At 41.9% G+C, this 288,358-nt stretch overlaps 1 protein-coding gene across 1 annotated transcript; it reads right to left on the bottom strand.

Annotated features, from left to right (window-relative positions):
* Positions 1-88,369: 88,369 nt before the first annotated feature.
* LRRC73 (leucine rich repeat containing 73) lies at positions 88,370-207,249 on the bottom strand. The gene is made up of 7 exons (XM_053709386.1): positions 207,005-207,249; positions 195,872-196,148; positions 192,204-192,364; positions 181,601-181,723; positions 127,794-127,894; positions 127,451-127,637; positions 88,370-89,400 (listed from the first exon to the last, which is right to left on the bottom strand). The coding sequence occupies exons 2-7, from the start codon at positions 196,141-196,143 to the stop codon at positions 89,330-89,332; spliced, it is 915 nt and encodes a 304-aa protein (XP_053565361.1). The 5' UTR covers positions 196,144-196,148; positions 207,005-207,249; the 3' UTR covers positions 88,370-89,329.
* Positions 207,250-288,358: the final 81,109 nt, after the last annotated feature.

The following is a 288,358-nucleotide window of genomic DNA, read 5'->3' as shown; positions in this document are numbered from 1 at the left end:
CCCAGCCGGGCACCGATGGACCAAAAGAGGACATCCGGAGCGGCAGAAGTCTTCATCCTATCCGGGCAGAAGAGGACATCCGGACCGGCAGACATCTTCATCCAAGCGGCATCTTTTATCTTCATCCATCCGAAGCGGAGCGGAGCCATCTTCTTCCAGCTGACGCGGATCCATCCTTCTTCACCGACGCCTACTCGCCGAATGAAGGTTCCTTTAAATGACATCATCCAAGATGGTGTCCCTCGAATTCCGATTGGCTGATAGGATTCTATCAGCCAATCGGAATTAAGGTAGGAAAAATCCTGATTGGCTGATTGAATCAGCCAATCAGATTGAGCTTGCATTCTATTGGCTGATCGGAACAGCCAATAGAATGCGAGCTCAATCTGATTGTATAATTGGATCAGCCAATCGGATTGCCGGTCCGGATGTCCTCTTCTGCCCGGATAGGATGAAGACTTCTGCCGCTCCGGATGTCCTCTTTTGGTCCATCGGTGCCCGGCTGGGTGAACACGACTCAAGGTAGGGAGATCTTCAGGGGGGTAGTGTTAGGTTTATTTAAGGGGGGTTTGGGTTAGAGTACGGGTATGTGGGTGGTGGGTTGTAATGTTGGGGGGTGGTATTGTGGGTTTTTTTACAGGCAAAAGAGCTGATTACTTGGGGGCATGCCCCGCAAAAAGCCCTTTTAAGGGCTGGTAAAAGAGCTGGTTACTTTTTAATTTAGAATAGGGTAGGGACCTTTATTATTTTGGGGGGCTTTTTTATTTTATTAGGGGGCTTAGAGTAGGTGTAATTAGCCTAATATTCTTGTAATCTTTTTTTATTTTTTGTAATTTAGTTTATTTAATTGTAGGTAATTGTAGGTAATTTATTTAATTATTGTTACATAAAGTCTGAGAAGCCCTGAGAGGGGTCTCTGGACTCAAAAGAATGCACTTGAGTAGCACTTCTGTTACCCTTTAAATAGAAAACATCCTCCTTAGAAAACAAACATAGGGTAGGAATTTGTTGCTTGTTGGATTAAAACTTAACTTTTATTGTTGATAATAATCTCTATAAAATAAAGTATAGGTATGTGTGCAAGGTGAGATTAAAATTACAAGAAGACTAGAATTTGCATCACTTGCAATTAATTTTGGAACATAGGTATATGTACACAATAATTTGAGGAAGATTTTAATATTGTGGATGCACTCCCAATTCGGGGAGGAAAGTTTTTGTTTATCTTATGGTAATAGTTATTGCTATATTGTCGTGTGTTTAATGACTTATAGTGGTGGTCAAGTGTTCTATCACACTGTTCAACCTTATGAGAAGTCAGTACATTCAGGTCCAGGTATATACTGGTGCACTATTTTGTCTTTAATAGTGGGTAGGTTGGTATGCCCAAATTTGCCCTATCTATATTTTGCACCAGTGGTTGAATGTACTTATGATTGGGTCAGTTGGTATTTGCACTTACGTTTAATCTAATATATCGTATATTAGAGGTGTTCTTGTACTTGAACACTTATTAAATTACAGATAATCTTAGAGTCTGACACGTTGATGTATCACCTATTTGGGTTTAGAGTAGTTATCCGGATTTATTACAGTGGGTTCACATCAATCGCATGAAGTTTAGGTCTTATCTTGGGTACTACTTGGTTATAACACTTATATCATAAGTATGTTTACATTTTATTGCAATACAAGTAGTTATTATTAGGTAAGTTAGTGTGCCCACTTATTTATTGGAACACTAAGATTAAATATTACTTCAATCAGTGATGTTTTTTAAAATTATACACCATAGTATGTTAAAGTTCTGGTTTCAAGATAATTTGTAATGGAGAGTGGCGCTAGTTAAAGCTAAAAAGTGTTAAAAACTAGGAGACCAAATGAATTAATTATCTACTGAATAAGCTTTAATTGTATATATTTTAACTAATTTACATAGAAAAATAAATATAAATATGAATATGTATATACCACTGTTATAATTGGATAGACTGAAGTAAATCAAATCCTGAAATAACTGTTACTTGAATATTGGATAGAAATATAAATTGAGGATTGATAGATGTACTGATTGATACCACCTACATAGCGGGTCAGATACACCTCAAAAAGTGCTATTCAAATTCACTGCAAAAACATATTAGCAAGATTGCCACTCTGCTAAACAGACCTGATTTTTCACATCTGTTTGGGAACTTTGCTATTATATCAATTGAACTTTGGTATTCTATGAACTGATTGAAACAATTTTTTCAACAATATAACAAGTTTGCTGTTTCAGTATAGAGACCACACTCTTTTGTAACATTTGTGGACTTTGATATTATACCAAAATAGCTACAATATAATTATAATTTATATTGTAGCTATATTAGGGTTTATTTTACAGGTGTCAGGGTTCCTTTCATGCTCTGTACCTTTAACTGGTATCATCCTTAATTACCATTAGTGCTATAAAGGCACCTCCCCCTCCTAGACTCATTGCTTGGTTATTTTGTTTGGTAGATACTGAAAGTTCTACCTCCTCACCCAAGTCTGGCTTTCTAGCCACTTTACCTGCTGTGATTCCAAAGTTTCCGTTACCCTTTTAACAGCAGCCAGAACCAGTTACACTGTGGGCTCTTCCTACCTCCACTTAGCCTGCCTCAGCTTACCTGCCACTACCGCTGACATACTAAGTGGCCTCAAGTTAAGCAGACTGAGCTGCGATGCAGCTCCGCATCCTCACAGCCCTCCGGCTTCAGAGCGGGTGACGTCATCAGCTGCAGCCGCAGCTACAGCTCTCCCTACTCACCGCGTGCAGAGGATAAGGGGCTCCGGTGACTGAACAAACTTGCCTGGTCTGATCCCTTCACTCTGACACCTCTGGAGTTCTACCTTCCATGCTAGTGGAAACAGGTCGTATATTATTACATTGTATAACAACAGACTGCCATTATACAGAGAATTACATACCGCAACAACAACTGTTTATTGATCCTGCCTAATATCAGTATCTTAGTCAATTGTATTCACTATCTCAATCTGTTACATATTTTGTTACACTGTTACGCCCTAAATATTCACTGAACTCCTGAGAGATTTGAGTACAGACTATTAAGGGCTATATTAATACACAGAGCTTACACACCTTTGGGCCTCCGGTGTTATCCTCTGTGTAACATATATATATTTATAAATTGTCATATTTGTGAATCCTAGAAAACAGAGGTTTAAATACTTAAAGATAATCTTCAGTGTGACATAATAACCAAGCCTTAAAATGACCTCTGAGGACTTGACGGTTAAAATCACTAATATGTCACAGTGCATTGATAACCTTACACAGACTGTAAGAGAGTTGCAGAGTGATAATGAAACAGTTAAAACCTGCATCAGAGACCTTTACAATACTAAGACTAATCCTCCAGTACAGGCACCTGAACCACAGGTCAGTTTACCAGACAAGTTTTCAGGCAACAGATCCCTGTACAGGGAGTTCAAAAACTCATGTCTCCTGCTGTTTGAGTTAAAACCAAACACATACAGGACAGACAGACTCAAGGTGCTTACTATCATATCCTTCCTAAGGGCAGAGCCTCGTGCTTGGGCTGATACTTATTATGAGATCCAAGATCCCATCTTGAACTCACTAGATGATTTCTTGAAGCAGATGTCATCTTTATATGATGATCCCTTCAAACAAAGCTCTGCAGAAGCTTCCATAAGAGCTTTAAAACAGAACAGGCAACCTGTAGAAGATTACATTGCCCAGTTCAAAATACATGCAAAAGATTCCCAATGGAATGAACCATCCTTGAAAAACCACTTCCGGATAGGATTATCTGATGACATCAAGGATGAGTTATCTAGGATTGGTATCCCTGCTTCCCTCAAAGATCTCTACACTTTATCTATCACCATCGATAGAAGGATCAGGGAACGCTGACATGAGAAGACAGGACATGTTACTACTCCAAGGAAAATCACTACACAAATCACACATAGAGAACATGATGTGGAGACTCCGATGGAGATTGGAGTAATTAAGGGACCTCTTTCCCAACAAGAAAAGAACAGACGCCGCCTCCTGAATCTCTGTATGTACTGCGCCGCCAGAGACCATGAAGTTAAGGGATGCCCCCTTTTGATTAAGCAAAAGTCGGGTAGGTCAAAAAACACTTTACGTTACCATAACCTGAAGGACAAAAATAGTACTTATTTTTTTTTATCTCTCTCCTTACAGTGGCAACATCACAGGGTCAGAACTGAAGCTCTAATTGACACAGGAGCAAGTGGTAATTTCATTGACCTTGAGTTCGTAAGGGCCAATAAAATACCTATTGAAGCAAAATCTTCTCCTGTCTTGTTTAATGTTGTTGATGGTTCCCCTCTCTCCTCAGGTCCAGTAAATCAACAAACCGTGCCGTTGGATATGTGTACCAGTACAGGTCATAGTGAAACTATATGTTTTAACGTTATCACATCTCCAATGTTCCCCCTCATATTAGGTATTCCTTGGTTAAAAACACACAAACCTACTTTGAATTGGACTGACTTTTCCATTTCACTATCATCTACTTATTGTATGCAATCTTGCTACACTATACATCAAATATCAGTAGTATCTGAACCTACACTGCCTAACTGTTATTCTGCATACTCTGATGTATTCAGTAAAAATGAAGCCCAATCCCTACCACCTCATAGAGTATATGATTGCCCCATTGAGCTTCTACCAGGGTCTACTATACCCTATGGTCATATTTATCCTTTATCCAAACCTGAATTGGATCATCTAAAAAATTACTTACAGGAAAGTCTTGAGAAAGGCTTTATCAGGCCTTCCACATCACCAGCAGGTGCTGGTATTTTCTTTGTGAGAAATAAGGATGATTCACTCAGGCCGATCATAGATTATAGAGAACTCAATAAACGTACAATAAAAAACAGATACCCACTTCCATTAATACCAGAACTTATTGAGAGGTTGCGAGGAGCTAAGGTCTTCACAAAATTGGACCTAAGAGGGGCCTACAACCTCGTCAGAATCCGTGCCGGCGACGAGTGGCTGACAGCATTTAGAACCCGCTACGGGTTGTTCGAGTATGTTGTTATGCCATTCGGACTCTGTAATGCGCCGGCTACATTTCAGAATTTCATTAACGATATTTTCCGTGACATCTTAGATGTTTACATTGTCGTATACCTAGATGACATTCTTATATATTCACAAAACTTACAGGATCATATTAAACATGTCACAACAGTTCTCGACAGATTACGTACACATAGTCTCTATGCTAAGTTGGAGAAGTGTTTATTCCATGTTGATCAAGTGTCCTTTTTGGGTTATCACATTAGCTCCACAGGTATTAGAATGGAAGAAACTAAAGTAAATTGTATCAGACAATGGCCTGTCCCCAAGTGTAAAAAAGATATACAACGTTTCCTTGGGTTCGCAAACTTTTATCGTAAATTTATCCATAAATTTGCAGCACTGACTAAACCATTATCTGATCTCACAAAACTACACCATAAGTTTCATTGGTCATTACTCACTCAAAAGGTTTTTGATAACCTAAAAGATCGATTCACTACCGCTCCAATACTTCAGTTCCCTGACATCAACTTACAGTTTATTCTGGAAGTTGATGCATCAGATTTTGCCCTGGGAGCCGTTCTTTCACAGAGGAAGTCTTTTAAAGAACCCATTCACCCAGTAGCTTTTTTTTCAAGGCTGATGACACCTGCAGAACTGAACTATCCTGTTGGCGAGAAAGAACTCTTGGCAATAAAGAGTTCTTTTGACCATTGGCGTCACCTTTTGGAGGGTTCAACCCATCCTATTGTTATCCTCACAGATCACAAAAATCTGCAATACCTTCATACGAATAGGACTCTTTCATCAAGATAACTCAGATGGAGTCTTTATTTTTCACGATTTCATTATGTTATCACATATAGGCCTGGATCAAAGAACGCCAAGGCTGACGCACTCTCAAGAATGTATCAAAAACCTAATTCAGACAACCCACCTTCGACTGTGATACCAAAAGAAAATATCATAGCCTCCCTCATTTTAAAACCACTTGATATCCAATGCTCACAAGAAAGTGATGCTACCAAACCAACTCACCTACTACAAAGGGACAAAGATGGATTATACTACCATAACCAACTACTATATGTTCCACCTAATTTAAGAAACACTGTTCTTAATTCTGTTCACGATTCTCCACTAGCAGGACATCTGGGGGTTCACAAAACTTTGTCTCTCCTAAGACGATCTTACTGGTGGCCCTCACTCGTAACTTCTGTCAAAAGTTACATCTCACACTGTGATACTTGTTCTAGTTCTAAACCTTCTCATATGAGACCTATAGGTTTGTTACAACCCAATCCTATACCAACAAAACCATGGACTGACATTTCACTTGATTTCATTGTAGATTTACCTAACTCATCCTCATACACATGTATAATGGTTGTTGTAGATGTATTCTCTAAAATGGCTCACTTCATTCCAACCACCTCTGTACCTACAGCGTCACTAACATCACAACTTTTCATCAAAGAAATTGTTCGACTACATGGGATCCCAACCAGTATACTCACTGACAGAGGTTCTCAGTTTACCTCAAAATTTTGGAAACAATTATGTATAGCTTTACAAATTAAACAAAAACTAACCACTTCTTATCATCCCCAATGTAACGGACAAACTGAAAGGACCAATCAGTGGTTGGAACAGTACCTTCGCTGTTACTGTTCCCACCAACAGGATTCGTGGTACTCGTTCCTCCCGTTGGCTGAATTTGCATATAATAACACTCCTAATGCTTCTACCAAATACAGCCCTTTCTTCATTAACAATGGCATCCATCCGAGAAACCATATGCTCCCTAGAGTTGAATCTACCTGTCCTCAAGTAAATGACACTATAAACGATATCTCACAGGCATTCACTGTCATACAAGATAACATCAGGCATGCACAAGCATCCTATAAAAAACACTATGATCTACGTCATAGACAACAACCTGAGTACCGTATAGGTCAACTAGTTTGGTTGTCCACAAAAAATTTAAAGCTACATCTTCCTTCAAGAAAATTAACTAGACTTTTCATTGGTCCTTTCCCGATTGTGGCTCTCCCAAATCCTGTTACTGTCACCTTGAAGCTGCCTTCCACCTACTGGATCCATCCGACCTTCCATGTGTCTCTCATTAAACCTAGTGACTCCTCTGCATCCACTCCCGTGGTCGAACTTCCTAGCCACTCCTTGGCTGATGACCTCGAATATGAGGTTCACAGCATCCTGGACTCTAGGCGCAGAGGCGGCCGTTTGGAATACCTGATCCATTGGAAGGGTTTTGATACTTCAGAGGATTCTTGGGAACCCGCTACAAATGTTACAGCCCCTCATTTGGTTTCTCTCTTCCATCGTCGTAACCCTGAGAGGCCCGTTCCTTGAAACCTCGTTGTGGTTTCTTTGGGGGGGGACTCTGTCAGGGTTCCTTTCATGCTCTGTACCTTTAACTGGTATCATCCTTAATTACCATTAGTGCTATAAAGGCACCTCCCCCTCCTAGACTCATTGCTTGGTTATTTTATTTGGTAGATACTGAAAGTTCTACCTCCTCACCCAAGTCTGGCTTTCTAGCCACTTTACCTGCTGTGATTCCAAAGTTTCCGTTACCCTTTTAACAGCAGCCAGAACCAGTTACACTGTGGGCTCTTCCTACCTCCATTTAGCCTGCCTCAGCTTACCTGCCACTACCGCTGACATACTAAGTGGCCTCAAGTTAAGCAGACTGAGCTGCGCTGCAGCTCCGCATCCTCACAGCCCTCCGGCTTCAGAGCAGGTGACGTCATCAGCTGCAGCCGCAGCTACAGCTCTCCCTACTCACCGCGTGCAGAGGATAAGGGGCTCCGGTGACTGAACAAACTTGCCTGGTCTGATCCCTCCACTCTGACACCTCTGGAGTTCTACCTTCCACGCTAGTGGAAACAGGTCGTATATTATTACATTGTATAACAACAGACTGCCATTATACAGAGAATTACATACCGCAACAACAACTGTTTATTGATCCTGCCTAATATCAGTATCTTAGTCAATTGTATTCACTATCTCAATCTGTTACATATTTTGTTACACTGTTACGCCCTAAATATTCACTGAACTCCTGAGAGATTTGAGTACAGACTATTAAGGGCTATATTAATACACAGAGCTTACACACCTTTGGGCCTCCGGTGTTATCCTCTGTGTAACATATATATATTTATAAATTGTCATATTTGTGAATCCTAGAAAACAGAGGTTTAAATACTTAAAGATAATCTTCAGTGTGACAACAGGTAAGTATTTAGCTTTAAATAGGAATAATTTATTTAATAAGAGTTAATTAATTTAGTTAGATAAAAATTATATTTAACTTAAGGGGGTGTTAGTGTTAGGGTTAGACTTAGCTTTAGGGGTTAATCCATTTATTAGAGTAGCTAATCGGCAGATTATATCACAGAGAGCTTTATTACTTTTTATGTTGAAGCACTTAAAATTTGAAATTGAAATCTGTAAAAAGCTGAGTAAAAAATATCACCTGAACATCACTGTAAAGAGGAAGATATTTGACCACAAAATTTCCTCAGTAGCCCATTGTAAAGGGACTTTAAGCATCTAGTCAGGGTTCATACCCCAGTACTTGCAACAGAGCCTACATCTGACAACTACAGCACAGTACATCTAAACCCTCTAACCTAACACCCCCCTAGGTTAACCCAAAATAGACTAACCCTAGCTTCAAAAAACTAAAAATACTACTATTACTATATAAAAAGTTACATTACTTAAACCAAAAAAACAACATTACAAAGAAAAAAAACAACAAACCCTAACCTTACAAAAAATAACATTTGAATTACCAAAAGCAGAAAGAATTAGGGGTTAATAAGTGTAGGTAAGGTAGCGGCGACGTTGGGGGGGGGGCAGGTTAGGGGTTAATAAATATAATATAGGTGTCGGCGATGTTAGGGGCAGCAGATTAGGGGTTAATAAATATAATATAGGGGTCAGATTAGGGGTTTGTCAAGCATACCAGCGAAACGTACGTCGGAACTGAACTGTTCTATATTGAGTTTTATTGCGTCTCTACACTAGCCAGGACACCTGGGGGCTTAGTGCTATTGTCTTGCTACTAAAAAGGTTTTGGTTTCGGCGGTCACACTCCTGCTGATCCATTTACCTCTTTGCAAGTTTGGCGATTTGAAGCATTTGTTACAGCATATCTGCTTTTGTACCCTTACATTGTGGTGTTATCAAGGCTTATGTGACGCTTTTATATATTTTAAAATAAATTTGTATCCAAGTTTTGCCTAGTGTACTGTTTTCCCATCAGTATAAAGTGGGAGTGCGCATATCCTTGAGCTTAGTGGAAAGCTCCAACAAATGTGAGTAGTCATTTGTTACAAAACAACTACTTCCTCAAAGTGCCGTTACAGATTCACACTATGTTGCAATTTTCTGTTTCCTTTTTTATGGGATCTCACTGAGGAACGCTAACAAGCTGAAAAACTCATCCGGAAGACACAGACATATCCTTGATTCAGAACTTTATTTTATTTTTGTTATCACATTTATTTCACATTTTTTTCTTTGTGATATTCGGTATATTTATTGTAAATGTACTCTTGTACTGTTATTTAGTTACTATTGTACTCTTATTTAGTAATTATTGTACTGTTATTTAGTTACTATTGTACTATTTTTTAGTTACTATTGTACTCTTATTTAGTTACTCTTGTACTCTTGTATTGTTATTTAGTTACTAATGTACTCTTGTACTGTTATTTAATTAATATTGTACTCTTGTAATGTTATTTAATTACTAATTGTACTCTTGTACTGTTATTTAATTACTAATTGTACTCTTGTACTGTTATTTAGTTACTATTGTACTCTTGTACTGTTATCTATTTACTAATTGTACTCTTGTACTGTTATTTAGTTACTACTGTACTCTTGTACTGTTATTTAATTACTAATTGTACTCTTGTACTGTTATTTAATTACTATTGTACTCTTGTACTGTTATCTATTTACTAATTGTACTCTTGTACTGTTATTTAGTTACTACTGTACTCTTGTACTGTTACCTATTTACTGTCAGCCGTATTAAGTCAGTTCAGGATTTAACCCAAGTGCTAGCGTGGATATTAAAACACACGCTGGCACACTGAGAAATATCCAGGACGTGACCCACTCAGGAAACAAAATAAGCAGGATATAAGAACTTTCCAAAAGAATAGTAATTCAATATATCTTCTTGAGGACAGAATTGATTTACAGGAGATAGCGTTCCTTTCTCAGGGAAATTGACACAAACCAAAATAATGTCCCTTTAAGCAGGTTATCAGAGAACAAATAATAATGTTTCTTTCTTGAGGATTTGTAACAAACAAATAATGTTCCTTTAAGCAGGTTGTTAGAAAACAAAAGTTAAAGTTCCTTGATGCAGGATTGTAAGCAAACAAATGATTATGTCCTTATTAGCAGGATTAAAGCAAGCAAAGATAACGTCCCTTTAAGCAGGTGTCCGCAAACAAATGTTAATGTCCCTTTAAGCAGGATTCTCAGCAAACAAATGATTATGTCCTTATTAGCAGGATTAAAGCAAGCAAAGATAAAGTCCCTTTAAGCAGGTGTTCACAAACAAATGTTAATGTCCCTTTAAGCAGGATTCTCAGCAAACAAATGATTATGTCCTTATTAGCAGGATTAGCAAGCAAACAGATTAAGTCCCTTTAAGCAGGTGTTCACAAACAAATGTTAATGTCCCTTTAAGCAGGATTCTCAGCAAACAAAAGATTATGTCCTTATTAGCAGGATTAGCAAGCAAACAGATTAAGTCCCTTTAAGCAGGATTCTCAGCAAACAAAAGTTAGCTAAAGATTAGTAGGCAAAACAAGGTCATGTGGGATAGGTTCAGACTCTAAAAGTATACCTCACATAGGTAGGGTCCGGCAGAAGCGAACAAACGGGCCCCGAGTAAATCTCCCGCCGAGATTTAAAGGTAGAGAGAGGCCGTACGTCACAGGGGCTGTCAGAGAATGCGTCACGTTGCCTAGCAACGTGACGTAGGAACCAGAAGAGATCCGGGAGCCGCGGCGACACGGCGATGAACGGTGAATACATGACATCACCCCCCCCTCAAGGACCCCTCCGGGGGACAGGACCAGGCCTAGTAGGGTGGAACTTGTGAAAGGCCTTAATTAAGGCAGGGGCACGCACCTGCCGGGCAGGTTCCCAGGATCGTTCCGTAACAGGATAACCTTTCCAATGAATGAGATAATACAGTTTCTTACCACGAAGTTTGGAATCCAGGATGTGACTGACCTCAAATTCAGGTTGGCCATGAATCAAAAGAGGTGGAGGTTTGAGCAAAGGTTTAGAATACCTATTAGATAATACAGGTTTCAAAAGAGATACGTGAAATACCGGATGGGCTTTGAGGGTCTTGGGCAGAGCAATTCGGTAAGCAGTAGGACATACTTGACCCAGTATTCGGAAAGGACCCACATATCGTGGTCCCAATTTGATGGAAGGCTGTTTGAGGCGAAGATGACGTGAAGAAACCCAAACCTTATCGCCAGGCCGATATTTGGGAGCCCTCCGTCGCCGAAGATCAGAATAGAACTTATAACGTTCAGAAGCCTTGGAAAGAAGAAGGCGTATCTTCTTCCAATGACGAGTTAACCTCCTGGCGGATAGATCAGAAGCAGGATTGTCAGTGGAAGAGGTGTGTAGAGGAAACGTTCTGGGTTGAAATCCATAGGCTGCATGAAAAGGAGAGGTCCGAAGAGAGGAGTTGTAACGTGTGTTATGAGCCAATTCTGCTAGTGGAAGGTAACCAGTCCAATTAGAATGATGATGATCCACATAATGCCTCAAATAAGTTTCAAGGCACTGGTTAACCCTTTCGGTTTGGCCATTAGACTCCGGATGATGTGAAGTAGACAAAGAGATAGTTGTTCCAAAGTGTTTGCAGAGTGATCTCCAAAACCGAGAAACAAATTGTACTCCTCTATCCGAAACAATGTTCAGAGGGAAGCCATGTAATCTCACAATGTGTAAGAGAAAAAGTTCGGAAAGTCTTTTGGCAGATGGTAAACCAGGTAAAGGAATGAAGTGAGCTGTCTTAGTGAACCTGTCAACAACCACCCAGATAGTGTTGTTTCCAGCTGAAAGAGGAAGATCGGTAATAAAATCCATGGATAAATGGGTCCAAGGCTGATGAGGAATGGGTAACGGTTGAAGCAAACCGGAGGGAAGTTGACGAGGAGTCTTATTGCTGGCACACTGTGTACATACTGAGACATAATCTGTAACATCTTGAGACAGAGTAGGCCACCAGACATGCTGCTTGAGCCTTCGAGCGGTGTTACTGATGCCAGGATGTCCAGAGAGAGGACTGTCGTGAGCCCAATATAGAATCTTGGAACGAAGACGTTTAGGAACAAAGAGTAGGCCATCAGGAGGTTTGCAAGACAAAGGAAGATCCTTTTGAGCAGATTGTAAATCATGTAACCACGAGGTTGATAACTGGGCTAAGACTTTATGAGGTTGAAGTATGGTACCAGATTCAGGAGTTGAAGTATCTTGAAATTGTCTGGAAAGGGCGTCAGCCTTGATGTTCTTAGAACCGGGAATATAAGACAGATTGTAATGAAAACGTGAGAAGAACAAAGACCAACGTGCTTGTCTGGAGTTCAGTCGTTTGGCCGTTTGAAGATAGAGAAGGTTTTTATGATCTGTGAGTATAGTAAACGGCAAAGAAGTGCCTTCCAACCAATGCCTCCATTCATCCAGTGCCATTTTAATAGCAAGTAACTCCTTATTACCTACATCATAATTTAATTCAGAAGGAGAAAATTTCTTGGAGAAGAATCCCACAGGGTGGATCTTTCCTGTGTCAGGTATACGTTGGGAAAGAACAGCCCCAGCAGCAACTGAAGAAGCATCCACTTCAAGAATAAATTGAAAATCCGGATTTGGGTGACGCAGGATAGGTGCAGAAGAGAAAGCTTTTTTGAGAGAATCAAAAGCTTCAACAGCTTCAGGAGGCCAATCTTTACAGTTTTGTCCTTTCCTGGTGAGAGAGGAAAGAGGTGACGTTATAGTAGCAAAACCTTTGATGAATTTCCTGTAATAACTGGCAAATCCCAGGAAACGTTGCAGAGCTTTAAGAGAATCAGGTTTAGGCCACTCCAAAATGGCAGAAAGTTTAGTTGGATCCATTTCAAATCCTGATTCAGAGATTACATATCCCAAAAAAGGAATGGACCTTTGATGAAAAGAACATTTCTCCAGTTTGGCAAATAGATGGTTATCTCTTAAACGTTGAAGTACTTTCCTGACGTGATGTATATGATCTTGGTAGTTTTGAGAAAAAATTAATATATCGTCAAGGTAAATGATAACAAAAATATTCAAGAAATCCCGAAAAATCTCATTCACGAAGTGTTGAAAAACAGCAGGGGCATTACACAGCCCAAACGGCATGACAAGATACTCATAATGCCCAAATCGAGTGTTAAAGGCTGTCTTCCACTCATCACCCTTGCGCATACGGATAAGATTGTATGCTCCACGGAGATCGAGCTTGGTAAAAATGGTGGAACCTTGAAGATATGTGAATAATTCAGGTATTAGGGGTAAAGGATAACTGTTCTTGATGGTAATTTGATTTAACCCTCTGTAATCGATACAAGGTCGCAGTCCGCCATCCTTCTTTCCCACAAAGAAGAACCCAGCCCCTACAGGAGAAGAGGAGGGTCGAATGAATCCTCTGGCCAAATTATCTTTGATATATTCTTCCAAGGCTAAATTTTCAGGCCTAGAAAGTGGATAAGTTTTGCCTCGAGGATAAGGAGCTCCAGGAAGAAGGTCAATAGGGCAATCAAATGAACGATGAGGAGGAAGGCGTTCTGCTTCTTTTTTAGAAAAGACATCGACAAAATCTTGATACTGCGTAGGTAGAGGACCAGAAGACTTTATGAGGTTGAAGTATGGTACCAGATTCAGGAGTTGAAGTATCTTGAAATTGTCTGGAAAGGGCGTCAGCCTTGATGTTCTTAGAACCGGGAATATAAGACAGATTGTAATGAAAACGTGAGAAGAACAAAGACCAACGTGCTTGTCTGGAGTTCAGTCGTTTGGCCGTTTGAAGATAGAGAAGGTTTTTATGATCTGTGAGTATAGTAAACGGCAAAGAAGTGCCTTCCAACCAATGCCTCCATTCATCCAGTGCCATTTTAATAGCAAGTAACTCCTTATTACCTACATCATAATTTAATTCAGAAGGAGAAAATTTCTTGGAGAAGAATCCCACAGGGTGGATCTTTCCTGTGTCAGGTATACGTTGGGAAAGAACAGCCCCAGCAGCAACTGAAGAAGCATCCACTTCAAGAATAAATTGAAAATCCGGATTTGGGTGACGCAGGATAGGTGCAGAAGAGAAAGCTTTTTTGAGAGAATCAAAAGCTTCAACAGCTTCAGGAGGCCAATCTTTACAGTTTTGTCCTTTCCTGGTGAGAGAGGAAAGAGGTGACGTTATAGTAGCAAAACCTTTGATGAATTTCCTGTAATAACTGGCAAATCCCAGGAAACGTTGCAGAGCTTTAAGAGAATCAGGTTTAGGCCACTCCAAAATGGCAGAAAGTTTAGTTGGATCCATTTCAAATCCTGATTCAGAGATTACATATCCCAAAAAAGGAATGGACCTTTGATGAAAAGAACATTTCTCCAGTTTGGCAAATAGATGGTTATCTCTTAAACGTTGAAGTACTTTCCTGACGTGATGTATATGATCTTGGTAGTTTTGAGAAAAAATTAATATATCGTCAAGGTAAATGATAACAAAAATATTCAAGAAATCCCGAAAAATCTCATTCACGAAGTGTTGAAAAACAGCAGGGGCATTACACAGCCCAAACGGCATGACAAGATACTCATAATGCCCAAATCGAGTGTTAAAGGCTGTCTTCCACTCATCACCCTTGCGCATACGGATAAGATTGTATGCTCCACGGAGATCGAGCTTGGTAAAAATGGTGGAACCTTGAAGATATGTGAATAATTCAGGTATTAGGGGTAAAGGATAACTGTTCTTGATGGTAATTTGATTTAACCCTCTGTAATCGATACAAGGTCGCAGTCCGCCATCCTTCTTTCCCACAAAGAAGAACCCAGCCCCTACAGGAGAAGAGGAGGGTCGAATGAATCCTCTGGCCAAATTATCTTTGATATATTCTTCCAAGGCTAAATTTTCAGGCCTAGAAAGTGGATAAGTTTTGCCTCGAGGATAAGGAGCTCCAGGAAGAAGGTCAATAGGGCAATCAAATGAACGATGAGGAGGAAGGCGTTCTGCTTCTTTTTTAGAAAAGACATCGACAAAATCTTGATACTGCGTAGGTAGAGGACCAGAAGAGTCGGTAGTAAGAGCAATAGTGAGTGGTATCTTAGTAAGTGGTTGAAGACAGTTAGTATGGCAAGATAATCCCCAGGAAGTGAGTTCACCATGGGTCCAAGAAAAGGTAGGATTATGCAACTGAAGCCAAGGAAGACCCAGGATTATGGGAAATTGAGGAGTAGTAATCACATCAAAACATATCCTCTCACAATGAAGTACTCCGACAGAAAAAAGTATGGGTATAGTAGTAAACTGGATGAGTCCGGAACCCAAAGGATCTCCACTAACAGTAGAGACGGAAACTGAAAACTTCTTTCTTATTAAGGGAATAGTATGAGTAGATACAAAAGTGGAGTCAATGAACACTCCTCCAGCACCAGAATCAATAAGAGCTTGGGTATGAATCTTGTTATCGCCCAACTGAAGGGTTACAGGAACAAAGAGTTTATTATAGAGGGAATGAACTTGTTTTTGGCTTAACTTAGTTCCCTGGACAGAAGTTAAGCCCTGGCTTTTACTGGCCTGGTAGGACAATCCCTTAATAAATGCCCTTTAAGGCCACAGTATAGACACAGGCCAAGAGAACGTCTTCTCAAACGCTCAGTTTCGGTTAATTTTATGGTTCCCACTTCCATAGGTTCAGCTTGATCAGGGGAAGGAGAGGCAGTTGTTACAGGGTTACAAAAACGAGGCGCCAGACGAAAAGGAGTTCGAGTTGAGGACCTCTGATTTCTTTCTCTTTCTTGTTGGCGTTCACGATATCTAGAATCAAGACTGATGCAAAGATTTATTAAGGCTTCTAGGGAGTCTGGAAGTTCCCGATACACCAATTCATCTTTGAGACGCTCTGAAAGTCCTTTGCGAAAAGCTGCTCTAAGAGCTCCCTGATTCCAAGTAGTTTCAGATGCAAGAGTTCGGAACTCAATGGCATATTGAGACACTGGTTGAGCACCCTGACGTAGGTCTAATAGAGAAGCTTCAGCAGCGGAAGTCCTTCCAGGTTTGTCAAACACATTGGAAAAAACAGAAAGAAAAGCATCCACATCCTGAAGTATAAGATCATTTTTTTCTAACAGAGGTGATACCCAGGCCAAAGCTCTTCCTTTCATTAAGGAAATAAGGAATGTAATCCGAGATGAGGGAGTAGCAAAAAGGGTAGGACTGTTACGAAAGTGAAGTCGACATTGATTCAGAAATCCCCTACAGTCTTCAGGATTCCCATCATATTTATCTGGAAGAGGAATCCTAGGACTCAAATGTCCTTGTGATTGGTCGATGGGAATAGGAGGGGGAGATGCCTCAATATTAGGATTGGGAGGGATAGGAGCAACCAAGCTCTGTAATAATGTAGTGATTTGATCCAGCTTAGTATCCAAGGATTGCAAGTGGGTAGCATGAGATCCCAATAATTGTCCCTGGTGAGTCACGGCCATGGATAATTCAGTGGGGTCCATTTATGGCCCGTTTGTAATGTCAGCCGTATTAAGTCAGTTCAGGATTTAACCCAAGTGCTAGCGTGGATATTAAAACACACGCTGGCACACTGAGAAATATCCAGGACGTGACCCACTCAGGAAACAAAATAAGCAGGATATAAGAACTTTCCAAAAGAATAGTAATTCAATATATCTTCTTGAGGACAGAATTGATTTACAGGAGATAGCGTTCCTTTCTCAGGGAAATTGACACAAACCTAAATAATGTCCCTTTAAGCAGGTTATCAGAGAACAAATAATAATGTTTCTTTCTTGAGGATTTGTAACAAACAAATAATGTTCCTTTAAGCAGGTTGTTAGAAAACAAAAGTTAAAGTTCCTTGATGCAGGATTGTAAGCAAACAAATGATTATGTCCTTATTAGCAGGATTAAAGCAAGCAAAGATAACGTCCCTTTAAGCAGGTGTCCGCAAACAAATGTTAATGTCCCTTTAAGCAGGATTCTCAGCAAACAAATGATTATGTCCTTATTAGCAGGATTAAAGCAAGCAAAGATAAAGTCCCTTTAAGCAGGTGTTCACAAACAAATGTTAATGTCCCTTTAAGCAGGATTCTCAGCAAACAAATGATTATGTCCTTATTAGCAGGATTAGCAAGCAAACAGATTAAGTCCCTTTAAGCAGGTGTTCACAAACAAATGTTAATGTCCCTTTAAGCAGGATTCTCAGCAAACAAAAGATTATGTCCTTATTAGCAGGATTAGCAAGCAAACAGATTAAGTCCCTTTAAGCAGGATTCTCAGCAAACAAAAGTTAGCTAAAGATTAGTAGGCAAAACAAGGTCATGTGGGATAGGTTCAGACTCTAAAAGTATACCTCACATAGGTAGGGTCCGGCAGAAGCGAACAAACGGGCCCCGAGTAAATCTCCCGCCGAGATTTAAAGGTAGAGAGAGGCCGTACGTCACAGGGGCTGTCAGAGAATGCGTCACGTTGCCTAGCAACGTGACGTAGGAACCAGAAGAGATCCGGGAGCCGCGGCGACACGGCGATGAACGGTGAAAACATGACATTTACTAATTGTACTCTTGTACTGTTATTTAGTTACTGATTGTACTCTTGTACTGTTATTTAGTTACTATTGTACTCTTGTACTGTTATTTAGTTACTATTGTACTCCTGTACTGTTATTTAGTTACTATTGTACTCTTGTACTGTTATTTAGTTGCTATTGTACTCTTGTACTGTTATTTAGTTACAAATTGCACTCTTGTACTGTTATTTAGTTACTATTGTACTCTTGTACTGTTATTTAGTTACTATTGTACTCCTGTACTGTTATTTAGTTACTATTGTACTCTTGTACTGTTATTTAGTTACTATTGTACTCTTGTACTGTTATTTAGTTACTATTGTACTCTTGTACTGTTATTTAGTTACTATTGTACTCCTGTACTGTTATTTAGTTACTATTGTACTCTTGTACTGTTATTTAGTTGCTATTGTACTCTTGTACTGTTATTTAGTTGCCATTGTACTCTTGTACTGTTATTTAGTTACAAATTGTACTCTTGTACTGTTATTTAGTTACTATTGTACTCTTGTACTGTTATTTAGTTACTAATTGTACTCTTGTACTGTTATTTAGTTGCTATTGTACTCTTGTACTGTTATTTAGTTACTATTGGACTCTTGTACTGTTATTTAGTTACTATTGTACTCTTGTACTGTTATTTAGTTACTAATTGTACTCTTGTACTGTTATTTAGTTACTATTGTACTCTTGTACTGTTATTTAGTTACAAATTGTACTCTTGTACTATTATTTAGTTACTATTGTACTCTTGTACTGTAATTTAGTTACTTATTGTACTCTTGTACTGTTATTTAGTTACTATTGTACTCTTGTACTGTTATTTAGTTACTAATTGTACTCTTGTACTGTTATTTAGTTACTAATTGTACTCTTGTACTATTATTTAGTTACTATTGTACTCTTGTACTGTAATTTAGTTACTTATTGTACTCTTGTACTGTTATTTAGTTACTATTGTACTCTTGTACTGTTATTTAGTTACTAATTGTACTCTTGTACTATTATTTAGTTACTAATTGTACTCTTGTACTGTTATTTAGTTACTAATTGTACTCTTGTACTGTTATTTAGTTACTAATTGTACTCTTGTACTATTATTTAGTTACTATTGTACTCTTGTACTGTAATTTAGTTACTTATTGTACTCTTGTACTGTTATTTAGTTACTATTGTACTCTTGTACTGTTATTTAGTTACTATTGTACTCTTGTACTGTTATTTAGTTACAAATTGTACTCTTGTACTATTATTTAGTTACTATTGTACTCTTGTACTGTAATTTAGTTACTTATTGTACTCTTGTACTGTTATTTAGTTACTATTGTACTCTTGTACTGTTATTTAGTTACTAATTGTACTCTTGTACTGTTATTTAGTTACTATTGTACTCTTGTACTGTTATTTAGTTACAAATTGTACTCTTGTACTATTATTTAGTTACTATTGTACTCTTGTACTGTAATTTAGTTACTTATTGTACTCTTGTACTGTTATTTAGTTACTACTGTATTCTTGTACTGTTATTTAGTTGCTATTGTACTCTTGTACTGTTATTTAGTTACTATTGTACTCTTGTACTGTTATTTATTTACTACTGTACTCTTATTTAGTTATTATTGTACTCTTGTACTGTTATTTAGTTACTATTGTACTATTATTTAGTAATTATTGTATTGTTATTTAGTTACTATTGTACTATTTTTTAGTTACTATTGTACTGTTATTTAGTTACTCTTGTACTCTTGTACTGTTATTTAGTTGCTAATGTACTCTTGTACTGTTATTTAATTAATATTGTACTCTTGTAATGTTATTTAATTACTAATTGTACTCTTGTACTGTTATTTAATTACTAATTGTACTCTTGTACTGTTATTTAGTTAATACTGTACTCTTGTGCTGTTATTTATTTACTAATTGTACTCTTGTACTGTTATTTAGTTACTACTGTACTCTTGTACTGTTATTTAGTTACTGATTGTACTCTTGTACTGTTATTTAGTTACTATTGTACTCCTGTACTGTTATTTAGTTACTATTGTACTCTTGTAATGTTATTTAGTTACTATTGTACTCCTGTACTGTTATTTAGTTACTATTGTACTCCTGTACTGTTATTTAGTTACTATTGTACTCCTGTACTGTTATTTAGTTACTATTGTACTCTTGTAATGTTATTTAGTTACTATTGTACTCCTGTACTGTTATTTAGTTACTATTGTACTCTTGTACTGGTATTTAGTTACTATTCTACTCTTGTAATGTTATTTAGTTGCTTTTGTACTCTTGTACTGTTATTTAGTTGCTATTGTACTCTTGTACTGTTATTTAGTTACAAATTGTACTCTTGTACTGTTATTTAGTTACTATTGTACTCTTATTTAGTTATTATTGTACTCTTGTACTGTTATTTAGTTGCTATTGTACTCTTATTTAGTAATTATTGTACTGTTATTTAGTTACTATTGTACTCTTGTACTGTTATTTAGTTACTAATTGTACTCTTGTACTGTTATTTAGTTGCTATTGTACTCTTTGACTGTTATTTAGTTACTAATTGTACTCTTGTACTGTTATTTAGTTGCTATTGTACTCTTGTACTGTTATTTAGTTGCTATTGTACTCTTGTACAGTTATTTAGTTACTATTGTACTCTTGTACTGTTATTTAGTTACTATTGTACTCTTGTACTGTTATTTAGTTACTAATTGTACTCTTGTACTGTTATTTAGTTACTAATTGTACACTTGTACTGTTATTTAGTTATTATTGTACTCTTGTACTGTTATTTGGTTATTATTGTACTCTTGTACTGTTATTTAGTTACTATTTTACTCTTGTACTGTTATTTAGTTACTAATTGTACTCTTGTACTGTTATTTAGTTAATAATGTACTCTTGTACTGTTATTTAATTACTATTGTACTCTTGTAATGTTATTTAATTACTAATTGTACTCTTGTACTGTTATTTAATTACTAATTGTACTCTTGTACTGTTATTTAGTTACTACTGTATTCTTGTACTGTTATCTATTTACTAATTGTACTCTTGTACTGTTATTTAGTTACTACTGTACTCTTGTACTGTTATTTAGTTATTGATTGTACTCTTGTACTGTTATTTAGTTACTATTGTACTCTTGTACTGTTATTTAGTTACTATTGTACTCCTGTACTGTTATGTAGTTACTATTGTACTCTTGTACTGTTATTTAGTTGCTATTGTACTCTTGTACTGTTATTTAGTTACAAATTGTACTCTTTTACTGTTATTTAGTTACTATTGTACTCTTGTACTGTTATTTAGTTACTATTGTACTCCTGTACTGTTATTTAATTACTATTGTACTCTTGTACTGTTATTTAGTTACTATTGTACTCTTGTACTGTTATTTAGTTACTATTGTACTCTTGTACTGTTATTTAGTTACTATTGTACTCCTGTACTGATATTTAGTTACTATTGTACTCTTGTACTGTTATTTAGTTGCTATTGTACTCTTGTACTGTTATTTAGTTGCTATTGTACTCTTGTACTGTTATTTAGTTACAAATTGTACTCTTGTACTGTTAATTAGTTACTATTGTACTCTTGTACTGTTATTTAGTTACTAATTGTACTCTTGTACTGTTATTTAGTTGCTATTGTACTATTGTACTGTTATTTAGTTACTATTGTACTCTTGTACTGTTATTTAGTTACAAATTGTACTCTTGTACTGTTATTTGGTTACTGCTGTACTCTTGTACTGTTATTTAGTTACTATTGTACTCTTGTAATGTTATTTAGTTATTATTGTACTCTTGTAATGTTATTTAGTTGCTATTGTACTCTTGTACTTTTATTTAGTTACAAATAATACTCTTGTACTGTTATTTAGTTACTATTGTACTCTTGTACTGTTATTTAGTTACTAATTGTACTCTTGTACTGTTATTTAGTTGCTATTGTACTATTGTACTGTTATTTAGTTACTAATTGTACTCTTGTACTGTTATTTAGTTATTATTGTACTCTTGTACTGTTATTTAGTTACTGCTGTACTCTTGTACTGTTATTTAGTTACTAATTGTACTCTTGTACTGTAATTTAGTTATTATTGTACTCTTGTACTGTTATTTAGTTACTACTGTATTCTTGTACTGTTATTTAGTTACTATTGGACTCTTGTACTGTTATTTAGTTACTATTGTACTGTTAATTAGTTACTAATTGTACTGTTGTAATAGTATTTAGTTACTATTGTACTTTTGTACTGTTATTTAGTTACTATTATACTCTTGTAATGTTATTTATTTACTAATTGTACTCTTGTAATGTTATTTAATTACTAATTGTACTCTTGTGCTGTTATTTATTTACTAATTGTACTCTTGTACTGTTAGTTACTACTGTACTCTTGTACTGTTATTTAGTTACTGATTGTACTCTTGTACTGTTATTTAGTTACTATTGTACTCCTGTACTGTTATTTAGTTACTATTGTACTCTTGTACTGTTATTTAGTTGCTATTGTACTCTTGTACTGTTATTTAGTTGCTATTGTACTCTTGTACTGTTATTTAGTTACAAATTGTACTCTTGTACTGTTATTTAGTTACTATTGTACTCTTGTACTGTTATTTAGTTACTAATTGTACTCTTGTACTGTTATTTAGTTGCTATTGTACTCTTGTACTGTTATTTACTTACAAATTGTACTCTTGTACTGTTATTTAGTTACTATTGTACTCTTGTACTGTTATTTAGTTACTAATTGTACTATTGTACTGTTATTTAGTTATTATTGTACTCTTGTACTGTTATTTAGTTACTAATTGTACTATTGTACTGTTATTTAGTTACTATTTTACTCTTGTACTGTTATTTAGCTACTAATTGTACTCTTGTACTGTTATTTAGTTAATAATGTACTCTTGTACTGTTATTTAATTACTTTTGTACTCTTGTAATGTTATTTAATTACTAATTGTACTCTTGTACTGTTATTTAGTTACTGATTGTACTCTTGTACTGTTATTTAGTTACTATTGTACTATTGTACTGTTATTTAGTTACTGCTGTACTCTTGTACTGTTATTTAGTTACTGATTGTACTCTTGTACTGTTATTTAGTTACTGATTTTACTCTTTTACTGTGATTTAGTTACTGATTGTACTCTTGTACTGTTATTTAGTTGCTATTGTACTCTCGTACTGTTATTTAGTTGCTAATTGTTCTCTTGTACTGTTATTTAGTTACAAATTGTACTCTTGTACTGTTATTTAGTTACTACTGTACTCTTGTACTGTTATTTAGTTACTACTGTACTCTTGTACTGTTATTTAGTTACTACTGTACTCTTGTACTGTTGTTTAGTTACTGATTGTACTCTTGTACTGTTATTTAGTTGCTATTGTACTCTTGTACTGTTATTTAGTTACAAATTGTACTCTTGTACTGTTATTTAGTTACTACTGTACTCTTGTACTGTTATTTAGTTACTACTGTACTCTTGTACTGTTGTTTAGTTACTGGTTGTACTCTTGTACTGTTATTTAGTTGCTATTGTACTCTTGTACTGTTATTTTGTTGCTATTGTACTCTTGTACTGTTATTTAGTTACTGTTGTACTCTTGTACTGTTATTTAGTTACAAATTGTACTCTTGTACTGTTATTTAGTTACTACTGTACTCTTGTACTGCTATTTAGTTACAAATTGTACTCTTGTACTGTTATTTAGTTACTACTGTACTCTTGTACTGTTATTTAGTTGCTATTGTACTCTTGTACTGTTATTTAGTTACTATTGTACTCCTGTACTGTTATTCAGTTACTATTGTACTATTGTACTCTTGTACTGTTATTTAGTTACTATTGTACTCTTGTACTGTTATTTAGTTACTAATTTTACTCTTGTACTGTTATTTAGTTACTACTGTACTCTTGTACTGTTATTTAGTTACTATTGTACACTTGTACTGTTATTTAGTTACTGCTGTACACTTGTACTGTTATTTAGTTACTATTGTACTCTTGTACTGATATTTAATTACTATTGTACTCTTGTAATGTTATTTAATTACTAATTGTACTCTTGTACTGTTATTTAGTTACTGCCGTAATCTTGTACTTTTATTTAGTTACTATTGTACACTTGTACTGTTATTTAGTTACTATTGTACTCCTGTACTGTTATTCAGTTACTACTGTACTATTGTACTCTTGTACTGTTATTTAGTTACTTTTGTACCCTTGTACTGATTATTTAGTTACTGCTGTACTCTTGTACTGTTATTTAGTTACTACTGTACTCTTGTACTGTTATTTAGTTGCTATTGTACTCTTGTACTGTTATTTAGTTACTATTGTACTCCTGTACTGTTATTCAGTTACTATTGTACTATTGTACTCTTGTACTGTTATTTAGTTACTTTTGTACCCTTGTACTGATTATTTAGTTACTGCTGTACTCTTGTACTGTTATTTAGTTACTATTGTACTCTTGTACTGTTATTTAGTTACTACTGTACTCTTCTACTGTTATTTAGTTATTATTGTACTCTTGTACTGTTATTTAATTACTAATTGTACTCTTGTACTGTTATTTATTTACTACTGTACTCTTGTATTGTTATTTAGTTACTATTGTACTCTTTTACTGTTACTTAGCTATTATTGTACTCTTGTACTGTTATTTAGTTACTATTTTACTCTTGTACTGTTGTTTAGTTACTAATTGTACTCTTGTACTGTTATTTATTTACTACTGTACTCTTGTACTGTTATTTAGTTACTATTGGACTCTTGTACTGTTATTTAGTTACTATTGTACTGTTAATTAGTTACTAATTGTACTGTTGTAATATTATTTAGTTACTATTGTACTCTTGTACTGTTATTTATTTACTAATTGTATTCTTGTAATGTTATTTAGTTACTAATTGTACTCTTGTACTGTTATTTAGTTACTGCTGTACTCTTGTACTGTTATTTAGTTACTATTATACTCTTGTACTGTTATTTAGTTACGAATTGTACTCTTGTACTGTTATTTAGTTACTACTGTACTGTTATTTAGTTATTATTGTACTGTTATTTAGTTATTATTGTACTGTTATTTAGTTACTTTTGTACTGTTATTTAGTTACTAATTGTACTCTTGTACTGTTATTTAGTTACTATTGTACTCTTGTACTGTTATTTAGTTATTATTGTACTCTTGTACTGTTATTTAGTCACTAATTGTACTCTTGTACTGTTATTTAGTTACTATTGTACTCTTGTACTGTTATTTAGTTATTATTGTACTCTTGTACTGTTATTTAGTCACTAATTGTACTCTTGTACTGTTATTTAGTTACTAATTGTACTCTTGTACTGTTATTTAGTTACTATTGTACTCTTGTACTGTTATTTAGTTATTATTGTACTCTTGTACTGTTATTTAGTTACTAATTGTACTCTTGTACTGTTATTTAGTTACTATTGTACTCTTGTACTGTTATTTAGTCACTATTGTACTCTTGTACTGTTATTTATTTACTAATTGTACTCTTGTACTGGTATTTAGTTATTAATTTACTCTTGTACTGTTATTTAGTTACTAATTGTACTCTTGTACTGTTATTTAGTTACTAATTGTACTGTTATTTAGTTACTAATTGTACTGTTATTTATTTACTATTGTACTATTATTTAGTTACTATTGCACTATTAGTTACTATTGTACTGTTATTTAGTTACTAATTGTACTGTTATTTAGTTACTATTGTACTATTATTTAGTTACTAATTGTATGGCGATTTAGTTACTAATTGTACTCTTATTTAGTTACTATTGTACTGTTATTTAGTTACTATAGTACTCTTATTTAGTTACTAATTGTACTGTTATTTAGTTACTAATTCTACTATTATTTAGTTACTATTGTACTATTATTTAGTTACTAATTATACTGTTATTAAGTTACCAATTGTACTGCTATTTAGTTACTAATTGTACTCCTATTTAGTTACTATTGTACTGTTATTTAGTTACTATTGTACTGTTATTTAGTTACTAATTGTACTGTTATTTAGTTACTAATTGTACTCTTATTTAGTTACTAATTGCACTGCTATTTAGTTACTAATTGTACTGTTATTTAGTTACTAATTGTACTGTTATTTAGTTACTATTGTACTGTTATTTAGTTACTAATTGTACTCTTATTTAGTTACTATTGTACTGTTATTTAGTTACTATTTGTACTCTTATTTAGTTACTAATTGTACTCTTATTTAGTTACTAATTGTACTGTTATTTAGTTACTATTGTAATCCTATTTATTTACTATTGTACTGTTATTTAGTTACTATTGTACTGTTATTTAGTTACTAATTGTACTGTTATTTAGTTACTAATTGTACTGTCATTTAGTTACTAATTGTACTCCTATTTAGTTACTAATTGCACTGCTATTTAGTTACTAATTGTACTGTTATTTAGTTACTAATTGTACTCTTATTTAGTTACTATTGTACTATTATTTAGTTACTATTGTGCTATTATTTAGTTACTAATTGTATTGTGATTTAGTTACTAATTGTATGGTGATTTAGTTACTATTGTACTAATATTTAGTTACTATTGTACTAATATTTATTTACTTTTGCACTTTTATTTAGTTAATAATTGTACTCTTATTTAGTTACTATTGTACTCCTGTACTGATATTTAGTTACTATTGTACTCTTGTACTGTTATTTAGTTGCTATTGTACTCTTGTACTGTTATTTAGTTACAAATTGTACTCTTGTACTGTTAATTAGTTACTATTGTACTCTTGTACTGTTATTTAGTTACTAATTGTACTCTTGTACTGTTATTTAGTTGCTATTGTACTATTGTACTGTTATTTAGTTACTATTGTACTCTTGTACTGTTATTTAGTTACAAATTGTACTCTTGTACTGTTATTTGGTTACTGCTGTACTCTTGTACTGTTATTTAGTTACTATTGTACTCTTGTAATGTTATTTAGTTATTATTGTACTCTTGTAATGTTATTTAGTTGCTATTGTACTCTTGTACTTTTATTTAGTTACAAATAATACTCTTGTACTGTTATTTAGTTACTATTGTACTCTTGTACTGTTATTTAGTTACTAATTGTACTCTTGTACTGTTATTTAGTTGCTATTGTACTATTGTACTGTTATTTAGTTACTAATTGTACTCTTGTACTGTTATTTAGTTATTATTGTACTCTTGTACTGTTATTTAGTTACTGCTGTACTCTTGTACTGTTATTTAGTTACTAATTGTACTCTTGTACTGTTATTTAGTTACTGCTGTACTCTTGTACTGTTATTTAGTTACTAATTGTACTCTTGTACTGTTATTTAGTTACTGCTGTACTCTTGTACTGTTATTTAGTTACTAATTGTACTCTTGTACTGTTATTTAGTTACTGCTGTACTCTTGTACTGTTATTTAGTTACTAATTGTACTCTTGTACTGTTATTTAGTTACTACTGTATTCTTGTACTGTTATTTAGTTACTAATTGTACTCTTGTACTGTTATTTAGTTATTATTGTACTCTTGTACTGTTATTTAGTTACTACTGTATTCTTGTACTGTTATTTAGTTACTATTGGACTCTTGTACTGTTATTTAGTTACTATTGTACTGTTAATTAGTTACTAATTGTACTGTTGTAATAGTATTTAGTTACTATTGTACTTTTGTACTGTTATTTAGTTACTATTATACTCTTGTAATGTTATTTATTTACTAATTGTACTCTTGTACTGTTATTTAGTTACTATTATACTCTTGTAATGTTATTTATTTACTAATTGTACTCTTGTACTGTTATTTAGTTACTATTATACTCTTGTAATGTTATTTATTTACTAATTGTACTCTTGTACTGTTATTTAGTTACTATTTTACTTTTGTACTGTTATTTAGTTACTATTATACTCTTGTAATGTTATTTATTTACTAATTGTACTCTTGTAATGTTATTTAGTTACTAATTGTACTGTTATTTAGTTACTAATTGTACTCTTATTTAGTTACTATTGTACTATTATTTAGTTACTATTGTGCTATTATTTAGTTACTAATTGTATTGTGATTTAGTTACTAATTGTATGGTGATTTAGTTACTATTGTACTAATATTTAGTTACTATTGTACTAATATTTATTTACTATTGCACTTTTATTTAGTTAATAATTGTACTCTTATTTAGTTACTATTGTACTCCTGTACTGATATTTAGTTACTATTGTACTCTTGTACTGTTATTTAGTTGCTATTGTACTCTTGTACTGTTATTTAGTTACAAATTGTACTCTTGTACTGTTAATTAGTTACTATTGTACTCTTGTACTGTTATTTGGTTATTATTGTACTCTTGTACTGTTATTTAGTTACTAATTGTACTCTTGTACTGTTATTTAGTTGCTATTGTACTATTGTACTGTTATTTAGTTACTATTGTACTCTTGTACTGTTATTTAGTTACAAATTGTACTCTTGTACTGTTATTTGGTTACTGCTGTACTCTTGTACTGTTATTTAGTTACTATTGTACTCTTGTAATGTTATTTAGTTATTATTGTACTCTTGTAATGTTATTTAGTTGCTATTGTACTCTTGTACTTTTATTTAGTTACAAATAATACTCTTGTACTGTTATTTAGTTACTATTGTACTCTTGTACTGTTATTTAGTTACTAATTGTACTCTTGTACTGTTATTTAGTTGCTATTGTACTATTGTACTGTTATTTAGTTACTAATTGTACTCTTGTACTGTTATTTAGTTATTATTGTACTCTTGTACTGTTATTTAGTTACTGCTGTACTCTTGTACTGTTATTTAGTTACTACTGTACTCTTGTACTGTAATTTAGTTACTAATTGTACTCTTGTACTGTAATTTAGTTATTATTGTACTCTTGTACTGTTATTTAGTTACTACTGTATTCTTGTACTGTTATTTAGTTACTATTGGACTCTTGTACTGTTATTTAGTTACTATTGTACTGTTAATTAGTTACTAATTGTACTGTTGTAATAGTATTTAGTTACTATTTTACTTTTGTACTGTTATTTAGTTACTATTATACTCTTGTAATGTTATTTATTTACTAAATGTACTCTTGTAATGTTATTTAATTACTAATTGTACTCTTGTGCTGTTATTTATTTACTAATTGTACTCTTGTACTGTTAGTTACTACTGTACTCTTGTACTGTTAATTAGTTACTGATTGTACTCTTGTACTGTTATTTAGTTACTATTGTACTCCTGTACTGTTATTTAGTTACTATTGTACTCTTGTACTGTTATTTAGTTGCTATTGTACTCTTGTACTGTTATTTAGTTGCTATTGTACTCTTGTACTGTTATTTAGTTACAAATTGTACTCTTGTACTGTTATTTAGTTACTATTGTACTCTTGTACTGTTATTTAGTTACTAATTGTACTCTTGTACTGTTATTTAGTTGCTATTGTACTCTTGTACTGTTATTTACTTACAAATTGTACTCTTGTACTGTTATTTAGTTACTATTGTACTCTTGTACTGTTATTTAGTTACTAATTGTACTATTGTACTGTTATTTAGTTATTATTGTACTCTTGTACTGTTATTTAGTTACTAATTGTACTATTGTACTGTTATTTAGTTACTATTTTACTCTTGTACTGTTATTTAGCTACTAATTGTACTCTTGTACTGTTATTTAGTTAATAATGTACTCTTGTACTGTTATTTAATTACTTTTGTACTCTTGTAATGTTATTTAATTACTAATTGTACTCTTGTACTGTTATTTAGTTACTGATTGTACTCTTGTACTGTTATTTAGTTACTATTGTACTATTGTACTGTTATTTAGTTACTGCTGTACTCTTGTACTGTTATTTAGTTACTGATTGTACTCTTGTACTGTTATTTAGTTACTGATTTTACTCTTTTACTGTGATTTAGTTACTGATTGTACTCTTGTACTGTTATTTAGTTGCTATTGTACTCTTGTACTGTTATTTAGTTGCTAATTGTACTCTTGTACTGTTATTTAGTTGCTAATTGTACTCTTGTACTGTTATTTAGTTACTGATTGTACTCTTGTACTGTTATTTAGTTGCTATTGTACTCTTGTACTGTTATTTAGTTACTACTGTACTCTTGTACTGTTATTTAGTTACTACTGTACTCTTGTACTGTTGTTTAGTTACTGATTGTACTCTTGTACTGTTATTTAGTTGCTATTGTACTCTTGTACTGTTATTTAGTTGCTATTGTACTCTTGTACTGTTATTTAGTTACAAATTGTACTCTTGTACTGTTATTTAGTTACTACTGTACTCTTGTACTGTTATTTAGTTACTACTGCACTCTTGTACTGTTGTTTAGTTACTGGTTGTACTCTTGTACTGTTATTTAGTTGCTATTGTACTCTTGTACTGTTATTTAGTTGCTATTGTACTCTTGTACTGTTATTTAGTTACTGTTGTACTCTTGTACTGTTATTTAGTTACAAATTGTACTCTTGTACTGTTATTTAGTTACTACTGTACTCTTGTACTGCTATTTAGTTACAAATTGTACTCTTGTACTGTTATTTAGTTACTACTGTACTCTTGTACTGTTATTTAGTTGCTATTGTACTCTTGTACTGTTATTTAGTTGCTATTGTACTCTTGTACTGTTATTTAGTTACTATTGTACTCTTGTAATGTTATTTAGTTACTATTGTACTCTTGTACTGTTATTTAGTTGCTATTGTACTCTTGTACTGTTATTTAGTTGCTATTGTACTCTTGTACTGTTATTTAGTTACTATTGTACTCCTGTACTGTTATTCAGTTACTATTGTACTCTTGTAATGTTATTTAGTTACTATTGTACTCTTGTAATGTTATTTAGTTACTATTGTACTCTTGTAATGTTATTTAGTTACTATTGTACTCTTGTACTGTTATTTAGTTACAAATTGTACTCTTGTACTGTTATTTAGTTGCTATTGTACTCTTGTACTGTTATTTAGTTGCTATTGTACTCTTGTACTGTTATTTAGTTACTATTGTACTCCTGTACTGTTATTCAGTTACTATTGTACTATTGTACTCTTGTACTGTTATTTAGTTACTATTGTACTCTTGTACTGTTATTTAGTTACTAATTTTACTCTTGTACTGTTATTTAGTTACTACTGTACTCTTGTACTGTTATTTAGTTACTATTGTACACTTGTACTGTTATTTAGTTACTGCTGTACACTTGTACTGTTATTTAGTTACTATTGTACTCTTGTACTGATATTTAATTACTATTGTACTCTTGTAATGTTATTTAATTACTAATTGTACTCTTGTACTGTTATTTAGTTACTGCCGTAATCTTGTACTTTTATTTAGTTACTATTGTACACTTGTACTATTATTTAGTTACTATTGTACTCCTGTACTGTTATTCAGTTACTACTGTACTATTGTACTCTTGTACTGTTATTTAGTTACTTTTGTACCCTTGTACTGATTATTTAGTTACTGCTGTACTCTTGTACTGTTATTTAGTTACTACTGTACTCTTGTACTGTTATTTAGTTGCTATTGTACTCTTGTACTGTTATTTAGTTACTATTGTACTCCTGTACTGTTATTCAGTTACTATTGTACTATTGTACTCTTGTACTGTTATTTAGTTACTTTTGTACCCTTGTACTGATTATTTAGTTACTGCTGTACTCTTGTACTGTTATTTAGTTACTATTGTACTCTTGTACTGTTATTTAGTTACTACTGTACTCTTCTACTGTTATTTAGTTATTATTGTACTCTTGTACTGTTATTTAATTACTAATTGTACTCTTGTACTGTTATTTATTTACTACTGTACTCTTGTATTGTTATTTAGTTACTATTGTACTCTTTTACTGTTATTTAGCTATTATTGTACTCTTGTACTGTTATTTAGTTACTATTTTACTCTTGTACTGTTGTTTAGTTACTAATTGTACTCTTGTACTGTTATTTATTTACTACTGTACTCTTGTACTGTTATTTAGTTACTATTGGACTCTTGTACTGTTATTTAGTTACTATTGTACTGTTAATTAGTTACTAATTGTACTGTTGTAATATTATTTAGTTACTATTGTACTCTTGTACTGTTATTTATTTACTAATTGTATTCTTGTAATGTTATTTAGTTACTAATTGTACTCTTGTACTGTTATTTAGTTACTGCTGTACTCTTGTACTGTTATTTAGTTACGAATTGTACTCTTGTACTGTTATTTAGTTACTATTGTACTGTTATTTAGTTATTATTGTACTGTTATTTAGTTATTATTGTACTGTTATTTAGTTACTTTTGTACTGTTATTTAGTTACTAATTGTACTCTTGTACTGTTATTTAGTTACTATTGTACTCTTGTACTGTTATTTAGTTATTATTGTACTCTTGTACTGTTATTTAGTCACTAATTGTACTCTTGTACTGTTATTTAGTTACTATTGTACTCTTGTACTGTTATTTAGTTATTATTGTACTCTTGTACTGTTATTTAGTCACTAATTGTACTCTTGTACTGTTATTTAGTTACTAATTGTACTCTTGTACTGTTATTTAGTTACTATTGTACTCTTGTACTGTTATTTAGTTATTATTGTACTCTTGTACTGTTATTTAGTTACTAATTGTACTCTTGTACTGTTATTTAGTTACTATTGTACTCTTGTACTGTTATTTAGTCACTATTGTACTCTTGTACTGTTATTTATTTACTAATTGTACTCTTGTACTGGTATTTAGTTATTAATTTACTCTTGTACTGTTATTTAGTTACTAATTGTACTCTTGTACTGTTATTTAGTTACTAATTGTACTGTTATTTAGTTACTAATTGTACTGTTATTTATTTACTATTGTACTATTATTTAGTTACTATTGCACTATTAGTTACTATTGTACTGTTATTTAGTTACTAATTGTACTGTTATTTAGTTACTATTGTACTATTATTTAGTTACTAATTGTATGGCGATTTAGTTACTAATTGTACTCTTATTTAGTTACTATTGTACTGTTATTTAGTTACTATAGTACTCTTATTTAGTTACTAATTGTACTGTTATTTAGTTACTAATTCTACTATTATTTAGTTACTATTGTACTATTATTTAGTTACTAATTATACTGTTATTAAGTTACCAATTGTACTGCTATTTAGTTACTAATTGTACTCCTATTTAGTTACTATTGTACTGTTATTTAGTTACTATTGTACTGTTATTTAGTTACTAATTGTACTGTTATTTAGTTACTAATTGTACTCTTATTTAGTTACTAATTGCACTGCTATTTAGTTACTAATTGTACTGTTATTTAGTTACTAATTGTACTGTTATTTAGTTACTATTGTACTGTTATTTAGTTACTAATTGTACTCTTATTTAGTTACTATTGTACTGTTATTTAGTTACTATTTGTACTCTTATTTAGTTACTAATTGTACTCTTATTTAGTTACTAATTGTACTGTTATTTAGTTACTATTGTAATCCTATTTATTTACTATTGTACTGTTATTTAGTTACTATTGTACTGTTATTTAGTTACTAATTGTACTGTTATTTAGTTACTAATTGTACTGTCATTTAGTTACTAATTGTACTCCTATTTAGTTACTAATTGCACTGCTATTTAGTTACTAATTGTACTGTTATTTAGTTACTAATTGTACTCTTATTTAGTTACTATTGTACTATTATTTAGTTACTATTGTGCTATTATTTAGTTACTAATTGTATTGTGATTTAGTTACTAATTGTATGGTGATTTAGTTACTATTGTACTAATATTTAGTTACTATTGTACTAATATTTATTTACTATTGCACTTTTATTTAGTTAATAATTGTACTCTTATTTAGTTACTATTGTACTCTTATTTAGTTACAAATTGTATGGTGATTTAGTTACTATTGTACTGTTATTTAGTTACTATTGTACTGATATTTAGTTAATAATTGTACTGTTATTTAGTTACTATTGTACTGTTATTTAGTTACTAATTGTACTATTATTTAGTTACTATTGTACTATTAGTTACTATTGTACTGTTATTTAGTTACTAATTGTACTGTTATTTAGTTACTATTGTACTGTTATTTAGTTACTAATTGTACTGTTATTTAGTTATTATTGTACTGTTAGTTACTAATTGTACTGTTATTTAGTCACTATTGTACTGTTATTTAGTTACTATTGTACTATTAGTTACTATTGTACTCTTATTTAGTTACTAATTGCACTGCTATTTAGTTACTAATTGTACTGTTATTTAGTTACTAATTGTACTCTTATTTAGTTACTATTGTACTGTTATTTAGATAGTAATTGTACTCTTATTTAGTTACTAATTGTACTGTTATTTAGTTACTAATTGTACTGTTATTTAGTTACTATTGTACTCCTATTTAGTTACTATTGTACTGTTATTTAGTTACTAATTGTACTTTTATTTATTTACTAATTGTACTGTCATTTAGTTTCTAATTGTACTCCTATTTAGTTACTAATTGTACTGTTATTTAGTTACTAATTATACTCGTATTTAGTTACTTTTGTACTATTACTTATTTACTCTTGTGCTATTATTTAGTTACTAATTGTATGGGGATTTAGTTACTAATTGTATGGTGATTTAGTTACTATTGTACTAATATTTATTTACTATTGCACTGTTATTTAGTTAATAATTGTACTCTTATTTAGTTCCTATTGTACTCTTATTTAGTTACAAATTGTACAGTGATTTAGTTACTATTGTACTGTTATTTAGTTACTATTGTACTGTTATTTAGTCACTAATTGCACTCTTATTTAGTTACTATTGTACTGATATTTATTTAATAATTGTACTGTTATTTAGTTACTATTGTACTGTTATTTAGTTACTAATTGTACTCTTATTTAGTTACTATTGTACTCTTATTTAGTTACTAATTGTACTGTTATTTAGGTACTAATTGTACTGTTATTTAGTTACTATTGTACTATTATTTAGTTACTATTGTACTATTAGTTACTATTGTACTGTTATTAAGTTACTATTGTACTGTTATTTAGTTACTAATTGTACTGTTATTTAGTTACTATTGTACTATTATTAAGTTACTATTGTACTATTAGTTACTATTGTACTGTTATTTAGTTACTATTGTACTCTTATTTAGTTACTAATTGTACTGTTATTTATTTACTAATTGTACTTTTATTTAGTTACTAATTGTACTCCTATTTAGTTACTAATTGCACTTCTATTTAGTTATTAATTGTACTGTTATTTAGTTACTAATTATACTCTTATTTAGTTACTATTGTATTATTATTTAGTTACTATTGTGCTATTATTTAGTTACTAATTGTATGCGGATTTAGTTACTAATTGTATGGTGATTTAGTTACTATTGTACTAATATTTATTTACTATTGCACTGTTATTTAGTTAATAATTGTACTCTTATTTAGTTCCTATTGTACTCTTATTTAGTTACAAATTGTACGGTGATTTAGTTACTATTGTACTGTTATTTAGTTACTATTGTACTGTTATTTAGTCACTAGTTGTACTCTTATTTAGTTACTATTGTACTGATATTTATTTAATAATTGTACTGTTATTTAGTTACTATTGTACTGTTATTTAGTTACTAATTGTACTCTTATTTAGTTACTATTGTACTCTTATTTAGTTACTAATTGTACTGTTATTTAGTTACTAATTGTACTGTTATTTAGTTACTATTGTACTATTATTTAGTTACTATTGTACTATTATTTAGTTACTATTGTACTATTAGTTACTATTGTACTGTTATTTAGTTACTATTGTACTGTTAGTTACTAATTGTACTGTTATTTAGTTACTATTGTACTCTTATTTAGTTACTAATTGTACTGTTATTTAGTTACTATTGTACTGTTATTTAGTTACTAATTGTACTATTATTTAGTTATTATTGTACTGTTAGTTACTAATTGTACTGTTATTTAGTTACTATTGTACTATTATTTAATTACTGTTATTTAGTTACTATTGTACTGTTATTTAGTTACTAATTCTACTCTTATTTAGTTACTAATTGTACTGTTATTTAGTTACTAATTGTACTGTTATTTAGTTATTAATTTTACTCTTATTTAGTTACTAATTGTACTGTTATTTAGTTACTTATTGTACTGTTATTTATTTACTATTGTACTCCTATTTAGTTACTATTGTACTGTTATTTAGTTACTATTGTACTGTTATTAGTTACTAATTGTACTGTTATTTAGTTACTATTGTACTGTTATTTAGTTACTAATTGTACTCTTATTTAGTTACTAATTGCACTGCTATTTAGTTACTAATTGTACTGTTAATTAGTTACTGATTGTACTCTTGTACTGATATTTAGTTACAAATTGTAGTCTTGTACTGTTATTTAGTTACTATTGTACTCTTATACTGTTATTAAGTCACTATTGTACTCTTGTACTGTTATTTATTTAGTAATTGTACTCTTGTACTGGTATTTAGTTACCAATTGCACTCTTGTACTGTTATTTAGTTACTAATTGTACTGTTATTTAGTTACTAATTGTACTGTTATTTAGTTACTATAGTACTTTTATTTAGTTACTATTGTACTGTTATTTAGTTACTAGTTGTACTCTTATTAAGTTACTATTGTACTCCTATTTAGTTACTATTGTACTGTTATTTAGTTACTATTGTACTGTTATTTAGTTATTTAGTTATTATTGTACTCTTGTACTTTTATTTAATTACTATTGTACTGTTATTTAGTTAGGTAGTTATTTAGTTATTATTGTACTCTTATTTAGTTACTAATTGTACTGTTATTTAGTTACTATTGTACTGTTATTTAGTTACTAATTGTACTATTATTTAGTTATTATTGTACTGTTAGTTACTCACTATTGTACTGTTATTTAGTTACTATTGTACTATATTTGGTTACTATTGTACTATTAGTTACTATTGTACTGTTATTTAGTTACTATTGTACTGTTATTTAGTTACTAATTGTACTGTTATTTAGTTACTATTGTACTATTATTTAATTACTGTGATTTAGTTACTATTGTACTCTTATTTAGTTACTAATTGTATGGCGATTTAGTTACTAATTGTACTCTTATTTAGTTACTATTGTACTGTTATTTAGTTACTAATTCTACTTTTATTTAGTTACTAATTGTACTGTTATTTAGTTACTAATTGTACTGTTATTTAGTTATTAATTTTACTCTTATTTAGTTACTAATTACACTGTTATTTAGTTACTAATTGTACTGTTATTTATTTACTATTGTACTCCTATTTAGTTACTATTGTACTGTTATTTAGTTACTATTGTACTGTTATTAGTTACTAATTGTACTGTTATTTAGTTACTATTGTACTGTTATTTAGTTACTAATTGTACTCTTATTTAGTTACTAATTGCACTGCTATTTAGTTACTAATTGTACTGTTAATTAGTTACTGATTGTACTCTTGTACTGTTATTTAGTTACAAATTGTACTCTTGTACTGTTATTTATTTAGTAATTGTACTCTTGTACTGGTATTTAGTTACCAATTGCACTCTTGTACTGTTATTTAGTTACTCTTGTACTGTTATTTAGTTACTAATTGTACTGTTATTTAGTTACTAATTGTACTGTTATTTAGTTACTAATTGTACTGTTATTTAGTTACTATTGTACTATTATTTAGTTACTATTGCACTATTAGTTACTATTGCACTGTTATTTAGTTACTAATTGTACCGTTATTTAGTTACTATTGTACTATTATTTAGTTACTAATTGTATGGTGATTTAGTTACTAATTGTACTCTTATTTAGTTACTATTGTACTGTTATTTAGTTACTATAGTACTCTTATTTAGTTACTAATTGTACTGTTATTTAGTTACTAATTCTACTATTATTTAGTTACTATTGTACTATTATTTAGTTACTAATTATACTGTTATTTAGTTACTAATTGTACTGTTATTTAGTTACTAATTGTACTGTTATTTAGTTACTAATTGTACTATTATTTAGTTACTAATTGTATGGTGATTTAGTTACTATTGTACTGTTATTTAGTTACTATTGTACTCTTATTTAGTTACTAATTGTACTGTTATTTAGTTACTAATTCTACTATTATTTAGTTACTATTGTACTATTATTTAGTTACTTATTGTACAGTTATTTAGTTACTAATTGTACTGTTATTTAGTTACTAGTGTACTGTTATTTAGTTATTAATTTTATTCTTATTTAGTTACTAATTACACTGTTATTTAGGTACTAATTGTACTGTTATTTAGTTACTAATTGTACTGTTATTTATTTACTATTGTACTCCTATTTAGTTACTATTGTACTTTTATTTAGTTACTATTATACTGTTATTTAGTTACTAATTGTACTGTTATTTAGTTACTATTGTACTGTTATTTAGTTACTAATTGTACTCTTATTTAGTTAGTAATTGCACTGATATTTAGTTACTAATTGTACTGTTATTTAGTTACTGATTGTACTCTTATTTTGTTACTATTGTACTATTATTTAGTTACTATTGTGCTATTATTTAGTTAATAATTGTACTAATATTTAGTTACTATTGTACTAATATTTAGTTACTATTTTACTGTTATTTAGTTAATAATTGTACTCTTATTTAGTTGCTATTGTACTATTATTTAGTTACTAATTGTAAGGTGATTTAGTTCCTATTGTACTTTTATTTAGTTACTGTGACAGACCCTTCTGTCAGGACTGAAGGAGTTAATTGTGTTTAGCTAAGAATCTAATTTCTAAAGACAGGTTTTCTGGCCTCAGCTATTGTGTGCTATAATTACATTTAAGTAATAAACAGGCCATTGTTTAATCACCCTCAGAGAGCAGACGCTAGGTGATAAGACAAGCCAAATGTGTTTAAGTTGTTATCTGCCTAAGTAAAGTATTTAAGTAATGTAATTCTACTGTTTCATAAAAGGGCGTCTTCCCCTTTTTATCTAAATGTACAAGAGTCTTTCAACCCCCCCATCTGGGGTAAAACCTGTATAAATACTAGGCATCTAGCCTTTAATAAATGTCATTCTGTTTTAAACCTGAAACTGGCTGGGTTGTGAATTGCTGATTCCCTATGCAGGACATTGTTCATCTGGTATTAACCCTTGGTACACTGTTGGTACCGTAACAATTGGTGGCAAGCGACGGAATGAACCTTATCGCCCAGAAGAGCAACTACACAAGCCAGTAACCTCAGGAAGAGGGGGATTATTACAATACTGACTAAGATGGAAAAGAGAAAAGTAAATTTTGCAGCTTTTAAAAACTTCCTGGAAACAGAAGGAGAGATTGATGGGTACCTTGCGGATTTTGAGAGGCAATGTGCACTACACAAGGTACCCGTAGAGGACTGGGTCACGATATTATCTGGAAAATTATCCGGCCGGGCCAGTGAGGCTGTTCGGGCCATTCCAGATGAGGAAGTCAGGGATTATAATACTGTAAAAGAGGCTCTGCTCTCCAGGTATGCGGTTACACCGGAGGCATACCGGAGGCGGTTCAGAGAAACTGTTAAATTAGCTGGAGATTCCTACCTTGAGTGGGCATGTAAGGTGCACCGCACAGCAGCTCACTGGATAGTGGGGTGCCAAGCCATATCTGGGGAAGAGGTGCTGCAGCTATTCCTGTTGGAACATTGCTTCGACAAGTTACCCGCAGGAGTTCGAGAGTGGGTTCGGGACCATAAACCCTCCACCCTGCAGGAAGCGGCTCGCTTGGCAGATGAGTATACGGATGCCCGCAAACTGGACACTGCTACCACTAAGCCCCCTGCTAGAGTGGAGTACAGACCCCCAGTCACCCCAGCAGCTGCCAGTTACCAAACCCCGGCGCACCGCTATACCACACGGCCTCCGGCCACGAACTACCCTCAGAGAGCCCGGTTCAATTCGCGGTGCTACTCACAACCTATTCGGTGCTTTAGATGTAAGCAACTAGGGCACAAAAGACCAGAGTGTCCCCTAAACGCAGCGAACCAAGCGCAGTCCTGGAGAAGACACGCCGGCGGAATCCCACGTAATCCTCAGCCTGCGGCTCGCTACGTAGAGGCGCAAGAATGCTGGAGCATCCTACATGAGGCAAACCTTGTGCAAGCTGCCCACCGGAATAACCGGCAACTGGTTAAAGTGAATGGGAAGAAGGTCAGTGGTCTACGGGATACTGGTGCTACCATGACCTTGCTTCAAAAGAACTTGGTGTCTGAGAAACAGTACACTGGAGACACTGTGGCTGTGAGGGTAGCAGGGGGCGATGTGTTCAGCCTACCTGTTGCCAGGGTACATTTGGATTGGGGAGTGGGCGCTAGACCTGTGAATGTGGGGGTCAAGAAGGACTTACCTGCTGATGTTCTTCTTGGAAATGACTTGGCCCCCCTTGTTTCTGCCTACGCTCCTATGGGTCCCGCTGATGTTAACTCTGTGACTACCCGTGCCCAGATCCGTGCAGCACAGACTGACCCCCCTGCTGCTAAGCCCCAGGACGCTGAGCTCAGTAAATCTCTATCCGCTATTGATACGTGGAAGTCCCGTTACAATGCGCTGATGAAGGAGAAGAGGAGCGCAGAGGAAAAAGCACGTTTAGAACGTGAATCTCTGCTAGACAAGCTGCACCGACAGACTGCAGAAAACACCAGCTTGAGAGTGGGACATGAAACCTTAAAGACAAACTTAGCGACACTTGAGGAGAAGCTGACGCTGGCTCATAGTGAGGTGCAGCAACTCAAGGGCACCCTATGTCAGTATGAAGGGATTGTGGATACCTATAAAGAGCAGGTACAGAAAACTCGTAAAGAAGCTGATGGGATTTTGAAGGACTGTTTAGCCCTAGTCTGGGCACTGAGTAAGTTGAACCCTTCTTTGTATGGACAGGAATTCTCTCTCATAACGGGAATACAGATGGATTGTCCTGGCAAACTGACATGCCTACCACCTCCTAGTCCGGTCATCCCCAGGTTGACCCGCCAAAGGGTCAAGCCGGGTCTGCCGGAGTGTTCCACAAGGGGGGAGATATGTGACAGACCCTTCTGTCAGGACTGAAGGAGTTAATTGTGTTTAGCTAAGAATCTAATTTCTAAAGACAGGTTTTCTGGCCTCAGCTATTGTGTGCTATAATTACATTTAAGTAATAAACAGGCCATTGTTTAATCACCCTCAGAGAGCAGACGCTAGGTGATAAGACAAGCCAAATGTGTTTAAGTTGTTATCTGCCTAAGTAAAGTATTTAAGTAATGTAATTCTACTGTTTCATAAAAGGGCGTCTTCCCCTTTTTATCTAAATGTACAAGAGTCTTTCAACCCCCCCATCTGGGGTAAAACCTGTATAAATACTAGGCATCTAGCCTTTAATAAATGTCATTCTGTTTTAAACCTGAAACTGTCTGGGTTGTGAATTGCTGATTCCCTATGCAGGACATTGTTCATCTGGTATTAACCCTTGGTACACTGTTGGTACCGTAACAGTTACTAATTGTACGGTGATTTAGTTACTAATTGTACTCTTACTTAGTTACTATTTTACTGGTATTTAGTTACTATTGTACTGTTATTTAGTTACTAATTGTACTCTTATTTAGTTACTATTGTACTGTTATTTAGTTAATAATTGTACTGTTATTTAGTTACTAATTGTACTCTTGTACTCTTAGTTACTAACGTTACTAATTGCATGGTGATTTAGTTACTAATTGTATGGTTATTTAGTTACTATTGTACTAATATTTTGTTACTATTGTACTAATATTTAGTTACTATTGCACTGTTATTTAGTTAATAATTGTACTCTTATTTAGTTACAAATTGTATGGTGATTTAGTTACTAATTGTACTCTTATTTAGTTACTATTGTACTGTTATTTAGTTACTATTGTACTGTTATTTAGTCACTAATTGTACTCTTATTTAGTTACTATTGTACTGTTATTTAGTTAATAATTGTACTGTTATTTAGTTACTATTGTACTGTTATTTAGTTACTATTGTACTGTTATTTAGTTACTATTGTACTCTTATTTAGTTACTAATTGTACTGTTATTTAGTTACTAATTATACTGTTATTTAGTTACTATTGTACTGTTATTTAGTTACTAATTGTACTGTTATTTAGTTATTATTGTACTGTTAGTTACTAATTGTACTGTTATTTAGTTACTATTGTACTGTTATTTAGTTACTATTGTACTATTATTTAGTTACTATTGTACTATTAGTTACTATTGTACTGTTATTTAGTTACTATTGTACTGTTATTTAGTTACTAATTGTACGGTTATTTAGTTACTATTGTACTATTATTTAATTACTAATTGTATGGTGATTTAGTTACTATTGTACTCTTAGTTAGTTACTAATTGTACTGTTATTTAGTTACTAATTCTAGTATTATTTAGTTACTATTGTACTCTTATTTAGTTACTAATTGTACTGTTATTTAGTTACTATTGTACTGTTATTTAGTTACTATTGTACTCTTATTTAGTTACTAATTGTACTGTTATTTAGTTACTAATTCTACTATTATTTAGTTACTATTGTACTGTTATTTAGTTACTATTGTACTGTTATTTAGTTATTATTGTACTGTTAGTTACTAATTGTACTGTTATTTAGTTACTATTGTACTGTTATTTAGTTACTATTGTACTATTATTTAGTTACTATTGTTCTATTAGTTACTATTGTACTGTTATTTAGTTACTATTGTACCGTTATTTAGTTACTAATTGTACAGTTATTTAGTTACTATTGTACTATTATTTAATTACTAATTGTATGGTGATTTAGTTACTATTGTACTCTTATTTAGTTACTATTGTACTGTTATTTAGTTACTATAGTACTCTTATTTAGTTACTAATTGTACTGTTATTTAGTTACTAATTCTACTATTATTTAGTTACTATTGTACTATTATTTAGTTACTAATTGTACTGTTATTTAGTTACTAGTGTACTGTTATTTAGTTACTATTGTACTGTTATTTAAACTAATTGTACCGTTATTTAGTTACTATTGTACTGTTATTTAGTTACTAATTGTACTCTTATTTAGTTAGTAATTGGACTGCTATTTAGTTACTAATTGTACTGTTATTTAGTTACTGATTGTACTCTTATTTAGTTACTATTGTACTATTATTTAGTTACTATTGTGCTATTATTTAGTTACTAATTGTACTAATATTTAGTTACTATTGTACTAATATTTAGTTACTATTGTACTGTTATTTATTTAATAATTGTACTCTTATTTAGTTACTATTGGACTATTATTTAGTTACTAATTGTATGGTGATTTAGTTCCTATTGTACTCTTATTTATTTACTAATTGTACAGTGATTTAGTTACTAATTGTACTCTTATTTAGTTACTATTGTACTGTTATTTAGTTAATAATTGTACTGTTATTTAGTTAATAATTGTACTGTTATTTAGTTAATAATTGTACTGTTATTTAGTTACTAATTGTACTCTTATTTAGTTACTATTGTACTGTTATTTAGTTAATAATTGTACTATTATTTAGTTACTAATTGTACTCTTATTTAGTTACTATTGTACTGTTATTTAGTTAATAATTGTACTGTTATTTAGTTACTAATTGTACTCTTATTTAGTTACTATTGTACTGTTATTTAGTTAATAATTGTACTGTTATTTAGTTACTAATTGTACTCTTATTTAGTTACTATTGTACTGTTATTTAGTTAATAATTGTACTGTTATTTAGTTACTATTGTACTGTTATTTAGTTAATAATTGTACTGTTATTTAGTTAATAATTGTACTGTTATTTAGTTACTAATTGTACTGTTATTTAGTTACTAATTGTACTCTTATTTAGTTACTATTGTACTGTTATTTAGTTAATAATTGTACTATTATTTAGTTACTAATTGTACTCTTATTTAGTTACTATTGTACTGTTATTTAGTTAATAATTGTACTGTTATTTAGTTACTAATTGTACTCTTGTACTCTTAGTTACTAACGTTGATGCATGTGACAGATTAATATCATTACTGCCGTATATGAGAAATAGAATTGACGGAATTGCAGAAAGTTGTTGAATTATTAATCTAGAATGAAGATGAGTTGTATGATAATCCTCACCAACAGCCCAAATCTCAAGGGCTTTGTGGTCTGGTGAAAGTACCTAAAAAGTCTTGTTGGTGCTGTAAGTGGGATTCTGGGTGTGAGGGACATACATATTACAATATACTGCCCTAAAAACAAACACATTTTGATTTCTAGCCATGCTAGTAAGTTTTTGATAATAGGGCCTCAAGTATCCTTTACAGGAGACAGATTTTTGTAAAATTGCAAAACATAATTTATGCTTACCTGATAAATGTATTTATTTCCAGATATAGTGAGTCCACGGCATCATCAATTACTGGTGGGAATATCACTCCTGGCCAGCAGGAGGTGGCAAAGAGCACCACAGCAAAGCTAAATATGTCACTTCCCTTACCCATAACCCCCAGTCATTCAGCTGAAGGAAAATGAAAAAACAAAATTTATGCTTACCTGATAAATTTCTTTCTCTTGTGGTGAATCCAGTCCACGGGTTCATCCATTACTTGTGGGATATTCTCCTTCCCAACAGGAAGTTGCAAGAGGACACCCACAGCAGAGCTGTCTATATAGCTCCTCCCCTAACCCCCACCTCCAGTCATTCGACCGAAGACAAGTAAGAAAAAGGAGAAACTATAGGGTGCAGTGGTGACTGTAGTTTTAAAAATAAAAAACACCTGCCTTAAAATGACAGGGCGGGCCATGGACTGGATACACCACAAGAGAAAGAAATTTATCAGGTAAGCATAAATTTTGTTTTCTCTTGTAAGGTGTATCCAGTCCACGGGTTCATCCATTACTTGTGGGATACCAATACCAAAGCTTTAGGACACGGATGAAGGGAGGGACAAAGCAGGCACTTAAACGGAAGGCACCACTGCATGTAAGACCTTTCTCCCAAAAATAGCTTCCGAGGAAGCAAAAGTATCAAATTTGTAGAATTTAGAAAAAGTATGAAGTGAAGACCAAGTCGCCGACTTACAAATCTGTTCAACAGAGGCCTCATGTTTAAAAGCCCATGTGGAAGCTACCGCTCTAGTGGAATGAGCTGTAATTCTTTCAAGAGGCTGCTGGCCAGCAGTCTCATAAGCTAAACGGATTATGCTTCTCAGCCAAAAAGAAAGAGAAGTTGCCGAAGCCTTTTGGCCTCTCCTCTTTCCAGAATAGACAACAAACAATGCAGATGTTTGACGAAAACCTTAGTAGCTTGCTAATAAAACTTTAAAGCACGAACCACGTCAAGATTGTGTAATAGACGTTCCTTCTTTGAAGAAGGATTAGGACACAGTGACAGAACAACAATCTCCTGATTGATATTCTTATTAGATACCACCTTAGGAAGAAACCCAGGCTTGGTACGCAAAACTACCTTATCTGCATGGAAGATCAGATAAGGGGAATCAAACTGCAAGGCAGATAACTCTGAAACTCTTCGAGCCGAAGAGATCGCTACTAGGAACAGAACTTTCCAAGATAAAAGCTTGATATCTATGGAATGCAAAGGTTCAAATGGAACCCCTTGAAGAACTTTAAGAACTAAATTTAAACTCCATGGCGGAGCAACAGGTTTAAACACAGGCTTGATTCTAACTAAAGCCTGACAAAACGCCTGAACGTCTGGAACATCAGCCAGACACTTATGCAAAAGAATAGACAGAGCAGAAATCTGTCCCTTTAAGGAACTAGCCGATAATCCCTTTTCCAATCCTTCTTGGAGAAAGGATAATATCCTAGGAATCCTGACCTTACTCCACGAGTAACCCTTGGATTCACACCAATGAAGATATTTACACCATATCTTATGACAGATTTTCCTGGTGACAGGCTTTCAAGCCTGAATCAAGGTATCAATGACTCGGAGAAACCACGTTTTGATAAAATCAAGCGTTCAATCTCCAAGCAGTCAGACGCAGAGAAACTAGATTTGGATGTTTGAATGGACCTTGGAGTAGAAGGTCCTGCCTCAGCGGCAGAGTCCATGGTGGAAAGGATGACATGTCCACCAGATCTGCATACCAAGTCCTGCGTGGCCACGCAGGTGCTATCAAAATCACCGAAGCTCTCTCCTGCTTGATCTTGGCAATCAGACGAGGGAGGAGAGGAAATGGTGGAAACACATAAGCCAGGCTGAAGGACCAGGGCACTGCTAGAGCATCTATCAGCGTTGCCTGGGGATCCCTTGACCTGGACCCGTAACGAGGAAGCTTGGCGTTCTGACGAGATGCCATCAGATCCAGTTCTGGTTTGCCCCATAGTTGAATCAGCTGGGCAAATACCTCCGGATGGAGCTCCCACTCCCCTGGATGAAAAGACTGCCGACTTAGAAAATCCGCCTCCCAGTTCTCTACTCCTGGGATATGGATAGCTGAAAGATGGCAAGAGTGAACCTCTGCCCAAAGAATTATCTTGGAAACCTCCATCATTGCCAGGGGACTCCTTGTTCCCCCCTGATGGTTTATATAGGCTACAGTCGTGATATTGTCCGACTGAAATCGGATGAATCTGACCGCAGCCAATTGAGGCCAAGCCTGAAGAGCATTGAATATTGCTCATAGCTCCAGAATGTTTATCGGAAGGAGGGCCTCCTCCTGAGTCCACGAACCCTGAGCCTTCAGGGAATTCCAGACTGCGCCCCAGCCCAGAAGGCTGGTATCTGTCGTCACTATAGTCCACTCTGGCCTGTGGAAACTCATTCCCCTGGACAGATGGACCCGAGATAACCACCAGAGAAGAGAATCCCTGGTCTCTTGATCCAGATTTAACAGAGGAGACAAATCTGTGTAGTCCCCATCCCACTGATTGAGCATGCAAAGTTGCAGTGGTCTGAGATGTAGGCAGGCAAACGGAACTATGTCCATTGCCGCTACCATCAGGCCGATCATTTCCATACACTGAGCCACTGACGGCCGAGAAGTGGAATAAAGAGCACAGCAAGAAGTTAGAAGCTTTGATATCCTGAGCTCTGTCAGAAAAATTTTCATTTCTACTGAATCTATCAGAGTTCCTAGGAAAGAAACTCTTGTGAGAGGGGAGAGTGAACTCTTTTCTCTGTTCACCTTCCACCCGTGAGACCTCAGAAAGGCCAGAACAATGTCCGTATGGGACTTGGCGATTTGAAAAGTCGATGCCTGGATCAGGATGTTGTCTAGGTAAGGAGCCACCGCTATGCCCCGCGGCCTTAGAACCGCCAGTAGAGACCCTAGAACCTTCGTAAAGATTCTTGGCGCCGTGGCTAACCCAAAGGGAAGAGCCACAAACTGGTAATGCCTGTCTAGGAAGGCGAACCTGAGGAACTGATGATGATCTCTGTGAATTGGAATGTGGAGATAAGCATCCTTTAAGTCCACGGTAGTCATATATTGACCCTCCTGGGTCATAGGGAGGATGGTTCGGATTGTCTCCATCTTGAAAGATGGGACCCTGAGAAATTTGTTTAGGATCTTGAGATCCAAGATTGGTCTGAACGATCCCTCTTTTTTGGGAACTATAAACAGGTTTGAATAGAAACCCTGCCCCTGTTCCTCCCTTGGAACTGGGTGGATCACTCCCGTAACCAGAAGGTCTTGAACACAACGTAAGAATGCCTCTCTCTTTATCTGGTTTGCAGATAGTTGTGAGAGGTGAAATCTCCCCTTTGGAGATGAACCCTTGAATTCTAGAAGATACCCCTGGGAAACAATCTCTAGTGCCCAGGGATCCTGGACATCTCTTGCCCAAGCCTGAGCGAAGAGAGAAAGTCTGCCCCCTACTAGATCCGGTCCCGGATCGGGGGCTACTCCTTCATGCTGTCTTAGAGGCAGCAGCAGGTTTTTTGGCCTGCTTCCCCTTGTTCCAAGCCTGGTTAGGTCTCCAGACTGGTTTGGACTGGGCAAAATTTCCCTCTTGTTTTGCATTAGAGGAAGCTGAAGCTGCGCCACTCTTGAAGTTTCGAAAGGAACGAAAATTATTCTGTTTGGTCCTTAACTTATTGGACCTATCCTGAGGAAGGGTGTGACCTTTTCCTCCAGTAATATCAGAAATGATCTCCTTCCGACCAGGCCCGAAGAGGGTCTGTCCCTTGAAGGGGATGTTAAGAAGCTTAGACTTTGAAGTAACGTCTGCTGACCAGGACTTAAGCCATAGCGCCCTACGCGCCAGAATGGCAAAACCTGAATTCTTAGCCATTAGCTTGGCTAAATGAAAAACGGCGTCAGAGATAAAGGAATTAGCTAACTTAAGAGCTTTAATCCTGTCTAAAATATCATCTAACGGGGTCTCCACCTGTAGAGCCTCCTCAAGAGACTTGAACCAGAAAGCCGCTGCAGCAGTAACTGGGGCAATGCATGCAAGAGGCTGGAGAATAAAACCTTGATGTATAAAAATTTTCTTAAGGAGACACTCCAATTTTTTATCCATAGGATCTAGGAAAGCACAACTGTCCTCGACAGGGATAGTTGTACGCTTAGCTAGGGTAGAGACTGCTCCCTCCACCTTAGGGACCGTCTGCCACGAGTCGCGTATGGCGGCATCTATGGGAAACATCTTTTTAAAAGGAGGAGGGGGAGAGAACGGCACACCTGGTCTATCCCATTCCTTAGTAATAATTTCCGAAAATCTCTTAGGGACTGGAAAAACATCAGTGTAAACAGGCAATGCAAAGTATTTGTCCATCTTACACAATTTCTCTGGAACTGCACTGGGTCCACAGTCATCCAGAGTCGCTAAAACCTCCCTAAGCAATAAGCGGAGGTGTTAAAGCTTAAATTTAAACGCTGTCATTTCAGAATCAGACTGAAGCAACGCCTTCCCTGAATCTGAAATGTCACCCACAGATAGAAGCTCTCCTGCCTCGGCTTCTGAGTATTGTGAGGGTTTATCGGACACAGGTATTAAAGCGTTAGAAAGCTCTGTATTTGTTTTAGCCCCAGAGCTGTCTCGCTTTCATTGTAACTCTGGCAGTTTGGACAATACCTCTGAGAGGGTAGCATTCATAACTGCCGCCATGTCCTGTAAGGTAAAAGAATTAGGCGCGCTAGATGTACTTGGCGTCACTTGAGCAGAAGTTATAGGTTCTGACACATGGGGAGAGCTAGATGGCATAATCTCCCTTTTTCAGTCAGAGAATCCCCTGGAGATAATTCTTTAAGCGCCATAATATGGTCTTTATAGTTTATAGAAATTTCAGTACATTTGGTACACATTCTAAGAGGGGGTTCCAAAATGGCTTCCAAACATAGTGAACAAGGAGTTTCCACTATGTCAGACATGTTTAACAGACTAGTAATGAGACAAGCAAGCTTGGAAAACACTTTAATAAAGGTGAAACAGCAATTAAACAAAAACGTTACTGTGCCTTTAAGAGAAAAAAACTAGCACTTAAACTGCAAAACAGTGAAAAAATATAGTAAAGTCTTCGAAATTTTTACAGTATGTGTAAGGGACTAAAGCAACATTGCACCCACTTGCAAATGGATGATTAACCCCTTAGCCCCCAAACCGGATTTAAAAAACGTCAACCACCGGTAAAAAACAGTTGAGCACCTTGCCACAGCTCTGCTGAGGCTCCTACCTGCCCTCAAACACGATTTAGTGAAGAAATATACCCTTTATGATTGTCGTCAGATGCCAGAGGACTCCTCTAGGGAAGCTGGATGTCTCAGTCTGCAGGAAACTACGCATCTAGAGCGCAAAAATAGGCCCCTCCCACCATGTACAGGATGTCAGAGGGGCCTTAAGAAAGTACTCCTAGGAGTATCTGACTAGCCATGTGGAAACTAGGCCCCAAATAAAGACTCATCTCCCTCAGAGAAAAAACGTTCTATTTATGAAAACATGCAAACGTTTTGTCACTAAGTAATATGAGTATTAACATGAGTATTACCCTATTTTGTAAGCATGATCCCAGTCGTTGTTAAATCACTGCATCTAGCTTACCTCAAATATACAAGTCTCTGTCAGCATTTTCTAGAACTTATTCATCTCTCTAGAAATAAAAATACTGAACATACCTCAAAGCAGGTAATCTGCAGACCGTTCCCCCAACTGAAGTTTTCCCATACTCTTCAGTTATGTGTGAGAACAGCAATGGACCTTAGTTACAAACCGCTAAGATCATCAACCTCCAGGCTGAATTCTTCTTCTAATTTCTGCCTGAGAGTAAAACAGTACAACGCCGGTACCGTTTAAAAATAACAAACTCTTGATTGAAGGTAAAACTACACTAAGTCACCACATATCTCTTGAGACTTCCTATCTTGTCGAGAGTTGCAAGAGAATGACTGGAGGTGGGGGTTAGGGGAGGAGGTATATAGACAGCTCTGCTGTGGGTGTCCTCTTTCAACTTCCTGTTGGGAAGGAGAATATCCCACAAGTAATGGATGAACCCGTGGACTGGATACACCTTACAAGAGAAAAGAAGATAATACAGTAGTGTAGAGGTGCCTGAGGTGTTAGAAAAAAAAAACTGTCTTAAAATAAGGGCGGGGCCGTGGACTATATCCGGAAAAAAATACATTTATCAGTTAAGCATAAATTATGTTTTCTTTCCTAAGATATAGTGAGTCCACGGCATCATTAATTACTAGTGGGAACCAATACCCAAGCTAGAGGACACAGATGATTAGGGAGGGACAAGACAGGTAACCTAAACAGAAGGCACCATCGCTTGAAGAACCTTTCTCCCAAAAGAAGCCTCAGCTGAGATAAAAGAATCAAATTTGGAAAAAGTATGTAGAGAGGACCAAGTTGCAGCCTTGCAAATTTGTTCCACAGAAGCTTAATTTTTGAAAGCCCAAGAAGAAGAGACAGCCCTAAGGGAATGAGCTGTGATTCTCTCAGGAGGTTGCTATCCAGCAGTCTCATAAGCCAAATTAATTAAACTCTTCAGCCAAAGTGAAAGAGAAGTACCCATAGCTATCTGACCCTTGCGTTTCCCAGAAAAACAAACAATGCACAAGACTGGCAAAAATCCTAAATCGCCTGCAAGTTGAATTTCAAAGCATTAACAACATCCAAGTTGTATAACAAACGTTCCTTATGAGAAGGAGGATTAGGACATAGAGAAGAAACAACGATTTCCTAATTAATATTCCTATCCAAAATAACTTCAGGAAGATAACCTAACTTAGTTCAAAGAACCACCTTTATCAGCATGAAAGATAAGATAAGGGGAATCACAATGCAGTGCTGAGAGTTATGAAACTCTTCAAGCAGAAAAAAAAGCAAAAATAAACAAAACCTTCCAAGATAACCTCTTAATATCTAAGGAATGCATAGGCTCAGACAGAACCTGCTGTAAAACCTTAAGAACAAGGTTAAGACTCCATGGAGGAGTAATAGGTTTAACACAGGCCTGATTCTGACCAAGGCCTGACAAAAAGATTGCATGTCTGGCACATCCGCCAGACGCTTATGCAACAAAATAGAAAATGCAGAAATCTGAACCTTTAGAGTACATGCTGCCAAACCCTTCTCCAGACCCTCCTGGAGAAAAGACAGAATCCTAGGAATCCTGACTCTAATCCAAGAGAAACCTCTGGATTCACACCAATATAGATATTTATGCCATATCTTATGGTAAAACCATCTAGTCTCAATGACTGACTCGGGAAAACCCAAGCTTAGACAAAATTAAGCATTCAATCTCCAAGCAGTCAGCTTCAGAGAAACAAGATATGGATGAAAGAAGGAACCCTGAAGTAGAAGGTCCTTCCTCAGAGGCAGTGTCCAAGGTGGAAGAGATAACATATCCACTAGGTCTGCATATCAGATCCTGCGAGGCCACGGCGGTGGAGAATCACTGATGCCCTCTCCTGCTTGATACGAGCAATGACTCACGGAAGGAGAACGAACGGAGGAAACAGGTATGCCAGACTGAAAACCCAGGGGACCGCTAGAGCATATATCAGAGCGGCCTGTGGATCCCTCGACCTTGAACCGTACCTCGGGAGCTTGGCATTCTGCCGAGACGCCGTTAAAACTAGCTCTGGTAACCCCCACTTGAGGGTTAAGCCTGAAAAAACCTCCGGAAGGAGTTCCCACTCCCCCGGATGAAAAGTCTGTCTGCTCAGAAAACCCGCTTCCCAATTGTCCACTCCTGGAATGTGGATCGCGGATAGACAACAGATGTGGGTCTCCGCCCACTGAATAATTCGAGCCACCTCTTTCATCTCCAAGGAACTCTGAGTTCCTCCCTGGTGGTTGATGTAAGCCACTGACGTTATGTTGTCCGACTGGAACCTGATAAACCGGGCTAAAGACAACTGAGGCCAAGCCAGAAGAGCACTGAAGAATGCTCTCAGTTCTAGAATATTTATGGGAAGAGCTGACTCTTCCCGAGTTCAGAGACCCTGACAGAGATGCCACCACGGAAGAGATTCTCTTGTCGCCTGATCCAGATTTATTTATTGGGACTGATCTGCATAATTCATGATCCATTGCCCTAGCATGCACAATTGCAGAGCTCTGAGAGGGAACCGAGCAAATGGAATGATGTTTATGGAAGCTACCATCAGACCAGTTTCCTCCATACATTGAGCCACTGACGGCCAAAGCGAGGACTGAAGGGCAAGACAAGAATCTAAAAACTTGGACTTTCGGACCTCTGTCAGAAAAATCCTCATCGATAGGGAATCTATTATGGTCCCTAAAAACACAACCTTTGTAGCTGGAAGAAGGGAACTCTTTCCCAGATTAACTTTCCATCTGTGGGAACAAAGAAAAGACAACAAGATCTCTGTTTGTTTGCTGAAAAGATGGTGCCTGAACCAGAATGTCATTCAAGTAGGGTGCTACTACAATGCCCCAAGACCGATTACTTCCAATAGAGCCCCCAGAACATCTGAGAAAATTCTGGGTGCTGTGGCAAGGCCAAACAGCAGAGCTACAAACTAAAAATGATTGTCCAAAAAGTTGAATCTCAGAAATTTGTGATGATCCCTGTGAATGGGAACATGAAGGTAGGCATCCTTTAGGACTATAGTCATCATGAACTGACCCTCTTGGACCAAGGGAAGAAAGAAACAGATTGGAATAGAACCCCAGACCCTGTTCTTTAATCGGAACTGGAACTATCACTCCCAGGTCGGAAAGATCCTGAACACATTTTAAGAATGCCTCTTCTTTAATCTGGTCTACAGATAATCTTGAGAGGAGGGACCTACCCCTGGGAGGAAAGGTCCTGAAACCTAGCTTGTAACCCTGGGATACAATGTCCACCACCCATGGACCTGGGACATCCCGTATCCAAACTTGAGCGAAATGAGTAAGTCTGCCCCCACTGGATCCGATCCCGAATCGGGGGCAAACCCTTCATGCTGACTTGGAATCAGCTGTGGGTTTCTTTGATCGCTTCCCCTTGTTCCAAGACTGATTGGGTTTCCAAGAAGGCTTGGACTGTTCCTGCTTGGAAGAGGGAGGGGAAGGCTTACCTCTGAAGTTACGAAAGGAACAAAAATTACTCTAACGTTCTTTCTGTCTATTCTTCTTATCTTGTGGCAGAAACGATCCTTTTCCACCTGATATAACTGAAAGTCCAAAGGATATGGCAGCAATAAGTGATTTTCAAATGGTCTTTATTAGAGCACAACAAGCAAAGCAGCGACGTTTCGGGAGCTTCCTCCCTTTGTCAAGCATAAAAAATTGTGGTAACAAGAATCTTAATATACCCACCCCCACCAGGGGGCAGCAGAGAACAATTTCCTCATTTACAAGGTTTAATTTAACCCATTCACACCTTTCAGGTTAATACAAAAAATTACCACATAAATATACTACAAAGATACAAATTAAAAAATATTAAAATGTTTTTGTATACATTCAATATATTTGATCCAAATTGATACAATATTAACTATATACACAGCAAGGATAAATTCTTTAGGCACAAAACTAATCATTGTTGGAGATAAGGATAATAGTTTATAAGAAAAGAACACTAGCATAGAAAATTTCAAACCCAATTATATTGTTATAGGAACACAGACAAGTCCCAGTCTTTATTGAGACCCACAGGTTGGAGGGTATTCAATTCAAATATCCAGAATCTCTCCCTTTGATGAAGCATTAGCTCCCTATTACCTCCTCTCCTAGGGTTGGGAACAAAATCAATTACTGAATTAAAATGACAGGCTATGGGGGACTTTTCATTCTTTGTCCTAATAGAGCTCTTATGTTCGACTATTCTATCCCTAATGGATCTAGTGGTCTCTCCCACATAGCTCCGCCCACAAGGACACTTAATAAAATAGATTACAAATTTTGAGTGACAGGTATAGAAGTTCTTAATCTGGTATTTTTTGCCTGAACTGGGATGGTAAAAAACAGATCCTTTAATCATGTTACCACAACATGAACATCCCAGAGATGGAAAGCAACCCCTGTTCCTGTCAGTCAAATATCTTTGACCATCCTTGATCTTAGAAGAACCAATATCAGCCCTAATCAATTTCTGTTGCAAATTATAGCCTCTCTTAAAGGCTGGCATTGGATTCTCTGCAAACTCAGAAATATTAGGATAACATTTGGACAACAAAGGCCAATGTTTCCTAATAATGTCATTAATCCTGTAGCTGTGACAATTGAATTCTGACACAAAAACCATTCTCTTAGACTCACCCCCTTTCACCTCCTTTCTTTTTTGCGTTTTTTTTTGGGTCAGTAGACAATAGTGTAGCTCTAGGGATAAGAGAGACCGATTGTGCCTCTTTTTCCAACATAATTTTGGGATAGCCACGCTCTAAAAAACGATTCTTCATTTCCCTTAGTCTCAAGTCAAATAATTGTTGGTCAGTCATAATTCTGCGTACCCTTAACAATTGGCTCCTAGGTAAAGCCTTTAATAAAGATAAAGGATGAGCACTGTCAAAATGTAAAATACTATTGTGATCAGTGGGTTTTCGGAATAGATCTATTGTCAAAGAACCTCCTGTATTGATAACCCTAGTGTCCAAAAATACAATTTCCTCTTCACTAAAAGATAACTTAAATTTTAAGTGCACCGTGAAATTGTTCAAATCATTAACAAAAGCCCTCAGGGTTCCAGCGTCGCCCAACCAAATTCCAAAGACATCATCGATATAGCACCACCAACAGGCGCCATATCGAATGAAGTCTCTATTGGAATATACAAATTTTTCTTCAAAAGCATCCATTAACAAGTTAGCATAATTGGGGGCGACGCTGGAACCCATGGCTGTCCCCTGAATCTGTAAAAAATAATCATCTTCAAAAAGAAAATAATTATTGTACAAAACAAATTCCAACAACTTTAGAAAAAATTCAATCTGGATATCAGAGAAATCACCATAGGCACATAAAATCGACTCAACAGCCCCCACACCACTCACATATGTGATAGAGGTGTAAAGGCTTTCAACATCCAAGCTGTATATAATAAATTTACTGTTTTCCAAATTCAAAGCTTCTAATTTCAGTAAGAAATCACTTGTGTCTCTTAAAAAGGAGCTAGTTTTCTCTACATAGGGTCTCAAGATTTTATCTAAATATATAGAAATATTGGATGTAATAGCTCCAATAGAAGACACAATTGGATGTCCAGGAGGTGCTTTAAGATTTTTATGTACCTTTGGTAACGTATAAAGTAAAGGTGTACGTGGATGTGGTACATCAAAAAATTTAAGCAGGTCCTTGCCAATAATTCCATTTTTTCTGGGCAATTGTCAAAGTGTTCCTAAGTTCATTTTGTATTAAAAAAACAGGGTTACTAGAAAGTTTTCTATACACATGTTCATCACTTAATTGACCTTTAATTTCTCCAATATAAAATTCTTTGTCAATGATTACCGTGGCCCCACCTTTATCTGCTTTCTTCAAAATGACATTATCCTTAGATGATAAAGATGATAAAGATTTTAAGGCTAGCTGGTCTTGTTTAGAAAAATTATTCAAAAGGTGTTTGTATTTCAATTTAGACTCATTGTTATAAACAATCTCAGCAGTAGGTATATATTTACCTTTATTCCTAACACCTTTAGAATTTTTTTCTTTTATGACTTTATCTTTTAATCCATCTATATCCTGCATAACCAATTTCACAAAAGTTTCAACTCCATGATGGTTTTGGGCTGGTAAAAAGGTACTTTTATTTCTCAATCCCACCTTTTTCAGATTCAATCTATTATCCCCATTTTTATTTGGTATGCATTCATTATCAAAGGCTAGCATCTTTAACCTAACATTCCTAAAAAATCTGAATAAATCTTTAGATAGTTGGAAAAAGTTACAATTATTTTTAGGACAATATGATAAGCCTTTATTGAGTAAAGCTAACTCACTATGGCCTAGATTTAGAGTTCGGCGGTAAAAGGGCTGTTAACGCTCCGCGGGTTTTTTTCTGGCCGCACCATAAATTTAACTCTGGTATCGAGAGTTCAAACAAATGCTGCGTTAGGCTCCAAAAAAGGAGCGTAGAGCATTTTTACCGCAAATGCAACTCTCGATACCAGAGTTGCTTACGGACGCGGCCGGCATCAAAAACGTGCTCGTGCACGATTCTCCCATAGGAAACAATGGGGCTGTTTGAGCTGAAAAAAAACCTAACACCTGCAAAAAAGCAGCGTTCAGCTCCTAACGCAGCCCCATTGTTTCCTATGGGGAAACACCTCCTAAGTCTGCACCTAACACCCTAACATGTACCCCGAGTCTAAACACCCCTAACCTTACACTTATTAACCCCTAATCTGCCGCCCCCGCTATCGCTGACCCCTGCATTACACTTTTAACCCCTAATCTGCCGCTCCGTAAACCGCCGCCACCTACGTTATCCCTATGTACCCCTAATCTGCTGCCCTAACATCGCCGACCCCTATGTTATATTTATTAACCCCTAATCTGCCCCCCACAACGTCGCCGACACCTACCTACACTTATTAACCCCTAATCTGCCGAGCGGACCTGAGCGCTACTATAATAAAGTTATTAACCCCTAATCCGCCTCACTAACCCTATCATAAATAGTATTAACCCCTAATCTGCCCTCCCTAACATCGCCGACACCTACCTTCAATTATTAACCCCTAATCTGCCGACCGGAGCTCACCGCTATTCTAATAAATGTATTAACCCCTAAAGCTAAGTCTAACCCTAACACTAACACCCCCCTAAGTTAAATATAATTTTTATCTAACGAAATAAATTAACTCTTATTAAATAAATAATTCCTATTTAAAGCTAAATACTTACCTGTAAAATAAATCCTAATATAGCTACAATATAAATTATAATTATATTATACCTATTTTAGGATTAATATTTATTTTACAGGCAACTTTGTAATTATTTTAACCAGGTACAATAGCTATTAAATAGTTAAGAACTATTTAATAGTTACCTAGTTAAAATAATTACAAATTTACCTGTAAAATAAATCCTAACCTAAGATATAATTAAACCTAACACTACCCTATCAATAAAATAATTAAATAAACTACCTACAATTACCTACAATTAACCTAACACTACACTATCAATAAATTAATTAAACACAATTGCTACAAATAAATACAATTAAATAAACTATCTAAAGTACAAAAAATAAAAAAGAACTAAGTTACAGAAAATAATAAAATATTTACAAACATAAGAAAAATATTACAACAATTTTAAACTAATTACACCTACTCTAAGCCCCCTAATAAAATAACAAAGCCCCCCAAAATAAAAAATTCCCTACCCTATTCTAAAATACAAATATTACAAGCTCTTTTACCTTACCAGCCCTGAACAGGGCCCTTTGCGGGGCATGCCCCAAGAATTTCAGCTCTTTTGCCTGTAAAAAAAAACATACAATACCCCCCCCCCCAACATTACAACCCACCACCCACATACCCCTAATCTAACCCAAACCCCCCTTAAATAAACCTAACACTACCCCCCTGATGATCTTCCTACCTTGTCTTCACCATGCCAGGTTCACCGATCCGTCCTGGCTCCAAGATCTTCATCCAACCCAAGCGGGGGCTAGACATCCACTGAAGAAGTCCAGAAGAGGGTCCAAAGTCTTCCTCCTATCCGGCAAGAAGAGGACATCCGGACCGGCAAACATCTTCTCCAAGCGGCATCTTCTATCTTCTTCCATCCGATGACGACCGGCTCCATCTTGAAGACCTCCAGCGCGGATCCATCCTCTTCTTCCGACGACTAGACGACGAATGACGGTTCCTTTAAGGGACGTCATCCAAGATGGCGTCCCTCGAATTCCGATTGGCTGATAGGATTCTATCAGCCAATCGGAATTAAGGTAGGAATTTTCTGATTGGCTGATGGAATCAGCCAATCAGAATATAGTTCAATCCGATTGGCTGATCCAATCAGCCAATCAGATTGAGCTCGCATTCTATTGGCTGTTCCGATCAGCCAATAGAATGCGAGCTCAATCTGATTGGCTGATTGGATCAGCCAATCGGATTGAACTATATTCTGATTGGCTGATTCCATCAGCCAATCAGAAAATTCCTACCTTAATTCCGATTGGCTGATAGAATCCTATCAGCCAATCGGAATTCGAGGGACGCCATCTTGGATGACGTCCCTTAAAGGAACCGTCATTCGTCGTCTAGTCGTCGGAAGAAGAGGATGGATCCGCGCTGGAGGTCTTCAAGATGGAGCCGGTCGTCATCGGATGGAAGAAGATAGAAGATGCCGCTTGGAGAAGATGTTTGCCGGTCCGGATGTCCTCTTCTTGCCGGATAGGAGGAAGACTTTGGACCCTCTTCTGGACTTCTTCAGTGGATGTCTAGCCCCCGCTTGGGTTGGATGAAGATCTTGGAGCCAGGACGGATCGGTGAACCTGGCATGGTGAAGACAAGGTAGGAAGATCATCAGGGGGGTAGTGTTAGGTTTATTTAAGGGGGGTTTGGGTTAGATTAGGGGTATGTGGGTGGTGGGTTGTAATGTTGGGGGGGGGGTATAGTATGTTTTTTTTTACAGGCAAAAGAGCTGAAATTCTTGGGGCATGCCCCGCAAAGGGCCCTGTTCAGGGCTGGTAAGGTAAAAGAGCTTGTAATATTTGTATTTTAGAATAGGGTAGGGAATTTTTTATTTTGGGGGGCTTTGTTATTTTATTAGGGGGCTTAGAGTAGGTGTAATTAGTTTAAAATTGTTGTAATATTTTTCTTATGTTTGTAAATATTTTATTATTTTCTGTAACTTAGTTCTTTTTTATTTTTTGTACTTTAGATAGTTTATTTAATTGTATTTATTTGTAGCAATTGTGTTTAATTAATTTATTGATAGTGTAGTGTTAGGTTAATTGTAGGTAATTGTAGGTAGTTTATTTAATTATTTTATTGATAGGGTAGTGTTAGGTTTAATTATATCTTAGGTTAGGATTTATTTTACAGGTAAATTTGTAATTATTTTAACTAGGTAACTATTAAATAGTTCTTAACTATTTAATAGCTATTGTACCTGGTTAAAATAATTACAAAGTTGCCTGTAAAATAAATATTAATCCTAAAATAGCTATAATATAATTATAATTTATATTGTAGCTATATTAGGATGTATTTTACAGGTAAGTATTTAGCTTTAAATAGGAATTATTTATTTAATAAGAGTTAATTTATTTCGTTAGATAAAAATTATATTTAACTTAGGGGGGTGTTAGTGTTAGGGTTAGACTTAGCTTTAGGGGTTAATACATTTATTAGAATAGCGGTGAGCTCCGGTCGGCAGATTAGGGGTTAATAATTGAAGGTAGGTGTCGGCGATGTTAGGGAGGGCAGATTAGGGGTTAATACTATTTATGATAGGGTTAGTGAGGCGGATTAGGGGTTAATAACTTTATTATAGTAGCGCTCAGGTCCGCTCGGCAGATTAGGGGTTAATAAGTGTAGGTAGGTGTCGGCGATGTTGTGGGGGGCAGATTAGGGGTTAATAAATATAACATAGGGGTCGGCGATGTTAGGGGTAGCAGATTAGGGGTACATAGGGATAACGTAGGTGGCGGCGATTTGCGGTCGGAAGATTAGGGGTTAATTATTTTAAGTAGCTTGCGGCGACGTTGTGGGGGGCAAGTTAGGGGTTAATAGATATAATACAGGGGTCGGCGGTGTTAGGGGCAGCAGATTAGGGGTACATAAGTATAACGTAGGTGGCGGTCGGCAGATTAGGGGTTAAAAATTTTAATCGAGTGGCGGCGATGTGGGGGGACCTCGGTTTAGGGGTACATAGGTAGTTTATGGGTGTTAGTGTACTTTAGGGTACAGTAGTTAAGAGCTTTATAAACCGGCGTTAGCCAGAAAGCTCTTAACTCCTGCTATTTTCAGGCGGCTGGAATCTTGTCGTTAGAGCTCTAACGCTCACTGCAGAAACGACTCTAAATACCAGCGTTAGAAAGATCCCATTGAAAAGATAGGCTACGCAAATGGCGTAGGGGGATCTGCGGTATGGAAAAGTCGCGGCTGAAAAGTGAGCGTTAGACCCTTTAATCACTGACTCCAAATACCAGCGGGCGCCCAAAACCAGCGTTAGGAGCCTCTAACGCTGGTTTTGACGGCTACCGCCGAACTCTAAATCTAGGCCTAAATTTGGTAGGGTCTGGTGGTACCCCTATGTGGCGTGCAAGTGGTTCAGGTGCTGATTGATACCTTTTGAGTTTGATTTACCACCTGATATAACTGAAATTACTTCAGCCAGGCCCGGTTCAAACAAGGTCTTACCCTTGTAAGGGGTCGCCAAAAGCTTGGATTTAGATGAAAAATCCGCAGACCAGAATTTCAACCATAAAGCTCTGCGAGCTAGTACAGCAAAACCAGATATTTTTGCTCCCAACTCAATGACTTGTAAGGAGGCATCCATGAAAAAGGAATTGGCTAACTTAAGAGCCTTACTCCTCTCCTGGATCTCCTCTAATAGGGTGACTGCCTGAGTAGAATCAGACAACGCATCAAACCAGTAGGCAACCGTACTGGTGACAGTGGCAATACATACTGCGGGTTGCCTTAGGAGACCCTGATGAATATATACATCTTTTTTAGCTTCTTGTCCATTGGATCCTTAAAAGAACAGCTATCCTCGGAATAGTGGTTCTCTTGGCCAAAGTGGAGATCACTCCCTCCACCTTAGGAACCGTCTGCCACAACTCCTTAATGGAGTCAGCTATTGGAAACATTTAGAGATTTCACCCTCAGATTCTACCGAAGTGCCTTCCACCTTAGACCTCTGAGAAGGAACAGCCTTGATAGCCATAACCGGATCAGAAACCTTAACTGAATCTTTAAATTTCCTCTTGCGTTTATCCTGAAACATTGGAAAAGCAGACAATGCATCAGAAACCGCAGAGGATACCTAGGCGGCAATGTCTTGCAAAGAAACTTCTACAGGAGCGTGAGAGGAACCGCAGAGCACTGCATGTGGTGACGATAGTATTTGGGACGCTTGAGGAGAACGCTGTGGTAATTCTGATACAGGAGAAACCTGAACAGCATCAGCCTTAGAGGATGGTGGCTCAGAAACAAAAAAATGTATCCTTATAAAATAAAGTTCTTTCAAAACATGAAAAACAAAAAGGTAGAGGGGGTTCTACTTGGATAGAAAAACAAAGTTTGCATGTAACAGCTAGCAAGGCCTCTAGTTCCAAAATACAACTAACAATAAGCTAATATATATATATATATATATTTATTTATTTTTTACTTGCGATTGATACTGTCTCTTTAAGGCTTAAATCAATTTATTTTAAAATAAGGTTTATTTATTTAATTATCATGCAAAAAATATATACCCCCTTTATAGGCACACTCTACACCTCACCAAAACTGCTGAGGTGCCTACCTGCCCCAGAAGACCGGATTCTTAGCCGTTGTAATATACAGGAAACCTGGGTGGCAATGTGTCCTTACAGATCCGGACTACTCCGGAGCTCTAAAACCAAAGTCAGAGCTATCCAATACCGGAGCTGGTAACAGTACTTGTCACCACTCCGGAAGCTCCTAAACAGGATGCACTAGAAATTGTGCGCTTGGCGGCCATAATGCAAATAAAGAAAACGGCAAACAAGTTGCCTGTTACAACAACCGCATGGTCGGTAAGAGTGTCCTGGACAGGTAACAATTATCAGGATCCAGGAAAAACAGACTGAGCCACCAATGAGCCAGGCAATTAAACCTGAAATGCCCAGATCCCCTAATCACCCTCATTGCCTGCTAATCTGCCATAATAGATCCTTAAGAGGATCAAAATAAAAACTAAACATCCCTTATTCTGCAGCAAGAAGCTGCTTAAAGTGCCAGTGTCCTTTGTAGCTCAAAGAAAAAAATGGCACTTACCTGTAAGTAAGGCTGTCCGGCAGAAAACATAATTTATGCTTACCTGATAAATTTATTTCTCTTGTAGTGTGTTCAATCCGCGGGTCATCCATTACTTTTGGGATATATTCTCCTTCCCAACAGGAAGTTGCAAGAGGATCACCCAAGCAGAGCTGCTATATAGCTCCTCCCCTCCCCTGTCATATCCAGTCATTCGACCGAAACAAGACGAGAAAGGAGAAACTATAGGGTGCAGTGGTGACTGGAGTTATAATTTAAAATTTAGAACCTGCCTCAAAAAAGACAGGGTCGGGCCGTGGACTGAACACACTACAAGATAAATAAATTTATCAGGTAAGCATAAATTATGTTTTCTCTTGTTAAGTGTGTTCAGTCCACGGGTCATCCATTACTTATGGGATACCAATACCAAAGCTAAAGTACACGGATGATGGGAGGGACAAGGCAGGAACATTAAACAGAAGGAACCACTGCCTGAAGAACCTTTCTCCCAAAAACAGCCTCCGAAGAAGCAAAAGTGTCAAATTTGTAAAATTTGGAAAAAGTATGAAGTGAAGACCAAGTTGCAGCCTTGCAAATCTGTTCAACAGAGGCCTCATTCTTAAAGGCCCAGGTGGAAGCCACAGCTCTAGTGGAATGAGCTGTAATTCTTTCAGGAGGCTGCTGTCCAGCAGTCTCATAGGCTAAACGTATTATGCTACGAAGCCAAAAAGAGAGAGAGGTAGCCAAAGTCTTTTGACCTCTCCTCTGTCCAGAGTAAACGACAAACAGAGAAGAAGTTTGCCGAAAATCTTTAGTTGCCTGTAAGTAAAACTTCAGGGCACAGACCACGTCTAGATTATGCAAAAGACGTTCCTTCTTTGAAGAAGGATTAGGACATAATGATGGAACAACAATCTCTTGATTGATATTCCTGTTAGAAACAACCTTAGGTAAAAACCCAGGTTTAGTATGCAGGACTACCTTGTCTGAATGAAAGATCAGATAAGGAGAATCACAATGTAAGGCAGATAACTCAGAAACTCTTCGAGCCGAGGAAATAGCCATCAAAAACAGAACTTTCCAAGATAAAAGCTTAATATCAATGGAATGAAGGGGTTCAAACGGAACACCCTGAAGAACTTGAAGAACCAAGTTTAAGCTCCATGGAGGAGCAACAGTCTTAAACACAGGCTTAATCCTAGTCAAAGCCTGACAAAAAGCCTGGACGTCTGGATTCTCTGCCAGACGCTTGTGTAAAAGAATAGACAGAGCAGAAATCTGTCCCTTTAGCGAACTAGCGGATAAACCCTTTTCTAAACCCTCTTGTAGAAAAGACAATATCCTAGGAATCCTAACCTTACTCCATGAGTAACTCCTGGATTCACACCAATATAAATATTTACGCCATATCTTATGGTAAATTTTTCTGGTCACAGGTTTCCGAGCCTGTATTAATGTATCAATAACCGACTCAGAGAAACCACGCTTCGATAGAATCAAGCGTTCAATCTCCATGCAGTCAGCCTCAGAGAAATTAGGTTTGGATGGTTGAAAGGACCCTGAATTAGAAGGTCCTGCCTCAGAGGCAGAGACCATGGTGGACAGGACGACATGTCCACTAGGTCTGCATTCCAGGTCCTGCGTGGCCACGCAGGCGCTATCAGAATCACCGATGCTCTCTCCTGTTTGATCTTGGCAATCAGTCGAGGCAGTAACGGAAACGGTGGAAACACATAAGCCATGTTGAAAACCCAAGGGGCTGCTAGTGCATCTATCAGCACCGCTCCCGGGTACCTGGACCTGGATCCGTAGCACGGAAGCTTGGCGTTCTGGCGAGATGCCATGAGATCCAGTTCCGGTTCGCCCCAACGAAGAATCAGTTGAGCAAATATCTCCGGATGAAGTTCCCACTCTCCCGGATGAAAGGTCTGGGGACTTAGAAAGTCCGCCTCCCAGTTCTCCACGCCTGGGATGTAGATCACTGACAGGTGGCAAGAGTGAGACTCTGCCCAGCGAATTATCTTTGAGACCTCTAACATCGCTAGGGAACTCCTGGTTCCTCCTTGATGACTGATGTAAGCTACAGTCGTGATGTTGTCCGACTGAAACCTGATGAACCTCAGTGTTGCTAACTGAGGCCAAGCTAGAAGAGCATTGAATATTGCTCTTAATTCCAGAATGTTTATAGGAAGGAGTTTCTCCTCCTGAGTCCACGATCCCTGAGCCTTTAGGGAGTTCCAGACTGCGCCCCAGCCTAGTAGGCTGGCATCTGTTGTTACAATCGTCCAATCTGGTCTGCGAAAGGTCATTCCTTTGGACAGATGAACCCGAGACAACCACCAGAGAAGAGAATCTCTGGTCTCCTGGTCCAGATTCAGTAAAGGGGACAGATCTGAGTAATGCCCATTCCACTGACTTAGCATGCATAATTGCAGCGGTCTGAGATGCAGGCGGGCAAATGGCACTATGTCCATTGCCGCAACCATTAAGCCGATTACTTCCATGCACTGAGCTACTGATGGGCTTGGAATGGAATGAAGGACACGGCAAGCATTTAGAATTTTTGATAACCTGGACTCCGTCAGGTAAATCTTCATCTCTACAGAATCTATAAGAGTCCCTAGGAAGGGAACCCTTGTGAGTGGAAACAGAGAACTCTTTCCCATGTTCACTTTCCACCCATGCGACCTCAGAAATGCTAAAACTATCTCTGTATGAGACTTTGCATTTTGAAAACTTGACGCTTGTATCAGAATGTCGTCTAGGTACGGAGCCACCGCTATGCCTCGCGGTCTTAGTACCACCAGAAGCGAGCCCAGAACCTTTGTAAAAATTCTCTGAGCCGTAGCTAACCCGAAGGGAAGAGCTACAAACTGGTAATGCCTGTCTAGAAAGGCAAACCTTAGGTACCGATAATGATCTTTGTGAATCGGTATGTGAAGGTAGGCATCCTTTAAGTCCACTGTGGTCATATACTGACCCTCTTGGATCATGGGTAGGATGGTTCGAATGGTTTCCATCTTGAACGATGGAACCCTTAGGAATTTGTTTAAGATCTTTAGGTCTAAGATTGGCCTGAAGGTTCCCTCTTTTTTGGGAACCACAAACAGATTTGAGTAAAAACCTTGCCCTTGTTCCGTTCGCGGAACTGGGTGGATCACTCCCATCACTAAGAGGTCTTGTACACATTGTAGAAATGCCTCTTTCTTTACTAGGTTTGTTGATAACCTTGACAGATGAAACCTCCCTTGTGGAGTAGAAGTTTTGAAGTCCAGAAGGTATCCCTGAGATATGATCTCCAACGTCCAGGGATCCTGGACATCTCTTGCCCAAGCCTGGGCGAAGAGAGAAAGTCTGCCCCCCACTAGATCCGTCTCCGGAAAGGGGGCCCTGTCTTCATGCTGTCTTAGGGGCGGAAGTAGGCTTTCTGGCCTGCTTGCCCTTGTTCCATGACTGGTTGCCTTTCCAACCCTGTCTGTAACGAGCAGTAGTTCCTTCCTGTTTTGGAGTGGAGGAAGTTGATGCTGCTCCTGTCTTAAAATTACGAAAGGCACGAAAATTAGACTGTTTGGCCTTTGATTTGGCCCTGTCCTGAGGAAGGGTGTGGCCCTTACCTCCAGTAATGTCAGCAATAATTTCCTTCAAGCCGGGCCCGAATAAGGTCTGCCCTTTGAAAGGAATGTTAAGTAGTTTAGACTTAGAAGTTACATCTGCTGACCAGGATTTAAGCCATAGCGCTCTGCGCGCCTGGATGGCGAATCCGGAATTCTTAGCCGTAAGTTTGGTTAAATGCACTACGGCATCCGAAACAAACGCATTAGCTAGCTTAAGCGTTCTAAGCCTGCTCAAAGTCTCATCCAATGGTGCTGTGCGAATCGCCTCTTCCAGAGACTCAAACCAGAATGCCGCTGCAGCAGTGACAGGCGCAATGCATGCAAGGGGCTGTAATATAAAACCTTGTTGAACAAACATTTTCTTAAGGTAACCCTCTAATTTTTTATCCATTGGATCTGAGAAAGCACAACTATCCTCCACCGGGATAGTGGTACGCTTGGCTCCCTCCACCTTAGGGACCGTCTGCCATAAGTCTCGTGTGGCGGCGTTTATAGGGTACATTTTTCTAAATATCGGAGGAGGGGAAAAGGGCACACCAGGTCTATCCCACTCCTTGCTAATAATCTCTGTAAGCCTTTTCGGTATAGGAAAAACGTCAGTACACACCGGTACCGCATAGTATTTATCCAGCCTACATAATTTCTCTGGGATTGCCACCGTGTCACACCTCCCCTAGCAACACGCGGAGGTTCTCAAGCTTAAATTTAAAATTTGAAATTTCTGAATCCGGTCTCCCCGAATCAGAACCGTCACCCACAGAATGAAGCTCTCCGTCCTCATGTTCTGCAAATTGTGACGCAGTATCAGACATGGCTCTCGTGTCATCGGCGCACTCTGTCCTTAACCCAGAGCTATCGCGCTTGCCTCTTAACTCGGGCAGATTAGATAATACTTCTTTCATAACATTAGCCATATCATGTAAAGTGATTTGTAAGGGCCTTGATGTACTTAGCGCCACAATCTCACGCACCTCCTGAGCGGGAGGCGAAGGTACTGACACGTGAGGAGAGTTAGGCGGCATAACTTCCCCCTCATTGTCTGGTGATAATTTCTTTACCGGTAAAGACTGACTTTTATTTAAAGTAACATCAATACAATTGGTACACATATTTCTATTGGGCTCCACATCGGCTTTTGAACATAATGAACAAACAGATTCCTCTGTATCAGACATGTTTAAACAGACTAGCAATGAAGCTAGCAAGCTTGGAAATTACTTTCAATAAGTTTACAAGCAATATAAAAAATGCTGCAGCGCTTTTAAAAACACAGTTGAATAACAATGAATTAATTCAGTTATAGCAAACAATGTTTAACAGTAAATGTATTAAATTAGCAGAGGATTGCACCCATTAGCAAAAGGATGATTAACCCCTCAATACCCAAAACGGATAATCAATTTAAGATTTAACGCTTTTATCACAGTCAAACACACTGTCACAGGTCTGCTGTGACTGATTACCTCGCTCAAAAATGAATTTTGAAGACCCCTGAGCTCTCTAGAGACGTCCTGGATCAAGGAGGAAGAAGCAGGAAGACTGTGCTAGAATTTTAACTGCGCAACAAGGCGCTTAAAAAAGGCCCCTCCCACTCATATTACAACAGTGGGAGACCTGATATAACGGTTTCTATGCAGAAATATACGTTAGCCATATGGAAAAAAATCATGCCCAAAAAGATTTATCACCAAAGTACCTCACAAAACGAATAACATGCCAGTAAACGTTTTAAAAACAAACTTTTTCAATGTCATGCAAAGTTATCACTAAGCCTGCTACCAGTCGCTTCTACTGCAGTTAAGGCTTATACATTATTTCAGTATTAACAGTATTTTCTCAGTCAAATTCTAGTCCCTAGAAAATAACTCAACTGCGCATACATTTATCAGCCTGATACCAGTCGCTACTACTGCATTTAAGGCTGTACTTACATCATATGGGTAACAGCAGTGTTTTCTTAGTCAATTCCATTCCCAGAAAATATTGTACTGCACATACCTCATTTGCGGGGGACCCCGCATGCTATTCCCATTTTCTGAAGTTACCCCACTCCTCAGAATGTGCGAGAACAGCCAGTGGATCTTAGTTACGTCTGCTAAGATCATAGAAAACGCAGGCAGATTCTTCTTCTAAATACTGCCTAAGATAAAAAAACAGCACACTCCGGTGCCATTTAAAATAACAAACTTTTGATTGAAGAATAATTAAGTAAAAAACTCGAACTCCTCTCGCGACCTCCTTCTTTGTTGAGGGTTGCAAGAGAATGACTGGATATGACATGTGAGGGGAGGAGCTATATAGCAGCTCTGCTTGGGTGATCGTCTTGCAACTTCCTGTTGGGAAGGAGAATATATCCCATAAGTAATGGATGACCCGTGGACTGAACACACTTAACAAGAGAAAAGACAGCTCATCCGGTGTGAGAAGATGCCATTCCTCACATGGACCTGTGAAGAAAGAAAGATTAGAGTAAACTTACTCAGGCTTTCTGAATAGGGCAGAAATCTGTTGAGAGACACAGTAAGGATTTTACCCCACAAGTTCCCAACTGCTTAAAAGCCACCAGTGCCCTACTGAAGAGACTGACGTGGGGTACGGCTAAACCCAAGGAAACATCAGAGCAAAACTACTCTGCTTTAAAATAATAAAATCTTGATTGAAGTAAACTTCTTTTCAGACACCAAAAAGACTTCACCTCCTCCTTGCACCGCAGGCAAAGAGAATGACTAGGGGTTATGGGTAAAGTAAGTGACATATACAGCAGCTTTGCTGTGGTGCTCTTTGCCTCCTCTTGCTGACCAGGAGTGATTTTCCCACTAGTAATTGATGATGCAATGGACTCAGTATATCTTAGGAAAGAAAACTGAATTCTACCACTGCTTGTACTAGATGGAGTGATACTGTCCAATGGTACCAATACACTCATGGCATTGCTGATGACTTAACCCTTAGAGTGATAAGCACTTTCCCACCTGGGTGCTAAGGTGATTTAAGGGTTTTTTGAAATTTTTATTTTTTAACTTTTGTATTTTTGTTTCAGATCCCCAAGACTTACACCATTGGAAAGATTAGGTGATTACCTTTCCAATGGTGGTTCTTGGGGGATCTGTAGCTGCTTAGATGCCTGATATACAGGCGTCTAAGCAGCATGCCCCCTTTACCTATACTTTGTATTGTACATTTTTAATAAAGTTGCGCTGTGACGTCATCACGTCATTGCGCGTGACGTCAGCGCGAAACGTGAAGCCCCGGCAATGCCTGTCACCATGCAGGCCCGATCGCCGGGGTAGGAGCCCCCAGATCTCCCTCAGGGTGGGAGACTGCTAGTGACGGCTCTGAGCCGTCGTTAGCACCAGAGTGGGAAACTCTGCGACGGCTCAGAGCCATCGTTAGCACTCAAGGGGTTAAAGGGACATAAAACAGTATGAACTAACATAAGTTTTTAATATATAATGCAGCCTAAGCTTACCTGGAAATGGTTTCTGTTTTAACCCCCATTAACCACTTTAATTCAGGCATAGTTTTGCTTGCAGCAAGCTCCCCCCTGGGCAATTCCCATATATTCAAGGTGCTATCCAGGCCATAGATTAAGCAGAATGCACTTGAGCACGGTAGGGGGCAGAGTCACATGACACCTGACTAAAGCACCGCACAGTATAATGCTGAAGCTTTCACAAAGCATGTGACATTATCCCCATGTAAACAAGCAAGCCTCTTGGAAACAAACAATAGCAGTACCTGCTCTCCCTCCTTAACCCCTCTTACTTGCATAAGTAATTGTCCTCACATGCACACTTTGTTACATGATACCAGAAGGTTTGAAGTAGGATACTGATAAGGGGTGGAGCAGGCTACACTTGGCAACACTAAAGTGTAAGTAATTTTGCAGATTTTTGGAAATTTTCTTAAAATACTTTTTTTTTTACACTTTTTTTTTCACACTTATTTATAATATGTACATAACTCGATTTTTTTATGGCACTTTAAGTATGAGCTGGTATCACTAGGGACCATTTTTTCCTTAGACAACCTAGCTGATTATCAACACACATTTTCTCTTGTTAAGTGTATCCAGTCCACGGATCATCCATTACTTGTGGGATATTCTCCTTCCCAACAGGAAGTTGCAAGAGGATCACCCACAGCAGAGCTGCTATATAGCTCCTCCCCTAACTGCCATACCCAGTCATTCTCTTGCAACACTCAACAAAGATGGACGTAGTAAGAGGAGAGTGGTGTATTATAGTTAGTTTCTTAACTTCAATCAAAAGTTTGTTATTTTTAAATGGTACCGGAGTGTACTGTTTTATCAAAGGCAGCATTAGAAGAAGAATCTGCCTGTGATTTCTATGATCTTAGCAGAAGTAACTAAGATCCATTGCCGTTCTCACATATTCTGAGGAGTGAGGTAACTTCAGAGAGGGAATGGCGTGCAGGTTTTCCTGCAATAAGGTATGTGCAGTAAACATATTTCTAGGGATGGAACTTTCTAGAAAAATGCTGCTGATACCGGATTAATGTAAGTTAAGCCTAAATGCAGTGATTTAATAGCGACTGGTATCAGGCTTATTAACAGAGATACATACTCTTACAAAAGTGTAATATAAAACGTTTGCTGGCATGTTTAATCGTTTTTATATATGCTTTGGTGATAAAACTTATTGGGGCCTAGTTTTTTTCCACATGGCTGGCTTTATTTTTGCCTAGAAACAGAGGCTTTCCACTGTTATAGTATAAAAGTTACAGTTGGTGCAGTTAAAATTACAAACTGTGACATTCAGCTTCCCTCAGCAGTCCCCTGCATGCTATAGGACATCTCTGAAGGGCTCAAAAGGCTTCAAAAGTAGGAGCTGTGGCAGTTGTTATGACTGTTTAAAAAACATATTTTTCGTTTTGTTAATCTGTTTTTTGTATTAAGGGGTTAATCATCCATTTGCAAGTGGGTGCAATGCTCTGCTAACTTGTTACATACACTGTAAAAACTTCGTTAGTGTAACTGCCTTTTTTCACTGTTATTTCAAATTTTGCCAAAATTTGTTTCTCTTAAAGGCACAGTAACGTTTTTTATATTGCTTGTTAACTTTGTTTAAAGTGTTTTCCAAGCTTGCTAGTCTCATTGCTAGTCTGTACAAACATGTCTGACACAGAGGAAACTACTTGTTCATTATGTTTAAAAGCCATGGTGGAGCCCCATAGGAGAATGTGTACTAAATGTATTGATTTCACCTTAAACAGTAAAGATCAGTCTTTATCTATAAAAGAATTGTCACCAGAGGGGTCTGTCGAGGGGGAAGTTATGCCGACTAACTCTCCCCACGTGTCGGACCCTTCGCCACCCGCTCGAAGGACGCACGCTAATATGGCGCCAAGTACATCAGGGATGCCCATAGCGATTACTTTGCAGGACATGGCTGCAATCATTAATAATACCCTGTCAAAGGTATGAGCCAGATTGCCTGAATTGAGAGGCAAGCGCGATAGCTCTGGGGTTAGACGAGATACAGAGCGCGTAGATGCTGTAAGAGCCATGTCTGATACTGCGTCACAATATGCAGAACCTGAGGACGGAGAGCTTCAGTCTGTGGGGGACGTCTCTGAATCGGGGAGACCTGATTCAGAGATTTCTAATTTTAAATTTAAGCTTGAGAACCTCCATGTGTTACTTGGGGAGGTATTAGCTGCTCTGAATGACTGTGACACAATTGCAGTGCCAGAGAAATTGTGTAGGCTGGATAAATACTATGCAGTGCCGGTGAGTACTGATGTTTTTCCAATACCTAAAAGGCTTACAGAAATTATTAGTAAGGAGTGGGATAGACCAGGTGTGCCCTTTTCCCCACCTCCTATATTTAGAAAAATGTTTCCAATAGATGCCACTACACGGGACTTATGGCAGACAGTCCCTAAGGTGGAGGGAGCAGTTTCTACTTTAGCAAAGCGTACCACTATCCCGGTTGAGGACAGTTGTGCTTTTTCAGATCCAATGGATAAAAAATTAGAGGGTTACCTTAAGAAAATGTTTATTCAACAAGGTTTTTTATTTTACAGCCCCTTGCATGCATTGCGCCTGTCACTGCTGCGGCAGCGTTCTGGTTTGAGGCCCTGGAAGAGGACATCCATACAGCTCCATTGACTGAAATTATTGACAAGCTTAGAACACTTAAGCTAGCTAACTCATTTGTTTCTGATGCCATTGTTCATTTGACTAAACTAACGGCTAAGAATTCCGGATTCGCCATCCAGGCGCGTAGGGCGCTATGGCTTAAATCCTGGTCAGCTGATGTGACTTCAAAGTCTAAATTACTTAACATTCCTTTCAAGGGGCAGACCTTATGCGGGCCTGGTTTGAAAGAAATTATTGCTGACATTACTGGAGGTAAGGGTCATACCCTTCCTCAGGACAGGGCCAAATCAAGGGCCAAACAGTCTAATTTTCGTGCCTTTCGAAATTTCAAGGCAGGTGCAGGATCAGCTCCCTCTACTTCAAAACAAGAGGGAACTTTTCCTCAATCTAAGCAGGCCTGGAAACCTACCCAGTCCTGGAACAAGGGCAAGCAGGCCGAAAGCCTGCTGCTGCCTCCAAGACAGCATGAAGGAGCGGCCCCCTATCCGACAACGGATCTAGTAGGGGGCAGACTCTCTCTCTTCGCCCAGGCGTGGGCAAGAGATGTTCAGGATCCCTGGGCATTGGAGTTCATATCTCAGGGATATCTTCTGGACTTCAAAGCTTCTCCCCCACAAGGGAGATTTCACCTTTCAAGATTATCTGCAAACCAGATAAAGAAAGAGGCATTCCTAAGCTGCGTGCAAGACCTCCTTGTAATGGGAGTGATCCATCCAGTTCCGCGGACGGAACAAGGACAGGGGTTTTATTCAAATTCGTTTGTGGTTCCCAAAAAAGAGGGAACCTTCAGACCAATTTTGGATCTAAAGATCCTAAACAAATTCCTCAGAGTTCCATCATTCAAGATGGAAACTATTCGAACCATTTTACCCATGATCCAAGAGGGTCAGTACATGACCACAGTGGACTTAAAGGATGCCTACCTTCACATTCCGATCCACAAGAATCATCATCGGTTCCTGAGGTTTGCCTTTCTAGACAGGCATTACCAGTTTGTAGCTCTTACATTCGGGTTGGCTACAGCCCCAAGAATTTTTACAAAGGTTCTGGGCTCACTTCTGGCAGTTCTAAGACCGCGAGGCATAGCGGTGGCTCCTTACCTAGACGACATCCTGATACAGGCGTCAAGCTTTCAAATTGCCAAGTCTCATACAGAGATAGTTCTGGCATTTCTGAGGTCGCATGGGTGGAAAGTGAATGAAGAAAAGAGTTCTCTATCTCCTCTCACAAGGGTTTCCTTCCTAGGGACTCTGATAGATTCTATAGAAATGAAAATTGACCTGACAGAGTCCAGGTTATCTAAACTTCTAAATGCTTGCCGTGTTCTTCACTCCATTCCGCGCCCCACGGTGGCTCAGTGCATGGAAGTAATCGGCTTAATGGTAGCGGCGATGGACATAGTGCCATTTGCGCGCCTGCATCTCAGACCGCTGCAATTATGCATGCTCAGTCAGTGGAATGGGGATTACACAGATTTGTCCCCTCTACTAAATCTGGATCAGGAAACCAGAGATTCTCTTCTCTGGTGTTATCTCGGGTCCATCTGTCCAAAGGTATGACCTTTCGCAGGCCAGATTGGACCATTGTAACAACAGACGCCAGCCTTCTAGGTTGGGGTGCAGTCTGGAACTCCCTGAAGGATCAGGGTTCATGGACTCAGGAGGAGAAACTCCTCCCAATAAATATTCTGTAGTTAAGAGCAATATTCAATGCTCTTCTAGCTTGGCCTCAGTTAGCAACACTGAGGTTCATCAGATTTCAGTCGGACAACATCACAACTGTGGCTTACATCATCCATCAAGGGGGGACCAGGAGTTCCCTAGCGATGTCAGAAGTCTCCAAGATAATTCGCTGGGCAGAGACTCACTCTTGCCACCTATCAGCGATCCATATCCCAGGGGTAGAGAACTGGGAGGCGGATTTTCTAAGTCGTCAGACTTTTCATCCGGGGGAGTGGGAACTCCATCCGGAGGTGTTTGCTCAATTGGTACTCCGTTGGGGCAAACCAGAACTGGATCTCATGGCGTCTCGCCAGAACGCCAAGCTTCCTTGTTACGGATCCAGGTCCAGGGACCCAGAAGCGGCACTGATAGATGCTCTAGCAGCGCCTTGGTTCTTCAACCTGGCCTATGTGTTCCCACCGTTTCCTCTGCTCCCTCGTCTGATTGCCAAAATCAAACAGGAGAGAGCATCGGTGATATTGATAGCGCCTGCGTGGCCACGCAGGACCTGGTATGCAGACCTAGTGGACATGTCATCCTTTCCACCATGGACTCTGCCTCTGAGACAAGACCTTCTAATACAAGGTCCTTTCAATCATCCGAATCTACTTTCTCTGAGACTGACTGCATGGAGATTGAACGCTTGATCCTATCAAAGCGTGGCTTCTCCGAGTCAGTAATTGATACCTTAATACAGGCACGAAAGCCTGTCACCAGCAAAATTTACCACAAGATTTGGCGTAAATATCTTCATTGGTGTGAATCCAAGAATTACTCATGGAGTAGGGTTAGAATTCCTAGGATATTGTCCTTCCTCTAAGAGGGTTTAGACAAAGGACTATCAGCTAGTTCTTTAAAGGGACAGATCTCTGCTCTGTCTATTCTTTTACACAAGCGTCTGGCAGAAGTTCCAGACGTTCAGGCATTTTGTCAGGCTTTAGTTAGAATTAAGCCTGTGTTTAAACCTGTTGCTCCCCCATGGAGCTTAAACTTGGTTCTTAAAGTTCTTCAAGGGGTTCCGTTTGAACCCCTTCATTCTATTGATATCAAACTTCTATCATGGAAAGTTCTTTTTCTGATGGCTATTTCCTCGGCTCGAAAAGTCTCGGAGTTATCTGCCTTATATTGTGATTCTCCTTATCTGATCTTTCATTCAGATAAAGTAGTTCTGCGTACAAAACCTGGGTTTTTACCTAAGGTGGTTTCAAGAGATTGTTGTTCCATCATTATGCCCTAATCCTTCTTCAAAGAAGGAACGTCTTTTGCATAATCTAGACGTAGTCCGTGCATTGAAGTTTTACTTGCAGGCTACTAAAGATTTTCGCCAAACATCTCACCTGTTTGTTATTTACTCTGGACAGAGGAGAGGTCAAAAGGCCTCGGCAACCTCTCTTTCTTTTTGGCTTCGGAGTATAATCCGTTTAGCATATGAGACTGCTGGACAGCAGCCCCCTGAAAGAATTTCAGCTCATTCTACTAGAGCTGTGGCTTCCACCTGGGCCTTTAAAAATGAGGCCTCTGTTGAACAGATTTGCAAGGCTGCGACTTGGTCTTCGCTTCATACCTTTTCAAAATTTTACAAATTTGATACTTTTGCTTCTTCGGAGGCTGTTTTTGGGAGAAAGGTTCTACAGGCAGTGGTTCCTTCCGTTTAAGTTCCTGCCTTGTCCCTCCCATCATCTGTGTACTTAAGCTTTGGTATTGGTATCCCACAAGTAATGGATGATCCGTGGACTGGATACACTTAACAAGAGAAAAACAGAATTTATGCTTTCCATGATAAATTACTTTCTCCAACGGTGTGTCCGGTCCACGGCGTCATCCTTACTTGTTGCAATATTTCTTCCCCAACAGGAAATGGCAAAGAGTCCCAGCAAAGCTGGCCATATAGTCCCTCCTAGGCTCCGCCCACCCCAGTCATTCGACCGACGGACAGGAGGAAAAATATAGGAGAAACCATATGGTACCGTGGTGACTGTAGTTAGAGAAAATAATTCATCAGACCTGATTAAAAAACCAGGGCGGGCCGTGGACCGGACACACCGTTGGAGAAAGTAATTTATCAGGTAAGCATAAATTCTGTTTTCTCCAACATTGGTGTGTCCGGTCCACGGCGTCATCCTTACTTGTGGGAACCAATACCAAAGCTTTTGGACACGGATGAAGGGAGGGAGCAAATCAGGTTACCTAAACGGAAGGCACCACGGCTTGCAAAACCTTTCTCCCAAAAATAGCCTCCGAAGAAGCAAAAGTATCAAATTTGTAAAATTTGGCAAAAGTGTGCAGTGAAGACCAAGTCGCTGCCTTACATATCTGATCAACAGAAGCCTCGTTCTTGAAGGCCCATGTGGAAGCCACAGCCCTAGTGGAGTGAGCTGTGATTCTTTCAGGAGGCTGCCGTCCGGCAGTCTCATAAGCCAATCGGATGATGCTTTTAAGCCAAAAGGAAAGAGAGGTAGAAGTTGCTTTTTGACCTCTCCTTTTACCAGAATAGACGACAAACAGAGAAGATGTTTGTCTGAACTCTTTTGTAGCTGCTAAGTAGAATTTTAGAGCACGGACTACATCTAAATTGTGTAGCAAACGTTCCTTCTTTGAAACTGGATTCGGACACAAAGAAGGTACAACTATCTCCTGGTTAATATTCTTGTTGGAAACAACCTTTGGAAGAAAACCAGGCTTAGTACGCAAAACAACCTTATCTGAATGGAACACCAGAAAGGGCGAAGTACACTGCAGAGCAGATAACTCTGAAACTCTTCTAGCAGAAGAAATAGCAACCAAAAACAAGACTTTCCAAGATAATAACTTAATATTTATGGAATGTAGAGGTTCAAACGGAACCCCTTGAAGAACTGAAAGAACTAGATTTAGACTCCAGGGAGGAGTCAAAGGTCTGTAAACAGGCTTGATCCTAACCAGAGCCTGAACAAATGCTTGAACATCTGGCACAGCTGCCAGTCGTTTGTGTAGTAAGACAGATAAAGCAGAAATCTGTCCTTTTAGAGAACTCGCAGATAATCCTTTATCCAAACCTTCCTGCAGAAAGGAAAGAATCTTAGGAATTTTTATCTTATTCCATGGGAATCCCTTGGATTCACACCAACAGATATATCTTTTCCATATTTTATGGTAAATTTTTCTAGTCACTGGTTTTCTGGCTTGAACCAGAGTATCTATCACAGAATCTGAAAACCCACGCTTTGATAGAATCAAGCGTTCAATCTCCAAACCGTCAGCTGGAGGGAGACCAGATTTGGATGTTCGAATGGACCCTGAACAAGAAGGTCCTGTCTCAAAGGTAGCTTCCATGGTGGAACCGATGACATATTCACCAGGTCTGCATACCAAGTCCTGCGTGGCCACGCAGGAGCTATCAAGATCACCGAGGCCCTCTCCTGTTTGATCCTGGCTACCAGCCTGGGAATGAGAGGAAACGGTGGAAACACATAAGCTAGGTTGAAGGTCCAAGGTGCTACTAGTGCATCCACTAGAGTCACCTTGGGATCCCTGGATCTGGACCCGTAGCAAGGAACCTTGAAGTTCTGACGAGACGCCATCAGATCCATGTCTGGAATGCCCCATAATTGAGTCAATTGGGCAAAGATCTCCGGGTGGAGTTCCCACTCCCCCGGATGGAATGTCTGACGACTCAGATAATCCGCTTCCCAGTTTTCCACACCTGGGATGTGGATCGCAGATAGATGGCAGGAGTGATCCTCCGCCCATTGTATTATTTTGGTCACTCCTTTCATCGCTAGGGAACTCCTTGTTCCCCCCTGATGATTGATATACGCAACAGTCGTCATGTTGTCTGATTGGAATCTTATGAATCTGGCCTTTGCAAGCTGAGGCCAAGCCCTGAGAGCATTGAATATCGCTCTCAGTTCTAGAATGTTCATCGGGAGAAGAGACTCTTCCCGAGACCATAGTCCCTGAGCTTTCAGGGGTTCCCAGACCGCGCCCCAGCCCACTAGGCTGGCGTCGGTCGTGACAATGACCCACTCTGGTCTGCGGAAGCTCATTCCCTGGGATAGATGGTCCAGGGTCAGCCACCAACGAAGTGAATCTCTGGTCTTCTGATCTACTTGAATCACTGGAGACAAGTCTGTATAGTCCCCATTCCACTGTTTGAGCATGCACAGTTGTAATTGTCTTAGATGAATTTGCGCAAAAGGAACTATATCCATTGCTGCAACCATCAACCCTACTACTTCCATGCACTGAGCTATGGAAGGACGTGGAACAGAGTGAAGAACTTGACAAGCGCTTAGAAGTTTTGACTTTCTGACATCTGTCAGAAAAATCCTCATTTCTAAGGAATCTATTATTGTTCCCAAGAAGGGAACTCTCGTTGACGGAGACAGAGAACTTTTTTCTATGTTCACCTTCCATCCGTGAGATCTGAGAAAGGCCAGAACGATGTCTGTATGAGCCTTTGCTTTTGAAAGGGACGACGCTTGTATTAGAATGTCGTCCAAGTACGGTACTACTGCAATGCCCCTCGGTCTTAAAACCGCTAGAAGGGACCCGAGTACCTTTGTGAAAATCCTTGGAGCAGTGGCTAACCCGAATGGGAGGGCCACAAACTGGTAATGTTTGTCCAGAAAGGCGAACCTTAGGAACTGATGATGTTCTATGTGGATAGGAATATGTAGGTACGCATCCTATAGATCCACGGTAGTCATAAATTGACCTTCCTGGATAGTGGGTAGAATCGTTCGAATGGTTTCCATTTTGAACGATGGTACCCTGAGAAATTTGTTTAGGATCTTTAAATCCAGAATTGGTCTGAAGGTTCCCTCTTTTTTGGGAACTACGAACAGATTTGAGTAAAATCCCATTCCTTGTTCCGTCCTTGGAACAGGGTGTATTACTCCCATCTTTAACAGGTCTTCTACACAATGTAAGAATGCCTGTCTCCTTATTTGGTTTGAAGATAAGTGAGACATGTGGAACCTTCATCCTTGGGGGTAGTTCCCTGAATTCCAGAAGATAACCCTGAGAAACTATTTCTAGTGCCCAGGGATCCTGAACATCTCTTGCCCAAGCCTGAGCAAAGAGAGAGAGTCTGCCCCCTACTAGATCCGGTCCCGGATCGGGGGCTACTCCTTCATGCTGTTTTGTTAGCAGCAGCAGGCTTTTTGGCCTGCTTACCCTTGTTCCAGCCTTGCATAGGTTTCCAGGCTGGTTTGGGCTGTGAGGCATTACCCTCTTGCTTAGAGGATGCAGAATTAGAGGCCGGTCCGTTCCTGAAATTGCGAAAGGAACGAAAATTAGACTTATTCTTGGCCTTGAAAGGCCTATCTTATGGAAGGGCGTGGCCCTTTCCCCCAGTGATGTCTGAGACAATCTCTTTCAATTCTGGCCCAAAGAGAGTTTTACCTTTGAAAGGGATGTTAAGCAATTTTGTCTTGGATGATACATCCGCTGACCAAGACTTTAGCCAAAGCGCTCTGCGCGCCACAATTGCAAACCCTGAATTTTTCGCCGCTAATCTGGCTAATTGCAAAGCGGCATCCAAAATAAAGGAGTTAGCCAACTTAAGTGCGTGAACTCTGTCCATAACCTCCTCATATGGAGTCTCTCTACTGAGCGACTTTTCTAGTTCCTCGAACCAGAACCACGCTGCTGTAGTGACAGGAACAATGCACGAAATGGGTTGTAGAAGGTAACCTTGCTGTACAAAAATCTTTTTAAGCAAACCTTCCAATTTTTTATCCATAGGATCTTTGAAAGCACAACTATCCTCGCTAGGAATAGTAGTTCGCTTGTTTAGAGTAGAAACTGCCCCCTCGACCTTAGGGACTGTCTGCCATAAGTCCTTTCTGGGGTCGACCATAGGAAATAATTTCTTAAATATAGGGGGGGGGGAACAAAAGGTATGCCGGGCTTCTCCCACTCCTTATTCACTATGTCCGCCACCCGCTTGGGTATAGGAAAAGCGTCGGGGTGCACCGGAACCTCTAGAAACTTGTCCATCTTGCATAATTTCTCTGGAATGACCAAGTTGTCACAATCATCCAGAGTAGATAACACCTCCTTAAGCAGTGCGCGGAGATGTTCTAATTTAAATTTAAATGTCACAACATCAGGTTCAGCTTGTTGAGAAATTTTTCCTGAATCTGAAATTTCCCCATCTGACAAAACCTCCCTCATGGCCACTTCAGATTGGTGTGAGGGTATGACAGAACAATTATCATCAGCGCCCTCCTGCTCTTCAGTGTTTAAAACAGAGCAATCGCGCTTTCTCTGATATGCAGGCATTTTGGATAAAATATTTGCTATGGAGATATCCATTACAGCCGTCAATTGTTGCATGGTAATAAGCATTGGCGCGCTAGATGTACTAGGGGCCTCCTGCGTGGGCAAAACTGGTGTAGACACAGTAGGAGATGATGTAGTATCATGTCTACTCCCCTCATCTGAGGAATCATCTTGGGCAATTTCATTATCTGTGGCAGTACTGTCCTTACTTTGTTTGGACGCTATGGCACAATTATCACACAATTTTGAATGGGGAGACACATTGGCTTTCATACATATAGAACATAGCTTTTCCGAAGGCACAGACATGTTAAACAGGCTTAAACTTGTCAATAAAGCACAAAAACCGTTTTAAAACAAAACCGTTACTGTCACTTTAAATTTAAAACAGAGTACACTTTATTACTGAATATGTGAAAAAGTATGAAGGAATTGTTAAAAAATTACCAAAATTTCACCACAGTGTCTTAAAGCATTAAAAGTATTGCATACCAATTTTCAAAGCTTTAACCCTTAAAATAACGGAACCGGAGCCGTTTACAAAATTAAACCCTATACAGTCCCAGCTACAGTCTTTGCTGTGACCTAACCAAGCCCAGAGGGGAATACGATACCAAATGACGCCTTCTAGAAACTTTTCCAACTATTTTCAGGTCCTCACACATGCATCTGCATGTCTTGCTCTCAAAAACAACTGCGCAGAAATGGCGCGAAAATGAGGCTCAGCCTACAACTGGGAAGGCCCTTCCTGACTGGAAAAGGTGTCTAACATAGTGCCTGACGTTAAACAACGTTCCCCAAGTTTATAAGTGTGAATTATCAGCATTAACATGTATAAAATGTCCAAATAAAGCAATCGATTTAGCCCATAAAAGTGTCTACCAGTTTTATAGCCCATATTAAGCCCTTTATTCTGTTTGAAACTAAGAAAATGGCTTACCGGTCCCCATGAGGGGAAATGACAGCCTTCCAGCATTACACAGTCTTGTTAGAAATATGGCTAGTCATACCTTAAGCAGAAAAGTCTGCTAACTGTTTCCCTCAACTGAAGTTACTTCATCTCAACAGTCCTATGTGGAAACAGCAATCGATTTTAGTTACGGTCTGCTAAAATCATCTTCCTCTCACAAACAGAAATCTTCATCCTTTTCTGTTTCAGAGTAAATAGTACATACCAGCACTATTTTAAAATAACAAACTCTTGATAGTAGAATAAAAAAAAAAAAAAAACTACATTTAAACACCACATACTCTTAACCATCTCCGTGGAGATGTTGCCTGTGCAACGGCAAAGAGAATGACTGGGGTGGGCGGAGCCTAGGAGGGACTATATGGCCAGCTTTGCTGGGACTCTTTGCCATTTCCTGTTGGGGAAGAGATATTCCCACAAGTAAGGATGACGCCGTGGACCGGACACACCAATGTTGGAGAAAACATAATTTATGCTTACCTGATAAATTTATTTCTCTTGTAGTGTATCCAGTCCACGGATCATCCATTACTTATGGGATATATTCTCCTTCTCAACAGGAAGTTGCAAGAGTCCACCCACAGCAAAGCTGTTATATAGCTCCTCCCCTAACTGCCATTACCAGTCATTCGACCGAAAACATGCAGAGAAAGGAAAACCATAGGGTGCAGTGGTGACTGTAGTTTAATGGAAAAATTACCTGCCTTAAAGTGACAGGGCGGGCCGTGGACTGGATACACTACAAGAGAAATAAATTTATCAGGTAAGCATAAATTATGTTTTCTCTTGTTAAGTGTATCCAGTCCACGGATCATCCATTACTTATGGGATACCAATACCAAAGCTAAAGTACACGGATGATGGGAGGGACAAGGCAGGTACTTAAACGGAAGTTACCACTGCCTGTAAAAAACCCTTTCTCCCAAAAATAGCCTCCGAAGAAGCAAGGTATCAAATTTGTTAAATTTGAAAAAGTATGAAACGCAGACCAAGACTCCGTCTTGTAATCTGTTCAACAGAAGCCACATTTAAAAAAGGCCCAAGTGAAAACCACAGCTCTAGTAGAATGAGCTGTAATCCCTTCAGGAGGCTGCTGTCCAGCAGTCTCATAAGCTAAATGAATTATGCTTTTTAACCAAAAAGACAGAGAGGTTGCTGAAGTCCTTTGACCTCTCCTCTGTCCAGAATAGACAACAAACAAGGTGAATGTTTGATGAAAATCTGTAGTAGCTTGTAAGTAAAACTTTAAAACACGAACCACGTCCAAATTGTGTAATAGACGTTCCTTCTTTGAAGAAGGATTAGGATACAAGAATGGAACAACAATCTCTTGAGTGATATTCTTGTTAGATACCACCTTAGGTAAAAACCCAGGTTGGTACACAGGACTACCTTATCCGTACGGAGAACCAGATAAGGAGAATCACATTGCAACGCAGATAACTCGGAGACTCTATGAGCCGAGGAAATAGCTACCAAAAAGGAACTTTCCAAGATAGAAGTTTGATATCTATGGAATGAAAAGGTTCAAATGGAACTCCTTGAAAAACCTTAAGAACCAGCTTTAAGCTCCATGGCGGAGCAACATTTTTAACCACAGGCTTGGTTCTAACCAAAGCCTGACCAAATGCCTGAACGTCTAGAATACCTGCCAGACGCTTGTGCAAAAGAATAGACAGAGTAGAAATCTGTCCTTTTAAAGAACTAGCTGACAACCCTTTTCTCAAAATCATCTTGGAGAAAAGATAATATCCTGGGAATCCAGACTTTACTCCATGAGTAACCCTTGGATTCATAACAATAAGATATTTACACCATATCTTATGTTAAATTTTCCTAGAGACAGGCTTTTATGCCTGTATTAAGGTATCAATTACTGACTCGGAGAAGCCATGCTTTGATAACATCAAGCGTTCTGTCTCCAGGCAGTCCATCTCAGATTAGTTATATTTAGATGGTTGAAAAGACCCTGAGGTAGAGGGTCCTGTCTCAGAAGCAGAGACCGTGGTGGAAAGGATGACATGTCCACCAGATCTGCATACCAGGTCCTGCGTGGCCACGCAGGCGCTGTCAAAAGCACCAAAGCACTCTCCTGCTTGATCTTGTGCAAACCCCTCCGGAGGGAATTCCCACTCCCCCGGATGAAAAGTCTGACGACTTAGAAAATCTGCCTCCCAGTTCTCAACACCTGGGATAGGGATAGCTTTTAGACAAGAGTGAGTCTCTGTCCAGTGAATTATTTTAAGACTTCTAACATTGCTAGGGAACTTCTGTTCCCCCTTGATGGTTGATGTAAGCCACAGTCGTGATATTGTCCGACTGAAATATGATGTACCTCAGAGTTGCTAACTGAGGCCAAGTCTGAAGAGCATGGAATATCGCTCCCAGTTCCAGAATATTCATTAGAAGGAGGGTCTCCTCCTGAGTCCACTATCCCTGAGCCTTCAGGGAGTTCCAGACTGTATCCCAACCTAAAAGGCTGGCATCTGTTGTAACAATTGTCCCATCTGACCTGCGGAAGGTCATACCCTTGGACAGATGGAACCGAGATAGTCACCAGAGAAGAGAATCTCTGGTTTCTTGGTCCGGATTTAACAGGAGAACAAATCTGTGTAATCCCTGTTCCTCTGGCTGAGCATGCATAGTTGCAGTGGTCTGAAATGTAGGCGTGCAAACGGTACTATGTCCCTTGCCGCTACCATTAAGCCGATTACATTCATGTACTGAGCCACCAAAGGGCGCGGATGGAATGAAGAACACGGCAGAAATTTAGAAACTTTGACAACCTGGACTCCGTCAGGTAAATTTTAATTTCTACAAAATCTATCAGAATCCCTAGGAGGGAAACCCTTGATATTGGGGATAGAGAACTCTTTCCTTGTTCACTTTCCACCCATGCGATCTCAGAAATGCCAGTACTACGTCTGTATGAGACTTGGCAACTTGGATGTTTGACGCCTGTATCAGGATGTCGTCTAAATAAGGGGCCACTTCTATGCCCCGCGGCCTAAGGACCGCCAAAGTGACCCCAGAACCTCCATAAAGATTCTAGGGGCTGTAGTTAACCCAAAGGAAAGAGCTACAAACTGGTAATGCCTGTCTAGAAAGGCAAACCTGAAAAACCGATGGTGATCTTTATGCATCGTAATGTGAGGATAAGCATCCTTCAAATCCATTGTAGTCCTCTATTGACTCTCCTGGATCATAGTTAAGATGGTACGAATAGTTTCCATCTTAAATGATAGAATTCTAAAGAATTTGTTTAAGATCTTTTAGATCCAAAATAGGTCTGAAGGTTTCCTTTCCTTGGGAACCACAAACCGATTTGAGGAAAACTGTGTCCCTGTTCCTCTATTGGAACTGAATGGGTCACGTACACAATGCAAGAATGTCTCTTTCTTTATCTGGTTTGCAGATAAATGTGAAAGGCAAAAACTCCCCTTTTTTGGGGGGGAAAGCTTTGAAATCCAGAAGATATCTCTGGGGTATAATTTCCAATGCCCAGGGATCCTGGGCATCTCTTGCCCACGCCTGGGCGAAGAATGAAGTCTGCCCCCTATAGGATCCGTTACCAGATAGGGGTCCGTTCCTCATGCTGTTTTAGAGGCAGCAGCAGGCTCCTTGACCTGCTTATCTTTGTTCCAGGTCCGGTTGTCTCCAGACCGCCTTGGACTGAGCAAAAGTTCCCTCTTATTTTGCCTTAGAGGAAGTTGATGCCACACCTGCCTTGAATTTTCGAAAGGCACGAAAATTAGGCCTTTTTTGTCCCTTGATTTGGACCTGTCCTGAGGAAGGGCATGATCTTTTCCTCCAGTGATATAAGTAATAATCTCCTTCAAACTAGGCCTGAATAGGGTCTGCCCCTTGAAGGGAAGTTAAGTAGCTTATTTATTAAAGTCACGACAGCTGACCATGATATAAGCCATAGCGCTCTGCGCGCCAGTATAGTAAAAAACAGAATTCTTAGCCGTTAGTCTAGTCAAAGGAACAAAGGCATCAGAAAACAAAGGAATTGGCTAGCTTAAGTGCTCTAAGCTTGTCAAATATATTCATCCAATGGAGCCTGTAAAGCCTCATCAAGAGACTCAAACCAGAACGCCGCAGCAGCAGTGACAGGAGCAATGCGTGCAAGGGGCTGCAGGATAAAACCTTGTTGAATAAACATTTTTTATCCATTGGATCTAAAAAAGCACAACAGTCCTCGCCAGAGGTAGTGGTACGCTTAGCTAGAGTAGAAACTCTTCTCTCCACCTTAGGAACTGTCTGCCATAAGTCCCGTGTGGTGGCAACTATTAGAAAACATTCTTCTAAAAAATAGGAGGGGAAGAGAACGGCACACCTGGTCTATCCCATTCCTTATGAAAAATTTTATTAAACCTCTTTAGGTATTGGAAAAACATAAGTACACACCGGCACTGCATATTATTTATCCAGTCTACACAATTTCTCTGGCACTGCGATTGTACACATTCATTCAGAGCAGCTAAAGCCTCCCTGAGCAACAAGTGGAGGTTCTCAAGCATAAATTTTAAATGTAGAAATATCAGAATCAGGTTAAATCATCTTCCCTGAGTCACAAATATCACCCACAGACTAAGCATATTGTGAGGTAGTATCAGACATGGTTCTTAAAGCGTCTGTATGCTCTGTATCTACCCCCAGAGCTGTTTTGCTTTCCTTTAATTTCAGGTAGTCTGACTAATACTGCTGCCAGTGTATTATACACAACCTTTGCCATGTCTTGTAAAATAAACGCTATGGGCGCCATTGATATACTTGGCGCCATTTGAGCGTGAGTCCCTGGAGCGGGAGTCAAAGGGTCTGACACGTGGGGAGAGTTAGTCGGCATAACTTCCCCCTCGACAGAATCCTCTGGTAAAATAAACGCTATGGGTGCCCTTGATGTACTTGGCGCCATTTGAGCGTGAGTCCCTAAAGCGGGAGTCAAAGGGTCTGACACGTGGGGAGAGTTAGTCGGCATAACTTCCCCCTCGACAGAATCCTCTGGTGATAATGTTTTTAAATACAAAAAATGATCTTTATTGTTTAACATGAAATCAGTACATCTGGTACACATTCTAAAATGGGGTTCCACCATGGCTTTAAACATAATAAACACAGAGCCTCCTCTATGTTAGACATGTTAGAACTAATAAAGAGACTAGTAAGCTTGGAAAACACTTTAAATCAAGTTAACAAGCAAATATAACAAACGTTACTGTGCCTTTAAGAGAAACAAATTTTGTCAAAATTTGAAAAACAGTGAAATAAGGCAGTAAATCAAATGAAATTTTTACAGTACATGTAATAAGGTAACAGAGCATTGCACCCACTTGCAAATAGATGATTAACCCCTTAATGCAAAAAACAGATAAAAAAAAAAAAAAAAAAAAAAAAAAACGACATTTTTTTTAAACAGACACAACAAAACTGCCACAGCTGAGCTGTGGATTACCTTCCCTATAACTGTTTCTATGCAAAATTTAAGCCAGCCATGTGGAAAAATTAGGCCCCAATAAGTTTTATCACCAAACATATGTTAAAAAACGATTAAACATGCCAGCAAACGTTTTAAAACACATTCTTATAAGAGTATGTATGTCTATTAATAAGCCTGATCCAGTCGCTATCACTGCATTTAAGGCTTTACTTACATTACTTCGGTATCAGCAGTATTTTCTTAGTCAATTCCATTCCTTAGAAAAATATATTACTGCACATACCTTAGCATATATCTCTATCAATCAGCCTGGTACCAGTCGCTTTCACTGCATTTAAAGGCTGTACTTACATTACTTCGGTATCAGCAGTATTTTCTTAGTCAATTCCATTCCTTAGAAAAATATTTTACTGCACATACCTTATTTGCAGGAAAACCTGCACGCCATTCCCCCTCTGAAGTACCTTACTCCTCAGAATGTGTGAGAACAGCAACTGGATCTTAGTTACGTCTGCTAAGATCATAGAAAAAACGCAGGCAGATTCTTCTTCCAAATACTGCCTGAGATAAACAGCACACTCCGGTGCCATTTAAAAATAACAAACTTTTGATTGAAGAAATAAACTAAGTATAAAAAACCACAGACTCTCACGACCTCCTATCTATGTTGAGACTTGCAAGAGAATGACTGGTAATGGCAGTTAGGGGAGGAGCTATATAGCAGCTTTGCTGTGGGTGGACTCTTGCAACTTCCTGTTGGGAAGGAGAATATATCCCATAAGTAATGGATGATCCGTGGACTGGATACACTTAACAAGAGAAACATAATTTATGCTTACCTGACAAATTTATTTCTCTTGTAGTGTATCCAGTCCACGGCCCGCCCTGTCCTTTTAAGGCAGGTCTAAATTTTAATTAAACTTCAGTCACCACTGCACCCTATGATTTCTCCTTTCTCGGCTTGTTTCGGTCGAATGACTGGATATGGCAGTTAGGGGAGGAGCTATATAGCAGCTCTGCTGTGGGTGATCCTCTTGCAACTTCCTGTTGGGAAGGAGAATATCCCACAAGTAATGGATGATCCGTGGACTGGAGACACTACAAGAGAAATAAATTTATCAGGTAAGCATAAATTATGTTTTTTATAGGAGAGGTATTATGGGAACTGCCTACTTTTCTTTCAGTATGTGCATTTGCTCTCATAAACACTCACAGACTGATTACTAAACCTGTTCCAGTCCCTTAAAGGGACAGTCAACCATAGAATTGTTATTGTTTTAAAAGATAGATAATCCCTTTATTACTGATTCCCCAGTTTTGCATAACCAACACAGTTATATTAATGTACTTTTTACCTTTGTGATTAACTTGTATCTAGGAACCTTCTTCCAGCCCCCTGATCACATGACTGTGACTGTTTATTATCTATTGTCTAAAATGTAGCATTGTATTGTGCTAGATCTTAAATAACTTTCTGTGCCTGAACACAGTGTTATCTATATGGTCCACATGTACTTTCTGTCTCTTTGTGTTGAAAAGAGATTTAAAAAGCATGTGATAAGAGGCATCCATCAAAGGCTTAGAAATTAGCATATGAGCCTACCTAGGTTTAGTTTAAACTAAGAATACCAAGAGAAAAAAGCAAATTTGATGATAAAAGTAAATTGGAAAGTCAATTAAAATTAAAAGTCCTATCTGAATAATGAAAGTTTCATTTATACTTGACTGTCCCTTTAAGTGATAAACAGATGTTGTGTTAGTCAGTAACCCACAAGAGTCAAAACTGTTTAAGAAAAACTTTATTGAGCTGATTGTGCTCTTTACAGTGACTTCAAGATCTCCAGTGTAAAGTGACTGGGAGATTAGCATGCGTGCACGGCATTAATGGTCTGTGTCATTAATTATGGGTACCAGGTCCCTCCCTGTAACAAGGTATAACCCCAGCAGTGGCGAGCAGAGTGCGCTTCCAGTACTTTTGGTGTGGAGCTATGACTATATGGTACCTCCTGGTTATTACCCTGTGTCACATGGACATTTCCTATCTTTGGGACGGGATTAATCTTGTGCTGTCCCATCATTTCATAGGGAGAAGTTAGTAAACAGATTGTATATCTCAAAGAAACAGATATCTGCCTCAATGATTTAGTGCTTGTGTCTAACAAAATCCTTATGCAAAGAGGTAAGGGGGGACAGTTATAAGACCTTAATTAACCCTGTATTCCATTGGTTACTGTCACAAGCAAATGCTTCAGTAAAAGGCCAGGGCTTCTATATCTGACTCCATGGATTCTACAGTAAAAGTGCTTACATCCTCAATTTCTCTATCTATAGTAACTAGTCTTAGGTTAATGGTCTGTTTACTACACAACTAATGAGTAACGTGTGCAAGGAATCCCAGGTACATTTTCTCTTATATCTTTCTCATCTTCATATTATTTTAATAAATAGACTTTATCTATAATTAAAAAAAATAATTGTATGTGTGCAAATGTATTGTTTGTAACAAGATCTCCTCAGGCACCAAAAAGATTAACATATTGCATTGCTGCCTTATGAACAAATACTCTGCGATAAAAAAAATATAGTTGTGCCCATCCCCCCTCCCTCGCCTTCATAGCAGCTGCAGAGCCGATACTGTGGCGTAGAAGTTCTCCTGGCTGCTCACAGCTCAGTGCCTGCTCTCAGGCCATTACATAATGTAGGTGCATGTACAATGGTGGTCGAGTGGTATAAGGTTGTGGGCATTACATTTCTGTCTCTGCGAGGAGACTGTCCCCCAGGCCAGAGGTCAGTAGAACTCTATGAGGACCAGGACCTAAAAAAGAAGAAGAAAGAGTGACATTGATTAATGTGTTCTTCTCATTTACCAAATCTCAATCTGTTTTACCTTTAAACATCCCAGTCACATGATTTAGTATAATTCAAAATTTCAGTACACAGTCCCTGAGAAGTCACCTTCTATAGCAAGAATAATCAGTACCGTCACACAGTATAGTGAAGATTCCCAGTGCACACCTCCATTTCAGTAAAAAGTCCACAGCACACAAAAGCGTATGTTACCCCAACAGTTCCCAAATCCCAGTGTACATTCCCTGCGTACAGTCCCTATTCCATGAGTGCATTCCCTTAGTACAGCTTCATTACCTACGTACTAGTCCCCATTCTATCAGCACATTCCCTTCGTACAACCTCATTCCCTGCGTAAAGTCCACATTCTATCAGTATATTCCCTCAGTACAACCTCATTCCATCAGCACATTCCCTAAGTACAGCCTCATTCCCTGCGTACAACCCACATTCCATCAGTGTATTCCCTTAGTACAACCTCATTCCCCATGTACAGTCCCCATTCCATCAGTGCATTCCCTTAGTACAACCTCATTCCCTGCGTACAGTCCACATTCCATCAGTGCATTCCCTCAGTACAACCTCATTCCCTGCGTACAGTCCACATTCCATCAGTGCATTCCCTCAGTACAACCTCATTCCCAGTATAAATTCCATCAGTTTATTCCCTCAGTACAACCACCTTCCCTGCATACAGCCCCCATTCCATCAGTGCATTCCCTTAGTACAGCCTCATTACCTACGTACTAGTCCCCATTCTATCAGTGTATTCCCTTAGTACAGCCTCATTCCCTGCATACAGTCCCCATTCTATCAGTACATTTCTTCAGCACAACCTCATTCCCTGCATACAGTCCCCATTCCCTCAGTGTATTCCCTTAGTACAGCCACATTCCATCAGTGCATTCTCTCAGTACAACCTCATTCCCTGCATACAGTCCCCATTCCCTCAGTGCATTCCCTTAGTACAGCCACATTCCATCAGTGCATTCTCTCAGTACAACCTCATTCCCTGCATACAGTCCCCATTCCCTCAGTGCATTCCCTTAGTACAGCCACATTCCATCAGTGCATTCTCTCAGTACAACCTCATTCCCTGCATACAGACCCCATTCCATCAGTGTATTTTCATTCCCTACGTAAGTCCCCATTCCATTAGTGCATTCCCTCAGTAAAACCTCATTCCCTGCAGACAGTCCCCATTCTATCAGTGCATTCCCTTAGTACATCCTCATTACCTAAGTACTAGTCCCCATTCTATCAGTACATTTCCTTAGCACAACCTCATTCCCTGCGTACAGTCCACATTCCCTAAGTACAGTCCACATTCCCACAGCACAACCTCATTCCTTGCATACAGACCCCATTCCATCAGTGTATTTCCTTATTACAACCTCATTCCCTACGTACAGTCCCCATTCCCTCAGTACAACCTCATTCACTGCATGCAGCCCCCATTTCACCAGTGCATTCTCTCAGTACAACCTCATTCCCTACGTACTAGTCCCCATTCCATCAGTGCATTCCCTTAGTAAAGCCTCATTCCCTACGTACTAGTCCCCATTCTATCAGTACATTCCCTCAATGCAACCTCATTCCATGCGTAAATTCCACATTCCATCAGTATATTCCCTCAGTACAACCTCATTCCCTGCGTACAGTTCCCATTCCATCAGTGCATTCTCTCAGTAGAGCCTCATTCCCTGCGTAAAGTCTCCATTCAATCAGTGCATTTCCTTAGTACAACCTCATTCCCTGCGTACAGCCTCATTCCCTACGTACTAGTCCACATTCTATCAGTACCTTCCCTCATTACAACCTGATTTACTGCATAAAGTCCACATTCCATCAGTATATTCCCTCAGTACAGCCTCATTCCCTGCGTAAAGTCCACATTCCATCAGTATATTCCCTCAGTACAACCTCATTCCCTGCGTGCAGTCCCCATTCAATCAGTGCATTCCTTCAGTACAACCTCATTCCCCATTCCATCAGTGCATACCCTTAGTACAGCCTCATTCCCTGCGTACAGTCCACATTCCATCAGTGCATTCCCTTAGTACAGCCTCATTCCCTACGTAAGTCCCCATTTCCTCAGTGCATTCCTTCAGTACAACCTCATTCCCTATATACAGTCCCCATTCCATCAGTGCATTCCCTCAGTACACTTATTCCCTACGTACAAGTCCCCATTCCATCAGTGCATTCCCTGAGTACAGACTTATTCCCTATGTACAAGTCCCCATTCCATCAGTGCATTCCCTGAGTACAGCCTCATTCCCAACGTACAGTCCCCATTCCATCAGTGCATTCCTTCAGTACAACCTCATTCCCTGTGTACATTCCCCATTCCATCAGTGCATTCCCTCAGTACAACCTCATTACCTACGTACAGTCCCCATTCCATCAGTGAATTCCCTCAGTACAACCTCATTCCCTACGTACAGCCCCATTTTATCAGTGCATTCCCTTAGTAAAGCCTCATTCCCTACCTACAGTCCCCATTCCATCAGTGAATTTCCTTAGTACAACCTCATTCCCTGCATACAGTGTCCATTCCATCAGTGTATTCCCTCAGTACAACCTCATTCCCTATGTACAGACCCCATTCCATCAGTACAGTCCCTCGGTACAACCTCATTCCCTGCATACAGTCCACATTCTATCAGTACATTCCCTTAGTACAGCCTCATTCCCTGAGTACAGTCCTCATTCCCTCAGTACAACCTCATACCCAGTGTAAATGCGTACAGTCCCCATTCCGTCAGTGCATTCCCTCAATACAACCTCATTCCATGTGTACATGCATACAGTCCCCATTCCATCAGTACATTCCCTGAGTACAGCCTCATTCCCTACGTACTAGTTCCCATTCCATCAGTGCATTCCCTGAGTACAGCCTCATTACCTAAGTACATTCCGCAGTCCACAAGTCCATTCCCTTAGTACAGCCTCATTCCCTGCATACAGTACCTATTCCATTAGTGCATTCCCTGAGTACAGCCTCATTCCCTACGTACTAGTCCCCATTCTATCTGTGCATTTCCTGAGTACAGCCTCATTCCTTACGTACTAGTCCCCATTCCATCAGTGCATTCCCTAAGTACAGCATCATTCCCTACGTACAAGTCCCCATTCCATCAGTGTATACCCTTAGTTCAGCCTTATTCCCTACATACTAGTCCCAATTCCATCAGTGCATTCCCTCAGTACACTTATTCCCTACGTACAAGTCCCCATTCCATCAATGCATTCCCTGAGTACAGCCTCATTCCCTACGTACAGTCCCCATTCCATCAGTGCATTCCTTCAGTACAACCTCATTCCCTGTGTACATTCCCCATTCCATCAGTGCATTCCCTCAGAACAACCTCATTCCCTACGTACAGTCCCCATTCCATCAGTGAATTCCCTCAGTACAACCTCATTCCCTACGTACAGCCCCATTTTATCAGTGCATTCCCTTAGTAAAACCTCATTCCCTACCTACAGTCCCCATTCCATCAGTGAATTTCCTTAGTACAACCTCATTCCCTGCATACAGTGTCCATACCATCAGTGTATTCCCTCAGTACAACCTCATTCCCTACGTAAAGACCCCATTCCATCAGTACAGTCCCTCGGTACAACCTTATTCCCTGCGTACAGTCCACATTCTATCAGTACATTCCCTTAGTACAGCCTCATTCCCTGAGTACAGTCCCCATTCCCTCAGTACAACCTCATACCCAGTGTAAATGTGTACAGTCCCCATTCCGTCAGTGCATTCCCTCAATACAACCTCATTCCATGTGTACATGCATACAGTCCCCATTCCATCAGTACATTCCCTGAGTACAGCCTCATTCCCTACGTACTCGTTCCCATTCCATCAGTGCATTCCCTGAGTAGAGCCTCATTACCTAAGTACATTCCGCAGTCCACCTGTCCATTCCCTTAGTACAGCCTCATTCCCTGCATACAGTACCTATTCCATTAGTGCATTCCCTGAGTAAAGCCTCATTCCCTACTTACTAGTCCCCATTCTATCAGTGCATTTCCTGAGTACAGCCTCATTCCTTACGTACTAGTCCCCATTCCATCAGTGCATTCCCTAAGTGCAGCATCATTCCCTACGTACAAGTCCCCATTCCATCAGTGTATACCCTTAGTTCGGCCTTATTCCCTATGTACTAGTCCCAATTCCATCAGTGCATTCCCTCAGTACACTTATTCCCTACGTACAAGTCCCCATTCCATCAATGCATTCCCTGAGTACAGCCTCATTCCCTACGTACAAGTCCCCATTCCATCAGTGCATACCCTTAGTACAGCCTCATTCCCTGTGTACAGTCCCCATTCCATCAGTGCATTCCCTCAGTACAGCCTCATTCCCTATGTACAGTCCCCATTTCCTCAGTGCATTCCTTCAGAACAACCTCATTCCCTACATATAGTCCCCATTCTATCAGTACATTTCCTCAGAACAACCTCATTCCCTGCATACAGTCCCCATTCCATCAGTGCATTCCCTCAGTACACTTATTCCCTACATACTAGTCCCCATTCCATCAGTGCATTCCCTGACTACAGCCTCATTATCTACATACAGTCCCCATTCCATCAGTGCATTCCCTGATTACAGCCTCATTATCTACATACAGTCCCCATTCCATCAGTGCATTCCCTGACTACAGCCTCATTATCTACATACAGTCCCCATTCCATCAGTGCATTCCCTCAGTACAGACTCATTCCCTGTGTACAGTCCCCATTCCATCAGTGCATTCCCTCAGTACAGCCTCATTCCCTGTGTACAGTCCCCATTCCATCAGTGCATTCCCTCAGTACAGCCTCATTCCCTGTGTACAGTCCCCATTCCATCAGTGCATTCCCTCAGTACAGCCTCATTCCCTGTGTACAGTCCCCATTCCATCAGTGCATTCCCTGACTACAGCCTCATTATCTACATACAGTCCCCATTCCATCAGTGCATTCCCTGACTACAGCCTCATTATCTACATACAGTCCCCATTCCATCAGTGCATTCCCTCAGTACAGCCTCATTCCCTGTGTACAGTCCCCATTCCATCAGTGCATTCCCTCAGTACAGCCTCATTCCCTGTGTACAGTCCCCATTCCATCAGTGCATTCCCTCAGTACAGCCTCATTCCCTGTGTACAGTCCCCATTCCATCAGTGCATTCCCTCAGTACAGCCTCATTCCCCGTGTACAGTCCCCATTCCATCAGTGCATTCCCTCAGTACAGCCTCATTCCCTGTGTACAGTCCCCATTCCATCAGTGCATTCCCTCAGTACAGCCTCATTCCCTGTGTACAGTCCCCATTCCATCAGTGTATACCCTTAGTTCGGCCTTATTCCCTACGTACTAGTCCCAATTCCATCAGTGCATTCCCTCAGTACACTTATTCCCTACGTACAAGTCCCCATTCCATCAATGCATTCCCTGAGTACAGCCTCATTCCCTACGTACAAGTCCCCATTCCATCAGTGCATACCCTTAGTACAGCCTCATTCCCTGCGTACAGTCCACATTCCATCAGTGCATTACCTGAGTACAGCCTCATTCCCTATGTACAGTCCCCATTTCCTCAGTGCATTCCTTCAGAACAACCTCATTCCCTACATATAGTCCCCATTCTATCAGTACATTTCCTCAGAACAACCTCATTCCCTGCATACAGTCCCCATTCCATCAGTGCATTCCCTCAGTACACTTATTCCCTACGTACTAGTCCCCATTCCATCAGTGCATTCCCTGACTACAGCCTCATTATCTACATACAGTCCCCATTCCATCAGTGCATTCCCTGACTACAGCCTCATTATCTACATACAGTCCCCATTCCATCAGTGCATTCCCTCAGTACAGCCTCATTCCCTGTGTACAGTCCCCATTCCATCAGTGCATTCCCTCAGTACAGCCTCATTCCCTGTGTACAGTCCCCATTCCATCAGTGCATTCCCTCAGTACAGCCTCATTCCCCGTGTACAGTCCCCATTCCATCAGTGCATTCCCTCAGTACAGCCTCATTCCCTGTGTACAGTCCCCATTCCATCAGTGCATTCCCTGACTACAGCCTCATTATCTACATACAGTCCCCATTCCATCAGTGCATTCCCTCAGTACAGCCTAATTCCCTGTGTACAGTCCCCATTCCATCAGTGCATTCCCTCAGTACAGCCTCATTCCCTGTGTACAGTCCCCATTCCATCAGTGCATTCCCTCAGTACAGCCTAATTCCCTGTGTACAGTCCCCATTCCATCAGTGCATTCCCTCAGTACAGCCTCATTCCCTGTGTACAGTCCCCATTCCATCAGTGCATTCCCTCAGTACAGCCTCATTCCCTGTGTACAGTCCCCATTCCATCAGTGCATTCCCTCAGTACAGCCTCATTCCCCGTGTACAGTCCCCATTCCATCAGTGCATTCCCTCAGTACAGCCTCATTCCCTGTGTACAGTCCCCATTCCATCAGTGCATTCCCTCAGTACAGCCTCATTCCCTGTGTACAGTCCCCATTCCATCAGTGCATTCCCTCAGTACAGCCTAATTCCCTGTGTACAGTCCCCATTCCATCAGTGCATTCCCTCAGTACAGCCTCATTCCCTGTGTACAGTCCCCATTCCATCAGTGCATTCCCTGACTACAGCCTCATTATCTACATACAGTCCCCATTCCATCAGTGCATTCCCTGACTACAGCCTCATTATCTACATACAGTCCCCATTCCATCAGTGCATTCCCTCAGTACAGCCTAATTCCCTGTGTACAGTCCCCATTCCATCAGTGCATTCCCTCAGTACAGCCTAATTCCCTGTGTACAGTCCCCATTCCATCAGTGCATTCCCTCAGTACAGCCTAATTCCCTGTGTACAGTCCCCATTCCATCAGTGCATTCCCTCAGTACAACCTCATTCCCAGTGTACATAATATAGTCTGCATTCCTTCTTTCCTTTAGTACAGCCCCATTTCCAATGTGTATGTCCTCAGTACAGCCTCAATTCCCAAGTCGCTACTCCTAAGCAAGGTTCTGTACTGGGCTCACAATAAAACGTACATGTTTTACAGCAAATCTGCTTTCCTTTGTATTCTACTTACCATTTTCACTGTAAGTGCTACTAGGATGAGCCAAGAAAATGGAATTTAAATAATAATTAGCAAAATGTTCATGTTTAGTCTCATGTTCCTAAGTAGCAGTCACCAAGCTTTCCTCCTTTCCATGAAAGAGATCTTTAGAATGAAGGTGGGTTTCTAACTAACCTTCTCTAAAAGGCACCAGTGTTCATTTACATATGGACATCTTGGTCAATTTTATTTCTTTTCTTTTAGTAATTTGATTTTAGAGGAAGAACCCGAGTTGACTTCTTTGCATTTGCTCATCATTTGTAGCTCTAAAGGGACATTCAACACCGCTAGCTTTTGTGTTTAGTTTTGAGGACAAAAAGCTAAATCTGTAACATAAGTTTTTATACTGCTGCAAATTGCATAAACCTTTTGGCCTATCCAGGTAGCGTGGGACAAAGCACAAATATTATCCAAAAGCAAACGACGTTCTCCTCATACTCACAATTTGCTTATATGTTTATACAGAATTCTCCCTTGTTATATTATTTCTAGACCTCCGGAGAAATATTTAAGGACTACAGGATGATATTGAAAAGTTGTATAATATCCATGGGGCTGGAGACTGCCTGTTCACAAGTTTCCTGGGTTTAAATGCATGGACACCTTTTGCAACTTCCTGTGGTATGATAGAGATCTAGAAGTGTCATTATTTCCCCTCTGTGTCATGACACAAACACCTTGTAAACAGTTCAGGAAGACTTGACAGGGGTAGCTGAGATAACTGTACTCTTCATAGTGTACAATGAAAGCAATTATCCTGTATTCCCTAGTAGCAACTAATCCACCCAGCAGAGATATCTTCTACCCATATCAACAGGGCACACTGCAGGCTGGGTACAGTATAATCACTAACATGACTGGTCTTATACCCATATCAATAAGGCACACTGCAGGCTGGGTACAGTATAATCACTAACATGATTGGTCTGCTACCCATATCAACAAGACACACTGCAGGCTAAGTACAGTATAATCACTAACATGACTGGTCTTATACCCATATCAACAAGGCACACTGCAGGCTGGGTACAGTATAATCACTAACATGACTGGTCTGCTACCCATATCAACAGGGCATACTGCAGGCTGAGTACAGTATAATCACTAACATGACTGGTCTGCTACCCATATCAATAAGGCACACTGCAGGCTGGGTACAGTATAATCACTAACATGACTGGTCTTATACCCATATCAACAAGGCACACTGCAGGCTGGGTACAGTATAATCACTAACATGACTGGTCTGCTACCCATATCAACAGGGCATACTGCAGGCTGAGTACAGTATAATCACTAACATGACTGGTCTTCTACCCATATCAACAGGGCACACTGCAGGCTGAGTAGAGTATAATCACTAACATGACTGGTCTTATACCCATATCAACAGGGCACACTGCAGGCTGGGTACAGTATAATCAGTAACATGACTGGTCTTACACCCATATCAACAGGGCACACTGCAGGCTGGGTACAATATAATCACTAACATGACTGGTCTTATACCCATATCAACAGGGCACACTGCAGGCTGGGTACAGTATAATCAGTAACATGACTGGTCTTACACCCATATCTACAAGACTCACTGCAGGCTGGGTACAATATAATCACTAACATGACTGGTCTTATACCCATATCAACAGGGCACACTGCAGGCTGGGTACAGTATAATCACTAACATGACTGGTCTGCTACCCATATCAACAGGGCACACTGCAGGCTGGGTACAGTATAATCACTAACATGACTGGTCTTCTACCCATATCAACAGGGCACACTGCAGGCTGGGTACAGTGTAATCACTAACATGACTGGTCTGCTACCCATATCAACAGGGCACACTGCAGGCTGGGTACAGTATAATCACTAACATGACTGGTCTTATACCCATATCAATAAGGCACACTGCAGGCTGGGTACAGTATAATCACTAACATGACTGGTCTGCTACCCATATCAACAGGGCACACTGCAGGCTGGGTACAGTATAATCACTAACATGATTGGTCTGCTACCCATATCAACAAGACACACTGCAGGCTAAGTACAGTATAATCACTAACATGACTGGTCTTATACCCATATCAACAAGGCACACTGCAGGCTGGGTACAATATAATCACTAACATGACTGGTCTTCTACCCATATCAACAGGGCATACTGCAGACTGAGTACAGTATAATCACTAACATGACTGGTCTTCTACCCATATCAACAAGGCACACTGCAGGCTGGGTACAGTATAATCACTAACATGACTGGTCTTCTACCCATATCAACAAGGCACACTGCAGGCTGGGTACAGTATAATCACTAACATGACTGGTCTTCTACCCATATCAACAAGGCACACTGCAGGCTGGGTACAGTATAATCACTAACATGACTGGTCTTATACCCATATCAACAAGACACACTGCAGGCTGGGTACAGTATAATCACTAACATGACTGGTCTTATACCCATATCAACAAGACACACTGCAGGTTGGGTACAGTATAATCACTAACATGACTGGTCTGCTACCCATATCAACAAGGCACACTGCAGGCTGGGTACAGTATAATCACTAACATGACTGGTCTGCTACCCATATCAACAAGGCACACTGCAGGCTGGGTACAGTATAATCACTAACATGACTGGTCTGCTACCCATATCAACAAGGCACACTGCAGGCTGGGTACAGTATAATAACTAACATGACTGGTCTGCTACCCATATCAACAAGGCACACTGCAGCCTGGGTACAGTATAATCACTAACATGACTGGTCTTATACCCATATCAACAAGGCACACTGCAGGCTGGGTACAGTATAATCACTAACATGACTGGTCTGCTACCCATATCAACAAGGCACACTGCAGGTTGGGTACAGTATAATCACTAACATGACTGGTCTTATACCCATATCAACAGGGCACACTGCAGGCTGGGTACAATATAATCACTAACATGACTGGTCTTCTACCCATATCAACAGGGCATACTGCAGACTGAGTACAGTATAATCACTAACATGACTGGTCTTCTACCCATATCAACAAGGCACACTGCAGGCTGGGTACAGTATAATCACTAACATGACTGGTCTTCTACCCATATCAACAAGGCACACTGCAGGCTGGGTACAGTATAATCACTAACATGACTGGTCTTATACCCATATCAACAAGGCACACTGCAGGCTGGGTACAGTATAATCACTAACATGACTGGTCTTATACCCATATCAACAAGGCACACTGCAGGCTGGGTACAATATAATCACTAACATGACTGGTCTTCTACCCATATCAACAAGGCACACTGCAGGCTGGGTACAGTATAATCACTAACATGACTGGTCTTATACCCATATCAACAAGACACACTGCAGGCTGGGTACAGTATAATCACTAACATGACTGGTCTTATACCCATATCAACAAGACACACTGCAGGTTGGGTACAGTATAATCACTAACATGACTGGTCTGCTACCCATATCAACAAGGCACACTGCAGGCTGGGTACAGTATAATCACTAACATGACTGGTCTGCTACCCATATCAACAAGGCACACTGCAGGCTGGGTACAGTATAATCACTAACATGACTGGTCTGCTACCCATATCAACAAGGCACACTGCAGGCTGGGTACAGTATAATCACTAACATGACTGGTCTGCTACCCATATCAACAAGGCACACTGCAGCCTGGGTACAGTATAATCACTAACATGACTGGTCTTATACCCATATCAACAAGGCACACTGCAGGCTGGGTACAGTATAATCACTAACATGACTGGTCTGCTACCCATATCAACAAGGCACACTGCAGGTTGGGTACAGTATAATCACTAACATGACTGGTCTGCTACCCATATCAACAGGGCACACTGCAGGCTGGGTACAGTATAATCACTAACATGACTGGTCTTATACCCATATCAACAAGGCACACTGCAGGCTGGGTACAGTATAATCAGTAACATGACTGGTCTTACACCCATATCAACAAGACTCACTGCAGGCTGGGTACAGTATAATAACTAACATGACTGCTCTGCTACCCACTCACTGCAGGCTGGGTACAAGGCACACTGCAGGCTGGGTACAAGGCACACTGCAGGCTGGGTACAAGGCACACTGCAGGCTGAATACAAGGCACACTGCAGGCTGGGTACAAAGCACACTGCAGGTTGGGTACAAGACACACTGCAGGCTGAATACAAGGCATACTGCAGGCTGGGTACAAGGCACACTGCAGGCTGGGTACAAGGCACACTGCAGGCTGGGTACAAGGCACACTGCAGGCTGGGTACAAGACACACTGCAGGCTGGGTACAAGACACACTGCAGGCTATACCATTGTATAGTGTTATATTGTTATCCTGGTGTTTTGCCAATCAGCAAATATGCAAATTTCCAATTTGTATTACATTGTCTATATCAGCAATAAATGCATTATATTTTTTACATAACTGTACATTCTTATTTTTACACCAAAGAGAACAATTTCACTTTGTATATGCAAATTTTATAATCAGCACATTGATATATTGAACTAATAGCATATCTAGTCACTATAGTATTGACTCATACTCATACCACCATACTATTTTAGAACACTAAACCTCAATCACTGTATACTATTAGTATCAACACGTAATTATACACTAAAGTATTTTTATTTATTATTGAGCCTTCACAACTCAATTGTCGCAATAGGAATCTTCTATTCACATAAACACCTCAGTAGTGTATGTACATCTCTGTATTCTAATTAACAAAATCTATAGATAATTATACTCAGAAGTCTAATCTCAGCTCCCCTTATCTGTACCACTCCGTATCCATTAGACAGTTGTTTGAAGGAACAACTGTATTTCTAGGGTTAGAGCATTACATAATTACTTTTGTCACTTTTAGGTGCACTCACTCAAAATTGTTCTTATCACATTGTTATCCTGGTGTTTTGCAAACAAACGTTATCTTGGCTCACCATAGTAATATTCACCAACACAAATAGATGACTTTTATAATTTACTGCTGGGACAAACATTCTGTGCCTTATTCCCATGTATTTGTGTATTCACGTAGGAACTGTAGTTTCACTTGACACTTTTTAGTCAGGAGACTGTGCAGGGGAGGGGAATTATTTGTTATAATTTGTATTTACGTTAACCTCTACAGCAGGGTACAATTGCAGTGTTAGTGTCATTTTGTGTTAAGCTGTCTTGTAGCGCTTGTTGTGCATCTTTTTTAATACGTTGTCAAGCTCCTGTTTTAGCGCCAATGCATGTGCCAGCTACGCATGTCATTTTGTTTACTTTCTAATGCAGATAACATAATTTATGCTTACCTGATAAATTCCTTTCTTCTGTAGTGTGATCAGTCCACGGGTCATCATTACTTCTGGGATATTACTCCTCCCCAACAGGAAGTGCAAGAGGATTCACCCAGCAGAGCTGCATATAGCTCCTCCCCTCTACGTCACTCCCAGTCATTCGACCAAGGACCAACGAGAAAGGAAAAGCCAAGGGTGAAGTGGTGACTGGAGTATAAATTAAAAAATATTTACCTGCCTTAAAAACAGGGCGGGCCATGGACTGATCACACTACAGAAGAAAGGAATTTATCAGGTAAGCATAAATTATGTTTTCTTCTGTTAAGTGTGATTAGTCCACGGGTCATCATTACTTCTGGGATACCAATACCAAAGCAAAAGTACACGGATGACGGGAGGGATAGGCAGGCTCTTTATACAGAAGGAACCGCTGCCTGAAGAACCTTTCTCCCAAAAATAGCCTACGATGAAGCAAAAGTGTCAAATTTGTAAAATTTGGAAAAAGTATGAAGCGAAGACCAAGTTGCAGCCTTGCAAATCTGTTCAACAGAGGCCTCATTCTTGAAGGCCCAAGTGGAAGCCACAGCTCTAGTAGAATGAGCTGTAATTCTTTCAGGAGGCTGCTGTCCAGCAGTCTCATAAGCTAAACGAATTATGCTACGAAGCCAAAAAGAAAGAGAGGTAGCGGAAGCTCTTTGACCTCTCCTCTGCCCAGAGTAAATGACAAACAGAGAAGACGTTTGTCGAAATTCCTTAGTTGCCTGTAAGTAAAATTTTAGAGCACGGACTACATCCAGGTTGTGCAGTAGACGTTCCTTCTTTGAAGAAGGATTTGGGCATAAAGAAGGAACAACAATCTCTTGATTGATATTCCTGTTAGTAACTACCTTAGGTAAGAACCCAGGTTTAGTACGCAGGACTACCTTATCCGAATGAAAAATCAAATAAGGAGAATCACAATGTAAGGCTGATAATTCAGAGACTCTTCGAGCCGAGGAAATAGCCATTAAAAATAGAACTTTCCAAGATAACAACTTTATATCAATGGAATGAAGGGGTTCAAACGGAACGCCCTGTAAAACATTAAGAACAAGGTTTAAACTCCATGGTGGAGCAACAGTTTTAAACACAGGCTTAATTCTGGCCAAAGCCTGACAAAAAGCCTGGACGTCAGGAACTTCTGACAGACGTTTGTGTATCAGAATGGACAGAGCTGAGATCTGTCCCTTTAATGAACTAGCAGATAAACCCTTTTCTAAACCTTCTTGTAGAAAAGACAATATCCTAGGAATCCTAACCTTACTCCAAGAGTAACCTTTGGATTCACACCAATATAGGTATTTACGCCATATCTTATGGTAAATCTTTCTGGTAACAGGTTTCCTAGCCTGTATTAAGGTATCAATAACTGACTCAGAAAATCCACGTCTTGATAAAATCAAGCGTTCAATTTCCAAGCAGTCAGCTTCAGAGAAGTTAGATTTTGATGTTTGAAGGGACCCTGTATCAGAAGGTCCTGTTTCAGAGGTAGAGACCAAGGTGGACAGGATGAAATGTCCACCAGGTCTGCATACCAAGTCCTGCGTGGCCACGCAGGTGCTATTAGAATCACTGATGCTCTCTCTTGTTTGATTCTGGCAATCAATCGAGGAAGCAACGGGAAGGGTGGAAACACGTAAGCCATCCTGAAGTCCCAAGGTGCTGTCAGAGCATCTATCAGGACTGCTCCTGGATCCCTGGATCTGGACCCGTAACGAGGAAGCTTGGCGTTCTGTCGAGACGCCATGAGATCTATCTCTGGTTTGCCCCAACGTCGAAGTATTTGGGCAAAGACCTCCGGATGAAGTTCCCACTCCCCCGGATGAAAAGTCTGACGACTTAAGAAATCCGCCTCCCAGTTCTCCACTCCCGGGATGTGGATTGCTGACAGGTGGCAAGAGTGAGACTCTGCCCAGCAAATTATCTTTGATACTTCCATCATAGCTAGGGAGCTTCTTGTCCCTCCCTGATGGTTGATGTAAGCTACAGTCGTGATGTTGTCCGACTGAAACCTGATGAACCCCCGAGTTGTCAACTGGGGCCAAGCCAGGAGGGCATTGAGAACTGCTCTCAATTCCAGAATGTTTATTGGCAGGAGACTCTCCTCCTGACTCCATTGTCCCTGAGCCTTCAGAGAATTCCAGACGGCACCCCAACCTAGAAGGCTGGCGTCTGTTGTTACAATTGTCCAGTCTGGTCTGCTGAATGGCATCCCCCTGGACAGATGTGGCCGAGAAAGCCACCATAGAAGAGAATTTCTGGTCTCTTGATCCAGATTCAGAGAAGGGGATAAGTCTGAGTAATCCCCATTCCACTGACTTAGCATGCACAGTTGCAGTGGTCTGAGGTGTAAGCGTGCAAAGGGTACTATGTCCATTGCCGCTACCATTAAGCCGATTACCTCCATGCATTGAGCCACTGACGGGTGTTGAATGGAATGAAGGGTGCGGCAAGCACTTTGAAGTCTTGTTAGCCTGTCCTCTGTCAGGTAAATCTTCATTTCTACAGAATCTATAAGAGTCCCCAGGAAGGGAACTCTTGTGAGTGGAACGAGTGAACTTTTCTTTTCGTTCACCTTCCCTCCATGTGACCTTAGAAATGCCAGCACTAACTCTGTATGAGACTTGGCAGTTTGAAAGCTTGAAGCTTGTATCAGAATGTCGTCTAGGTATGGAGCTACCGAGATTCCCCGCGGTCTTAGTACCGCCAGAAGAGCACCCAGAACCTTTGTGAAGATTCTTGGAGCTGTAGCCAATCCGAATGGAAGAGCCACAAACTGGTAATGCCTGTCTAGGAAGGCAAACCTTAGGTACCGATAATGATCTTTGTGAATCGGTATGTGAAGGTAAGCATCTTTTAAATCTACAGTGGTCATGTATTGACCCTCTTGGATCATAGGTAAAATTGTCCGAATAGTCTCCATCTTGAACGATGGAACTCTTAGGAATTTGTTTAGGATCTTTAAGTCCAGGATTGGTCTGAAAGTTCCCTCTTTTTTGGGAACCACAAACAGATTTGAGTAAAACCCCTGTCCCTGTTCCGATCGTGGAACTGGATGGATTACTCCCATTAACAAGAGCTCTTGTACGCAGCGTAGAAACGCCTCTTTCTTTGTCTGGATTGTTGACAATCTTGACAGATGAAATCTCTCTCTTGGAGGAGAGTATTTGAAGTCCAGAAGGTATCCCTGAGATATTATCTCTAGCGCCCAGGGATCCTGAACATCTCTTGCCCAAGCCTGGGCGAAGAGAGAAAGTCTGCCCCCCACTAGATCCGATCCCGGATCGGGGGCCCTCAATTCATGCTGTTTTAGGGGCAGCAGCAGGTTTCCTAGTCTGCTTGCCCTTGTTCCAGGACTGGTTAGGTTTCCAGCCTTGTCTGTAGCGAGCAACAGCTCCTTCCTGTTTTGGTGCAGAGGAAGTTGATGCTGCTCCTGCTTTGAAATTACGAAAGGAACGAAAATTAGACTGTCTAGTCTTGGCTTTGGCTTTGTCCTGAGGCAGGGCATGGCCTTTACCTCCTGTAATGTCAGCGATAATCTCTTTCAACCCGGGCCCGAATAAGGTCTGCCCTTTGAAATGTATATTAAGCAATTTAGACTTAGAAGTAACATCAGCTGACCAGGATTTTAGCCACAGCGCCCTGCGTGCCTGAATGGCGAATCCTGAATTCTTCGCCGTAAGTTTAGTAAGATGTACTACGGCCTCCGAAATGAATGAATTAGCTAGTTTAAGGACCCTAAGCCTGTCCGTAATGTCGTCCAGAGTAGCTGAACCAATGTTCTCTTCCAGAGACTCAATCCAGAATGCCGCTGCAGCCGTGATCGGCGCAATGCATGCAAGGGGTTGCAATATAAAACCTTGTTGAACAAACATTTTCTTAAGGTAACCCTCTAACTTTTTATCCATTGGATCTGAAAAAGCACAGCTATCCTCCACCGGGATAGTGGTACGCTTAGCTAAGGTAGAAACTGCTCCCTCCACCTTAGGGACCGTTTGCCATAAGTCCCTTGTGGTGGCGTCTATTGGAAACATTTTTCTAAATATCGGAGGGGGTGAGAACGGCACACCGGGTCTATCCCACTCCTTAGTAACAATTTCAGTAAGTCTCTTAGGTATAGGAAAAACCTCAGTACTCGTCGGTACCGCAAAATATTTATCCAACCTACACATTTTCTCTGGTATTGCAACTGTGTTACAATCATTCAGAGCCGCTAACACCTCCCCTAGTAATACACGGAGGTTTTCCAGTTTAAATTTAAAATTTGAAATATCTGAATCCAGTCTGTTTGGATCAGAACCGTCACCCACAGAATGAAGTTCTCCGTCCTCATGTTCTGCCACCTGTGACGCAGTGTCTGACATGGCCCTAATATTATCAGCGCACTCTGTTCTCACCCCAGAGTGATCACGCTTACCTCTTAGTTCTGGTAATTTAGCCAAAACCTCAGTCATAACAGTAGCCATATCCTGTAATGTGATTTGTAATGGCCGCCCAGATGTACTCGGCGCTACAATATCACGCACCTCCCTCTGAGCGGGAGATGTAGGTACTGACACGTGAGGCGAGTTAGTCGGCATAACTCTCCCCTCGTTGTTTGGTGAAATTTGTTCAATTTGTACAGATTGACTTTTATTTAAAGTAGCATCAATACAGTTAGTACATAAATTTCTATTGGGCTCCACTTTGGCATTGCAACAAATGACACAGGTATCATCCTCTGAGTCAGACATGTTTAACACACTAGCAAATAAACTTGTAAAGTATACATACATGACATTATATCGGTATGGCAGGATTTTCTCATCAATTCCATTGTCAGAAAATAAAAACTGCTACATACCTCTATGCAGATTCATCTGCCCGCTGTCCCCTGATCTGAAGTTTACCTCACTCCTCAGATGGCCGAGAACAGCAATATGATCTTAACTACTCCGGCTAAAATCATAGCAAAACTCTGGTAGATTCTTCTTCAAACTCTGCCAGAGAGGTAATAACACACTCCGGTGCTATTTTAAAATAACAAACTTTTGATTGAAGATATAAAACTAAGTATAATCACCATAGTCCTCTCACACATCCTATCTAGTCGTTGGGTGCAAGAGAATGACTGGGAGTGACGTAGAGGGGAGGAGCTATATGCAGCTCTGCTGGGTGAATCCTCTTGCACTTCCTGTTGGGGAGGAGTAATATCCCAGAAGTAATGATGACCCGTGGACTGATCACACTTAACAGAAGAAACTAGCCTTAGAATGATTTTCTGGATGCCTATTGCACGGTTCATGCTATGTTCTGTTATTTAAACTATCATTTCATATATTTTCCCAGGTTGCACCCTACCCTTAGCTGCTTTTTGGAAGGCGCACTAGTTTTGTCAATTCCAGCTGTCAAAATATTTGTTGTATCCATTATGATTTCTTTGGTAGTGTCTGTTTCCGGTGCACATGCATGGATACTGATTGGTAGGTAGACTCCATGACAAAGAGCATAGTTACATTTTGTTCATTATTGTTTCACATTTAGCAGAATCTATGGGGATCATGAATGTATTAAAAACACAAGTTTATTGATCAACTTTTCCCGGGTCATCATAAGAATTCCATGAACTCATCTTATGGCACCAGATCAGTCGTCAGGGTAAGAGGTTTGTCAGACGGCAAGAAGGGTAGGCATCTTGATGCTGTGATGGATGGAAACCTTGTAAAGTGCCTTTCTCAATGCTTGAATGTAGTAACTGGGTTATATTGTGCTACGTGAATTCCTGAAAGACCTTGGTGCCTCTGATACAGGACAGACACACATAAGCAGATTACAAAGTCAGTGTACTTTATTGGCTTCCAAATGATATTTTTTTCAACATGATTTCAGCGGTCACCATATTGTTTCTTGTTCTTCATGCTCTTGTGCATTGGTTGTTGTTCATAAGTCAGTGCTACTAGGGTAAGTCAAGACAAAAAATAAATAAACCACCACTTGTAATATTATATATTGACCTTTATAACTACATGACGTAAACTTTAAGTAAGTGTCATGTTATCAACGAGCATAATTGTGAGAAATGTGCGCACTACAACAGAAATAAGATACACAGAATAGGGTAACGCTGTTCCAGATCTCTCAGAATGACAATTTTATCAGAAGCTACGATAGCATTAGCTGGTAATTATACTGAGCGACCGTAAGAGTCTATCATATAGACAGATCTGTTCACAACACTGCAGGTACATATATCCAACCAGAGAGCAAGTTACTCTTACTCACATCCTAGTAATCCATTCACAGAGCTTCAAAGAATAAGAATAATGTTCCACATTCTCCTAGTGGTTGAACAGGAGGTGTGGCACTCACAAGCACATCTGATTGGTTATTTGGAATGTTATGTGAGTTTAAAAGACCACGTATCTCTGTGCCTCGGCTTATTCATTTGCAGACTGACAATTTAACATTGAGAAAGGCAAGTTATTAGCCGAAACGCGTTTGTTTTAATTTAGAACCGCAGAGTCACTCCAGACACCTGACGCTGATGTTTCCTGTTATTGGCCAGGAAACAGAAGAGTGACTCACGGTACTCTTAGTTGCACAGTTTGTTTTGTTGTGTGGGTATTGTTGGGATGTATTTAGGGATGTTTATCCCATATTAATTACAATTATTAAAGGATTATTTTTAATTCTTGACCAATACAATAGTAAGTATGAGTGCTATTTAAACCCCTATCTTTTCTTTCTCTCCAGCCCAAATTGATATATTTAAAGGGGCAGCACCGGAACCTAATGTGGGTTCTTTTTCTTACTCTAATTACAACATAGTGCCAGTTTATTTTCCTTTCTATTATAACTGTTAACTAATGTGAGAATTGCACTCACATATTCTTCAAACTAGAGCACACGTTATTCTCTAAGCTATGGCCTCTTTTGATCTAGGAGCAGAAATGCTCAAATGGACTAAGTACCAAGTTAACTTCAGATTTGAAACATAAAAATACGATTGATAATGTTAATTCATTGGAATAGTCTGAATCTTTGAGGGAGTTAAAAAAGATTAGAAGAAAACAAAAAAAAAATCAATGGAATATAGGCATGTATCATTTTTATAAAGATAACAATGTCATTCCAAGAGGTTTACGTTTAAAATTGTTTCCTTCCTTCAATGATTACAAACCAGAGTTCAAATTAAAATGGGAGAGGGCACTTACAGAGTGCTCATTGAAATTAATGGGTTATTTAACTGAACATGAGTTAGATAAACTGATAGAGATAAATGGGGATATTTCTAAGGTATGCGATGAATTAAAAAAATATGAGTTAAATGAGGATTTTCAGAAATCTTATAACAAAATCAAGGGAGAAGTAGAGAAATTTGCACGTTTTATATCAGAGGAAAAAAAAATGCAAAATTGACAGAGATCTTAATGACTACTCCTCAGATACAATATACTCATGGGGTCAAAATAGAACTGCCAATCTAGAAACAGATACATCAGACAGAGATGGTGATAGTACAGATGGCGACACTAAACCCAAAACTATTCTGAAAAATAGAATAAAACCCCATAAAACTAACAATATTAATCTCCCTTTAGGCGTAGAACCAGAAGGGGACGGGGGAAACAAACCCGGAAACAAGTCTGCTTCAATCAGAAATCCCAACACAAAAAGAACTAAATACAACAGAATTAAACATTATTAATCTTTCAGACAAAATCTTCGGTCCTCAAAAAAGGCCTTTCATTTATACCCACACCTTAATTTAATAAGTTTGAGGCAATCAAAGATATCCATTTATTTGTCCGCAAGATCCTTTTGAAAAAATATTTCAGTAACCCTGATAAAGACACATTAGATCAGATGCTACTGATATGATAGCAATTAAAGACCTAACTTATTTATTAGAGGAATCTAATGTTCCAACAGAAGTAAGAGAGGAGAATTATTGGCGCAAAATTCTTACAGCCAAGTCCAAATTTGTACCTCCTAACAGTACTTCTTTCAATACATTAACCTTTTTAAATCTGGTATGTCATGATATCCTTGATATTAAAGCCAGTATAGGCACACCTAAGGATAATTTACCTAGGGAAGAATACATGGCTTTAAAACAATTACAAGAAATGGATGATGTCCAGATAAAAAGCAGTGATAAAGGAGGTAACATTGTAATTTGGCCTAACATCTTGTATCAAGAAGAGGTTAAGCGCCAACTGAATAATCCCCTCAATTATAAAAATCTTCTATGCAACCCATCTGAAATGTTTCTAAACAGTTACAATGCACTCATTCAATCAGCTCTTGCCAATGGAATTATAGATCAAAAGGAATTTAACTTTTTAGAAGTAAAACACCCGAGAATAGCCACACTATACTTGCTGCCTAAGATACCCAAAAACTTGTTTAAACCACCTGGGAGACCTATTATATCAGGCATCGGCTCCCTAACAGAGAAGGCAAGCAAGTATGTGGATGCAAGATTAAGATATATTGTAGAATCACTCCCGTCCTATACCAGGGATACTATGCATATACTCAATAAAATTAATGAAATCAATATCGACATGGATTCCTTTTAGTAACTTGAGATGTAGAATCACTCTATACTAGCATAAAAACAGAATGGGGATGTAAAGCGATTTTATACTTCCTAGCTAAGGACACCAATATGACAAAGGAAGTCAAAGAATTTTTGATAAATATGCTAGACTTCATACTTACTCGCAATTACTTTGTATTCAATGGCAAATTCTACTTGCAGACTTGTGGTACGGCCATGGGCACATCATGTGCCCCCACATACGCAAATATATATCTGGGCTGGTGGGAAGAGACTGTGGTATTCCATGACAGTCTTAAACATCTTACTAAACACATATCCCACTGTTCCAGATATATAGATGACATATTTTTCATATGGAAGGGCCCAGAGAATCTTTTGTTAGATTTCATTAATATTCTAAATGAGAATCCATTTGGATTATATCTTACATCCAGAATAGAAAAGTCCCAGGTTGAGTTCTTAGATCTCAACATCCAGAAGTTTGACACTAAAATAGAGACGGATGCATATAGGAAACCCACAGCGACCAACAATATACTCCATGCAAGCAACCATCATCACCCCTCTACAATAAAAGGTTTACCGATGGGTGAATATATACGTCTAAGGAGAAACTGCAGTACTATTGAGAATTTCAAAAGAGCTGCTAGGGACCTGAGACACAGACTACTGGGAAGAGGCTATTCTAGGAAATTATTGGCAAAAGCATACAACAGAGCATTACAAAAAGATAGGAATGAGTTATTGACTCCAAAGGCAAAAGGATCAAGCACCCCCCTTATGTTTATATCTACTTATTCACCTGAAAGCAATAAGATTACAAATATTTTAAATAAGCATTGACATGTCCTTACAACAGACAAACTACTTAAGCCATTATTACCACATAGACCCTTAGTTACGTATAGAAGGGCTAATAATATCAATGACACACTTGTAACAAGTCATTTTGACAGGAACGCTAAGAAAGCGCCAATATATAAAGGATCTATCGCTTGCGGGAATTGTAAAGTGTGTGAGCATATGGTCAAAAAACAAAAAGTAGGAGACAGATTTGGAAATACGTGGACTATCAAAGAGCATATTAATTGTAAAAACACTCATGTCATTTATTGCATATCTTGCAATTGTAACCTATATTATGTAGGTATGACTACACGCTGCCTGGGGACACGTATGACAGAGCATCTGAGTAACATAAGGACAGCCCGTAGGGATGTAGAAAATAAGAAACAAATCACGAGTGTAGCCAAACACTTCTTACATTCCCATAACGGGAATACCAATGCTTTGAAATGTTGGGGCTTGGAAAGATTAAAACCAGGTATAAGAGGGGGTGAGACTGAACAAAGACTTTTGAAAATGGAAACTAAATGGGTATTCAATTTAAACAGCGTCATACCTTATGGTATGAACGAGTTCAATAATTATTGGGTATATATTTAAGCAATTTCTCACTGTGTCAATCAGATCCTAAGTATTTATTGACAATGGTCTAAGCACAATTTACTATGATGTTGTGTCTTATTATTAGGAAGGTTATTAAAATTGTAACGTTTTCGAAACATTTTATCTGTATAGACTACATGTAAAGTAATGTTCCCATCCTGTACAATCTAGGAGATTATTCTCACAGAGTGCTTCAGGGAAAATTCGCAACTTTACCCTCTTTGCGATATTATAACACCCAAAAAATTTATTATAAAAGTTTTTTCTCTATCTTATTTGATGGTGAGAGTACATTTGTTAAAGTTAAAAGCACAGCAGTGGCATATGTAATCTTGACTACCACTATTGTATATTACCACAAAACAAGAATATACATAAGTACAATTGTTATAGGTTATAATCATACTGTAATAACCAAAACAGATGCAAATAATATTTTTATTGCCTTATAAATACTTAGAACCAATAGTATCTGTTAATGATTGCAAATGATCTATAGAATGAATAACAAGCTAGTTCATTCTTTGGTATATACATGATAGGAGACTGATATTATTATCATACAATCATATATATTAGTCTGTGATGGAATAACCAATATTATCTGGTCTTTTATGTTATTGCCAGGCTTGCACTATACAATCGTTTTATCTGGTTAAAAGGATTCAAAAATAATTTTATAAATATGTAAAAAGTTACAGTCCATTTATTTGTTTACTGGGATATACATAACATCACATTATGTTTCTTTATGAAATCCTAATCTTTGCAAGTATTTCGGTATATTACTTTTACACATGCCGAAGCATATCATGAATAATCACCTTATTCAATCATTATACCGTTTAAAACCATTACATTTGTACAAGGCATTATAATAATAATTTTTCTACGTGCAGTCTATACATATTTTTAAACCACCACTTGTAATATTATATATTGATCTGTATAACTACATGACGTAAACTTAAAGTAAGTGTCATGTTATCAACGAGCATAATTGTGAGAAATGTGCGCACTACAACAGAAATAAGATACACAGAATAGGGTAACGCTGTTCCAGATCTCGCAGAATGACAATTTTATCAGAAGCTACGATAGTATTAGCTGGTAATTATACTGAGCGACCGTAAGAGTCTATCATATAGACAGATCTGTTCACAACACTGCAGGTACATATATCCAACCAGAGAGCAAGTTACTCTTACTCACATCCTAGTAATCCATTCACAGAGCTTCAAAGAATAAGAATAATGTTCCACAGTCTCCTAGTGGTTGAACAGGAGGTGTGGCACTCACAAGCACATCTGATTGGTTATTTGGAATGTTATGTGAGTTTAAAAACATAATTTATGCTTACCTGATAAATTTATTTCTCTTGTAGTGTATCCAGTCCACGGATCATCCATTACTTATGGAATATTAACTCCTCCCCAACAGGAAGTGCAAGAGGATTCACCCAGCAGAGCTGCTATATAGCTCCTCCCCTAACTGCCATTACCAGTCATTCGACCGAAAACATGCAGAGAAAGGAAAACCATAGGGTACAGTGGTGACTGTAGTTTAATGGAAAAATTACCTGCCTTAAAGTGACAGGGCGGGCCGTGGACTGGATACACTACAAGAGAAATAAATTTATCAGGTAAGCATAAATTATGTTTTCTCTTGTTAAGTGTATCCAGTCCACGGATCATCCATTACTTATGGGATACCAATACCAAAGCTAAAGTACACGGATGACGGGAGGGACAGGCAGGCTCTTTATACGGAAGGAACCACTGCCTGAAGAACCTTTCTCCCAAAAACAGCCTCCGAAGAAGCAAAAGTGTCAAATTTGTAAAATTTGGAAAAAGTATGAAGAGAAGACCAAGTTGCAGCCTTGCAAATCTGTTCAACAGAAGCCTCATTCTTAAAGGCCCAAGTGGAAGCCACAGCTCTAGTAGAATGTGCTGTAATTCTTTCAGGAGGCTGCTGTCCAGCAGTCTCATAGGCTAACCGTATTATGCTACGAAGCCAAAAGGAGAGAGAGGTAGCCGAAGCTTTTTGACCTCTCCTCTGACCAGAATAAACGACAAACAGGGAAGACGTTTGTCGAAAATCCTTAGTTGCCTGTAGATAAAATTTCAGGGCACGGACTACATCTAGATTGTGTAGCAGACGTTCCTTTTTCGAAGAAGGATTAGGACACAAAGATGTAACCACAATCTCTTGATTGATATTCCTGTTAGTGACCACCTTAGGTAGGAACCCAGGTTTAGTACGCAGAACTACCTTGTCTGAATGAAAAATCAGATAAGGAGAATCACAATGTAAGGCAGATAACTCAGAGACTCTTCGAGCCGAGGAAATCACCATTAAAAACAGAACTTTCCGGGGCGTGTCCAAGCAGCGGCACAGAGCGGTCGCACTTTCCTGGAGCTCTGAAGGAAATTGCAATAAACTGCCGATTATTGTAATAAATCAACAGCAAATACCTACAATACGATTACCCTCGTATTATCCTACATCTCTTATAAAAAAGTTGCTGTATAAATGAGATCAGAGACGGAATTGGACAACAGAGGCCTGTAGTGGCGGCACACGTGCAGGCAACGTCTCCCCCCGGCTCTCCGGGGTGTTTAGCTAGAACTGGCTACACATATCACACTTGCTGGGGATTAAGGCTATTCAAACCTACATTGCTCTCCACGACAGAGGACAAGATCCATACTCAGTATAACATAGCTACGCAGTGGGCAACGATATTGAACCCGACTGCCGCCATGTGGGCCGACAACTTTGCTAACAGGTTCGATCTCCAATTTGCTAAAATTGAGCTAATGATGCAAAGCATGATTGATAAGGCGTCGACGGAACAAGACCTGCAGCTCCTGATAAACAGATTACTACCTGTTAGGTTGATGGGAAGAACACCACAATACCCAATAGATCATAGACCGGACCCGATATCGCAGATAGAGGAAAATGAACAGCTGGGCACAGAAGCGAGTAGGAGAGCAACTCCGCTGATTACCGATCATGCAACATCTCCCATGTCGACAATACTGGGTGATAGATCTGTAACACGAGCTCATGGCCTCAATCAAGATCAGACGGAACGAAGACATAACAGCACTCTCCTTGGATCTGAACACCGGCTGTTTCTGGGAACCGCACCCGGCAAGAATACTGGTTTACCTAAGGCATGCTCTGCCGCTGATGCGGAGAGAGTGCTTCCTACAGCGCTGCTGGTCTCGGTCCCTGCAGAACCAATGATGCCGATATGGGGGCTTGAGGGGGGCCCTCAGGGGGCAGAAGATCCCCATATACTATGCAAGCCGGCTAATACTGAGACTGTGGATGGAGTTCCAGAATCCATGCGGTGGGCTGAGACCACTAGCGCACAACATGATTCTTCACGGACATGGACTTACCCGGAACCATCATATCTCAAAGCATTTATAAAACATTCTGAGCTGACGAAGAGAATTAAACAACCCTGGCCGGGTACCTTCTTGAAGAATGTGACTCATATGAATATTAACTTTGGGGGCTGAGGACATGTCTGTAATGTATTACCACCATCTTACTTTTAGTGTGTAAATACTAGTGCTACCTCTGAACCCTTACACAACATCTCCCCTAGTCAGTGTTTGACATAAATGACCACACAGCTATATCTGTCTTTTCTCTTTATTTTTTTTTTGTTTTTGCTACAAATACTAAGAAAGTGGCTCGAGATCACGTAACAGGCAGACCATTTGAAAACTGCTACTTACCATATACTTAGGCAGACGCCCTATGTTTACTATATTTAGCCTTAACTCTGCGGCTTACGGCCGGAGCTGCAGAGGAGTCAAAGGGTTTTATTCTGAACATGGGTTAACCACCGTCTAATTGATCTCATATATTCTAACATAACACCTGCCTACAAACGGTATCTCTGATAACACACCTATCTTCATACACCATAAGATATTGAGCTTAATTTAGCTGGGCTACGGTATCAATGTTAACCTAAGTTCAGAGAGTTATTTATTATCCATTCCCGCAGTAGCTAAACAGTTTATATCACTGTTCATCTATATTTACCCTACAACCTATTTGTTTATGAGAGATTTTTTCCACCTAAACACCTTTATGCTCGAAACACTGATAACCTCCCATTCTGGCAGGAGATGTAGCCCAATCCCACTGCGACACTTGTCCTGTAAGCCACGTTCTCAGGTCTCTTTTTACCACATACATATGTTATAAGGATGTAGCCTGTAGTAGGTTATACTATTAATGAGTGGAAGCTTTTCCTTTTATATATCAACCAGCCATATATACTATAAATATGCCGAGTTCTGGCCCCTGCATCTTCAGAATTAATGTAATCTACCGTTATGATAACATGCTATGTAGTGATGCAGTTTTTTTTTGTTTTGTTTTTTTTCTTTTTTTGATGCACTGTTAAAGGTTAACCCCTGATTATAGCCTGTTATAATAGCACAGGTCCAAAAGTGGCCTAAATCGTTATATAAAAGAAGGGGGGAAGAAACAAATCTTTTTATGTTGCTCTTCCTTTGATGTTTTCTGGTCTCACTGTTCAAGGTTAACCCCTGATTATAACCTGTTATAGTAGCACAGGTCCAAAAGTGGCCTAGATTGTTATATAAAAGAGGGGGGAAAAAACAAAAAACTTAGAGGACTGTAACTATTTAAGTACATCTCAAAGCATCAGACGTTAAGTGAATTCCTGAAACTACAATTGTACTTGGTATATTTTTATTTTTGTAAATGTATATTTTGTCCTCAATAAAAAAAAAAAAAAAAAAAAAAAAAAAAAGAAATTTCCAAGATAACAACTTGATATCAATGGAATGAAGGGGTTCAAACGGAACCCCCTGTAAAACATTAAGAACTAAGTTCAAACTCCATGGTGGAGCAACAGTTTTAAACACAGGCTTGATCCTAGCTAAAGCCTGACAAAAAGCTTGAACGTCCGGAACTTCTGACAGACGTTTGTGTAAAAGAATGGACAGAGCTGAAATCTGTCCCTTTAAGGAACTAGCGGATAAACCCTTTTCTAAACCTTCTTGTAGAAAAGACAATATCCTCGGAATCCTAACCTTACTCCATGAGTAACTCTTGGATTCGCACCAATATAAGTATTTGCGCCATATCTTATGGTAAATCTTTCTGGTAACAGGCTTCCTAGCCTGTATTAAGGTATCAATAACTGACTCAGAAAAACCACGTTTTGATAAAATCAAGCGTTCAATTTCCAAGCAGTCAGCTTCAGAGAAATTAGATTTTGATGTTTGAAGGGACCCTGGATCAGAAGGTCCTGTTTCAGAGGTAGCGACCAAGGTGGACAGGATGACATGTCCACTAGATCTGCATACCAAGTCCTGCGTGGCCATGCAGTCGCTATTAGAATCACTGATGCTCTCTCCTGTTTGATTCTGGCAATCAATCGAGGAAGCATCGGGAAGGGTGGAAACACATAAGCCATCCCGAAGGTCCAAGGTGCTGTCAAAGCATCTATCAGAACCGCTCCCGGATCCCTGGATCTGGACCCGTAACGAGGAAGCTTGGCGTTCTGTCGAGACGCCATGAGATCTATCTCTGGTTTGCCCCAACGTCGAAGTATTTGGGCAAAGACCTCCGGATGAAGTTCCCACTCCCCCGGATGAAAAGTCTGACGACTTAAGAAATCCACCTCCCAGTTCTCCACTCCCGGGATGTGGATTGCTGACAGGTGGCAAGAGTGAGACTCTGCCCAGCGAATTATCTTTGATACTTCCATCATTGCTAGGGAGCTTCTTGTCCCTCCCTGATGGTTGATGTAAGCTACAGTCGTGATGTTGTCCGACTGAAACCTGATGAACCCCCGAGTTGTTAACTGGGGCCAAGCCAGAAGGGCATTGAGAACTGCTCTCAATTCCAGAATGTTTATTGGTAGGAGACTCTCCTCCTGATTCCATTGTCCCTGAGCCTTCAGAGAATTCCAGACAGTGCCCCAACCTAGTAGGCTGGCGTCTGTTGTTACAATTGTCCAGTCCGGCCTGCTGAATGGCATCCCCCTGGACAGATGTGGCCGAGAAAGCCACCATAGAAGAGAATTTCTGGTCTCTTGATCCAGATTCAGAGTAGGGGACAAGTCTGAGTAATCCCCATTCCACTGACTTAGCATGCACAATTGCAGCAGTCTGAGATGTAGACGTGCAAAGGGTACTATGTCCATTGCTGCTACCATTAAGCCGATCACCTCCATGCATTGAGCTACTGACGGGTGTTGAATGGAATGAAGGACACGGCATGCATTTTGAAGCTTTGTTAACCTGTCTTCTGTCAGGTAAATCTTCATTTCTACAGAATCTATAAGAGTCCCCAAGAAGGGAACTCTTGTGAGTGGAAAGAGAGAACTCTTCTTTTCGTTCACCTTCCATCCATGCGACCTTAGAAATGCCAGTACTAACTCTGTATGAGACTTGGCAGTTTGAAAGCTTGAAGCTTGTATCAGAATGTCGTCTAGGTACGGAGCTACCGCAATTCCTCGCGGTCTTAGTACCGCCAGAAGAGCACCCAGAACCTTTGTGAAGATTCTCGGAGCCGTAGCCAATCCGAATGGAAGAGCTACAAACTGGTAATGCCTGTCTAGAAAGGCAAACCTTAGATACCGGTAATGATCTTTGTGAATCGGTATGTGAAGGTAAGCATCCTTTAAATCCACTGTGGTCATGTACTGACCCTTTTGGATCATGGGTAAAATTGTCCGAATAGTTTCCATTTTGAACGATGGAACTCTTAGGAATTTGTTTAGGATCTTAAAATCCAAGATTGGCCTGAAAGTTCCCTCTTTTTTGGGAACCACAAACAGATTTGAGTAAAACCCTTGTCCTTGTTCCGACCGCGGAACCGGATGGATCACTCCCATTAATAAAAGATCTTGTACGCAGCGTAGAAACGCCTCTTTCTTTATTTGGTTTGTTGACAACCTTGACAGATGAAATCTCCCTCTTGGGGGAGAGAATTTGAAGTCTAGAAGGTATCCCTGAGATATGATCTCTAACGCCCAGGGATCCTGGACATCTCTTGCCCAAGCCTGGGCGAAGAGAGAAAGTCTGCCCCCCACTAGATCCGTTCCCGGATCGGGGGCCCTCGATTCATGCTGTCTTAGGGGCAGCAGCAGGTTTCCTGGCCTGCTTGCCCTTGTTCCAGGACTGGTTAGGTCTCCAGCCTTGTCTGTAGCGAGCAACAGCTCCTTCCTGTTTTGGTGCAGAGGAAGTTGATGCTGCTCCTGCTTTGAAATTACGAAAGGAACGAAAATTAGACTGTCTAGCCTTAGGTTTGGCTCTGTCTTGAGGCAGGGCATGGCCTTTACCTCCTGTAATGTCAGCGATAATTTCTTTCAACCCGGGCCCGAATAAGGTCTGCCCTTTGAAAGGTATATTAAGCAATTTAGATTTAGAAGTAACGTCAGCTGACCAGGATTTTAGCCACAGTGCTCTGCGTGCCTGAATGGCGAATCCGGAATTCTTAGCCGTAAGCTTAGTTAAATGTACTACGGCATCTGAAATAAATGAGTTAGCTAACTTAAGGGCTTTAAGCTTGTGTGTAATCTCATCTAATGGAGCTGATTCAAGTGTCTCTTCCAGAGACTCAAACCAAAATGCTGCTGCAGCCGTGACAGGCGCAATGCATGCAAGAGGTGCAATATAAAACCTTGTTGAACAAACATTTTCTTAAGGTAACCCTCTAACTTTTTATCCATTGGATCTGAAAAGGCACAGCTATCCTCCACCGGGATAGTGGTACGCTTAGCTAAAGTAGAAACTGCTCCCTCCACCTTAGGGACCGTTTGCCATAAGTCCCGTGTGGTGGCGTCTATTGGAAACATCTTTCTAAATATCGGAGGGGGTGAGAACGGCACACCGGGTCTATCCCACTCCTTAGTAACAATTTCAGTAAGTCTCTTAGGTATAGGAAAAACGTCAGTACTCGCCGGTACCGCAAAATATTTATCCAACCTACACATTTTCTCTGGTATTGCAACTGTGTTACAATCATTCAGAGCCGCTAACACCTCCCCTAGTAATACACGGAGGTTTTCCAGCTTAAATTTAATATTTGAAATATCTGAATCCAGTTTGTTTGGATCAGAACCGTCACCCGCAGAATGAAGCTCTCCGTCCTCATGTTCTGCAAATTGTGACGCAGTGTCTGACATGACCCTAATATTATCAGCGCACTCTGTTCTCACCCCAGAGTGATCACGCTTACCTCTTAGTTCTGGTAATTTAGCCAAAACTTCAGTCATAACAGTAGCCATATCCTGTAATGTGATTTGTAATGGCCGCCCAGATGTACTCGGCGCTACAATATCACGCACCTCCCGAGCGGGAGATGCAGGTACTGACACGTGAGGCGAGTTAGTCGGCATAACTCTCCCCTCGTTGTTTGGTGAAATATGTTCAATTTGTACAGATTGACTTTTATTTAAAGTAGCATCAATACAGTTAGTACATAAATTTCTATTGGGCTCCACTTTGGCTTTAGCACATATAGCACAGATATCTTCCTCTGAATCAGACATGTTTAACACACTAGCAAATAAACTAGCAACTTGGAAATACTTTTCAAGTAATTTACTATAATATGAAAACGTACTGTGCCTATAAGAAGCACAGAAAAAGTTATGACAGTTGAAAATTAATAAACTGAAAAGTTATAGCATCAAATCTTTGTAAAAAACACAATTTTAGCAAAGGATTGCTCCTATTAGCAAAGGATTGCTCCCATTAGCAAAGGATAACTAACCCTGATAGCAGAAAAAAAAAAAAAAAAAATACAGAAATAAACGTTTTTTTATCACAGTCAACTACAATCTCACAGCTCTGCTGTGAGTGATTACCTCCCTCAAAACAAGTTTTGAAGACCCCTGAGTTCTGTAGAGATGAACCGGATCATGCAGGGAAGACAATAAACTTCTGACTGAATTTTTTGATGCGTAGCAAAAGCACCAAAAAAGGCCCCTCCCCCTCACACATAACAGTGAGAGAGATCAGTAAACTGTCATAAATTAAATAAAACGACTGCCAAGTGGAAAAAAATAGTGCCCAAAACATTTTTTCACCCAGTACCTCAGAAAATTAAACGATTTTACATGCCAGCAAAAAACGTTTAACATTAATAAATTGAGTGTTATTAAAAAGCCTGTTGCTAGTCCCTGCAAATTAGGCTAAAGTTTTATGCATACAGTATAATTCCAGTGAAGTGCCATTCCCCAGAATACTGAAGTGTAAAATATACATACATGACAGCCTGATACCAGTTGCTGCTACTGCATTTAAGGCTGAGTTTACATTATATCGGTATGGCAGAATTTTCTCATCAATTCCATTGTCAGAAAATAATAAGCTGCTACATACCTCTTTGCAGATTAATCTGCCCGCTGTCCCCTGATCTGAAGTTTACCTCTCCTCAGATGGCCGAGAAACAGCAATATGATCTTAACTACTCCGGCTAAAATCATAGAAAAACTCAGGTAGATTCTTCTTCAAATTCTACCAGAGAAGGAATAACACACTCCGGTGCTATTATAAAATAACAAACTTTTGATTGAAGGTATGAAACTAAGTATAATCACCACATTACTCTCACACATCCTATCTATTCGTTGGGTGCAAGAGAATGACTGGTAATGGCAGTTAGGGGAGGAGCTATATAGCAGCTCTGCTGGGTGAATCCTCTTGCACTTCCTGTTGGGGAGGAGTTAATATCCCATAAGTAATGGATGATCCGTGGACTGGATACACTTAACAAGAGAAAGACCGCGTATCTCTGTGCCTCGGCTTATTCATTTGCAGACTGACAATTTAACATTGACAAAAGGCAAGTTATTAGCCGAAACGCGTTTGTTTTCATTTAGAACCTCAGAGTCACTCCAGACACCTGACGCCGATGTTTCCTGTTATTGGCCAGGAAACAGAAGAGTGACTCACGGTACTCTTAGTTGCACAGTTTGTTTTGTTTTGTTGTGTGGGTATTTTTGGGATGTATTTAGGGATGTTTATCTCATATTAATTACAATTATTAAAGTATTATTTTTAATTCTTGACCAATACAATAGTAAGTATGAGTGCTATTTAAACCCCTATCTTTTCTTTCTCTCCAGCCCATAATAATAAATTCCGTCATACTTTTCAGTTTATGCACAATCCTCTGTACACTGCTTGTCAGTTTATGCACAATCCTCTGTACACTGCTTGTCACTTTATGCACAATCCCCTGTACACTGCTTGTCACTTTATGCACAATCCCCTGTACACTGCTTGTCACTTTATGCACAATCCTCTGTACACTGCTTGTCAGTTCATGCACAATCCCCTGTACACTGCTTGTCACTTTATGCACAATCCCCTGTACACTGCTTGTCAGTTTATGCACAATCCTCTGTACACTGCTTGTCAGTTCATGCACAATCCCCTGTACACTGCTTGTCACTTTATGCACAATCCCCTGTACACTGCTTGTCAGTTTATGCACAATCCTCTGTACACTGCTTGTCAGTTCATGCACAATCCCCTGTACACTGCTTGTCACTTTATGCACAATCCCCTGTACACTGCTTGTCACTTTATGCACAATCCTCTGTACACCGCTTGTCAGTTTATGCACAATCATCTGTACACCGCTTGTCACTTTATGCACAATCCTCTGTACACCGCTTGTCACTTTATGCACAATCCTCTGTACACCGCTTGTCACTTTATGCACAATCCTCTGTACACTGCTTGTCACTTTATGCACAATCCTCTGTACACTGCTTGTCACTTTATGCACAATCCTCTGTACACCGCTTGTCACTTTATGCACAATCCTCTGTACACCGCATGTCAGTTTATGCACAATCCCCTGTACACCGCTTGTCAGTTTATGCACAATCCCCCGTACAATGCTTGTCAGTTTATGCACAATCCTCTGTACACTGCTTGTCAGTTTATGCACAATCCCCCGTACACTGCTTGTCAGTTTATGCACAAACCTCTGTACACTGCTTGTCACTTTATGCACAATCCCCTGTACACTGCATGTCAGTTTATGCACAATCCCCTGTACACTGCTTGTCACTTTATGCACAATCCTCTGTACACTGCTTGTCAGTTTATGCACAATCCTCTGTACACTGCTTGTCACTTTATGCACAATCCTCTATACACTGCTTGTCAGTTTATGCACAATCCCCTGTACACTGCTTGTCAGTTTATGCACAATCCCCTGTACACTGCTTGTCAGTTTATGCACAATCCTCTGTACACTGCTTGTCAGTTTATGCACAATCCTCTGTACACTGCTTGTCAGTTTATGCACAATCCTCTATACACTGCTTGTCAGTTTATGCACAATCCCCTGTACACTGCTTGTCACTTTATGCACAATCCCCTGTACACTGCTTGTCACTTTATGCACAATCCTCTGTACACCGCTTGTCAGTTTATGCACAATCATCTGTACACTGCTTGTCACTTTATGCACAATCCTCTGTACACTGCTTGTCACTTTATGCACAATCCTCTGTACACCGCTTGTCACTTTATGCACAATCCTCTGTACACCGCATGTCAGTTTATGCACAATCCCCTGTACACCGCTTGTCAGTTTATGCACAATCCTCTATACACTGCTTGTCAGTTTATGCACAATCCTCTATACACTGCTTGTCAGTTTATGCCCAATCCTCTATATACTGCTTGTCAGTTTATGCACAATCCCCTGTACACTGCTTGTCAGTTTATGCACAATCCTCTGTACACTGCTTGTCAGTTCATGCACAATCCCCTGTACACTGCTTGTCACTTTATGCACAATCCCCTGTACACTGCTTGTCACTTTATGCACAATCCTCTGTACACCGCTTGTCAGTTTATGCACAATCATCTGTACACCGCTTGTCACTTTATGCACAATCCTCTGTACACCGCTTGTCACTTTATGCACAATCCTCTGTACACCGCTTGTCACTTTATGCACAATCCTCTGTACACTGCTTGTCACTTTATGCACAATCCTCTGTACACTGCTTGTCACTTTATGCACAATCCTCTGTACACCGCTTGTCACTTTATGCACAATCCTCTGTACACCGCATGTCAGTTTATGCACAATCCCCTGTACACCGCTTGTCAGTTTATGCACAATCCCCCGTACAATGCTTGTCAGTTTATGCACAATCCTCTGTACACTGCTTGTCAGTTTATGCACAATCCCCCGTACACTGCTTGTCAGTTTATGCACAAACCTCTGTACACTGCTTGTCACTTTATGCACAATCCCCTGTACACTGCATGTCAGTTTATGCACAATCCCCTGTACACTGCTTGTCACTTTATGCACAATCCTCTGTACACTGCTTGTCAGTTTATGCACAATCCTCTGTACACTGCTTGTCACTTTATGCACAATCCTCTATACACTGCTTGTCAGTTTATGCACAATCCCCTGTACACTGCTTGTCAGTTTATGCACAATCCCCTGTACACTGCTTGTCAGTTTATGCACAATCCTCTGTACACTGCTTGTCAGTTTATGCACAATCCTCTGTACACTGCTTGTCAGTTTATGCACAATCCTCTATACACTGCTTGTCAGTTTATGCACAATCCCCTGTACACTGCTTGTCACTTTATGCACAATCCCCTGTACACTGCTTGTCACTTTATGCACAATCCTCTGTACACCGCTTGTCAGTTTATGCACAATCATCTGTACACTGCTTGTCACTTTATGCACAATCCTCTGTACACTGCTTGTCACTTTATGCACAATCCTCTGTACACCGCTTGTCACTTTATGCACAATCCTCTGTACACCGCATGTCAGTTTATGCACAATCCCCTGTACACCGCTTGTCAGTTTATGCACAATCCTCTATACACTGCTTGTCAGTTTATGCACAATCCTCTATACACTGCTTGTCAGTTTATGCCCAATCCTCTATATACTGCTTGTCAGTTTATGCGCAATCTTCGAAACACTGCTTGTCAGTTTATGCACAGTTTATGTACACTGCTTGTCAGTTTATTCACAATCCCCTGTACACTGCTTGTCAGTTTATGCACAATCCCCTGTACACTGCTTGTCAGTTTATGCACAATCCTCTGTACACTGCTTGTCACTTTATGCACAATCCTCTATACACTGCTTGTCAGTTTATGCACAATCCCCTGTACACTGCTTGTCAGTTTATGCACAATCCCCTGTACACTGCTTGTCAGTTTATGCACAATCCCCTGTACACTGCTTGTCAGTGTATGCACAATCCCCCGTACACTGCTTGTCAGTTTATGCACAATCATCTGTACACTGCTTGCCAGTTTATGCACAATCCTCTGTACACTGCTTGTCAGTTTATGCACAATCCTCTATACACTGCTTGTCAGTTTATGCACAATCCTCTATACACTGCTTGTCAGTTTATGCACAATCCCCTGTACACTGCTTGTCACTTTATGCACAATCCTCTATACACTGCTTGTCAGTTTATGCACAATCCTCTATACACTGCTTGTCAGTTTATGCACAATCCCCTGTACACTGCTTGTCACTTTATGCACAATCCCCTGTACACTGCTTGTCAGTTTATGCACAATCCTCTGTACACTGCTTGTCAGTTTATGCACAATCCCCCGTACACTGCTTGTCAGTTTATGCACAATCCTCTGTACACTGCTTGTCAGTTTATGCACAATCCCCCGTACACTGCTTGTCAGTTTATGCACAATCCTCTGTACACTGCTTGTCAGTTTATGCACAATCCTCTGTACACTGCTTGTCAGTTTATGCACAATCCTCTGTACACTGCTTGAACGTTTATGCACAATCCTCTGTACACTGCTTGAAAGTTTATGCACAATCCTCTGTACACTGCTTGTCACTTTATGCACAATCCCCTGTACACTGCTTGTCACTTTATGCACAATCCTCTGTACACTGCTTGTCAGTTTATGCACAATCCTCTGTACACTGCTTGTCAGTTTATGCACAATCCTCTGTACCGTGTCCTTCCCTTTCTAGACAAACCACACTCCCCTCTCTCACCATAGACTTCTATATACCACACTCCCCTCTCTCACCATAGTCTCCTATACACCACATTCCCCTCTCTCACCATAGACTCCTATACACCACACTCCCCTCTCTCTCTTTATAGAATCCTAAACACCACACTCCCCTCTCACCATAGACTCCTATATACCACACTCCCCTCTCTCACCATAGACTCCTATATACCACACTCTCCTCTCTCACCATAGACTCCTATATACCACACTCCCCTCTCTCACCATAGACTCCTATATACCACACTCCCTCTCTCACCATAGACTCCTATATACCACACTCCCCTCTCTCACCATAGACTCCTATATACCACACTCTCCTCTCTCACTATAGACTCCTATATACTGCACTCCCCTCTCTCTCTCTATAGACTCCTATATACCACACTCCCCTCTCTCTCTATAGACTCCTATATACCACACTCCCCTCTCTCACCAGACTCCTATATACCGCACTCCCCTCTCTCTCTATATAGACTCCTATATACCACACTCCCCTCTCTCACCATAGACTCCTATACACCATACTCCCCTCTCTCACCATAGACTCCTATATACCACACTCCCCTCTTTCTCTATAGACTCCTTTATACCACACTCCCCTCTCTCACCATAGACTCCTATATACCACACTCCCCTCTCTCACCATAGACTCCTATATACCACACTCCCCTCTCTCACCATAGACTCCTATATACCACACTCCCCTCTCTCACCATAGACTCCTATATACCACACTCCCCTCTCTCACCATAGACTAGTATATACCACACTCCCCTCTCTCACCATAGACTCCTATATACCACACTCCCCTCTTTCTCTATAGACTCCTATATACCACACTCCCCTCTCTCACCATAGACTCCTATATACCACACTCCCTCTCTCACCAAAGACTCCTATATACCACACTCCCCTCTTTCTCTATAGACTCCTATATACCACACTCCCTCTCTCACCATAGACTCCTATATACCACACTCCCCTCTCTCACCATAGACTCCTATATACCACACTCCCCTCTCTCACCATAGACTCCTATATACCACACTCCCCTCTCTCACCATAGACTCCTATATACCACACTCCCTCTCTCACCAAAGACTCCTATATACCACACTCCCCTCTCTCTCTATAGATCCCTATACACCATACTCCCCTCTCTCTCTATAGACTCCTATATACCACACTCCCCTCTCTCTCTAAAGATCCCTATACACCATATTCCTCTCTTTCTCACAGCAGATCACTACGCTCCATATTCTCTTCTCTGTCTGCAGATACCTACATCCCATACACCTCCTCTATCCACAGATCCCTGCAGGCTGCTCCCACCTCTCTGTACAGACTACTGTATACAGTCCCTCCCTTTCTGTAACTGGACGCCTTGCTACTGTTATGGTCGGCCTATATCACCGTACCTGAGGTGTGGCTGGATCTTTTCTCTCTCACTGGTTGCTCCTGTCCTCGGCTATCACCCTCCTCCTCCTCCTCTCCCTCTGAGAGCAGGTCTGCTATCTGCTGTTGCAGGTCCATACTGATATTGTTCTCAGACAGGACCAAGGACTTCAGGGGAGTTGGGTAGTTCTGCACCATGTCCAGAAGGATCTGAAGGGACAAAGATGCAGATATACAGCAGGGGAAAGTTAGTACATAGCTGATAACATAGCATGCCATACCTTGTACATCAGAACAACATGCAGGATTATAGGCAGCGGCTACATGTGATATCTGGTGCCGCTGTACATGTCATGATAGAGGTACCTGAGCAGACTGATTGGTGAGCCCTGTCCCTTCCAAATCCAACACCTCCAAGGTACGACTGGATGCCACACACACAGCTAACATAGAGGCAATGTGATCTCCTGAAGAAACACAAAGACACTGGTAACGGTGCTGGCAAAAACCACAACTGCAAACATGCCGACTCACAGAGAAAATGCACAGCACAAACAGCTTCCTGAGACAATATGCACAGCACACACAGCTTCCTGAGACAATATGCACAGCACACACGGCTTACTGAGACAATATGCACAGCACACACAGCTTACTGAGACAATATGCACAGCACACACAGCTTACCGAGACAATATGCACAACACACACAGCTTACCGAGACAATATGCACAGCACACACAGCTTACCGAGACAATATGCACAGCACACACGGCTTACTGAGACAATATGCACAGCACACACAGCTTACCGAGACAATATGCACAGCACACACGGCTTACCGAGACAATATGCACAGCACACACAGCTTACTGAGACAATATGCACAGCACACACAGCTTACCGAGACAATATGCACAACACACACAGCTTACCGAGACAATATGCACAGCACACACAGCTTACCGAGACAATATGCACAGCACACACAGCTTACCGAGACAATATGCACAGCACACACAGCTTACCGAGACAATATGCACAGCACACACGGCTTACTGAGACAATATGCACAGCACACACAGCTTACCGAGACAATATGCACAGCACACACAGCTTACTGAGACAATATGCACAGCACACACAGCTTACTGAGACAATATGTACAGCACACACAGCTTACCGAGACAATATGCACAGCACACACAGCTTACCGAGACAATATGCACAGCACACACAGCTGACAGAGACAATATGCACAGCACACACAGCTTACCGAGACAATATGCACAACACAAACAGCTTACCGAGACAATATGCACAGCACACACAGCTTACCAATACAATATGCACAGCACACACAGCTCACCGAGGCAATATGCACAACACAAACAGCTTACCAATACAATATGCACAGCACACACAGCTCACCGAGACAATATGCACAACACAAACAGCTTACAGCTTACCGAGACAATATAATTAGTCACAACCAGTAACATAACAATACATCAAACAGAAAGAATGTGATTACTGTACACACACAACCAGTCACACGATGACACACACAGCTAACAGAGACCATGTGTGTATTGTACAGACACAACCAGTCACACAATGACACACAGAGCGAACAGAGACAATGTGTGTATTGTACAAACACAACCAGTCACACAATGACACACACAGCTAACAGAGACAATGTGTGTATTGTACAGACTCAACCAATCACATGACACACACACAACTAACAGAGAACATGTGTGTATTGTACAGACACAACCAGTCACATGACACGCAGAGCTAACAGAGACAATGTGTGTATTGTACAGACACAACCAGTCGCACGACACACAGAGCTAACAGAGACAATGTGTGTATTGTACAGACAAAACCAGTCACACGACACACAACTAACAGAGACAATGTGTGTATTGTGTAGACACAACCAGTCACACAACACACACAGCTAACAGAGACAATGTGTGTATTATAAAGATAAAACCAGTAACACAACAGAGACAATGTGTGTATTGTACAGACACAACTAGTCACACAATGACACACACAGCTAACAGAGACAATGCGTATTCTACAGACACAAGTCACATGGCACACACAGCTAACATTGTACAGACACAACCAGTCACATGACAAACACAGCTAACAGAGACAATGAGGCCTACTTATCAAGCCGTCAACTGTGCTGCATTCGCCGGCACCACTACGCTCGCCTAACATCGCCGCCGCGGACCTGAATACACTCTCCATATTTACCAAAAAAGCTGTCAAAAAGCCATGCACCCAGTACGGAGCGATGAGCAGCGGACTGTTGTTAACTAACAGTCATCGATCTCACTGCTCCTTCGGCTTTTTCACAGCTTTATTTGTATACTGTCACTAAACACCCACACTATACTAAACTGTTTAACCCCTATACCGCCGCTCCCGGACCCCGCCGCAACTTAATAAAGTTATTAACCCCTAAACTGCCGCTCCCGGAGCCCACCACCACTCTAATAAACTTATTAACCCCTATTCCTCCGCTCCCAGAGCCCACCGCCACCTACATTATACTTATTAACCCCTAATCTGCCGCCTCCCAACACTGCAGCCACCTACATTAAGTTATTAACCCCTATCCTGCCGCTCCCGGAGCCCACCGCAACTAAATAAATGTATTAACCCCTAAACCACCAGCCCCCCACATCACCATAAACTAAATTAACCTATTAACCCCTAAATCTAACAACCCGCTAACTTTATATTAAATATTAACTCATCCCTATCTTATAATAAATTTAAACTTACCTTTAGATTTAAATTAAACTATATTAAACTAATAATTAACCTATTCTAAATATTATAATAAAATTACATTAAATTATCTTAAATTAATAATTAATCTAACCCAACTTTTATACTAAAATTACATAAAACTACAAATTAAAATAACTATATTATATATTTAAACACCTAACCCTACTCAAATAATTTAAATCTACACTAAAAAGAATACTAAGTTACCAAAAACTAAGTTACAAAAAATAACAAACACTAAGTTACATAAAAAAATAAACACTAAGTTACAAAAAAGAAAAAAGAAAATTTATGCTTACCTGATAAATTTGTTTCTTTTTAGACACGATGAGTCCACGGATTTCATCCTTACTTGTGGGATTACGCCTCCTGGTCAGCAGGAGAAGGCAAAGAGCACCACAGCAGAGCTGTTATATAGCTCCTCCCTTCCCTCCCACTCCAGTCATTCGACCGAAGTTAGGAAGAGAAAGGAAAAGCCAAGGTGCAGAGGTGTCTGAAGTTTACAAAAATTAATAACCTGTCTCAGAGAACAGGGAGGGCCGTGGACTCATCGTGTCTAAAAAGAAACAAATTTATCATGTAAGCATAAATTTTCTTTTTAAAGACACGATGAGTCCACGGATTTCATCCTTACCTGTGGGATACAATACCAAAGCTAGAGTACAAAAGATGATAAGGGAGGGACAAGACAGGAAACCTAAACAAAAGGCACCACTGCTTGAAGAACCTTCCTCCCAAAAACAGCCTCAGCAGAGGCAAAAGTATCAAATTTGTAAAATTTAGAAAAAGTATGAAGAGAGGACCAATTTGCAGCCTTGCAAATCTGTTCTACAGAAGCTTCATTTTTGAATGCCCATGAGGAAGCAACCAACCTAGTGGAATGAGCCGTAATTCTCTCAGGAGGCTGCTGTCCAGCAGTCTCATAAGCAAAACGGATGATACTCTTCAGCCAAAAAGAAAGAGAGGTAGCCATAGCTTTCTGATCTTTACGTTTTCCAGAGAAAACGATAAACAAAGAAGATGATTGACGAAAATCCTTAGTCGCTTGCAAATAAAACTTCAAAGCACGGACCACGTCCAAATTGTGCAAAAGACGTTCCTTTTGAGAAGAAGGATTAGGACTCAAGGAAGGAACAACAATCTCCTGATTAATGTTCCTGTCAGAAACAACCTTAGGAAGAAAAACAAGTTTAGTACGTAAAACCACCTTATCCGAATGAAAAATAAGGTAAGGAGAATTATATTAAATGCCGAAAGCTCAGACACTCTCCGAGCTGAAGAAATGGCAACAAGAAACAAAACTTTCCAAGATAACAACTTAATATCTAAGGAATGCATAGGCTCAAACGGAGCCCCTTGAAGAACTTTTAGAACTAAATTCAAACTCCATGGAGGAGCAATTGGTTTAAACACAGGCCTGATTCTAACCAAAGCCTGACAAAAGACTGAACATCTGGGACATCTGCCAGACGCTTGTGTAACAAAATAGATAAGGCAGAGATCTGACCCTTTAGTGAACTTGCCGATAAACCCTTCTCCAATCCTTCTTGGAGAAAAAACAAAATCCTGGGAATCCTGACCCTACTCCATGAATAACCCTTGGATTCACACCAATAAAGATATTTACGCCATATCTTATGGTAAATCCGTCTAGTTACAGGCTTACATGCCTGAATTAAGGTTTCTATGACAGAGTCAAGAAACCCCGCTTGGATAGAATTAAGCGTTCAATCTCCAAGCATTCAGCTGCAGAGAAGCTAGATTTGGGTGAAGGAAGGGTCCTTGAATGAGAAGGTCCTTCCTCAACGGAAGTTTCCAAGGTGGCAGGGATGACATGTCCACCAGATCGGCATACCAAAGCCTGCAAGGCCACGCAGGAGCTATGAGGATCACTGATGCCTTCTCCTGTTTGATTCGAGCAATAACATGAGGAAGGAGAGCAAACGGAGGGAATAGATATGCTAGGCTGAAGGACCAAGGAACTGCCAAAGCATCTATCATTTCCGCCTGGGGTCCCTGGACCTGGACCCGTATCTCGGGAGCTTGGCATTCTGACGAGATGCCATGAGATCTAACTCCGGCCGACCTCACTTGAGAATGAGATTGGAAAACACTTCCGGATGGAGTTCCTTCCCACTCCCCCGGATGAAAAGTCTGCCTGCTCAGAAAATCCGCCTCCCAGTTGTCCACCCCTGGAATGTGGATCGCTGGCAGATGGCAAGAATGGGCCTCCACCCACCGGATTATCATGGCTACCTCGGTCATCGCTAAGTAACTCCTTGTTCCTCCCTGATGATTGATGTAAGCCACTGTCGTTATGTTGTCTGTCTGGAATCTGCTGAACTGAGCCGAAGCCAACTGAGGCCAGGCCAGAAGAGCATTGAAGATCGCTCTCAGTTCCAGGATGTTTATAGGAAGAACAGACTCCTCCTGAGTCCACACTCCCTGAGCCTTTAGGGAACCCCAGACAGCTCCCCACCCTAGAAGGCTGGCATCTGTTGTCACAATCACCCAGAATGGTCTGCGAAAGCATATTCCCTGGGATAGATGATCCAGAGACAACCACCATTGAAGTGAGTCCCTTGTCTCCTGTTCCAGGATTATTCGAGGAGACAAGTCTGCATAATCTCCATTCCACAGCCTGAGAATGTTTAGCTGCAGAGGTCTGAGGTGAAACCGAGCCACCATCAGTCCGATTACTTCCATGCACTGGGCCACTGACGGCCGAAGATTGGACTGAAGGGCTCAACAGGAATCTAGAATCTTTGATTTCCTGACCTCTGTCAGGAAAATCCTCATAGATATAGAATCGATTAGAGTTCCCAAGAAAATCACCCTTGTCTTCGGATTAAGGAACTCTTTTCCAGATTTACCTTCCACCCGTGAGTTCTCAGGAAGGATAGTACGATGTCGGTATGGGACTTTGCTTGTTGACAAGATGGCGCCTGGATTAGTGTAAGGTTGTGGCAAATAATGTATTGAATCACAACTGCAGACAATATGTAATGGTGGAATAAACACCACAAGGGGTGATGAGAAAGAAAATTGGTTACAGAAGTAATTGCGAGTAATCCTGTTATACTGAATAAGAGATACTAATGTGGGAATAGGATAAAGTCTGTTGTAGTTGCAGTCTTATCAAATAAACATGAAGGCAGCAATGTTAATACCTCTGATGCTGGTAAAGTACCTGTTGAGGAGATCAGTCAATTTTACAGAAGCTGCAGCACTTACAGTGCGTGTGGGAACGCTGAACAAAGCTCCGACGAAGGCGGCTGTGACGTCACAGGGGTGTAAGCCGCTCGTCCAATCGGAAGCGCCAGATTGCTGACAGGCTTTAGGAGAGCTGGAGAGACTTGCGTCTGATATTATTTTCAGCAGAATTAATAACACTCCAGAGCCTGGATTTGATGAGCTGATGTGAGTATAGGAGCTGGCTTTGTAAGCGGTGTAGGAGACAAAACTGTCAGTGCCAGTAAACTGCAATGTGGTTGTGCTTCTTAGTTCGTCAAAAGGCAAAGCACTAATTAAGTCCGGAAAAGTCTCTTAGATTATAATAAAGAATTCAGAGATACCAGCTTGAGTAAGTTAGAAGGTGGTTAAATCCAAATGCTGGAATTTGGTCACAAGTTTTAAGTAGCCAAGATTTGCAGGAACGTCTGTTCAGAGGAACGTCTTGCTTCACTAACACAAATCTATAGGCAGGGAGCCAAAGGAATGATGGGCGTTTATAGGGAAGCCTTAAAGGTACAGGCTGAAGCTAAGTCAAGTGACAGGTCCTCCCCGTCGTTTGATGGAAACGAGAGATCAGACGTGGAGCATCCAAATAAGAGGATGGTTCCCATGAATAGGAATAACCAAGCTGTTTCCAGTGCAGTAGGAAGTTTCTTATAGGGGACAAAATGTGCCATCTGTGTGAAGAGATCAACAATAACAAGGATATTGGTAAAGGAAGATGATGGTGGAAGATCCACAATAAAATCCATGCCTACAGTACTCCAGGGCCGATCAGGGATATGCAGAGGTTTGAGTAAACCATAAGGACGAGCTTTGTCCGGTTTTAGAACCGTGCAGATATGACAAGACTTAACATAATTTTTAACAGAGAGGGCCATGTTAGGCCACCAATAGTTTCTTCCTAGGAGCTCAGTTGTCCTATTAACCCCTGGGTGCCCTGCAAGAGTTGAATCATGATGTATCGATATTACCTTGTCTCTAACAGCAGGAGGTAGGCATATTCTGTTTTTATTACAGTAAAACCCATCTTCTCTTCTATGTAAACTGGTCTTCGACATAGATTCATCCTGCAGTTGGGAAGAAATTAAAGAATCTGAGAAATATTGCGTGAAACCAATGAAATGATCTGGGGACAACACAGCCTGTGGTGAAGTCTGTGGAGGAAGTGAGCTGAGAGATCTGGATAAAGCATCAGCCAGGACGATAGGTGATGTGAAAGTTGAATCTTGTGAAGTATAAACTCCATCTGAGTTGTCTTGCAGAGAGTGTCTTGCTGGATTGTAGATACTCCAGATTACGGTGGTCAGTATAAATAAGTATAGAGATGCTGGTACCCTCTAGAAGATGACGCCAATGTTCCAGGGACTTCCTAATGACGAGAAGCTCTTTGTCTCCTATAGAATAATTTATCTCTGGTGCCTACATAAGTTTTGAATAAAATGCAACAGGATGAATAGGATCTGTAGGGAAAGTCTGTTGGGATAACACTGTACCAACTGCATAATTGGACGAATCCACTTCAAGTATGTAAGGCAAATCAGGGTTAGGGAAGCGTAAAATAGGAGCAGTAGAATGGGCCTCCACCCACCGGATTATCATGGCTACCTCGGTCATCGCTAAGTAACTCCTTGTTCCTCCCTGATGATTGATGTAAGCCACTGTCGTTATGTTGTCTGTCTGGAATCTGCTGAACTGAGCCGAAGCCAACTGAGGCCAGGCCAGAAGAGCATTGAAGATCGCTCTCAGTTCCAGGATGTTTATAGGAAGAACAGACTCCTCCTGAGTCCACACTCCCTGAGCCTTTAGGGAACCCCAGACAGCTCCCCACCCTAGAAGGCTGGCATCTGTTGTCACAATCACCCAGAATGGTCTGCGAAAGCATATTCCCTGGGATAGATGATCCAGAGACAACCACCATTGAAGTGAGTCCCTTGTCTCCTGTTCCAGGATTATTCGAGGAGACAAGTCTGCATAATCTCCATTCCACAGCCTGAGAATGTTTAGCTGCAGAGGTCTGAGGTGAAACCGAGCCACCATCAGTCCGATTACTTCCATGCACTGGGCCACTGACGGCCGAAGATTGGACTGAAGGGCTCAACAGGAATCTAGAATCTTTGATTTCCTGACCTCTGTCAGGAAAATCCTCATAGATATAGAATCGATTAGAGTTCCCAAGAAAATCACCCTTGTCTTCGGATTAAGGAACTCTTTTCCAGATTTACCTTCCACCCGTGAGTTCTCAGGAAGGATAGTACGATGTCGGTATGGGACTTTGCTTGTTGACAAGATGGCGCCTGGATTAGTGTAAGGTTGTGGCAAATAATGTATTGAATCACAACTGCAGACAATATGTAATGGTGGAATAAACACCACAAGGGGTGATGAGAAAGAAAATTGGTTACAGAAGTAATTGCGAGTAATCCTGTTATACTGAATAAGAGATACTAATGTGGGAATAGGATAAAGTCTGTTGTAGTTGCAGTCTTATCAAATAAACATGAAGGCAGCAATGTTAATACCTCTGATGCTGGTAAAGTACCTGTTGAGGAGATCAGTCAATTTTACAGAAGCTGCAGCACTTACAGTGCGTGTGGGAACGCTGAACAAAGCTCCGACGAAGGCGGCTGTGACGTCACAGGGGTGTAAGCCGCTCGTCCAATCGGAAGCGCCAGATTGCTGACAGGCTTTAGGAGAGCTGGAGAGACTTGCGTCTGATATTATTTTCAGCAGAATTAATAACACTCCAGAGCCTGGATTTGATGAGCTGATGTGAGTATAGGAGCTGGCTTTGTAAGCGGTGTAGGAGACAAAACTGTCAGTGCCAGTAAACTGCAATGTGGTTGTGCTTCTTAGTTCGTCAAAAGGCAAAGCACTAATTAAGTCCGGAAAAGTCTCTTAGATTATAATAAAGAATTCAGAGATACCAGCTTGAGTAAGTTAGAAGGTGGTTAAATCCAAATGCTGGAATTTGGTCACAAGTTTTAAGTAGCCAAGATTTGCAGGAACGTCTGTTCAGAGGAACGTCTTGCTTCACTAACACAAATCTATAGGCAGGGAGCCAAAGGAATGATGGGCGTTTATAGGGAAGCCTTAAAGGTACAGGCTGAAGCTAAGTCAAGTGACAGGTCCTCCCCGTCGTTTGATGGAAACGAGAGATCAGACGTGGAGCATCCAAATAAGAGGATGGTTCCCATGAATAGGAATAACCAAGCTGTTTCCAGTGCAGTAGGAAGTTTCTTATAGGGGACAAAATGTGCCATCTGTGTGAAGAGATCAACAATAACAAGGATATTGGTAAAGGAAGATGATGGTGGAAGATCCACAATAAAATCCATGCCTACAGTACTCCAGGGCCGATCAGGGATATGCAGAGGTTTGAGTAAACCATAAGGACGAGCTTTGTCCGGTTTTAGAACTGTGCAGATATGACAAGACTTAACATAATTTTTAACAGAGAGGGCCATGTTAGGCCACCAATAGTTTCTTCCTAGGAGCTCAGTTGTCCTATTAACCCCTGGGTGCCCTGCAAGAGTTGAATCATGATGTATCGATATTACCTTGTCTCTAACAGCAGGAGGTAGGCATATTCTGTTTTTATTACAGTAAAACCCATCTTCTCTTCTATGTAAACTGGTCTTCGACATAGATTCATCCTGCAGTTGGGAAGAAATTAAAGAATCTGAGAAATATTGCGTGAAACCAATGAAATGATCTGGGGACAACACAGCCTGTGGTGAAGTCTGTGGAGGAAGTGAGCTGAGAGATCTGGATAAAGCATCAGCCAGGACGATAGGTGATGTGAAAGTTGAATCTTGTGAAGTATAAACTCCATCTGAGTTGTCTTGCAGAGAGTGTCTTGCTGGATTGTAGATACTCCAGATTACGGTGGTCAGTATAAATAAGTATAGAGATGCTGGTACCCTCTAGAAGATGACGCCAATGTTCCAGGGACTTCCTAATGACGAGAAGCTCTTTGTCTCCTATAGAATAATTTATCTCTGGTGCCTACATAAGTTTTGAATAAAATGCAACAGGATGAATAGGATCTGTAGGGAAAGATTGTTGGGATAACACTGTACCAACTGCATAATTGGACGAATCCACTTCAAGTATGTAAGGCAAATCAGGGTTAGGGAAGCGTAAAATAGGAGCAGTAGTGAAGGAGGTCTTCAGAAGATTAAAGGCTTCTTGAGCTTGTCGATCCCAGCAGAAAGGTTTCTGGGAACCAGTGAGACAAGTAATAGGTTTGACAATGGATGAAAAGCCCTTAATAAATTTTAGATAAAAATTGGCGAAACCTAAGAAGCGTTGAACTTCTTTTTTACAGGTAGGAATGGGCCAATTAAGGATAGCTTCTACTTTATTATCTTCCAGAAGGTGTAATTTGGTATCCTAGAAAAGACAATACTGTCACGTGAAAAAGACATTTCTCTGGTTTCGCAAAAAGCTGGTGAGTCCGTAAACGTTGTAAGACCCAGGTGACATGTTTGACGTGGTCATCTATATCCTTCGAGTATATGAGGATATCATCTAAGTATACCACCATACACACGTCCAGCAAATCCCTGAAGATGTCGTTAATGAATCGCTGGAACGTGGCAGGGGCATTGCAGAGCCCAAAGGGCATCACAAGGTACTCAAAGAGACCATAACGAGTCCTAAAGGCAGTAAGCCACTCATCACCCTCACGTATCCTGACCAAGTTATAGGCACCTCTTAAATCTAACTTCGTGAAAATCTTCGCTTCACTGAGGCGTTCCACCATTTCTGGTATTAAAGGGAGAGGGTACCTATTCTTGATGGTCCTTTTATTCAGTTGTCGGTAATCGATAATTGGACGGAGAGTGTTGTCCTTATTCTTGACAAAAAAAAATGCCAGCACCTGTTGAAGTCCTGATGAAACCCTTCTTCAGATTATCATCCAAATAAGATTTCAGGTGGTTGAGTTCTGGTTGCGAAAGAGGGTATATGTGCCCAAAAGGAATCGTGGACCCAGGTAGAAGTTCAATAGGGCAGCCGTAGATGCGATGCAGAGGTAGGGTTTCTGCCTCCTTCTTATTGAAGACATCTAGGAAATCATGATAAACCTCTGGTATCTCAGTGAGGCTAGTCTGTAGTAGTTGTTCATGGATATAACAGTTTTCTTTGCAAAATTTAGAGTCCAATTCCACGAGTAAATTCTCCCAGTTGATCCGTGGCTGATGAGTTTGAAGCCAGGATAGACCTAGAATAACAGGAAACAAAGGAGAAGGGAGAACGTCAAAAGAAAGGAATTCATAGTGTCCAGTGGGAGTGAGAACTTTCAGTGGTATTGTTTGATGGGTGATAGTATCAACAAAGGAACCGTCAATGACTTGGACAGACACTGGTTTAGTTTTCTTTTGCAAAGGAATTTTATTAGCTTTTATAAGATCAACATCCAGGAAATTCGAATAAGCACCGGAGTCAATGATGGCTTCAGTTGGAACTGATTGATGATCCCACTGCAATGAGAGAGGCAAAACACAGTAAGCAGAATCCATCTCACGGTTAGAGAAACAGTTTTTAACACAATATGACTTACTGGGTTTCTGACGTAGAAGGGCAGGGCAGTCTCTGACTGAGTGTGCAGGGGAAGCGCAGTACATGCACAAATTTAGCCTTTTCCTACGAAGCCTTTCATCGGGTTGCAAAGGACCCTTAGTGAAGCCTATCTCCATTGGAATGGGAGCTTCTATAGAGATGGACGTAGAGGAGTGGGAGGTATATGGACGATGAATAGGTTCAGTATGAAGGCGTTCAGCACGCCTCTCTCTAAGGCGTCTGTCAATTTGAATGGTAAGTTGAATGAGTGCTTGTAGAGATCTGGGGGTGTCTGTACGTGCAAGCTCATCCTTGAGAGCATCAGAAAGTCCTAATCTGTATTGGTTGCGTAGTGCTACATCACTCCATTCAGAATCCTTGGAATAGAGCTTGAATTCAGTAAGATACTCTTCCACTGGTCTGCGACCCTGTTTTAAGGAGCGCATCATATTCTCAGCTGTGAGTTGTTTCTGTGTATCTTCATACAATGTGCTCATTTGGAAAAAGAAATCAGTGAGGGAACCAAAAATGGGGTCATCATTTTCAAAGAACATGTCAGCCCATCTCCTGGGTTCATCCCTTAAAAAAGAAATCACAGTCATAACCTTGATCCTTTGATTATGGTATGTCTTGGGTCTCATTTGAAACAATAAGTAACATGAATTTCTGAATTGTCTGAATAAAGCACGGTCACCTGAAAACCTATCAGGTAAAGAAACCTGGGGTTCAGGTGTATTATCCTTCACTATAGCACGTAGAGTCTCATTTTGTAATTGCACCTCTCTTAAACCTTGTGCAAGTTGGTCGACACGTTGGGATAAAGTAAAGACCGCATTAGGAATATCTGCTGGATCCATAATAAGGGCCTATAGTTATGTATGGTTGCGGCAAATAATGTATTGAATCACAACTGCAGATAATATGTAATGGTGGAATAAATACCACAAGGGGTGATGAGAAAGAAAATTGGTTACAGGAGTAATTGTGAGTAATCCTGTTATACTGAATAAGAGATACTAATGTTGGGAATAGGATAAAGTCTGTTGTAGTTGCAGTCTTATCAAATAAACATGAAGGCAGCAATGTTAATACCTCTGATGCTGGTAAAGTACCTGTTGAGGAGATCAGTCAATTTTACTGAAGCTGCAGCGCTCACAGTGCGTGTGAGAACGCTGAACAAAGCTCCGATGAAGGCGGCTGTGACGTCACAGGGGTGTGAGCCACTCGTCCAATCGGAAGCGTCAGATTGCTGACAGGCTGTAGGAGAGCTGGAGAGACTTGCGTCTGATATTATTTTCAGCAGAAGTAATAACACTCCGGAGCCTGGATTTGATGAGCTGATGTGAGTATAGGAGCTGGCTTTGTAAGCGGTGTGGGAGAAGAAACTGTCAGTGCCAGTAAACTGCAATGTGGTTGAGCTTCTTAGTTCGTCAAAAGGCAAAGCACTAATTAAGTCCAGAAAAGTCTCTTAGATTATAATAAAGAATTCAGAGATACCAGCTTGAGTAAGTTAGAAGGTGGTTAAATCCAAATGCTGGAATTCGGTCACAAGTTTTAAGTAGCCAAGATTTGCAGGAACGTCTGTTCAGAGGAACGTCTTGCTTCACTAACACAAATCTATAGGCAGGGAGCCAAAGGAACGATGGGAGTTTATAGGGAAGCCTTAAAGGTACAGGCTGAAGCTAAGTCACGTGACAATTAGAATATCGTCCAGATAAGGTGCCACCGCAATGCCCGCGGTCTTAGAACCACCAGCAGAGACCCCAGCACCTTTGTGAAAACGAAATGTTTGTCCAGAAAGGCAAACCTTAGGAACCTTTGATGATCTCTGTGGATAGGAACATGTAGATATGCATCCTTTAAGTCCACTGTCATCATAAATTGACCCTCCTGGATCAATGGAAGAATAGTACGAATAGTTTCCATCTTGAAAGATGGAACGCTGAGAAACTTGTTTAGACTCTTGAAGTCTAAGATAGGTCTGAAAGTTCCTTCCTTTTTGGGAACTACAAACAGATTTGAATAAAAACCCTGCCCGTGTTCCTGTACCGGAATGGGACAAATTACTCCTATGGAGGAGATGTCTCTTACACAATGTAAGAACGCCTCTCTTTTTATTTGGTCTGCAGATAATCTTGAAAGAAGAAATCTTCCTCGGGGAGCATGATTTCTGAACTCCAGTTTGTATCCCCGAGATACTATTTCTATAGCCCAGGGATCCTGAACATCCCGCACCCAAGCCTGAACAAAGAAGCCGTCATTAGCACCTGACTGAGACAATTTGTGACGGCTCAGAGCCGTGATTAGCACTCAAGGGGTTAATTTATACTGGCCCTTTAAATTTTTAACTCACAACTCTCTTACTGTATTTAAACAAGAGTGTGCAAAAACGAAAATAATACCAGAGACTGGCCCTTAGATAAATCCTGAAAAATAACAGACTACTGTGCCTTTAAATAGTAAAACCCTTACTAAGTCGAGCAAAAAAAACGATTCACATTTAAAAAAAAACTGACACCTCCCCGCCTCAACAGCTCTGCTGAGGCGCCTACCTGCCACCCGGTCTCCAGACCGCTCCTTCCGGCAAAGATTCAGGTCAGAGTTCAGGACGCTACCAACCACTTGCTTTCCCATGCGGTTCTAGCGTAACACCCGATGTCCTGTAGATGACAGTAGAGATGCCTGAACGAAATCGGAACTCCGGAACAGATGTCCAGATATACTGCGCGGCGTCTCTAACAAGACTAAGGTGCGCGAAAAGTAGCCCCGCCCATCGTGGGCGTAAAAAATTTACACAGCTTCCCGGTCAAATTTTAATAAAAATAACCGATAGCCCAACCTTAGCCCAGTGCCTGTACAAATGCTGTCATTGTAGGAAGGCCCTCTATATCATAAGGAGCCAATGTTCCCAAGCAAAATAAATGTATATAAATGAATAAGTGCAGAATCCTCTCTGAGTCCATTGTTGAATAATTGTGCCCCAGAATAACAAGACTGCACTTACCTTTTTTTTTTTTTTTTTTAAATATTTTTTATTGAGGTTTTGCATGGCAAACAGAAAACATAATACGCTTCTTTTGAAAAAGTTACAAACAAAATTGAACAAATCCTTTTAACAGTTATATAATGCATTAATGATAGGCTAATGAAACCTCGATTTTTCAGTTATATGGCATACATGACTGACCAGATGGAAAAACAGTATTAGGTCCAGTGGACCTACATTGTAAAAAGAAAAAATTGGAAAAGTCTGCTGATCAGATGAGAAGGAATGCGCATATAGTAGGGGGGAGGGGGGATATTCAGCGGGTAAGCACCGCTCTAGATATAAGGGGGAAAGGTGGAGGGCGGGGCCATAGTATGTACCTGGGGTGGTGAATGACTACTCACGTATAGTCACTAAGGGAACTTATTGCAGCTGCACGTAAACTATGCATAACCCTGAGCTCCTCGTGATGTACAGATTATACCTTTGAATTAGCAACCTTCTGCAGGGGACTAAGGTTATCTTACTTAAGTGAGATGTAAGTGCAGGGCCTAGCAATTAAAGCAAAGAGCATAGATACATTAGCGGAGTACAACTCCATATCAAATACTTGTATGTAATAGAATCAGTACCATTTATTATGGATATTACTACCAGGTCATCAATAAGAAAGACAGTAGCAAGTTCCCTATTGTCTTAAATGAAATACTCCTGGATACATAAATAAGTGTCAGTTTTAAACTATGGTAAAATAGTGGTTACTGACTAGTAGACCTGCAATTTAATATAGCTGACCTAAACATTATTTAGGGACTTACAGCAAAGAATATACGTGTAGGAATAGTATACAGGGGGAGCTTTACACATGGCTTGCTAATGCGGAAATTAGTTCAAATGTATGCTAATCCTATCTGAAGGTCATATGCAGAACCCCAGTCTGACAGTAGTTAATAGCATAATTGCTAAATGATGGGAGTTACCTTTATAGATAGTATGATTCTTACTAAAAAGTAATTGTTATTTGTAAGAGTTAAAAAACTGCTTAAATTATTCTGCGGAATCCAGAGTTTAGGCGCCATAAAGCGGACATAGGGGATAATGTCTTGCCATGAGTACTATAAAATGGTATAATATATGCTCATAATACACAGATCCCATACTGGGAATTTTTAAGAGACAGGAAAGGTAGTATCTGATCCCATAAGAATAGCAAGCGGACTCCATATCTCCTACTCTCCTATACAAGCTGTATGATTTTCCAAATCACGTTCATATCTAAACATTTTATATAAGCATTTTATGTATAGGGTGGACTAAGACTTTTTGATCTAACATGTCGCGTTTGGTCATCTGTCCTAATGGTATACATGGTTATAGGGGCATGTTTCAAAGGGGAGTTAATACCCTCTGAAGCTATTTAGGAAACTGCTCTATGCACATACCAAATAGGAACCACCTAGTGAGCAGACTTCCTTGGCAGTATTTAACTATGAGCAGCCCTATTTTAAGAAAATACCAAAATAGTATTGAACATCTAGTATCCAATGATTCCCCTATCCATAAATCTAGGTGATAAAGGGTAGCAAAACATAGTAGTCTAAAACGTCCTGTACTCTGAGCAAATGTGTAAGACAAACATAACCCAATGCACTCTGGTGCCTGTGAAAAAAATATATATTAGAATACAAATGCATTTACTAGGGGTACTTCAGCAAGTATTAAGTGTTAATAAAGATGGCTAAACATGTTATAAGCTGAGAAGCCTAGCTAGAAGTGGGTTAGAGAGAAGAGATTAGGAACATGCCTTGAACAATATACTAAGATACACTAATTACCCCTCTTAGTTCCTGTAATAAAATAAAGTAAAGTGGGGTTCTATAGAAGCAAAAAACATTATAAACATATGATCACAGTAACCACATCTCCATTATTGGAAACAAAGGTATACATATTTGTAGTTTGGAGGGAGATAGAACATTTTAAATTATATCAAAATGAGATGCTCTGAAGCATAGTAATTTAGGAAACAGTCCGATGCGTACTGTTCATGTGTGTAAAAGTCTTTTATTTACCATGGGTAGTCGAAATGGTGAGAAAAACAAGGCAAAGAATAGTAAGGTCCCAAAGCAAAAACAGCAGTCTATTCTCATAACCTGAGGCACTGCTACGGTTCACCCAATGCCTAGCTTAGGCGTTATTTCTAATAGGATCGCAGAAGTCCCAGATTCATCTATGAAGACATAGATCGTACCCCATGCTGAGAGAGGTAAGCCATCTGCCTCACTGCTTGACAAAATGGCTTCGGGTGGGGAGATTTGTGTATGCGCGACTACTGATAAGGCTCTCCACTGTAGTAGTCCGGCCCCCACGACCTTCCAGTTTCCTACAGCTTTCATATCGTGGTCGCTCCGAAGTAGTAGCCCAGAGTAGACCGCTTCAGAAGAAGGAGCTTGCGGTGCCGAGTGCTGTAGAATCTCTGTTAACTGTGTAGAAGGAGCCTCCTCTTTCTTCAGGTCATCCTGACCCTTAGTGGTAACAGCCATGTTTCGGTTTTTGAGCGGCAGCCTCTGTGTCAGCGTTGGAGTAGATGGGCCGCAGGAGCCGGTGGTGTTGGCCCGAGTCACACTTAGGCAAAGTCAGATGAAGCGAGTCGGCCATTACTGACCGGTCTGACGTTTCGTAAGTCACTCTCTCCATTGCCGCCGCCAGCGAGTTAGATAGGTCTGTGAAGCGATCATCCGCCTGGCGTAACAAATCCTGCAGAAGAGCATGTAGGGTCCCCTGAGTCCTCTTTGTATAAGACATCGTAGTCCACTAGTTAATAGATATATTTTGAGTAACAGTTGTAGTCTTCACACCGGGAGAGGGCGACGAGGTTCTTGCGCATGTAGGCCTCACTGGCCTGGTTTAGGATATATACCCAATAAAATCAATAAAACCAGGTATATTCCTGAACAGTAGGTTCTCGTGTAAGTAATAGAATCAGATTTTCCCACATCTGATATCTAGTTTTCAGAAAAAAAGTCAAGGTATATGAGATCCCTATCTGGAGCTGAGTGAATATGCGTCCTCTCCCGGTGGTGCTTGGCCACGCCCCCACAGACTGCACTTACCTTAATGAAGCGGCCGAAGTCTTCATCCAAGCCCGCAGAAGTCTTCATCTAGACGGCATCTTCTATCTTCATCCATACAGCGCAGAGCGGCTCCATCTTCAAGACATCTGACGCGGAGCATCCTCTTCTGACGACGACTACCAACGAATGAAGGTTTCTTTAAATGACGTCATCCAAGATGGCGTCCCTTAGATTCCGATTGGCTGATAGAATTCTATCAGCCAATCAGAATTAAGGTTGAAAAAATCATATTGGCTGTTGCAATCAGCCAATAGGATTGAGCTCACATTCTAATGGCTGATTGGATCAGCCAATAGGATGAAAGCTCAATCCTATTGGCTGATTGCAACAGCCAATAGGATTTTTTCAACCTTAATTCTGATTGGCTAATAGAATTCTATTAGCCAATCGGAATCTAAGGGACGCCATCTTGGATGACGTCATTTAAAGAAACCTCATTTGTTGGTAGTCGTCGTCAGAAGAGGATGCTCCGCGTCAGATGTCTTGAAGATGGAGCCGCTCCGCGCTGGATGGATGAAGATAGAAGATGCCGTCTAGATGAAGACTTCTGCGGGCTTGGATGAAGACTTTGGCCGCTTTGTTGAGGACTTCTCCCGGCTTCTTGGAAGGATGGATGTTGGATCTTCAAAACTGTAAGTAAATCTTCTGGGGTTAGTGTTATCATTTTTTAAGGGTTTATTGGGTGGGTTTTAGTTTTAGATTAGGACTTGGGCTGCAATAGAGCTAAATGCCCATCCAAATGCCCTTTTCAGGGCAATGAGGAGCTTAGGCTTTTTTTATTTAGCTTTTTATTTGGGGGGTTGGTTGTGTGGGTGATGGGTTTTACTGTTGGGGAGGTATTTGTATTTTTTTTTACAGGTAAAAGAGCTGATTACTTTGGGGCAATGCCCCGCAAAAGGCCCTTTTAAGGGCTATTTGTAGTTTATTGTAGGCTAGGGTTTTTTTTTATTTTGGTTTTTTTTTTCTTTTTCATAGGACCCTTAGATTAGGTGTAATTAGTTTAAAGCTTTGATATGTTCTTTTTTATTTTTTGTAACAGTGTTTATTTTTTTGTGTAACTTAGTGTTTGTTATTTTTTGTAACTTAGTTGTTAGTTTTTGGTAACTTAGTAATTTTTCAGTGTAGATTTAAATTATTTGAGTAGGGTTAGGTTTTTAAATATATAATTAATTTAATTTAATTTGTAGTTTTATGTAATTTTAGTATAAAAGTTAGGTTAGATTAATTTTTATTTTAATATAGTTTAATGTAATTTAAGTTTAAATGTTAGGTTGGATTAATTATTAATTTAATATAGTTTAAGGTAATTTTATTATAATAGTTAGGGTAGGTTACTTATTAATTTAATATAGTTTGATGTAATTTTATTATAATAGTTAGAATAGGTTAATTAGTAGTTTAATATAGTTTAATTTAAATCTAAAGGTAAGTTTAAATTTATTATAAGATAGGGATGAGTTAATATTTAATATAAAGTTAGCGGGTTGTTAGATTTAGGGGTTAATAGGTTAATTTAGTTTATGGCGATGTGGGGGGCTGGCAGTTTAAGGGTTAATACATTTATTTAGTTGCGGTGGGCTCCGGGAGCGGCAGGATAGAGGTTAATAACTTTATGTAGATGGCGGCGGTGTAGGGGGCGGCAGATTAGGGGTTAATAAGTTAAATGTAGGTGGCGGCGGTGTAGGGGGCGGCAGATAAGGGGTGTTTAGACTCGGGGTACATGTTAGGGTGCTAGGTGTAAACGGTACTTTATTCTCCCATAGGAATCAATGGGATATCGGGCAGCAGCGAACATGAGCTTTCGCTGCTTTCAGACTCCCATTGATTATTATGGCAACCGCTGCCTCCAGGGCGGCGGATTGAAAACCAGGTACGCTGAGCCAGAATAGTGGTGAGCGTACCTGCTAGGAATTTGTTAACTAGCAAAAGTAGTCAGATAGTGCCGAATGTGTATTCGGAACATCTGTAATGACGTAAGCATCGATCTGTGTCGGACCGGCGGATCGTATGTTACGTCACAAAATTGTACTTTTGCCGGTCTGTAGGCTTTGATAAATTAGGCGAATCAGGCTCGCCACAATTACGCTGCAGAATTCCAGCGTATTTGCGGTTGACGGTTTGATAAATAGAGGCCAATGGGTGTACCGCGCAGATATAACCACACAGCTAACAGAGACAATGAGTGTATTGCACAGACACAACCAGTCACACAATGACACACACAGCTAACAGAGACAATGTGTGTATTGTACAGACACAACCAGTCACACAATGACACACACAGCTAACAGAGACAATGTGTGTATTGTACAGACACAACCAGTCACACAATGACACACACAGCTAACAGAGACAATGAGTGTATTGTACAGAAACAACCAGTCACACAATGACACACACAGCTAACAGAGACAATGAGTGTATTGCACAGACACAACCAGTCACACAATGACACACAACTAACAGAGACAATGTGTGTAATGAATGTGTGTATTGTATAGACACAACTAGTGACACAATAACACACACAGCTAACAGAGAAAATGTGTGTATTGTACAGACACAACACGTCACACGACACACATAGCTAACAAAGACAATGTATGTATTGCACAGACACAACCATACAGCTGAGACAATAAGTGTATTGCACAGACACAACCAGTCACACAATGACACACAACTAACAGAGACAATGTGTGTATTGAATGTGTGTATTGTATAGACACAACTAGTCACACAACTAACAGATAAAATGTGTGTATTGTACAGACACAACCAATTACATAATGACACACACAGCAAACAGAGACAATATGTGTAATGTACAGACACAACCAGTCACACAATGACACATATAGCTAACAGAGACAATGTGTGTATTGTACAGACACAACTAATCACACCATGACACACAAAGCTAACAGAGACCATGCGTGTATTGTACAGACACAACTAGTCACACAATGACACACACAGCTAACAGAGACAATGAGTGTGTATTGTACAGACACAACCAGTCACACGATGACACACACAGCTAACAGAGACAATGCGTGTATTGTACAGACACAACTAGTCACACAATGACACACACAGCTAACAGAGACAATGCGTGTATTGTACAGACACAACAAGTCACACGACACACACAGCTAACATTGTACAGACACAACCAGTCACATGACAAACACAGATGACAGAGACAATGCATGTACTGCGCAGATACAACCACACAGCTAACAGAGACAATGAGTGTATTGCACAGACACAACCAGTCACACAATGACACACACAGCTAACAGAGACTATGTGTGTATTGTAAAGACACAGTCGCACAATGACACACACAGCTAACAGAGACAATGTGTGTATTGTACAGACAGAACCAGTCACACAATACTAACAGAGACCATGTGTGTATTGTACAGACACAACCAGTCACACAATGACACGCAGAGCTAACAGAGACAATGTGTGTATTGTACAGACACAACCAGTCACACGACACACACAGCTAACAAAGACAATGTATGTATTGTACAGACACAACCAGTCACACAATGAAACACAAAGCTAACAGAGACAATGTGTGTATTGTACAAACACAATTAGTCACACAATGACACACACAGCTAACAGAGACAATGTGTGTATTGTACAGATACAACCAGTCACACAATGACACACACAGCTAACAGAGGCAACGCGTGTATTGTACAGACACAACTAGTCACACAAGGACACACACAGCTAACTGAGAAAATGCGTGTATTGCACAGACACAACCAGTCACAAAATGACACACAACAGAGACAATGTGTGTATTGTATAGACACAACTAGTCACACAATGACACACAACAGAGACAATGTTTATATTGCATAGACACAACTAGTCACACACTGACACACACAGCTAACAGAGATAGTGTGATCACTTACACAGTCACATGTAGTTGCACAATGACACACACAACTAACAGAAACAGTGTGATCCCTTAAACAGTCACATGTAGTTGCACAATGACACACACACACACACACAATTAACAGAGACAGTGTCATCCCTTACACAGTAAGTTGCACAATGACACACAGCTAACAGAGACAGTGTGATTCCTTACACAGTCAGTCAGTTGCACAATGACACACACAACTAACAGAGACAGTGTGATCCCTTACACAGTCCCAGATAGTTGCACAATGGCACACACAACTAACAGAGACAGTGTGATCCCTTACACAGTCACAGTCAGTTGCACAATGACACACAACAAAAAGACAGTGTGATTTCTTACACAGTCAAAGGTAGTTGCACAATGACACACACAAGTAAAAGACAGTGTGATCCCTTACACAGTCACAGGTAGTTGCACAATGACACACACAAGTAAAACACAGTGTGATCTCTTACACAGTCACAGTCCGTTGCACAATGACACACACAACTAACAGACAGTGTGATCCCTTACACAGTCACAGGTAGTTGCACAATGACACACACAAGTAAAAGACAGTGTGATCCCTTACACAGTCACAGTCAGTTGCACAATGAAACACACAACTAACAGACAGTGTGATCCCTTACACAGTCACAGGTAGTTGCACAATGACACACACAAGTAAAAGACAGTGTGATCCCTTACACAGTCACAGTCAGTTGCACAATGAAACACACAACTAACAGACAGTGTGATCCCTTACACAGTCACAGGTAGTTGCACAATGACACACACACACACACACACACAAGTAAAAGACAGTGTGATCCCTTACACAGTCACAGTCAGTTGCACAATGAAACACACAACTAACAGACAGTGTGATCCCTTACACAGTCACAGGTAGTTGCACAATGACACACAAGCTATTACAGTTGTAGAGACTCAGCACAAATACAAAGGTGGTAATTTTGTTCTCTGCTTACCCAGAGGATTGTAGTCCAGGTTTAATCTTCGTATTTGGAAGCTATGAGCTACAGCAATTGCCAGTGTGCATTGTACAGACACAATGATACATACAGCTAACAGAGAAAATGTGTGTATTGTACAGACACAACTAGTCACACGACACACACAGCTAACAGAGACAATGTGTGTATTATACAGACAAAATCAGTCACATAATGATACACAACAGGGACAATGTGTGTATTGTACAGACACAACCAATCACACAATGACACACACAGCTAACAGAGACAATGCGTCAGGGTTTTTTCCCTGCTTTGTTTGCCATGTGCTGCTGGCAGCCATTTTAATCACCTCTCTTGCTGACTCTGGTGCATACTGTGTGATGCTGCTCATTTCCTGCACTTCCTTTTATGGCCAGACTGGTGTACATAATCCGTGTGAGACAGGATGCAGTCTCAGAATTGTGATGTCATCACTTATTATTTAAAGGGCCTTTGTTCAGTATGCTTTGCCCTTGCGTTGTCTCAGACCTGTTTGTGAGAGCTCCTGTGTATTACCTGGCTGTCTGACGTCCCTCCTGGTTCCTGATCCCTGGCTTGTTCCTGACTCTGCTGTTCTCCTTGTTCCTGATTCCAGCTCGTCTGACTACTCGCTTTGGCTCCTGACTCGGCTCGTCTGACTCCAGCTCTGGTTTTGATACCTGGCTTGTTATTTGACTTGTGGACTTTTTATTTTTTTTTGGCGTTAATAAAGGTGTGATTATTTTTGCACTTCTCGTTTCAGTCTGATTCCTGGCACCCTAATATTACACAAGGGCCATGAATCCTGATAGTGCTAATAATCCACCTTTACCTGCTATAATTTCCAGGATGGATGAACAGGATCACCGCTTGGATCAATTTGCACTAGCCCTGCAAACCCTGCTGACTCGCACTGCACATTTGGACCAAAGTGTCCCGCAAGTTATGGCTGCTCCTGTTTCCGCTGCTGCACCTATGCCTACCAGGAGCATGTCCGGTTCTGCACCTCTACCTCAGCGATATGGAGGCGATCCTAATCAGTGCAGAGGGTTTTTGAACCAGGTGGGCATTTACTTTGAGATGTTACCTTAGGCGTTTCCCTCTGACAGAGCTATGGTGGGATTTCTCATCTCGTTACTCGCTGACACAGCTCTTGCCTGGGCTAATCCCTTGTGGGAGACTAATAAACCTTTGATTACAAATTACCTTGAATTTGTGGCCTCCTTTTGAAGGGTATTTGATGTTCCGGCTCGCTCCTCCTCTGCTGCTAAACGACTCAAGTCCATTCAGCAAGGTACAAGATCTGTTGCTCAGTATGCCATTGAGTTCCGTAAGCTTGCCGCAGAGGTAGATTGGAACAATGAAGCCCTTGTTGCCGCCTTCTTTCATGGGCTCTCTGATGCGATTAAAGATGAAGTTGCTGCCAGAGATTTACCAGAAGATCTCGAGGCATTGGTGTCTTTTTTTATCCTAATTGACATCAGACTAACTGAGAGGTGCTCTTTCAAGGAGCGCTTGCAGAAGCCTCCTGTTCCTTTGTCTCCTATGTGTTCGTTCCCACCTATGCCTCCCTCTCCTCCCATGTCTCCTGGTCCCAAGTCACCAAGTACTGCTGAGCCGATGCAGTTGGGATTCACGCGTCTCTCCGTGGCGGAGAGGGCCTTTAGGAGGAGGGAGGGGCTCTGCCTCTATTGTATGTTACAGGGCCACCTTTTGAAGTCTTGTCCTACACGGCCAGGAAACACTCGCACCTAAGGTCCTGTCGGGTGCAGACCTTGGGTGGTTTATCCTCATTCCCGGAACCGCTAAAAGAGAAACCTTTGGTCACGGATGTCCTTTCCTTGGTGGACTCCTCCATAGTCACTCAGGCTCTTGTTGACTCCGGTGCTGTGGGCTATTTCATTGACAGTGCTTTTGTATCAAAGCACTCCATTCCCGTTTTGCCTCGGTCCGTTCCGTTTGCTATTGAGGCCATTGATGGCAGGCCCCTTAAGCCCACACTCGTTACTCACGAAACTGCTTCGTTATCCATGGCTGTTGGGGCTCTCCATTTTGAAACCCTCCAGTTCCAGGTGATAAACTCTCCGCATTTTACGGTTGTTCTCTGGCTCCAAAAGCACAATCCCAGTCTTGACTGGCGCAGGTCCGAAATTTTGTCGTGGTCTCCGCAATGTATTTCCACTTGTTTTCAGAAACCAGTTAAAGTCTTGTGCACTTCTTCGGTATCTTAATTGCCAGAGGAGTACCGAGAGTTCCTAGACGTTTTTGACAAGGTGCGTGCCGGTACGTTGCCTCCTCACCGGTCTTACAATTGTGCCATAGACCTGCAACCGGAGCCATTCCTCCTCGGGCCGGGTTTACCCTCTGTCTGTTGCGGAGAATTGTGCTATGGAGGAGTATGTTGCCGTTGCTCTGTCAGGGGGGATCATCCGCAAATCCTGCTCTCCTGCAGGGGCTGGCTTCTTCTTTGTGAAGAAAAAGGGTGGCGAGTTAAGACCATGCATCGATTATGGGGGTCTTAATCGTCTTACCATTAAGAATGCTTATCCTATTTTGCTTATTACGGAACTCTTTAACCGCCTCAAGGGAGCTACGGTCTTTACTAAACTTGATTTGAGAGGAGCGTACAATCTCGTTAGGATCAAGGAGGACCACGAATGGAAAACAGCATTTAACACCAGGAAGCGGGCATTATGAGTACCTTGTAATGCCCTTTGGCCTATGTAATGCTCCTGCTGTTTTCCAGGAATTTATTAATGATGTCCTACGAGATATATTGCAACAGTGTGTTGTGGTGTACTTAGACAACATCCTCATACACTCACCCACACTTGAGGCTCATCGTTCTGATGTTACACAGGTTCTTCAGAGACTACGTGAGAATGGCCTGTTTTGTAAACTCGAGAAATGTGAGTTCCATCAGACTCAAGGTTACATAACCTTCCTAGGCTATGTTATCTCCGTTGCAGGGTTCTCCATGGATCCTGACAAGTTATCTGCAGTTCTGCAGTGGCCTCGCCCAGTTGGTCTTTGGTCTATTCAACGTTTTTTGGGGTTCACCAATTACTATAGAAAGTTTATTAAAAACGTTTCTTCCTTGGTCAAACCTATCAGAGACATGACCCGTAAAGAGAATGATCCACTCCATTGGTCACCTACTGCCATTAAGGCCTTTGCTGCCACTCCAGTTCTGGCTCATCCTAACCCTGTCCAGCCTTTTGTTCTTGAGGTCGATGCATCTGAGACTGGAGTAGGTGCCCTTTTGTCTCAACGTCCTATGCCTGACGGTCCCTTGCATCCATGTGGTTTCTTCTCTAAGAAATTGTCTCCAGTGGAGTGCAATTATGAAATTGGCGACAGGGAATTACTGGCCATAATTTTGGCACTCAAGGAATGGAGGCATCTTCTCGAGGGTACTAGCGTGCCAGTGCTCATTCTTACTGACCACAAGAATTTAAATGATCTATCTGAAGCAAAACGTTTGTCGCCCTGACAGGCCAGATGGGCGCTATTTTTGTCTCGGTTTAATTAAGTGGTTTCCTACCTGCCTGGTAGTAAGAATGTTAGGGCTCCTGACCATATTTTGGCTACCATATGTACTAATTTGACTTCTCCCTTGGGGGAGGAGATCCGGGGAGGAGATCCAGGCTGAACAAACCAATGCACCTTCTGAGAAACCTAGTGGTAAGTGTTTTGTTCCTGAGAATCTTTGAACTAAACGTTTGCAACCTTACCACTATCCTAAAGCCGCAGGTCACCCAGACAAGAACCAAATGATCTGGTCTGTCACTCGACAATTCTGGTGGCCAGGTTTTCGTTCTGATGTTGCTGCGTATGTTGCCTCCTGCTCAGTTTGTGAACAGAATAAGACTCCTCGACGTCTTCCTGTGGGTCTTCTTCAACCTATTGCTAATGGTGATTGTCCTTGGACACATCTTTCCATGGACTTCATTGTCGAGCTCCCTGTTTCCAATGGCAATACTGTTATCCTTATGGTGGTTGACCGTTTTTCTAAAATGTCACATTGCATTCCCTTAAAGAAGTTGCCTACCACTCAGGCGCTTGCTTCAATTTTTGCACGGGAGGTCTTCCTTTTACATGGGTTACCCAAGGAGATAGTGTCGGACCGGGGTAGCCAGTTTGTCTCCAGATTTTGGCGTTCCTTTTGTGCTCAAATGGGGATCCAGCTTTCCTTCTCCTTGGCATATCACCCTCAATCCAATGGGGCTGCGGAACGGTCTAATCAAGCTCTGGAACAGTTCCTCCGTTGCTATGTCTCAGATCACCACAATAATTGGTCTGAACTGTTACCTTGGCCAGAGTTTGCTCGTAATAGTGCTATTAATGCTTCCTCCAAGTTATCCCCGTTCATGGCGAATTATGGGTTTCAACCATTCTTGTTGCCCGATTCATTCATGTTTCAGGGTATTCCGGCTTTGGAGGAGCATCTCCGCCAACTCCGTTCCACGTGGGTGCAGATTCAGGATTGCCTTCATCGTTCTATGCAGCGCCAAAAGTTCCAGGCTGATCGTAGGCGTCTGCCCGCGCCTTCCTACCAGGTTGGTGAGAGAGTTTGGCTGTCCTCCCGCAACTTGAACCTTCGTGTGACTTCCAATAAACTGGCTCCCCATTATGTTGGTCCTTTTCGAATACTCCAATGGGTCAATCTTGTGGCCTACGCTCTTGACCTTCCTCCTGCAATGCGCATCTCCAATGCTTTTCATGCCTCCCTCTTGAAACCATTGGTTTGTAATCGGTTTACCACTGTGTTGCCTCGTTCCCGTCCTATCTTTGTTGACAACCATGAGGAGTATGAGGTCAGCAGCATTATTGACTCTCGTATGTCCAGGGGCCGCGTACAGTATTTGGTTCACTGGAGAGGCTACGGTCCGGAGGAGCGTTCATGGGTTCCCTCCTCTGATGTTCATGCTCCAGCCCTCCTCTGTGCCTTCCATGCCCGTTTCCCCAATAAGCCTTTTGTCCTCCCGCGGGGGAGGGGTCTTTGAGGGGAGGGTACTGTCAGGGTTTTTTCCCTGCTTTGTTTGCCTTGTGCTGCTGGCAGCCATTTTACTTAAGAAAAGATATGAGGGGGCGTGTCTGCACAGCGATCTCAACCAGTCGCATTTCTCTGAGCTCCTGCTGAACCTCTTTTAAACCGCCGTTTTCAGGAGTAATACTACAGCGAATTTTATCAAAATATCTCAGAAAAGCTAAACACTACGCTGGGGCTCAAAATTAATCCTGCAATTAGCTGTATTTTTGACGCCGGAGCCCCGACGCAGACAAAAGAGGCCTGGGGCGGCAGCCCAGTAAAGGCAGCGCTTCCCCCTCATTAACTCGAGGTTCTTAGCCACAACTAGCCATCTCAGTAAAGCTCCAAAGACGACGCTAACATATTTGATTGCATAGGAGAAAAGCTAGCAAGAGCGAGCATCACGAATAGAAATCACCATACCATATCTAAGATGGCTGACATAGAAAAAAACACGCTTCAGGATGCTAATACCTGCTGGCACAAATTTGAGGCAATTTGCAAGAAGCTTGTTGATAATGCTCTGTGGGACTTCCTGCTGAGCAAAATAAACGCCAGCCGAAGATTGCCCAAAACAGTGGCGGACACGCTAGAAAGTAAGCTTTGCACAGTGAGATCCTTGCCGGCAGGCCCGCAACATGTAAAAGAAGTCTCTAATCCAACACATGGCTCCCTGTACACCGTACAGGCCTTCACAGCTTTGGAACCCTTACCAATTGCAACAGGGGACTTGACATTGCTACGAGCAGCGTCACTATCTAATGCACCTCGGCAGGTTATAAAAAAGCTTACACGGATGGAAGAATTAGAGTTACAGACGGAGGCCACGAGGGAGTTAGTGGGGGGCTCCCAAAGGGTCACTGCAGAGACACTGATAAGTCCAGCATCCGAGACGGCCATCGCACTCAAAATAACCAAGAGAGACATCGGTAGAGCCAAGAGCCCGTCTCTTCAACAGGCACAAACATCATCTAGGATCAACATCTTGACTGAAGCAGGCGACCCTGTCGGTACTAAGGGTTCACATCAAAAGCAGGACATTATAAAATATTGGGACATACCTGGTAGAAAGCCAAAAAATGACAATACTAGATATACCCAGATAACAAAGCAAGACAATTATCGTCCATGTGATGACAATAAGGTTTTTGTACAAGCTTTTTATATCTCATAATCAAAGAACTGTGAGAAGACATCTCTGAAAGGAGTGTAAAGTTTATATATCATCTGATGGTATTCTATTCTGTTAATGTTTTTTCCTTTTAACACAGCACTGTTAGCTAGTTTGAGAATGTCAATAAGGATTAAGATTTCTTATAACGTTGGCAGCCATGTCACAACTTTAAGTTTCCCGATGCAAACTTTATATTATTATTATTTTATATAGAATATGCAGAAAGCAATATTATATTAGAGCTGACATAGTTATATTCAACGCACTAATGATGTCCTTTTTACAAGGGTGTTCACGTTGGGGGTAAGGTGGGGCCTCTGATGCAACACTATAGATAATGCCAGAACTTCTAGGGATATAACACCATCATATTAGATTGCAAGCTGGCATAGCACTAAGTTCTCCCACGTGGCCTGCGGCCGAGGTCAGGGGAGAGACTCAAAGAGGATATGTCATCTATCAATATAGGGACATAGACCTTAGTATATATTGTTTAGGCATAATTTAAACTAAACTTAATAATGATTGCATTGAAACATTCCACTCTTTTGTGAAACATTTACCACATATATTTAGAATAAGCATGGCTGTACAGGATAATCAGAGTCAGCACCATTAGAAACATGTTTTTTTTATTTATTTTTTATTATTACTATTGTATGAGATATATAATTCCCATGTACAGTTTAAAAGCAGAGTTTAATTTTTTTTTTCCTTTTAGATCGCTCAAGTTGGTTTAGTTTGGGCTTTAGTTGGTCGTTTCCCTGTTCTAATTTACAAAAACAGAATTTATGCTTACCTGATAAATTACTTTCTCCAATGGTGTGTCCGGTCCACGGCGTCATCCATTACTTGTGGGATATTCTCCTCCCCTACAGGGAAAGGCAAGGAGAGCACACAGCAGAGCTGTCCATATAGCTCCCTCTCTAGCTCCGCCCCCCAGTCATTCGACCGACGGTTAGGAGAAAAAGGAGAAACTATAGGGTGCCGTGGTGACTGTAGTGTATAAAGACAAAAAAAATTTCAACCTGATTAGGAAAACCAGGGCGGGCCGTGGACCGGACACACCGTTGGAGAAAGTAATTTATCAGGTAAGCATAAATTCTGTTTTCTCCAACATTGGTGTGTTTGGATAAAAGATTTGCTATAGAATTATCCACTACTGCTGTTAATTGTTGCATAGAAATAAGCACTGGCGCGCTAGGTGTCGTCTGCGCGGGCGAAGCTGGTGTAGACACAGAAGGAGAGGATGTAGAATTATCCTCACTACCTTCATTAGATAAATTATCTTGGGCAACATTATGAAATGTAACAGAGCTGTCCTTATTTTGTTTGGACGCTATGGCCCAATTATCACAAACACTCAAAGGGGGAACACATTTGTCTCTACACACACAGAACATAGGTTATCTGATGGCATAGACATGTTAAACAGATTTAGGCAGGCAAACAATGCAATAAAAACGATTTTAAACAAAAACGTTACTGTCTCTTTAAATAATAAAATTACACACTTTATTTCTGAATGTTCAAAAAACTATGAAGGCAATATCCGATTTTTATGAAATTTGGACCCCAGTGTCTTAATGCTTAGAAAGTATTGCACAGCAAATATGGAGACTAGCTCTTAAAACAAGCAAACCAGAGCTAATTGTTGGATTTAACCGTTTTTATACACTACAATCCCTGCTACAGCATTGCTGCAGCATTTTACCTTCCTTAGGGGTCAATCATCCACAGAAATAAGCCTTCTGGAGTCACTTTCTGAACCACAGGACCCTCTCACATGAATCTGCATGCACTGCCTTGAAATCAACTGCACAGCTGAAGTGCCAAAATGAGGCTTCCTCCCTCAGCACACTAGAGTGAAGGGGACTTCCTGACTAGATTTAGGTGTCTAAAACATGCCAGATCAATAAAAAACGTTCCCAAGTGTATATGAGCTTATAAAACAGTTCAAATGCCATGATATTGTAATAAAAACCAATCGATTTTGCCCCTAACAGTGTCTACCAGCATAAAAATCAAAAAGGGGAAGCCTGTTATCTTTTTTGCTGAGGTGAAAGAAAAATGGCTTACCATTTTCCCTGAGGGGAAAAATGACTGTCATCTAGCATTAGCCTGTGTTGTTAGAAGGAGACTAGTCATACCCGAAGCAGATGAGTCTGCAAACTGTTACCCCCAACTGAAGTTCTCTGGTTTCAACAGTCCTGCGTGGTAACAGCAATGGATTCTAGTTACTTGTGCTAAAATCATATTCCTCTTAACAGAAATCTTCATCACTTTTCTGTTGTAGAGTAAATAGTACAAGCCAGCACTATTTTAAAATAACAAACTCTTGATAGAAGATATAAAAAACTACAACTAACACCACAAACTCCTCACCATCCCAGAGGAGATGCTACTTGTTCAGAGCGGCAAGGAGAATGACTGGGGGGCGGAGCTAGAGGGGGAGCTATATGGGCAGCTCTGCTGTGTGCTCTCCTTGCCTTTCCCTGTAGGGGAGGAGAATATCCCACAAGTAATGGATGACGCCGTGGACCGGACACACCAATGTTGGAGAAATTCCTTTATCTTTTATACACAATAATTGTAAGGATACAAGAGTGTTCCTTAGCTTCAGTAAAAGGGACTAAAACGAGGACATTTAGACAAGATGTACATTCTTGTTCTTTCTTCAAAATATGTTTTTTTTTGTTTGTATGAATGTATGTCTTGATGAGAATTCAGCTTCTGTAATGTGTATTTCCTCAATAAAAATATTAAAAGAAAAAAAAAAAGAAAAGATATAAGAGAAATGGATAGAGAAATTTTTTTAAAAAAATTAAAAGAAAGAAAGAGATCTAATAGGGGATGGTGAGATAAAAATACCATTTATAACAAATTTTTCGTCCCAACATAGAGAGATCGAGAAAATTATTGCTAGACACTGGCATTTGCTAAAAAGTGACCCTTTGATAGGTCTAAAAATTAGTAAAAAACCTGAATTCATTTTTAGAAAAGTAAAGAATTTTAAAAACATCCTTTCCCCAAGTGAATATAAAAGAGAACCAATGATAAGAGATAAGAGCTTATTAGGTGATTAAATAGTGGGGGGGTTTCCCTGTCACATGTGTAAGTCATGTGCCTATAGTAAAAAAAACTAAAAAAGTCCAATCACAAAGCTCTAAAGAAGAATACACCATTAAAGAAACAATAAGATGCTCCGACACTAAATGTAATCTACCTACTCCAGTGTACTTGTAATTATCAGTATTTGGGACAAACGAGCAGAATGCTCCGTGATAGGATTAGGGAGCATATTGCAAGTATAGAACGAGGTAGAACAGACACAAAACTTTATAAAAATTTTTTTGATAAACATTATAAAAATCCAAGAGATCTGACTTTTTGGGGAATAAAGAAATTGGTCAGAAACAGTAGAGGAGGTAATATGGAGAATAGGCTACTAAGGCAAGAAGCAGAACTAACTTATAAATTTGGAACATTATATCCAAAAGGCCTTAATAGTGAACTAGATTTGAATTTTATCATGAATTAGAATATTTTAATATTGGCAATTTCTCTATTATAAAATACTCCATTATTGGCAGGTTTTTCATTATTAAATAGAATGTAGTAAATATAATTAATATTTCTTTGCATAACTATAAGGTGGATGATCATCTATGATGCAGCTAAATTTTACATATATAATTATTAACCACGTTTTGTTTTTAATAGTATTTAGGATCACATTATAGTTTAATTATTGAACGCAATAGAAACACAATATATACTTTATTTCATGTACACACTGTTATTATTTAAAACACGATTTTAGGTCATTTATATGACTTGATATGAACACGATTATTTATTTATTTATTTATTTTAGACTTTCAGCTACTGAATATCCATATTGAATTAGAATCTTAAATAGTTCACGATTTTAGGGAAGGAATACACTTGCTTTTAGGGATTTGTTTCACTTATTTATTATTTTTTATTATTAATCTATAGAAATATAATACATAGAATGAATGGATGATTATGGAGAAACCACAATGTGATAGAACTCAGCAAATACATGGGATTGGAGTATGTAAAATAGTAGTTAATATAGGAGCAAATAGGATTTATATGTACATTTTTAAGGGCTAGATTTTACTTAACACCATCAAGAGTGGAAAGGGCTGATCAAAAATGAAGATAAATAAAACGTAAGGAATAAACATTCAAAAAGAAGGAAATGAAGGGTTAACTAATGCTAGAGGCGTCGACACCTTGGAAATGAACCAATGATTACAGGAGGTGGAGTAATTGGAGAATATATAACAAGCTGAAACAATGAATATGGCATCTTGATAAAGGCACTCCAGCCGAAACATGTTGAGACAGCCATATTCTCTACTGTAAGAGAACATTCAAATAGGAGCAACTTCAGCGAGAAGTAAAAAGGAACTTGAAAGAAAGTGAGCACTCACTGTACCTTTTACTTTGAGAAACTGACACAGCCAAATATCTGAATCGGGTCCAGACGTGACGCTGGGTAAGCTGAGAAAATCATAGGCTACCTGCGGTCACGTGATCCACTGAGAGGAAAAAGGAATACAACGTAGTAAGTTTGTCTGCTACAAGGTGGAGATCAAACAGTCCTGAGAGACGTAAAATCTGAGGAATATACTTACAGCAGGAAACAGATTGGGCGGGAGATTGGTACTACACAGTGACCGACACAGAAGTGTTTGCCGGAGGTCACGGAAGGTAGGAGGGTAGTGGGGAATACACTATAGTATCCACTACTAACATTTAATTGCCTAACAGCCGCAACTTTGTTTCACATCAATTGAAGACACAAAAGGATTGATTGTATCGGTAAAACCATTTGTATCCTGGTTAAAGGACTTTGTTCCTGGGGTTGAATTTGTTGTAGTTTGAACAGGAAAACGGATTACAACCATTAGTTTGTTATACCCTTTCAAGCCTCTATGGAAATCATTTTACTAATTCCTCCATGAGACTTTGGATCAGGATAGTGTGTTAGCCCTAAGTCCTAGGAACTAACATTCGTTTATTATTAGATTTTGTAATATGGACATTTCTTTTATGAAGATCAGTTGAATGTCTTTTCTGTAGATTGTTTTTACAAATATTTTGTTATTAGAAACAATTTTTGTTTTTAGTGTGAATGAGCTACACCGGCATGTTTATCTGATTTATTACGTCTGACATTTACTATTTTGTATCAGAGTGATTATTAGGTTTTTATTAAATATATATATATATATATAGTAAAAAGCTCCTCTAGTGATTTGTATATTTTATATACTTTATCATTTACATTTCACTTCATTTAGAGCTGTTCATTTATTGGATTGTTATTTATTGCAGGCTTCTAGTTAGTGTCTAAAAGGTCTTTTCATTTTTCCTTTTTCACGTATAATATTTATTATCTATATCTCTTTGTATACTCACTCCAGCATTAAGTTGCGCCAATCCTGTATACATTTTTAATACTAGTTTTCACAAATTAAATTTGGGATAATTTGTTTTTAAGGAGGCAGAGGGTGGGAATTAAATAGAATAGAATACTCCAATCTTGTACTATATAGCCATTTTACTCACCTCTCTTCCTGACTATGGTGCATTGTGGGGGATGCTGCTCATTTCCTGCACTTCCTTTTATGACCAGACTGGTGTACATCATCCGTGTGAGACAGTCTCAGAATTGTGATATCATCACTTATTATTTAAATGGCCTCTGTTCAGTATGCTTTGCCCTTGCGTTGTCTCAGACCTGTTTGTGAGAGCGCCTGTGTATTACCTGGCTGTCTGACGTCCCTCCTGGTTCCTGATCCCTGGCTTGTTATTGACTCTGCTGTTCTCCTTTTTTCTGATTCCGGCTCGTCTGCCTACTCGCTTTGGCTCCTGATTCGGCTCGTCTGACTATTCACTTTGGCTCCTGACTCGGCTCGTCTGACTAAAGCTCTGGTTTTGATTCCTGGCTTGTTATTTGACTTGTGGATTTTTTATTATTTTTTGCTATTAATAAAGGTGTGATTATTTTTGCGCTTCTCGTCTCAGTCTGATTCCTGGCACCCTGACACAATGTGTGTATTGTACAGAAACAATTAGTCACACAATGACACACACAGCTAACAGAGATAATGTGTGTATTGTACAGACACAACCAGTCACACAATACTAACAGAGACAATGCGTGTATTGCGCAGACACAACCACATAGCTAACAGAGACAATAAGTGTATTGCACAGACACAACCAGTCACACAATGACACACACAGCTAACAGAGACTCTGTGTGTATTTACAGAAGCAACCAGTCACACAATACTAACAGAGACAATGTGTGTATTGTACAAACACAACCAGTCACACGACACGCACAGCTAACACAGACCATGTGTGTATTGTACAGACACATCCAAACACACAATGACACACACAGCTAACACAGACCATGTGTGTATTGTACAGACACAACCAGTCACACAATGACACACACAGCTAACAGAGACTCTGTGTGTATTTACAGACGCAACCAGTCACACAATACTAACAGAGACCATGTGTGTATTGTACAGACACAACCAGTCGCACAATGACACGCACAGCTAACACAGACCATGTGTGTATTGAAAAGACACAACCAGTCACACAATGACACGCAGAGCTAACAGAGACAATGTGTGTATTGTACAGACACAACCAGTCACACGACACACACAGCTAACAGAGACAATGTATGTATTGTACAGACACAACCAGTCACACGACACACACCACTAACAGAGACCATGCGTGTATTGTACAGACACAACCAGAAACATGACACACAGCTAACAGAGACAATGCACGTACTACGCAGACACAACCACACAGCTAACAGAAACAATGAGTGTATTGCACAGACACAACCAGTCACACAATGGCACACACAGCTAACAGAGACAATGTGTGCATTGTACAGACACAATGACACACACAGCTAACAGAGACAATGTGTGTATTGTACAGACACAAACAATCACACAATGACACACACAGCTAACAGAGACAATGCATGTATTTTACAGACAAAACCAATCACACAATGACGCACATACAGCTAACAGAGACCATGTGTGTATTGGACAGACATAACCAGTCGCACAATGACACACACAGCTAACAGAGAAAATGTGTGTATTGTACAGAAACAACCAGTCACACAATGACACACACAGCTAACAGAGACAATGCGTATATTTTACAGACACAACCAGTCACACAATGTGTGTATTGCACAGACACAAGTCACACAATACTAACACAGACAATGTGTGTATTGAACAGACACAACCAGTCACACAATGACACACACAATAAATATATATTTTTATCATAGCTGGAAGACTGTTGATATTCTTCTCTGCTGTGACAAGCCAGATTCTCCTTTATATGGAGTAAGTTACTACTTTGTTTTTCTTTATGCACTGGACAACTTTTGGTCAATTTGAGTCTTTATTCACTTACAGACCTACCTACCAGCTCAGGATATATCCTGAATATCTTATATTTGCTCTGGAGACCTTCATTGCCTAGAAATATATCACACTGCAGCTGAACTCCTACAACATATGGAGTGAGTATACTGCACTTATATTCACCGGTTTTTGCATGCACCTCAAGCCCTTTTTTCTCTTCATCATTTAGAGAAATATTATTCCACAGACCAGCGCCATCTACTTTTTCATTGCCACACAATGACACACACAGCTAACAAAGACAATGTGTGTATTGTACAAACACAACCAGTCACACAATGACACACACAGCTAACAGAGACCATGTGTGTATTGTACAAACACAACCAGTCACACAATGACACACACAGCTAAAAAAGACAATGTGTGTATTGTACAAACACAACCAGTCACACAATGACACACACAGTTAACAGAGACAATGTGTGTATTGTACAGATACAAACAGTCACACAATGAAGCACACAGCTAACAGAGACAATGTGTGTATTGTACAGATACAACTAGTCACACAATGACACACACAGCTAACAGAGACAATGTGTGTATTGTACAGATACAAACAGTCACACAATGACACACACAGCTAACAGAGACAATGTGTGTATTGTACAGATACAAACAGTCACACAATGACACACACAGCTAACAGAGACAATGCGTGTATTGTACAAACACAACCAGTCACACAATGACACACACAGCTAACAAAGACAATGTGTGTATTGTACAAACACAACCAGTCACACAATGACACACACAGCTAACAGAGACAATGTGTGTATTGTACAGATACAAACAGTCACACAATGACACACACAGATAACAGAGACAATGTGTGTATTGTACAGATACAACTAGTCACACAATGACACACACAGCTAACAGAGACAATGTGTGTATTGTACAAACACAACCAGTCACACAATGACACACACAGCTAACAGAGACAATGTGTGTATTGTACAGACACAACTAGTCACACAATGACACACACAGCTAACAGAGACAATGTGTGTATTGTACAGATACAACTAGTCACACAATGACACACACAGCTAACAGAGACAATGTGTGTATTGTACAGATACAAACAGTCACACAATGACACACACAGCTAACAGAGACAATGCGTGTATTGTACAGACACAACTAGTCACACAATGACACACACAGCTAACAGAGACAATGTGTGTATTGTACAGATACAACTAGTCACACAATGACACACACAGCTAACAGAGACAATGTGTGTATTGTACAAACACAACCAGTCACACAATGACACACACAGCTAACAGAGACAATGTGTGTATTGTACAGATACAAACAGTCACACAATGACACACACAGCTAACAGAGACAAGTGGTTGCACAATGACACACACAACTAACAGAGACATTGTGATCCCTTACACAGTCACATGTAGTTGCACAATGACACACAGCTAGCAAAGACAGTGTGATCACTTACACGGTCACATGTAGTTGCACGACACATACAACTAACAGAAACAGTGTGATCCCTTACACAGTCACATGTAGTTGCACAATGACACATACAACTAACAGACACAGTGTGATCCCTCACACAGTCAGTGTCATGGTTCAGCCTGGAATTGAACCTGGGACCTGTCTCTATTTCTGCTGCTGTTCTTTCCCAGCCTGTTGTTTTACCACTATGCCACCAGATGGCTTGATCACAGGATAAGAATATTGTGTTTTTCTGTTTGCTGCAACTTTGGCTCTCTGGCTCCACCTGCTTACCAGCTGAAACAAATCATTTAATCAGCAGCCTGCTTTATCTGGGATGTTTGTTTGCAATTCTAGGCCTTCACATTAAGAGTGATACTTTGAAAGACTCTCTGCTCCTGTATCCTGTGTGAAATACAGATTTGTTGGATTTCCTGGTTCCTGATTTCTGCTACAATTACTGACTACTCTTCTGAATAATCCCTTGGCACTGTGTTTCATTTTTGGACTGATTTCCTGGAAATTGATCTTGCCTAAAACTTTCTTTCCTAAGGACTGACTCAGGTACTTTTGCTTGCTTACTTGTTTCCTGATACTACAAAGTTTCAATTTGCAGTCTATGCAAATATCCTGTTTGTTTCTACAAAGTTCTAAATTGCAGTCTATGCAAGTATCCTGTTTGTTTCTACTAAGTTCCAAATTGCAGTCTATGCAAGTATCCTGTTTGTTTCTACAAAGTTCCAAATTGCAGTTTATGCAAGTTTCCTGTGTGTTTCTACTAAGTTCCAATTTGCAGTTTATGCAAGTTTCCTGTTTGTTTCTACAAACTACCAGTTTGCAGTTTATGTAAGTTTCCTTAAAGTACCAGTTGGAGTTTATGCAAGTATCCTGCTTGTTATTACAAGGATCTGCATTCCTGCGTGTTATTACACAGTTCCAGTCTTCAGCATATGCAAGTATCCTGTCTATTATACAAGCTCTGCTTTCCTGTCTGATACTACACAGTTCCAGTTCTACAGCATATGCAAGTATCCTGCTTGTTATTACAAAGCCCTGCATTCCTGCCTGTTATTTCACTGTTCCAGTCTACAGCATATGCAAGTATCCTGCCTGTTATTACAAAGAACTGTATTCTTGCCTAATACAACAACCTATAGACTTTGTCTTATCTAATTGCATATCTCTACATTGCTTTATCCTATAAATAAAACAAAAGAAAGACTCACGCAGACAAAACACAACAATAACCCCAAAACCTGACACCTCTGCACAACAGCTCCTTACTCCTGAACCTGCTCCCTTGCAGAGTATGACAGAATGTCAAGGCCTTACATTGGAGCTTGCTGAGGTGATCCATTCTTTGACTGAAGTGTCAGAGAGAATTTTGTCTGTGGACTCTCATCTACTACAACTTAACCCGATTCTAAAATCTTTTCCAGATGCATTGAAGTCACTTATCCAAGATTTCACTGGAGGATTCCAGACTTTACAGGATAGCCTGAAAGACTTTTTCAATACAAAAAAATTGGGGTTTGACACTCCTACTCCTGTGCCCACTACCCCAAAGGCTGTATCCTTATCAATCAAATGGAGGATTTCAACCCCTCTTAACACTGATGAAATGGCCAGAATGAGAAATAATGGCTTATGTTTCTATTGTGGAGCTACTGGGCATGTAATATCCTTTTGTCCAGTGAGACCCCCTAAGAAGTCTGTTCCGCGGTCTCCACCTCTAAATCCTGAGTCATCAAATGGACAGGCTACAGAGAGGAAGTCAAACTGTTATCCCATTTCGGTTTCCTCTGCAGATGAGCTCTGCATGGGTTCTATTTTACATCCCCAATTTGTTCAGCCTAGGACTGCACCTTCCAAAGACTCTGATTCCTGTGAAGTACTAACATGTCATCCACAGAATCCCAGTACTATAAATCCAGAGATTTTCCTACCAGATCCAGCTACATTCTTATCTTTGTGCTTTCCAGAAGAAATGTCTAACTATTCTACCATTGAAGATGATACCGATTCTGACACTGGAGGGACAGTGCTTCAAACTGTTCAGTCAAAAGGTCCTTTACCACCTCTACCTCAGACCCACCTCTCCAGAACCTACAAGCCTAGAACTGCACAGAAACCAAAGATCAGTCCTGTTGGGGCCCTCTATATTAATAATACCAGTCCCCAGAATCCTCTTCTGAAGAGCCCTTCAAAAAAGAAAATACCCCCTGATTGTACATATGCCTCTAATGGCACTCTGGTACGTATTAAAGATCTGATGCTATACGAGAATGCTGGGTCCGCCCAGAGGTCATCCTTGAGGAGGGGGTACTGTCACGGTTCAGCCTGGAATTGAACCTGGGACCTGTTTATATTTCTGCTGCTGTTCTTTCCCAGACTGTTGTTTTACCACTATGCCACCAGATGACTTGATCACAGGATAAGAATATTGTGTTTTTCTGTTTGCTGCAACTTTGGCTCTCTGGCTCCACCTGCTTGCCAGCTGAAACAAATCACTTAATCAGCAGCCTGCTTTATCTGGGACGTTTGTTTGCAATTCTAGGCCTTGACATTGAGAGTTATACTCTGAAAGACTCTCTGCTCCTGTATCCTGTGTGAAATACAGATTTGTTGGATTTCCTGGTTCCTGATTTCTGCTACAATTACTGACTACTCTTCTGGATAATCCCTTGGCACTGTGTTTCATTTTTGGACTGATTTCCTGGCAATTGATCTTGCCTAAAACTTTCTTTCCTAAGGACTGACTCAGGTACTTTTGCTTGCTTATTCCTGATACTACAAAGTTCCAATTTGCAGTCTATGCAAGTATCCTGTTTGTTTCTACAAAGTTCTAAATTGCAGTCTATGCAAATATCCTGTTTGTTTCTACAAAATTCCAAATTGCAGTCTATGCAAGTATCCTGTTTGTTTCTACAAAGTTCCAAATTGCAGTCTATGCAAGTATCCTGTTTGTTTCTACAAAGTTCCAAATTGCAATTTATGCAAGTTTCCTGTTTGTTTCTACAAAGTTCCAATTTGCAGTTTATGCAAGTATCCTGTTTGTTTCTACAAAGTTCCAATTTGCAGTTTATGCAAGTTTCCTGTTTGTTTCTACAAAGTACCAGTTTGCAGTTTATGCAAGTTTCCTTAAAGTACCAGTATGCAGTGTATGTAAGTTTCCATTTTGTTACAACTGTGTCCAGTCTACAGCATATGCAAGTATCCTGCTTGTTAGTACAAGGCTCTGCATTCTTGCGTGTTATTACACAGTTCCAGTCTTCAGTATATGCAAGTATCCTGTCTGTTATACAAGCCCTGCTTTCCTGCCTGATACTACATAGTTCCAGTTCTACAGCATATGCAAGTATCCTGCTTGTTATTACAAAGCCCTGCATTCCTGCCTGTTATTTCACTGTTCCAGTCGTCTACAGCATATGCAAGAATCCTGCCTGTTATTACAAAGAACTGTATTCCTGCCTAATACAACAACTTATAGACTTTGTCTTATCTAATTGCATATCTCTACATTGCTTTATCCTATAAATAAAACAAAAGAAAGACTCACGCAGACAAAACACAACAATAACCCCAAAACCTGACACCTCTGCACAACAGCTCCTTACTCCTGAACCTGCTCCCTTGCAGAGTATGACAGAATGTCAAGGCCTTACATTGGAGCTTGCTGAGGTGATCCATTCTTTGACTGAAGTGTCAGAGAGAATTTTGTCTGTGGACTCTCATCTACTACAACTTAACCAGATTCTAAAATCTTTTCCAGATGCATTGAAGTCACTTATCCAAGATTTCACTGGAGGATCCCAGACTTTACAGGATAGCCTGAAAGACTTTTTCAATACAAAAAAATTGGGGTTTGACACTCCTACTCCTGTGCCCACTACCCCAAAGGCTGTATCCTTATCAATCAAATGGAGGATTTCAACCCCTCTTAACACTGATGAAATGGCCAGAATGAGAAATAATGGCTTATGTTTCTATTGTGGAGCTACTGGGCATGTAATATCCTTTTGTCCAGTGAGACCCCCTAAGAAGTCTGTTCCGCGGTCTCCACCTCTAAATCCTGAGTCATCAAATGGACAGGCTACAGAGAGGAAGTCAAACTGTTATCCCATTTCGGTTTCCTCTGGAGATGAGCTCTGCATGGGTTCTATTTTACATCCCCAATTTGTTCAGCCTAGGACTGCACCTTCCAAAGACTCTGATTCCTGTGAAGTACTAACATGTCATCCACAGAATCCCAGTACTATGAATCCAGAGATTTTCCTACCAGATCCAGCTACATTCTTATCTTTGTGCTTTCCAGAAGAAATGTCTAACTATTCTACCATTGAAGATGATACCGATTCTGACACTGGAGGGACAGTGCTTCAAACTGTTCGGTCAAAAGGTCCTTTACCACCTCTACCTCAGACCCACCTCTCCAGAACCTACAAGCCTAGAACTGCACAGAAACCAAAGATCAGTCCTGTTGGGGCCCTTTATATTAATAATACCAGTCCCCAGAATCCTCTTCTGAAGAGCCCTTCAAAAAAGAAAATACCCCCTGATTGTACATATGCCTCTAATGGCACTCTGGTACGTATTAAAGATCTGATGCTATACGAGAATGCTGGGTCCGCCCAGAGGTCGTCCTTGAGGAGGGGGTACTGTCACGGTTCAGCCTGGAATTGAACCTGGGACCTGTTTATATTTCTGCTGCTGTTCTTTCCCAGACTGTTGTTTTACCACTATGCCACCAGATGGCTTGATCACAGGATAAGAATATTGTGTTTTTCTGTTTGCTGCAACTTTGGCTCTCTGGCTCCACCTGCTTGCCAGCTGAAACAAATCACTTAATCAGCAGCCTGCTTTATCTGGGACGTTTGTTTGCAATTCTAGGCCTTGACATTGAGAGTTATACTCTGAAAGACTCTCTGCTCCTGTATCCTGTGTGAAATACAGATTTGTTGGATTTCCTGGTTCCTGATTTCTGCTACAATTACTGACTACTCTTCTGGATAATCCCTTGGCACTGTGTTTCATTTTTGGACTGATTTCCTGGCAATTGATCTTGCCTAAAACTTTCTTTCCTAAGGACTGACTCAGGTACTTTTGCTTGCTTATTCCTGAGTCAAATTGCAGTCTATGCAAGTATCCTGTTTGTTTCTACAATGTTCCAATTTGCAGTTTATGCAAGTTTCCTGTTTGTTTCTACAAAGTACCAGTTTGCAGTTTATGCAAGTTTCCTTAAAGTACCAGTATGCAGTGTATGTAAGTTTCCATTTTGTTACAACTGTGTCCAGTCTACAGCATATGCAAGTATCCTGCTTGTTAGTACAAGGCTCTGCATTCTTGCGTGTTATTACACAGTTCCAGTCTTCAGTATATGCAAGTATCCTGTCTGTTATACAAGCTCTGCTTTCCTGCCTGATACTACATAGTTCCAGTTCTACAGCATATGCAAGTATCCTGCTTGTTATTACAAAGCCCTGCATTCCTGCCTGTTATTTCACTGTTCCAGTCGTCTACAGCATATGCAAGTATCCTGCCTGTTATTACAAAGAACTGTATTCCTGCCTAATACAACAACCTATAGACTTTGTCTTATCTAATTGCATATCTCTACATTGCTTTATCCTATAAATAAAACCATCTCCTTTATTTCCTAAAACCTTGTACCTGTTTAATTATGCCTAAAAGGAAAGACTCACGCAGACAAAACACAACAATAACCCCAAAACCTGACACCTCTGCACAACAGCTCCTTACTCCTGAACCTGCTCTCTTGCAGAGTATGACAGTCAGTTGCACAATAACACACAACTAACAGAGACAGTGTGATTCCTTACACAGTCAGTTGCACAATGACACACAAAACTAAAAGACAGTGTGATCCCTTACACAGTCACAGGTAGATGCACAATGACACACACAAGTAAAAGACAGTGTGATCCCTTACACAGTCACAGTGAGTTGCACAATGAAACACACAACTAACAGACAGTGTGATCCCTTACACAGCCACAGGTAGTTGCACAATGACACACAAGCTATTGCAGTTGTAGAGACTCAGCACAAATACACAGGTAGTAATTTTGGTCTCTGTTTACCCAGATGATTGTACTCCACGTTTAATGTCCGTATTTGGAAGCTATAAGCTACAGCAATTGCCAGTGTGCATTGTACAGACACAACCAATCACACAATGACACACACAGCTAACAGAGACAAAGTGTGTAGTGTACAGACACAACTAGTCACACAATGACACACACAGCTAACAGAGAAAATATGTGTATTGTACAGACACAACCAGTCACACAATGACACACACAGCTAACAGAGACAATGGCATCTATTTATCAAGCCGTCAACCGCAAATACGCTGGAATTCTGCAGCGTATTTGTGGCGAGCCTGATTCCCCTTAGTTATCAAACCATACAGACAGGCAAAAGTAGAATTTTGTGATGTAACATACGATCCGCCGGTCTCAGTCCGACACAGATCGATGCTTACGTCATTACAGATGTTCCGAATGCAAATTCGGCACTATCTGACTACTTTTGCTAGTTATCAATTTTCTACCAGGAACGCTCGGCACTATTCCGGCCCAGCATACCTGGTTTTCAATCAGCTGCCGATGCCATAGGAATCAATGGGAGTCTGAAAGCAGCGAAAGCTCATGTTTGCTGCTGCCCGATATCCCATTGATTCCTATGGGAACGTTTACACTTAACACCTTAACATGTACCCTGAGACTAAACACCCCTAAATCTGCCCCCCCACACCGCCGCCACCTACATTATACTTATTAACCCCTAATCTGCCAGCCCTACACCGCCGCCACCTAAATAAGTTATTAACCCCTATCCCGCCGCTCGAGGACCCCGCCGCAACTACATACACTTATTAACCCCTATCCTGCAGCTCCCGGACCCCGCTGCAACTAAATAAACATATTAACCCCTAAACCGCCGCCCCCGGAGCCCACCGCCACCTACATTATACTTATTAACCCTTAATCTGCTGCCCCTACACCGCCGCCACCTACATTATACTTATTACCCCTAATCTGCTGACCCTACACCGCCGCCACCTACATTATACTTATTAACCCCAAATCTGCCGCCCCCTACACCGCCACTATATTAAATTTATTAACCCCTAAACCTAAGTCTAACCCTAACCCCTACTAACTTAAATATAATATAAATAAATCTAAATAAATATTCCTATCATTAAATAAATTATTCCTATTTAAAACTAAATACTTACCTATAAAATAAACCCTAAGCTAGCTACAATATAACTAATAGTAACATTGTAGCTAGCTTAGGGTTTATTATTATTTTACAGGCAACTTTGTATTTATTTTAACTAGGTACAATAGTTATTAAATAGTTATTAACTATTTAATAACTTCCTAGTTAAAATAAATACAGGTATACCTGTAAAGTAAAAACTAACCTAAGTTACAATTACACTTAACACTACACTATAATTAAATAAATTCCCTAAACTAAATACAATTAAATAAAATTATCTAAAGTACAAAAAAAACACTAAATTACAGAAAATAATAAACAAATTCCAAGATTTTTAAACTAATTACACCTACTCCAATCCCCCAAACAAAATAACCCCCCCCCCCACCAAAAAAAAAAAAAAGCCCTACCCTACACTAAATTACAAATAGCCCTTAACAGGGCCTATTACGGGGCATTGCCCCAAAGTAATCAGCTCTTTTACCTGTAAAACAAATTACAACCCCCCCAACATTAAAATCCACCACCCACACAACCAACCCTACTCTTAAACCCACCCAATCCCCCCTTAAAAAAACACTAACCCCTTGAAGATCACCCTACCGTGCAAAATCTTCACCCAACCGGGCAGAAGTCCTCAACGAAGCCGATAGAAGTGGTCCTCCTGACGGGCAGAAATGGTTCTCCAGACGGGCAGAAGTCTTCATCCAGGCGGCATCTTCTATCTTCATCCATCCGGCGCGGAGCGGCTCCATCTTCTAGACATCCGACGCGGAGCATCCTCTTCTGACGAAGTCTTCTTCAACAATGATGGTTCCTTTAAGTGACGGTCATCCAAGATGGCGTCCCTTCAATTCCGATTGGCTGAAAGAATTCTATCAGCCAATCGGAATTAAGGTAGGAAAAATCCTATTGGTTGATGCAATCAGCCAATAGGATTGAAGTTCAATCCTATTGGCTGATCCTATCAGCCAATAGGATTGAGCTTGCATTCTATTGGCTGATTGGAACAGACAATAGAATGCGAGCTCAATCCAATTGGCTGATTGGATCGGCCAATATGATTGAACTTCAATCCTATTGGCTGATTGCATCAGCCAATAGGATTTTTCCTACCTTAATTCCAATTGGCTGATAGAATTCTATCAGCCAATCGGAATTGAAGGGATGCCATCTTGGATGACGTCACTTAAAGGAACCGTCATTGTTGAAGAAAACGTTGTCAGAAAAGGATGTTCCGCGTCGGATGTCTTGAAGATGGAGCCGCTCCGCGCCGGATGAAGATAGAAGATGCCGTCTGGATGAAGACTTCTGCCCGTCTGGAGAACTACTTCTTCCCGTCTGGAGGACCACTTCTGCCGGCTTCGTTGAAGACTTCTCACGGTAGGGTGATCTTCAAGGGGTTAGTGTTAGGTTTTTTTAAGGGGGGATTAGGTGGGTTTTAGAGTAGGGTTGGTTGTGTGGGTGGTGGGTTTTAATGTTGGGGGGGTTGTCATTTTTTTTACAGGTAAAAGAGCTGATTACTTTGGGGCAATGCCCCGCAAAAGGCCTTTTAAAAGCTATTTGTAATTTAGTGTAGGGTAGGGCTTTTTTTTATTTTGGGGGGACTTTTTTTATTTTGTTAGGGGGATTAGATTAGGTGTAATTAGTTTAAAAATCTTGGAATTTGTTTATTATTTTCTGTAATTTAGTGTTTTGTTTTTTTTGTACTTTAGATAATTTTATTTAATTGTATTTAGTTTAGGGAATTTAATTATAGTGTAGTGTTAGGTGTAATTGTAACTTAGGTTAGGTTTTATTTTACAGGTATATTTGTATTTATTTTATCTAAGAAGTTATTAAATAGTTAATAACTATTTAATAACTATTGTACCTAGTTAAAATAAATACAAAGTTGCCTGTAAAATAAAAATAAACCCTAAGATAGCTACAATGTAACGATTAGTTATTTTGTAGCTAGCTTAGGGTTTATTTTATAGGTATTTAGTTTTAAATAGGAATAATTTATTTAATGATAGGAATATTTATTTAGATTTATTTAAATTATATTTAAGTTAGGGGGTGTTAGGGTTAGGGGTTAAAAATGTAATATAGTGGCAGCGACGTTGGGGGCAGCAGATTAGGGTTTAATAAATGTAGGTAGGTGTAGGGGGGGCAGATTAGGGGTTAATAAATATAATGTAGGTGGCGGACGTGTGGGGGGAGGCAGATTAGGGGTTAATAAATATAATGTAGGGGGTGGCAGATTAGGGGTTAAAGACTTTATTTAGTTGCGGCGGGGTCCGTGAGCGGCGGCTTAGGGGTTAATACATTTATTAGAGTTGCGGTGGGCTCCCGGAGCGGCGGTATAGGTGGTAAACAGTATAGTATAGTGTGGGTGTTTAGTGACAGGGTACCAAGAAAGCTGGGAAAAAGCCGAAGAGCAGCAAGATCGATGCCGTCGAATGCAAGTAAGTTGACCGCTTGATAAATAGATGCCAATGCATGTATTGTACAGACACAACCAGTCACATGACACACAAAGCTAACAGAGACAATGCGTGTATTGTACAGACACAACCAGTCACACGGCACACACAGCTAACAGAGACAATGCGTGTATTGTACAGACACAACCAGTCACATGACACACACAGCTAACAGAGACAATGCGTGTATTGTACAGACACAACCAGTCATGACACACACAGCTAACAGAGACAATGCGTGTATTGCGCAGACATAACCAGTCGCACAATGACACACACAGCTAACAGAGACCCTGTGTGTATTGTACAGACACAACCAGTCGCACAATGACACACACAGCTAACTGAGACAATGTGTGTATTGTACAGACACAACCAGTCACACAATGACACACACAGCTAACAAAGACAATGTGTGTATTGTACAGACACAACCAATCACACGACACACACAGCTAACAGAGACAATGTGTGTATTGTACAGACAGAACTAGTCACACAATGACACACACCGCTAACAGAGACAAGTAGTTGCACAATGACACACACAACTAACAAAGACCATGTGTGTATTGTACAGACACAACCAGTCACACAATGACACACACAGCTAACAAAGACAATGTGTGTATTGAACAGACACAACCAATCACACGACACACACAGCTAACAGAGACAATGTGTGTATTGTACAGACAGAACTAGTCACACAATGACACACACCGCTAACAGAGACAAGTAGTTGCACAATGACACACAGAACTAACAGAGACATTGTGATCACTTACACAGTCACATGTAGTTGCACAATGACACACAACTAACAAAGACATTGTGATCACTTACACAGTCACAGTCAGATGCGCAATGAAACACACAACTAAAAGACAGTGTGATCCCTTACACAGTCACAGTCAGTTGCACAATGACACACACAAATAACAGAGACAGTGTGATCCCTTACACAGTCACAGTCAGTTGCACAATGACACACACAACTAACAGACAATGTGATCCCTTACACAGCCACAGGTAGTTGCACAATGACACACAAGCTATTACAGTTGTAGAGACCCAGCACAAATACACAGGTAGTAATTTTGGTCTCTGCTTACCCATAGGATTGTAGTCCACGTTTAATGTCCGTATTTGGGAGCTATAAGCTACAGCAATTTCCAGTGTGTATTGTACAGACACAACCAGTCACACAATAACACACACAGCTAACAGAGACAATGTGTGTACTGTATAGACACAATCACACAATGACACACACAGCTAACAGAGACAATGTGTGTATTGTACAGACACAACCAGTCACAATATGTGTATTGTACAGACACAACCAATCACACAATGACACACACACCTAACAAAGACAATGTGTGTGTTGTACAGACACAACCAGACACACAATGACACGCAGAGCTAACAGAGACAATGTGTTTATTTTACAGACACAACAAGACACACAATGACACGCAGAGCTAACAGAGACAGTGTGTATTGTACAGACACAACCAGACACACGATGACACACACAGCTAACAGAGACAATGCGTATATTGTACAGACACAGCCAGTCACACAATGACACACACAACTAACAGAGACAATGTGCGTATTAAACAGAGACAATCAGTCACACAATAACACACAGAGCTAACATAGACAATGCGTGTATAGTACAGACACAACCAGACACACAATGACACGCACAGCTAACATAGACAATGCGTGTATTGTACAGACACAACCAGACACACAATGACACGCAGAGCTAACAGAGACAATGTGTGTATTGTACAGACACAACCAGACACACGACACACACAGCTAACAGAGACAATGTGTGTATTGTACAGACACAACCAGACACACAATGACACGCACAGCTAACATAGACAATGCGTGTATTGTACAGACACAACCAGACACAATGACACACACAGCTAACATATACAATATGTGTATTGTACAGACACAACCAATCACACAATGACACACACAGCTAACAGAGACAATGTGTGTATTGTACAGACACAACCAGTCACACAATGACACACACAGCTAACAGAGACAATGTGCGTATTGAACAGAGACAACCAGTCACACGACACACACAGCTAACATAGACAATGTGTGTATTTTACAAACACAACTAGTCACACAATGACACACACAGCTAACAGAGACAATGTGTGTATTGTACAGACACAATCACACAATGACACACACAGCTAACAGAGACAAGTAGTTGCACAATGACAAACACAACTAAAAGAGACATGGTGATCCCTTACACAGTCACGTGTAGTTGCACAATTACACACAGCTAACAGAGACAGTGTGATCCCTTACACAGTCACAGGTAGTTGCACATGACACACGGCTAACAAAGACAGTGTGATCCCTTAAACAGTCACAGTCAGTTGCACAATGACACACACAACTAACAGACAGTGTGATCCCTTACACAGTCACAGGTAGTTGCACAATGACACACAACTATTGCAGTTGTAGAGACCCAGCACAAATACACAGGTAGTAATTTTGGTATCTGCTTACCCAGAGGATTGTAGTCCACGTTTAATGTCCGTATTTGGGAGCTATGAGCTACAGCAATAGCCAGTGTGCATTGTACAGACACAACCAGTCACAAATTGACACACACAGCTAACAGAGACAATGTGTGTATTGTACAGACACAACCAGTCACAGAATGACACACACAGCTAACAGAGACCATGTGTGCATTGTACAGACACAACCAGTCACAAACGGACTGTCAGGGTGCCAGGAATCAGACTGAGATGAGAAGTGCAAAAATAATCACACCTTTATTAATAGCAAAAAATAATACAAAATCCACAAGTCAAATAACAAGCCAGAAATCAAAACCAGAGCTGGTAGTCAGACGAGCCGAGTCAGGAGCCAAAGCGAGTAGTCAGACGAGCCGGAATCAGGAACAAGGAAAACAGCAGAGTCAGGAACAAGCCAGGGATCAGGAACCAGGAGGGACATCAGACAGTCAGGTAATACACAGGAGCTCTCACAAACAGGTCTGAGACAACGCAACGGCAAAGCATACTGAACAGAGGTCCTTTAAATAATAAGTGATGACATCACAATTCTTAGACTGAATCCTGTATCACACGGATGATGTACACCAGTCTGGCCATAAAAGGAAGTGCAGGAAATGAGCAGCATCACCCAGTATGCACCAGAATCAGCAAGAGAGGTGAGTAAAATGGCTGCCAGCAGCACATGGCAAACTAAACAGGGAAAAAACCCTGACACTGACCCACACAGCTAACAGAGACAATGTGTGTATTGCACAGACACAACCAGTCACACAATACTAACAGAGACAATGAGGCCCATTTATCAAGCTCTTCAGACTCGCCAGTAACAGCAGTTATGAAGCAGCGGTCTAAAGACCGCTGCTCCATAACCCTATCTGAGCAGGCGGACAGGAATCGCCACAAATCAACCCGATCTAGTACGATCGGGCTGATTGACACCACCCTGCTGGTGGCCGATTGGCCGCGAGTCAGCAGGGGGTGGCGTTGCACTAGCAGCTCTTGTGAGCTGCCGGTGCAATGCTGAATACGGAGAGTGTATTACTCTCCACATTCAGCGAGGTATTGCGAACCTGATCCGCATTGTCGGATCAGGTCCGCAAGACCTTTGATAATTCGGACCCAATGTGTGTATTGCACAGACAAAACCAGTCACACAATGACACACACAGCTAACAGAGGCAATGTGTGTTTTGTACAGACACAACCAGTCACACACAACTAAGAGAGACAATGCGTGTATTGTACAGACACAACCAGTCGCACAATAAGACACACACAGCTAACAGAGACACTGTGTGTATTGTACAGACACAACCAGTCGCACGAGACACACACAGCTAACAGACAATGCGTGTATTGTACAGACACAACCAGTCACAGACTGACACACACAGCTAACAGAGACAATGTGTGTATTGTACAGACACAACATCACACAATGACACACACAGCTAACAGAGACAATGCGTGTATTATACCAACAAAACCAGTTGCACAATGATACACAACTAACAGAGACAGTATGATCCCTTACACAGTCACAGTCAGTTGCACAATGGCACACACAACTAACAGACAGTGTGATCCCTTACACAGTCACAGGTAGTTGCACTATGACACACACAAGTAAAAGACAGTGTGATCCCTTACACAGTCACAGTCAGTTGCACAATGAAACACACAACTAACAGACAGTATGATCCCTTACACAGTCACAGGTAGTTGCACAATGACACACACACACAACTAAAAGAGACAGTGTGATCCCTTACACAGTTACTGTCAGTTGCACAATGACACACAACTAACAGACAGTGTGATCCTGTACAGAGTCACAGTCAGTTGCACAATAACACACAACTAACAGACAGTATGATCCCTTACACAGTCACAGTCAGTTGCACAATGACACACACAACTAACAGACAGTGTGATCCCTTACACAGTCACTTGCACAAAGACACACACAACTAACAGACAGTGTGATCCCTTACACAGTCAGTTGTACAATGACACACAAAACTAACAGACAGTGTGATCCTTTACACAGTCACAGTCAGTTGCACAATGACACACACAGCTAAAAGAGACAGTGTGATCCCTTACACAGTTACAGTCAGTTGCACAATGACACACACAGCTAACAGAGACAATGCATGTATTATACCGACAAAACCAGTCGCACAATGATACACAACTAACAGAAACAGTGTGATCTCTTACACAGTCACAGTCAGTTGCACAATGGCACACACAACTAACAGAGACAGTGTGATCCCTTACAAATCAGTTGTACAATGAAACACACAACTAACAGACAGTGTGATCCCTTACACAGTCACAGTCAGTTGCACAATGACACACACACAACTAAAAGAGACAGTGTGATCCCTTACACAGTTACAGTCAGTTGCACAATGACACACAACTAACAGAGACAATATGATCCCTTACACAGTTACAGTCAGTTGCACAATGACACACACACAACTAACAGACAGTGTGATCCCTTACACAGTCAGTTGCACAATGACACACACAACTAACAGACAGTGTGATCCCTTACACAGTTACAGTCAGTTGCACAATGACACACAACTAACAGAGACAATATGATTCCTTACACAGTTACAGTCAGTTGCACAATGACACACACACAACTAACAGACAGTGTGGTCCCTTACACAGTCACAGACAGTTGCACAATGACACACACAACTAACAGACAGTGTGATCCCTTACACAGTCACAGACAGTTGCACAATGACACACACAACTAACAGACAGTGTGATCCCTTACACAGTCACTTGCACAAAGACACACACAACTAACAGACAGTGTGATCCCTTACACAGTCAGTTGTACAATGACACACAAAACTAACAGACAGTGTGATCCTTTACACAGTCACAGTCAGTTGCACAATGACACACACAGCTAAAAGAGACAGTGTGATCCCTTACACAGTTACAGTCAGTTGCACAATGACACACACAGCTAACAGAGACAATGCGTGTATTATACCGACAAAACCAGTCGCACAATGATACACAACTAACAGAAACAGTGTGATCTCTTACACAGTCACAGTCAGTTGCACAATGGCACACACAACTAACAGAGACAGTGTGATCCCTTACACAGTCACAGACAGTTGCACAATGACACACACAACTAACATACAGTGTGATCCCTTACACAGTCAGTTGCACAATGAAACACACAACTAACAGACAGTGTGATCCCTTACACAGCCACAGACAGTTGCACAATGACACACACAACTAACAGACAGTGTGATCCCTTACACAGTCACAGACAGTTGCACAATGACACACACAACTAACAGACAGTGTGATCCCTTACACAGTCACAGACAGTTGCACAATGACACACACAACTAACAAACAGTGTGATCCTTTACACAGCCACAAACAGTTGCACAATGACACACACAGCTAACAGACAGTGTGATCCCTTACACAGTCACAGACAGTTGCACAATGACACACACAACTAACAGACAGTGTGATCCCTTACACAGTCACAGACAGTTGCACAATGACACATACAACTAACAAACAGTGTGATCCCTTACACAGCCACAAACAGTTGCACAATGACACACACAACTAACAGACAGTGTGATCCCTTACACAGTCACAGACAGTTGCACAATGACACACACAGCTAACAGACAGTGTGATCTCTTACACAGTCACAGACAGTTGCACAATGACACACACAACTAACAGACAGTGTGATCCCTTACACAGTCACAGACAGTTGCACAATGACACACACACAACTAACAGACAGTGTGATCCCTTACACAGTCACAGACAGTTGCACAATGACACACAACTAACAAACAGTGTGATCCCTTACACAGTCACAGGTAGTTGCACAATGACACACAACTATTACAGTTGTAGAGACCCAGCACAAATACAAAGGTAGTAATTTTTTTCTCTGCTTACCCAGAGGATTGTAGTCCAGGTTTAATGTCCGTATTTGGGAGCTATGAGCTACAGCAATAGCCAGCCGTGCCCAACCAGTGCAGGTTATCGCTGGGTTAGCAGAGAGCGTAAGCTCCCTTAGACCTGTATGTAAATCCAAACAGAAACAGTAAGACAGACTCCTCCCTTAAAGAACTAGTGTCTTGTCTGCAGATGTATTAGTATCTCCTAGCAAACTCTAACCTGTGCATGTGTCTAATACCATCCAACCTGAAACCATCACCTGTCTGTTTTATTCGTCTTTATCTGAAAAATGCTTAGGGTGCAATGGAGGCAATAGCCCCTCAATAGAGTGAGGTGGTGGTCTACGGAGCATTATTTAGCTATCATTCCTAGTGTTCTCCCCACAACCTATTTAGCGGGTGCACCACCTGGTTGATTTTATGGATCACACGGCTACAATTGTAGCCAATATTAAACTAAAATTAGCTGGTATTAAAAATGTTTTAATTGCACAAATTATCATTAAATATACATTTATGTTACATTATGCAGTTAATGTGTTATTTGGATGGCTATAAATCATATAATATTAGAAAATATTACACTGCCCCCACTGAGTTACTTCACAATGTCACCCGGCTACTTCACAATGTCACCCGGCTACTTCACAATGTCACCCGGCTACTTCACAATGTCACCCGGCTACTTCACAATGTCACCCGGCTACTTCACAATGTCACCCGGCTACTTCACAATGTCACCCGGGTACTTCATAATGTCACCCGGGTACTTCACAATGCCACCCAGTTAGTTCACAATGTCACCCGGCTACTTCACAATGTCACCCGGCTACTTCATAATGTCACCCGGGTACTTCACAATGCCACCCAGTTAGTTCATAATGTCACCCGGGTACTTCATAATGTCACCCGGCTACTTCACATTGTCACCCGGCTACTTCACATTGCCACCCGGTTACTACACAATGCCACCATGCTACTTCCTAATGCCACCCGGCTGGTGACATTTTCTGTGGAGAACGCGGATTGCTACATTCATCTAAATGATGATTTAGGGAGTTATTGGGTGAAGCATGGGAAACATGATCAGTTATTTGAGGAAGTAGGAAGAACATTATCATTTATGGAAGGACAGAAGGACAATGTATATAATTTTCAGTCGTAAAGCTCATATTCATATTCATTATAGGCAGTCAGCCTCTGCAGCTATCGTTATACGCAGTCAGACCGTGCGGCATATGTAGTAAGTACAGTCAGTGCAGTATGTAAGTACAGTCAGTAAGTGTGTAGTAAGTACAGTCAGTAGAGTGTGTAGTAAGTACAGTCAGTAAGTGTGTAGTAAGTACAGTCAGTACAGTGTGTAGTAAGTACAGTCAGTAAGTGTGTAGTAAGTACAGTCAGTAAGTGTGTAGTAAGTACAGTCAGTACAGTGTGTAGTAAGTACAGTCAGTAGAGTGTGTAGTAAGTACAGTCAGTAAGTGTGTAGTAAGTACAGTCAGTACAGTGTGTAGTAAGTACAGTCAGTAGAGTGTGTAGTAAGTACAGTCAGTAAGTGTGTAGTAAGTACAGTCAGTACAGTGTGTAGTAAGTACAGTCAGTGCAGTATGTAAGTACAGTCAGTACAGTGTGTAGTAAGTACAGTCAGTGCAGTATGTAAGTACAGTCAGTACAGTGTGTAGTAAGTACAGTCAGTGCAGTATGTAAGTACAGTCAGTACAGTGTGTAGTAAGTACAGTCAGTAAGTGTGTAGTAAGTACAGTCAGTAGAGTGTGTAGTAAGTACAGTCAGTAAGTGTGTAGTAAGTACAGTCAGTGCAGTGTGTAGTAAGTACAGTCAGTACAGTGTGTAGTAAGTACAGTCAGTAAGTGTGTAGTAAGTACAGTCAGTACAGTGTGTAGTAAGTACAGTCAGTAAGTGTGTAGTAAGTACAGTCAGTAAGTGTGTAGTAAGTACAGTCAGTACAGTGTGTAGTAAGTACAGTCAGTAAGTGTGTAGTAAGTACAGTCAGTAAGTGTGTAGTAAGTACAGTCAGTACAGTGTGTAGTAAGTACAGTCAGTAAGTGTGTAGTAAGTACAGTCAGTACAGTGTGTAGTAAGTACAGTCAGTACAGTGTGTAGTAAGTACAGTCAGTAAGTGTGTAGTAAGTACAGTCAGTAAGTGTGTAGTAAGTACAGTCAGTACAGTGTGTAGTAAGTACAGTCAGTAAGTGTGTAGTAAGTACAGTCAGTAGAGTGTGTAGTAAGTACAGTCAGTACAGTGTGTAGTAAGTACAGTCAGTACAGTGTGTAGTAAGTACAGTCAGTAAGTGTGTAGTAAGTACAGTCAGTACAGTGTGTAGTAAGTACAGTCAGTGCAGTATGTAAGTACAGTCAGTACAGTGTGTAGTAAGTACAGTCAGTACAGTGTGTAGTAAGTACAGTCAGTGCAGTATGTAAGTACAGTCAGTACAGTGTGTAGTAAGTACAGTCAGTGCAGTGTGTAGTAAGTACAATCAGTGCAGTGTGTAGTAAGTACAGTCAGTGCAGTGTGTAGTAAGTACAATCAGCACCTGTAGTATGTAGTAAGTACAGTCAGTGCAGTGTGTAGTAAGTACAGTCAGTGCAGTATGTAGTAAGTACAGTCAGTGCAGTGTGTAGTAAGTACAGTCAGTGCAGTATGTAGTAAGTACAGTCAGTGCAGTGTGTAGTAAGTACAATCAGTGCAGTGTGTAGTAAGTACAGTCAGTGCAGTGTGTAGTAAGTACAGTCAGTGCAGTATGTAGTAAGTACAGTCAGTGCAGTGTGTAGTAAGTACAGTCAGTGCAGTATGTAGTAAGTACAGTCAGTGCAGTGTGTAGTAAGTACAATCAGTGCAGTGTGTAGTAAGTACAGTCAGTGCAGTGTGTAGTAAGTACAATCAGCACCTGTAGTATGTAGTAAGTACAGTCAGTGCAGTGTGTAGTAAGTACAGTCAGTGCAGTATGTAGTAAGTACAGTCAGTGCAGTGTGTAGTAAGTACAGTCAGTGCAGTATGTAGTAAGTACAGTCAGTGCAGTATGTAAGTACAGTCAGTACAGTGTGTAGTAAGTACAGTCAGTGCAGTGTGTAGTAAGTACAGTCAGTGCAGTGTGTAGTAAGTACAATCAGCACCTGTAGTATGTAGTAAGTACAGTCAGTGCAGTGTGTAGTAAGTACAGTCAGTGCAGTATGTAGTAAGTACAGTCAGTACAGTGTGTAGTAAGTACAGTCAGTGCAGTGTGTAGTAAGTGCAATCAGTGCAGTAAGTACAGTCAGTGCAGTGTGTAGTAAGTACAGTCAGTGCAGTGTGTAGTAAGTACAATCAGCACCTGTAGTATGTAGTAAGTACAGTCAGTGCAGTGTGTAGTAAGTACAGTCAGTGCAGTATGTAGTAAGTACAGTCAGTGCAGTGTGTAGTAAGTACAGTCAGTGCAGTATGTAGTAAGTACAGTCAGTGCAGTGTGTAGTAAGTACAGTCAGTGCAGTATGTAGTAAGTACAGTCAGTGCAGTGTGTAGTAAGTACAGTCAGTGCAGTATGTAGTAAGTACAGTCAGTGCAGTATGTAAGTACAGTTAGTACAGTGTGTAGTAAGTACAGTCAGTGCAGTGTGTAGTAAGTACAGTCAGTGCAGTGTGTAGTAAGTACAATCAGCACCTGTAGTATGTAGTAAGTACAGTCAGTGCAGTGTGTAGTAAGTACAGTCAGTGCAGTATGTAGTAAGTACAGTCAGTGCAGTGTGTAGTAAGTACAGTCAGTGCAGTGTGTAGTAAGTACAGTCAGTGCAGTATGTAGTAAGTACAGTCAGTGCAGTGTGTAGTAAGTACAATCAGCACCTGTAGTATGTAGTAAGTACAGTCAGTGCAGTGTGTAGTAAGTACAGTCAGTGCAGTATGTAGTAAGTACAGTCAGTGCAGTGTGTAGTAAGTACAGTCAGTGCAGTATGTAGTAAATACAGTCAGTGCAGTGTAGTCACCCGGCTACTTCACAATGTCACCCGGCTACTTCACAATGTCACCCGGCTACTTCACAATGTCACCCGGCTACTTCATAATGTCACCCGGGTACTTCACAATGCCACCCAGTTAGTTCATAATGTCACCCGGCTACTTCACATTGCCACCCGGTTACTACACAATGCCACCATGCTACTTCCTAATGCCACCCGGCTGGTGACATTTTCTGTGGAGAACGCGGATTGCTACATTCATCTAAATGATGATTTAGGGAGTTATTGGGTGAAGCATGGGAAACATGATCAGTTATTTGAGGAAGTAGGAAGAACATTATCATTTATGGAAGGACAGAAGGACAATGTATATAATTTTCAGTCGTAAAGCTCATATTCATATTCATTATAGGCAGTCAGCCTCTGCAGCTATCGTTATACGCAGTCAGACCGTGCGGCATATGTAGTAAGTACAGTCAGTGCAGTATGTAAGTACAGTCAGTAAGTGTGTAGTAAGTACAGTCAGTAGAGTGTGTAGTAAGTACAGTCAGTAAGTGTGTAGTAAGTACAGTCAGTACAGTGTGTAGTAAGTACAGTCAGTGCAGTATGTAAGTACAGTCAGTACAGTGTGTAGTAAGTACAGTCAGTGCAGTGTGTAGTAAGTACAATCAGTGCAGTGTGTAGTAAGTACAATCAGTGCAGTGTGTAGTAAGTAAAGTCAGTGCAGTGTGTAGTAAGTACAATCAGCACCTGTAGTATGTAGTAAGTACAGTCAGTGCAGTGTGTAGTAAGTACAGTCAGTGCAGTATGTAGTAAGTACAGTCAGTGCAGTGTGTAGTAAGTACAGTCAGTTCAGTATGTAGTAAGTACAGTCAATGCAGTATGTAAGTACAGTCAGTACAGTGTGTAGTAAGTACAGTCAGTGCAGTGTGTAGTAAGTGCAATCAGTGCAGTGTGTAGTAAGTACAGTCAGTGCAGTGTGTAGTAAGTACAGTGAGTGCAGTGTGTAGTAAGCACAATCAGCACCTGTAGTATGTAGTAAGTACAGTCAGTGCAGTGTGTAGTAAGTACAGTCAGTGCAGTATGTAGTAAGTACAGTCAGTGCAGTGTGTAGTAAGTACAGTCAGTGCAGTATGTAGTAAGTACAGTCAGTGCAGTGTGTAGTAAGTACAGTCAGTGCAGTATGTAATAAGTACAATCAGCACCTGTAGTATGTAGTAAGTACAGTCAGTGCAGTGTGTAGTAAGTACAGTCAGTGCAGTATGTAGTAAGTACAGTCAGTGCAGTGTGTAGTAAGTACAGTCAGTGCAGTATGTAGTAAGTACAGTCAGTGCAGTGTGTAGTAAGTACAGTCAGTGCAGTGTGTAGTAAGTACAGCCAGCCCCTGTAGTATGTAGTAAGTACAGTCAGTGCAGTATGTAGTAAGTACAGTCAGTGCAGTATGTAGTAAGCACAGTCAGCACCTGAAGTATGTAGTAAGTACAGTAAGTGCAGTGTGTAGTAAGTAAAGTCAGTGCAGTATGTAGTAAGTACAGTCAGTGCAGTGTGTAGTAATTACAGTCAGTGCAGCATGTAGTAAGTACAGTCAGTGCAGTGTGTAGTAAGTACAGTCAGTGCAGTATGTAATAAGTACAATCAGCACCTGTAGTATGTAGTAAGTACAGTCAGTGCAGTGTGTAGTAAGTACAGTCAGTGCAGTATGTAGTAAGTACAGTCAGTGCAGTGTGTAGTAAGTACAGTCAGTGCAGTATGTAGTAAGTACAGTCAGTGCAGTGTGTAGTAAGTACAGTCAGTGCAGTATGTAATAAGTACAGTCAGCACCTGTAGTATGTAGTAAGTACAGTCAGTGCAGTATGTAGTAAATACAGTCAGTGCAGTGTGTAGTAAGTACAGCCAGCCCCTGTAGTATGTAGTAAGTACAGTCAGTGCAGTATGTAGTAAGTACAGTCAGTGCAGTATGTAGTAAGCACAGTCAGCACCTGAAGTATGTAGTAAGTACAGTAAGTGCAGTGTGTAGTAAGTAAAGTCAGTGCAGTATGTAGTAAGTACACTCAGTGCAGTGTGTAGTAATTACAGTCAGTGCAGCGTGTAGTAAGTACAGTCAGTGCAGTATGTAGTAAGCACAGTCAGCATCTGCAGTATGTAGTAAGCACAGTCAGCACCTGAAGTATGTAGTAAGTACAGTAAGTGCAGTGTGTAGTAAGTAAAGTCAGTGCAGTATGTAGTAAGTACAGTCAGTGCAGTGTGTAGTAATTACAGTCAGTGCAGCATGTAGTAAGTACAGTCAGTGCAGTATGTAGTAAGCACAGTCAGCATCTGCAGTATGTAGTAAGTACAGTCAGTGCAGTGTGTAGTAAGTACAGTCATTGCAGTATGTAGCAAGTACAATCAGTGTAGTATGTAGTAAGTACAGTCTATGCAATGTGTAGAAAGTACAGTCAGTGCAGTATGTAGTAAGTACAGTCAGTGCAGTATGTAGTAAGTACAATCAATGCAGTGTGTAGTAAGTACAGTCAGTGCAGTATGTAGTAAGCACAGTCAGCACCTGCAGTGTGTAGTAAGTACAGTCAGTGCAGTGTGTAGTAAGTACAGTCAGTGCAGTATGTAGTAAGTACAGTCAGTGCAATATGTATTAAGTACAGCCAGCACCTGTAGTACGTAGTAAGTACATTCAGTGCAGTATGTAGTTAGTACAGTCAGTGCAGGATGTAGTAAATACAGTCAGCACCTGTAGTATGTAGTAAGTACAGTCAGTGCAGTGTGTAGTAAGTACATTCAGTGCAGTATGTAGTAAGTACAGTGAGTGCAGTGTGTAGTAAGTACAGTCAGTGCAGTATGTAGAAAGTACAGCCAGCACCTGTAGTATGAAGTAAGTACAGTCAGTGCAGTATGTAGTAAGTACAGTCAGTGCAGTGTGTAGTAAGTACAGTCAGCACCTGTAGTATGTAGTAAGTACAGTCAGTGCAGTATGTAGTAAGCACAGTCAGTGCAGTGTGTAGTAAGTACAGCCAGCACCTGTAGTATGTAGTAAGTACAGTCAGTGCAGTATGTAGTAAGTACAGTCAGTGCAGTGTGTAGAAAGTACAGTCAGTGCAGTATGTAGTAAGCACAGTCAGCACCTGCAGTATGTAGTAAGTACAGTCAGTGCAGTGTGTAGTAAGTACAGTCAGTGCAGTATGTAGTAAGTACAGTCAGTGCAGCGTGTAGTAAGTACAGTCAGTGCAGCATGTAGTAAGTAAGTCAGTGCAGCATGTAGTAAGCACAGTCAGCACCTGCATTATGTAGTAAGTACAGTCAGTGCAGTGTGTAGTAAGTACAGTCAGTGCAGTGTGTAGTAAGTACAGTCAGTGCAGTATGTAGTAAGTACAGTCAGTGCAGTGTGTAGTATGTAGAGTCAGTGCAGTATATAGTAAGTACAATCAGTGTAGTATGTAGTAAGTACAGTCAAAGCAGTGTGTAGTAAGTACAGTCAGTGCAGTATGTAGTAAGCACAGTCAGCACCTGCAGTGTGTAGTAAGTACAGTCAGTGCAGTGTGTAGTAAGTACAGTCAGTGCAATATGTATAAAGTACAGCCAGCACCTGTAGTATGTAGTAAGTACAGTCAGTGCAGTATGTAGTAAATACAGTCAGCACCTGTAGTATGTAGTAATTACAGTCAGTGCAGTATGTAGTAAGTACAGTCAGTGCAGTATGTGGTAAGTACAGTCAGTGCAGTGTGTAGTAAGTACAGTCAGTGCAGTATGTAATAAGTACAGTCAGTGCAGTATTTAGAAAGTACAGCCAGCACCTGTAGTATGTAGTAAGTACAGTCAGTGCAGTATGTAGTAAGTACAGTCAGTGCAGTGTGTAGTAATTACAGTTAGTGCAGCATGTAGTAAGTACAGTCAGTGCAGTATGTAGTAAGCACAGTCAGCATCTGCAGTATGTAGTAAGCACAGTCAGCACCTGAAGTATGTAGTAAGTACAGTAAGTGCAGTGTGTAGTAAGTAAAGTCAGTGCAGTATGTAGTAAGTACAGTCAGTGCAGTATGTAGTAAGTACAATCAATGCAGTGTGTAGTAAGTACAGTCAGTGCAGTATGTAGTAAGCACAGTCAGCACCTGCAGTGTGTAGTAAGTACAGTCAGTGCAGTGTGTAGTAAGTACAGTCAGTGCAGTATGTAGTAAGTACAGTCAGTGCAATATGTATTAAGTACAGCCAGCACCTGTAGTACGTAGTAAGTACATTCAGTGCAGTATGTAGTTAGTACAGTCAGTGCAGGATGTAGTAAATACAGTCAGCACCTGTAGTATGTAGTAAGTACAGTCAGTGCAGTGTGTAGTAAGTACATTCAGTGCAGTATGTAGTAAGTACAGTGTGTGCAGTGTGTAGTAAGTACAGTCAGTGCAGTATGTAGAAAGTACAGCCAGCACCTGTAGTATGAAGTAAGTACAGTCAGTGCAGTATGTAGTAAGTACAGTCAGTGCAGTGTGTAGTAAGTACAGTCAGCACCTGTAGTATGTAGTAAGTACAGTCAGTGCAGTATGTAGTAAGCACAGTCAGTGCAGTGTGTAGTAAGTACAGCCAGCACCTGTAGTATGTAGTAAGTACAGTCAGTGCAGTATGTAGTAAGTACAGGCAGTGCAGTGTGTATAAAGTACAGTCAGTGCAGTGTGTATAAAGTACAGTCAGTGCAGTATGTAGTAAGCACAGTCAGCACCTGCAGTATGTAGTAAGTACAGTCAGTGCAGTGTGTAGTAAGTACAGTCAGTGCAGCGTGTAGTAAGTACAGTCAGTGCAGCGTGTAGTAAGTACAGTCAGTGCAGCATGTAGTAAGTAAGTCAGTGCAGCATGTAGTAAGCACAGTCAGCACCTGCATTATGTAGTAAGTACAGTCAGTGCAGTGTGTAGTAAGTACAGTCAGTGCAGTATGTAGTAAGTACAGTCAGTGCAGTGTGTAGTAAGTACAATCAGTGTAGTATGTAGTAAGTACAGTCAAAGCAGTGTGTAGTAAGTACAGTCAGTGCAGTATGTAGTAAGCACAGTCAGCACCTGCAGTGTGTAGTAAGTACAGTCAGTGCAGTGTGTAGTAAGTACAGTCAGTGCAATATGTATAAAGTACAGCCATCACCTGTAGTATGTAGTAAGTACAGTCAGTGCAGTATGTAGTAAATACAGTCAGCACCTGTAGTATGTAGTAATTACAGTCAGTGCAGTATGTAGTAAGTACAGTCAGTGCAGTATGTGGTAAGTACAGTCAGTGCAGTGTGTAGTAAGTACAGTCAGTGCAGTATGTAATAAGTACAGTCAGTGCAGTATTTAGAAAGTACAGCCAGCACCTGTAGTATGTAGTAAGTACAGTCAGTGCAGTATGTAGTAAGTACAGTCAGTGCAGTGTGTAGTAAGTACAGCCAGCACCTGTAGTATGTAGTAAGTACAGTCAGTGCAGTATGTATTAAGTACAGTCAGTGCAGTGTGTAGTAAGTACAGTCAGTGCAGTATGTAGTAAGCACAGTCAGCACCTGCAGTATGTAGTAAGTACCGTCAGTGCAGTGTGTAGTAAGTACAGTCAGTGCAGTATGTAGTAAATACAGTCAGTGCAGTGTGTAGTAAGTACAATCAGTGCAGCATGTAGTAAGTACAGTCAGTGCAGTATGTAGTAAGCACAGTCAGCACCTGCAGTATGTAGTAAGTATAGTCAGTGCAGTTTGTAGTAAGTACAGTCAGTGCAGTATGTAGTAAGTACAGTCAGTGCAGTGTGTAGTAAGTACAGTCAGTGCAGTATGTAGTAAGTACAGTCAGTGCAGTGTGTAGTAAGTACAGTCAGTGCAGTATGTAGTAAGTACAGTCAGAGCATTATGTAGTAAGTACAGTCAGTGCAGTTTGTAGTAAGTACAGTCAGTGCAGTGTGTAGTAAGTACAGTCCGTGCAGTGTGTAGTAAGTACAGTCAGTGCAGTATGTAGTAAGTACATTCAGCGCAGTATGTAGTAAGTACAGTCAGTGCAGTATGTAGTAAGTACAGTCAGAGCAGTGTGTAGTAAGTACAGTCCGTGCAGTGTGTAGTAAGTACAGTCAGTGCAGTATGTAGTAAGTATATTCAGCGCAGTATGTAGTAAGTACAGTCAGTGCAGTGTGTAGTAAGTACACTCCGTGCAGTGTGTAGTAAGTACAGTCAGTGCAGTATGTAGTAAGTACAGTCAGCACCTGCAGTATGTAGTAAGTACAGTCAGTGCAGTATGTAGTAAGTACATTCAGCGCAGTATGTAGTAAGTACAGTCAGTGCAGTGTGTAGTAAGTACAGTCCGTGCAGTGTGTAGTAAGTACAGTCAGTGCAGTGTGTAGTAAGTACAGTCAGCGCAGTATGTAGTAAGTACAGTCAGTGCAGTGTGTAGTAAGTACAGTCAGTACAGTGTGTAGTAAGTACAGTCAGTGCAGTGTGTAGTAAGTACAGTCAGTACAGTGTGTAGTAAGTACAGTCAGTGCATTATGTAGTAAGTACAGTCAGTGCAGTGTGTAGTAAGTACAGTCAGTGCAGTGTGTAGTAAGTACAGTCAGTGCAGTATGTAGTAAGTACAGTCAGTGCAGTGTGTAGTAAGTACAGTCAGTGCAGTATGTAGTAAGCAAAGTCAGCGCAGTGGCATAGAGGAAGCAGTTACTTTCAGGGGAACTGTACTCACCAGGTTTAGCCCCATCCGGAGGGAGCAGGCCACAGATCAGACTAATCCCCTCATCACCAATCATGCAGTCCCCAAGATCCAGAGACACCAGTGAAGGGTGCATAGCCAGGGCAGGATTCAGCAGGGACAGACCGGTATCAGTCAGTGGGTTTCCATGTAGGCTGTAAAAGTGCCAAGAACAGAATACAGAACAAACCAAAGGTAGAGAGAGAGGTCAGGGGATAAGATTCTACATTATAATGATCAGGGAATATATAAACACACAAAGCCCCTAACAAGTCACCAGTGCTCAAGAATATGCTCTAACCCTGACCTGTCAGAGGGTCCTGAGAGTATAATATATACTTATGTACTATAGTCAGTATTCGCTATGCCTCTGTATATGCCTGCAGGGGGGAGCAGTCAGTATATACACCTATGGTGCATATACATCTGCAGGGGGAGGGATAAGTATATACACCTATGTTACATATACATCTGCAGGGGGAGAGGTCAGTATATATACCTATGGTACATATGCATCTGCAGGGGGAGAGGTCAGTATATACACCTATGGTACATATACATCTACAGGGGGAGGGATAAGTATATATACCTATGGTACATATATATCTGCAGGGGGAGAGATCAGTATATACACATATGGTACATATACATCTGCAGTGGGAGAGATCAGTATATACACCTATGGTACATATACATCTGCAGGGGGAGAGGTCAGTATATATACCTATGGTACATATACATCTGCAGCGGGAGAGGTCAGTATATACACCTATGTTACATATACATCTGCAGGGGGAGAGGTCAGTATATGCACCTATAGTACATATACATCTGCAGGGGGAGAGGTCAGTATATACACCTATGGTACATATACATCTGCAGGGGGAGAGGTCAGTATATATACCTATGGTACATATACATCTGCAGCCAGAGAGGTCAGTATATACACCTATGTTACATATACATCTGCAGGGGGAGAGGTCAGTATATACACCTATGTTACATATACATCTGTAGCGGGAGAGGTCAGTATATACACCTATGTTACATATACATCTGCAGGGGGAGAGGTCAGTATATACACCTATGGTACATATACATCTGCAGGGGGAGAGGTCAGTATATACACCTATGGTACATATACATCTGCAGGGGGAGAGGTCAGTATATGCACCTATGGTACATATACATCTGCAGGGGGAGAGGTCAGTATATACACCTATGGTACATATACATCTGCAGGGGGAGAGATCAGTATATACACCTATGGTACATATACATCTGCAGGGGGGAGAGGTCAGTATATACACCTATGGTACATATACATCTGCAGCGGGAGAGGTCAGTATATACACCTATGTTACATATACATCTGCAGGGGGAGAGGTCAGTATATACACCTATGGTACATATACATCTGCAGGAGGAGAGGTCAGTATATACACCTATGTTACATATACATCTGCAGGGGGAGAGGTCAGTATATATACCTATGGTACATATACATCTGCAGCGGGAGAGGTCAGTATATACACCTATGGTACATATACATCTGGAGGGGGAGAGGTCAGTATATACACCTATGTTACATATACATCTGCAGGGGGAGAGATCAGTATATACACCTATGTTTTACATATACATCTGCAGGGGGAGAGGTCAGCATATACACCTATGTTACATATACATCTGCAGGGGGAGAGGTCAGTATATACACCTATGTTACATATACATCTGCAGGGGGAGAGGTCAGTATATACACCTATGGTACATATACATCTGCAGCGGGAGAGGTCAGTATATACACCTATGGTACATATACATCTGCAGCGGGAGAGGTCAGTATATACACCTATGGCACATATATATCTGCAGGGGGAGAGATCAGTATATACACCTATGTTACATATACATCTGCAGGGGGAGAGGTCAGTATATACACCTATGGTACATATACATCTGCAGGGGGAGAGGTCAGTATATATACCTATGGTACATATACATCTGCAGGGGGAGAGGTCAGTATATACACCTATGGTACATATACATCTGCAGGGGGAGAGGTCAGTATATACACCTATGGTACATATACATCTGCAGCGGGAGAGGTCAGTATATACACCTATGGTACATATACATCTGCAGGGGGAGAGGTCAGTATATACACCTATGGTACATATACATCTGCAGGGGGAGAGGTCAGTGTGAAAGACCCTTCTGTCAGTACTGAAAGAGTTAACTTTGTTCAGCTTTAAGAAGCTATTTTCTAAAGACAAGGTTGCTAGCCTCAGCTATTCTGTACTGTAATTAAGTTTAGTGATAAACATTCACATTGTTTAATCACATCCAGAGAGCAGACGCCCAGGTGATAAGAAAGACTAAATTGTTTATCTGCTTAAGTAATGTAATTCTATTGTATCATGTCAAAGGGCGTTTTCCCTCTATCTAATGTACAATATTCTTTCAACCCCCCATCTGGGGTCAGACCTGCATAAATACTGGGCATATAGCCTTCAATAAAGAACATTCTGTTTTTACATTCAATGTGGAGCCTGGTCTCATGTTTGAGGGGGGAATTAGCTGGGTTGTGAGTTGCTGATCCCATATTCAGGAGATCGTTCATCGGGTATTAACCCTTGGTATCCTGTTGGTACCGTAACAGTCGGTATATACACCTATGGTACATATACATCTGCAGCGGGAGAGGGCAATATATACACCTATGGTACATATACATCTGCATGGGGGAGAGGTCAGTATATACACCTATGGTACATATACATCTGCAGGGGGAGAGGTCAGTATATACACCTATGGTACATATACATCTGCAGGGGGAGAGGTCAGTATATACACCTATGGTACATATACATCTGCAGGGGGATATGTCAGTATATACACCTATGTTACATATACATCTGCAGGGGAGAGATCAGTATATACACCTATGTTACATATACATCTGCAGGGGGAGAGGTAAGTATATACACCTATGGTACATATACATCTGCAGCGGGAGAGATCAGTATATACACCTATGTTACATATACATCTGCAGGGGGAGAGGTCAGTATATACACCTATGTTACATATACATCTGCAGGGGGAGAGGTCAGTATATGCACCTATGGTACATATACATCTGCAGGGGGAGAGGTCAGTATATACACCTATGGTACATATACATCTGCAGGGGGAGAGGTCAGTATATACACCTATGGTACATATACATCTGCAGGGGGAGAGGTCAGTATATACACCTATGTTACATATACATCTGCAGGGGGGGAGGTCAGTATATACACCTATGTTACATATACATCTGCAGGGGGAGAGGTCAGTATATACACCTATGTTACATATACATCTGCAGGGGGAGAGGTCAGTATATACACCTATGTTACATATACATCTGCAGGGGGGGAGGTCAGTATATACACCTATACTACAGATACACCCATGTAAGAGTTTTACACATGCATATATCTGCTGGGAGAGCTGGCATTACAATAAATGCACCTACACTAAAACAAAGTAGAGGGTAGGGCAGTTAGTGTCTGTTGCTGAGCTACTGATATACTACACATGCCTGTAGCAGATACTATAGAAACTAATACTGCTATAGAGCTAATCTCTGTACCCACCTGTAGCCAAATACTCACAAGAGGGACTGCAGGGACCGGTTGGTGTGAAGACTGTGTGCCAGCTGCTGGACCCGTGTGGCACTGGACACAACACCCAGATTAAGATTGAGCTGAACAAGTGAAGGAGACTGTGACACCCCCTGACATAGACGAGCAAAGTCTCGATCTGAGAGGTGGCAGCCACGAAGGGACAAAAGGCGGACAGTGCCCTCTGCCAAGCCCTCACATACACCTTTCACCTCTGCCCCAGACAGGGTCTCCCCTGACATCTGGATGGACCCGGGCAGCATCGTGCCTAACACAAGAGGCAGAAAAGGCTCCAATAAGCAACAAAAAAATGGCACAGCGATAACCTATAGTTATTAATATATCTTAAAGGAATACAGTCAAGAGAATGGTAACTCCTGGAAGCAAAGTCACCCAAGAGCTGCACCCCGTAGAAATACAGTCAACCAACAGCTGCACCCAGTGAGAATACAGTCACCCGAGAGCTGCACCCAGTGAGAATACAGTCACCCGAGAGCTGCACCCCCTGAGAATACAGTCACCTGAGAGAATACAGTCACCTGAGAGAATACAGTCACCCGAGAGCTGCACCCCCTGAGAATACAGTCACCCAAGAGCTGCACCCCGTAGGAATACAGTCACCCAAGAGCTGCACCCAGTGAGAATACAGTCACCCGAGAGCTGCACCCCCTGGGAATACAGTCACCCGAGAGCTGCACCCCCTGGGAATACAGTCACCCGAGAGCTGCCCCCCCTGAGAATACAGACACCCGAGAGCTGCACCCCGTAGGAATACAGTCACCCAAGAGCTGCACCCAGTGAGAATACAGTCACCCGAGAGCTGCACCCCCTGGGAATACAGTCACCCAAGAGCTGCACCCCCTGGGAATACAGTCACCCGAGAGCTGCACCACCTGAGAAAACAGTCACTCAAGAGCTGCACCCCCTGAAAATACAGTCACTCAAGAGCTGCACCCCCTGAAAATACAGTCACTCAAGAGCTGCACCCCCTGGGAATACAGTCACCTGAGAGCTGCACCCTCTGAGAATACAGTCACCTGAGAGAATACAGTCACCCAAGAGCTGTACCCCCTGGGAATACAGTCACTCAAGAGCTGCACCACCTGAGAATACAGTCACCCGAGAGCTGCACCACCTGAGAGTACAGTCACTCGAGAGCTGCACCCCCTGAAAATACAGTCACTCAAGAGCTGCACCCCCTGAAAATACAGTCACTCAAGAGCTGCACCCCCTGAAAATACAGTCACTCAAGAGCTGTACCTGAGAATACAGTCACTCAAGAGCTGCACCCCCTGAAAATACAGTCACTCAAGAGCCTGTAGCACCTGAGAAAACAGTCACCCGAGAGCTGCACCCCCTGAGAATACAGTCACTCGAGCTGCACCCCCTGAAAATACAGTCACTCAAGAGCTGCACCACCTGAGAATACAGTCACCCGAGAGCTGTACCACCTGAGAGTACAGTCACTCGAGAGCTGCACCCCCTGAAAATACAGTCACTCAAGAGCTGCACCCCCTGAAAATACAGTCACTCAAGAGCTGCACCCCCTGAAAATACAGTCACTCAAGAGCTGCACCCCCTGAAAATACAGTCACTCAAGAGCTGCACCCCCTGAAAATACAGTCACTCAAGAGCTGCACCCCCTGAAAATACAGTCACTCAAGAGCCTGTAGCACCTGAGAAAACAGTCACCCGAGAGCTGCACCCCCTGAGAATACAGTCACTCGAGCTGCACCCCCTGAAAATACAGTCACTCAAGAGCTGCACCACCTGAGAATACAGTCACCCGAGAGCTGTACCACCTGAGAGTACAGTCACTCGAGAGCTGCACCCCCTGAAAATACAGTCACTCAAGAGCTGTACCTGAGAATACAGTCACTCAAGAGCTGCACCCCCTGAGAATACAGTCACTCGAGCTGCACCCCCTGAAAATACAGTCACTCAAGAGCTGTACCTGAGAATACAGTCACTCAAGAGCTGCACCCCCTGAAAATACAGTCACTCAAGAGCTGTACCCCCTGACAATACAGTCACTCAAGAGCTGTACCCCCTGAGAATACAGTCACTCAAGAGCTGTACCCCCTGAGAATACAGTCACTCAAGAGCCTGTAGCACCTGAGAATACAGTCACCCGAGAGCTGCACCCCCTGAGAATACAGTCACCCGAGAGCTGCACCCCATGGGAATACAGTCAACCGAGAGCTGCACCCCCTGGGAATACAGTCACCCGAGAGCTGCACCCCCTGGGAATACAGTCACCCAAGAGCTGCACCCAGTGAGAATACAGTCACCGACAGCTGCACCCCTTGAGAATACAGACACCGACAGCTGCACCCCCTGAGAATAAAGACACCGGCAGCTGCACCCCCTGAGAATAAGCTGCCCCCCCTGAGAATACAGACACCGGCAGCTGCACCCACTGAGGAAACAGACACAGGCAGCTGCACCCCCTGAGAATACAAACACCGGCAGCTGCACCCCCTGAGAATATAGGCACCGGCAGCTGCACCCCCTGAGAATACAGACACCGGCAGCTGCACCCCCTGAGAATACAGACACCGGCAGCTGCACCCCCTGAGAATACAGACACAGGCAGCTGCACCCGCTGAGAATACAGACACAGGCAGCTGCACCCCCTGAGAATACAAACACCGGCAGCTGCACCCCTTGAGAAAACAGTCACCCGAGAGCTGCACCCCCTGAGAATACAGTCACTCGAGCTGCACCCCCTGAAAATACAGTCACTCAAGAGCTGCACCACCTGAGAATACAGTCACCCGAGAGCTGCACCACCTGAGAGTACAGTCACTCGAGAGCTGCACCCCCTGAAAATACAGTCACTCAAGAGCTGCACCCCCTGAAAATACAGTCACTCAAGAGCTGTACCTGAGAATACAGTCACTCAAGAGCTGCACCCCCTGAGAATACAGTCACTCGAGCTGCACCCCCTGAAAATACAGTCACTCAAGAGCTGTACCTGAGAATACAGTCACTCAAGAGCTGCACCCCCTGAAAATACAGTCACTCAAGAGCTGTACCCCCTGAGAATACAGTCACTCAAGAGCTGTACCCCCTGAGAATACAGTCACTCAAGAGCCTGTAGCACCTGAGAATACAGTCACCCGAGAGCTGCACCCCCTGAGAATACAGTCACCCGAGAGCTGCACCCCATGGGAATACAATCACCCGAGAGCTGCACCCCCTGGGAATACAGTCACCCGAGAGCTGCACCCCATGGGAATACAATCACCCGAGAGCTGCACCCCCTGGGAATACAGTCACCCAAGAGCTGCACCCAGTGAGAATACAGTCACCGACAGCTGCACCCCTTGAGAATACAGACACCGACAGCTGCACCCCCTGAGAATAAGCTGCCCCCCCTGAGAATACAGACACCGGCAGCTGCACCCACTGAGGATACAGACACAGGCAGCTGCACCCCCTGAGAATACAGACACAGACAGCTGCACCCCCTGAGAATAAGCTGCCCCCCCTGAGAATACAGACACCGGCAGCTGCACCCACTGAGGATACAGACACAGGCAGCTGCACCCCCTGAAAATACAGACACAGACAGCTGCACCCCCTGAGAATACAGACACAGGCAGCTGCACCCCCTGAGAATACAAACACCGGCAGCTGCACCCCCTGAGAATACAGACACCGGCAGCTGCACCCCCTGAGAATACAGACACCGGCAGCTGCACCCCCTGAGATTACAGACACCAGCAGCTGCTCCCCCTGAGAATACAGTCACCGACAGCTGCACCCCCTGAGAATACAGACACCGACAGCTGCACCCCCTGAGAATAAAGACACCGGCAGCTGCACCCCCTGATAATACAGGCACCGGCAGCTGCACCCCCTGAGAATAAGCTGCCCCCCCCCTGAGAATACAGACACCGGCAGCTGCACCCACTGAGGATACAGACACAGGCAGCTGCACCCCCTGAGAATACAGACACCGGCAGCTGCACCCCCTGAGAATACAGACACTGACAGCTGCACCCCCTGAGAATACAGACACCGGCAGCTGCACCCCCTGAGAATACAGACACAGACAGCTGAACCCACTGAGGATACAGACACAGGCAGCTGCACCCCCTGAGAATACAGACACAGACAGCTGCCCCCCCTGAGAATACAGACACAGGCAGCTGCACCCACTGAGGATACAGACACAGGCAGCTGCACCCCCTGAGAATACAGACACCGGCAGCTGCACCCCCTGAGAATACAGACACCGGCAGCTGCACCCCCTGAGAATACAGACACCGGCAGCTGCACCCCCTGAGAATACAGACACCGGCAGCTGCACCCCCTGAGAATACAGACACCGGCAGCTGCACCCCCTGAGAATACAGACACAGACAGCTGCACCCCCTGAGAATACAGACACAGACAGCTGCCCCCCCTGAGAATACAGACACCGGCAGCTGCACCCCCTGAGAATACAGACACCGGCAGCTGCACCCCCTGAGAATACAGTCACAGGCAGCTGCACCCCCTGAGAATACAGACACCGACAGCTGCACCCCCTGAGAATACAAACACCGACAGCTGCCCCCCCTGAGAATACAGACACCGGCAGCTGCACCCCCTGAGAATACAGACACCGGCAGCTGCACCCCCTGAGAATACAGTCACCCGAGAGCTGCACCCCCTGAGAAAACAGTCAACCGAGAGCTGCACCGCCTGAAAATATAGTCACCCAAGAGCTGCACCCAGTGAGAATACAGTCACCCAAGAGCTGCACCCCCTGAGAATACAGACACCGGCAGCTGCACCCCCTGAGAATACAGTCACCCGAGAGCTGCACCCCCTGAGAATACAGACACCCGACAGCTGCACCCCCTGAGAATACAGTCACCGACAGATGAAGCCCCTGAGAATACAGTCACCGACAGATGAAGCCCCTGAGAATACAGACACTGGCAGCTGCACCCCCTGAGAATAAAGACACCAGCAGCTGCACCCCCTGAGAATAAGCTGCACCCCCTGAGAATACAGACGCCGGCAGCTGCACCCACTGAGAATAAAGACACCGGCAGCTGCCCCAACCTGAGAATACAGACACCGGCAGCTGCCCCAACCTGAGAATACAGACACAGGCAGCTGCACCCCCTGAGAATACAGACACCGGCAGCTGCACCCCTTGAGAATACAGGCACCGGCAGCTGCACCCCCTGAGAATACAGACACAGGCAGCTGCACCCCCTGAGAATACAGACACAGGCAGCTGCACCCCCTGAGAATACAGACACCGGCAGCTGCACCCCTTGAGAATACAGGCACCGGCAGCTGCACCCGCTGAGAATACAGACACAGGCAGCTGCACCCCCTGAGAATACAGACACCGGCAGCTGCACCCCTTGAGAATACAGGCACCGGCAGCTGCACCCCCTGAGAATACAGACACCGGCAGCTGCCCCAACCTGAGAATACAGACACCGGCAGCTGCCCCAACCTGAGAATACAGACACCGGCAGCTGCCCCAACCTGAGAATACAGGCACCGGCAGCTGCACCCCCTGAGAATACAGGCACCGGCATCTGCACCCCCTGAGAATACAGGCACCGGCAGCTGCACCCCCTGGGAATAAGCTGCACGCCCTGAGAATACAGACACCGGCAGCTGCACCCCCTGAGAATACAAACACCGACAGCTGCACCCCCTGAGAATACAGACACCGGCAGCTGCACCCCCTGAGAATACAGACACCGACAGCTGCACCCCCTGAGAATACAGACACCGACAGCTGCACCCCCTGAGAATACAGACACCAACAGCTGCACCCCCTGAGTATACAGACACCGACAGCTGTCCCCCCTGAGAATACAGACACTGACAGCTGTCCCCCCTGAGAATACAGACACCCGAGAACTGCACCCCCTGAGAATACAGACACTGACAGCTGCACCCCCTGAGAATACGGTCACCCGAGAACTGCACTCCCAGAGAATACAGACACCGGAAGCTGCCCACCCCCTGAGCATACAGACACCGGCAGCGGCACCCCTTGAGAATACAGACACTGACATCTGCACCCCCTGAGAAAACAGACACCGGCAGCTGCCCCAACCTGAGAATACAGACACCGGCAGCTGCACCCCCTGAGAATACAGACACCGACAGCTGCCCCAACCTGAGAATACAGACACCGGCAGCTGCCCCAACCTGAGAATACAGGCACCGGCAGCTGCACCCCCTGAGAATACAGGCACCGGAAGCTGCACCCCCTGAGAATACAGGCACCGGCATCTGCACCCCCTGAGAATACAGGCACCGGCAGCTGCACCCCCTGGGAATAAGCTGCACCCCCTGAGAATACAGACACCGGCAGCTGCACCCCCTGAGAATACAGACACCGACAGCTGCACCCCCTGAGAATACAGACACCGGCAGCTGCACCCCCTGAGAATACAGACACCGACAGCTGCACCCCCTGAGAATACAGACACCGGCAGCTGCACCCCCTGAGAATACAGACACCGACAGCTGCACCCCCTGAGAATACAGACACCAACAGCTGCACCCCCTGAGTATACAGACACCGACAGCTGTCCCCCCTGGTTATACAGACACAGACAGCTGCACCCCCTGGTTATACAGACACTGACAGCTGCACCCCCCCCCCCCGGTTATACAGACACTGACAGCTGCACCCCCTGGTTATACAGACACTGACAGCTGCACCCCCCGGTTATACAGACACCGACAGCTGCACCCCCTGGTTATACAGACACTGACAGCTGCACCCCCCCGGTTATACAGACACTGACAGCTGCACCCCCCGGTTATACAGACACTGACAGCTGCACCCCCTGGTTATACAGACACTGGGAGCTGCACCCCTCGGTTATACAGACACTGGGAGCTGCACCCCCCGGTTATACAGACACTGACAGCTGCACCCCCCGGTTATACAGACACAGACAGCTGCACCCCCTGAGAATAAGCTGCCCCCCCTGAGAATACAGACACCGGCAGCTGCACCCACTGAGGATACAGACACAGGCAGCTGCACCCCCTGAAAATACAGACACAGACAGCTGCACCCCCTGAGAATACAGACACAGGCAGCTGCACCCCCTGAGAATACAAACACCGGCAGCTGCACCCCCTGAGAATACAGACACCGGCAGCTGCACCCCCTGAGAATACAGACACCGGCAGCTGCACCCCCTGAGATTACAGACACCAGCAGCTGCTCCCCCTGAGAATACAGTCACCGACAGCTGCACCCCCTGAGAATACAGACACCGACAGCTGCACCCCCTGAGAATAAAGACACCGGCAGCTGCACCCCCTGATAATACAGGCACCGGCAGCTGCACCCCCTGAGAATAAGCTGCCCCCCCCCTGAGAATACAGACACCGGCAGCTGCACCCACTGAGGATACAGACACAGGCAGCTGCACCCCCTGAGAATACAGACACCGGCAGCTGCACCCCCTGAGAATACAGACACTGACAGCTGCACCCCCTGAGAATACAGACACCGGCAGCTGCACCCCCTGAGAATACAGACACAGACAGCTGAACCCACTGAGGATACAGACACAGGCAGCTGCACCCCCTGAGAATACAGACACAGACAGCTGCCCCCCCTGAGAATACAGACACAGGCAGCTGCACCCACTGAGGATACAGACACAGGCAGCTGCACCCCCTGAGAATACAGACACCGGCAGCTGCACCCCCTGAGAATACAGACACCGGCAGCTGCACCCCCTGAGAATACAGACACCGGCAGCTGCACCCCCTGAGAATACAGACACCGGCAGCTGCACCCCCTGAGAATACAGACACCGGCAGCTGCACCCCCTGAGAATACAGACACAGACAGCTGCACCCCCTGAGAATACAGACACAGACAGCTGCCCCCCCTGAGAATACAGACACCGGCAGCTGCACCCCCTGAGAATACAGACACCGGCAGCTGCACCCCCTGAGAATACAGTCACAGGCAGCTGCACCCCCTGAGAATACAGACACCGACAGCTGCACCCCCTGAGAATACAAACACCGACAGCTGCCCCCCCTGAGAATACAGACACCGGCAGCTGCACCCCCTGAGAATACAGACACCGGCAGCTGCACCCCCTGAGAATACAGTCACCCGAGAGCTGCACCCCCTGAGAAAACAGTCAACCGAGAGCTGCACCGCCTGAAAATATAGTCACCCAAGAGCTGCACCCAGTGAGAATACAGTCACCCAAGAGCTGCACCCCCTGAGAATACAGACACCGGCAGCTGCACCCCCTGAGAATACAGTCACCCGAGAGCTGCACCCCCTGAGAATACAGACACCCGACAGCTGCACCCCCTGAGAATACAGTCACCGACAGATGAAGCCCCTGAGAATACAGTCACCGACAGATGAAGCCCCTGAGAATACAGACACTGGCAGCTGCACCCCCTGAGAATAAAGACACCAGCAGCTGCACCCCCTGAGAATAAGCTGCACCCCCTGAGAATACAGACGCCGGCAGCTGCACCCACTGAGAATAAAGACACCGGCAGCTGCCCCAACCTGAGAATACAGACACCGGCAGCTGCCCCAACCTGAGAATACAGACACCGGCAGCTGCCCCAACCTGAGAATACAGACACAGGCAGCTGCACCCCCTGAGAATACAGACACCGGCAGCTGCACCCCTTGAGAATACAGGCACCGGCAGCTGCACCCCCTGAGAATACAGACACAGGCAGCTGCACCCCCTGAGAATACAGACACAGGCAGCTGCACCCCCTGAGAATACAGACACCGGCAGCTGCACCCCTTGAGAATACAGGCACCGGCAGCTGCACCCGCTGAGAATACAGACACAGGCAGCTGCACCCCCTGAGAATACAGACACCGGCAGCTGCACCCCTTGAGAATACAGGCACCGGCAGCTGCACCCCCTGAGAATACAGACACCGGCAGCTGCCCCAACCTGAGAATACAGACACCGGCAGCTGCCCCAACCTGAGAATACAGACACCGGCAGCTGCCCCAACCTGAGAATACAGGCACCGGCAGCTGCACCCCCTGAGAATACAGGCACCGGCATCTGCACCCCCTGAGAATACAGGCACCGGCAGCTGCACCCCCTGGGAATAAGCTGCACGCCCTGAGAATACAGACACCGGCAGCTGCACCCCCTGAGAATACAAACACCGACAGCTGCACCCCCTGAGAATACAGACACCGGCAGCTGCACCCCCTGAGAATACAGACACCGACAGCTGCACCCCCTGAGAATACAGACACCGACAGCTGCACCCCCTGAGAATACAGACACCAACAGCTGCACCCCCTGAGTATACAGACACCGACAGCTGTCCCCCCTGAGAATACAGACACTGACAGCTGTCCCCCCTGAGAATACAGACACCCGAGAACTGCACCCCCTGAGAATACAGACACTGACAGCTGCACCCCCTGAGAATACGGTCACCCGAGAACTGCACTCCCAGAGAATACAGACACCGGAAGCTGCCCACCCCCTGAGCATACAGACACCGGCAGCGGCACCCCTTGAGAATACAGACACTGACATCTGCACCCCCTGAGAAAACAGACACCGGCAGCTGCCCCAACCTGAGAATACAGACACCGGCAGCTGCACCCCCTGAGAATACAGACACCGACAGCTGCCCCAACCTGAGAATACAGACACCGGCAGCTGCCCCAACCTGAGAATACAGGCACCGGCAGCTGCACCCCCTGAGAATACAGGCACCGGAAGCTGCACCCCCTGAGAATACAGGCACCGGCATCTGCACCCCCTGAGAATACAGGCACCGGCAGCTGCACCCCCTGGGAATAAGCTGCACCCCCTGAGAATACAGACACCGGCAGCTGCACCCCCTGAGAATACAGACACCGACAGCTGCACCCCCTGAGAATACAGACACCGGCAGCTGCACCCCCTGAGAATACAGACACCGACAGCTGCACCCCCTGAGAATACAGACACCGGCAGCTGCACCCCCTGAGAATACAGACACCGACAGCTGCACCCCCTGAGAATACAGACACCAACAGCTGCACCCCCTGAGTATACAGACACCGACAGCTGTCCCCCCTGGTTATACAGACACAGACAGCTGCACCCCCTGGTTATACAGACACTGACAGCTGCACCCCCCCCCCCGGTTATACAGACACTGACAGCTGCACCCCCTGGTTATACAGACACTGACAGCTGCACCCCCCGGTTATACAGACACCGACAGCTGCACCCCCTGGTTATACAGACACTGACAGCTGCACCCCCCCGGTTATACAGACACTGACAGCTGCACCCCCCGGTTATACAGACACTGACAGCTGCACCCCCTGGTTATACAGACACTGGGAGCTGCACCCCTCGGTTATACAGACACTGGGAGCTGCACCCCCCGGTTATACAGACACTGACAGCTGCACCCCCCGGTTATACAGACACAGACAGCTGCACCCCCCGGTTATACAGACACAGACAGCTGCACCCCCTGGTTATACAGACACAGACAGCTGCACCCCCGGTTATACAGACACCGACAGCTGCACCCCCTGGTTATACAGACACCGACAGCTGCACCCCCTGGTTATACAGACACCGACAGCTGCACCCCCTGGTTATACAGACACAGACAGCTGCACCCCTTGGTTATACAGACACCGACAGCTGCACCCCCCGTTATACAGACACTGACAGCTGCACCCCCTGGTTATACAGACACTGACAGCTGCACCCCCCCCCCCCCCGGTTATACAGACACTGACAGCTGCACCCCCATTATACAGACACAGACAGCTGCACCCCCGTTATACAGACACAGACAGCTGCACCCCCCGGTTATACAGACACTGACAGCTGCACCCCCCGGTTATACAGACACTGACAGCTGCACCCCCGGTTATACAGACACAGACAGCTGCACCCCCGGTTATACAGACACAGACAGCTGCACCCCCGGTTATACAGACACAGACAGCTGCTCCCCTGAGAATACAGACACAGACAGATGCACCCCGTTATACAGACACCGACAGATGCACCCCCGTTACACAGACACCTCCGGTAGAGACAGTATCACCATCTCCGGGTCCCGGTTACACGCGGTAGTTACCAGACTATTTGTTCTCACCCTCTCAGTAGCCACAGCCAGATCTAAGCGCCCGTTTCACCTCCGGTCCCCGGTTACCTCGGGCCTGTGTCTGGGATCAGCTGGCTGACGGTGATGCCGGACGGTCTCTATAGCAACCGCAGTACTGTCATTATTAGGCCACGCCCACACATCCCAACCCACTTCCTGTATTAGATCTCATGCAGTTGTATAGAGTGAGTTATACTGAGTATAAAGTGTCAGGTGCTGTGTGTAGTGTATACAGAGGGAGGTGTCAGGTGCAGTGTATACAGAGGGAGGTGTCAGGTTCTGTGTGTAGTGTATACAGAGGGAGGTGTCAGGTGCAGTGTATACAGAGGGAGGTGTCAGGAGCTGTGTACAGTGTATACAGAGGGAGGTGTCAGGTGCTGTGTGTAGTGTATACAGAGGGAGGTGTCAGGTGCTGTGTACAGTGTATACAGAGGGAGGTGTCAGGTGCTGTGTGTAGTGTATATAGAGGGAGGTGTCAGGTGCTGTGTGCAGTGTATACAGAGGGAGGTGTCAGGTGCTGTGTGTAGTGTATATAGAGGGAGGTGTCAGGTGCTGTGTGCAGTGTATACAGAGGGAGGTGTCAGGTGCAGTGTATACAGAGGGAGGTGTCAGGTGCAGTGTATACAGAGGGAGGTGTCAGGTGCTGTGTACAGTGTATACAGAGGGAGGTGTCAGGTGCTGTGTGCAGTGTATATAGAGGGAGGTGTCAGGTGCTGTGTGCAGTGTATACAGAGGGAGGTGTCAGGTGCTGTGTGCAGTGTATATAGAGGGAGGTGTCAGGTGCTGTGTGCTGTGTATACAGAGGGAGGTGTCAGGTGCTGTGTGCAGTGTATACAGAGGGAGGTGTCAGGTGCTGTGTGCAGTGTATACAGAGGGAGGTGTCAGGTGCTGTGTGCAGTGTATATAGAGGGAGGTGTCAGGTGCTGTGTGCTGTGTATACAGAGGGAGGTGTCAGGTGCTGTGTATACAGAGGGAGGTGTCAGGTGCTGTGTATACAGAGGGAGGTGTCAGGTGCTGTGTGTAGTGTATACAGAGGGAGGTGTCAGGTGCTGTGTATACAGAGGGAGGTGTCAGGTGCTGTGTGTAGTGTATACAGAGGGAGGTGTCAGGTGCTGTGTATACAGAGGGAGGTGTCAGGTGCTGTGTATACAGAGGGAGGTTGTGACAGACCCTTCTGTCAGGACTGAAAGAGTTAACTGTGTTTAGCTTTAAGAATCTAATTTATAAAGACAGGTTTTCTGGCCTCAGCTATTGTGTGCTATAATTACATTTAAGTAATAAACAGGCCATTGTTTAATCACCCTCAGAGAACAGAGGCTAGGTGATAAGACAAGCCAAATGTGTTTAAGTTGTTATATATAAGTATTTAAGTAATATAATTCTATTGTATCATGTCAAGGGCGCTTCTCCCTTTTATCTAATGTACAACATTCTTTCAACCCCCATCTGAGGGGGGGTCAAAAACCTGTATAAATCTGTGTGCTGCCTTCAAATAAAGTTGTCATTCTGTTTTAAACCTGAAACTGGCTGGGTTGTGAATTGCTGATTGTCTATGCAGGACATTGTTCATCTGGGGTTAACCCTTGGTACACAGTTGGTACCGTAACATTGGTGGCAAGCGACGGGAGAATCCTTATCGCCCAGAAGAGCAACTACACAAGCCAGTAACCTCAGGAAGAGGGGGATTATTACAATACTGACTAAGATGGAAAGAGTACCAGGGACAGAAGGAACCAATGGGCCCAGCATAGCAGACAGAACCCCCGCAGAAGCAAGCTTTGATCGGGCGGTTAAAATAAGACTGGCACATTATGGCCCCAACCCATCTGCGGAAATTATCGACCGGGTCATAGCAGCTGTGGAGGCCAACCTACTTCGCCAAAGCGGCGCTGCAGCAAACCCAGTGGAAAAGAGAAAAGTAAATTTTGCAGCTTTTAAAAACTTCCTGGAAACAGAAGGAGAGATTGATGGGTACCTTGCAGATTTTGAGAGGCAATGTGCACTACACAAGGTACCCGCAGAGGACTGGGTCACGATATTATCCGGAAAATTATCCGGCCGGGCCAGTGAGGCTTTTCGGGCCATTCCAGATGAGGAAGTCGGGGATTATAATACTGTAAAAGAGGCTCTGCTCTCCAGGTATGCGGTTACACCGGAGGCATACCGGAGGCGGTTCAGAGACACTGTTAAATTGGCTGGTGATTCCTACCTTGAGTGGGCATGTAAGGTGCACCGCACAGCAGCTCACTGGATAGCGGGGTGCCAAGCCGTATCTGGGGAAGAGGTGCTGCAGCTATTCCTGTTGGAACATTGCTTCGACAAGTTACCCGCAGGAGTTCGAGAGTGGGTTCGGGACCGTAAACCCTCCACCCTGCATGAAGCGGCTCGCTTGGCAGATGAGTATACGGATGCCCGCAAACTGGACACTGCTACCACTAAGCCCCCTGCCAGAGTGGAGTACAGACCCCCAGTCACCCCAGCACCTGCCAGTTACCAACCCCCAGCACACCGCTATACCACACGGTCTCGGGCCACAAACTACCCTCAGAGAGCCTGGTTCAATTTGCGGGGCTACTCACAACCTATTCGGTGCTTTGGATGTAAGCAACTAGGGCACAAAAGACCAGAGTGTCCCCTAAACGCAGCGAACCAAGTACAGTCCTGGAGAAGACCCGCTAGCGGAATCCCACGTAATCCTCAGCCTGCGGCCCGCTATGTAGAGGCGCAAGAATGCTGGGGCATCCTACATGAGGCAGACCTTGTGCAAGCTGCCCACCGGAATAACCGGCAACTGGTTAAAGTGAATGGGAAGGAGGTCAGTGGTCTACGGGATACTGGTGCTACCATGACTTTGCTTCGAAAGAACTTGGTGTCTGAGAAACAGCACACAGGAGACACTGTGGCTGTGAGGGTAGCAGGGGGCACTGTGTTCCGCCTACCTGTTGCCAGGGTGCATTTGGATTGGGGAGGGGGCGCTAGACCTGTGAATGTGGGGGTCATGAAGGATTTACCAGCTGATGTTCTCCTTGGAAATACCTTGGTCCCCCTTGTTTCTGCCTATGCTCCCATGGGTCCCGCTGATGTTAACCCTGTGACTACCCGTGCTCAGATCCGTGCAGCAGAGACTGACCCCCCTGCTGCTAAGCCCCAGGACGCTGAGCTCAGTAAATCTCTATCCGCTATTGATATGTGGGAGTCACGTTACAATGCGCTGATGAAGGAGAAGAGTCACGTAGAGGATAAAATGGTCACGTTAAATAATCATGTAACAGTGCTAGCGGGAGAGAAGAGGAGTGCAGAGGAAAAAGCACGTTTAGAACAGGAATCTCTGCTAGACAAGCTGCACCGACAGACTGCAGAAAACACCAGCTTGAGAGTGGAACATGAAACATTAAGGACAAACTTAGTGACACTGGAGGAGAAGCTGACGCTGGCTCATAGGGAGGTGCAGCAACTCAAGGGCACCCTATGTCAGTATGAAGGGATTGTGGATACCTATAAAGAGCAGGTACAAAAACCACGTAAAGAAGCCGATGATATTTTGAAGGACTGTTTAGCCCTAGTCGGGGCACTGAAGAGGTTGAACCCTTATTTATACAGACAGGGATTCTCTCTCATAACGGGAATACAGATGGATTGTCCCAGCAAACTGACATGCCTACCACCTCCTAGTCCGGTCATCCCCAGGTTGACCCGCAAAAGGGTCAAGCCGGGTCTGCCGGAGTGTTCCACAAGGGGGGAGCTATGTGACAGACCCTTCTGTCAGGACTGAAAGAGTTAACTGTGTTTAGCTTTAAGAATCTAATTTATAAAGACAGGTTTTCTGGCCTCAGCTATTGTGTGCTATAATTACATTTAAGTAATAAACAGGCCATTGTTTAATCACCCTCAGAGAACAGAGGCTAGGTGATAAGACAAGCCAAATGTGTTTAAGTTGTTATATATAAGTATTTAAGTAATATAATTCTATTGTATCATGTCAAGGGCGCTTCTCCCTTTTATCTAATGTACAACATTCTTTCAACCCCCATCTGAGGGGGGGTCAAAAACCTGTATAAATCTGTGTGCTGCCTTCAAATAAAGTTGTCATTCTGTTTTAAACCTGAAACTGGCTGGGTTGTGAATTGCTGATTGTCTATGCAGGACATTGTTCATCTGGGGTTAACCCTTGGTACACAGTTGGTACCGTAACAGAGGTGTCAGGTGCTGTGTATACAGAGGGAGGTGTCAGGTGCTGTGTATACAGAGGGAGGTGTCAGGTGCTGTGTGTAGTGTATACAGAGGGAGGTGTCAGGTGCTGTGTATACAGAGGGAGGTGTCAGGTGCTGTGTATACAGAGGGAGGTGTCAGGTGCTGTGTATACAGAGGGAGGTGTCAGGTGCTGTGTGTAGTGTATACAGAGGGAGGTGTCAGGTGCAGTGTATACAGAGGGAGGTGTCAGGTTCTGTGTGTAGTGTATACAGAGGGAGGTGTCAGGTGCTGTGTACAGTGTATACAGAGGGAGGTGTCAGGTGCTGTGTGTAGTGTATACAGAGGGAGGTGTCAGGTGCTGTGTGTAGTGTATACAGAGGGAGGTGTCAGGTGCTGTGTGCTGTGTATACAGAGGGAGGTGTCAGGTGCTGTGTGCTGTGTATACAGAGGGAGGTGTCAGGTGCAGTGTATACAGAGGGAGGTGTCAGGTGCTGTGTGTAGTGTATATAGAGGGAGGTGTCAGGTGCTGTGTGCTGTGTATACAGAGGGAGGTGTCAGGTGCAGTGTATACAGAGGGAGGTGTCAGGTGCTGTGTGTAGTGTATATAGAGGGAGGTGTCAGGTGCTGTGTGTAGTGTATACAGAGGGAGGTGTCAGGTGCTGTGTGTAGTGTATATAGAGGGAGGTGTCAGGTGCTGTGTGTAGTGTATACAGAGGGAGGTGTCAGGTGCTGTGTGTAGTGTATATAGAGGGAGGTGTCAGGTGCTGTGTGTAGTGTATATAGAGGGAGGTGTCAGGTGCTGTGTGCAGTGTATACAGAGGGAGGTGTCAGGTGCTGTGTGCAGTGTATACAGAGGGAGGTGTCAGGTGCTGTGTGCAGTGTATACAGAGGGAGGTGTCAGGTGCTGTGTGCAGTGTATACAGAGGGAGGTGTCAGGAGCTGTGTGCAGTGTATACAGAGGGAGGTGTCAGGTTCTGTGTACAGTGTATACAGAGGGAGGTGTCAGGTGCTGTGTGCAGTGTATACAGAGGGAGGTGTCAGGTGCTGTGTATACAGAGGGAGGTGTCAGGTGCTGTGTGCAGTGTATACAGAGGGAGGTGTCAGGAGCTGTGTGTAGTGTATATAGAGGGAGGTGTCAGGTGCTGTGTGCAGTGTATACAGAGGGAGGGGTCAGGAGCTGTGTGCAGTGTATACAGAGGGAGGTGTCAGGTGCTGTGTGCAGTGTATACAGAGGGAGGTGTCAGGTGCTCTGTGCTGTGTATACAGAGGGAGGTGTCAGGTGCTGTGTGTAGTGTATACAGAGGGAGGTGTCAGGTGCTGTGTGTAGTGTATATAGAGGGAGGTGTCAGGTGCTGTGTGTAGTGTATATAGAGGGAGGTGTCAGGTGCTGTGTGTAGTGTATACAGAGGGAGGTGTCAGGTTCTGTGTGCAGTGTATACAGAGGGAGGTGTCAGGTTCTGTGTGCAGTGTATATAGAGGGAGGTGTCAGGTGCAGTGTATACAGAGGGAGGTGTCAGGTTCTGTGTGCAGTGTATATAGAGGGAGGTGTCAGGTGCAGTGTATATAGAGGGAGGTGTCAGGTGCTGTGTGCAGTGTATACAGAGGGAGGTGTCAGGTGCTGTGTGCAGTGTATACAGAGGGAGGTGTCAGGTGCTGTGTGCTGTGTATACAGAGGGAGGTGTCAGGTGCTGTGTGCAGTGTATACAGAGGGAGGGGTCAGGTGCTGTGTGCAGTGTATACAGAGGGAGGGGTCAGGAGCTGTGTACAGTGTATACAGAGGGAGGTGTCAGGTGCTGTGTGCAGTGTATACAGAGGGAGGTGTCAGGTGCTGTGTGCAGTGTATATAGAGGGAGGTGTCAGGTGCTGTGTGCAGTGTATACAGAGGGAGGTGTCAGGTGCTGTGTGCAGTGTATACAGAGGGAGGTGTCAGGTGCTGTGTGCAGTGTATATAGAGGGAGGTGTCAGGTGCTGTGTGCAGTGTATACAGAGGGAGGTGTCAGGTGCAGTGTATACAGAGGGAGGTGTCAGGTTCTGTGTGTAGTGTATACAGAGGGAGGTGTCAGGTGCTGTGTACAGTGTATACAGAGGGAGGTGTCAGGTGCTGTGTGTAGTGTATACAGAGGGAGGTGTCAGGTGCTGTGTGTAGTGTATACAGAGGGAGGTGTCAGGTGCTGTGTGCTGTGTATACAGAGGGAGGTGTCAGGTGCTGTGTGCTGTGTATACAGAGGGAGGTGTCAGGTGCAGTGTATACAGAGGGAGGTGTCAGGTGCTGTGTGTAGTGTATATAGAGGGAGGTGTCAGGTGCTGTGTGCTGTGTATACAGAGGGAGGTGTCAGGTGCAGTGTATACAGAGGGAGGTGTCAGGTGCTGTGTGTAGTGTATATAGAGGGAGGTGTCAGGTGCTGTGTGTAGTGTATACAGAGGGAGGTGTCAGGTGCTGTGTGTAGTGTATATAGAGGGAGGTGTCAGGTGCTGTGTGTAGTGTATACAGAGGGAGGTGTCAGGTGCTGTGTGTAGTGTATATAGAGGGAGGTGTCAGGTGCTGTGTGTAGTGTATATAGAGGGAGGTGTCAGGTGCTGTGTGCAGTGTATACAGAGGGAGGTGTCAGGTGCTGTGTGCAGTGTATACAGAGGGAGGTGTCAGGTGCTGTGTGCAGTGTATACAGAGGGAGGTGTCAGGTGCTGTGTGCAGTGTATACAGAGGGAGGTGTCAGGAGCTGTGTGCAGTGTATACAGAGGGAGGTGTCAGGTTCTGTGTACAGTGTATACAGAGGGAGGTGTCAGGTGCTGTGTGCAGTGTATACAGAGGGAGGTGTCAGGTGCTGTGTATACAGAGGGAGGTGTCAGGTGCTGTGTGCAGTGTATACAGAGGGAGGTGTCAGGAGCTGTGTGTAGTGTATATAGAGGGAGGTGTCAGGTGCTGTGTGCAGTGTATACAGAGGGAGGGGTCAGGAGCTGTGTGCAGTGTATACAGAGGGAGGTGTCAGGTGCTGTGTGCAGTGTATACAGAGGGAGGTGTCAGGTGCTCTGTGCTGTGTATACAGAGGGAGGTGTCAGGTGCTGTGTGTAGTGTATACAGAGGGAGGTGTCAGGTGCTGTGTGTAGTGTATATAGAGGGAGGTGTCAGGTGCTGTGTGTAGTGTATATAGAGGGAGGTGTCAGGTGCTGTGTGTAGTGTATACAGAGGGAGGTGTCAGGTTCTGTGTGCAGTGTATACAGAGGGAGGTGTCAGGTTCTGTGTGCAGTGTATATAGAGGGAGGTGTCAGGTGCAGTGTATACAGAGGGAGGTGTCAGGTTCTGTGTGCAGTGTATATAGAGGGAGGTGTCAGGTGCAGTGTATATAGAGGGAGGTGTCAGGTGCTGTGTGCAGTGTATACAGAGGGAGGTGTCAGGTGCTGTGTGCAGTGTATACAGAGGGAGGTGTCAGGTGCTGTGTGCTGTGTATACAGAGGGAGGTGTCAGGTGCTGTGTGCAGTGTATACAGAGGGAGGGGTCAGGTGCTGTGTGCAGTGTATACAGAGGGAGGGGTCAGGAGCTGTGTACAGTGTATACAGAGGGAGGTGTCAGGTGCTGTGTGCAGTGTATACAGAGGGAGGTGTCAGGTGCTGTGTGCAGTGTATATAGAGGGAGGTGTCAGGTGCTGTGTGCAGTGTATACAGAGGGAGGTGTCAGGTGCTGTGTGCAGTGTATACAGAGGGAGGTGTCAGGTGCTGTGTGCAGTGTATATAGAGGGAGGTGTCAGGTGCTGTGTGCAGTGTATACAGAGGGAGGTGTCAGGTTCTGTGTGCAGTGTATATAGAGGGAGGTGTCAGGTGCTGTGTGCAGTGTATACAGAGGGAGGTGTCAGGTTCTGTGTGCAGTGTATATAGAGGGAGGTGTCAGGTGCTGTGTGCAGTGTATACAGAGGGAGGTGTCAGGTGCTGTGTGCAGTGTATACAGAGGGAGGTGTCAGGTTCTGTGTGCAGTGTATACAGAGGGAGGTGTCAGGTTCTGTGTGCAGTGTATATAGAGGGAGGTGTCAGGTGCTGTGTGTAGTGTATACAGAGGGAGGTGTCAGGTGCTGTGTGCAGTGTATACAGAGGGAGGTGTCAGGTGCAGTGTATACAGAGGGAGGTGTCAGGTGCAGTGTATACAGAGGGAGGTGTCAGGTGCAGTGTATACAGAGGGAGGTGTCAGGTGCTGTGTGCAGTGTATACAGAGGGAGGTGTCAGGTGCTGTGTGCAGTGTATACAGAGGGAGGTGTCAGGAGCTGTGTGCAGTGTATATAGAGGGAGGTGTCAGGAGCTGTGTACAGTGTATATAGAGGGAGGTGTCAGGAGCTGTGTGCAGTGTATACAGAGGGAGGTGTCAGGTGCTGTGTGCAGTGTATACAGAGGGAGGTGCCAGGTGCTGTGTGCAGTGTATACAGAGGGAGGTGTCAGGTGCTGTGTGCAGTGTATACAGAGGGAGGTGTCAGGTGCTGTATGCAGTGTATACAGAGGGAGGTGTCAGGTGCTGTGTGCAGTGTATACAGAGGGAGGTGTCAGGCGCTGTATGCAGTGTATACAGAGGGAGGTGTCAGGTGCTGTGTGCAGTGTATACATAGGGAGGTGTCAGGAGCTGTATGCAGTGTATACAGAGGGAGGTGTCAGGTGCTGTGTGCAGTGTATACAGAGGGAGGTGTCAGGTGCTGTGTGCAGTGTATACAGAGGGAGGTGTCAGGTGCTGTGTGCAGTGTATACAGAGGGAGGTGTCAGGTGCTGTGTATAGTGTATACAGAGGGAGGTGTCAGGTGCTGTGTATACATAGGGAGGTGTCAGGTGCTTTGTATACAGAGGGAGGTGTCAGGAGCTGTGTGCAGTGTATACAGAGGGAGGTGTCAGGTGCTGTGTTCAGTGTATACAGAGGGAGGTGTCAGGTGCTGTGTGCAGTGTATACAGAGGGAGGTGTAAGGTGCTGTGTGTAGTGTATACAGAGGGAGGTGTCAGGTGCTGTGTGCAGTGTATACAGAGGAAGTTGTCAGGTGCTGTGTGCAGTGTATACAGAGGGAGAGGTCAGTAGCTGTGTACAGTGTATACAGAGGGAGGTGTCAGGTGCTGTGTGCAGTGTATACAGAGGGAGGTGTCAGGAGCTGTGTGCAGTGTATACAGAGGGAGGTGTCAGGTGCTGTGTGCAGTGTATACAGAGGGAGGTGTCAGGTGCTGTGTGCAGTGTATACAGAGGGAGGTGTCAGGTGCTCTGTGCTGTGTATACAGAGGGAGGTGTCAGGTGCTGTGTTTAGTGTATACAGAGGGAGGTGTCAGGTGCTGTGTGCAGTATGTACAGAGGGAGGTGTCAGGAGCTGTTTACAGTGTATACAGAGGAAGGTGTCAGGTGCTGTGTGCAGTGTATACAGAGGGAGGTGTCAGGTGCTGTGTGCTGTGTATACAGAGGGAGGTGCCAGGTGCTGTGTATACAGAGGGAGGTGTCAGGTGCTGTGTGCAGTGTATATAGAGGGAGGTGTCAGGTGCTGTGTGCAGTGTATACAGAGGGAGGTGTCAGGTGCTGTGTATAGTGTATACAGAGGGAGGTGTCAGGTGCTGTGTATACATAGGGAGGTGTCAGGTGCTTTGTATACAGAGGGAGGTGTCAGGAGCTGTGTGCAGTGTATACAGAGGGAGGTGTCAGGTGCTGTGTGCAGTGTATACAGAGGGAGGTGTCAGGTGCTGTGTGCAGTGTATACAGAGGGAGGTGTAAGGTGCTGTGTGTAGTGTATACAGAGGGAGGTGTCAGGTGCTGTGTGCAGTGTATACAGAGGAAGTTGTCAGGTGCTGTGTGCAGTGTATACAGAGGGAGAGGTCAGTAGCTGTGTACAGTGTATACAGAGGGAGGTGTCAGGTGCTGTGTGCAGTGTATACAGAGGGAGGTGTCAGGAGCTGTGTGCAGTGTATACAGAGGGAGGTGTCAGGTGCTGTGTGCAGTGTATACAGAGGGAGGTGTCAGGTGCTGTGTGCAGTGTATACAGAGGGAGGTGTCAGGTGCTCTGTGCTGTGTATACAGAGGGAGGTGTCAGGTGCTGTGTTTAGTGTATACAGAGGGAGGTGTCAGGTGCTGTGTGCAGTATGTACAGAGGGAGGTGTCAGGAGCTGTTTACAGTGTATACAGAGGAAGGTGTCAGGTGCTGTGTGCAGTGTATACAGAGGGAGGTGTCAGGTGCTGTGTGCTGTGTATACAGAGGGAGGTGCCAAGTGCTGTGTATACAGAGGGAGGTGGCAGGTGCTGTGTGCAGTGTATATAGAGGGAGGTGTCAGGTGCTGTGTGCAGTGTATACAGAGGGAGGTGTCAGGTGCTGTGTGCAGTGTATATAGAGGGAGGTGTCAGGTGCTGTGTGCAGTGTATACAAAGGGAGGGGTCAGGAGCTTTGTACAGTGTATACAGAGGGAGGTGTCAGGTGCTGTGTGCAGTGTATATAGAGGGAGGTGTCAGGTGCTGTGTGCAGTGTATACAGAGGGAGGGGTCAGGAGCTGTGTGCAGTGTATACAGAGGGAGGTGTCAGGTGCTGTGTGCAGTGTATATAGAGGGAGGTGTCATGTGCTGTGTGCAGTGTATACAGAGGGAGGTGTCAGGTGCTGTGTGCAGTGTATATAGAGGGAGGTGTCAGGTGCTGTGTGCAGTGTATACAGAGGGAGGGGTCAGGAGCTGTGTACAGTGTATACAGAGGGAGGTGTCAGGTGCTGTGTGCAGTGTATACAGAGGGAGGTGTCAGGAGCTGTGTGCAGTGTATACAGAGGGAGGTGTCAGGTGCTGTGTGCAGTGTATACAGAGGGAGGTGTCAGGTGCTGTGTGCAGTGTATACAGAGGGAGGTGTCAGGTGCTCTGTGCTGTGTATACAGAGGGAGGTGTCAGGTGCTGTGTGTAGTGTATACAGAGGGAGGTGTCAGGTGCTGTGTGCAGTATGTACAGAGGGAGGTGTCAGGAGCTGTTTACAGTGTATACAGAGGGAGGTGTCAGGTGCTGTGTGCAGTGTATACAGAGGGAGGTGTCAGGTGCTGTGTGCTGTGTATACAGAGGGAGGTGTCAGGTGCTGTGTATACAGAGGGAGGTGTCAGGTGCTGTGTGCAGTGTATATAGAGGGAGGTGTCAGGTGCTGTGTGCAGTGTATACAGAGGGAGGTGTCAGGTGCTGTGTGCAGTGTATATAGAGGGAGGTGTCAGGTGCTGTGTGCAGTGTATACAGAGGGAGGTGTCAGGTGCTGTGTGCAGTGTATATAGAGGGAGGTGTCAGGTGCTGTGTGCAGTGTATACAGAGGGAGGGGTCAGGAGCTGTGTACAGTGTATACAGAGGGAGGTGTCAGGTGCTGTGTGCAGTGTATACAGAGGGAGGTGTCAGGAGCTGTGTGCAGTGTATACAGAGGGAGGTGTCAGGTGCTGTGTGCAGTGTATACAGAGGGAGGTGTCAGGTGCTCTGTGCTGTGTATACAGAGGGAGGTGTCAGGTGCTGTGTGCAGTGTATACAGAGGGAGGTGTCTGGAGCTGTGTGCAGTGTATACAGAGGGAGGTGTCAGGTGCTGTGTGCAGTGTATACAGAGGGAGGTGTCAGGTGCTGTATGCAGTGTATACATAGGGAGGTGTCAGGAGCTGTATGCAGTGTATACAGAGGGAGTTGTCAGGTGCTGTGTGCAGTGTATACAGAGGGAGGTGTCAGGAGCTGTGTGCAGTGTATACAGAGGGAGGTGTCAGGTGCTGTGTGCAGTATATACAGAGGGAGGTGTCAGGAGCTGTGTGCAGGGTATACAGAGGGAGGTGTCAGGTGCTGTGTGCAGTGTATACAGAGGGAGGTGTCAGGTGCTGTGTGCAGTGTATACAGAGGGAGGTGTTAGGAGCTGTGTGCAGTGTATACAGAGAGAGGTGTCAGGTGCTGTGTATACAGAGGGAGGCTTCAGGTGCTGTGTGTAGTGTATACAGATGAAGGTGTCAGGAGCTGTGTATAGTGTATACAGAGGGAGATGTCAGGAGCTGTGTGCAGTGTATACAGAGGGAGGTGTCAGGAGCTGTGTGTAGTATATACAGAGGGAGGTGTCAGGTGCTGTGTATACATAGGGAGGTGTCAGGTGCTGTGTGTAGTGTATAACGATGGAGGTGTCAGGTGCTGTGTATAGTGTATACAGAGGGAGGTGTCAGGAGCTGTGTGCAGTGTATACATAGGGAGGTGTCAGGTGCTGTGTACAGTGTATACAGAGGGAGGTGTCAGGTGCTGTGTGCAGTGTATACAGATGGAGGTGTCAGGTGCTGTGTGCAGTGCATACAGAGGGAGGTGTCAGGAGCTGTGTGCAGTGTATTCAGAGGGAGGTGTCAGGTGCTGTGTGCAGTGTATATAGAGGGAGGGGTCAGGTGCTGTGTGCAGTGTATACAGAGGGAGGGGTCAGGAGCTGTGTACAGTGTATACAGAGGGAGGTGTCAGGTGCTGTGTGCAGTGTATACAGTGGGAGGTGTCAGGAGCTGTGTGCAGTGTATACAGAGGGAGGTGTCAGGTGCTGTGTGCAGTGTATACAGAGGGAGGTGTCAGGTGCTGTGTATACAGAGGGAGGTGTCAGGTGCTGTGTGCAGTGTATATAGAGGGAGGTGTCAGGTGCTGTGTGCAGTGTATACAGAGGGAGGTGCCAGGTGCTGTGTGCAGTGTATACAGAGGGAGGTGTCAGGTGCTGTGTGCAATGTATATAGAGGGAGGTGTCAGGTGCTGTGTGCAGTGTATACAGAGGGAGGTGTCAGGTGCTGTGTGCAGTGTATACAAAGGGAGGGGTCAGGAGCTGTGTACAGTGTATACAGAGGGAGGTGTCAGGTGCTGTGTGCAGTGTATATAGAGGGAGGTGTCAGGTGCTGTGTGCAGTGTATACAGAGGGAGGGGTCAGGAGCTGTGTGCAGTGTAAACAGAGGGAGGTGTCAGGTGCTGTGTATACAGAGAGAGGTGTCAGGTGCTGTGTGTAGTGTATAACGATGGAGGTGTCAGGTGCTGTGTATAGTGTATACAGAGGGAGGTGTCAGGAGCTGTGTGCAGTGTATACATAGGGAGGTGTCAGGTGCTGTGTACAGTGTATACAGAGGGAGGTGTCAGGTGCTGTGTGCAGTGTATACAGATGGAGGTGTCAGGTGCTGTGTGCAGTGCATACAGAGGGAGGTGTCAGGAGCTGTGTGCAGTGTATTCAGAGGGAGGTGTCAGGTGCTGTGTGCAGTGTATATAGAGGGAGGTGTCAGGTGCTGTGTGCAGTGTATACAGAGGGAGGGGTCAGGAGCTGTGTACAGTGTATACAGAGGGAGGTGTCAGGTGCTGTGTGCAGTGTATACAGTGGGAGGTGTCAGGAGCTGTGTGCAGTGTATACAGAGGGAGGTGTCAGGTGCTGTGTGCAGTGTATACAGAGGGAGGTGTCAGGTGCTGTGTATACAGAGGGAGGTGTCTGGTGCTGTGTGCAGTGTATATAGAGGGAGGTGTCAGGTGCTGTGTACAGTGTATACAGAGGGAGGTGCCAGGTGCTGTGTGCAGTGTATACAGAGGGAGGTGTCAGGTGCTGTGTGCAATGTATATAGAGGGAGGTGTCAGGTGCTGTGTGCAGTGTATACAGAGGGAGGTGTCAGGTGCTGTGTGCAGTGTATACAAAGGGAGGGGTCAGGAGCTGTGTACAGTGTATACAGAGGGAGGTGTCAGGTGCTGTGTGCAGTGTATATAGAGGGAGGTGTCAGGTGCTGTGTGCAGTGTATACAGAGGGAGGGGTCAGGTGCTGTGTGCAGTGTATACAGAGGGAGGTGTCAGGTGCTGTGTGCTGTGTATACAGAGGGAGGTGCCAGGTGCTGTGTATACAGAGGGAGGTGTCAGGTGCTGTGTGCAGTGTATATAGAGGGAGGTGTCAGGTGCTGTGTGCAGTGTATACAGAGGGAGGTGTCAGGTGCTGTGTGCAGTGTATATAGAGGGAGGTGTCAGGTGTTGTGTGCAGTGTATACAAAGGGAGGGGTCAGGAGCTGTGTACAGTGTATACAGAGGGAGGTGTCAGGTGCTGTGTGCAGTGTATATAGAGGGAGGTGTCAGGTGCTGTGTGCAGTGTATACAGAGGGAGGGGTCAGGAGCTGTGTGCAGTGTATACAGAGGGAGGTGTCAGGTGCTGTGTGCAGTGTATATAGAGGGAGGTGTCAGGTGCTGTGTGCAGTGTATATAGAGGGAGGTGTCAGGTGCTGTGTGCAGTGTATACAGAGGGAGGGGTCAGGAGCTGTGTACAGTGTATACAGAGGGAGGTGTCAGGTGCTGTGTGCAGTGTATACAGAGGGAGGTGTCAGGAGCTGTGTGCAGTGTATACAGAGGGAGGTGTCAGGTGCTGTGTGCAGTGTATACAGAGGGAGGTGTCAGGTGCTCTGTGCTGTGTATACAGAGGGAGGTGTCAGGTGCTGTGTGTTGTGTATACAGAGGGAGGTGTCAGGTGCTGTGTGCAGTATGTACAGAGGGAGGTGTCAGGAGCTGTTTACAGTGTATACAGAGGGAGGTGTCAGGTGCTGTGTGCAGTGTATACAGAGGGAGGTGTCAGGTGCTGTGTGCTGTGTATACAGAGGGAGGTGTCAGGTGCTGTGTATACAGAGGGAGGTGTCAGGTGCTGTGTGCAGTGTATATAGAGGGAGGTGTCAGGTGCTGTGTGCAGTGTATACAGAGGGAGGTGTCAGGTGCTGTGTGCAGTGTATATAGAGGGAGGTGTCAGGTGCTGTGTGCAGTGTATACAGAGGGAGGTGTCAGGTGCTGTGTGCAGTGTATATAGAGGGAGGTGTCAGGTGCTGTGTGCAGTGTATACAGAGGGAGGGGTCAGGAGCTGTGTACAGTGTATACAGAGGGAGGTGTCAGGTGCTGTGTGCAGTGTATACAGAGGGAGGTGTCAGGAGCTGTGTGCAGTGTATACAGAGGGAGGTGTCAGGTGCTGTGTGCAGTGTATACAGAGGGAGGTGTCAGGTGCTCTGTGCTGTGTATACAGAGGGAGGTGTCAGGTGCTGTGTGCAGTGTATACAGAGGGAGGTGTCTGGAGCTGTGTGCAGTGTATACAGAGGGAGGTGTCAGGTGCTGTGTGCAGTGTATACAGAGGGAGGTGTCAGGTGCTGTATGCAGTGTATACATAGGGAGGTGTCAGGAGCTGTATGCAGTGTATACAGAGGGAGTTGTCAGGTGCTGTGTGCAGTGTATACAGAGGGAGGTGTCAGGAGCTGTGTGCAGTGTATACAGAGGGAGGTGTCAGGTGCTGTGTGCAGTGTATACAGAGGGAGGTGTCAGGAGCTGTGTGCAGTGTATACAGAGGGAGGTGTCAGGTGCTGTGTGCAGTGTATACAGAGGGAGGTGTCAGGTGCTGTGTGCAGTGTATACAGAGGGAGGTGTTAGGAGCTGTGTGCAGTGTATACAGAGAGAGGTGTCGGGAGCTGTGTGCAGTGTATACAGAGGGAGGTGTCAGGAGCTGTGTGTAGTGTATACAGAGGGAGGTGTCAGGTGCTGTGTATACAGAGGGAGGCTTCAGGTGCTGTGTGTAGTGTATACAGATGAAGGTGTCAGGAGCTGTGTATAGTGTATACAGAGGGAGATGTCAGGAGCTGTGTGCAGTGTATACAGAGGGAGGTGTCAGGAGCTGTGTGTAGTATATACAGAGGGAGGTGTCAGGTGCTGTGTATACAGAGGGAGGTGTCAGGTGCTGTGTGTAGTGTATAACGATGGAGGTGTCAGGTGCTGTGTATAGTGTATACAGAGGGAGGTGTCAGGAGCTGTGTGCAGTGTATACATAGGGAGGTGTCAGGTGCTGTGTGCAGTGTATACAGAGGGAGGTGTCAGGTGCTGTATGCAGTGTATACATAGGGAGGTGTCAGGAGCTGTATGCAGTGTATACAGAGGGAGTTGTCAGGTGCTGTGTGCAGTGTATACAGAGGGAGGTGTCAGGAGCTGTGTGCAGTGTATATAGTGGGAGGTGTCAGGTGCTGTGTGCAGTGTATACAGAGGGAGGGGTCAGGAGCTGTGTACAGTGTATACAGAGGGAGGTGTCAGGTGCTGTGTGCAGTGTATACAGTGGGAGGTGTCAGGAGCTGTGTGCAGTGTATACAGAGGGAGGTGTCAGGTGCTGTGTGCAGTGTATACAGAGGGAGGTGTCAGGTGCTGTATATACAGAGGGAGGTGTCAGGTGCTGTGTGCAGTGTATATAGAGGGAGGTGTCAGGTGCTGTGTGCAGTGTATACAGAGGGAGGTGCCAGGTGCTGTGTGCAGTGTATACAGAGGGAGGTGTCAGGTGCTGTGTGCAATGTATATAGAGGGAGGTGTCAGGTGCTGTGTGCAGTGTATACAGAGGGAGGTGTCAGGTGCTGTGTGCAGTGTATATAGAGGGAGGTGTCAGGTGCTGTGTGCAGTGTATACAAAGGGAGGGGTCAGGAGCTGTGTACAGTGTATACAGAGGGAGGTGTCAGGTGCTGTGTGCAGTGTATATAGAGGGAGGTGTCAGGTGCTGTGTGCAGTGTATACAGAGGGAGGGGTCAGGAGCTGTGTGCAGTGTATACAGAGGGAGGTGTCAGGTGCTGTGTATACAGAGAGAGGTGTCAGGTGCTGTGTGTAGTGTATAACGATGGAGGTGTCAGGTGCTGTGTATAGTGTATACAGAGGGAGGTGTCAGGAGCTGTGTGCAGTGTATACATAGGGAGGTGTCAGGTGCTGTGTACAGTGTATACAGAGGGAGGTGTCAGGTGCTGTGTGCAGTGTATACAGATGGAGGTGTCAGGTGCTGTGTGCAGTGCATACAGAGGGAGGTGTTAGGAGCTGTGTGCAGTGTATTCAGAGGGAGGTGTCAGGTGCTGTGTGCAGTGTATATAGAGGGAGGTGTCAGGTGCTGTGTGCAGTGTATACAGAGGGAGGGGTCAGGAGCTGTGTACAGTGTATACAGAGGGAGGTGTCAGGTGCTGTGTGCAGTGTATACAGTGGGAGGTGTCAGGAGCTGTGTGCAGTGTATACAGAGGGAGGTGTCAGGTGCTGTGTGCAGTGTATACAGAGGGAGGTGTCAGGTGCTGTGTATACAGAGGGAGGTGTCAGGTGCTGTGTGCAGTGTATATAGAGGGAGGTGTCAGGTGCTGTGTACAGTGTATACAGAGGGAGGTGCCAGGTGCTGTGTGCAGTGTATACAGAGGGAGGTGTCAGGTGCTGTGTGCAATGTATATAGAGGGAGGTGTCAGGTGCTGTGTGCAGTGTATACAGAGGGAGGTGTCAGGTGCTGTGTGCAGTGTATATAGAGGGAGGTGTCAGGTGCTGTGTGCAGTGTATACAAAGGGAGGGGTCAGGAGCTGTGTACAGTGTATACAGAGGGAGGTGTCAGGTGCTGTGTACAGTGTATATAGAGGGAGGTGTCAGGTGCTGTGTGCAGTGTATACAGAGGGAGGGGTCAGGAGCTGTGTGCAGTGTATACAGAGGGAGGTGTCAGGTGCTGTGTGCAGTGTATATAGAGGGAGGTGTCATGTGCTGTGTGCAGTGTATACAGAGGGAGGTGTCAGGTGCTGTGTGCAGTGTATATAGAGGGAGGTGCCAGGTGCTGTGTGCAGTGTATACAGAGGGAGGGGTCAGGAGCTGTGTACAGTGTATACAGAGGGAGGTGTCAGGTGCTGTGTGCAGTGTATACAGAGGGAGGTGTCAGGAGCTGTGTGCAGTGTATACAGAGGGAGGTGTCAGGTGCTGTGTGCAGTGTATACAGAGGGAGGTGTCAGGTGCTGTGTGCAGTGTATACAGAGGGAGGTGTCAGGTGCTCTGTGCTGTGTATACAGAGGGAGGTGTCAGGTGCTGTGTGCAGTGTATACAGAGGGAGGTGTCAGGTGCTGTGTGCAGTGTATACAGAGGGAGGTGTCAGGTGCTGTGTATAGTGTATACAGAGGGAGGTGTCAGGTGCTGTGTATACATAGGGAGGTGTCAGGTGCTTTGTATACAGAGGGAGGTGTCAGGAGCTGTGTGCAGTGTATACAGAGGGAGGTGTCAGGTGCTGTGTGCAGTGTATACAGAGGGAGGTGTCAGGTGCTGTGTGCAGTGTATACAGAGGGAGGTGTAAGGTGCTGTGTGTAGTGTATACAGAGGGAGGTGTCAGGTGCTGTGTGCAGTGTATACAGAGGAAGTTGTCAGGTGCTGTGTGCAGTGTATACAGAGGGAGAGGTCAGTAGCTGTGTACAGTGTATACAGAGGGAGGTGTCAGGTGCTGTGTGCAGTGTATACAGAGGGAGGTGTCAGGAGCTGTGTGCAGTGTATACAGAGGGAGGTGTCAGGTGCTGTGTGCAGTGTATACAGAGGGAGGTGTCAGGTGCTGTGTGCAGTGTATACAGAGGGAGGTGTCAGGTGCTCTGTGCTGTGTATACAGAGGGAGGTGTCAGGTGCTGTGTTTAGTGTATACAGAGGGAGGTGTCAGGTGCTGTGTGCAGTATGTACAGAGGGAGGTGTCAGGAGCTGTTTACAGTGTATACAGAGGGAGGTGTCAGGTGCTGTGTGCAGTGTATACAGAGGGAGGTGTCAGGTGCTGTGTGCTGTGTATACATAGGGAGGTGTCAGGTGCTGTGTATAGTGTATACAGAGGGAGGTGTCAGGAGCTGTGTGTAGTGTATACAGAGGGAGGTGTCAGGTGCTGTGTGCAGTGTATACAGAGGGAGGTGTCAGGTGCTGTGTGCAGTGTATACAGAGGGAGGTGTCAGGTGCTGTGTGCAGTGTATACAGAGTGAGGTGTCAGGTGCTGTGTGCAGTGTATACAGAGAGAGGTGTTAGGAGCTGTGTGTAGTGTATACAGAGGGAGGTGTCAGGTGCTGTGTGCAGTGTATACAGAGGGAGTTGTCAGGTGCTGTATGCAGTGTATACAGAGGGAGGTGTCAGGTGCAGTGTATACAGATGGAGGCGCCAGGTGCTGTGTGTAGTGTATACAGAGGGAGGTGTCAGGTGCTGTGTACAGTGTATACAAAGTGAGGTGTCAGGAGCTGTGTGCTGTGTATACAGAGGGAGGTGTCAGGTGCTGTGTACAGTGTATACAGAGTGAGGTGTCAGGAGCTGTGTGCAGTGTATACAGAGGGAGGTGTCAGGTGCTGTGTATAGTGTATACAGAGAGAGGTGTCAGGTGCTGTGTGCAGTGTATACAGAGGGAGGTGTCAGGTGCTGTGTATAGTGTATACAGAGAGAGGTGTCAGGTGCTGTGTGCAGTGTATATAGAGGGAGGTATCAGGTGCTGTGTGCAGTGTATACAGAGGGAGGTGTCAGGAGCTGTGTGCTGTGTATACAGAGGGAGGTGTCAGGTGCTGTGTACAGTGTATACAGAGTGAGGTATCAGGAGCTGTGTGCAGTGTATACAGAGGGAGGTGTCAGGTGGTGTGTGCTGTGTATACAGAGGGAGGTGTCAGGCGCTGTGTATACAGAGGGAGGTGTCAGGTGCTGTGTACAGTGTATACAGAGGGAGGTGTCAGGTGCTGTGTGCAGTGTATACAGAGGGAGGTGTCAGGAGCTGTGTGCAGTGTATACAGAGGGAGGTGTCAGGAGCTGTGTGTAGTGTATACAGAGGGAGGTGTCAGGAGCTGTGTGCAGTGTATACAGAGGGAGGTGTCAGGAGCTGTGTGCAGTGTATACAGAGGGAGGTGTCAGGTGCGGTGTATACAGAGGGAGGTGCCAGGTGCTGTGTGCAGTGTATATAGAGGGAGGTGTCAGGAGCTGTGTGCAGTGTATACAGAGGGAGGTATCAGGTGCAGTGTATACAGAGGGAGGTGTCAGGTGCTGTGTGCAGTGTATACAGAGGGAGGTATCAGGTGCTGTGTGCAGTGTATACAGAGGGAGGTGTCAGGTGCTGTGTGCAGTGTATACAGAGGGAGGTATCAGGTGCTGTGTGCAGTGTATACAGAGGGAGGTGTCAGGTGCTGTGTGCAGTGTATATAGAGGGAGGTGTCAGGTGCTGTGTGCAGTGTATACAGAGGGAGGGGTCAGGTTCTGTGTACAGTGTATACAGAGGGAGGTGTCAGGTGCTGTGTGCAGTGTATACAGAAGGAGGTGTCAGGTGCTGTGTGCAGTGTATATAGAGGGAGGTGTCAGGTGCTGTGTGCAGTGTATACAGAGGGAGGTGTCAGGTGCTGTGTATACAGAGGGAGGTGTCAGGTGCTGTGTGCAGTGTATACAGAGGGAGGTATCAGGTGCTGTGTGCAGTGTATACAGAGGGAGGTGTCAGGTGCTGTGTGCAGTGTATACAGAGGGAGGTATCAGGTGCTGTGTGCAGTGTATACAGAGGGAGGTGTCAGGTGCTGTGTGCAGTGTATATAGAGGGAGGTGTCAGGTGCTGTGTGCAGTGTATACAGAGGGAGGGGTCAGGTTCTGTGTACAGTGTATACAGAGGGAGGTGTCAGGTGCTGTGTGCAGTGTATACAGAGGGAGGTGTCAGGTGCTGTGTGCAGTGTATATAGAGGGAGGTGTCAGGTGCTGTGTGCAGTGTATACAGAGGGAGGTGTCAGGTGCTGTGTGCTGTGTATACAGAGGGAGGTGTCAGGTGCTGTGTGCAGTGTATACAGAGGGAGGTGTCAGGAGCTGTGTGCTGTGTATACAGAGGGAGGGGTCAGGAGCTGTGTGCAGTGTATACAGAGGGAGGTGTCAGGTGCTGTGTGCAGTGTAAACAGAGGGAGGTGTCAGGTGCTGTGTGCAGTGTATACAGAGGAATGTGTCAGGTGCTGTGTGCAGTGTATATAGAGGGAGGTGCTGTGTGCAGTGTATAAAGAGGGAGGTGTCAGGTGTTCTGTGGAGTGTATACAGAGGGAGGTGTCAGGAGGTGTATGCAGTGTATACAGAGGGAGGTGTCAGGTGCTGTGTGCAGTGTATACAGAGGGAGGTGTCAGGAGCTGTGTGCAGTTTATACAGAGGGAGGTGTCAGGTGCTGTGTATAGTGTATACAGAGGGAGGTGTCAGGTGCTGTGTGCAGTGTATACAGAGGGAGGTGTCAGGTGCTGTGTGCAGTGTATATAGAGGGAGGTGTCAGGTGCTGTGTATACAGAGGGAGGTGTCAGGTGCTGTGTGCAGTGTATACAGAGGGAGGTGTCAGGAGCTGTGTGCAGTGTATACAGAGGGAGGTGTCAGGTGCTGTGTGCAGTGTATACAGAAGGAGGTGTCAGGTGCTGTGTGCAGTGTATATAGAGGGAGGTGTCAGGTGCTGTGTGCAGTGTATACAGAGGGAGGTGTCAGGTGCTGTGTATACAGAGGGAGGTGTCAGGTGCTGTGTGCAGTGTATACAGAGGGAGGTATCAGGTGCTGTGTGCAGTGTATACAGAGGGAGGTGTCAGGTGCTGTGTGCAGTGTATACAGAGGGAGGTATCAGGTGCTGTGTGCAGTGTATACAGAGGGAGGTGTCAGGTGCTGTGTGCAGTGTATATAGAGGGAGGTGTCAGGTGCTGTGTGCAGTGTATACAGAGGGAGGGGTCAGGTTCTGTGTACAGTGTATACAGAGGGAGGTGTCAGGTGCTGTGTGCAGTGTATACAGAGGGAGGTGTCAGGTGCTGTGTGCAGTGTATATAGAGGGAGGTGTCAGGTGCTGTGTGCAGTGTATACAGAGGGAGGTGTCAGGTGCTGTGTGTAGTGTATACAGAGGGAGGTGTCAGGTGCTGTGTGCTGTGTATACATAGGGAGGTGTCAGGTGCTGTGTATAGTGTATACAGAGGGAGGTGTCAGGAGCTGTGTGTAGTGTATACAGAGGGAGGTGTCAGGTGCTGTGTGCAGTGTATACAGAGGAAGGTGTCAGGTGCTGTGTGCAGTGTATACAGAGGGAGGTGTCAGGTGCTGTGTGCAGTGTATACAGAGTGAGGTGTCAGGTGCTGTGTGCAGTGTATATAGAGGGAGGTATCAGGTGCTGTGTGCAGTGTATACAGAGGGAGGTGTCAGGAGCTGTGTGCTGTGTATACAGAGGGAGGTGTCAGGTGCTGTGTACAGTGTATACAGAGTGAGGTATCAGGAGCTGTGTGCAGTGTATACAGAGGGAGGTGTCAGGTGGTGTGTGCTGTGTATACAGAGGGAGGTGTCAGGCGCTGTGTATACAGAGGGAGGTGTCAGGTGCTGTGTACAGTGTATACAGAGGGAGGTGTCAGGTGCTGTGTGCAGTGTATACAGAGGGAGGTGTCAGGAGCTGTGTGCAGTGTATACAGAGGGAGGTGTCAGGAGCTGTGTGTAGTGTATACAGAGGGAGGTGTCAGGAGCTGTGTGCAGTATATACAGAGGGAGGTGTCAGGAGCTGTGTGCAGTGTATACAGAGGGAGGTGTCAGGTGCGGTGTATACAGAGGGAGGTTTCAGGTGCTGTGTGCAGTGTATATAGAGGGAGGTGTCAGGAGCTGTGTGCAGTGTATACAGAGGGAGGTATCAGGTGCAGTGTATACAGAGGGAGTTGTCAGGTGCTGTGTGCAGTGTATACAGAGGGAGGTATCAGGTGCTGTGTGCAGTGTATACAGAGGGAGGTGTCAGGTGCTGTGTGCAGTGTATACAGAGGGAGGTATCAGGTGCTGTGTGCAGTGTATACAGAGGGAGGTGTCAGGTGCTGTGTGCAGTGTATATAGAGGGAGGTGTCAGGTGCTGTGTGCAGTGTATACAGAGGGAGGTGTCAGGTGCTGTGTGCAGTGTATACAGAGGGAGGTGTCAGGTGCTGTGTGCAGTGTATACAGAGGGAGGTGTCAGGTGCTGTGTGCAGTGTATACAGAGGGAGGTGTCAGGTGCTGTGTGCAGTGTATATAGAGGGAGGTGTCAGGTGCTGTGTGCTGTGTATACAGAGGGAGGTGTCAGGTGCTGTGTGCAGTGTATACAGAGGGAGGTGTCAGGTGCTGTGTGCAGTGTATACAGAGGGAGGTGTCAGGTGCTGTGTGCTGTGTATACAGAGGGAGGTGTCAGGAGCTGTGTGCAGTGTATACAGAGGGAGGTGGCAGGTGCAGTGTGCAGTGTATACAGAGGGAGGTGTCAGGAGCTGTGTGCAGTGTATACAGAGGGAAGTGTCAGGAGCTGTGTGCAGTGTATACAGAGGGAGGTGTCAGGTGCTGTGTATAGTGTATATAGAGGGAGGTGTCAGATGCTGTGTGCAGTGTATACAGAGGGAGGTGTCAGGTGCTGTGTGCTGTGTATACAGAGGGAGGTGTCAGGTGCTGTGTGCAGTGTATACAGAGGGAGGTGGCAGGTGCTGTGTGCAGTGTATACAGAGGGAGGTGGCAGGAGCTGTGTGCAGTGTATACAGAGGGAGGTGTCAGGAGCTGTGTGCAGTGTATACAGAGGGAGGTGTCAGGAGCTGTGTGCAGTTTATACAGAGGGAGGTGTCAGGTGCTGTGTATAGTGTATACAGAGGGAGGTGTCAGGTGCTGTGTGCAGTGTATACAGAGGGAGGTGTCAGGTGCTGTGTGCAGTGTATATAGAGGGAGGTGTCAGGAGGTGTATGCAGTGTATACAGAGGGAGGTGTCAGGTGCTGTGTGCAGTGTATACAGAGGGAGGTGTCAGGAGCTGTGTGCAGTTTATACAGAGGGAGGTGTCAGGTGCTGTGTATAGTGTATACAGAGGGAGGTGTCAGGTGCTGTGTGCAGTGTATACAGAGGGAGGTGTCAGGTGCTGTGTGCAGTGTATATAGAGGGAGGTGTCAGGTGCTGTGTATACAGAGGGAGGTGTCAGGTGCTGTTTGCAGTGTATACAGAGGGAGGTGTCAGGAGCTGTGTGCAGTGTATACAGAGGGAGGTGTCAGGTGCTGTGTGCAGTGTATACAGAGGGAGGTGTCAGGTGCTGTGTGTAGTGTATACAGAGGGAGGTGTCAGGTGCTGTGTGCTGTGTATACATAGGGAGGTGTCAGGTGCTGTGTATAGTGTATACAGAGGGAGGTGTCAGGAGCTGTGTGTAGTGTATACAGAGGGAGGTGTCAGGTGCTGTGTGCAGTGTATACAGAGGGAGGTGTCAGGTGCTGTGTGCAGTGTATACAGAGTGAGGTGTCAGGTGCTGTGTGCAGTGTATATAGAGGGAGGTATCAGGTGCTGTGTGCAGTGTATACAGAGGGAGGTGTCAGGAGCTGTGTGCTGTGTATACAGAGGGAGGTGTCAGGTGCTGTGTACAGTGTATACAGAGTGAGGTATCAGGAGCTGTGTGCAGTGTATACAGAGGGAGGTGTCAGGTGGTGTGTGCTGTGTATACAGAGGGAGGTGTCAGGCGCTGTGTATACAGAGGGAGGTGTCAGGTGCTGTGTACAGTGTATACAGAGGGAGGTGTCAGGTGCTGTGTGCAGTGTATACAGAGGGAGGTGTCAGGAGCTGTGTGCAGTGTATACAGAGGGAGGTGTCAGGAGCTGTGTGTAGTGTATACAGAGGGAGGTGTCAGGAGCTGTGTGCAGTATATACAGAGGGAGGTGTCAGGAGCTGTGTGCAGTGTATACAGAGGGAGGTGTCAGGTGCGGTGTATACAGAGGGAGGTTTCAGGTGCTGTGTGCAGTGTATATAGAGGGAGGTGTCAGGAGCTGTGTGCAGTGTATACAGAGGGAGGTATCAGGTGCAGTGTATACAGAGGGAGTTGTCAGGTGCTGTGTGCAGTGTATACAGAGGGAGGTATCAGGTGCTGTGTGCAGTGTATACAGAGGGAGGTGTCAGGTGCTGTGTGCAGTGTATACAGAGGGAGGTATCAGGTGCTGTGTGCAGTGTATACAGAGGGAGGTGTCAGGTGCTGTGTGCAGTGTATATAGAGGGAGGTGTCAGGTGCTGTGTGCAGTGTATACAGAGGGAGGTGTCAGGTGCTGTGTGCAGTGTATACAGAGGGAGGTGTCAGGTGCTGTGTGCAGTGTATACAGAGGGAGGTGTCAGGTGCTGTGTGCAGTGTATACAGAGGGAGGTGTCAGGTGCTGTGTGCAGTGTATATAGAGGGAGGTGTCAGGTGCTGTGTGCTGTGTATACAGAGGGAGGTGTCAGGTGCTGTGTGCAGTGTATACAGAGGGAGGTGTCAGGTGCTGTGTGCAGTGTATACAGAGGGAGGTGTCAGGTGCTGTGTGCTGTGTATACAGAGGGAGGTGTCAGGAGCTGTGTGCAGTGTATACAGAGGGAGGTGGCAGGTGCTGTGTGCAGTGTATACAGAGGGAGGTGTCAGGAGCTGTGTGCAGTGTATACAGAGGGAAGTGTCAGGAGCTGTGTGCAGTGTATACAGAGGGAGGTGTCAGGTGCTGTGTATAGTGTATATAGAGGGAGGTGTCAGATGCTGTGTGCAGTGTATACAGAGGGAGGTGTCAGGTGCTGTGTGCTGTGTATACAGAGGGAGGTGTCAGGTGCTGTGTGCAGTGTATACAGAGGGAGGTGGCAGGTGCTGTGTGCAGTGTATACAGAGGGAGGTGGCAGGAGCTGTGTGCAGTGTATACAGAGGGAGGTGTCAGGAGCTGTGTGCAGTGTATACAGAGGGAGGTGTCAGGAGCTGTGTGCAGTGTATACAGAGGGAGGTGTCAGGAGCTGTGTGCAGTGTATACAGAGGGAGGTGTCAGGAGCTGTGTGCAGTGTATACAGAGGGAGGTGTCAGGTGCTGTGTGCAGTGTATACAGAGGGAGGTGTCAGGAGCTGTGTACAGTGTATACAGAGGGAGGTGTCAGATGCTGTGTGCAGTGTATACAGAGGGAGGTGTCAGGTGCTGTGTGCAGTGTATACAGAGGGAGGTGTCAGGAGCTGTGTGCAGTGTATACAGAGGGAGGTGTCAGGTGCTGTGTGCAGTGTATACAGAAGGAGGTGTCAGGAGCTGTGTTCAGTGTATACAGAGGGAGGTGTCAGGAGCTGTGTGCAATGTATACAGAGGGTGGTGTCAGGAGCTGTGTGCAGTGTATACAGAGGGAGGTGTCAGGAGCTGTGTGCAGTGTATACAGAGGGAGGTGTCAGGAGCTGTGTGCAGTGTATACAGAGGGAGGTGTCAGGAGCTGTGTGCAGTGTATACAGAGGGAGGTGTCAGGAGCTGTGTGCAGTGTATACAGAGGGAGGTGTCAGGAGCTGTGTGCAGTGTATACAGAGGGAGGTGTCAGGAGCTGTGTGCAGTGTATACAGAGGGAGGTGTCAGGTGCTGTGTGCAGTGTATACAGAGGGAGGTGTCAGGAGCTGTGTGCAGTGTATACAGAGGGAGGTGTCAGGAGCTGTGTGCAGTGTATACAGAGGGAGGTGTCAGGAGCTGTGTGCAGTGTATACAGAGGGAGGTGTCAGGAGCTTTGTGCAGTGTATACAGAGGGAGGTGTCAGGAGCTGTGTGCAGTGTATACAGAGGGAGGTTTCAGGAGCTGTGTGCAGTGTATACAGAGGGAGGTGTCAGGAGCTGTGTACAGTGTATACAGAGGGAGGTGTCAGGTGCTGTGTGCAGTGTATACAGAGGGAGGTGTCAGGTGCTGTGTGCAGTGTATACAGAGGGAGGTGTCAGGAGCTGTGTGCAGTGTATACAGAGAGAGGTGTCAGGTGCTGTGTGCAGTGTATACAGAGGGAGGTGTCAGGAGCTGTGTGCAGTGTATACAGAGCGAGGTGTCAGGTGCTGTGTATACAGAGGGAGGTGTCAGGTGCTGTGTGCAGTGTATACAGAGGGAGGTGTCAGGTGCTGTGTGCAGTGTATACAGAGGGAGGTGTCAGGTGCTGTGTGCAGTGTATACTGAGGGAGGTGTCAGGAGCTGTGTGCAGTGTATACAGAGGGAGGTGTCAGGTGCTGTGTGCAGTATATACAGAGGGAGGTGTCAGGAGCTGTGTGCAGTGTATACAGAGCGAGGTGTCAGGTGCTGTGTATACAGAGGGACGTGTCAGGAGCTGTGTGCAGTGTATACAGAGGGAGGTGTCAGGTGCTGTGTCCAGTGTATACAGAGGGAGGTGTCAGGTGCTGTGTGCAGTGTATACAGAGGGAGGTGTCAGGTGCTGTGTGCAGTGTATATAGAGGGAGGTGTCAGGTGCTGTGTGCAGTGTATACAGAGGGAGGGGTCAGGTTCTGTGTACAGTGTATACAGAGGGAGGTGTCAGGTGCTGTGTGCAGTGTATACAGAGGGAGGTGTCAGGTGCTGTGTGCAGTGTATACAGAGGGAGGTTTCAGGTGCTGTGTGCAGTGTATACAGAGGGAGGTGTCAGGTGCTGTGTGCAGTGTATATAGAGGGAGGTGTCAGGTGCTGTGTGCAGTGTATACAGAGGGAGGGGTCAGGTTCTGTGTACAGTGTATACAGAGGGAGGTGTCAGGTGCTGTGTGCAGTGTATACAGAGGGAGGTGTCAGGTGCTGTGTGCAGTGTATATAGAGGGAGGTGTCAGGTGCTGTGTGCAGTGTATACAGAGGGAGGTGTCAGGAGCTGTGTGCAGTGTATACAGAGGGAGGTGTCAGGTGCTGTGTGCAGTGTATACAGAGGGAGGTGTCAGGAGCTGTGTGTAGTGTATACAGAGGGAGGTGTCAGGAGCTGTGTTCAGTGTATACAGAGGGAGGTGTCAGGAGCTGTGTGCAATGTATACAGAGGGTGGTGTCAGGAGCTGTGTGCAGTGTATACAGAGGGAGGTGTCAGGAGCTGTGTGCAGTGTATACAGAGGGAGGTGTCAGGAGCTGTGTGCAGTGTATACAGAGGGAGGTGTCAGGAGCTGTGTGCAGTGTATACAGAGGGAGGTGTCAGGAGCTGTGTGCAATGTATACAGAGGGAGGTGTCAGGAGCTGTGTGCAGTGTATACAGAGGGAGGTGTTAGGAGCTGTGTGCAGTGTATACAGAGGGAGGTGTCAGGTGCTGTGTGCAGTGCATACAGAGGGAGGTGTCAGGAGCTGTGTGCAGTGTATACAGAGGGAGGTGTCAGGAGCTGTGTGCAGTGTATACAGAGGGAGGTGTCAGGAGCTGTGTGCAGTGTATACAGAGGGAGGTGTCAGGAGCTGTGTGCAGTGTATACAGAGGGAGGTGTCAGGAGCTGTGTGCAGTGTATACAGAGGGAGTTTTCAGGAGCTGTGTGCAGTGTATACAGAGGGAGGTGTCAGGAGCTGTGTGCAGTGTATACAGAGGGAGGTGTCAGGAGCTGTGTTCAGTGTATACAGAGGGAGGTATCAGGAGCTGTGTGCAGTGTATACAGAGGGAGGTGTCAGGTGCTGTGTGCAGTGTATACAGAGGGAGGTGTCAGGTGCTGTGTGCAGTGTATACAGAGGGAGGTGTCAGGTGTTGTGTATAGTGTATACAGAGGGAGGTGTCAGGAGCTGTGTGCAGTGTATACAGAGGGAGGTGTCAGGAGCTGTGTGCAGTGTATACAGAGGGAGGTGTCAGGAGCTGTGTGCAGTGTATACAGAGGGAGGTGTCAGGAGCTGTGTGCAGTGTATACAGAGGGAGGTGTCAGGTGATGTGTGCTCCCTGCATCTCCAGACTCTAACTTTCATCAATGCTCTCACTGAGAGGCTGACAAAACTACTTAAAACTCCAGTCCCATTTTGAAGGGTAGATACCCTCCATAAGGAACTACTCTGTATCTTCTGACACTTCTCTGCCAACCTCCTGTGACAAAAGGCAAAGAATGACTGGGATATGAGGGAAGTAGGGGAGTATTTAAGCCTTTGGCTGGGTTGTCTTTACCTCCTCCAGGTTCAGTATTTCCCAACAGTAAAGAATGATTCCGTGGACTCTCCTCATATTAAGAAGGAAATACTCTAAATAAAATTCCTTTTAAAGGGACATTGTACTGAATTGTAATTGATTTATTTTTTACTATTTTTTTATTGAGGGAAAAACACAGAACCTACTGGATCAAAAGCTGTACTTTATTGGAAGGAGAAAAAATTATTACCTTAATAACAAAATGTATGCTTACCTGATAAATTATTTTCTTTCCTGGCATGGAGAGTCCACAAATCCATTCTAATTACTAGTGGGAATTCAACTCCTGGCCACCAGGAGGAGGCAAAGAATACCCCAGCAAAGCTATAAGTATCCCTCATAACCCCCCCAGTCATTCTGTCACGCTCGGCCGCTGGGAAGCTCGGCAAAGACTGACTATGCTGGGTTAACCCTCAAACTTCCTGATAACCTGTTGACAAACCGTTTATTCAGTGTAAACCTTCAAACTGCTTGATATCCTGTTGCCAAACTCTGCAAATACTGTTTATTCAGTGTAAACTCTCAAACTGCATGATAACCTGTTGCCAATCTCTGCAAGTACTGATTAATCTGTATTAACCCTCCAACTTCCTGATATCCTGTTGTCTAACTCTGCATGTACTGACTATTCAGTATTAATCTACAAACTGCCTGATAACCTGTTGCCAAACTCTGCAAGGACTGACTGACTACACAGTGTTAACCCTCAAACTGCCTGATAACAAGTTACCTACTCCTGCATTATTAACTGTTTCTTGTTTTACCCTTCCTCTGTCTGAGTATAAGTGGACTATTCCTGCTCTCCTGATTCTGTGGAAGACATTTCCTGAAACCAGTTCCTTACTCAGAAGTCTATTTGGCTGATATCTTGAATTACTTTGGACTCAGGCTAACTCTGCTCCATATCGTGAGTACATTGTTTTTTAGAGGTTGTCGTGGGGTCATGTCCTGGATTAAACTCAGAGTGCAAGGGTGTTTTTAAGTTCGCCCTAGCATTTGGGTCTTTTTCTGGACATTTCCTAACCTGAAACATTCAGCGGAGTGAACATGGAAAGAGAAGAGGAACACTAAGGGTATAGAGGTGCCTGAAGTTTTAGAGAAAAGCAAAATAAAATAAGCTGTCTTGAAATTAAACAAGGGTGGGTCGTGGACTCTCCATGCCATGAAAAAAAATTTATCAGGTAAGCATACATTTTGTTTTCTTTCCAATGGTATGGAGAGTCCACAAATCCATTCTAATTACTAGTGGGAACCAATACCCAAGCTAGAGGACACAGAATGGAAAGGGAGGGAGAAAACAAGACAGGCAGACCTAAACTGAGGGCACCACCACTAGAAGAACTTTCCTCCCAAAAGAAGCCAGAGCAGAGGCAAAAACGCCATAATTTGAAAAATTTTGAAAAAGTATGCAACAAGGACCAAGTGGCCGCCTTGCAAAATTTCTCCCCAGGAGCCTTGATGTTAAAGGCCCAGGAAAAAGAAACAGCCCTAGTAGAATGAGCCGCAATCCTCTCAGGAGGTGAAAGTCCAGCTGACTCAAAGCAATACGAATAACACTTCTCAACCAAAAGGAAAGAGAAGTAGACGTGGCCTTCTGGCCCTTATGTTTGACAGAAAACACTACAAAAAGCGCAGAAGATTGCCGAAAATCCTTAGAAACCAATTTGGCACGAAGGACCGCCTTATCCACAAAGGAAAATAAGATAAAGGGAAACACACTGTAGAGCCGAAAGCTCTGGGATTCTAAGAGCAGAAGCTAGTAAAAACAAAACTTTCCAAGACAACAACTTAATATCAATAGAGTGCATAGGCTCAAACAGACCCTGCTGCAGAACCCAAAGAACAAGAATAAGGCTCCACGGAGGAGCAACAGGATTAAACACTTGCCTAAACAAATGATTGAACATCTGGTCAATCGGCCAAATGTTTATGAAACAGAATAGAAGGGGCAGAAATCTGACCCTTCAGAGAACTAACTGACAAAACCTTTTCCAGACCCTCCTGGAGAAAGGAAAGAGTACAGGGAACTCTCACCTAATGCCAAGAGAAAGGAGGGCAAACAGTGGAAACAGGTAAATCAGACCGAAAACCCACGGAACCGCTAGAACGTCCACCAGCACTGCTGGCGGATCCCTGATCTGGATCCGTATCTGGAATGCTTGGAGTTTAGACGAAACGCCATCCTGTCCAACTCCAGAACCCCCCCCCCCCCCACCTGAGGGTGTCATTGAGAACACCTCTGGATGAAGAGCCCACTCCCCTGGGAGAAAAGTCTGCCTGCTCAGGTAATACACCTCTCAGTTGTCCACACCTGGGATGAGAATGGCAGAAAAAAAGGCAGTTGAGAAACTCCATCCACCGAAGGATAAGAGTCACCTCTTTTATTGCTAGGGAACTCCTTGTGCCTCCTTGAAGGTTGATATCAGCCAAAGTGATGTTGTCCGATTGAAATCTGATAAACCAGATCCACTCAGTTTGGATCAAGCTATCAGAGCATCAAAGATTCCCAGAGCTCCCAAGGAGCCCCAAACTGCTCCCCAGCCAAAAAGGCTGGCATCCGTTCTAGGATTATCCTCTGAGAAATGTCTGAGTGGACTGCTTCCCATTGTCTGAGCATGCACAACTGTAGAGGTCTCAGATGGAATCGAACAAAAGGAATTATGTCCATGGAAGCCACCATGGGACCAAGTACATCCACACACTGAGCTACCAAGGGTCGGACAGATGACTGAAGAGAAAAACAGGCAGAAAAAAAACGTAGGAATTGAAAATGATCCTTGTGGATAGGAACATGAAGGTAGGCCTCCTTCAGGTCGATGGTGGTCATGAACTGGTGGTCATGAACTGACCCTCCTGAACCAAAGGGAGAAGAGAACAAATAGACTCCAATTTGAAGACGGAACCTTGAGAAATTTGTTGAGTTATTTAAGATACCAAACACCCTTCCTTGGGATCAATCATATATATGCAAGATGATGAAACCACCATGACTACTAGCTGACACAATTCTCAGAAGAGAAATGTAAGCTACTGAATAAATAATAAGATTTGGAATAGGACAAGATGTAACAGTCCTAGGCATAATACCTTCTCGTATGGAAAATATTATGGAATTCTATCTAAAAAATATAAGAAGAAATAACCCATTAGAGTAACGTTATTGCACAGAAATTGTTGTCATAGCCATGCCCAGATTTGAACCTGGGATTCCTGATTCACAGACTGCTTCTCTGTTCCTGCGCCACCAAAGGGCTTATTTCCTAAGACAGGAAAACATCCAACCTAGGACCATATCAGATGTCACGGACATAAGAATAAAATCTCCTCAACAAGAGAAAGATGAAATTATCATCTAAGAGCACAAAGATCGTCCCAAGGAAAAAAAAAAAAAATATATATATATATATTTATTTATTTTTTATTTATATATACATATAACATTGGACAAAATATGATGTCACAGACATTTCAGAATCACTTCAATATGAAAGAGATTATAAAATAGTGTCCAAATAGACAAACAAGGGTCACATAAAAAACAAAATTTATGCTTACCTGATAAATTTCTTTCTTTCCGGATATGGTGAGTCCACGGCATCATCACCAATTACTGTTGGGAATATCACTCCTGGCCAGGAGGAGACAAAGAGCACCACAGCAAAGCTGTTAATTATCACTTCCCTTCCCACAACCCCCAGTCATTCGACCGAAGGTAAATAGAGAAAAAGAAGCAACACCAGGTGCAGAGGTGCCTGAGGTTTCAGTAAAAAAATAACCGTCTTAAAATAAATGGCGGGGCTGTGGACTCACTTTATCCGGAAAGAAAGGAAAGAAAGCAAAATTTATGCTTACCTGATAATTTTTTAAGATATGGTAAGTCCACAGCATCATCATCAATTACTGTTGGGATTCAATACCCAAGCTAGAGTACACAGATGATTAGGGAGGGACAAGACATATAACCTAAACAGAAGGCACCACTGCTTGAAGAAACCTTTTCCCAAAAGAAGCCTCAGCCGAGGCAAAAACATAACATTTGTAAAAATTAGGGGGGGGGGGAATGTAGTTGCAGTCTTGCAAATCTGCTCCATAGAAGCTGCATTCTTGAAGCCCAAGAAGCAGAGACAGCCCTAGTGAAATGAGCTGTAACTCTCTCAGGAGACTGCTGTCCAGCATTCAAATAAGCAAAATGATTATACTTTTCAACCAAAGAGAAGAGAAGTAGCAGAAGCTTTCTGACCTGTACGTTTTCCAGAGAAACAAACAAACAGGATAGAAGACTTGTCGAAAATCCTTAGGTCGATCCTTATGAAAAGAAACAATATTTCTATCTGATACAACTTTAGGAAGAAAACTTAACTTAGTACGAAGAACCGCCTTATCGGCATGAAGGATAAGATAAGGCGAATCACACTGCAAAGCTGAGATTTCCGAAACTCTCTGAGCAGAAGAGATAGTATAAGAAACAAAACCTTAATATCCCTGAAATGCAAAGCTCAAATCGAGCCTGCTGCATAACTTAACAACCGGGATAAGTCTCCAAGGAGGAGCAATAGATTTAAACACAGGCCTGATGCTGACCATAACCTGACAAAAGTTTGCACATCTGGCACATCCGCCAGATGCTTACGTATCAAAATAGATAATGCAGAAATCTGACCCTTCAGGGTACTGACTGACAAACCCTTCGCCAGTCCGGGAGGAAGGACAAAATCTTAGGAATCCTGACCCTACTCCAAGAGTCGCTCTTGGATTCTCACCAATACAGATATCTATGCCATATCTTATGTTCTAGTAGCAGGCTTGTGAGCCTGAATCATGGTCTCAATAACCGACTCAGAAAAAACATGCTTAGATAGAAATAAGCGTTTAATCTCCAAGCAGTCAGCTTCAAAGAAATGAGATTTGGATTAAAAAGGGACCCCGAACCAGAAGGTCCTTCCTCAGAGACAGTCTCCCAAATGGGAGAGACGACATCTCCACTAGGTTTGCATACCCAATCCTGCGAGGCCACGCAGGAGCTATTCAAATCACTGACACTCTCTCCTGTCTATTCAAGTAATGACTCATGGAAGGAGAGCAAACAGAGGAAACAGGTAAGCCAACCTGAAATCCCAAGGGACCGCCAGAGTGTCTATCAGAGCGGCCTGTGGATCCATTGAACTAGAACCATACTTGGAAGCTTGGCATTCTGCCGAGACCCCATCAAATCCAGTTCCAGCACCCCCCATCTGAGAGTTAAACTGGAGAACACCTCCGGATGGAGTTCCCACTCCCCTGGGATGAAAAGTCTGTTCACTTAGAAAATCCGCTTCCCAGTTGTCCACTCTTGGAATGTGGATGGCAGATTAGACAGCAATTGTGAGCTTCCACCCATTGAACATTTCAAGTCACCTCCTATCGGCTAGGGAACTCAGAGTTCCACTCTGGTGGTTGATATAAACCAATAAGATGATATAGTCCGACAGGAACCGAGCTATCAGATCATTGTAAATCGCTCTCAACTCTAAGATGTTAGAGAGGAGAGCAGACACTTCCGAGTCCATAAATGCCGTAAACAAAACCCAGACTGCTTACCAGCCCAGCAGGCTGGCGTCCATGTCACATCACCCAGGATGTCTCTAGAAGCATGCGCTCTGAGACAGATACTCCTGAAAAACCACTATGGGAGAGTCTCTTGAGACAGAATTAGATCTATCCTCTGAGACAGATCCAAATGTTCTACATTTTATGGAAAATAACAAAGGAAATTATGTTATTATTATCGGTTATTTGTAGAGCGCCAACAGATTCCGCAGCGCTATAATCCATGGAAACCATCAGACCAATTCCCTCCATACATCGAGTCACTGAAAAGTGAAGAAAAAACAACTGCAGCTAGATCCAAACTCCCAACCTCCTGGTTGCAAGATGGCGAAGTCATCTACCGGACCACTAGAGCATGCTGTGGCTGGACATTAGACTGCAGAGAGAGGAAAAGGAGAAAAACCTTAATTATCTAACCTCTTATAGACATTGTCTCCTAGATAGAGAATCTATAAAGCTCCAAGTCTACCAGACCTGGAGTTCTCAGGTGGGCTCCCATCCTGGTACTGACCAGGGCTCGCCCTACTTAACTTCAGAGATCAGACGGAAGTGAGTATCCACTAATCACTCTTGTAGATTGGTCAAGGGAACTGTTCCCCATATTTATTCCCATCCATGGGAAAGTAGATTGACAAGATCTCTTAAAGAGGCATTGCTCAAAGGAGGGATGACACCCGAACCATATATTGTCCAGAAAAACATTTTTGCAATACCCCAAGACCTAAAAGTCTTTCTCAGAAATTTGAGAAGATCTCTATCAAGGGAACATTAAATCCTTCAGATCTAAGCTTGTAATAAACAGGCCCTTATGAACCAAAGGAGAAAGGATACTACTTTGAAGGTCAGAACCTGAGATACAAGAGGTATTTACCCAGATGCCGTTCCCAGACTGGTACTGGAGACGATCACTCCCAGAAAGGAAGGTCCTGAAACCAGTTCAAGGAATGTCTCTAATCATACCTTAATCGTAGATACTCTAGAAGGAGAAATCTGCCCTAGGGAGGAAATCTTAGATAGGACTCCAAAAGACATGAACTGATCCCGCAGAAAGAGGAAAAGGAAACTTTCCTGTAGTCTTACTCTCTTGACGTGTGGAAGAAAAACCTCTTTTCTCCCGAAAAGTCAGAGGAAATTTATGGCTGACCAAGTCCAAACAAGGTCTCATCCTAGAAAGGAAACGCCAGAAGTGTGAAGGAAACAAAAATATTGAACCTGCAACTGCAGAACTAAAAAGCCTAGACTGTACCACTAAGCCACATGTAGGCTTATCAGCCACAAAGGATGCCACTCCTCACAGAGACCTGTAAACAAAGAAAGGATAGAGTAAACCTACTCATACTTTCTATACCAGGGCAGCAACATGTTAGCAAAATGCAGTGAATCCTCCTCCACAAGTTCCTAACTGCTTTAAAACCATCACTGCTCTCCTGAAGAGAATAACCTGGAGTACGGCTATACCCAATCTTGAGAGGAAGTTCATAGTAAACCTACTCTGGCATTCAAAATAATAAAATCTTGATTGGAGTGAAATCAATTCTCAGACACCAAACATTTTACCTCCTTGCACCGAAGGCAAAGAGAATGACTGGGGGTTGTTGGAAGGGAAGTGATACTAAACAACTTTGCTGTGGTACTCTTTGCCTCCTCCTGCTAGCCAGGAGTGATATTCCCAACAGTAATTGATGATGATGCTGTGGACTCACCATATCTTAGGAAATAAATAAAACTATAAGTGTCGTAAGACTACCTAAGAAAACAAAATTTATGTAAGAACTTACCTGATAAATTAATTTATTTCATATTGGCAAGAGTCCATGAACTAGTGATGTATGGGATATACATTCCTACCAGGAGGGGGCAAAGTTTTCCAAACCTCAAATACACCTCCCACCACACCCACAACTCACTTTAACGAATAGCCAAGTAGTGAGGTGATAACAAAAAGGAGTAAAAAAGCATACAAAAAGAGGAACTGGAAATATTATTGTGCTTTTATACAAAAAAACATAACCACCATAAAAAGGGTGAGCCTCATGGACTCTTGCCAATATGAAAGAAATGAATTTATCAGGTAAGTTCTTACATAAATTCTGTTTTCTTTCATGTAATTGGCAAGAGTCCATGAGCTAGTGACGTATGGGATAAAAATACCCAAGATGTGGAAGTCTACAGAAGAGTCACTAGAGAGGGAGGGATAAAATAACAACAGCTATTTCCACTTAGCAATTAAATCCACACAATAATTAAGTTTTCTTAAAAAACTTAAATCAAAAGCAATAGAATTAAACTGAAACAGCTGCCTGAAGAACTTTTCTACCAAAGACTGCTTCAATTAAAAGAAGCAAAATACATAAAAATGGTAAAAACAAGAAAAGTATGCAAAGAAGACCAAATGAATGATTTGCAAATTTGATCAACCGAAGCTTTATTCTGAAAAAACCCCAAGAAACGGTGACTGAACTTAGTAGAATGAGCTGTAAATCTCTGAGGCAGAGCCTGCCCTGCCTCCAAATAAGCCTTGAAAAACAAAAGCTTTAACCAGGATGCCAAATAGACTAGAAGTCTTCTGAAATCCTAGAAACCTTGATATGGAATTATAAAGCTCTTACCACATCCAAAGGATGTAAAGAACTCTCAAATAATTCTTTAGGATTAGGACACAAAGAAGGAACAACAATTTCTCTACTAATGTTGTTCAAATTCACAATAATCCACAAAACAATTTATCTAGATTAAAAAATCAGATAAGGAGACACACAAGAGAGAGCTGATAAATCAGAAAATATAGGCTCAAAAGAGAAGAGCCTGTAAAATCTTTAAACCAAATAAAACTCCAAAAAGGAGAAATTAATAAATGAACAGGCTTGATACCAACCAAAGTCTGAACAAAACAGTGAATATCAGAAAGTTTAAAAAATTTTCTAGGAAAAAAAACAGAAAGAACAGAGATTTGTCCCTTCAAAAAATGTACAGACAAACTTATCCAAACCATCCTGAAAACAACTGTAAAATCCTAGGAATTCTGAAAGAATGCCAAAAGAATTTATGAGAGGAACACCATAAAATATAGGTTTTCCAAACCTGATAATACATGTTCCTTGCAACAGACTTATAAGCCTGCAACATAGTGATAAAAACCTCAATGACTAAACACTAATCAATCTCCATACCATCAAATTAGAAATTTAAGATCCCGGTGGAAAAATAGCCCCAAAAACAAGAGGGCTGGCCAAAGAGAAAGCGGCCAAGGATGGCAACTTGGACATCTGAACAAGATCCAAATACCAAACCTGTGAGGCCATGCTGATGCCATCAGAAACACATGAGACTGTTCCAATATGATCTTGGAAATCACCCTAGGAAGAAAAAACCAGAGGTGGAAAGATGAAGTCAGGTTGCAAAACCAAGACACTGCTAATGCATCCACCATTTCTGCCTGAGGATCCCTGGACCTGAAAAGGTACCTGGGAAATTGAGAAAACACATCTGTATAGACGTGTTATCCAGCTTTTTAGTCACCTTAGCAGGCAAATTAAGTACGATGCATTTTATATGTATTCAACATTGTATTAAAGTATAGAGCACAGTACCCTGCTTACCTTCATTAAAGCGGATATATTGTTAACGAAGCCCTACTATGCAACTCCGGCTACGGTAACGGGTCATACTTAGTGGCCAATATTTTACACAATAACTAACTATACTGCGATACGACAGCTCTTTTGATATTTTTTTATATTACCTACGTTTATATTTTTTCAGTAATTAACTGCAGTAGCCGTTTAAACATTTAGAAAACGGAACTTCAGTAATACTTTCATAAAAGCTGTCGTAAGGGGCTTCATACCTTACAGGCACTTATAACGAATAAGGTTACTAAGGCAGTGTCTTATTACAAAAAAAGATAGATATCATCGGTGGAGATAACATAATTTATGTAAGAACTTACCTGATAAATTCATTTCTTTCATATTAGCAAGAGTCCATGAGCTAGTGACGTATGGGATATACATTCCTACCAGGAGGGGCAAAGTTTCCCAAACCTCAAAATGCCTATAAATACACCCCTCACCACACCCACAATTCAGTTTAACGAATAGCCAAGAAGTGGGGTGATAAGAAAAAAGTGCGAAAGCATATAAAATAAGGAATTGGAACAATTGTGCTTTATACAAAAAAATCATAACCACCACAAAAAAGGGCGGGCCTCATGGACTCTTGCTAATATGAAAGAAATGAATTTATCAGGTAAGTTCTTACATAAATTATGTTTTCTTTCATGTAATTAGCAAGAGTCCATGAGCTAGTGACGTATGGGATAATGACTACCCAAGATGTGGATCTTTCCACGCAAGAGTCACTAGAGAGGGAGGGATAAAATAAAGACAGCCAATTCCTGCTGAAAATAATCCACACCCAAAATAAAGTATAATGAAAAACATAAACAGAAGATTCAAACTGAAACCGCTGCCTGAAGTACTTTTCTACCAAAAACTGCTTCAGAAGAAGAAAATACATCAAAATGGTAGAATTTAGTAAAAGTATGCAAAGAGGACCAAGTTGCTGCTTTGCAAATCTGATCAACCGAAGCTTCATTCCTAAACGCCCAGGAAGTAGAAACTGACCTAGTAGAATGAGCTGTAATCCTTTGAGGCAGAGTTTTACCCGACTCGACATAGGCATGATGAATTAAAGATTTCAACCAAGATGCCAAAGAAATGGCAGAAGCTTTCTGGCCTTTTCTAGAACCGGAAAAGATAACAAATAGACTAGAAGTCTTCCGGAAAGACTTAGTAGCTTCAACATAATATTTCAAAGCTCTAACAACATCCAAAGAATGCAACGATTTCTCCTTAGAATTCTTAGGATTAGGACATAATGAAGGAACCACAATTTCTCTACTAATGTTGTTGGAATTCACAACTTTAGGTAACAATTCAAAAGGAGTTCGCAACACCGCCTTATCCTGATGAAAAATCAGAAAAGGAGACTCACAAGAAAGAGCAGATAATTCAGAGACTCTTCTGGCAGAAGAGATCGCCAAAAGGAACAAAACTTTCCAAGAAAGTAATTTAATGTCCAATGAATGCATAGGTTCAAACGGAGGAGCTTGAAGAGCCCCCAGAACCAAATTCAAACTCCAAGGAGGAGAAATTGACTTAATGACAGCTTTTATACGAACCAAAGCTTGTACAAAACAATGAATATCAGGAAGATTAGCAATATTTCTGTGAAAAAGAACAGAAAGAGCAGAGATTTGTCCTTTCAAAGAACTTGCGGATAAACCTTTATCTAAACCATCCTGAAGAAACTGTAAAATTCTCGGAATTCTAAAAGAATGCCAAGAAAAATGATGAGAAAGACACCAAGAAATATAAGTCTTCCAGACTCTATAATATATCTCTCTGGATACAGATTTACGAGCCTGTAACATAGTATTAATCACAGAGTCAGAGAAACCTCTTTGACCAAGAATCAAGCGTTCAATCTCCATACCTTTAAATTTAAGGATTTGAGATCCTGATGGAAAAAAGGACCTTGCGACAGAAGGTCTGGTCTTAGCGGAAGAGTCCACGGATGGCAAGAGGCCATCCGGACAAGATCCGCATACCAAAACCTGTGAGGCCATGCCGGAGCTATCAGCAGAACAAACGAACATTCCTTCAGAATCTTAGAGATTACTCTTGGAAGAAGAACTAGAGGCGGAAAGATATAGGCAGGATGATACTTCCAAGGAAGTGATAATGCATCCACTGCTTCCGCCTGAGGATCCCGGGATCTGGACAGATACCTGGGAAGTTTCTTGTTTAGATGAGACGCCATCAGATCTATTTCTGGAAGCTCCCACATTTGAACAATCTGAAGAAATACCTCTGGGTGAAGAGACCATTCGCCCGGATGCAACGTTTGGCGACTGAGATAATCCGCTTCCCAATTGTCTATACCTGGGATATGAACCGCAGAGATTAGACAGGAGCTGGATTCCGCCCAAACCAGAATTCGAGATACTTCTTTCATAGCCAGAGGACTGTGAGTCCCTCCTTGATGATTGATGTATGCCACAGTTGTGACATTGTCTGTCTGAAAACAAATGAACGATTCTCTCTTCAGAAGAGGCCAAGACTGAAGAGCTCTGAAAATTGCACGGAGTTCCAAAATATTGATCGGTAATCTCACCTCCTGAGATTCCCAAACTCCTTGTGCCGTCAGAGATCCCCACACAGCTCCCCAACCTGTGAGACTTGCATCTGTTGAAATTACAGTCCAGGTCGGAAGCACAAAAGAAGCCCCCTGAATTAAACGATGGTGATCTGTCCACCACGTTAGAGAGTGTCGTACAATCGGTTTTAAAGATATTAATTGAGATATCTTTGTGTAGTCCCTGCACCATTGATTCAGCATACAGAGCTGAAGAGGTCGCATGTGAAAACGAGCAAAGGGGATCGCGTCCGATGCAGCAGTCATAAGACCTAGAATTTCCATGCATAAGGCTACCGAAGGGAATGATTGTGACTGAAGGTTTCGACAAGCTGAAATCAATTTTAGACGTCTCTTGTCTGTCAAAGACAGAGTCATGGACACTGAATCTATCTGGAAACCGAGAAAGGTTACCCTTGTCTGAGGAATCAATGAACTTTTTAGTGAATTGATCCTCCAACCATGATCTTGAAGAAACAACACAAGTCGATTCGTATGAGATTCTGCTAAATGTAAAGACTGAGCAAGTACCAAGATATCGTCCAAATAAGGAAATACCACAATACCCTGTTCTCTGATTACAGACAGAAGGGCACCGAGAACCTTTGTAAAAATTCTTGGAGCTGTAGCTAGGCCAAACGGCAGAGCCACAAACTGGTAATGCTTGTCCAGAAAAGAGAATCTCAGGAACTGATAATGATCTGGATGAATCGGAATATGCAGATATGCATACTGTAAATCTATTGTGGACATATAATGCCCTTGCTGAACAAAAGGCAGGATAGTCCTTACAGTTACCATTTTGAACGTTGGTATCCTTACATAACGATTCAATATTTTTAGATCCAGAACTGGTCTGAAGGAATTCTCCTTCTTTGGTACAATGAAGAGATTTGAATAAAACCCCATCCCCTGTTCCAGAACTGGAACTGGCATAATTACTCCAGCCAACTCTAGATCTGAAACACAATTCAGAAATGCTTGAGCTTTCACTGGATTTACTGGGACACGGGAAAGAAAAAATCTCTTTGCAGGAGGTCTCATATTGAAACCAATTCTGTACCCTTCTGAAACAATGTTCTGAATCCAAAGATTGTGAACAGAATTGATCCAAATTTCTTTGAAAAAACGTAACCTGCCCCCTACCAGCTGAGCTGGAATGAGGGCCACACCTTCATGTGGACTTAGAAGCTGGCTTTGCTTTTCTAGAAGGCTTGGATTTATTCCAGACTGGAGATGGTTTCCAAACTGAAACTGCTCCTGAGGATGAAGGATCAGGCTTTTGTTCTTTGTTGAAACGAAAGGAACGAAAACGATTATTAGCCCTGTTTTTACCCTTAGATTTTTTATCCTGTGGTAAAAAAGTTCCTTTCCCACCAGTAACAGTTGAGATAATAGAATCCAACTGAGAACCAAATAATTTGTTACCCTGGAAAGAAATGGAAAGTAGAGTTGATTTAGAAGCCATATCAGCATTCCAAGTTTTAAGCCATAAAGCTCTTCTAGCTAAAATAGCTAGAGACATAAACCTGACATCAACTCTGATAATATCAAAAATGGCATCACAGATAAAATTATTAGCATGTTGAAGAAGAAGAATAATATTATGAGAATCATGATCTGTTACTTGTTGCGCTAAAGTTTCCAACCAAAAAGTTGAAGCTGCAGCAACATCAGCCAATGATATAGCAGGTCTAAGAAGATTACCTGAACACAGATAAGCTTTTCTTAGAAAGGATTCAATTTTCCTATCTAAAGGATCCTTAAACGAAGTACCATCTGACGTAGGAATAGTAGTACGTTTAGCAAGGGTAGAAATAGCCCCATCAACTCTAGGGATTTTGTCCCAAAATTCTAATCTGTCAGACGGCACAGGATATAATTGCTTAAAACGTTTAGAAGGAGTAAATGAATTACCCAATTTATCCCATTCTCTGGAAATTACTTCAGAAATAGCACTAGGAACAGGAAAAACTTCTGGAATAACCACAGGAGATTTAAAGACCTTATCTAAACGTTTAGAATTAGTATCAAGAGGACCAGAATCCTCAATTTCTAAAGCAATTAGTACTTCTTTAAGTAAAGAACGAATAAATTCCATTTTAAATAAATATGAAGATTTATCAGCATCAATCTCTGAAACAGAATCCTCTGAATCAGAAGAGTCATCAGAATCAGAATGATGATGTTCATTTAAAAATTCATCTGTATAAAGAGAAGTTTTAAAAGATTTTTTATGTTTACTAGAAGGAGGAATAACAGACATAGCCTTCTTGATGGATTCAGAAACAAAATCTCTTATGTTATCAGGAACATTCTGAACATTAGATGTTGATGGAACTGCAACAGGTAATGGTACATTACTAAAGGAAATATTATCTGCATTAACAAGTTTGTCATGACAATTAATACAAACAACAGCTGGAGGAATAGCTACCAAAAGTTTACAGCAGATACACTTAGCTTTGGTAGATCCAGCACCAGACAGCGATTTTCCTGAAGTATCTTCTGACTCAGATGCAACGTGAGACATCTTGCAATATGTAAGAGAAAAAATAACATATAAAGCAAAATTGATCAAATTCCTTAAATGACAGTTTCAGGAATGGGAAAAAATGCCAATGAACAAGCTTCTAGCAACCAGAAGCAAAGAAAAATGAGACTTAAATAATGTGGAGACAAAAGCGACGCCCATATTTTTTAGCGCCAAATAAGACGCCCACATTATTTGGCGCCTAAATGCTTTTTGGCGCCAAAAATGACGCCACATCCGGAACGCCGACATCTTTGGCGCAAAAGAACGTCAAAAATGACGCAACTTCCGGCGACACGTATGACGCCGGAAACAGAAAAGATTTTTTGCGCCAAAAAAGTCTGCGCCAAGAATGACGCAATAAAATGAAGCATTTTCAGCCCCCGCGAGCCTAACAGCCCACAGGGAAAAAAAGTCAAATTTTTAAGGTAAGAAAAATAATTGATTCAAATGCATTATCCCAAATATGAAACTGACTGTCTGAAAATAAGGAATGTTGAACATCCTGAGTCAAGGCAAATAAATGTTTGAATACATATATTTAGAACTTTATAAACAAAGTGCCCAACCATAGCTTAGAGTGTCACAGAAAATAAGACTTACTTACCCCAGGACACTCATCTACATGTTTGTAGAAAGCCAAACCAGTACTGAAACGAGAATCAGCAGAGGTAATGGTATATAAATAAGAGTATATCGTCGATCTGAAAAGGGAGGTAAGAGATGAATCTCTACGACCGATAACAGAGAACCTATGAAATAGACCCCGTAGAAGGAGATCACTGCATTCAAAATAGGCAATACTCTCCTCACATCCCTCTGACATTCACTGCACGCTGAGAGGAAAACCGGGCTCCAACCTGCTGCGGAGCGCATATCAACGTAGAATCTAGCACAAACTTACTTCACCACCTCCATAGGAGGCAAAGTTTGTAAAACTGAATTGTGGGTGTGGTGAGGGGTGTATTTATAGGCATTTTGAGGTTTGGGAAACTTTGCCCCTCCTGGTAGGAATGTATATCCCATACGTCACTAGCTCATGGACTCTTGCTAATTACATGAAAGAAATTCTATGTTTATTTTAGTGTAAACAACACAGTGATACGTGAAATAGTTAAGACACTTAGTCTAATTAACCACATGGACACACTGTTACTACAGCCCTGATGAGCAGTATCATATGCTTTCAATTACTACTCGTAATTACTAACACACTAGAGGCCGGTGACCTGCCACTAACGTGTAATTTAGACCCATATATTAGAAAGTAGTGCTTTCCAAATCTGCAATTAAAGTCGAGATATGGTAATATAGTGAATGCCTATATAACGTATGGTGATCATACGGCATACAACCAAAGTATTCAATACACATTTTTTCTATGTTTAGTAAATGGATATACTAGTAATCCTCTAAACGGCTCAGATATATAATATTTGTGTGGACAGTACAAGAATCATACAACCTTATCAATTTGGCTATTATACAGATAGTGTTAGTCAGTATCTTTGACTTCAAGCACTAATTCATTTTGCCAAATTAGTAGTAATTCTGTAAGTAACCCAATCGATGTTATTACATCTTAGGTACTAAGTGTCACTCTGTATGAGAGCATCACATTGAATACAATACCACACATTTTTGAACTTTTAGTGGCATACTCTTTACAATCATGCTTAACCACCATTATCAATGTTCAAAGACATATAAGCATTTTTTGTAACTGACACCTGGGTTATTCAGTTGCCTTAAATAAGGGGATATTGCTTACTTATTATAATACAAGTGGAATTCATCTACCTAATACTTCCAGTAGCATTATCCTTTAATTCCTGAGTGGTCTAGACCAGTTACTTTTTACCTGCAATACAGGTTGCTACTCACCTACACTGACTGTCTATTTAGCAATTAGATGAATAGGTTTTTTCTCTGATAACATTGGAGAAATAGGTATACAATTTGATAGACAACCTAACCATAGAGCATCTCCAAGTGCCATCTCTGCACACTTATCTATGCCACACCATTTTATTTGACTACAATCGGAGCTTGAGTGTAATTTTAAAATTCTATTTTTCCTTTTTTATCTGCAAACCCCAATAAAAGTTATATTTTAAATTTTAGTCTAGTTTCTGTCTCCCCATATTCCATCATTGGATATCTACATCTAGTTTAATATACTCCTATTGTTTCATTGTGACCTGTGGAGTGCTATTACAGTGTATTCTCTCTTCTTCTTGTAGCAGCAATCTGTATAGAGATACCACTCTCCCGGATGTAAAGACTGACGGCAGATAATGCACCTCCCAAATGTCTAAACCTGAGATAAAAAATCGTAGAAAATAGACAGGAGATGAATTCCATCTAAGAACGTATTCAAGAGACTTCTTAATTGCATAAGGAACTACGAGTCCCTATTTGTTGATTGACATATGCCATAGTTGTGATATTGTCTGTCTAAAAGCAAAAAATGAAAAAAGTTTTCTCCTAAAAGAGGCCAAGCCTGAAAGAACTCTGAAAAATAGCACAGAGTTCTAAAATATCGATTGGAAACCTCGCCTCTTGAAGTTTCCAAACCCCTTGTGCTGTCAGAGACCCTCAGAATGCTCCCCAACCTGTAAGACTTGCATCAATTAAGAATACAGTCCAGGAAGGACAAACAAAAGGAGGCCCCTTGAATAATATGATGATAGACTAATCACCAAAACAAAGAGAGAGTGTTAGGATTTAAAAACATCAACTGCGATATCTAAAAATAATCCCTGTATCATTGATTCAGTATGCAAAGCAAAAAGAGATCGCAGATGAAAAACGAGCAAAGGGAACCACACCCCATGCTGCAGTTATGAGACCTAAAACTTCCATGCATATAGCCACTGAAAGAACTGTTCTAGACTGTAATTTAGACAGGCTAACACCAATTGCAATTTACTTTTGTCCAATAAAGACATGAACACAGAATCCATCTAGAAACCCAAAAAAAGTGACCCTTGTCTGAGGAATCACAAAACTCTTAGGTAAATAAAATCCGCTAACCATGTATTGAAGAATCAAAACTTAGTTGATTCATGAGGGATTCCAAAAAAAGAAAAGTCCATATATTTGAATACTGCTCTTTCATATGTATGTATTGGGTACTTGTAAAGCGCGTCTAATCAAGACGCTGCTCATTTAATCAACCTCTGAAGGATGAATGGACCTCGCCGGGAATCAAACCTGCAACCCTCAGGTTGCTACAGAGCTCAGCCACAGTGCATTAGCATGCTGAGCTATCTGTCCGGCTTTAATAAAAGAAAAGTTTAAGCTAATAGCAAGATACCATCCAAATAAGGAAGCACCACAATACCCTACTGTCTGAAAACAGAAAGAAGGGCACCAAAAACCTTTGAAAAGATTCATAAAGCTGTCGCTAGACCAAATGGAAAAGTGACAAATTGGTAAAGCTTATCTAAAAAGAAAAATCTCAGAATCCACAAGTCGTCTGAATGAAATAAAATGATCTTGCTGAGCAAAAAGGCATAATAGTCCTTCTAATTGCCAACTTAAAAGTTGAGACTCTAAAAAAAAACAATATAAAAGTCTTCAGATCCAAGATTAGACTGAATAAACCTTTGGGACAAAGAATAGAATTGAATAGAAACCCAAACCCTGTTTCTGCTAAAAGAACTGGTATAATCACTCCTGAAAAAAAATTCACAGCGTGTACTGAGAAAGAAAGATTCTTCCCATAGGAGGTCTCATTCTAAAAATCTATTCAAACCCTAAGAATAATATAGATTTTGTACTGAGTTCATCCAAAAACAATTTAATCTGCCCCCCACCAGAAGGACTGGTTTGAGAACCGTACCTTCATGCAGACTAATAACTAGTAATTATATAGCGTTTTTCTCCCAGAAGGATAAAAAAAAACACTTTTTCAGTGCTTACACTCAGGGTTAACCAAATTAGCAGCTGATAAAACCAGTTATTATTACCCAAATAAACGGTACACAATCATTTGACCTCAAAGGGCTGTATTAACCCTGCCGGGAAATGAATCTATGACCCTTAGATCTAGAACAAGCGTTTGTAGTCAGGACATTCACCAACTGATCTACATCACCAGACTAAAAGTGGGGCAGAAAAAAACTCTAAACCTCCAGAAATAGTGGAGATAACAGAAATCAAACAAATTATTATCCTAACAAGATAGAGATAATAAAATATATTTGAAATCATAATAATAGATATAGAAAACATAATTAAATGAATACATCTAAAGTAAATAAACAGAGTTATATACTTGAGAATCTGAAACTGCTTATGCTAACTTCAACAAAGGTTGAGAGAACAGTAATGTCAGCTACAGATAAAGCTGAGCTAAAAATATAAAAACAGTACATGAATATGCTCTACTAAGGTTATATTTAAATTCTAAAGAATCCTGAAAATAAGTACCAATTTCCATAGAAATAATAGTACAGTCCCAAGAGGGAATCAGAATAACCATTCTCTAGAATATAATACAGATAGTATATTGAATAGAGCAAACATTTTAAAATCCAGATTTGAAAAGGATTATGAACATACGGCTAGATTACGAGTTTTGCGATATGAATGAAAAAGCAGCGTTAAGGCTCTTTTTCACTACCACTGGTATTACGAGTCTTGCAGGTTTAGCTGCACCGCACACTTTTTTGGCCGTAACGCAACGTAACTACCGCAGCTTTAAAAAAGTCCTTTTTCAATGGGACTTCCTTTGCGCCGGTATTACGAGTCTGCCTGGGAGGCCAAAAAGTGAGCGGTACAGCCTATACCGTCAAGATCCATACCGTAAACTGAAAGTCAGTACTGAAAGTCTACAAAGTCAGTACTGAAAGTCTACAAAGCCGTACCATAAAACTCATAACTAAAGTGCTAAAAAGTACACTAACACCCATAAACTACCCACTAACCCCTAAACCGAGGCCCTCCCGCATCGCAAACACTAAAATAAAATTATTAACCCCTAATCTGTCGCTATGGACATTGCCGCCACTAGAATAAACATATTAACCCCTAAACCACCGCACTCCCGCATCGCAAACACTAGTTAAATGTTATTAACCCTTAATCTGCAGCCCCTGACCTCTCCGCCACCTACATTATACTTATTAATCTCTAATCTGCCACCCCCAATGTCGCTGCCACCTACATTACAGTTATTAACCCCTAATCTGCCGCCCGACACCGACACCTACATTACACTTATTAACCCCTTATCTGCCGCCCCTAACATCGCCGCCACCTACCTACATTTATTAACCCCTAATCTTCTGTCCCCAACATCGCCGCTACTATACTAAAGTTATTAACCCCTAACCCTAAGTCTAACCCTAACACCCACTAACTTTAATGTTATTAAAATAAATCTAAATAAAACCTACTATTAATAACTTAATAATTCATATTTAAAACTAAATACTTACCTGTAAAATAAACCCTAAGCTAGCTACAATATAACTAATAGTTACACTGTATCTAGCTTAGGGTTTATTTTTATTTCACAGCTAAGTTTGTATTTATTTTAACAAGGTAGACTAGTTAGTAAATAGTTATTAGCACTACCTAGTTAAAATAAATACAAAAATACCTGTAAAATAAAACCTAACCTGAGTTACACTAACACCTAACCTTACACTACAATTAAATAAATTACATTTATTAAATACAATTAACTAAATGACAAAAAACAAACACTAAATTACACAAAATAAAAAAGAAATTATCAAATATTTAAACTAATTACACCTAATCTAATAGCCCTATCAAAATAAACCCCCCCCCCCAAATAAAAAACCCCTAGCCTAAACTAAACTGCCAATAGCCCTTAAAATGACCTTTTGCGGGGCATTTCCCCAAAGAAATCAGCTCTTTTACCTGTAAAAAGAAATACAAACACCCCCCCCCAACAGTAAAACCCACCACCCACACAACAAAACCCCCCAAATAAAATCCTAACTAAAAAAACCTAAGCTCCCTATTGCCCTGAAAAGGTCATTTGTATGGGTATTGCCCTTAAAAGGGCATTTAGCTCTTTTTCCGCCCAAACCCTAAGCTAAAAATAAAACCCACCCAATAAACCCTTAAAAAAACCTAACACTAACCCCCGAAGATCCACTTACAGTTTTTGAAGACCCGACATCCATCCTCACCGAAGCCGGGAGAAGTCTTCATCCAATCGGCAAGAAGTGGTCCTCCAGACGGGCAGAAGTTTTCATCCAGACGGCATCTTCTATCTTCATCCATCCGGAGCGGCTCCATCTTCAAGACATCCGGTGCAGAGCATCCTCTTCTTTCTATCAGCCAATCGGAATTAAAGGTGAAAAAAAAGCCGGGAGAAGTCTTCATCCAATCGGCAAGAAGTGGTCCTCCAGACGGGCAGAAGTTTTCATCCAGACGGCATCTTCTATCTTCATCCATCCGGAGCGGCTCCATCTTCAAGACATCCGGTGCAGAGCATCCTCTTCTTTCTATCAGCCAATCGGAATTAAAGGTGAAAAAATCCTATTGGCTGATGCAATCAGCCAATAGGATTGAGCTTGCATTATATTGGCTGATTGGAACAGAATATGCCAGTGTTTATTGAGTATACCACAAAGTTTATTCCAGTGGGAATTGTATCTTGTGATTAGTCGGATCTGGTTCTCAGGAGCCAGTGAATCACTATTTTTATACAAAAGATGACTTCTCTGTGTATGACTGGCCCTAATCCAGCCTTTGTGAATATGTCTTCTTGAATAGGGGGCAGAAATGGCCAAAATATTTTTACAAAGGGGCTATTCAAGAAGACAGATTCGAAAAGGCTGGATTAGGGCCAGACATACACCGAGAAGTCATCTTTTGTATAAGAATAGTGATTCACTGGCTCCTGAGAACCAGATCCGACTAATCACAAGATACAATTCCCACTGGAATAAACTTTGCAGTATACTCAATAAACACTGGCATTTTCTGTCCAGCGATAGGTCTGTAGCTAAGTACATCTCGGAATACCCACTAATGACTGCCAAAAGGGCACCAAGTGTCAGAGACAGATTAGTGCATAGTGAATTTCAAAAGGAGATTCCCAAAAATTGGTTAACTAAATCAAAGGTTGTAAAAGGCTGTCAACCTTGTGGTCACTGTGTATATTGTAAAGTTATTGAAAAATCATCTACTTTTTGCACAGAACTTTCAGACAAAATCTGCTATATAAATGAAAGGATTGTATGTTACCAAGAATGTGATTTATAGGTTACATTGCTCGTGTCCATAATTCTATATTGGAAAAACGACACGTGAATTGAAAGACAGAGTCAGGGAGCATAGGGACAGCATTAAGGACAATGATCAGGATAGTCCAGCGGCTAGACATTTCCAAATGCTCCATAACTCTGACTTTACACAACTGAAAGTACTAGGAATTAAACATGTCAGGCCTAGAAGGAGGGGAGGCAATATTGATCAAATATTACTCCAGCATGAGTCACGTTGGATGTACAGACTTAATACATTGTCCCCTTCAGGCCTTAATAAAAAAAATTAATATGCCTGCTTCTTGTGATTCGTTTGTGAAAAATGACCAACAATATAAAGTATGTATATAAGATTGTTATGAAATACGTTATATGCGGCGTTATGTATGTACAGGCTTCATATGTGTATTTATTTTAAGACGTTTATAACATTATTATGCTGTTATCATCATACACTAATAATTAGTCCACGATTGGTGTCAACCCCATAGTGCTTTAATATTGTATGTACATATTCTTAACATGAAGTACCAGATAAAGTAAATTAAATGGCGTAATGTCCCTTTAAGATATAGTAACAAGGGATGGTTAACATTGTATCAGAATTAGTACTTAAACACCACTGAGAGTGGTAACATCATAGATCTGACAAAGCCTCAAATCCAACCCAGAAAGGGGAGCGGCGAAACGCGTAATGCGTGGATTGTAACTTTACAGCGTGGAGAACGCTATCATGGTGGAATAGCTCTGCTTGTACTTGTTCACAAGGTTCATGTTTACCGAGGTTAGCAAGTGAAGTCCCGCACTGGCATTTGCATCGCAGCATCACAGAGGTAATCTGTAGCCGTAAGGCACCTGCCCCATGTATCAGTCAAAGCGAAGGTAAGCCGTGCGGTATAAAGTCTTGCAACCGGTAGATTTCCTCATTGCTGAGTTTGATATTCTGTTCAGCTGGATGTTCCTCAACAGTCCTGTTTGACATACTGTATATAGGAGACCGGACTTATATCCCTGTTACCGGAGCGAGTTTTAACACTTTAGTGTCCGGACTGTAGGAGAGTAAAGGGACGGTACCTGTCTATATACACTACTGGAGCCCGGAATATTTCACGGACTGTTAGCTGGCAGGCTTAGTAACATGCTAGCATGTAGGGGGGTATGAATCTAATTGTATTGTGAAGCACATTCATCTGGTTCACCTTTTATCTGGTACACAATATTAATTAATTTGTAAGGGCAGACTCGGTGTCTTTACCACCTCTTAAATAAACGCACGTTTAAGTGATATCCAGTGCAGCCTTGTCCTTCTTTGGTTCTTATATAATAATACAGAACTCTACCTCTTTAAGTGGTATATATATATTATGAAAACAAGAAACAATACATGTCACAGACATTAGTAAAAAAAATCACCTCATGAGATTAATGACATATATATACACACACACACATACATAAATATGAGACAGAATCTGCAGCTATAAAACTACGCATCAGCCTATACAGAATATTACCATTCTCATACAGAACCCTAGCAATGGTCCTCTTAGCTGTAAACCTTTATTACTGTACTAGTGGTAAAGCCCGCCAACACAGGCCAAAATGTTTAATGATAGAAATATACCTATCCATCTATCCCTATTCCTCTGTCCCTATCCCTCTGCCCCTATCCCTCTGTCCCTGATCCCCCTCAAACAGCTCTCTAACCCCCCCTCTACTTATTGCTGCCATCTTAGGTACTGGTAGATGTCTGCCAGTACCGGTAACCCCCTTTTTTATTCTTTTTTTTATTTATTTCTGTAGTGTAGTGGTCCCAACACTTCCCCCCCTTCCCGCAATCACTATTTAGTCCACCCCTACACCCCCAAACCCCTTTTCTGTAGTATAGATGCCCTATCCCTCCCTGTTCCTTTCATGTCTGTAGGGTAGGGCCCCCCCACCCCTTCCCTCCCACTACCTCACCCCTCCGCTGCTGAGCCGCCCACACCTCCCACGGGCACCAGCAGAAGATCATTAAAGAGGGCAGATGCTTGATTGTTACAGACGGTGGCACTGTGTGTGTCACCGTCTGTAATAATCAAGCATCTGCCCTCATATGGAGGCGGAGCACTGATCGCGCTTCGGTTCCATATGCGGCAGATGCCTGAAGCTTCAGGAGCTCTTAGCTGTAACATTCCTGAAGCTGTCTCACGCTGCAGGCTGCATGCACAACGGACGGCGACGGATGCATTACAAACTTGATATAGAAGCCGTAAAATAAATTGGTACAGTGTAATACCGTGGCACACCACACCAATAAATTACGCAAATGAACATTTAATAAATACAAAAAAAAACTTATTTTTTATTTATAAGGGACTGCCAAAGAAAAAAGGCAGATTCATCCTTGTATACCAAAAAAGCTCTCTGATTTACTAAGAGCTAACCTGATGTGGCGTGGAAATGCATCACATTAACGGATGCTGTTGATTTTCTGTGCAGCTCTGGATTAGCAATGCTTCCTTCCCCACAGCTGTCTGCTGTGTATACAGTCTGTTTGCAAGGAGCTCTGTGTACCCACAGATCCCAAAGCCCAATATAAGAGGCAACAGACATTAAGTTAACCCCTTAAACTATGCATCGCAGGGCAAACCTAAATAAAAGTCTTTAATATTAAAAGCTGACTACAAAAGCCCCCTGTCTAGGCACTTCCATAATAGAAACATAAAATTTGACGGTAGATAAAAACCAAAAAGGCCCATCAAGTCTACCCATATTACATGTTACTTTTTTCCTTAGGATAGCTTATGCATGTCCCAGGCGTTTTTGAATTCCTTTACAGTCCCTGTGTTTACCACTGTTTATTCCATGAATCCATCACCCTTTCTGTAAAAAAGTGCTTCCGCAAATTTCTCCTGAATCTGCTACCATCTAACTTTAGGTTGTGACCCCTTGTTTTGGCATTCATTGTTTTGTGAAAAATGCTTTCAGCTTTTTGAAGATTTCTATCATGTCACCTCTTTCCCTTCTATCCTCTAAGCTATACATATTTAGATCATATTATATTTTAGAACATGTACCTTTTTAGTAGCCCTCCTTTGGACAGCTTCTAGCTTATTTATATCTTTCTGAAGATAAGGTCTCCAGAACTGTACACAGTATTCCAGATTTGGTCTAACTAATGATCTGTAAAGTGGCATAAGAACCTTGCTATTTCTGCTACTAATACCTCTTCTAATGCAACCAAGTATTCAACTGTCCTTACTAGCAGGATTGCTGCATTGTGTACCAAATTTTAAATCATCTGAAATAATAATTCCCAAGTCCCTTTCTTCTATAGTTACAGTCAGTAATGTACCACTGAGACTATAAATTGGCCTTTGGGTTTTTGGATCCTATATGCATAATTTTGCTCTTGTTAATATTAAATTTCAGATCCCATTTATTTGACCAGTCCTCTAGTTTTTGAATATCACTGTTCATTTGATCAACCCCTCCTGGAACATCTACCCTGTTACAAATGTTTGTATCATCAGCAAACAAGCAAGACTTCCCCTTAAGCCCATTTCCAATATCACTTATGAACATGTTAAACAAAACAGGCCCAAGAACTGACCCTTGAGGAACACCATTAGTAACTGATGCCTCCTCATTTGAATGTACTCCATTAATTGAAACCCTCTGTCTATCTTTAAGCCAGCATTCTACCCACTTAACAATCTTAGCATCTATTCCAAGGCAATACATTTTATGAATAAGGCCTAGATTTGGAGTTCGGCGGTAGCCGTCAAAACCAGCGTTAGAGGCTCCTAACGCTGGTTTTGGCCGCCCGCTGGTATTTGGAGTCAGTGATTAAAGGGTCTAACGCTCACTTTTCAGCCGCGACTTTTCCATACCGCAGATCCCCCTACGCCATTTGCGTAGCCTATCTTTTCAATGGGATCTTCCTAACGCTGGTATTTAGAGTCGTTTCTGAAGTGAGCGTTAGAGCTCTAACGACAAAATTCCAGCCGCCTGAAAATAGCAGGAGTTAAGAGCTTTCTGGCTAACGCCGGTTTATAAAGCTCTTAACTACTGTACCCTAAAGTACACTAACACCCATAAACTACCTATGTACCCCTAAACCGAGGTCCCCCCACAACGTCGCCGCAAGCTACTTAAAATAATTAACCCCTAATCTTCCGACCGCAAATCGCCGCCACCTACGTTATCCCTATGTACCCCTAATCTGCTACCCCTAACATCGCCGACCCCTATATTATATTTATTAACCCCTAATCTGCCCCCCTCAACGTCGCCGACACCTGCCTACACTTATTAACCCCTAATCTGCCGAGCGGACCTGAGCGCTACTATAATAAAGTTATTAACCCCTAACCCGCCTCACTAACCCTATCATAAATAGTATTAACCCCTAATCTGCCCTCCCTAACATCGCCGACACCTAACTTCAATTATTAACCCCTAATCTGCCGAGCGGAGCTCACCGCTATTCTAATAAATGTATTAACCCCTAAAGCTAAGTCTAACCCTAACACTAACACCCCCCTAAGTTAAATATAATTTAAATCTAACGAAATAAATTAACTCTTATTAAATAAATTATTCCTATTTAAAGCTAAATACTTACCTGTAAAATAAATCCTAATATAGCTACAATATAAATTATAATTATATTATAGCTATTTTAGGATTAATATTTATTTTACAGGCAACTTTGTAATTATTTTAACCAGGTACAATAGCTATTAAATAGTTAAGAACTATTTAATAGTTACCTAGTTAAAATAATAACAAATTTACCTGTAAAATAAATCCTAACCTAAGTTATAATTAAACCTAACACTACCCTATCAATAAAATAATTAAATAAACTACCTACAATTACCTACAATTAACCTAACACTACACTATCAATAAATTAATTAAACACAATTCCTACAAATAAATACAATTAAATAAACTATCTAAAGTACAAAAAATAAAAAAGAACTAAGTTACAGAAAATAAAAAAATATTTACAAACATAAGAAAAATATTACAACAATTTTAAACTAATTACACCTACTCTAAGCCCCCTAATAAAATAACAAAGCCCCCCAAAATAAAAAATTCCCTACCCTATTCTAAATTAAAAAAGTTACAAGCTCTTTTACCTTACCAGCCCTGAACAGGGCCCTTTGCGGGGCATGCCCCAAGAATTTCAGCTCTTTTGCCTGTAAAAAAAAACATGCAATACCCCCCCCCCCCAACATTACAACCCACCACCCACATACCCCTAATCAAACCCAAACCCCCTTAAAGAAACCTAACACTAAGCCCCTGAAGATCTTCCTACCTTGTCTTCACCATACCAGGTTCACCGATCCGTCCTGGCTCCAACATCTTCATCCAACCCAAGCGGGGGTTGGCGATCCATAATCCGGTCCAGAAGAGGCTCCAAAGTCTTCCTCCTATCCGGCAAGAAGAGGACATCCGGACCGGCAAACATCTTCTCCAAGCGGCATCTTCGATCTTCTTCCATCCGGAGCGAAGCGGCAGGATCCTGAAGACATCCAGCGCGGAACATCCATCCGGACCGACGACTGAACGACGAATGACTGTTCCTTTAAGGGACGTCATCCAAGATGGCGTCCCTCGAATTCCGATTGGCTGATAGGATTCTATCAGCCAATCGGAATTAAGGTAGGAATTTTCTGATTGGCTGATGGAATCAGCCAATCAGAATCAAGTTCAATCCGATTGGCTGATCCAATCAGCCAATCAGATTGAGCTCGCATTCTATTGGCTGTTCCGATCAGCCAATAGAATGCGAGCTCAATCTGATTGGCTGATTGGATCAGCCAATCGGATTGAACTTGATTCTGATTGGCTGATTCCATCAGCCAATCAGAAAATTCCTACCTTAATTCCGATTGGCTGATAGAATCCTATCAGCCAATCAGAATTCGAGGGACGCCATCTTGGATGACGTCCCTTAAAGGAACCGTCATTCGTCGGGAGACAACGGAAGAAGAGGATGGATCCGCGTCGCCTGCTTCAAGATGGACCCGCTCCGCACCGGATGGAAGAAGATCGAAGATGCCGCTTGGAGAAGATGTTTGCCGGTCCGGATGTCCTCTTCTTGCCGGATAGGAGGAAGACTTTGGAGCCTCTTCTGGACCTCTTCAGCACCGGATGATGGATCGCCAACCCCCGCTTGGGTTTAATGAAGATGTTGGAGCCAGGACGGATCGGTGAACCTGGTATGGTGAAGACAAGGTAGGAAGATCTTCAGGGGCTTAGTGTTAGGTTTATTTAAGGGGGGTTTGGGTTAGATTAGGGGTATGTGGGTGGTGGGTTGTAATGTTGGGGGGGGGTATTGTATTTATTCTTTTACAGGCAAAAGAGCTGAAATTCTTGGGGCATGCCCCGCAAAGGGCCCTGTTCAGGGCTGGTAAGGTAAAAGAGCTTGTAACTTTTTTAATTTGGAATAGGGTAGGGAATTTTTTATTTTGGGGGGCTTTGTTATTTTATTAGGGGGCTTAGAGTAGGTGTAATTAGTTTAAAATTGTTGTAATATTTTTCTGATGTTTGTAAATATTTTTTTATTTTTTGTAACTTAGTTCTTTTTTATTTTTTGTACTTTAGCTAGTTTATTTAATTGTATTTTTTTTTAGCAATTGTGTTTAATTAATTTATTGATAGTGTAGTGTTAGGTTAATTGTAGGTAATTGTAGGTAGTTTATTTAATTATTTTATTGATAGGGTAGTGTTAGGTTTAATTATATCTTAGGTTAGGATTTATTTTACAGGTAAATTTGTTATTATTTTAACTAGGTAGCTATTAAATAGTTCTTAACTATTTAATAGCTATTGTACCTAGTTAAAATAAATACCAAGTTGCCTGTAAAATAAATATTAATCCTAAAATAGCTATAATATAATTATAATTTATATTGTAGCTATATTAGGATTTATTTTACAGGTAAGTATTTAGCTTTAAATAGGAATCATTTATTTAATAAGAGTTAATTAATTTCGTTAGATGTAAATTATATTTAAGTTAGGGGGGTGTTAGTGTTAGGGTTAGACTTAGCTTTAGGGGTTAATCAATTTATTAGAATAGCGGTGAGCTCCGGTCGTCAGATTAGGGGTTAATAATTGAAGGTAGGTGTCGGCGATGTTAGGGAGGGCAGATTAGGGGTTAATACTATTTATGATAGGGTTAGTGAGGCGGGTTAGGGGTTAATAACTTTATTATAGTAGCGCTCAGGTCCGCTCGGCAGATTAGGGGTTAATAAGTGTAGGCAGGTGTCGGCGACGTTGAGGGGGGCAGATTAGGGGTTAATAAATATAATATAGGGGTCGGCGGTGTTAGGGGTAGCAGATTAGGAGTACATAGGGATAACGTAGGTGGCGGCGCTTTGCGGTCGGAAGATTAGGGGTTAATTATTTTAAGTAGCTGGCGGCGACGTTGTGGGGGGCAGGTTAGGGGTTAATAAATGTAATACAGGGGTCGGCGGGGTTAGGGGCAGCAGATTAGGGGTACATAAGTATAACGTAGGTGGCGGTCGGCAGATTAGGGGTTAAAAATTTTAATCGAGTGGCGGCGATGTGGGGGGAGCTCGGTTTAGGGGTACATAGGTAGTTTATGGGTGTTAGTGTACTTTAGGGTACAGTAGTTAAGAGCTTTATGAACCGGCGTTAGCCAGAAAACTCTTAACTCCTGCTATTTTCAGGCGGCTGGAATTTTGTCGTTAGAGCTCTAACGCTCACTTCAGAAACGACTCTAAATACCGGCGTTAGAAAGATCCCATTGAAAAGATAGGATACGCAAATGGCGTAGGGGGATCTGCGGTATGGAAAAGTCGCGGCTGGAAAGTGAGCGTTAGACCCTTTAATCACTGACTCCAAATACCAGCGGGCGGCCAAAACCAGCGTTAGGAGCCTCTAACGCTGGTTTTGACGGCTACCGCCGAACTCCAAATCTAGGCCTTATTCATAAAATGTAACCCCTAATCTGCCGAGTGGACCGCACCGCTACTATAATAAAGTTATTAACCCCTAATCCGCCTCACTAACCCTATAATAAATAGTATTAACCCCTAATCTGCCCTCCCTAACATCGCCGACACCTAACTTCAAACATTAACCCCTAATCTGCCGACTGGAGCTCACCGCTATTCTAATAAATGTATTAACCCCTAAAGCTAAGTCTAACCCTAACACTAACACCCCCCTAAGTTAAATATAATTTAAATCTAACAAAATTAATTAACTCTTATTAAATAAATTATTCCTATTTAAAGCTAAATACTTACCTGTAAAATAAATCATAATATAGCTACAATATAAATTATATTTATATTATAGCTATTTTAGGATTTATATTTATTTTACAGGTAACTTTGTATTTATTTTAACCAGGTACAATAGCTATTAAATAGTTAAGAACTATTTAATAGCTAAAATAGTTAAAATAATTATAAATTACCTGTAAAATAAATCCTAACCTAAGTTACAATTAAACCTAACACTAGACTATCAATAAATTAATTAAATAAAATACCTACAATTACCTACAATTAAACCTAACACTACACTATCAATAAATTATTTAAATACAATATCTACAAATAAATACAATGAAATAAACTAACTAAAGTACAAAAAATAAAAAAGAACTAAGTTACAAAAAATAAAAAAATATTTACAAACATCAGAAAAATATTACAACAATTTTAAACTAATTACACCTACTCTAAGCCCCCTAATAAAATAACAAAGCCCCCCAAAATAAAAAAATGCCCTACCCTATTCTAAATTACAAAAGTTCAAAGCTCTTTTACCTTACCAGCCTTGAACAGGGCCCTTTGCGGGGCATGCCCCAAAGAATTCAGCTCTTTTGCCTGTAAAAAAAAACCATACAATACCCCCCAACTTTACAACCCACCACCCACATACCCCTAATCTAACCCAAACCCCCCTTAAATAAACCTAACACTAAGCCCCTGAAGATCTTCATACCTTATCTTCACCCTGCCAGGTTCACCGATCCGTCCTCGGAAGTCTTGATCCAAGCCTCGGAAGTGTTGATCCAAGCCCAAGCGGGGGGCTGAAGAGCGACGTCCATCCTCGGGCTGAAGTCTGGATCCAAGCGGCGACTGAAGAAATCCATCCTCGGGCTGAAGTCGGAAGTCCATCATCTGGATGAAGTCTTCTATCAAGCCGCATCTTCAATCTTCTTTCTTCTGGAGCGGAGCGGAACCATCTTCTTCCAAGCCGACGCGGAACATCCTCTTCAACGGAAGAATAGACGACGAATGACGGTTCCTTTAAATGACGTCATCCAAGATGGCGTCCCTCGAATTCCGATTGGCTGATAGGATTCTATTCAGCCAATCGGATTGAACTTGATTCTGATTGGCTGATTCCATCAGCCAATCAGAATATTCCTACCTTAATTCCGATTGGCTGATAGAATCCTATCAGCCAATCGGAATTCGAGGGACGCCATCTTGGATGACGTCCCTTAAAGGAACTGTCATTCGTCGTGAAGTCGTCGTCGGAAGAAGATGGGTCCGCGGTGGAGGTCTTCAAGATGGAGCCGGTCCTCATCGGATGAAGATAGAAGATGCCGCTTGGAAGAAGATGGTTGCCGGGCCGGATCTACTCTTCTTCCCGGATAGGATGAAGACTTTGGACCCTCTTCTGGACTTCTTCAGCCGTCGGATGATGGATGTCTAGCCCCCTCTTGGGTTGGATGAAGATATCGGAGCCAGGACGGATCGGTGTGATACCCGGTGAGGTGAAGACAAGGTAGGAAGTTCTTCAGGGGCTTAGTGTTAGGTTTATTTAAGGGGGGTTTGGGTTAGATTAGGGGTATGTGGGTGGTGGGTTGTAATGTTGGGGGGGGTATTGTATGTGTTATTTTACAGGCAAAAGAGCTGAATTTCTTGGGGCATGCCCCGCAAAGGGCCCTGTTCAGGGCTGGTAAGGTAAAAGAGCTTTGAACTTTAGTAATTTAGAATAGGGTAGGGCATTTTTTTATTTTGGGGGTCTTTGTTATTTTATTAGGGGGCTTAGAGTAGGTGTAATTAGTTTAAAATTGTTGTAATATTTTTCTGATGTTTGTAAATATTTTTTTATTTTTTGTAACTTAGTTCTTTTTTATTTTTTTTACTTTAGTTAGTTTATTTCATTTTATTTATTTGTAGATATTGTATTTAATTAATGTATTGATAGTGTAGTGTTAGGTTTAATTGATAGGTAATTGTAGGTATTTTATTTAATTAATTTATTGATAGTGTAGTGTTAGGTTTAATTGTAACTTAGGTTAGGATTTATTTTACAGGTAATTTTGTAATTATTTTAACTATTTTAGCTATTAAATAGTTCTTAACTATTTAATAGCTATTGTACCTGGTTAAAATAAATACAAAGTTACCTGTAAAATAAATATAAATCCTAAAATAGCTATAATATAATTATAATTTATATTGTAGCTATATTAGGATTTATTTTACAGGTACGTATTTAGCTTTAAATAGGAATAATTTATTTAATAAGAGTTAATTAATTTCGTTAGATTTAAATTATATTTAACTTAGGGGGGTGTTAGTGTTAGGGTTAGACTTAGCTTTAGGGGTTAATACATTTATTAGAATAGCGGTGAGCTCCAGTCGGCAGATTAGGGGTTAATGTTTGAAGTTAGGTGTTGGCGATGTTAGGGAGGGCAGATTAGGGGTTAATACTATTTATTATAGGGTTAGTGAGGCGGATTAGGGGTTAATAACTTTATTATAGTAGCGGTGCGGTCCACTCGGCAGATTAGGGGTTAATAAGTGTAGGCAGGTGGAGGGGACATTGAGGGGGGCAGATTAGGGGTTAATAAATATAATATAGGGGTCGGCGGTGTTAGGGGCAGCAGATTAGGGGTACATAGCTATAATGTAGGTGGCGGCGGCGTGCGGATGGCAGATTAGGGGTTAATTATTGTAGGTAGCTGGCGGCGACGTTGTGGGGGGCAGATTAGGGGTTAATAAATATAATATAGGGGTCGGTGGTGTTAGGGGCAGCAGATTAGGGGTACATAAGTATAACGTAGGTGTCGGTCGGCAGATTAGGGGTTAAAAAAATGTAATCGAGTGGCGGCGATGTGGGGGGACCTCGGTTTAGGGGTACATAGGTAGTTTATGGGTGTTAGTGTACTTTAGAGCACAGTAGTTAAGAGCTTTATGAACCGGCGTTAGCCCAGAAAGCTCTTAACTACTGACTTTTTTCTGCGGCTGGAGTTTTGTCGTTAGATTTCTAACGCTCACTTCAGCCACGACTCTAAATACCGGAGTTAGAAAGATCCCATTGAAAAGATAGGATACGCAAATGACGTAAGGGGATCTGCGGTATGGAAAAGTCGCGGCTGAAAAGTGAGCGTTAGACTATTTTTTGAGTGACTCCAAATACCGACGGTAGCCTAAAACCAGTGTTAGGAGCCTCTAACGCTGGTTTTCACGGCTACCGCCAAACTCCAAATCTAGGCCTAAGACTTTTGTTCTACTATGGTTGCACAGTACCTTTGCCTGAATATTAAACCATACAGACTGATGATCACTAGAGCCTCACTGCGTGAGAGCATGCTGCTAACCCCCATAAATAAATTGAAAGTATATACAATTTAATGGCATTATAGTGTTGTGCCGCAGGGTAATATGTGCAACTTGAAGGAAAAGGGACTGAGATAAGAAATGAGAGAGTAAATGAGGCATGTCCCAAAAAAACACAGGATGTGGTCTCAAAAGAAATATCAACAAGTAATACTGAGATCCCTTATGACAAACAAAGTACTCAGATATGCAGGGGCTTCTATATAGGTATAATAACCAATCAGTATATAAAAAAAAAACAGAGAATCAAATAGCCCGCTTATATCGACGACCTCCAAAAATTTAGCTTTTCCTCCACCGAGTGATGGTTCTCTTTAGCTCCGGCTCTCCCCGTTACCAATTCCCTGCTGCGGCGGGACATCTTCGTATAAAAAACATGAGAACAGAATTCAGAGGCCTTCTAAAGCCACCAGCACAAAGGGGCTGCAGTGCTCCCGACTACAAGAAATAGTGAGTTACACAGCCCTCAGATTGAAAAAGTACACAAAGCAATGGTCCTGAGGCGCCGCAATAAATAAAAGTTATTTTCCTTACAGCCCACTTTATATTGGTGCCTCCATATACTATATGGTTAGCTAAACTACACCCTGTTCCAAATTATTATGCCAATGATATCTTTCTCATTTACCTAAATAATTGATGTAAACAACAGTCAGCATAATTCTCATGTTATCAACTATTAAGAGTACAATTCAAATTTTATTGAACAAACCTCCTAATGATAACAGCATTTTTTTTCAAAATAAAAGACTTACAATGCACTGTTCCAAATTATTACGCACAGTAAGTTTCAAAACACTTTATAGGTTGTAAAGAATTGAAAATTGTCATTTGTTGTGTTTGCAGCATATTTACTGAAATCAAAAGCTATTTCAATCAAACTTTGAACAACATTTTAACTTTTTAAACATTTTAACAGGTCACGTTACATTTTAACATAGGACCCCTTATTTGGTAGCAGCTTCACAAGTCTTGCACCCATTGTTTTTGGACAGTTTCTGCTTGAATTTGTTTGCAAGATGTCAGAATAGCCTCCCAGTGCTGCTGTTTGGATGTAAACTGCCTCCCACCCTCATAGATCTTTTGCTTGAGGATGCTCCAAAGGTTCTTAATAGGATTGAGGTCAGGGGAGGATGGGGGCCACACCATGACTTGTTCTCCTTTAATCCCCATAGCAGCCATTGATGCAGAGGTATTCTTTGCAGCATGAGATGGTGCATTGTCATGCATGAAGATGATTTTATTACGGAAAGCATAGTTCTTCCTTCTGTACCAGGGAAGGAAGAGGTCAGTCAGGAACTCCACATACTTTGCAGAGGTCATCTTTACACCTTCGGGGACCCTAAAGGAGCCGACCAGCTCTCTTCCCATTCCGGCCCAAAACATGACTCCACCACCGCCTTGCTGACGTCGCAGCCTTGTTGGAACAGGGTGGCCATCCACCAACCATCCCCTACTCCATCCATCTGGACCATCCAGGGTTGCACGGCACTCATCAGTGAACAAGACTGTTTGAAAATTAGTCTTCATGTATTTTTCTGCCCAATGCAGCCGTTTCTGCTTGTGAGCATTGGTTAGTGGTGGCCGAATGGAAGGTTTATGCACAGTTGCAAGACTCTGGAGGACTCTACACCTTGATGTCCGTGGGACTCCAGAGGCCCCAGCAGCTTCAAATATCTGTTTGCTGCTATGTAATGGTATTTTAGCAGTTGCTCTCTTGATCCGATGCATGGATCTGGCAGAAATCTTCCTCAATGTGCCTTTATCTGCACAAACCCGTCTGTGCTCTGAATCAGCCACAAATCTCTTAATAGTGCGATGATCACGCTTGAGTTTTCGTGAAATATCTAATGTTTTCATACCTCGTCCAAGGCATTGAACTATTTCACTCTTTTCGGCAGCAGAGAGATCCTTTTTCTTCCCCATATTGCTTGAAAATGGTGCTCTGCTTAATAATGTGGAACACCCTTCTTTAGTAGTTTTTCCTTTAATTGGGCTCACCTGGCAATCTAATTATCACAGGTGTCCGAGATTGTTTTCAGTGATCAAAAGAGCCCTGAGACACAATGCCATCCATGAGTTAAACTGAAAAAAAAATGTAATCTTTGTGACACTGAAATAGAATTTGCATAATAATTTGGAACAGGGTGTATATAAAAAGTACTCATTTAGCTTGTTATTAATGCTGCTATCTCCCTTAAAGAAAAACGGGCCATCCGGCTATGGTGATAAAACTCCAGACTGCTCACAGCCCTAATATCCTAAAACAAGGATAAATAAATGTCCCACACCCATTTCCTTTGAGAAATATAAATAAAGGACTTACCCTCCAGGGTCTCTGCTGTGGAGCAGGCACAGCCCCTCCAGGTTTAGCCAACTTCATTTGACACCTGACAAGGACCTGTGTAGAAAGGAAAAGCAGAGTAACTAACCCTGGTTTTCCATATAGGGGTTAGCATAAATTGTTGGAAGAGAATCAAGGACTACCCTGCCGACCTCCAACAGTTAATAGCCACCACAACTCTTACTCAAGAGGATTACGTGGACACAGCAATACTCCAATTCTTACTTGCAGGGAAAGTACCCATTAAAGGATTAATTATATTTTCTTCAGAGCACCTTCTTTGCACACTTCCATGATGTACAAAGGCAAAGAATGACTGGGCTTTATGGGAAGAGGGAGGGATACTTATAGCTTTGCTGGGGTGTTCTTTGCCTCCTCCTGGTGGCCAGGAGTTGAATTCCCACTAGTAATTGGAATGGATTTGTGGACTCTCCATGCCGTTGGAAATAAATTAATTTTGCTATCACTCCATTTAAACAGAAATACAGCCTTGTTTTGTTTTTACCTATCAAAAAGGGACATGAAACCCACATTTTTATTTTATGATTCAGAAAGAGAACACAATTTTAAAAGTATTTTCAATTTACTTTCTTCTCTTGTTGTCCTTTGCTAAAATGTTTATCTAGGAAAGCTCAGGAGCAGCAAATAACCTAGGTTCTAGCTGCTGATTGGTGGTTGCATATATATACTGATTTTCATTGGCTCTCCTATGTGTTCAGTAGTGCACTGCTGCTCTTTTAACAAATGATACAAAGAGAATGAAGCACATTTGATAATAGAAGTAAACTGTAAAGTTGTTTAACCCCTTAAGGACCAGGAATTTCAGACTAAAACTTCCCCAAAAGACCAGAGCATTTTTAGCATTTTTGCCATTACTCCATTTAAACAGAAATAGATCCTTTTTTATATTTACCTATCAAAACTATATATAGATATATTTTTAGTAGACAACCCAAAGTATTGATTTAGGCCCATTTCGGGATATTTCATGCCACCATTTCACTGTCAAATGCGATCAAATAAAAAAATTGTTAACTTTTTCACAAACTTTAAGTTTCTCACTGAAATTATTTACAAACAGCTTGTGCAATCATGGCACAAGTGGTTGTAAATGCTTCTCTGGGATCCCCTTTGTTTAGAAATAGCAGACTTATATGGCTTTGCCATTGCTTTTTGGTAATTAAAAGGCCGCTAATTGCAGCTGTAAATCACACTTATTCCCAGCAGTGAAGAGGTTAATTAGGTAGCTTGTAATTTTAGCTTTAGTGTAGAGGTTAGGCTCCCACCTGGCTCTTCCCACCCCATGATCCCTCCCTGATCCCTCTAAAACAGCTCTCTTCTCTCCCCCCACTGGTCACCCCATATTAAGTACTAGCAGACAGTCTTCCAATATGCAGTTTTAGATGGATTTTTTTTTTTTAAAATATATATTTTTTTATTCTTAAAATTTTCTTCAGTGAGTGGACTTAACCACTTACCTTCCCACCTCCCAAAAAGCTCTCTAACCCTTCCTCCTCTAACTAGTTTCCACCATCTTGGGTACTCCCAGATCATATACCCCCCCCCCCTCTACCCCCCCCCCCCTGCACTATAGGAGCCCCCTCTCCCTCCTCCCCCTCTGCCACTCTAAGTTTGTTTTTTGTTTTTTAGAGGAGTGTAGCAGTCCCACCCACCTCCCTCTCTGCATCGGTAACTCTGTCCGTCTATTTCTGCACTGCCCCACTTGTGGGGCATGCAGAAATAGCGCAATCTCACTACTTTTAGCGAGATCACGGAAGAGGGAGGCCCAGGACAGCAGCGTCGTACAGGGTAAAACGCTGGTCCTTAAGGGCATAACGAGCGGCATTGTATAGGGTACAGTGCTGGTTGTTAAGGGATTAAAAACAACATTTATGCTGAGGGCGGAGCGAAGAGCTGAACCGGCGGGACACATTTTAGGGAAGCTCCTGTTCCTCATATAGGTTATATAACTTTTTCGGGGCTATTTATGTGTTAACAGTTATTTTATTTAAGTAGCTGTTGGAGAATGAGGAAGAGACTTTCTTGATTGTTTCCTTAGCCTATGCTATTCAATGAAACTACACGACTTACTGACAAGCTGTGAGTTTTATTAACCCCCCCAGGCAACTGGGTTAATGAGCAATTTGACTCGACGATTATTAAAAAGAAGATGCACAGTAAAGAGCAAAAGATTGTGGATGAGCTATGTGAGATATTGGAGGATCATGTATCGAAATTGAGCCTAATAATAACGTGATGCTTTGCAAACTATACTACTACACATGGCCTTCAATATGGTGGCAAGAAATCAGAGACCCACAGCATCTTTGCGGAACCTTCTGCCAAGCTTATTGATCTAACTGAGAATGAGCCAGCATTTTGCCCATCGCAACCTGCTCGTGAAGCTGATAGAGGAGCGACTTCCATAGGAGCCATTGTGAAGGGGTTAACGGACTATAACGCTAATCCAAATATAGATCTTCTGATGGCACAAGAGACAAATGATATCTTGAAAAAGCGACACCTGCTTGTACCGATGAGGGAACCTACCATTCAAGGTGTCACACAGCCATGTGAGATGAAAGAACCACATGTTGTCACTGCTCTTGGGACCAAGCTGACGGTTCTTAGGGTTGCCTGCCATGGTCCGTTATGGAGGGAGAAGGAGCGGGGGGCCGGGGCCCCAACATAAAGATCTGGTCAGATCAAGGAGGTACTGGGCAGACTAGAACTTTCAATGCAGAGGCCAATCTCTGACTATTCATATGACACAGCCCTTACCCGGAGTGTGCCAGAGACTGTCAATGTACTGATCAATGAAGGAGAAACTGGCAATATCAGAAAAGCTGGAGTGGGCTAGAAAAATGGCTGACTTTGTGCTCATGGGGACATTCGATGTGAATGTATACAGATTCCTACAATAGCAGGCTCTCAAACCACAACTCCAAGCTACTAAACAATTGGAAGACTTGTTAATAGCCCATAGTAACACTGTCCTCATGCCTCCTATTACTTTAAGTTTGATTATTTCATTTGTTTAGCTTAATCCCCTCTAATATAGGGCCTATATGATGCCCAACGCTGACATATAAGCTGACACATGCAACTTCTTGGACTTTTAGGAACTCTCACACAAGTTTTGTCAGAGAGACATTAGTCTTATCCACATTTTAATTCTGAGAGGGTATGTTGTTAAATTGTTGGCTATTCTCATTTTAGTTACACAACTATGTTTCTCCAAAAGGACCATTGTGTATATTTTATCACAAGTTCTATCTGCTCATATACGCCTAGATTTAGAGTTCTGCGTTAGCCATCAAAACTAGCGTTAGGGGGTCCTAACGCTGTTTTTGGCCGCCCGCTGGTATTTAGAATCAGTCAGGAAAGGGTCTAACGCTCACTTTCCAGCCGCGACTTTTCCATACCGCAGATGGTGCATTGTCATGCATGAAGATGATTTTATTACGGAAAGCATAGTTCTTCCTTCTGTACCAGGGAAGGAAGAGGTCAGTCAGGAACTCCACATACTTTGCAGAGGTCATCTTTACACCTTCGGGGACCCTAAAGGAGCCAACCAGCTCTCTTCCCATTCCGGCCCAAAACATGACTCCACCACCGCCTTGCTGACGTCGCAGCCTTGTTGGAACAGGGTGGCCATCCACCAACCATCCCCTACTCCATCCATCTGGACCATCCAGGGTTGCACGGCACTCATCAGTGAACAGGACTGTTTGAAAATTAGTCTTCATGTATTTTTCTGCCCAATGCAGCCGTTTCTGCTTGTGAGCATTGGTTAGTGGTGGCCGAATGGAAGGTTTATGCACAGTTGCAAGACTCTGGAGGACTCTACACCTTGATGTCTGTGGGATTCCAGAGGCCCCAGCAGCTTCAAATATCTGTTTGCTGCTATGTAATGGTATTTTAGCAGCTGCTCTCTTGATCCGATGCATGGATCTGGCAGAAATCTTCCTCAATGTGCCTTTATCTGCACGAACCCGTCTGTGCTCTGAATCAGCCACAAATCTCTTAATAGTGCGATGATCACGCTTGAGTTTTCGTGAAATATCTAATGTTTTCATACCTCGTCCAAGGCATTGAACTATTTCACTCTTTTCGGCAGCAGAGAGATCCTTTTTCTTCCCCATATTGCTTGAAAATGGTGCTCTGCTTAATAATGTGGAACACCCTTCTTTAGTAGTTTTTCCTTTAATTGGGCTCACCTGGCAATCTAATTATCACAGGTGTCCGAGATTGTTTTCAGTGATCAAAAGAGCCCTGAGACACAATGCCATCCATGAGTTAAACTGAAAAAAAAATGTAATCTTTGTGACACTGAAATAGAATTTGCATAATAATTTGGAACAGGGTGTATATAAAAAGTACTCATTTAGCTTGTTATTAATGCTGCTATCTCCCTTAAAGAAAAACGGGCCATCCGGCTATGGTGATAAAACTCCAGACTGCTCACAGCCCTAATATCCTAAAACAAGGATAAATAAATGTCCCACACCCATTTCCTTTGAGAAATATAAATAAAGGACTTACCCTCCAGGGTCTCTGCTGTGGAGCAGGCACAGCCCCTCCAGGTTTAGCCAACTTCATTTGACACCTGACAAGGACCTGTGTAGAAAGGAAAAGCAGAGTAACTAACCCTGGTTTTCCATATAGGGGTTAGCATAAATTGTTGGAAGAGAATCAAGGACTACCCTGCCGACCTCCAACAGTTAATAGCCACCACAACTCTTACTCAAGAGGATTACGTGGACACAGCAATACTCCAATTCTTACTTGCAGGGAAAGTACCCATTAAAGGATTAATTATATTTTCTTCAGAGCACCTTCTTTGCACACTTCCATGATGTACAAAGGCAAAGAATGACTGGGCTTTATGAGAAGAGGGAGGGATACTTATAGCTTTGCTGGGGTGTTCTTTGCCTCCTCCTGGTGGCCAGGAGTTGAATTCCCACTAGTAATTGGAATGGATTTGTGGACTCTCCATGCCGTTGGAAATAAATTAATTTTGCTATCACTCCATTTAAACAGAAATACAGCCTTGTTTTGTTTTTACCTATCAAAAAGGGACATGAAACCCACATTTTTATTTTATGATTCAGAAAGAGAACACAATTTTAAAAGTATTTTCAATTTACTTTCTTCTCTTGTTGTCCTTTGCTAAAATGTTTATCTAGGAAAGCTCAGGAGCAGCAAAGAACCTAGGTTCTAGCTGCTGATTGGTGGTTGCATATATATACTGATTTTCATTGGCTCTCCCATGTGTTCAGTAGTGCACTGCTGCTCTTTTAACAAATGATACAAAGAGAATGAAGCAAATTTGATAATAGAAGTAAACTGTAAAGTTGTTTAACCCCTTAAGGACCAGGAATTTCAGACTAAAACTTCCCCAAAAGACCAGAGCATTTTTAGCATTTTTGCCATTACTCCATTTAAACATAAATAGATCCTTTTTTATATTTACCTATCAAAACTATATATAGATATATTTTTAGTAGACAACCCAAAGTATTGATTTAGGCCCATTTCGGGATATTTCATGCCACCATTTCACTGTCAAATGCGATCAAATAAAAAAATTGTTAACTTTTTCACAAACTTTAAGTTTCTCACTGAAATTATTTACAAACAGCTTGTGCAATCATGGCACAAGTGGTTGTAAATGCTTCTCTGGGATCCCCTTTGTTTAGAAATAGCAGACTTATATGGCTTTGCCATTGCTTTTTGGTAATTAAAAGGCCGCTAATTGCAGCTGTAAATCACACTTATTCCCAGCAGTGAAGAGGTTAATTAGGTAGCTTGTAATTTTAGCTTTAGTGTAGAGGTTAGGCTCCCACCTGGCTCTTCCCACCCCATGATCCCTCCCTGATCCCTCTAAAACAGCTCTCTTCTCTCCTCCCACTGGTCACCCCATATTAAGTACTAGCAGACAGTCTTCCAATATGCAGTTTTAGATGGATTTTTTTTTTTAAAATATATATTTTTTTATTCTTAAAATTTTCTTCAGTGAGTGGACTTAACCACTTACCTTCCCACCTCCCAAAAAGCTCTCTAACCCTTCCTCCTCTAACTAGTTTCCACCATCTTGGGTACTCCCAGATCATATACCCCCCCCTCTACCCCCCCCTGCACTATAGGAGCCCCCTCTCCCTCCTCCCCCTCTGCCACTCTAAGTTTGTTTTTTGCTTTTTAGAGGAGTGTAGCAGTCCCACCCACCTCCCTCTCTGCATCGGTAACTCTGTCTGTCTCACTACTTTTAGCGAGATCACGGAAGAGGGAGGCCCAGGACAGCAGCGTCGTACAGGGTAAAACGCTGGTCCTTAAGGGCATAACGAGCGGCATTGTATAGGGTACAGTGCTGGTTGTTAAGGGATTAAAAACAACATTTATGCTGAGGGCGGAGCGAAGAGCTGAACCGGCGGGACACATTTTAGGGAAGCTCCTGTTCCTCATATAGGTTATATAACTTTTTCGAGGCTATTTATGTGTTAACAGTTATTTTATTTAAGTAGCTGTTGGAGAATGAGGAAGAGACTTTCTTGATTGTTTCCTTAGCCTATGCTATTCAATGAAACTACACGACTTACTGACAAGCTGTGAGTTTTATTAACCCCCCCAGGCAACTGGGTTAATGAGCAATTTGACTCGACGATTATTAAAAAGAAGATGCACAGTAAAGAGCAAAAGATTGTGGATGAGCTATGTGAGATATTGGAGGATCATGTATCGAAATTGAGCCTAATAATAACGTGATGCTTTGCAAACTATACTACTACACATGACCTTCAATATGGTGGCAAGAAATCAGAGACCCACAGCATCTTTGCGGAACCTTCTGCCAAGCTTATTGATCTAACTGAGAATGAGCCAGCATTTTGCCCATCGCAACCTGCTCGTGAAGCTGATAGAGGAGCGACTTCCATAGGAGCCATTGTGAAGGGGTTAACGGACTATAACGCTAATCCAAATATAGATCTTCTGATGGCACAAGAGACAAATGATATCTTGAAAAAGCGACACCTGCTTGTACCGATGAGGGAACCTACCATTCAAGGTGTCACACAGCCATGTGAGATGAAAGAACCACATGTTGTCACTGCTCTTGGGACCAAGCTGACGGTTCTTAGGGTTGCCTGCCATGGTCCGTTATGGAGGGAGAAGGAGCGGGGGGCCGGGGCCCCAACATAAAGATCTGGTCAGATCAAGGAGGTACTGGGCAGACTAGAACTTTCAATGCAGAGGCCAATCTCTGACTATTCATATGACACAGCCCTTACCCGGAGTGTGCCAGAGACTGTCAATGTACTGATCAATGAAGGAGAAACTGGCAATATCAGAAAAGCTGGAGTGGGCTAGAAAAATGGCTGACTTTGTGCTCATGGGGACATTCGATGTGAATGTATACAGATTCCTACAATAGCAGGCTCTCAAACCACAACTCCAAGCTACTAAACAATTGGAAGACTTGTTAATAGCCCATAGTAACACTGTCCTCATGCCTCCTATTACTTTAAGTTTGATTATTTCATTTGTTTAGCTTAATCCCCTCTAATATAGGGCCTATATGATGCCCAACGCTGACATATAAGCTGACACATGCAACTTCTTGGACTTTTAGGAACTCTCACACAAGTTTTGTCAGAGAGACATTAGTCTTATCCACATTTTAATTCTGAGAGGGTATGTTGTTAAATTGTTGGCTATTCTCATTTTAGTTACACAACTATGTTTCTCCAAAAGGACCATTGTGTATATTTTATCACAAGTTCTATCTGCTCATATACGCCTAGATTTAGAGTTCTGCGTTAGCCATCAAAACTAGCGTTAGGGGGTCCTAACGCTGTTTTTGGCCGCCCGCTGGTATTTAGAATCAGTCAGGAAAGGGTCTAACGCTCACTTTCCAGCCGCGACTTTTCCATACCGCAGATCCCCCTACGCCAATTGTGTAGCCTATCTTTTCAATGGGATCTTTCTAACGCTGGTATTTAGAGTCTTGGCTGAAGTGAGCGTTAGAACTCTAACGACAAGACTCCAGCCGCAGAAAAAAGCCAGGAGTTAAGAGCTTTCTGGGCTAACACCGGTTCATAAAGCTCTTAACTACTGTGCTCTAAAGTACACTAACACCCATAAACTACCTATGTACCCCTAAACCGAGGCCCCCCCACATCGCCGCCACTCTAATAAATTTTTTTAACCCCTAATCTGCCGACCGCACACCGCCGCAACCTACATTATCCCTATGTACCCCTAATCTGCTGCCCCTAACACCGCCGACCCCTATATTATATTTATTAACCCCTAATCTGCCGCCCCCAACGTCGCCACCACCTACCTACAATTATTAACCCCTAATCTGCCGACCGGACCTCACTGCTACTATAATAAAGCTATTAACCCCTAATCCGCCTCACTTCCGCCTCAAAAACCCTATAATAAATAGTATTAACCCCTAATCTGCCCTCCCTAGCATCACCGACACCTAACTTCAAGTATTAACCCCTAATCTGCCAACCGGACCTCGCCGCTACTCTAATAAATGTATTAACCCCTAAAGCTAAGTCTAACCCTAACACTAACACCCCCCTAAGTTAAATATAATTTTTATCTAACGAAATATATTAACTCTTATTAAATAAATGAATCCTATTTAAAACTAAATACTTACCTGTAAAATAAACACTAATATAGCTACAATATAACTAATAATTATATTGTAGCTATTTTAGGATTAATATTTATTTTACAGGCAACTTTGTATTTATTTTAACCAGGTACAATAGCTATTAAATAGTTAATAACTATTTAATAGCTACCTAGTTAAAATAATTACAAAATTACCTGTAAAATAAATCCTAACCTAAGTTACAATTAAACCTAACACTACACTATCAATAAATAAATTAAATACAAATAAATACACTAACTAAAGTACAAAAAATAAAAAAAGAACTGTTACAAAAAATAAAAAAAGAACTAAGTTACAAAAAATAAAAAAATTATTTACAAACATTATAAAAATATTACAACAATTTTAAGCTAATTACACCTACTCTAAGCCCCCTGATAAAATAAAAAAGCCCCCCAAAATAAAAAATTGCCCTACCCTATTCTAAAATAAAAAATTGAAAAGCTCTTTTACCTTACCAGCCCTTAAAAGGGGTATGTGGGTGGTGGGTTGTAATGTTGGGGGGGTATTGTATGTTTTTTTTACAGGCAAAAGAGCAGAATTCTTTGGGGCATGCCCCGCAAAAGGCCCTTTTAAGGGCTGGTAAGGTAAAAGAGCTTTTCAATTTTTATTTTATAATAGGGTAGGGCATTTTTTTTATTTTGGGGGGCTTTTTTATTTTATTAGGGGGCTTAGAGTAGGTGTAATTAGCTTAAAATTGTTGTAATATTTTTATAATGTTTGTAAATAATTTTGTTATTTTTTGTAACAGTTCTTTTTTTATTTTTTGTAACTTAGTTCTTTTTTTTATTTTTTGTACTTTAGTTAGTGTATTTATTTGTATTTAATTTATTTATTGATAGTGTAGTGTTAGGTTTAATTGTAGATAATTGTAGGTAGTTTATTTAATTAATTTATTGATAGTGTAGTGTTAGGTTTAATTGTAACTTAGGTTAGGATTTATTTTACAGGTACTTTTGTAATTATTTTAACTAGGTAGCTATTAAATAGTTATTAACTATTTAATAGCTATTGTACCTGGTTAAAATAAATACAAAGTTGCCTGTAAAATAAATATTAATCTTAAAATAGCTACAATATAATTATTAGTTATATTGTAGCTATATTAGGGTTTATTTTACAGGTAAGTATTTAGCTTTAAATAGGAATAATTTATTTAATAAGATTTATTTTATTTAGTTAGATAAAAATTATATTTAACTTAGGGGGGTGTAAGGGTTAGGGTTAGACTTAGCTTTAGGGGTTAATACATTTATTAGAGTAGCGGTGAGGTCCGGTCGGCAGATTAGGGGTTAATACTTGTAGGTAGGTAGCGGCGATGTTGGGGGGGCAGATTAGGGGGTAATAAATATAATATAGGGGTCGGCGGGGGTTAGGGGCAGCAGATTAAGGGTTCATAGGGATAACGTAGGTTGTGGCGGTGTACGGAGTGGCAGATTAGGGGTTAATAGTATAATGCAGGGGTCAGCGATAGCGGGGGCGGCAGATTAGAGGTTAATAAGTGTAAGGTTAGGGGTGTTTAGACTTGGGGTTCATGTTAGGGTGTTAGGTGCAGACTTAGGAAGTGTTTCCCCATAGGAAACAATGGAGCTGCGTTAGGAGCTGAACGCTGCTTTTTTGCAGGTGTTAGGTTTTTTTTCAACTCAAACGGCCCCATTGTTTCCTATGGGGGAATCGTGCACGAGCACGTTTTTTAAGCTGGCCGCGTCCGTAAGCACCGCTGGTATTTAGAGTTGCAGTGGCGGTAAATTATGCTGTACGCTCCCTTTTTGGAGCCTAACGCAGCCCTTCTGTGAACTCTAAATACCAGCGGTATTTAAAAGGTGTGGGGGGAAAAAAGCACGCGTGGCTAACGCACCCCTTTGGCCGCAGAACTCTAAATCTAGGCGATAGTTTGAACCCCTATAGATCCTCCTATATTAAGTTGAATTTGCTACTTCAATATGGTATCAACTACATGATTAGTTTTGTGGTTCTTGTTATAAGGATATCACATACTGTAAAATTTGTGTGGACATTAAGCCCTGAGAGATAGCTAATATGCAACAAATAGTTTAGATTTTCTATTTGACCTGTATTATTTATATGAGACAGATACTATAGTCACTTAAGTTCCTGGCCTGATGTCTCTGTTATGAAATGTTTAAGGTGTAAGAGGTTATTGTCTATACTCCGATAGTCCACCATACATCTACCCCCTGTTACTTGTTACAACTTCAGCTATCATTAATATGGCCACGGTATAAAAGCAACCAGAATTACATAATAGAAGTTCGGGGTATATGTATCTTATAGAGGTCTTACAATATCCCTATCACCTGTGTTATGCATTTAATAGTTATCTATGTATACCTGTTCCTACACTATATATATTCCATATCACAAAAATAAAAGTAAAACCAGGTTCCTTCTACTTGAGATTACCTGCTATAGGGGTTGTGAGGTCCAAGAGTGGTCTCTAAATTCAGTGAGTAGGTATATAGTTTAAATGGCAAATGATGTATATTATACGATTATGCTATGTCATGCAATGTAACTGTGTACCATATTCATTCCTAGACTTACTTTGGCTTTGTACCGTGCAGTTATTTTTCTCTTTATAGCGTTTCTTGACATTTCTTGTAAATATGCCTTGAACTGAACCTCAATAAAAAAAAAAACATTTATGCTTACCTGATAAATTTCTTTCATTCCGGGCATGGAGAGTCCACGATTTCACTCCAATTACTAGTGGGATATTCAACTCCTGGCCAGCAGGAGGCGGCAAAGAGCACCCCAGCAAAGCTGTTAAGTGTCACTTCCCTTACCCATAATCCCCAGTCATTCGGCCAAAGGAAATTGGAAAAAGAAGATAACACAAAGGTATAGAGGTGCCTGAGGTTTGTACTAAAGACCTGCCGTCTTAAATTCAAAAGAGTAGCTTGTGAACTCTCCATGCCTAGAAAGAAAGATAAGCATACATTTTATTTTATTTCCTATGGCATGGAGAGTCCACAATTTAATTCCAATTACTAGTGGGAACCAATACCCAAGCAAGAGGACACATAATGAAAGGGAGGGAGAACAAGACAGGCAACCTAAACAGAAGGCACCACCGCTTGAAGAACATTTCTCCCAAAAGAAGCCTCAGCCGAGGCAAAAGTATCAAATTTGTAGAATTTGGAAAAGGTATGCAATGAGGACCAAGTGGCCGCCTTGCAGATCTGCTCCCCAGAAGTTTAATTTTTAAAACCCAGGAATTTGGAATGCGCCATAATTCTCTCAGGAGGCTGTTGCCAAGCTGTCTCATAAGCTAACCAGATAACACTTCTCAACCAGAGAGAAAGAGTTGTAGAAGTGGCCTTCTGACCCTTACGCTTACCAAAGAAGACAATGACCAGGGCCGAAGTCTTTAGAAAATCTTTAGTTGCTTGAAGGAAAAAGTTTAGAGTACGCACAGCATCCAAGTTATGCAAAAAACATTCCTTCTGGGAAGAAGGATTGGAACAAAAAGAAGAAACCACAATTTCCTGATTATTATTGCGATCCAACACTACGCCAGGAAGAAATCCTAGCTTAGAACAAAGAACCGCCTTATCAGCATGAAAAATAAGGCAAGAGAATCGCCCTGCAGAGCCGAAAGTTCGGAAACTCAGCGAGCAGAAGAAAGAGCAAACAAAACCTTCCAAGATAGCAATTTAATATCAACAGAATGCATCGGCTCAAACGGAGCCTGCTTTAAAACTTTGAGAACAAGATTAAAGCTCCAAGGAGGAGCAGCAGGTCTACAAACAGGTCTCATACTGATCAAGGCCTATACAAAGAATAGAACATCTGGCAGATCTGAGCAAAAGAATAGACAGAGCCGAAATCTGAACCTACAGAAAACTGACTGACTGACTGACTCACACCAAAAAAACATAATGTATGTAAGAACTTACCTGATAAATTAATTTCTTTCATATTGGCAAGAGTCTATGACTCTCACTGAGGATAGATCCGGATCCCCTAACAAGATACTCTTGTGGTGGATTTCACAGGACCATCTGTCTTGGGCACATGCTTCCTGAGACCTTCATGGGTGATTGTGACCACGGACGCCTGCCTGTTGGGCTGGGGAGCAGTTTTGGGCTCTTTAATAGCTCAGGGCCTGTGGACTCGAGAGTAGTCTTCAATGCCTTGACAGCTTGGTCTTAATTAGCCTTGGTCCGGTTTATCAAATTCCAGTCGGTGGCTTACATCTTCCACCAGAGAGGAACTCTGAGTTCGTTAGCAATGAAGGAGGTAACACACTTTCTTCAGTGAGCAGAAGCTCACGATTGTCTCCTATCTGCCATCCACATTCCAGGGGGGACTACTGGGAGGCAAATTTTCTGAGCAGACAGATCTTTCATTCCGGGGAGTAGGCTCTCCATCCAGAGGTATTCTCAAAAATAACCCTCGGGTAAAGGGGTTCCGGACTTGGATCTGATGGGGTCTCTTTAAAATGCCAAGCTTCCAAGGTACGGTTCAAGGTTAAGAGATCCTCAAGCCGTTCTGATAGACGCTCTGGCAGTTCCTTGTAACTTAAATCTGGCATACCTGTTTCCTCTGTTTGCTCTCCTTCCACGAGTCATTGCTCGTATCAAACAGGAAAGAGCGTCTGTGCTTCTTATAGCTCCTGCATGGCCTCGCAGGATCTGGTTTGTGGATCTAGTGAAGATGTCATCCCCTACACTTTGGAGGTTCCATCTGAAGGACCTTATATTTCAGAGTCACTTCCTTCATCCAAATCTAGATTCTCTGAAGCTGACTGCTTGAAAATTGAACATCTAATTTTGGCTAGATGTGGCTTCTCTGAGAAAGTCATCGATTCCATGCTTCAGGCTCGTAAGCCGGTTTCTCGCATAATTTACCATAAGGTATGGCGTAAATACCTTTCATGTAATTGGCAAGAGTGACATATGGGATATACTATCCTACCAGGAGGGGCAAAGTTTCCCAAACCTCAAAATGCCTATAAATACACCCCTCATCACAACCACAATTCAATTTAATGAATAGCCAAGTAGTGGGGTGATAAAATAAGGAGTAAAAAAGCATACAAAAAGAGAAACTAGAAATATAAATTGTGCGTTTATACAAAAATCATAACCACCAAAAAAAGGGTGGGTCTCATGGACTCTTGCCAATATGAAAGAAATGAATTTATCAGGTAAGTTCTTACATAATTTATGTTTTCTTTCATGTAACTGGCAAGAGTCCATGAGCTAGTGACGTATGGGATAGAAATACCCAAGATGTAGAAGACCACAGAAGAGTCACTAGAAAGGGAGGGATAAAATAAAAACAGCTGAAAAGAATAAATCCACAAAAAAAATAAGTCTTTCTCATAATTGAAAATAAATTTCAAGAATAAAAACTTAAATCATAAGCAGAAGAATCCAACTAGAACAGCTGCCTGAAGAACGTTTCTACCAAAGAATACTTCAGAAGAAGCAAATACATCAACATGGTAACATTTAGCAAATGTATGCAAAGAAGACCAAGGTACTGCTTTGCAAATCTGATCAACCAAAGCTTCATTCTTAAAAGCCCAAGAAATGACGACTGATATAGTAGAATGAGCTGTAAATCTCTGACGCGGAGATTGCCCCGCCTCCAATTAAGCCTTGTGAATCAAAAGCTTTAACCAAGATGCCAAAGAAATAGCAGAGGCTTTCTGACCTTTCATTGGACCAGAAAAAACAACAAATAGACTAGAAGTCTTCTTGAAATCTTTAGTACCTTCAACATAATATTTATTTATTTTTTTTAATATAATTTTTTATTGAAGTTAAAGTATAGATTAACAAACAAGCTTCGCCATGAGGCCAAGATTACATCAGAGTAAATAATACATTGTCTATAATTTGACATTATTAGAATAAGAAAAACAATATACACATGTAACAGCATAATTACATATCGAATCGTTATCCGAAGATAGACAATAAGTTTAGGCGAAGTGAGATATAACTTCGTTTTATGTTATATTATTGATAAATGATCTCCACAGAACTATAGAAAATAATCAATAAGGTATCAGAGTCTGAGATATCAGGCTGTGGAGATCTATCATATGCTTCAGCCACTCTTGGGCTGTGATATATAGGGGGGGGGGGGGAGATATTCAGCGGGTAAGCACCGCTATACATAAGAGGTAAACAGTGTAGGGGGGGGGGAGGGCAGAGCCTTATATAAGTATGAGAAGTTTAGAGTATGTGCTAAGAGTTTAGGAATGCTCAAGTGGAAGGGTCCCCGCTCTGTCTAGGTATAAGGAACAAACTCCTTTAAAGGAACACAAATGCTGTACCTTTAAATGTTATAGTGTATCACTGAATAAATGTGAATCCTCTATTAGTTAAAAAAGGATTCAATAAGTATTTAGTGAAGTTTGATAAAGGTTAATTCTGTATATTACTTCATATACAAGAACTCAAGTTAATGGTGTTAACTTAAAGGTATTGTCAGAATCCTAAGTATTCCAGAGTAAGTAAAATTAAAGTATCACTTAGGTATTTTGAATAACTTCAACTTAGGAAACAAACTTGTGGTATTCAGTCTTGAATATATGTGTCAGCAAAACCCCAAACTTGATAAACAGTCTTTGTATTAATTAAACAATAAGGACAGCTTCTGAATAAATTGACTAAATTTTTACCTTGCTTGTACTTTTATTTCCGGCTGTAAATGCTGCGGTATCGTGGCTTTTGCTTTCAGCAGGAGGCTGTATTAGTTCGTAGTTTGTTGCCTCTGGAAATAAACTGCTTCGGTAGTCAGGTATGAGCTGTAGCGGAGGCTGTGTGAGAGGAGAGAAAGAGATGTAACTCTTACCGAGGTCCGGTGGCGTCTGACGTCACAGAGGGGAGGAGAATGGAAAGCCGTTGCTCCGGTCCGGTCTGTTTTCTTACTGACAAGGTACTAGGCAAAGTATTGAGAGGAGGGTTTGCCAAACAAATTCCGGATTGTTGAAGTAAGAATGAATCTTTAGATGGGATTTGTAAAATTACAGCAGAATTGTAAGTTGATATTATGTTTCCTTAATAATTGTTTGAGAAGGTATCAATGCTTTGTGGTTTGAAAGAAATAACAAATCCTTATTTGAAAGAATTGCGTTTAGTAGGCTTCAGTACTTCCAAATGAATTCAGGTAGCTGTAAGAAAATTACTAAGCACTGAGTAAAGGAAGTGGTAAGGATTTAAAGGCGTTGCTACCAATCAGATTGTTTCTAAAACTTAAAGGGACAGTGTGAAATCCTGACATAACCCCCCCCTTCAAGACAGCTGTCCCACAGCTGTGGGTCTAGGACGGTCTGGATGTCTGCGATGGAAGACAGAAATTAACCTAGGGGCATTAAGGTTAGAAGCCGGTTCCCAAGTATCATCATCAGGAGAATAGTTCTTCCACCGGATTAAATATTGAAGTTCACCCAAATGATATCTAGAATCCAGTATTGATTGTACTTCATATTCATCAGGGTCCAAGGTCTGTGGTTGAGGAGGTAGGACAGTTGTATCCTGTCTAGTACTCAAAAAGGGTTTCAGAAGAGACACATGGAAGGTGGGATGGACTTTAATACTGTCAGGTAATTGAAGGGTTACAGCGTTGTCATTCACAACCCGTATAATAGGAAAAGGTCCAAGAAATAAAGTTGCCAATTTCTTACTGGGTATCTGTAATCTTAGATTCTTGGTAGATAACCAAACCTTATCTCCGATTTTATAAGGAGGAGGAATTCTTCTACGAAGGTCATAATATGATTTCTGTATGGTTTGTGCTTTTTTGATATTATTATGGATGAAAGAAAAATTGTCAAGAAGGGAATTCTGAAAATCTTCGACAAGGGGGGAATTAGTAATCTCTTGAGAACTTATATTGATTGGTGGATGAAACCCATAATTGGCGTAGAAAGGAGTGAGTTTAGTTGAGGAATTCAAGGAATTATTATAAGCAAACTCAGCCATTGCAATGAATTTCATCCAGTCGTTTTGGTGGTAAGAGCAGAAACACCTTAGATATTGCTCCAACCATTGGTTAAGACGTTCAGCTTGTCCATTGGTTTGAGGGTGGAAAGCAGTGGTGTATCTATGTTCTATGCCTGTTATTTTACAGAGATTTTTCCAAAAATGAGAGGTGAATTGAGATCCCCTGTCGGTTGTTAGAATTGGGGGAATACCATGAAGTTTGACGATATTATTGATAAAAAGATGTGCTGTTTCTGAAGAGGTCGGAAGCTTATGGTACGGGATAAAGTGAGCCATTTTCGAGAAGATGTCAATTACCACGAAAATAGTATTTTGATTGTTAGAATTAGGCAAATCAACTATAAAGTCCATTGACAAATGGTACCAAGGTCTAGTGGGGGTAGGTAATGGCATAA

This window comes from Bombina bombina, chromosome 4, assembly GCF_027579735.1.
Source record: "Bombina bombina isolate aBomBom1 chromosome 4, aBomBom1.pri, whole genome shotgun sequence".
NCBI classification, from domain to species: domain Eukaryota; kingdom Metazoa; phylum Chordata; class Amphibia; order Anura; family Bombinatoridae; genus Bombina; species Bombina bombina.
Note: the sequence above shows the minus strand (reverse complement) of the source record. Positions and strands in the feature narration are given on the sequence as shown.

What these genes read in the sequence shown, in the direction of transcription:
- LRRC73 (XM_053709386.1), bottom strand. Translation starts at nt 196,143, where the DNA reads ATGCTGCCCGGGTCCATCCAGATGTCAGGGGAGACCCTGTCTGGGGCA. An exon ending in TCCGGATGGGGCTAAACCTG is followed by an intron (nt 181,724 to 192,203) that starts GTGAGTACAGTT and finishes ATTTACATACAG; the next exon opens with GTCTAAGGGAGCTTACGCTC. An exon ending in AAGATCCAGCCACACCTCAG is followed by an intron (nt 89,401 to 127,450) that starts GTACGGTGATAT and finishes CTTCTTTTTTAG; the next exon opens with GTCCTGGTCCTCATAGAGTT.